Source organism: Oncorhynchus nerka, linkage group LG9a (genome assembly GCF_034236695.1).
Source record: "Oncorhynchus nerka isolate Pitt River linkage group LG9a, Oner_Uvic_2.0, whole genome shotgun sequence".
Classification (NCBI taxonomy): Eukaryota; Metazoa; Chordata; class Actinopteri; order Salmoniformes; family Salmonidae; genus Oncorhynchus; species Oncorhynchus nerka.
Window position 1 is genome coordinate 24,965,954 of NC_088404.1, and position 288,358 is coordinate 25,254,311.

The 288,358-nt window shown below is 43.6% G+C and overlaps 8 protein-coding genes and 2 pseudogenes across 12 annotated transcripts; 3 read left to right on the forward strand and 7 right to left on the reverse strand.

The window, feature by feature from the left end:
* Positions 1 to 5,394: 5,394 nt before the first annotated feature.
* On the reverse strand, positions 5,395 to 17,733 carry LOC115134093 (mitogen-activated protein kinase 12-like). Its single transcript, XM_029667733.2, has 12 exons — positions 17,522 to 17,733; positions 15,285 to 15,414; positions 14,745 to 14,803; positions 14,424 to 14,535; positions 14,266 to 14,295; positions 10,886 to 10,933; positions 10,415 to 10,529; positions 9,059 to 9,130; positions 8,739 to 8,818; positions 8,565 to 8,643; positions 6,526 to 6,699; positions 5,395 to 6,050 (listed from the first exon to the last, which is right to left on the reverse strand). The coding sequence occupies exons 1-12, from the start codon at positions 17,638 to 17,640 to the stop codon at positions 5,983 to 5,985; spliced, it is 1,086 nt and encodes a 361-aa protein (XP_029523593.1). The 5' UTR covers positions 17,641 to 17,733; the 3' UTR covers positions 5,395 to 5,982.
* A 3,390-nt stretch (positions 17,734 to 21,123) lies between these two features.
* On the reverse strand, positions 21,124 to 28,856 carry LOC115134094 (protein adenylyltransferase SelO-1, mitochondrial-like). The gene is made up of 9 exons (XM_029667734.2): positions 28,182 to 28,856; positions 27,805 to 28,008; positions 27,523 to 27,700; positions 26,916 to 27,046; positions 26,441 to 26,718; positions 24,317 to 24,485; positions 23,854 to 24,039; positions 22,136 to 22,292; positions 21,124 to 21,993 (listed from the first exon to the last, which is right to left on the reverse strand). Exons 1-9 carry the CDS (start codon positions 28,781 to 28,783, stop codon positions 21,772 to 21,774), a joined length of 2,127 nt encoding a protein of 708 aa, XP_029523594.2. The 5' UTR covers positions 28,784 to 28,856; the 3' UTR covers positions 21,124 to 21,771.
* A 7,784-nt stretch (positions 28,857 to 36,640) lies between these two features.
* On the reverse strand, positions 36,641 to 47,633 carry LOC115134095 (pannexin-2-like). Its single transcript, XM_029667735.2, has 5 exons — positions 46,773 to 47,633; positions 43,355 to 44,469; positions 40,715 to 40,847; positions 40,270 to 40,458; positions 36,641 to 39,949 (listed from the first exon to the last, which is right to left on the reverse strand). Exons 1-5 carry the CDS (start codon positions 46,999 to 47,001, stop codon positions 39,642 to 39,644), a joined length of 1,974 nt encoding a protein of 657 aa, XP_029523595.1. The 5' UTR covers positions 47,002 to 47,633; the 3' UTR covers positions 36,641 to 39,641.
* A 6,927-nt stretch (positions 47,634 to 54,560) lies between these two features.
* On the reverse strand, positions 54,561 to 76,696 carry LOC135573288 (membrane protein MLC1-like; annotated as a pseudogene).
* A 2,972-nt stretch (positions 76,697 to 79,668) lies between these two features.
* On the reverse strand, positions 79,669 to 185,375 carry LOC115134096 (ankyrin repeat and BTB/POZ domain-containing protein 3-B-like). Of its 2 annotated transcripts, XM_029667736.2 has the most exons (17): positions 184,282 to 185,375; positions 115,507 to 115,656; positions 108,422 to 108,626; positions 104,653 to 104,805; positions 103,702 to 103,864; positions 101,869 to 101,958; positions 100,220 to 100,321; positions 99,389 to 99,482; positions 97,141 to 97,276; positions 96,692 to 96,924; positions 95,394 to 95,572; positions 93,712 to 93,817; positions 93,414 to 93,516; positions 83,595 to 83,676; positions 83,316 to 83,384; positions 81,974 to 82,087; positions 79,669 to 81,328 (listed from the first exon to the last, which is right to left on the reverse strand). In XM_029667736.2, the coding sequence occupies exons 1-17, from the start codon at positions 185,147 to 185,149 to the stop codon at positions 81,119 to 81,121; spliced, it is 3,057 nt and encodes a 1,018-aa protein (XP_029523596.1). In that variant the 5' UTR covers positions 185,150 to 185,375; the 3' UTR covers positions 79,669 to 81,118. The 2 variants fall into 2 exon arrangements, with proteins under 2 accessions (XP_029523596.1, XP_029523597.1); XM_029667737.2 differs by lacking the exon at positions 100,220 to 100,321.
* Positions 185,376 to 187,546: 2,171 nt separating this feature from the next.
* On the forward strand, positions 187,547 to 202,288 carry LOC115134098 (cryptochrome-1-like). Of its 3 annotated transcripts, XM_065022444.1 has the most exons (10): positions 188,200 to 188,285; positions 189,853 to 190,717; positions 197,644 to 197,752; positions 198,174 to 198,316; positions 198,805 to 199,078; positions 199,278 to 199,730; positions 199,842 to 199,993; positions 200,306 to 200,508; positions 200,844 to 200,939; positions 201,220 to 202,288. In XM_065022444.1, the coding sequence occupies exons 2-10, from the start codon at positions 190,593 to 190,595 to the stop codon at positions 201,291 to 201,293; spliced, it is 1,629 nt and encodes a 542-aa protein (XP_064878516.1). In that variant the 5' UTR covers positions 188,200 to 188,285; positions 189,853 to 190,592; the 3' UTR covers positions 201,294 to 202,288. The 3 variants fall into 3 exon arrangements, 2 of the variants coding, with proteins under 2 accessions (XP_029523598.1, XP_064878516.1); XR_003864293.2 differs by lacking the exon at positions 189,853 to 190,717 and having other exon boundaries at positions 187,547 to 188,285; positions 200,306 to 200,581; positions 201,220 to 201,307; XM_029667738.2 differs by lacking the exon at positions 189,853 to 190,717 and having other exon boundaries at positions 187,549 to 188,285.
* A 1,328-nt stretch (positions 202,289 to 203,616) lies between these two features.
* Positions 203,617 to 207,464, forward strand: LOC115134099 (dihydrofolate reductase-like; annotated as a pseudogene).
* Positions 207,465 to 214,151: 6,687 nt separating this feature from the next.
* Positions 214,152 to 216,310, reverse strand: LOC115134710 (transcription termination factor 2, mitochondrial-like). Its single transcript, XM_029668899.2, has 2 exons — positions 216,080 to 216,310; positions 214,152 to 215,665 (listed from the first exon to the last, which is right to left on the reverse strand). Exon 2 carries the CDS (start codon positions 215,652 to 215,654, stop codon positions 214,509 to 214,511), a length of 1,146 nt encoding a protein of 381 aa, XP_029524759.1. The 5' UTR covers positions 215,655 to 215,665; positions 216,080 to 216,310; the 3' UTR covers positions 214,152 to 214,508.
* Positions 216,311 to 226,974: 10,664 nt separating this feature from the next.
* LOC115134854 (cryptochrome-1-like) lies at positions 226,975 to 227,887 on the reverse strand. Its single transcript, XM_029669027.2, has 2 exons — positions 227,641 to 227,887; positions 226,975 to 227,451 (listed from the first exon to the last, which is right to left on the reverse strand). Exons 1-2 carry the CDS (start codon positions 227,845 to 227,847, stop codon positions 226,975 to 226,977), a joined length of 684 nt encoding a protein of 227 aa, XP_029524887.2. The 5' UTR covers positions 227,848 to 227,887.
* Positions 227,888 to 244,365: 16,478 nt separating this feature from the next.
* LOC115134711 (carbohydrate sulfotransferase 1-like) lies at positions 244,366 to 263,095 on the forward strand. Of its 2 annotated transcripts, XM_065022445.1 has the most exons (3): positions 244,366 to 244,670; positions 254,764 to 254,938; positions 260,822 to 263,095. In XM_065022445.1, the coding sequence occupies exons 1-3, from the start codon at positions 244,668 to 244,670 to the stop codon at positions 261,964 to 261,966; spliced, it is 1,323 nt and encodes a 440-aa protein (XP_064878517.1). In that variant the 5' UTR covers positions 244,366 to 244,667; the 3' UTR covers positions 261,967 to 263,095. The 2 variants fall into 2 exon arrangements, with proteins under 2 accessions (XP_064878517.1, XP_029524760.1); XM_029668900.2 differs by lacking the exon at positions 244,366 to 244,670 and having other exon boundaries at positions 254,164 to 254,938.
* The last annotated feature ends 25,263 nt before the right edge of the window (positions 263,096 to 288,358 follow it).

The window sequence follows — 288,358 nt, forward strand, 5'->3', positions numbered from 1 at the left end:
AGAGGTACCGGTGCATCAAGTCTGACACTAACAGGCTCTTGAACAGGGGCGGCAGGTAGCCTAGTGATTAGAGCGTTGGACTAGGAGTGGTGGTCAGTGGTGGGGCGGTAGAGGAGCGGTGGTCAGTGGTGGGGCGGTAGAGGAGCGGTGGTCAGTGGTGGGGCGGTAGAGGAGCGGTGGTCAGTGGTGGGCGGTAGAGGAGCGGTGGTCAGTGGTGGGGCGGTAGAGGAGCGGTGGTCAGTGGTGGGGCGGTAGAGGAGCGTTGGTCAGTGGTGGGCGGTGGTCAGTGGTGGGGCGGTAGAGGAGCGGTGGTCAGTGGTGGGGCGGTAGAGGAGCGGTGGTCAGTGGTGGGGCGGTAGGGGATCGGTGGTCAGTGGTGGGGCGGTGGTCGGTGGTGGTCAGTGGTGGGCGGTAGAGGAGCGGTGGTCAGTGGTGGGGCGGTAGAGGAGCGGTGGTCAGTGGTGGGGCGGTGGTCAGTGGTGGGGCGGTAGAGGAGGGGTGGTCAGTGGTGGGGCGGTAGAGGAGCGGTGGTCAGTGGTGGGGCGGTAGAGGAGGGGTGGTCAGTGGTGGGGCGGTAGAGGAGCGGTGGTCAGTGGTGGGGCGGTAGAGGAGCGGTGGTCAGTGGTGGGGCGGTAGAGGAGTGGTGGTCAGTGGTGGGGCGGTAGAGGAGAGGGTGGTCAGTGGTGGGGCGGTAGAGGAGCGGTGGTCAGTGGTGGGGGTGGGGCGGAGAGGAGCGATGGTCGGTGGTGGGGGTCGGGTGGGGCGGTAGAGGAGGGGTGGTCAGTGGTGGGGCGGTAGAGGAGCGGTGGTCAGTGGTGGGGCGGTAGAGGAGCGGTGGTCAGTGGTGGGGTGTGAGAGGAGGGGTGGTCAGTGGTGGGGCGGTAGAGGAGCGGTGGTCAGTGGTGGGGTGTGAGAGGAGGGGTGGTCAGTGGTGGGGTGTGAGAGGAGCGGTGGTCAGTGGTGGGGGGGCGGTAGAGGAGGGGTGGTCAGTGGTGGGGCGGTAGAGGAGCGGTGGTCAGTGGTGGGGCGGTAGAGGAGGTCGGTGGTCAGTGGTGGGGCGGTAGAGGAGCGGTGGTCAGTAGTGGGGCGGTAGAGGAGGGGTGGTCAGTGGTGGGGTGTGAGAGGAGCGGTGGTCAGTGGTGGGGTGTGAGAGGAGCGGTGGTCAGTGGTGGGGTGTGAGAGGAGCGGTGGTCAGTGGTGGGGGGAGCGGTAGAGGAGGGGTGGTCAGAGGAGGGTGGTCAGTGGTGGGGCGGTAGAGGAGCGGTGGTCAGTGGTGGGGTGTGAGAGGAGCGGTGGTCAGTGGTGGGGCGGTAGAGGAGCGGTGGTCGGTGGTGGGGCGGTAGAGGAGCGGTGGTCAGTGGTGGGGCGGTAGAGGAGCGGTGGTCAGTAGTGGGCGGTAGAGGAGGGGTGGTCAGTGGTGGGGCGGTAGAGGAGCGGTGGTCAGTGGTGGGGCGGTAGAGGAGCGGTGGTCAGTGGTGGGGCGGTAGAGGAGCGGTGGTCAGTGGTGGGGCGGTAGAGGAGCGGTGGTCAGTGGTGGGGCGGTAGAGGAGGGGTGGTCAGTGGTGGGGGCGGTAGAGGAGCGGTGGTCAGTGGTGGGGCGGTAGAGGAGGGGTGGTCAGTGGTGGGGGCGGTAGAGGAGCGGTGGTCAGTGGTGGGGCGGTAGAGGAGGGGTGGTCAGTAGTGGGGCGGTAGAGGAGGGGTGGTCAGTGGTGGGGCGGTAGAGGAGCGGTGGTCAGTGGTGGGGGCGGTGGTGGAGGAGCGGTGGTCAGTGGTGGGGGCGGTAGAGGAGCGTTGGTCAGTGGTGGGGCGGTAGAGGAGCGGTGGTCAGTGGTGGGGCGGTAGAGGAGGGGTGGTCAGTGGTGGGGCGGTAGAGGAGGGGTGGTCAGTGGTGGGGCGGTAGAGGAGCGGTGGTCAGTGGTGGGGCGGGAGAGGAGCGATGGTCGGTGGTGGGGGCGGTAGAGGAGGGTGGTCAGTGGTGGGGCGGTAGAGGAGCGGTGGTCAGTGGTGGGGCGGTAGAGGAGCGGTGGTCAGTGGTGGGGTGTGAGAGGAGGGGTGGTCAGTGGTGGGGCGGTAGAGGAGCGGTGGTCAGTGGTGGGGTGTGAGAGGAGGGGTGGTCAGTGGTGGGGTGTGAGAGGAGCGGTGGTCAGTGGTGGGGCGGTAGAGGAGGGGTGGTCAGTGGTGGTGCGGTAGAGGAGGGTGGTCAGTGGTGGGGCGGTAGAGGGGGTGGTCAGTGGTGGGGGCGGTAGAGGAGGGGTGGTCAGTGGTGGGGCGGTAGAGGAGGGGTGGTCAGTGGTGGTGCGGTAGAGGAGGGGTGGTCAGTGGTGGGGGCGGTAGAGGAGGGGTGGTCAGTGGTGGGGCGGTAGAGGAGGGGTGGTCAGTGGTGGGGCGGTAGAGGAGGGGTGGTCAGTGGTGGGGGCGGTAGAGGAGGGGTGGTCAGTGGTGGGGCGGTAGAGGAGAAGTGGTGGGGCGGTAGAGGAGCGGTGGTCAGTGGTGGGGCGGTAGAGGAGGTGTGGTAAGTGGTGGGGCGGTAGAGGAGCGGTGGTCAGTGGTGGGGCGGTAGAGGAGGGGTGGTCAGTGGTGGGGCGGTAGAGGAGGGGTGGTCAGTGGTGGGGCGGTAGAGGAGGGGTGGTAAGTGGTGGGGCGGTAGAGGAGCGGTGGTCAGTGGTGGGGCGGTAGAGGAGGGGTGGTCAGTGGTGGGGCGGTAGAGGAGGGGTGGTCAATGGTGGGGCGGTAGAGGAGCGGTGGTCAGTGGTGGGGCGGTAGAGGAGCAGTGGTCAGTGGTGGGGCGGTAGAGGAGGGGTGGTCAGTGGTGTGATGGTAGAGGAGGGTACAAAAATTGTTTTCCAAACCGTTTCCGAGTCTGAGCTAGGGAACAGAACTTGGTGACTTCTGACTGAACCATATCAAGCACCTTAAAGGGATGGCTAACACAACATACACACTCACCGAAGGGTTAGAGGGAACTTAGAGAGGATGCACATCCTCTGGTTGAGGGGACCTAGGATCCTGGAGGTCAGGGGTCAGTCATGTTACATTCTGCAGTTGGTGGAAAATTTGAAGAAACAGTAGAATCTGAGAATCAGATTTCAAAAGATTTCAAATTATGAATGGTGATACTCTGAGTGTACAAAACATTAAGGACACCTGCTCTTTCCATGACAGACTGACCAGGTGAAAGTCATGATCCCTTATTAATGTCACTTGTAAAAATCCACTTTAATCAGTGTAGATGAAGGGGAGGAAACGGGTTAAATAAAAAAATGTAAGCCTTGAGACATGGATTATCTATGTGTGCCATTCAGAGGGTGAAATGGCAATACAAAATATTTAAGTGCCTTTGAACGGGGTACGGTAGTAGGTGCCAGGCGCCAGGTTTGTGTCAAGAACTGCAACGCTGCTGGGTTCACGCTCAACAGTTTCCCGTGTGTATCAAGAATGGTCCACCATCCAAAGGACATCCAGCCAACTTGACACAATTGTGAGAAGCATTGGAGTCAACATGGGCTAGCATCCCTGTGGAACGCTTTTGACACCTTGAATTGAGGCTGTTCTGAGGGCAAAAGGTAGGGTGCGACTCAATATTAAGGTGTTCTTAATGTTTTCTACACTCCGTGTTGATATTTTGAGGAAAGTAAAGGCTTACAATATTAGCTATATATTTGGGATCTACATGCTGTAGATAATATTGAGATATGATTGAAACACAGAATATCACTCATTATGTTGAGTGTTGAGTGTTATGTCCAACTTTCTGTCCAAAAATGATGCAGAAAAATGAATCCATGCTTTTGTCACTTCTAGATTAGACTACTGCAATGCTCTACTTTCCGGCTACCCGGATAAAGCACGAAATAAACTTCAGTTAGTGCTAAATACGGCTGCTAGAATCATGACTAGAACCAAAAAATGTGATCATATTACTCCAGTGCTAGCCTCCCTACACTGGCTTCCTGTTAAGGCAAGGGCTGATTTCAAGGTTTTACTGCTAACCTACAAAGCATTACATGGGCTTGCTCCTACCTATCTCTCTGATTTGGTCCTACCTACACGTACGCTACGGTCACAAGACGCAGGCCTCCTAATTGTCCCTAGAATTTCTAAGCAAATAGCTGGAGGCAGGGCTTTCTCCTATAGAGCTCCATTTTTATGGAACGGTCTGCCTACCCATGTCAGAGACGCAAACTTGGTCTCAACCTTTAAGTCTTTACTGAAGACTCGTCTCTTCAGTGGGTCATATGATTGAGTGTAGTATGGCCCAGGAGTGGAAAGGCTCTGGAGCAACGAACCGCCGTTGCTGTCTCTGCCTGGCTGGTTCCCCTCTTTCCACTGGGATTCTCTGCCTCTAACCCTGTTACAGGGGCTGAGTCACTGGCTTACTGGGGCTCTCTCATACCGTCCCTGGGAGGGGTGCGTCACCTGAGTGGGTTGAGTCACTGATGTGATCATCCTGTCTGGGTTGGCCACCCCCCCTTGGGTTGTGCCGTGGCGGAGATCTTTGTGGGCTATACTCAGCCTTGTCTCAGGATGGTAAGTTGGTGGTTGAAGATATCCCTCTAGTGGTGTGGGGGCTGTGCTTTGGCAAAGTGGGTGGGGTTATATGCTTCCTGTTTGGCCCTGTCCTCAGATGGGGCCACAGTGTCTCCTGACCCCTCCTGTCTCAGCCTCCAGTATTTATGCTGCAGTAGTTTATGTGTCGGGGGGCTAGGGTCAGTTTGTTATATCTGGAGTACTTCTCCTGTCCTATTCGGTGTCCTGTGTGAATTTAAGTGTGCGCTCTCTAATTCTCTCTTTCGGAGGACCTGAGCCCTAGGACCATGCCTCAGGACTACCTGACATGATGACTCCTTGCTGTCCCCAGTCCACCTGGCCGTGCTGCTGCTCCAGTTTCAACTGTTCTGCCTGTGATTATTATTGGACCATGCTGGTCATTTATGAACATTTGAACATCTTGGCCATGTTCTGTTATAATCTCCACCCGGCACAGCCAGAAGAGGACTGGCCACCCCACATAGCCTGGTTCCTCTCTTCCTAGGTTTTGGCCACCGTGCTTCTACACCTGCATTGCTTGCTGTTTGGGGTTTTAGGCTGGGTTTCTGTACAGCACTTTGAGATATCAGCTGATGTACGAAGGGCTATATAAATACATTTGATTTGATGTTTGATAAATGAAGAGGAAACTGTCGAGTACAATAATACTGGGAGCCACGTCTGTCCTTGGAAAACATCTGTTTTTGTGAAGGTGCTGCCCTCTACTGTTATCTGATAGGAAATGACCATATTTGGGGGGTAAGAAGCGTCCTTATTGTACCAATCTTGAAAGCAGCAATACAGGTTTGTATCCAACAAGAGATGGCAAAGGGAACACAAAACACAAAAGCATTTCTCACAAAAGAGTTGACTTAGTCAGGTGGATTATCCTTTATATAAATATCTACAAAGAGGTATGCATGAAAAAAAACACGTCTTTAAACAATGGTGTTTTAATAAAAATATATATCCAATGTAAGCAAAATTACAGTAAACGGCTGTTAAAAAATTGTGCAACGTTTTGCAGACCACCAATGGTTTTTATGTGTCTGCAAACTGTGTCATCAAATAACTGCTGCTGTGCTCACACTTTAGTAAATGGTTTCAGATGTTTGGACCTGTACCATTGTTCATTAAGGTGATAAAAGGAAGGTTAAGGAAACATCAGTAGGGGTCACAGACATGTTTAGACTACACAGCTACACACACACGGAAACGTCCTAGAATTATAGTCAAAGGACAAACAACGTCTTATCCTAAATGACAAAAATCGCTGTCTTGACAAGCGCTTGATCCAGGAGCCAACAAGAGTGGTATGAAAATAGCTGAAAATATACACACGTGAGGAGTAAACACATACAAACATTACAGTCTGAGAATGTTGGATTAACAGAGGAGGACACTTGTTAAAACAAATGGTGGGTGGGGGTTGGTTTCCATGTGCGACGCTTCACCTTACAGTGCGGTTTCCCTGGACTCAACCACTTGGGGCTGGAAAGACAAGATCTCTGTGAACATGTGACCTGTGAACAAACAAATGGAGGAAGAGAGAAGACATAAATAACAGTGTTTACATATAGAAGGATTTTCATTGAAATTCATTGTAGAGAATGAAATCCTGCAAATGTGCATATTGCAGAAGCTCACTGTAAAACCCATCAGCAACACAAACATCCTAAAGAATAAGTCCCTATTCCAGGGAGGCCTGCACAGCGTGACGACTTCCACAGCAAACAAGACCACTGGATATCCTTTAAAAATGCCTTCAATAATGGTTTCATATAATAATGTTAACCAATGAAAACAAACTGGTCCCTATTGACACGTCTTCCCCCTCTGTCCTGGGTTGTATTCATTACGGCACACAGTAGCAAACGTTTTGCAAATGGAAAACAAAAACAATCGTTGCTATTGGACAAGTTCAGGTAATCTCTCCCTGTTTCAGTCTGTTTTCTTCTGTTTGGTGCCTAATGAATACACCCCTCCTCTCCTCCTTACGTTTCCACTGTTCCAGGGACAAGTCAGAGTTGTCTACCGAGTGGTCGTAAGGCTGGGCCTCAGTCTCCTCCTCTGGCTCTCTAAACTCTGAGAAGTATGGCAGGGCGAGGGCCTCTGCCGCCATCACCCTACTCTCTGGGTCGAGCAGCAGCATGCACTCTATAACTGTCACCGCTGGAGATGAAACGAAGGGAGATATTGAATAAAATCAAGTAAAATGTCATTTTAAAGTACATCATCACAGTCTCAATACACTTAGAGGGAATACATACATCTAAACAGAACAGAGGGAATACATACATCTAAACAGAACAGAGGGAATACATACATCTAAACAGAACAGAGGGAATACATACATCTAAACAGAACAGAGGGAATACATACATCTAAACAGAACAGAGGGAATACATACATCTAAACAGAACAGAGGGAATACATACATCTAAACAGAACAGAGGGAATACATACATCTAAACAGAACAGAGGGAATACATACATCTAAACAGAACAGAGGGAATACATACATCTAAACAGAACAGAGGGAATACATACATCTAAACAGAACAGAGGGAATACATACAGTGGGGCAAAAGGGTATTTAGTCAGCCACCAATTGTGCAAGTTCTCCCACTTAAAAAGATGAGGCCTGTAATTTTCATCATAGGTACACTTCAACTATGACAGACAAAATGAGAAGGAAAAAAAATCCTGAAAATCACATTGCAGGATTTTTAATGAATTTATTTGCAAATTATGGTGGAAAATAAGTATTTGGTCACCTACAAACAAGCAAGATTTCTGGCTCTCACAGACCTGTAACTTCTTCTTTAAGAGGCTCCTCTGTCCTCCACTCGTTATCTGTATTAATGGCACCTATTTGAACTTGTTATCAGTATAAAAGACAACCTCAAACAGTCACACTCCAAACTCCACTATGGCCAAGACCAAAGAGCTGTCAAAGGACACCAGAAACAAAATTGTAGACCTGCACCAGAATGGGAAGACAATCTGCAATAGGTAAGCAGCTTGGTTTGAAGAAATCAACTGTGGGAGCAATTATTAGGAAATGGAAGACATACAAGACCACTGATAATATCCCTCGATCTGGGGCTCCACGCAAGATCTCACCCCGTGGGGTCAAAATGATCACAAGAACGGAGAGCAAAAATCCCAGAACCACACGGGCAGACCTAGTGAATGACCTGCAGAGAGCTGGGACCAAAGTAAAAAAGCCTACCATCAGTAACACACTACGCCGCCAGTGCCAGACGTGTCCCCCTGCTTAAGCCAGTACATGTCCAGGCCTGTCTGGACGACTGAGCCGTGTAAAGGAAAGAATGAATGGGGCCATGTATCGTGAGCTTTTGAGTGAAAACCTCCTTCCATCAGCAAGGGCATTGAAGATGAAACGTGGCTGGGTCTTTCAGCATGACAATGATCCCAAACACACCGCCCGGGCAACGAAGGAGTGGCTTCGTAAGAAGCATTTCAAGGTCCTGGAGTGGCCTAGCCAGTCTCCAGATCTCAACCCCATAGAAAATCTTTGGAGGGAGTTGAAAGTCCGTGTTGCCCAGCAACAGCCCCAAAACATCACTGCTCTAGAGGAGATCTGCATGGAGGAATGGGCCAAAATACCAGCAACAGTGTGTGAAAACCTTGAAGACTTACAGAAAACGTTTGACCTCTGTCATTGCCAACAAAGGGTATATAACAAAGTATTGAGATAAACTTTTGTTATTGACCAAATACTTATTTTCCACCATAATTTGCAAATAAATTCATTAAAAATCCTACAATGTGATTTTCTGGATTTTTTCCCCAAATTTTGTCTGTCATAGTTGAAGTGTACCTATGATGAACATTACAGGCCTCTCTCGTCTTTTTAAGTGGGAGAACTTGCACAATTGGTGGCTGACTAAATACTTTTTTGACCCACTGTACATCTAAACAGAGAGATAAAGACAGAGATAAAGACAGCACACAGTAGTCATGCCAATGGGATTCTGCAGATTCACTATATGCGATGGTGATAGTTTTACCCTGTGGGTTGACTTTGGAAAAGAGTTCCTGAAGGTCTTTCTTTTGCACTTTGGGAAGGCTTTTGACATAGTTCTTTGCCTGAGAAATAGAATGTCAATATATTTAAATTAAGGCCAATGTGTATGTCGGCATACATGTGTTTGGCCTGCAAGTACAGTATGTGTATGACTCACATCCTGAGACTGCAGTTTGGTGATGAAGTCCTGAGTGGGCGTCCCGGTGATTTTCATGATCTCAGTCAGCTGATCCAGGTCTGTGCTCCACAGGTCAAGGTCAAACTACATAGTGAACACATAATATCTACAGTAAAGGTGAAACAGAACCACCTGGGGTAGAATCTAGTTATAGTCAGGTAAACTGAAAAGTACAAATGGAAACACGCATGATTCCACAATAAACAGCATTAACCACAGTAATAGAATTGTATAAGTGTATTGTGCAACAGTGGATGGGAAGGCTCAGGGGCAGGTCAGATCATGTCAAATCAGGATACGGTCATTGCCTTTGAACAGTGGTTTTCCCGACAGCATCTCTGCCATGATGCAGCCCACTGACCAGATGTCCACTAAGAGAAGAAAAGGGGAGAATACTGTTAACTGATTACATCAGATGAGTTTATTAGTCACATGAACAGGGTCACAGATGTAATTGCAGGATACAGTGAAATTCTTAAACTCTGAGCTCCAACAGTGCAGGTCAAAAAGAAAAGTGAATGAAAAAATATATTTACAACAATAAATATACATTGGGGGAGGGGCAGGGTAAATGTTCATTTTTGGGGGGTAATGCTCTCAATGGTGATACTGTAGAACACTGAAGGCCATCGGGGACAGGACACATTTCTTCAGCCTCCAGGGGGTGAAGAGTCGATGTAGTGCCTTCTGCACCAAGGTGTCTGTGTGGTTTGACCGATTCAAACTGCTGAGGAACAGTTGATGAGGATGGGGGCGTGCCAAACGTGGTTCCTCCTGAAGTCCACAATCAGCTCCTTTGTTTTGCTGACATTGAGGGAGAGGTTGTTTACCTGGCACCACGCTGTCAGTGTGTGTCTGTAGGCCGTCTCGTTGTTGTTGGTAATCAGGCTTACTACTGTCGTGCCACCACCAAGTTGGAACTGTGTGAGGCCATGCAGTCGTGGGTATTAGGGAGTACAGGAGGGGACTGAGGACGCATTCGTGTTGAGGATTAGAGCGGAGGAGGTAATGTTGCTTACCTTTACCACCTGAAGACGGCCCGTCAGGAAGTCCAGGAACCAATTGCATAGAGAGGAGTTCAGTCCCAGTGCCGTAAGCTTTGTGGTGAGCTTAGAGTGCACTATGGCCAAGCTGCAGACAAACAGCATCCTCGCATATGCATTCCTTTTGTCCAGGTGGATGAGGGCAGTGTAATGGCGATTGCATTGTCCGTAGATCATATCTGTACTGTTTAACCATACAATTATCCCTGGTCACCTTGCTGTGTTTGTAAGCAGCATCTCTCTCCTTAAGTTTCCTGACAAGGCAGTCATTAATATACAGTTTTTGGTAGAAAGGACCTCAATTAACATGACTGGTGTTCAGAGCTGATAAAACCATGTTTGAGTGCATTTATCACCAGGAAGAAATACAGAACAGAGCACCACCTAATGGACATTCTACCATCATCCATAGGCTTCAATGTACACTACATACAGTATGCAATGCATTCAGTAGACACGGTCATCTACGTAGTCCACTCAGATTACTTTACATCCTTGTAGAGGATCCAATCTAGGATCAATTGTATGTATCCCAGTATTAGCCTTAACCATCAGTGGCTTACAAACACAAATCCTGGACCAATTAAGATTAGTTTTGCGTAGTGTACTGACCAGTCTGGGTGTAGTGCATCCAGCTGAGGATGACCTCTGGGGCTCTGTACCAGCGAGTCACTACGTAGCCAGTCATCTCACTGTCAGCCTGCCGCGCCAATCCAAAGTCCAGGATCTGACACAGACACAACATGCTTCTATTATTACTGGACAACACATTTACATTTGAGTCATTCAGCAGACACGCTCTTCATTCAATTAAGGTAAAACAACCACATGCTATCTACAAAATCAGTCCTACTAATAATAAATTGCACATCAATGGGACAGTTTATGACTACTAAATACTATGCAAGTTATTATTATTGCAAAACTGTGCTCAAACATCAAACCATGACAACAGAGTGAAATGTTGTCTGTTGGCCTGTGCAGAGGCCGTTAAGCCACAGACTGAGTTATTGACAGTGGAGCTGGACACAATGGTGGAATGTTTATTTAGGTTTTCAGAGCACTGTGTGTGTGACTGTGTACCTTGAGCTCACATTCCTGGTTAACAGCCAGATTCCCAGGTTTGAGGTCCTGCAGATACAAACATTAAGTGGGTCATTTTGCGGGGCCTCACACACGCACGCACACTTGCATTACACAGGCTCGTGCATACACACGCACGTGTGAAAATGGCGCCATAAGAAATGGCAGCAGTTTTACAGGCGCCCAACCAATTGTGATATTATGTGTTTTTGTGTGTGTTATTTGTAACTTATTTTGTACATAATGTTTCTGCAACCGTATCTTAGGGCAAAAAAAGAGCTTCAGGATATCAGGACAGAGATCACTCACCGCAGATTAGACAAAATATTTTTTCTTCAACAAGCAGGAAGCACAGGACATTCTCCAAACACCCGACACGGCCAACATCCCCGTAATTTGCAAGACGAGGAGACGCAGGTTTAGAGGACACAGAGCGGGATGCCTCGTGAGGACCCGCAGGAGGCAAGTGGGAAAGCTGCCGTTACGTCAATATTGCTTGCCAACGTGCAATCATTGGACAATGAATTAGACGAGGTAGGATCACGAATATCCTACCAACAGGACATCAAAAACTGTAATATCTTATGTTTCACGGAATCGTGGCTGAATGATGACATGGATATTCAGCTAGAGGGATATACGCTGCACCGGCAAGATAGAACAGCACACTCTGGTAAGACGGGGGGGGGGTCTGTGCATATTTATAAACAACAGCTGGTGCACGAAATCTATGGAAGTCTCTAGATTTTGCTCGCCTGAAGTAGAGTATATTGTAATAAATTGTAGGCCACACTACTTGAGTTTTCAGCAATACTTTCGTGGCTGTTTATTTGCCGCCACAGACAGATGCTGTATAAGGAAATAAACAAACAGGAAAACACTCAACCAGAGGCAGCGCTCCTAGTGGCCGGAGACTTTAATGCAGGGAAACTTAAATCAGTTCTACCAAATGCTCTCCCTCGCCCTCCATTTGGTAAATCCATCCACAACTCTATCCTCCTGATTCTTGCTTATAAGCAAAAATTTAAGCAGGAAGCACCAGTGACTCGGTCTATAAAAAAAGTGGTCAGATGAAGCAGATGCTAAACTACAAGACTGTTTTGCTATCACAGACTGGAACATGTTCGGGATTCTTCCGATGGCATTGACATCATCCATCAGTGGCTTTATCAATAAGTGCATCGAGGACGTTGTCCCCGCAGTGACTGTACGTACATAACCCAACCAGAAGCCATGGATTACAGGCAACATTCACACTGAGCTAAAGGGTAGAGCTGCCGCTTTAAAGATGCGGGACTCTAACCCGGAAGAAATCCTTCTATACCCTTTGACAAACCATCAAACAGGCAAAGCGTCAATACAGGGCTAAGATTGAATCATACTACACCGGCTCCGATGCTCGTCTTATGTAGCAGGGCTTGAAAACTATTACAGACTACAAAGGGAAGCACAGCCGCGGGCTGCCCAGTGTCACGAGCCTACCAGACGAGCTAAATCACTTCTATGCTCGCTTCGAGGCAAGTTACACTGAGGCATGCATGAGAGCATCAGCTGTTCCGGACAACTGTGTGATCACACTCTCCGTAGCCGACGTGAGTAAGACCTTTAAAAAAGTCAACATACACAAGGCTGCGGGGCCAGACGGATTACCAGGACGTGTGCTCCGGGCATGTGCTGACCAACTGGCAGGTGTCTTCACTATCATTTTCAACATGTCCCTGATTGAGTCTGTAATACCAACATGTTTCAAGTAGACCACCATAGTCCCTGTGCCCAAGAACACAAAGGCAACCTGCCTAAATGACTACAGACTCGTAGCACTCGTGTCTGTAGCCATGAAGGGCTTTGAAAGACTGGTAATGGCTCACATCAACAACATTACCCCAGAAACCATAGACCCACTCCAATTTGCATACCACCCAAACAGATCCACAGATGATGCAATTTCTATTGCACTCCACACTGCCCTTTCCCACCTGGACAAAAGGAACACTTTTGTGAGAATGCTATTCATTGACTACAGCTCAGGGTTCAACACCATAGTACCCTCAAAGCTCATCACTAAGCTAAGGATCCAGGGACTAAACCCCTCCCTCTGCAACTGAATCCTGGACTTCCTGACAGGCCGCCCCCAGGTGGTGAGGGTAGGTAGCAACATCTGCCACGCTGATCCTCAACACTGGACCCCCCCAGGGGTACATGCTCAGTCCCCTACGGTACTCCCTGTTCACCCACGACTGCATGGCCAGACACGACTACAACACCATCATTAAGTTTGCAGATGACAACAGTGGTAGGCCTGATCACCGACAATGACGAGACAGCCTATATGGAGGAGGTCAGAGACCTGGCCAGGTGGTGCCAGAATAACAACCTATCCCTCAACATAACCAAGACTAAGGAGATGATTGTGGACTACAGGAAGAGGAGGACCGAGCACGCCCCCATTCTCATTGACGAGGCTGCAGTGGAGCAGGTTGAGAGCTTCAAGTTCCTTGGTGTCCACATCACCAACAAATTAGAATGGTCCAAACACACCAAGACGGTCGTGAAGAGGGGATGACAAAGCCTATTCCCCTTCAGGAAACTAAAAAGATTTGGCATGGGTCCTGAGATCCTCAAAAGATTCTACAGCTGCAACATCGAGAGCATCCTGCCTGGTTGCATCACTGCCTGGTACAGCAATTGCTCGGCCTCCGACCACAAGGCACAACACAGAGGGTAGTGCGTACAGCACAGTACATCACTGGGACTAAGCTGCCTCCCATCCAGGACCTCTACACCAGGCAGTGTCAGAGGAAGGCCCTAAAAATGGTCAAAGACCCCTGCCACCCCAGTCATAGACTGTTCTCTCTACTACCGCATGGCAAGCGGTACCGGAGTGCCAAGTCAAGGAGAAAAAGGCTTCTCAACAGTTTTTACCTCCAAGACATAAGACTCCTGAACAGGTAATCAAATGGCTACCCAGACTATTTGCTTTGTGTGCCCCCCCCTGCCCAACCCCTCTTTTACACGGCTGATACTCTCTGTTTATCATATATGCATAGTCACTTTAACCATATCTACATGTACATTCTACCTCAAATCAGCCTGACTAATCGGTGTCTGTATGTAGCCTCGCTACTGTATATAGCCTCGCTACTGTATATAGCCTCGCTACAGTATATAGCCTCGCGACTGTATATAGCCTCGCGACTGTATATAGCCTCGCGACTGTTATTTTTCACTGTTGTTTTTATTTTTTACTTACCTATTTTTTGGCACTATTGGTTAGAGCCTGTAAGTAAGCATTTCACCGTAAGGTCTACACCTGTTGTATTCGGCACACGTGACAAATACACTTTGATTTGATACACACAGGAAAAAGGAGATTCACTCACCCTATGAATGATGCCAGCAGAATGGATATACTGTAATGAAAGACGACAACAATCTCCATCAATAACATACAGCAGTAGGGCCAAACCAAGTTGTATTTATGGACTGCATGTGTAGAAATATGGATCTATGAGATTGTTTGTAGCTATGTGAGACACACCTTGAGTCCCTTCAGCATCTGATACACCAGGAACTGTACTTTGTCCTCCGAGAGATTCTGTAACTTCATCAACTTCCCCAGATCTGTTCCCATGAAGGGCATCACCAGATAGCTGAGAGACAGCGAGGGAGGGAGGGACAGATTCCGAGAGACTAAAATGTCTATTATCTTCACAATAACCAACCAACATGAAGAGGAAAGATGGAACAAAGACTTGGCTAAAAATCCAATGGGTGGAATGTGGATATTGTGTCTCCTGTTTTAGTTTACTTGAGGTTCGTGAGCTATTGTGCCCAAATATGAAAACACAAGTGTACTCACAAGTCATGGAATCTGTCCAAGGAGAGGTCTGCAGTGAATACATAGACAAGGCCAATAACCTGGTCCCAGGGAGAGAACAGAAACAACTCATGAGGTATTTAATAAGGGTTGTATTTGATATATTATATGCTACATTTACATGTAAGTCACTAAACAGATGTTCTTAAACCTAATTGCTCCTGTAAGTCGCTCTGGATAATTGCCTTGCTCAAGGGCACATTGACAGATTTTTCACCTAGCCTGCTCAGGGATTCTAACCAGCGACCTTTCGGTAACTGGCTCAACGGGAAGAGATTGATATTAATATACAGTTATGTTCTTGTTGAAACATTTATAATTTTCCTTTTTATTTTGCTGTTCTGTGGGTGAGCAAGTTTAAAAAATATATTATTATTAAAACACCAGCTGTCCTACTTGATTGCAATTACTTAGTGTCACTCAGGGTGGGAAACACCTTGAGGACAACAAACCTCAATGACTAAAGTAATGCATTGAAACAGGATAAGAGTTGATTTTGGACTATAGGCTTGCAGATTTTACATTTTCATGTTTCATGTGTTTGAGCAGCCTCAGCTCCCGATAGGCCCTCTTAGCAAAGAGCTCAGACTGGAAGGGCCTGTGGAGCTTCTTAATGGCCACCGTGGTCCCTGTCCTGAAGTCCACCGCAGAGCTGGAGACAGACATGGAGATGAGGTTGAGGTGTTGGAGGGAGAAAGAAAGAAGAAGGTCCTCAAAAGGTGATTTAAAACTTTAATTTAAGCTTTGAGTCCTATACAATTGCAGAATCAGGTTAATTCCATTTTTAAACATCCCTTCCCACCGCCTGTACACCATTTCCCAGCCAAACATAGAAAGCGATGCTTCTTTGTAGTACAACTCACAACAAATACAAATGAACCACATTGGAAGGCTGAGTAGATCTTTTGTTACATTTTGGCATTCAGCCAGTTGACAACTCTGGACAACTCTCTACAACCCACACAAGTGGCTCAGGTAGTGCAGCTCATCCAGGATGGCACATCAATGCGAGCTGTGGCAAGAAGGTTTGCTGTGTCAGTCAGCGTAGTGTCCAGAGCATGGAGGCGCTACCAGCAGACAGGCCAGTACATCAGGAGACACGGAGGAGGCCGTAGGAGGGCAACAACCCAGCAGCAGGACCGCTACCTCCGCCTTTGTGCAAGGAGGAGCACTGCCAGAGCCCTGCAAAATGACCTCCAGCAGGCCACAAATGTGCATGTCTGCTCAAACGGTCAGAAACAGACTCCATGAGGGTGGTATGAGGGCCCGACGTCCACAGGTGGGGGTTGTGCTTACAGCCCAACACCATGCAGGACGTTTGGCATTTGCCAGAGAACACCAAGATTGTCAAATTCGCCACTGGCGCCCTGTGCTCTTCACATATGAAAGCAGGTTCACACTGAGCACGTGACAGACGTGACAGAGTCTGGAGACGGCGTGGAGAACGTTCTGCTGCCTGCAACATCCTCCAGCATGACCGGTTTGGTGGTGGGTCAGTCATGGTGTGGGGTGGCATTTCTTTGGGGGGCCGCACAGCCCTCCATGTGCTCGCCAGAGGTAGCCTGACTGCCATTAGGTACCGAGATGAGATCCTCAGACCCCTTGTGAGACCATATGCTGGTGCGGTTGGCCCTGGGTTCCTCCTAATGCAAGACAATGCTAGACCTCATGTAGCTGGAGTGTGTCAGCAGTTCCTGCTAGAGGAAGGCATTGATGCTATGGACTAGCCCACCCGTTCCCCAGACCTGAATCTAATTGAGCACATCTGGGACATCATGTCTCGCTCCATCCACCAACGCCACGCTGCACCACAGACTGTCCAGGAGTTGGCGGATGCTTTAGTCCAGGTCTGGGAGGAGATCCCTCACCCACACACACTACTTAGCCTCATTTTGACTTGTTTTAAGGACATTACATCAAAGTTGGATCAGCCTGTAGTGTGGTTTTCCACTTTAATTTTGAGTGTGACTCCAAATCCAGACCTCCATGGGTTGATAAATTTGATTTCCATTGGAAATTTGTGTGATTTTGTTGTCAGCACATTCAACTATGTGAAGAAAAAAGCATTTAATAAGAATATTTCATTCATTCAGATCTAGGATGTGTTATTTTAATGTTCCCTTTATTTTTTTGAGCAGTGTATAATATATTTAAAAAAATGAATGTTGCAAAAACGATTGGAACCATTTCCCTGTTTGACCACTAGTTTTTATATGCATTATGATTCATACTGTTGTACTCAGTGTAAGGACCTATGCTGCCAGTCACAAAAAGGTAATGTGACTACAGTGCAATGGCAATGCGTATATTATTTAAAGATCTGTTTCTGAGCGTTTAACTTTTCAGTGATGTAGGAATAATACACACTTAGTTTAATTTTTGAGTTTCATACATATTGCCATTCTATTCTAGGCTGTAGTTTAGCCTACATTATTAGAATGAGTATCCTATTCAAGATGGGCACTTCCAAAGACCAGTGAGATGAGAACGTAAAAAGGCTGTGAAATGTCCAAATGGGTTGAGGTGATACAGAGAAATCTGCCCTCAAATAAGGAAGTGCCCCTCGCTTTGGCGTGAAACTCAAGAGGTGCTGTTTTCTCTCGAACTGAGAACAAACAAAACCTAGTTACATGCGAAATTTAACCACGCCGCTTTAGGTATATAACATTTAGAATAACCTAAACTATGTCAAAGTGCACCAAGACATACATAACGTTAGTTGTTACATCTCTTTCGACCCCAGTTGCCAAGACACTTACCAGACTGTACCGTAAGCCCCCGTCCCCACCTGTTTCAGCTCCCGGTACTGCTCCGGTACCTCCCAGGTGGTTTTGTTCACGTCCTGGCGACAGTAGCCAGGTCTGGTCCGGCTCGACATCTTATTTGACCACTTTTTAACAAATTCACTATGTATCCCAAGAGGTGATTTCCCAGTTTCGTTTACACACCCATTGTCCTACCTATGCGTTCTTGAAATTCTCGTAACGCGCAACTAGGCGCCGCCTGCAGGGGTCAACCAGAGCACAGCCACTCCCGCGTCTTATGAAGCGTGGTGTGACAACACATCCACTGCTGTGTGCACAATATAACTGCTGATTAATGTTGTATGAGTTCTGTTTGGACAAATAAACGGTGACAAGTTTGTCATTTTCCCATGTCTGCAGAGTAGAATATAGATTCAAGAAAGCACCCTATTATTAGATAACTATATAACCTGGAAGATCGGAATATGAATGGTATACAAGTCAAACCCAGGACAGAATACAAGTATGACTGTGTGTAAATTCAATCTTTACAGGCCTGTTTGATGTTGCTGCTCCATTATATGGCTTTCTGCATTGGCCATGTTGAGGTGTAGCCTACAGTGTAGTGTATTCAGGGCTTGCTGGGACATGTGCATTGAGGAGTCCACAAGGGTACAGACATTCCTCCCACCGCGCCAAGGTTGGTTGGAGAGACTCGAAAAGTTGTGTGTAGGCCTGAGGAACAGACATAATATACACAATACCAGGATACACTGCACAAACTTGTCCAACATGTTTGGAAGAAACAGCATATCTTGAAATAGTTAAATAAAATTGCTTCGTCTTTTTTTCTGAACATTTCTGCAAAGAAACAAAGAAAATATATTTTATGGTAGGTGTGGCAGGCTCTAGTATTTACTGTTTAACATGAGCAACATCAATAGTTCACATGCAATGTTACATAACCTAGACATGAAGAGACAAGCTGGAATATAAATCAATGTAGACTATACTGTTGTGCATATGTAGGCCTATGCATGGGTGTGCATAAAGTGACAACAGCCAATATAGATTTTTGTTGAAGTTTACTGACTACAATTCACATATAGAGGAAGCTCTCAGAAGAAAATATATTGAATATCATATCTACTTTAATAACAAAGAAATAAAAACAATAATGTAAGAATCTCATTGGCTTTTGTGAGGGATTATAACTTTAGGATAGTCTGTACTATTATAATCAACGTTTTTTCCTTTCTTTTTCCTTTCTTCCTTTCCAACTGATCAATATTAACAGACTTGAGCTCTGCCCAAGAGAAGACAAGCCGTTTGATTAGTGCACACAGTTTTGCTTTTTACCTCCGAGTAAAACATTCCAACTTCCAAAAATATTATTTTAATGGAATGGTTTTTTCAATATTATGAACAGCTAACTTTGAGCCATAACATATCAAAAGTTAAAGAAATTCAAGTGACCAAGGAACAAGCCACAAAAGCAAATTCCACAAAAGTTTTGAAGCTTCCTGGAAAATGTAGGCAATAGATAGAATGTTATCATGACCTACAACAATGTTGTGGTGTTCTATTTGTGCAATGAAGCACTAAGTGGTCAGTATTATGGCTGCTGTGACATATATACACTACCGGTAAAATGTTTTAGAACACCTTCTCATTCAAGGGTTTTTCTTTATTTTGAATATTTTCTACATTGTAGAATAATAGTGAAGACATCAAAACTATGAAATAACACATGTAGTAACGAAAAAGTATATATATTATATAATTGAGATTCTTCAAATAGCCATCCTTTGCCTTGATGACAGCTTTGCACACTCTTGGCATTCTCTCAACCAGCTTCATGAGGTAGTCACCTGGAATGCATTTAAATTAACAGGTGTGCCTTGTTAAAAGTTAAGTGGAATTTCTTTCCTTCTTAATGCGTTTGAGCCAATCAGTTGTTGTGACAAGGGGAGTATACAGAACATAGCCCAAGAACAGCTCAAATAAGCAAAGAGGAACGACAATCCATCATTACTTTAAGAAATGAAGGTCAGTCAACACGGAAAATGTCAAGAACTTTGAAAGTTTCTTCAAGTGCAGTCGCAAAAACCATCAAGCTCTATGAAACTGGCTCTCATGAGGACCACCACAGGAATTGAAGACCCAGAGTTACCTCTGCTGCAGAAGATAAGTTCATTAGAGTTACCAGCCTCAGAAATTGCAGCCCAAATAAATGCTTCACAGAGTTCAAGTAAAAGAAACATCTCAACATCAACTGTTCAGAGGAGACTGTGTGAATCAGGCCTTCATGGTCAAATTGCTGCAAAGAAACTACTACTAAAAGGAAAACAATAAGAAGAGACTTGCTTGGGCCAAGAAACGCGAGCAATGGACATTAGACTGGTGCAAATTTGTTCTTTGGTCTGGAGTCCAAATTGGAGATTTTTGGTTCCAACCTCTGGGTCTTTGTGAGATGTGGTGTGAATATACGGATGATCTCCGTATATGCATTTCCTACCCTAAAGCTTGGAGGTGTTATGGTGTGGAGGTGATTTGCTGGTGATACGGTCTGTGATTTATTTAGAATTCAAGGCACACTTAACCAGCATGCCTACCACAGCATTCTGCAGCGATACGCCATCCTATCGTTTGGGCTTAGTGGGACTATCATTTGTTTTTCAACAGGACAATGACCCAACACACCTCCATGCTGTGTAAGGACTATTTAACCAAGAAGGAGAGTGATGGAGTGGTGTCAGATGACCTCGCCTCCACAATCCCCCGACCTCAACCAAATTGATATGTTTGGGATGAGTCAGACTGCAGAGTGAAGGAAATACAGCCAACAAGTGCTCAGCATATGAGAACTGCTTCAAGACTGTTGGATAAGCATTCCAGGTGAAGCTGATTTAGAAGATGCCAAGAGTGTGCAAAGCTGTCATCAAGGCAAAGGGTGGCTATTTGAAGAATCTCAAATATAAAGTATATTTTTATTTGTTCAACAATTATTTATAAACTACATGATTCCATATGTGTTATTTCAGTTTTGATGTCTTCTCTATTATTCTACATGTAGAAAAGTCAAAATGAAGAAAAACTCTTGAATGAGGTGTTCTAAAACTTTTACCGGTAGTGTATATACAGAAAAAATGTCAGTCTCTCGATGTGCAAAACTGATAGAGACACCCCAAGCGACATACAGCTGTAATTGCAGCAAAAGGTGGCGCTACAAAGTATTAATTTAAGGGGCTGAATAATTTTGCACGCCCAATTTTTCAGTTTTTGATTTGTTAAAAAAGTTTGAAATATCCAATAAATGTCGTTCCACTTCATGATTGTGTCCCACTTGTTGATTCTTCACAAAAAAAATACAGTTTTATATCTTTATGTTTGAAGCCTGAAATGTGGCAAAAGGTCGCAAAGTTCAAGGGGGCCGAATACTTTCGCAAGGCACTGTATGTCATAGCAGCCATAATACTGACCACTTAGTGCTTCATTGCACAAATAGAACACCACAACATTGTTGTTGGTCATGATAACATTCTATGTATTGCCTACATTTTCCAGGAAGCTTCAAAACTGCTATTGTCAACCAAGAAAACCATGGGAAATATACATATATTTTATGATTTAATATGCAAAAGAGAATGAGTAGGTGTTCTAAAACTTTTGACCGGTAGTGTAAAAGTTGCCAATTATGTTATACTTGTGCGCTAAGTCATTTGCGGCTCAGTCAGTCACATACACATATGTGAACCATTCAGTACGATTCAGAGGATATGTAAATCTTCATCTACAATCATTCCTTTTCACATACATACAGACACATGATATTTGATATATTGAGGTGATACTCCTAGTCTCTCAGACTCAGACGGGTCACTGTGGGACTGGACGTCTGGGCCGTCATTCATAATCAGACAGTCAACAGGCTACGCAGATCTACAGAGCGGGATTTGTATCTGTATTAAGAGTATAGATCTACTAAAGATGTGATATTTCCATAAATGTAATTATCACTTGGATCAAAGGTGTGATTTCAAATTTCTGGGGTTGTACTCTGAAATTTCCTAAAACTCTTAACACATCCTCTCCTCTACAGACTGACTGATTGACATAGTAGCATCTTAACTCATAAATGTACTTTCCTTGACATTACCCACCCAAGTAAAGCGAGAGAGTGGAGAGGTAAAGGTAAACAGAGATGAAGAAAAAACTGAATGACTCGCTTCTAACTTTAGGTGGGTTCACTGTCAGGGAAGGGACTACGAAGATCAGGTAACACAGATTTCATTGGCCCAAACCGGGGGCTTGCTGTCATAGGGAACACGCATTCGGGATGATGATGCTTCTGCCCCCTGCTGTGCCTCCTCCTCCTCCTCCTCATTCCTCTGCCCCTCTGCCCCCCTCCGACCCAGCCAGCTCGGCTGCTCCAGACCCAGCTGGGTAGAGAAAGGCTTTTCCAGAACCTTCAACACCCGCTGGACCTATGACACAGAGAGATCAGAGAAAGATCAAACCATGAGAGGGAAATCCAGAGAAGCAAGTAAAGGCAGAGACAGCATGTTTTTTCCTTCCTTTGGAGAATCCTACTGTTCTGGTGACATCATTGCTTGATCGGAGACTGACCTCACTGAAGTCTCCGTTCTCGGCTGCCTCTATTGCATTCTGGGCAATGTAGTTCCTGAGGACGTATCGTGGGTTGGTGCCATCCATCACCTTCACCCTCTCCTCCTGCAGTGCCTGGAGGTCACTCTGGCCCTCGACCTCCCTAGCCAGACGCTCCCTGCACCAGTCACAACACACAATTAGATTCATTAGGGCACACCTGACTAAAACGCTTTGCAACGGAGAACAAAAACAAGCATGCAGTTCGTCCCTCCCTATGTCAGTTTTCTTCCGTTTGGTGCCTAATGAAACCCCCCCACTGTTCAGAGAGGATGGGCTGGCATGGTCAAATAACTAAGACTAACACCACCTCTACTGCAAACATTTGACCAACCTGCTTTTTTCTAAGCTTTTATTCCCTTCCCTTCTCATCCGCTCCATCTCCCAATGCTACATTTCTAAAGCAATATATCTGATGCTAGAGTTACCTTCATATAGTGTCAAACACTGAGTTGGAGAAAAAGACAAGTTCAATTCAGAGCCTGTATTCACTGCGTGGAATAGGAGTGCTGATCTAGGATCGGTTTTGCCTTTTGGATCATAATGATTAAGACAGGAAGACCTGGGGCTGTATCCACAAAGCGTCTCAGAGTAGAGAATTAGTTGTAACTATTGAGAAAATATATTTGACCCCTAATCTTATGGGTAAAAATAAAAGCTATGCATGAAGCCTCTTTAGTCATAAGAGTCCCACCTAGTCGACAGATATTAAGGAGACCTCATGAGGCATCCTAACCTGTTAAGGAGTTACCAGCAGGTGTTTTGATAGAAAAAGGCAGCGAGTCAGTGGTTCCTGCACCATAGACAGGCAATTACTTCGGAGTTGTTAAAATAATGTTTTGATAATTCGATATGCTCAACCTATAAACAAGCTAGGCCTACATGCAACAGTATATTTTGAGAATGATTTGACATGAGGCCTAATCCACATCATATGCCTAAATACTAGACTAATACATTATTTAAATCAACCTATATTATGTTATTTAAAGTTACCCCTTTGGAGAGCAATATCACATTGTTAAAAATGTATTCCTAAATGCCTATAACTTGTGCAATTGAAAGCATCAAGGCCCTATTTTAACTGATTGTGTTCGGTGAAAATTATAAACCTTTCAAACATTTTCTGCAACATTATTGTCAACGTGATGTGATGCCTACTGTGCCAAAGCGATTTAAAGTTGAACGGGAGTGACAAGTGTGTTGATATAGCAATAATACTATCGAAATTCCACTTTTAAAAACCATCATACTGTATGATTCAGTACAATCACATCGGCAACAATTAAGAGTAGGCAAAGTGATCGTGTCAAGCAAAAATTATATCAAACATTTTACCATGGCAACATTTGATGTACAGTCACATTCACAGTGGTTGTCTGAAGCGTGCTGTAACGTTCACAGCTGGCATGCCTCATTGCGATTGTTACAAATGATTGGAAATAACCAATGTTAATGAGTGTCATCACGATCTTTCCTTTGCGGTACCTAAAACTGTTGTGATTACTAGCTGAGAAACTTTTGTGAGTTTATTTTTATTCCTGGCTCAGAGTTTGTCTGAGCAGTGTCTTAGCAAGATCCTAAAACCTACCCTGAGCTGGGAGTTTTTCTTGCCTTAAAATAGGTTAACAGGATTCCTAGGACGTTTTCTGAGATGATTTAAAAATACAAGCACTTGCCTATATGAGGTGATCCAGGTGGCCCAGTCCTCCCTGTGCTTGGCCTTGACCTCTACCTCATCAGCCTCAAGCAGCTCCTTCAGCCTGCCCAGCTTCTCCAGCTGCATGGCCACCGTCCTCCGGTCTGATATCATCTGGAACAGGGACGGGTTGCTCTGGGCCAACTGCATCAGCATGGCCAACTCACTGAAGGGTGAAGGGAGAGTGGTGTCAATGCAAAATGTCAAAAATGTGATCGCAAAAAAAAAAACGAATAGAAGGGAGAGGCAGAGGAAGGTGAAAGAGATGGACTAGAATAGACAAACTTGGGTCAGAGGATCATGTCCATCTAATGAACTATGTCCACTACTGTATTATTGACCAAATTCCAAAGCTCTACTACAGCTTCAATGACCCAAGACCAAGAAGCTTCCAACAAACCATTACCTGTGTTCTCATTGCTCATGTCAATATATTATCTTACCGTGGGTCCATGCTGGGCTTGTTGGCAGCCTTGAGCTCCTCCAGAGAGGCACACTGCTCCAGGAGGAGGTCTTTGGCCATTTTGATGACTCCTTCCTCTGCTTCCCCATCTCCCTCAATGGGGCAGGGGATCTGGCTCAGACAGCGGAATGTGTTGGTGAAGTCTGCTCCTAGTGTCCAGAAAGAGAAGGATCAGATATTAAATCAGTCATGCTTAGTCAGTGTCATAGCTGTCTTCTACTGGCAACATGTCTTCTGTGTGAATAATGTGACCGTGAATCACCTTTCTATGCATCAGTGCTGAGTGTTCTGCGGCACACCCCTCAGTTGTTTGTCCCTCCTCATTCCCCATAGCTTTCTTATGTACACTCACCAGCCAGTTTATTAGGTACACCACCCCGTTCATTAAAACAGATCGCTCCTACAGACAGTGAGTCAAGTGGCCGTGGCTTGTTATATAAAACAGGCAGACAGGCATTCTGTTACAGTTCGATTGAGCGTTAGAATGGGCAAAACGAGTGACCTAAGTAACTTGAGCGTGGTACGATCGTCGGTGCCAAGCGCGCCAGACCCAGTATTTCAGAAATGGCCACCATCCTGGGCTTTTCACACACAAGTGTCTAGGGTTTAACGAGAATGGTGTTACAAACAAAAAACTGTTCTGGAGGCAAAGGAGGGTCTGACCCTGTACTACACTGAACAAAAATAAAACACAACATGTAACAATTTCTAAGATTTTACTGAGTTACTGTACATCAGTTAATTTAAATACATTCATTAGGCCCTCATCTGTGGATTTCACATGACTGGGAATAAAGATATTAATCTGTTGGGCACAGATACCTTAAAAAAAAGTAGGGGTGTGGATCAGAAAACCAGTCAGTATCTGGTGTGATCACCATTAGCCTCATGCAGCGTGACATCTCCTTCGCATAGAGTTGATCGTGGCCTGTGGAATATTGTTCCACTCCTCCTCAATGGCTGTGGGAAGTTGCTGGATATTGGCGGGAACCGGAACACGCTGCCGTACAAGTAGATCCAAAGCATCCCACACATTCTCAAAGGGTGACATGTCTGGTGAGTATCCAGGCCATGGAAGAACTGGGACATTTCCGGCTTCCAGGAATTGTGTACAGATCTTTGTGACATGGGGACGTGCATTACCATGCTTAAACATGAGGTGATGGCGGCGGATGAACGGCACAACAATGGTCCTCAGGATCTCGTCACGGTAATTATGTGCAGTCAAATTGCCATCGATAAAATGCAATTGTGTTCGTTGTCAGTAGCTTATGCCCATACCATAACCCCACCATGAGACACTGTTCACAAAATTGACACATGACGCTGTCTGCCATCTGCCCAGTACAGTTGAAACCGAAATTAGTCCGTGAAGAGCACACTTCTCCAGCGTGCCAGTGGCCATCGAAGGTGAGCATTTTTCCTAGTGAGGACAACGAGCACGCAGATGAGCTTCCCTGAGATAGTTTCTGACAATTCATACAGAAATTCTTTGGTTGTGCAAACCCAGAGTTTCATCAGCTGTCCAGTGACTTGTCTCAGACGATTCCGCAGGTTAAGAAGCCGGATGTGGAGGTCCTGGTCTGGCATGGTTAAACGTGGTCTGCGATATGAAGCCGGTTGGACGTACTGACAAATTTTCTTAAACAACGTTGGAGGTGGCTTATGATAGAGCAATTAACATTAAAATTATCTGGCAACAGCTCTGGTGAACATTCCTGCAGTCAGCATGCCAATTGCATGCTCCCTCAAAACATGAGATATCTGTGGCATTGTGCTGTGTGACAAAACTGCACAATTTAGAGTGGACTTTTATTGTCCCCAGCACAAGGAGCACCCATGTAATGATCATACTGTTTAATCAGCTTCTACCTATGCCACACCTGTCAGGTGGATGGATTATCCTGACAAAGGAGAAATGCTCACCAACAGGGACATAAACAGATTTGTGCACAAAGTTGGAGAGAAATAAGCTTCTCGTGCATATGGAACACTTCTAGGGCCTTTTATTTCAGCTCAAGAAACAGGCGATGTATTTTTGTTCAGTGTAAATGGATGTACCTAATAAACTGTCCGGTGAGTATGTCTCTCTCTCTCCCCCTACCTGTGTTATGCATGATCTGCAGCAGCTCAGTGATGAGCATCTCGTCCTCCGGTTCTTCCCTCCTCAGCAGGCCCAGCTTCTTCCTCATGTTACCCAGGTAGAAGGTGTTGTAGAGGGGCAGGTACTCGTCCAGAACAGCCTCTGCCCGGCCTGGGGGCAGCTCTGGGTCCAGGGCTTCGGCCAGGCGAGCCAGGTTCCAGCGGCAGATAGCCGGTTGGGCCTGATAGGAGTAGCGGCCTGAGTTGTCTGAGGCATTGCAGATGAAGTCAGGATCAAACCTGCAGACAAGATAGAGGGGAAATTAGGCAGTGTTAAGCCAGACCCTTGTTTGGATTCAGTAAGAAGTACATTAAAATTGAAGTTGAAGTTTGAAGATGGCCATAATCTAAATAAAATAAAGCAGGTCAGCCATCCATGCTAGTCAAGGCTACTGCTGTGGAAGAGATGGACTGCTGCTGAGTACTGTATGATGTACCTGTCCATGAAGCCATAGGGGCCATAGTCTATTGTGAGTCCCAGAATGCTCATGTTGTCTGTGTTGAGGACTCCATGGCAGAAACCCACACACTGCCACTGGGCCACCAGCCGAGCTGTACGTAACATCACCTACCAGTCAGGGACAAACACATACACGCACCAGTGTCAGAACAGAAGGAAGAGGAGATTACTTGGGTCTAGTAGTTTAAACTTTAAATGTATCTCTTGCTTAGGTGCTGGGTTAGGCAATACATATTTAGGGATTATATACTGTGGTGGTCAAATAATATTTTTCATGAGAAAATTCATTAATAGCACAGTGTGTGCTAAGTCAGTGTCACACTCACGGTATTTCTTCAACGTCCAAGCGACAGCAGATTAACAGGATAAGAGGATAGCAGTGTTCTTGGATCCATGACAAAAAGGTCAAGGATAGAGAGCGCTCAAATGTAGGCCTACAGTCTGCTTTGAGTCAAATTAGTTTTACTTTCATGAAGGACATAAAAGGATATCCTTCAAGTTCATAAAGCCTAAGAGCATTACTGTACCCTTTAACATAATGAATCATGGATGCTTCACTGAATCTAGTGGTGTTTATACTATACCTCTCTGAAAAATGCCACATTCCTCTCCACTCTGTCAGTGTGGTTCTGCTGGATCTCTGGGTAGAAGGTCTCTATGACATAATCCATCATCTGACCTCTGATCGCATCATGGCCGTAGCTGGGGCCCTGGCGGCCTGTGTTCTCATCAGTCGCCTTGAAGATCTCAAAGGACCCAAACCTGCACGCACGCAAACACAATGATCAGAGTGACACGTTTTAACATTGACTTTAAGGAACATTTGCCATAACTGTAAGACTGAGAACATGTGATAGGCTATGCACCTGATGAAGGTGGGTGCGATGCGGAGGACCACAGAGCACCTCTCTTTGCGGGGGTTCCCACTGTAATACACATCCCGTACCACCTTGCTGTCAGAGGTCACCAGCGACCCCGCCCTCGTGGTGGGCACGCCCAGAGCAAACACTGCTTCGCTGCACAGAAACTCCCTGATGCTGGATCGCAGCACCTTACGCCCATCCGCTTGTCTGAGAATGGAAGAGAACGTATGATAGAAATGTATTCAACAACATTAGCACATTTTCATGGGCTACAATGATAGTCAACTGTATTTAAACTGAGGAATTTGACTGAGGAAACAGATTCATTAGCTAAATAATTTTTAGAACTGTCTAGTCATGCTTATGCAATACTGTCCAACCTGGAGTAGGGCGTCAGTCCAGCTCCTTTGACCTGAATCTCCCACCGGCCACTGGGGTTCTCTCGCAGCAGCTCGGAGCACTGGTCTGCTGGAGCTTTTAGTTCACCCAGATAGCAGGCCGCCCCGTCCCCCAACTGTCCGGCGAATGACCCGAACTGGTGACCGCAGTAGCAGTGCGCTGCAGGCTCGGACCCTGGCATTACTTTAGAGCCGCTCAGGTACTCTGGACCCAGTGGGTCGTTCAGAACCTCCATGGCGTTCAGCCCAAGCAAAGCTAAAGCATCATTCGAGACGGCCACAAATCTGGGCTTGAGCACTGGTTGTGGTTTTACTCGAGAGAAACAGGCTCCTGTCACCCTTCGCGGACCAGGTTCTTCTGATGTATCCAGTGGAAGTTTCTTGAGTGCGACATTGTCAAATTCGAGGCGCTCGAGCGGTGAACGACTGACCGCCAGACCCATGTCGTCCATAACAACAGCGGAGAAGTATCTAACCACGACGACAATACCAGAGCGAAGAAAACTTGATCGTGCCAGACGAAGTTTTAAAGAAGTCATCCAACTAAAGCCGGTAGGTCTGTTTAAACTCAGCAGAGACCTCATTCACACCTCCAAGATATGACGCTATCACAGGTCTGCACTACGGATGTTTGTCAGAAATGGTTTGCTACTCTATTATTGGTCCTACCGGAAACAATAGGAGACGGAACTAAGACTTGTTGCATTGGCCATGGCAGCCTGATGGCAGCCAAGGAATCCTTAAATGTCTAAATTAATGAGAGATGTTAGATAAAATGAAAGAATAAGTACAAATATAACGATTTTTTTTTAAATAAAACATTTTTTATTTTAAAGTTTTTATAGTTCAATGCATAATTCAGGCGTCAATATTTGGCTTGTTTACAGTGAAACTACTACAGTGAGGGTGGGCATACAGACCATCTGAGAAAAAACGTTATTCACACACACACACAGAATCCACAACCTGTTGTCTGAGAGTCTTACCCAATATGTATACAGCACACCCAGACATGCAGTATGTACGAACAGAGACATTCAGACAGAGACAGGAAGACACAGAACAATGGGGGACAGATAGAGATTAACAACCACAGCTCTCAATCCAGTCCAACAGAATCCCCTAAATTAACCCAATAATTCCTAGGGATTACGGTTTTTGAATCATGCACGTTTTAGATTAGAGTAATTTAATCTGGATGTCAGATGTTCCTGTACAGAGAGAGTTCATTGATGGCTTGTTGTACAAATTGCATATTTTCTCATCATGTCCAGTGTGACCCATCACTCCGGAAGCTGCAGTTATGTTTAAGATGTTGAAGGTGCCTCAGTACAATCAAATATTTAAAAAAAAAACATTTAAAATGCATTGCTTGCTTCAGCATCTCCGTCATGAAACAAATATCAAACATTAGCCCTTTTAAATTAAGTATGTAACACGTGCTGGTGTTATGGTATTTTACCCTTCCAAGTCCAACCAATACATTACACACAACTAACCTGCTGACATGCAGTTCTTAGAAAAAATGTAATCATGACAGTTCACTTAAAATACCAGTACAAATTTGAGCTGGGCATTGCCTTCAACAGTACAGGTATTTATAACACACGTCTAAGCATTAGGTTGTTCTGTCTGTATCCACCAGTATGGCTGGTTGTGTGTAACGCCAACCAGAACAGATCAGTTTATGCCTTGAGGAACAGTAAATTGTGTGCCCAGAAGAGAAATGTAGTGGGAAGAGAACTTTACCACAACAGTGGGAAACTAAAGTGTAGTCAGTTACATACACTATACTGTATATACAAAAGTATGTGGACACCCCTTCAAATGAGTTGATTCTGCTATTTCAGCCACACCCGTTGCTGACAGGTGTAAAAAATTGAGCACACCGCCATGCAATCTCCATAGACAAACATTGGCAGTAGAATTGCCTTACTGAGGAGCTCAATAACTTTTAGCATGGCTAAACGATAGCATAGGATGTCACCTTTTCAACATGTCAGTTTGTTAAATTTCTGCCCTGCTAGAGCTGCCTCGTTCAACTGTAAGTGCTGTTATTGTGAAGTGGAGCAACAATGGCACAGCCACTAAGTGGTAGGCCACACAAGCTCACAGAACGGGACCACTGAAGCACGTAGCGTGAAAAGATCGCCTGTCCTCGGTCGGTTGCAACACTCACTACGAGTTCCAAACTGCCTCTGGAAGCAACGTCAGCATAATAACTGTTGTCGGGAGCTTCATGAAATGGGTTTCCATGGACGAGCAGCTGCACACAAGCCTAGGATCACCATGGGCAATGTCAAGCGTCGGCTGGAGTGGTGTAAAGCTCCCTGCCATTGGACTCTGGAGCAGTGGAAACGTCTTCTCTGAAATTATGAATCACGCCGCTTCACCATCTGGCAGTCCGAAGGACGAATCTGGGTTTTCCCTGCCCAAATGCATACTGTTTCCCCAATGCATAGTGCTGGTGGAGGAGGAATAATAGTTTGGGGCAGTAGTTCATGGTTAGTGGATATGCCCCATTGAAGGGAATCTTACCGCTACAGCATACAATGACATTCTAAACTATTCTGTGCTTCCAACTTTGTGGCAACAGTTTGGGAAAGAACCTTTCCCTGTTTCAGCATGACAATGCCCCAATGCACAAAGCGAGGTCGATACAGAAATGGTTTGTAGATATCGGTGTGGAAGAACTTGACTGTCCTGCACAGAGTCCTGACCTCAACCCCATTGAACACATTTGGGATGAATTGGAACGCTGCGAGCCAGGCCTAAAATCGCCCAACATCAGTGCCCGACCTCACTAATGCTCTTGTGGCTGAATGGAAGCAAGTCCCAGCAGACATGTTCCAACATCTAGTGGAAAGCCTTCCCAGAAGAGTAGAGGTTGTTAAAGCAGCAAACGGGGGACCAACTCCATATTCATGCCCATCACTTGGAATGCGATGTTTGACAAGCAACTGTCCACATACTTTCGGTCATGTAGCATACTTACATAACTTCGGAAAGTATTCAAATCCCTTTACTTTTTCAACATTTTGTTATGTTACAGTCTTGTTCTAAAATTGATCAAATAAATTTAAAAAACTCAGCAATCTACACACAATAACCCATAATGACAATGCAAAAACAGGTTTTTAGAAATGTTTGCAAATTTATTAAACCTGAAAAACAGAAATGCCTTATTTACATAAGTACTCAGACCCTTTGCTATGAGACAAAATTGAGCTCAGGAGCATACTGTTTCCATTGATCATCCTTGAGATGTTTCAACAACATGATTGGAGTCCACCTGTGGTAAATTTATTGGACATTATTTGGAAAGGCACACACCTGTCTATATAAGGTCCCACAGTTGACAGTGCATGTCAGAGCAAAAACCAGGCCATGAGGTTGAAGGAATTGTCCGTAGAGCTCCGAGACAGGTTTGGGTTGAGGTACAGATCTGGGGAAGGGTACCAAATCCTTTCTGCAGCATTGAAGGTTCCCAAGAACACAGTGGCTTCCATTATTCTTAAATCGAATACATTTCGAACCACCAAGACACTTCCTAGAGCTGGTCGCCCAGCCAAACTGAGCAATTTGGAGGAGAAGGGCCTTGATCAGGGAAGTGACCAAGAACCAGATGGTCTCTCTGACAGAGCTCCAGAGTTCCTCTGTGGAGAAGGGAGAACCTTCCAGAAGGACAACCATCTCTGCAGCACTCCACCAATCAGAACTGTTTGGTAGAGTGGCCAGATGGAAGCCACTCCTCGGTAAAAGGCACATGACAGCCCGCTTATGGTTTGCCAAAAGGCACCTAAAGGACTCTCAGACCATGAGAAACAAGATTCTATGGTCTGATGAAACCAAGATTTAACTCTTTGGCCTGAATGCCAAGTGTCACGCCTGGAGGAAGTCAGGCAACGCTAATCACCTGGCTAATAAAATCCCTACGGTGAAGCATCGTGGTGGCAGCATCATGCTGTGGGGATGTTTTTCGGTGGCAGGGACTGGGAGACTAGTCAGGATCGAAGGGAAAAATGAATGAAGCAAAGTACAGAGAGATCCTTGATGAAATCCTGCTCCAGAGTGCTCAGGACCTCAGACTTGGGCGACGGTTCACCTTCCAACAGGACAACGACCCTAAGCACACAGCCGAGACAATGCAGGAGTGGCTTTGGGACAAGTGGCTGAATGTCCTTGAGTGGCCCAGCCAGAGCCCAGACTTGAAAAAATAGCTGTGCAGCAACGCTCCCCATCCAACCTGACATAGCTTGAAAGGATCTGCAGAGAAGAATGGGAGAACTACCCAATTTTTTAAAATAATTTTTATTTAACTAGGCAAGTCAGTTAAGAACAAATTCTTATTTACAATGAAGGCCTAACGGAGAACAGTGGGTTAACTATCTTGCTCAGGGGCAGAACAACATATTTTTACCTTGTCAGGTCGGAGATTCAATCCAGCAACCTTTCGGTTACTGGCCCAACACTCTAATCACTAGGCTACCTGCCATCCCAAATACAGGTGTGCCAAGCTTGTATCGTCATACCCAAGAAGACTCAAGGCTGTAATCACTGCCAAAGGTGCTTCAACAAAGTACTGAGTAAATGGTCTGAATACTTATGTAAATGTCATATTTCATTATTACATTTTTTATACATTTCTAAAAAACTGTTTTTGCTTTTTCATCATGGTAGTGTGTGTAGATTGATGAGGGGGAAAACAATTTTAATCAATTTTAGAATAAGACTGTAACATAATAAAATGTGGAAAAAGTGAACGGATCTGAATACGTTCCGAATATATATATATATATATATATATATATATACACACAAACACTACCGGTCAAAAGCTTTAGAACACCTTCTCATTCAAGGGTTTTTCTTTATTTTTACTATTTTCTACATTGTAGAATAATAGTAAAGACATCAATACTATGAAATAACACACATGGAATCATGTAATAACCAAAAAAGTGTGATTCTTCAAATAGCCACCCTTTTGCACACTCTTGGCATTCTCTCAACCAGCTTCACCTGAAATGCTTTTCCCAACAGTCTTGAAGGTGTTCCCACACATGCTGAGCACTTGTTGGCTGCTTTTCCTTCACTCTGCGGTCCGACTCAAATATATTTTAATATTTGTAGATACTTTTTAAGTAAATACCTTCGGCCAAATTGTGCAATAAGATAGGAGATAAAGCAGTCCACGTTCTTCATTTCACCTGTCACATTATTTTACATTATGAAGCATATCGTAGTTCCCCAGAACAGTTGTGTCATGCCCTGACCATAGAGAGCCCTTGTTTCTCTATGGTGTAGTAGGTCAGGGCATGACGAGGGGGTGTTCTAGTTTAAAATGTCTATGTTGGTGTTTTAGTTTGGTTCCCATTTAGAGGCAGCTGGTAATCGTTGCCTCTAATTGGGGATCATATTTAGGTAGCATTTTTCCCACCTGTGTTTGTGGGATATTGATTGTTTGTTAGTGTTTTTGGGCACTACGTCCTCACGGTCTTTTGTAAGTTGTTTTATTTTATTTTGTTAGTTTCACTTAAATATGTGGAACTATACTCACGCTGCGCCTTGGTCCGCTCATTTCCAAGGACGCGACATGTTGAGCCAGTAACAACGTTTGTTTGTAAACAGCACAACGGTAGAAAGTGGGAGGAGCAGGTGAGTCCAGCTGTGGGGGATTGAGTTTTATATTGAAAGTCAAGTGTTTGTTTTTTTGCTTAAATAGAGTGATCAGCGATGTGCAACTATAGTTTAACCTTCACAGAAAATACATTAATGTAACATATTCATCAGAAAACAGCTTATGTGCAAAGCTTTTTGGCAGCCACACAAGTAAATAAGCTAACAATGGAAAAAGGTATGTTTTGGAAAAATGATGCATTGCCATCATATTTCTAATGTTTACCATAGAAAGAATGTAGCCAGCTACATTTCCTAATGTTTTGCTTTGCATTTTTCCAAGAAAAGTAGGCTGTAAAAGTACCTGAAATTAGCTACATATCAGTCAGAGCATGGTCTGCTGATAGAATGCTCTTTTGTGAATTCTCATGTGATTAGAGAAGTGCAACTGAAGCAGGAAATTAGTCTGCCGAGCAGAAATAAGAAGTATTTTACATCTGCGTTTACAAAACGCAGCAAGATATTTGTTATGCGTTTATCAAATCAAATCAAATCAAATTGTATTTGTCACATACACATGGTTAGCAGATGTTAGTGCGAGTGTAGCGAAATGCTTGTGCTTCTAGTTCCGACAATGCAGTAATAACCAACAAGTAATCTAGCTAACAATTCCAAAACTACTACCTTACACTTGTGTGTATAAGGGGATAAAGAATATGTACATAAAGATATATGAATGAGTGATGGTACAGAGCGGCATAGGCAAGATACAGTAGATGGTATTGAGTGCAGTATATACATATGAGATGAGTATGTAAACAAAGTGGCATAGTTAAAGTGGCTAGTGATACATGTATTACATAAGGATGCAGTAGATGATATAGAGTACAGTGTATACATATGAGATGAATATTGTTGGGTATGTAAACATTATATTAGGTAGCATTGTTTAAAGTGGCTAGTGATATATTTTACATTTCCCATCAATTCCCATTATTAAAGTGGCTGGAGTTGAGTCAGTGTGTTGGCAGCAGCCACTCAATGTTAGTGGTGGCTGTTTAACAGTCTGATGGCCTTGAGATAGAAGCTGTTTTTCAGTCTCTCGGTCCCAGCTTTGATGCACCTGTACTGACCTCGCCTTCTGGATGATAGCGGGGTGAACAGGCAGTGGCTCGGGTGGATGCTGTCCTTGATGATCTTTATGGCCTTCCTGTGACATCGGGTGCTGTAGGTGTCCTGGCAGGTAGTTTGCCCCCGGTGATGCGTTGTGCAGACCTCACTACCCTCTGGAGAGCCTTACGATTGTGGGCGGAGCAGTTGTCGTACTAGGCGGTGATACAGCCTGACAGGATGCTCTCGCTTGTGCATCTGTAGAAGTTTGTGAGTGCTTTTGGTGACAAGCCGAATTTCTTCAGCCTCCTGAGGTTCTCCTTCTTCACGATGCTGTCTGTGTGGGTGGACCAATTCAGTTTGTCTGTGATGTGTACGCCGAGGAACTTAAAACTTACTACCCTCTCCACTACTGTTCCATCGATGTGGATAGGGGGGTGTTCCCTCTGCTGTTTCCTGAAGTCCACAATCATCTCCTTAGTTTTGTTGAGTGTGAGGTTATTTTCCTGACACCACACTCCGAGTGCCCTCACCTCCTCCCTGTAGGCCGTCTCGTCGTTGTTGGTAATCAAGCCTACCACTGTTGTGTCGTCCGCAAACTTGATGATTGAGTTGGAGGCGTGCGTGGCCACTCAGTCGTGGGTGAACAGGGAGTACAGGAGAGGGCTCAGAACGCACCCTTGTGGGGCCCCAGTGTTGAGGATCAGCGGGGTGGAGATGTTGTTGCCTACCCTCACCACCTGGGGGCGGCCCGTCAGGAAGTCCAGTACCCAGTTGCACAGGGCGGGGTCGAGACCCAGGGTCTTGAGCTTGATGACGAGCTTGGAGGGTACTATGGTGTTAAATGCCGAGCTGTAGTCAATCTTTTTTTCCTGCATTAACGTGACCCCTAAGTTTAACTTGCTAGTGAATCTAAGTGAGTGGCTAAATTAATAAGTTGGCAGAGCATCATTTTTTAAATATATATATTTTTATTTTACCAGGTAAGTTGACTGTGAACACATTCTAATTTACAGCAACGAACTGGGGAATAGTTACAGGGGAGAGGAGGGGCTTTGTGTTAGCCTTCTGCCGTGTTTGGAAGGTCAAAGCCCATTGGATAAGTTATTTGTAGAGCTGCCACTATCTTGATTTCCTTGTATTTTTTTCTCCTCTCTGTTCTCCTCTCCCCTCTTCTCCAAGCAGAGCATGTAGGCCCGTTGCCCTAGCGACTCCAGACTCCACACTCCACACAGCATGTATCCTACACATGCTGCTCCAGAGCCAGTAATGTTCAGACAAGCATGCATAAAAACATTATTCATTTGCACAATGTATCTCGTTCACATTCCCTTGTAAATGTCCAAACTCACCAAAAATGACATTCGGTAGCTCCTACCTATATATGTATAACTTTATGAGCTGGATTGCCTGTCTTTGCAATTTGTTTATTTTCGTTCTTCATTTATTTTAATCTGATAAATGGCATATATAGGCTCTCATTAGCATATTTGGAGCTAGCAGCCTCCATCGAAATTTGCTATTTGTTGAGCTAATTTTGTTACCATTCTGGTAATAAACGCCCACTGGTCTGTTTAGCGTTTGTTGGCACCCCCTTGTGTACTACGCCGGTAATACCGTATACCCCGGTATGAGAGCGGGATGGTATGACGATATGAATATCTGGATACCGCCCAACCATACTTTCATCATGACTAAAAAATAGCTCTTTCATGCTACGAAACTGCATGTAGCTACTTCATGCAAGATTAGCTACATCATCATCATAAACAGTTTGTTGACACAATTGTTGACAGCTATCTATTTTGCTGGCTAGCAAGTCACGTTAGTTAATGGTTTCACACATACTAGCTAGATAGCTAGCTTCTAGTGACACATTTACTCACAGAAATTAGTAACAGTATTCATTTAGGGTGTTAGCAAGTTTGACAAGCTAGCTAGCTGGCATATCTGATAGCTGGCTAACTCCTTGGTAAACAGGTGTATATCAGTTTACAATATTAAAGCTACGTTAATATAATAAATAGGAATGCAAACTTACAGGCTAGCCAATCTGTGTGCTCTCACTCATACTCAGTCAGACTGTGACTCGTCTGTTGTCGTTGCCTTCTGGTACTTATAGTTCGCGGTGGAAATGTTCTTATTATTGTGTATTTTATATATCTATTTTCATGCATATGCTATTAATTACAGAAACATGTATAGAAAGAACTCATGTTCAACTTTTATTTTATTTTTAAAGTGTATTACTCATGACTACATCTTATAACCCCCCACAACTCTTATTTCACCAGAGAAACACCACCCACCTTAAGAAAGAGCAGGATCAAGTTACACTGTCTTTCCTCTGTTTTACTGGGACTAGGATTTGGGGTGGATAAACTGTTCCTAGATCTGTACCCAGGCAGGGAATGTAGGCAGTCTACCAAGACAGAGCCTTCAGGAACAAAACCGTTTCTTTCCCCAATCTGAGGTCCCCAACCCCAAAGAAAGCATGAGGAGGAGCGCTGCTCTATCAACATGCTCACACTCATAAACTTGTGCTACATGTCATATTTAAAGTGCCTTTGGATGCATTAGTGTGCTGAGTACATCAAGGGGATAGTGTGCCAACCACAGATCATGAAATTAATGTATTTTTTTGTCATCTAAAAAATTGCCAGACAAGCATCCTTCAGATTGCATCTGCTGAATAATATTTCTAAGGTAGCCTACCCAGGCAGGTAGTTTCCCAAACCATGCATTTAGTGGATTTTAGACTGTGAACATCACAACCATCAATCTAATTGGAAGGTCAACTTTACATTGCCACATACACTTACCCTATATCTCACTGGTAGGTTAAGTAATATTATAGGCTTTCTAATCCTTTTTACATGCACGTTTTTACATGCCCTTTTATACATGTTTTATTGCCCAAGATGACAGATTCACAGCATAGAGGAATCCTCAGTGTGTTCATGAAAAATACCTGCTTGTTGTAGATTGGTCTGCCATCACTGCTCAGTTTTGGCTACCAATTGCTCAGACATACGATTGATGGTGGTTGTTTGCTACACATATCCCCTTGTCTATGGCGTCATGCCTGGTGAAAGGTGCTTTTATATCCTGATAACAATTCTACTAACTACAGTACTGTACTTTTCATTCGTTAATCTCATTGTCTTTGGTGAGTAATGAGACAGCACGATGAGAAAGTGTTACTGAGATGGGGTGCTGTTGTTGCTCTCAATGTGGTGGCACATGGCAAGGCAGGCCTATGGCTATGGTGAAATGGGACAGTCAAAAGCAAAGCATTCAGATGCTGTATATTTCATTGTGTAAAATGTTTTCTTTATCTACGTATCACTTCACTTATTCTTCAAAACTTTCACAAGAAGTGACTGCAATGTCCAGCTGGGGGTGACTGTAATGTCCCCAAATGTGTCCAGGTTTCAGTTGAAATGCAGTGCTGGTGTAAAGACGACTGTACTTTGACAGCTCAACAGTTCAGAGTAACTATCACAGTAATTAGGGCACATATAGGGACAAACAGTGACATTGAGAGGTGGCAAGGTTGGAACACATTTGTAAGATCCATAGCAAGAAGATGAATGGAACTTGAATGCAAAATGTTGGCAAAAAATTATTATGCATATTCTTGCCTATATTCATTAAAGTGGAGGTGTTTCTGACATGTATTTTACACAAGAAAATCTATTATGACTTCCTTATTGGATGGATCAATCAACCTCACATAATAAGTGCACTAGTGGTGTGAGAGGAACCCATTAAAGTTGCCATCTGTAACTTTCATTCCCACTCAAAAGTACTGTGCCTGCACTTGTTTGTAAACTAAAGAGGAACTAAAACGAATGTAACCATTTGTTTTTGTTTCACTTCTTGGATAGGTGTGTGCCACTGGGAAAATGAAAGTTACAGATTGCAACATCTGAGCCCAATCTTCAGTAAGGTAGGTGCATTCTCACTTCGCCTCCTCTGTGTGGTCAAATGACACTGATGAACTAATTTAACATTTCTGTGTGAAGCACACCACAACCGACAGGGCTACAGAGTCTGTAGATGTAGATGATTTACAGTATGTCAAATGTCTTCGAAGTTGGAAGTGTATACATTATTGCATATTCTTTTGCATATATTGCAGTGCAGATTTTTTTACGTATTGCATGGGCTCTCAGTATACTTGGATAGAGGGACAATAAGCAATGATAGTAATGTTTTTATAAACATGTTTTCAGAATTTAACTGTAGGTAAAGCAGTCTTTTACATGGTGTGCTTGACTAAAATGTGTGTAAAAAGCATTCCACCTTCCCTTTTCTCTTTCCTAGCTTTTGTAATATGAGCTGCTTCCTCTCCAAGTCAAGGATATGAGCAACAAATGCTGTCTGCATTTCAACAAAGTCTCCTTGCTTCCCATCCTGGACAAATCAAGTGCTGAGAGAGTTACATCAGATGACAGGGTTGATTAGCACACATTGAACCAGTATCCTCTCTTTTGCTGCATCTTGTTCAATCTATATCAAAAAATGATGGTTCGGCACCCTCACTCAGTCCCTTCACCAGAGAAGAGGTGCGTTGTGAGCACAGCACAACTGTGTGGTCAGGAGGACAAGTTTTTTTTTCTATAGGCAGACAGTGATTGGCATGGAAGTGGTGAGTATATGTTGCTATGTGTCGCCCTCAATGTGTCCCCAAACATGTGTGTCTCCTCCTCAGCACTCCCCAGCAGCGATTAGTTCCCCCACGGGTCTCTCAGTCAGTCTGGCCCCCTGGCCTCCAGCCCCCTCTTCCTCCATACTGAGTATCTGGTGCATACTTAGAAGCTGGTGGGAAGGGATCCGAGTAAAGACTGCAGGCTGGGCTTCGGGCTCCTCTTGTTCGATCAGGGACTCTGTAGGGTGGCATTCAGTGAGGGAGGGTGGGTGGGGGCTGGGAGTGGCACCGTTCAGATAGATGCTAGTGGGGACAGTCATTGTAGAGAAGACCGTGTTGGTGGACTCTGGGGTGCAATCTTTCTTTTCTGAAGAGGGAGAGAGAGAGAAAACAATGGTATTGTACACAGGCCCATAGTTTTTTCCTGACCACATGACCTAACCAGGAACATTTTTAGACTCTAGTTATAGCCTACTTGTAGTCTATAAAGACAAAGTGGTCATGCAAAACTCTGGGTCACCATTGCATTAGGTTAAGCATTCTGTTAGAGTTGGCTTTTTCTCAGTTCTCTCCTTTCTTTCCTTTCTTAAAAATGCTGAAAAGTATCAGGGGAGACAGGAATATATAGAATAAGGTTTTGTTGCCTTGGTGATAGATTCCTCCTGAGATGAGGCATGGCAATCTTACCTGTGATAGAAGCAGAAACATGGACGATGGTGTGTGTGCCCTCGATGAACACAGAGTCCAGGGTGTGGTCAGGGGGCGGAGGCTCTGTGCTGACTGTCTCTACCTTGGTGGGCTTACGGATGGTCAGCATGTATGGGTGGACATCCAGGGTAAAGTTGCGACTGTGCTTTTTCTCCATTGCGCTCATATCTACAGTCGGGCATTCAACAGATATGGTAAGGAGGATAGAACACAATAGCAGGACCAAATTGTGCATGAGTTGCACAACTTTATTTACAGTTTTTTGGCATTCCTGAAGCACTTTTCAATGCAAAAGCAGTTTTAGTCAAATATCCAAAATAGAGAAATATAGCAAAATTCTGAGTAACCATAAAATGTATATTAGCCTACTCAACTTTCTATTACCATAATTTCTACAGTAATGTCACTGCTCTCAGTACAGTACCTTTGGCAGAGGGTGGGTACTGTGTGCTCTTGCTTAATGGAGCAACATAGTTCTCTGCAACTGGTTTCCTCCTCACCGGTTTGGGCTTCTCAGTCTTAGTGCTGTTCTCCAAACGCGTCATTGTCAGAGGTTCCTTCACCATGGACAGACATGGACATTTAGCACAATTATCTCAAGCAGAATTAGATTATTGAAGGGATAGTTCACTTTTGTGAAGTTTTAGCTTATTTTACCAAGGGTTTTTCCCGACTTACTAAGGATTACCTCTGGTTTTAACAAACTTTAAAATGGTTGGGATGAAACAACACCCTAGATAATTTGCAAAAAAGCTCAAACTTAAAAAGTGAACGATCCTGTTACGTTGTATGATAGGAGACAGGCGCAGGAATACGAAATCGTTTTTTTTTTTTCTCTAACCAAAATAGAGTACATCATGAAAATGATGGGGATGAAGCCCAAAACAAACACGTGTGTGTGTATATATATATATATATATATCTCACAAGGCTGTAACCCAAACAAAGAGCGAGGTGTAAACCTCTAATAAATACACTGGCCGAGACCCGTAATAACAAAACACGGGACGAGACCCGTAATGACAAAACACGGGACGAGACCCGGAATGACAAAACACGGGACGAGACCCGGAATGACAAAACACGGGACGAGACCCGGAATGACAAAACACGGGACGAGACCCGGAATGACAAAACACGGGACGAGACCCGGAATGACAAAACACGGGACGAGACCCGGAATGACAAAACACGGGACGAGACCCGTAATGACAAAACACGGGACGAGACCCGTAATAACAAGTGCACACTAACACAGTAACACACAAGCCGACACAACAGATCACAGGTACTCACAAGACCAATGGACATGGAACAATAATCAACAAGGATACTTATTTTCCACCATAATCTGCAAATAAATTCATTAAAAATCCTACAAAGTGATTTTCTGAAGAAAAAAATCCTCATTTTGCCTGTCATAGTTGAAGTGTACCTATGATGAAAATTACAGGCCTCATCTTTTTAAGTGGGAGAACTTGCACAATTGGTGGCTGACTAAATACTTTTTTTGCCCCACTGTATATAGGGAAGGTAATCAGGGAATTGATGGAGTCCAGGTGAGTCTGATGACACGTAGGTGCGCGGAGTCTGATGACACGTAGGTGCGCGTAACGATGATGACAGGTGTGCGCCATAACGAGCGGCCTGGTGACCTAGAGACCTGAGAGGGAGCACAGGTGCTTTGGTTTTTCAGCACAGTGGGTGAAGACTATTTTATTGCATATTAATTTAGATGAATATCCTAAGGCATTAATCGGAAGGAAATCCACAGGTTGGTTTTTTAGTGTGAGAAGATGAATCATTATCAGTTAATTTGGGTTGGAAATCAGGAATATCCTTTTTTCATTGGTGGTAATTTGTCATAACAACTACCTCTTTCCCAACTGTATTTAATTAATTTATTTATTTTGCTCCTTTGCACCCCATTATTTTTATTTCTACTTTGCACATTCTTCCATTGCAAAACTACCATTCCAGTGTTTTACTTGCTATATTGTATTTACTTTGCCACCATGGCTTTTTTTGCCTTTACCTCCCTTCTCACCTAATTTGCTCACATTGTATATAGACTTTTTTTTTTTTACTGTATTATTGACTGTATGTTTGTTTTACTCCATGTGTAACTCTGTGTCGTTGTATGTGTCGAACTGCTTTGCTTTATCTTGGCCAGGTCGCAATTGTAAATGAGAACTTGTTCTCAACTTGCTTACCTGGTTAAATAAAGGTGAAATAAAAAATAAATAAAAAAATAACAACAATAGACTTAGCCTACTATGTGTAATTCAGCTTTAGACAAACAGATATCATTTCCAGCCCATGATAATTGGCCAGAATATGCAGACCTGTGGCTACCCTCTTTTAGAATCAGAGAGTGAAATATTTAGTATTGTCTCTAACATGTAGGCTCAGCATTCACAAACAGTCCCATTACAAGTCAGAATGTTGAACAAACTTCATTTCAACTTACTTTACCTCTTGTCCGCTGAGTTTGTCCCTATGTCGGAGGTAATCTGAGACAAAATATCCACAGGGAAGTGTTATCAACCCGACCTTCAGTACACTGGTCTGTATATCATATTTTTTTTTGCATGCGACAGACATTTGCACAATATGGCCAAGTCTAACCGAACCACAGAGTGAATGTTGTCCCACACAATCAGCTGTCAAATTTCACAAACGCTTCCATCTGATTGCGAGGAAACATTGTTCGATTGACTATGTTCGGTACATTTGGCTATTGTTTACATGTTGCACATCATGCAAAATGCATTAGGATATTGAAAATGCAAGTGACAGAACCACAAAAAGTCAGGTAAACAACACTTTCCTGTGGATCCTCCACCTCCTACCGTCAAAAGCACCAACAGCACGGATAACCGGTAAAGTAAGTGTAAATATAATTTTATTCAACATTCTGACTTGTAGACATTCTGACTTGAATACTTTATCTTTTAGGCAGACTTCTTTCAGACTGAATATCCATGGTGTAACCATGGTAACAGTGATGTTTAGGCAAACCTGTGGCAGGCAGCATTTAGGCCGCCTATGCATGGGGACCTACCTTAAAAGGCTGGGGGAGGGGGTTGGAGCTGGGGATCCACTTCATCTTCTTGCGTGGTCGTTTGATGACCAGCGGCTCCCCTCCCAGCTCCCCCACTCCCAAGAGAGAGGGGTCCATGTTGGGGTCTAGGGTCTGGATGCCTGAGTCCCTCACAGAGGGTGTAGCGTCGTGGTTAGACTGGGCCAGGGCTGCCAGCAGCTGCCTCACCACATTGTCATACATGAGGTCGCTCTCATTGGTGATAAAGTCAAGGCGGTTGAGTGACTTGATGTGGTCGCGGTTCTCGTTACAGAACATGGCCAAGATGTTGATGTCACAGAACTGAGACTTCTGCCAGCGCCGCCGCGTCTTGATGCCCACCTTGTGCAGTTTGTCGAACACGAAGTTGGACTTCCGCACCACGAACAGGTGCAGCAAGTTGACCAGGATGACAAGGTTCATGGTGCTCAGCAGGGCAATGTCTACGGCGGCCATAATGCGCTGCAGCTGCACGGCTGGCAGTTTGCAGTTGACGCTGAGCCTCAGCTCAGGGATGCTGCTGGAGTCTGGAGGCTCCCCCAGGGCACAGCTGAACTCGTTCTGGCGCTGGCGGTGCCAGTAGGCGCTCAGGTAGGAGATGGGGATGGAGCTGAGGCACATGATGGCCAAGTGGCGCGCAAGGTACAGCTTGGCCAGAAAGTTGCTCTGTCCTCGTCTCTCCAGGTACTTCTCAAACAGGTTCTGCTCGGGGCTCTTCTCCTTCTCCGCATTCTCGATGATCTCTCGTCTCTCTTTCTCCGTGATGCCTGGTCCTTTGGACTGGATCTGCTTCTCGATCTTAGGGGCCCGGCCCTCGGCAGCCCGGTGGTAGCAGTTGTCAATCTCGTGAAGCAGGAAGTTGAGCTCGGAGGTAAGTCTTGTGGAGGCCATGAACTCCCAGCCCAAAGCAGGGATGTACATGATGCCGGCGAAGGCCAGCAGGGCGTATGGTAGGAACTTGTGCTCAAACAGCGAAGGTCGAAGGTCAGGCTCCACCCCGGGAACGGCGTCACGCAGCTCTGTCCAGCAGTAGCCTCGTGCGTACAGGGCCTGGTCACGGGTGAAGTTGTGAGGCGTGTAGCAGTAGATTGACTCCTCTGAGAGGGGAAAAGAAGGAGATAGTTAGCCTCATAACCTGACATTACAACTGAGGGTAATGGATGTTTGTTATCTATTTACAGTAAGTGAATTTAAAAAAAAATGAATTGTCAAACTTTCCTCTAACAGCCAGTCTTTGATATAATGTTGATTCTATAGATGTTTCCTATGTGGGGGAAATACCATTGATTAATTTAATCCATTTGTGTCAGAAGACTTCTCAGATTTCATTACTTTCTGGAAGTGCTGATTCATGGTATAAAACCATCTGGAGAGGAGACTGAGAAGGAGGCAGCACTTCAAGCCACATCTGTATTCCATTCATTCGTTCCCTGTTATGCTTGAGTATGGTAGCAGCAAGGCCATTCGACGGTCGACTGACAAGGTCTGGTAGGTTCAGGGGTGCATCTGGCCCCGAGGTGCACTTGTGACTTTCATTTAATGGTTGTTGAACTGAGCATGAGAACATTACACACTGCCTGCAAAGCGCTGAGCCAGGTGTCAGAGGGCTGGGGTGGGTACGGTGTCTGGGAAAGGGCTGTTTTTCAGGCTTGACAAAGTTTGTGATTGCTCTTCAAATTTGCACATGTTCATATTTGGCCTGTAGGCTCCTTCATTTGGTATTGGACTTTGCCTGAGACTTAAATCCAACATAATTTGTTCAATTTAAGGGTAGAAACCAATGACATCAATACAATAAGTATTGTACATAAATGTAATATAGTGCACATTGCACTGCTGTTTTTGGTTGTTGCCATGGCACTTGAGGTTTGTGGGGCCTATCAAATGGGTCCAGTTGGCAACCCATGTTTTGAAGAGGAGCAGTGCAGAGAATGCAGAGATGGGCTCCCACTCAATCCCATCCTCTGTCGGACCAGTGCTTCCCGCCCGGTACTAGGTGAAATGCTCAGTCACAGCTGGTTGGTGCTGCTATGCAGACAGCCTGACTCAGCATTGAGCTTTCCTTTCTCTCCTCTCTGTTCACTACAGTATCCCAGTCTAATCTCTGAACTGATCTCTCACACCAAAAACCAAAAGCACTGGATACTTAACCCTACATTTCCCAGATCTATCATTCTGATTTTTTTTAAAGTATGGTGCATTTCATCTGAGGATTTACCAGAGTGTTTTACCCAAAAGATTCAGACTTTTCTGTTTCCATCTACGTGGGCCGGCCCCCGTGTCTCACTGGGCCACGGCTCCAGTGGACCTGCTCTGACTTGGAGCCAGGCAAGGCTCTGAGTACTTTTCAGCTTGCATTTACAAAACGATTGCGAACTGTGAGCTTTAACACCTTCTTATAAACCAACAGTAATGATTTTTACATTTTTAATTTACCTTTATTTAACTAGGCAAGTCAGTTAAGAATGCATTCTTATTTACAATGACGGCCTAGCAAAAGGCCTCCTGCCTCCATGTTGTGTTGCTACCATGCTGTGTTGTCACGTGTTGCTGCCATGCTGTGTTGTCTTAGGTCTCTCTTTATGTAGTGTTGTGGTGTCACTCTTGTCGCAATGTGTGTGTTGTCTTTTTTTTTCAGCCCCTGGGACGGGATTAAAACACGCATCACACATCACGACAAGAGAGAGACCACAACACTACATAAAGAGAGACCTTAGACAACAAAACAGCATGGCAGCAACACAACATGAAATGAAACCGAGGTTGTTGATTCAGCTCACCACAAATATTTAGTGTCACACTCCTGATGGAAACACGATAACCTTAGAGCTCACATTAACATAAAACACTGGTGACAACCTGGTGTGGGTGTAAGACTCACTGGAAAAGCACCAATAGAGCACAAGTAAACTCTTCAGGATAATGTCCTACTGTTAGACATTATGAATGCCAATGTTGTTGGGGCATTGTTTGTGAGAGAAACCTTTGTTATTTTTTTAAATATACCAATGCCATCGTATGAATAACAAAGCTACTACAGCTGTCTACTAGTATCTGTGTTCTGGTTCAGTGTAAAGTGACAGGCTGATGTGATGTGAGTTAACAACAACACGTTAGGACATACAGTTGCCTTCCCAACCTGCTGTGTGTGTGTTTGGTGTTTACAGCAGCAGCATAGCGCTGTCACAGGCCCCACTAGTGGCCGTCTGCCAGACCTGGATTCAAATACTATTTTAAATATTTTGAGCGTTTGCTCTAGTCTGGCCAGAGTGCCAAAAGGGGCGGTGTTTGCACTTTTGCAACTATTCTACTGGTTCAATTTCCCCAGACAAGCACAACTAAAGTATATTATTTCAAATAATAGTTGAAGCCAGGTCTGCCGTCTTGCCGACCCACTGACCTGCAAAGTTCCTTGTGAAGACCAGAGTGACGAGCAGGATGGGTATGATGACAGTGCCGATGGTGACGACGCGGTCAAATGGTAGCTCCAATTTAAGCTGGACCATAAGGCCGGCCAGCATTCCTCCCTTCTCATCCTGGGAAGAGCCAGGCAGGATCAGCTCCTTCAGCTTCTCTCCCGCCAGCAGAGCCGTGGCCATGTCTAAGTTCTGCTCGAGGATGTTCTGCATCCGGCCTGAGAAGACAACGGCCACCCCCTCCTCCTAGATACCTCCACCCACTCACACACACTGGGCTACTTCCACACACACACACACACACAGGACTGGCTGTCTCCAGGCCAGACCTGGTTATGTGGTTATGTAAAGTCAGTAATGGCTGGGTCTTGATGTGATTGACAGTCTCTTGGGTGTATTGGGATCGTCACTGACTGTAAGTGGGACCTCCCTCCTCCTAGCTACGTCCACTCACACTGTTACACACCAACTCACACAGGACTGGCGGTCTCAATGCCAGAGCTGGTCATATAGCGCGGCAGGAATAACTGGGTTTTGATGGACAGTCTTGGATATGTTCACTGACGATGAGTCAGACAGATTGATGCTCTCTGACTCTCTCTTCCCTCACAGAGGAAGGACATTGTGTTCAGTCAGTGGTTTACTGTGGGTTCCAGTTGTGCTGTGTACATTCTGAGTTTTTGTTCTCTCTCACCTTTAACTGGCCTTGGTCCACACACAGTGTGTCAGGTAAAAGGAAGGATAGATGATCTTTCTCTCGGTTCTCAAAGAGTGTGGTCTCCGGTGGATGAGTTTGTATGGATGTATAGTATACCCAGACCAATAGGTATACCTACTCCGATTCCATCTTCCTGCAAAAGACAGATTGTCCAACCTGGTCTCAGAGCATTTCGTATTATTCTGAATGTAAATCCGAGACACTCCATTTAGTGTGTAATATTAAGTTTTGTATGGTATGTATTAATTTGTGTGATTATATTACAATTCGTATTATATATTATGAATTTGCAAAATGTACTATATGTTACGAATTTGCTAAACATTTGATATGTTACGAATTCTAGCTAGGTGGCTAGGTTGCTAACATTAGCTAGCATGCTAACGTTTGCTAGGCTAGGATTTAGGGTTAAGTTTAGGAGTTAGGGTTAGCTAAAAGTTTTAAGGTCAGGGTTAGTGTTAGGGGAAGGGTTAGCTAACATGCTAAGTAGTTGCAAAGTAGCTAAAAAGTAGTAAGTAGTTAAAGTTGCTAATTAGCAAAAAACATTTTTGTCCGTGATGAGATCTGAACTCGCAACCTTTAGGTTGCTCAACGTTTGTGTTATACACCCTTCCATCCACCCCAACCAACTACCCTACTTTCATTTTTTGCCTTAACTAACCGTCTGTTTTATGTAACCATACCAAACGTAACATATCATACTAAATGGAGTGTCTCAGATTTACAATAAGAATAATACGAAATGCTCTGAGACCAGGTTGGATTGTCAAGAAACATACTTTATATATACTTGCAAAATGTTGGCCTTTTCTTCTAAAATACAGAGCAATAACAAAACACTAGCTCAGTAAACACTGAAAATAAATCCAACAGTTTACTTCAAGTAAATCGTCTGGTTGAGATGATCTCTCTAACCAACACCATACTCAGGTACACCACTCAGGTAAACCATCTCAAAGGTACTTTATCCAGTGTTCTGCATCACCGTATGCAGCTAAATTCCTGTTGTACTCACTCCCCGCTAGGCATTTACAGACGGCAATGTCTTTTAGATGTATTTTCTTTAGTACTGTCTGGACCAGTCTTTTTTTAATGCAGACCGGACCAAATCTGAACCAAACAGACTTCCGTCTGGACCGGCCTTGATTTCAATGTCCACAGACATCCGGATCGGCCTATATTTGGCCCAAACATAAACATCTATAATTGGTTCAGATTTGGTCCGGTCCGAACCGACCTTGATTTGGTCCAAACATAGACGTCTATAATTGGTTCAGATTTGGTCAGAACCAAATCTAAACCAATCATAGATATCTATGTTTCACAATTATGGACAGCACGGTACAGTACAATAGAGCACAGCAGAGTACAGTGCACAGTAAATAAACATACAGTAGAGCACAGAGTACAGTAGTGTCCTGTATTAAACCCTACTTTACTCTAATGTATTCTACTGAACTAAACTGCACTGTACTGTACCATACTCTACTGTAGTCTACTCTACTGAATAAAACTCTATCCTATCCTATTCTATCCTGAATAAAACTGCTATCCTATACCGTACTGTAGCGCACTGTACTCTACTGTACTAATCTGTGTCGTACTGTGATGTTAAACTTGTGAAACATAGCTTAGAGGTCTATGATTTGTTCAGATCAAATAGGTACTTGTTTGGGAGAGGAGCTCATTAGGATAATACCCAGCATGCTTTGTGTTTTTGTTTTTATTTTTACATTTTGGTAATTCAGCAGACAGAGCTACGTAACTAAGCTAGATAAACAAAAACATATCACAGTCATAGCAAGGTTTCTTTTTTTTCTTTTTTTACTGCTACTGAGAATGCTATTGTAGTTGAAGTGGTCTGTTGGTTTATTCTGTAGGTTGGAATGCTTTGAAAAGCTAGCATAAGTGCATGTGACAGATGGGAGCAATAATCTTCAGTTGGTTCCTCTTTCCTACAGTATATTAAGAGGCTTGAAAGAATGTATTTCCAGAAATTTGGACATTGTTCAATGACTGAAAAAGATGGATTTTCAATGTCTGTAAATCTTTTTGACATCTGGAAAATACGTCTTTTCACCTTTCATTCAGCACCTAAAATGCACCTGATTTCAACATCCAGAAAATACATATTTTAGATGTCTGGAAATTATGTATTTTCGACGTCCTGTAAAATATTGTTTTCGACATCCGGAAAATGCATGTTTTCAACTTTCATTTGGCACCTAAAATGCACCTGATTTCAACGTCAGAAAAAGACGTCTAAAAGACAAATGTTATATGTAATTTTGCTTACTGTGTCAGTAGTAGCAGTGAGAGCTCAGTTTCCAGTGAGTGGGTCAGTGTGGTCACATCTGTGGGGGATATTTGCCATTGATTACACAAGAACTGTGAAGGGCGAAGTCACCCACTCTGATGAGAATGATGACCTTAAAAAGCTTTTAAAAAACTTTTATGCACCAGTACAAGGACATGCCTTTTTTCCCAAACATGGTACCAAAAAAGGATTTGATTCCTGGCTGAGTCAATCGATATTATTAGATTCCGATTCATATCAGTGATGTAATCATTAGTCATGGCATTATGCTCATGTTCTGTTCATTCAGCGTTACAGTGAAACCATTTCCCATGGAGCTGTGAGACATTATCTTTAATGAACACTGTCAAACCTGGGGATTTGGAATGTCAGAATCCAGGACACCTGTCAGGGGGATGCTGCTTTATGGTATGTGTGTGTGTGTCATTGCCACTGCTGCACTCTGCAAGTGAGGAGGGGGTTGCTGCTGCATGCACACTCCAGGAAGGTTACATGAATGTCCTTCGAGAGGAGTGTGATCACATCGTCCCCGCTCACCCCACACATCTTTCTTTCTCTCCATCTTATGCTCTCTCTCCCTCTCTTTCCATCTCTTTTTTCTCTCCATCTCTTTCTCGCTTCTTCTCATTCTCTCGCAATCTGGAATAAATATCCATAGTCCTTGAGCCACACAGAAGCATGCCCATAGAGTGGATTACATTGTGCAGGGATAGAGGGACGGAAATCCTGCCTACCAACTGAATTGTTAGCATCATGACCTACTCAAAAAATTGCCCCTGGCTAACACCAATCATTCATATTATTTTTGAGAGCATTACACTCCATTTGTCATCATAAAGGAGCATATCTGAGAATAACGTGATGTGATGTGTAGGATAGGCTGAAGTTCATCTGCTGTAAAATGATGTTGAATAAATAAATCATTGTGAGATCAAATATAAACTTGTCAAGCCACCAGTCATGAAAAATTAGTCATAGATAGTGACTACTGACTATGTGTGAATAGATAACGTGTAGGGTGAAGTTTCCCCTAGATGCTGTTCTTGGGTAAGTTTAGCATTTTCCTCACTAATGGTTAAGGATAGGATTGGAGGATGGGAAGCTGGTCCCAGATCTGTACCTAGGGGAAACATTGTCAACCACCCCTGGAGCAATCGATAACACCATTTCCTACTCTGAAGATCTTTGAGGGATCCTTGGATCAGACCATGTGAAAGCCCTGAGACATACTGTAGGTGAAAGGGCCTGTTCAGGCTACTTGATTCTGGGAAAGGCCCTTCTGTGTAGCACATGTATTATTTGTGTTCCTTCATTATTGAACATGCTTTACTTGGGCACGAAAATGGCCTTAACATAAAACAATATCCTAATATTTATGACCTGATAATTTGTGTAATTGTCTGTCCAACAGTTCCAAAAATGTGGTTTACAACCAACAGTTGCCAATTATAAATCGATTTTTTTTTTTGTAGGAGACAATATCTAATTTCAGTAACTCTGCTTCTGGCAGTGGTGAGCCCTTGGCACCAGTCCAACAACAGATTATGCCCCACAGTTGGACTTGCTACACGTGTTTAAAGGGGATGCCCACATTCAGTTGCCAGTACTACAGTATGCCACGTTTGGTTAAGGCTGTCCCTGTTACACAGATAGACACTCTTGGTGTAATCAGACTCACTTTTGCTGAAGAGGTGAACACAATTCACTGTAGGCTACATGTTTGAAGGATTGTGAGTGGAACTGTGTGATCTTTCAAGTACTCTCACCGGTCCTCCTCATTAGTGAGCATCCATTCCGAGTGTGATCATGAGTTTATAGATTGGACTCCGTCCAAAAACTTCCAAACTAGCTACTCCTGTTGTAAAGTGAGCATGGCAAATAGTGAAATTTCGCCTCAACAATGCACAGTCCCCGATATAGCGCCTGTTCACTCTGCCTTTTTCAAGGACACAAATGACAGGTTAAGCAAAATTAAAAATACTGTTAACCGTGCAAACAATAGCGTTAGGATACTGTTACACCAAATGCAAGTCCATTGCTAAACAAAATGCTACAATAACAGAGCAACAAAGCTATTGTGGTTATGCTACATACAGGCTATCATATGATAGAGTTTCCTCTACTAATCTTGTGAAATTGTCCAAGAGTCATTCTCAAACATGCCGCACTGTTGGTTGTCTAGTCATCCACATGCTATTGGCTACTTACATCAAAGGAGCGTGCACAAAACAAAACTCTCCGCTGCAAGTCAACGAATGTGCACGCCAATTCAGCACTTGGTGCGGTGGACAGCTCCCAAAATGTAGACGGGGCACTGAAAATCTGAGTGTATTAGTCTAAAACGGGTTTAGTAAGGACTCTTATTAGACTTTCAGCTCTTTGAGATTCAATAGGCTACATGTATTAGCTGCAGTCCACCTGTCCATATCAGTGACCGGCACAGACAAGTCACGGTCTATCCATAAGGAAAATAGATCAAGCCCGAGAATCCACTGTGGGTTCAAATTCACCCATTTAACACAAGGAGGAAATATAATGTACTCACAGGTCTTGTGCATCCTCGGCGTGCTAAGAGTGACTGCAGTGCGGGCGAGCCGCTACAGCGTGTATCCGGGCACACCGGTTTGTTCCGCATTTACCCCTCCTCAGTCATCACCCTCCCTTCCCGGTTTTGTCTCTCTCCTTTCCCCAGAACCAAAGATGAGATGAGATAGGTAACGCATTCGGATTCAACAAATCATTGCTTCCTCTCTCCTTGCACAAATTGAAATGACAAATCCTGATGTAAATGTCCATTTGACTGTGTTGTGAAAACCCAGACAATGGGTTGTGATCTTTAAATGGAGGAACAAACTCGACACTTTGGATGTAGTTTATAAAATATCTTACATCATCAGTAAAAAATAAATTGGGCACACTGAAGCAAGCTTCTGAGGATTTCCTCATATAGTCTCGGCTAGCCTACGAAGCTGTCGCTATCTTGCGTTTCAGGAGGAGAGGAACAGTGAGTCAATCAATCTTTCCTTGTGATGTAGGCATTATAACTCCCCACTCCCTCAAACACACACACACTCATGAAGTCCCAGTGGGAGAACAGCCAGCAGCTAAACAGGGAATAAACACTCTGTCTTAACTCGCTCACCCCAAATCACGCCACCCGCAGCAGCTGTGTTTTTGCTCAGAGATGTGGTGCCTCTAGTTATTCACAATTGGCTATAGCTAGGCTGTTTAGGTTGGCTGTTTCTGGTAAGACTCCCGTACAGGTCAGATCGATAGCAAGCGAGCAAGCCAAGGCGCGCGCTTCAGACTCCGGTCAGGTTCCTAGCCGGTTTTCACCGGTTAGGTTCCATTCCTCATAACTGCTTCCAAATGTAGGATCCTCTCCACCACTGCTGCATCGCAATGGTGATCAAGAAAGGAATTGAATGTGTTGTGGCTGCAACCGGAGACACTCCATTTCGTTTTATATATTACGTTTTGTATGGAATGTATAATTTGTGGATGTTCATCATTAATTTCGGATGATAAATTATGAATTACAATTCGTATGATATGTTACGAATTACAATTCGTGCAATATGCTATGAATTGCGATTCGTATAATAAGTTACGAATTTGCAAAACGTACAATATGTTACGAATTCCAATTTGTTGTTGCTAATGTTAGCTAAGTGGCTAGGTGGCTAACGCTAATGTTAGCTAAGCCAGGGGTTAGGGTTACGGTTAGGAGTTAGGTTATTATTAAATGATTAAGGTTAGGGGAAGGTTTAGCTAAAGGAGTTAAGGCAGTGGTTCCCAAACTTTTTTTGGCTCACAACCCCATTTTGATATCTGAAAATTCTCAAGACCCTAATCATGTGAAAAATAATTATGTAATAAACAGCCAATGTTAACTTTTAAATTGGGGCTATTGCAGTCAATTGTAAAACATTCTAACAGTATTGCTGATGTTGTTCTCAACTCACCATCATACACTTTTAATGTGAGGCTATGACATTCAATTGCAAATTAAACTGATATATCTCTAATCTCACCACCACCAATGAGATGGGTGTGCTTGATGCATGTCGACTCGAGGCTGTAATTGCTGCCAAAGGTGCTTCAACAAACTACTGAGTAAAGAGTCTGAATACTTATGTAAATGTGACATTTCTTTTTTTTGTTGCAAAAATTTCTAAAAACCTGTTTTTGCTTTGTCTTTGGGGGGTATTGTGTGTAGATTGATGAGGGGGGGGGGGTGTTTTTTAATCAATTTTAGAAAAAGTATGTAATGTAACAACATGTGGAAAAAGTCAACGGGTCTGAATACTTTCTGAATGCACTGTACATATCTTCATGTCAATATCAATTAGACCTAAAGTCCTATGCGTAAAGTTCACTACATATAGACAAAGATCAAAATAATACTGAGCTGCAAATACAACACAAAGAGGAATGCGAGTTCCCAATGATCGAAAGATTGTACACAATAAGCAGATTGTTTTAGCAAGTATAAACATTTTATATCTGAGAGACTTGAATGCTTATAACATCAGACACTTCATCCTGTATCCCTCCTCTCGATTCCCTCACTCTTTTGTCATCCTCCTCTTTGCTCCAACTTTCTCATCTTACTATCTCTTTTCCTCCTTGTCTTCTATCGCACAGTGAAACTGACTCCTGATATTTATGATTTATTTTTCCTTCCTCTCCCCTGTCTGTCTTTTCTGTTTTGTCCCCTTTCTCCTCCTCCTCTGTTCAGTGTGCCGCGATCACGACCGCTTTCCAGGCCTTGTCTTTGTCAAAGTCCCGCAGTGTTCCGTTGGATGCTTGTTGCTGAGAGAGCAAGCTGGAGGGAGGGAAGAAGGGAGAGAGAAGAGGGGATAGATAGGAGAGAGGTTGGAATAGAAAATAGAGAGACTTTTGTCACTGCAGTCTGCATGTCGTCACTGCACAACATACTGTTACTCCATGAATGACCGGCTTTGTTATGCAGGTGAGTGAGGACCCAAAAGCGCTTTAACAGAAACAGAGTCTTTTAATGTCAAAACACAGGGAAGATATAGATCCTCTTCAGATGTATCGATTGACAACATAGACAACCCGCAGAGAGGGCGACAAATAAATCATAAAGTCCTCTGATCTTAACAGGAGAGTCCCCTTCTAGCAGCAGAGGAGAATAGCAGGGTTAGCGGCGACAGACGGCGACAGAGGTACCTGATCACACGTAGCATCTGATGAAGAGGCAGATTACGACAGGACAGGACAAGGGTGAAGCAAACGAGAATCTGACAAAGACAGAAGCAGAAACAGAGAGAGAAATAGAGACCTAATCAGAGGGAAAAAGGGAACAGGTGGGAGAGGGTAAACGAGGTAGTTAAAGGAGATGAGGAACAGCTGGGGGAAGGAAAGGAAGAGAAGGTAACCTAATACGACCAGCAGGGGGAAACGAAGTGAAGAGAAAGAACAGGAACAAGACATAACATGACAATACATGACAGTACCCCCCCACTCACCGAGCGCATCCTGGCGCACTCGAGGAGGAAACCTGGCGGCAACGGAGGAAATCATCGATCAGCGAACGGTCCAGCACGTCCCGAGATGGAACCCAACTCCTTTCCTCAGGACCGTACCCCTCCCAATCCACTAGGTACTGATGACCACGGCCCCGAGGACGCATGTCCAAAATCTTACGGACCCTGTAGATAGGTGCGCCCTCGACAAGGATGGGGGGGAGACGAACGGGGGCGCGAAGAAAGGGCTTAACACAGGAGACATGGAAGACCGGGTGGACGCGACGAAGATGTCGCGGAAGAAGAAGTCGCACTGCGACAGGATTAATGACCTGAGAAATATGGAACGGGCCAATGAACCGCGGGGTCAACTTGCGAGAAGCTGTCTTAAGGGGAAGGTTTTGAGTGGAGAGCCATACTCTCTGACCGCGACAATATCTAGGACTCTTAGTCCTACGCTTATTAGCGGCTCTCACAGTCTGCGTCCTATAACGGCAAAGTGCAGACCTGACCCTCTTCCAGGTGCGCTCACAACGTTGGACAAAAGCCTGAGCGGAGGGGACGCTGGACTCGGCGAGCTGAGACGAGAACAGAGGAGGCTGGTACCCGAGGCTACTCTGAAAAGGAGATAGCCCGGTCGCAGACGAAGGAAGCGAGTTGTGAGCATATTCTGCCCAGGGGAGCTGTTCTGCCCAAGACGCAGGGTTACGAAAAGAAAGACTGCATAAGATGCGACCAATAGTCTGATTGGCCCGTTCTGCTTGACCGTTAGACTGGGGGTGAAAGCCGGAAGAGAGACTGACGGAAGCCCCAATCAAACGGCAAAACTCCCTCCAAAATTGAGACGTGAATTGCGGACCCCTGTCCGAAACGACGTCTGACGGAAGGCCATGAATTCTGAAAACATTCTCAATGATGATTTGTGCCGTCTCTTTAGCAGAAGGAAGCTTAGCGAGGGGAATAAAATGAGCCGCCTTAGAGAACCTATCGACAACCGTTAGAATAACAGTCTTCCCCGCTGACGAAGGCAGTCCGGTAATAAAGTCTAAGGCGATGTGAGACCACGGTCGAGAGGGAATGGAAAGCGGTCTGAGACGGCCGGCAGGAGGGGAGTTACCGGACTTAGTCTGCGCGCAGTCCGAACAAGCAGCCACGAAACGACGCGTGTCACGCTCCTGAGTGGGCCACCAAAAACGCTGGCGAATAGAAGCAAGCGTACCCCGAACGCCGGGGTGGCCGGCTAACTTGGCAGAGTGAGCCCACTGAAGAACGGCCAGACGAGTAGGAACGGGAACGAAAAGAAGGTTCCTAGGACAAGCGCGCGGCGACGGAGTGTGAGTGAGTGCTTGCTTTACCTGCCTCTCAATTCCCCAGACAGTCAACCCGACAACACGCCCCTCAGGGAGAATCCCCTCGGGGTCGGTGGAGGCTACTGAAGAACTGAAGAGACGGGATAAAGCATTAGGCTTGGTGTTCTTAGAGCCCGGACGATAAGAAATTACGAACTCGAAACGAGCGAAAAACAGCGCCCAACGAGCCTGACGCGCATTAAGTCGTTTGGCAGAACGGATGTACTCAAGGTTCCTATGGTCAGTCCAAACGACAAAAGGAACGGTCGCCCCCTCCAACCACTGTCGCCATTCGCCTAGGGCTAAGCGGATGGCGAGCAGTTCGCGGTTTCCACATCATAGTTACGTTCCGACGGCGACAGGCGATGAGAAAAATACGCGCAAGGGTGGACCTTGTCGTCAGAACGGGAGCGCTGGGAAAGAATGGCTCCCACGCCCACCTCTGACGCGTCAACCTCGACAATGAACTGTCTAGAGACGTCAGGTGTAACAAGGATACGTGCGGATGTAAAGCGCTTCTTGAGGAGATCAAAAACTCCCTGGGCAGAAACGGACCACTTAAAGCACGTCTTGACAGAAGTAAGGGCTGTGAGAGGAGCTGCCACCTGACCGAAATTACGGATGAAACGACGATAGAAATTCGCTAAGCCGAGAAAGCGCTGCAGCTCGACGCGTGACTTAGGGACGGGCCAATCGATGACAGCTTAGACCTTAGCGGGATCCATCTTAATGCCTTCAGCGGAAATAACAGAACCGAGAAATGTGACGGAGGAGGCATGAAAAGAGCACTTCTCAGCCTTCACATAAAGACAATTCTCTAAAAGGCGCTGGAGGACACGTCGAACGTGCTGAACATGAATCTGGAGTGACGGTGAAAAAATCAGGATATCGTCAAGGTAAACGAAAACAAAGATGTTCAGCATGTCTCTCAGGACATCATTCACTAATGCCTGAAAGACAGCTGGAGCGTTAGCGAGGCCGAACGGCAGAACCCGGTATTCAAAGTGCCCTAACGGAGTGTTAAACGCAGTTTTCCACTCGTCCCCCTCCCTGATGCGCACGAGATGGTAAGCGTTACGAAGGTCCAACTTAGTGAAAAACCTGGCTCCCTGCAGGATCTCGAAGGCTGAAGACATAAGGGGAAGCGGATAACGATTCTTAACCGTTATGTCATTCAGCCCTCGATAATCACGCAGGGGCGCAGGGACCCGTCCTTCTTCTTAACAAAAAGAACCCGCTCCGGCGGGAGAGGAGGAGGGAACTATGGTACCGGCGTCGAGAGCTACAGACAAATAATCTTCGAGAGCCTTACGTTCGGGAGCCGACAGAGAGTATAGTCTACCCCGGGGGGGAGTGGTTCCCGGAAGGAGATCAATACTACAATCATACGACCGGTGCAGAGGAAGAGAGGTGGCCCTGGACCGACTGAACACCGTGCGCAGATCGTGATATTCCTCCGGCACCCCCGTCAAATCACCAGGCTCCTCCTGTGAAGAAGAGACAGAGGAAACAGGAGGGATAGCAGACATTAAACACTTCACATGACAAGAGACGTTCCAGGAGAGGATAGAATTACTAGACCAATTAATAGAAGGATTATGACACACTAGCCAGGGATGGCCCAAAACAACAGGAGTAAAAGGTGAACGAAAAATTAAAAAAGAAATGGTCTCACTATGATTACCAGAGACAGTGAGGGTTAAAGGTAGCGTTTCACGCTGAATCCTGGGGAGAGGGCTACCATCCAAAGCGAACAAGGCCGTGGACTCCCCTAACCGTCTGAGAGGAATGTCATGTTCCCGAGCCCAGGCTTCGTCCATAAAACAGCCCTCCGCCCCAGAGTCTATCAAGGCACTGCAGGAAGCTGCCGAACCGGTCCAGCGTAGATGGACCGACAAGGTAGTACAGGATCTTGAAGGAGAGACCTGAGTAGTAGCGCTCACCAGTAGCCCTCCGCTTACTGATGAGCTCTGGACTTTTACTGGACATGAAGTGACAAAATGACCAGCGGAACCGCAATAGAGACAGAGGCGGTTGGAGATTCTCCGTTCCCTCTCCTTAGTCGAGATGCGGATACCCCCCAGCTGCATAGGCTCAGCACCCGAGCCAGTGGAGGAAGATGGTAGTGATGCGGAGAGGGGGGCAACGGATAACGCGAGCTCCCTTCCACGAGCTCGGTGACGAAGATCAACCCGTCGTTCTATGCGAATAGCGAGTTCAATCAAGGAATCCACGCTGGGAGGAACCTCCCGGGAGAGAATCTCATCCTTTACCTCCGCGGAGACCCTTCCAGAAAACGAGCGAGCAAAGCCGGCTCGTTCCAGTCACTGGAGGCAGCAAGAGTGCGAAACTCAATAGAGTAATCTGTTATGGATCGATTACCTTGACATAGGGAAGACAGGACCCTGGAAGCTTCTTCCCCAAAAACAGAACGATCAAAAACCCGTATCATCTCCTCCTTAAAGTCCTGATACTGGTTAGTACACTCAGCCCTCGCCTCCCAGATTGCCGTGCCCCACTCACGAGCCCGTCCAGTAAGGAGAGATATGACGTAGGCGATACGAGCTGTGCCCCTGGAGTAAGTGTTGGGCTGGAGAGAAAACACAATATCACACTGGGTGAGGAACGAGCGGCATTCAGTGGGCTCCAATTTGTAAGTCGCTCTGGATAAGAGCGTCTGCTAAATGACTTAAATGTAATGTAAATGTAATGGCTCCCCAGAGTAACACGGCGGGTTATTAATTCTGGGCTCCGGAGATTCGGAAGCCCTGGAGGTGCGGTCAGGTGGATCGAGGCGGAGATGGTGAATCTGTTTCGAGAGTTCGGAGGCTTGGGCGGCCAGGGTCTCAACGGCATGTCGAGCAGCAGACAATTCCTGCTCGTGTCTGCCTAGCATCGCTCCCTGGATCTCGACGGCTGAGTGGAGAGGATCCGACGTCGCTGGGTCCATTCTTGGTCAGATTCTTCTGTTATGCAGGTGAGTGAGGACCCAAAAGCGCTTTAACAGAAACAGAGTCTTTTAATGTCAAAACACAGGGAAGACATAGATCCTCTTCAGATGTATCGATTGACAACATAGACAACCCGCAGAGAGGGCGACAAATAAATCATAAAGTCCTCTGATCTTAACAGGAGAGTCCCCTTCTAGCAGCAGAGGAGAATAGCAGGGTTAGCGGCGACAGACTGCTGGTCTCTCCAGGTAGGCGCGGGTTGTAGAGGACAGAGGTACCTGATCACACGTAGCATCTGATGAAGAGGCAGATTACGACAGGACAGGACAAGGGTGAAGCAAACGAGAATCTGACAAAGACAGAAGCAGAAACAGAGAGAGAAATAGAGACCTAATCAGAGGGAAAAAGGGAACAGGTGGGAGAGGGTAAACGAGGTAGTTAAAGGAGATGAGGAACAGCTGGGGGAAGGAAAGGAAGAGAAGGTAACCTAATACGACCAGCAGGGGGAAACGAAGTGAAGAGAAAGAACAGGAACAAGACATAACATGACAATACATGACAGGCTTAGTCATAAGTGTAAAGGACATCGCGCTGCTTGCTTAGCGAGTACCACTTCCTCTCGATTCAGCACATACAGTGTATTCGGAAAGTATTCAGACCCCTTGTCTTTTTCCACATTTTGTTACGTTACAGCCTTATTCTAAAATTGATTAAATGGTTACAATACCCCGTAATAGCAAAGCAAAAATAGGTTTTTAGAAATTTTAGCAAATGTATTAAAAATTACAAACTGAAATATCACATATACATAAGTATTCAGACCCCTTCACTCAGCACTTTGTTGAAGCACCTTAGGTAGCAATTACAGCCTCGAGTCTTCTTGGCTATGACACTACAAGCTTGGCACACCTGTATTTGGGGAGTTTCTCCCATTCTTCTCTGCAGATCCTCTCAAGCTCTGTCAGGTTGGATGGGGAGCGTTGCTGCACAGCTATTTTCATATCTCTCCAGAGTTTTTCGATCAGGTTCAAGTCCAGGCTCTGGCAAGGTCACTAAAGGACATTCAAAGACTTGTCCCGAAGCAACTCCTGTGTTGTCTTGGCTGTGTGTTTAGGGTTGTTGTGCTGTTAGACTGGGGCGAAGGTTCACCTTCTGAGGTCCTGAGCGCTATGGAGCAGGATTTCATCAAGGATCTCTCTGTACTTTGTTCCATTCATCTTTCCCTCGATCCTGACTAGTCTCCCAGTCCCTGCCACTGAAAAACATCCCCACAGCAGGATGCTGCCACCAACATGTTTCACTGTAGAGATGGTGTCAGGTTTCCTCCAGAAGTGACGCTTGGCATTCAGGTCAAAGAGCTCAATCTTGGTTTCATCAGACCAGAGAATCTTGTTTCTCATGGTCAGAGAGACCTTTAGAGGTGCCTTTTAGCAAACTCCAAGCGAGCTGTCATGTGCCTTTTTTACTGAGAAGTGGCTTCCGTCTGGCCACTCTACCATAAAGGCTGCAGAGATGGTTGTCCTTCTGGAAGGTTCTCCCTTCTCCACAGAGGAACTCTGGAGCTCTTTCAGATTGACCATCGGGTTCTCGGTCACCACCCTGACCAAGGCCCTTCTCCCCTGATTGCTCAGTTTGGCAGGGCAGCCAGCTCTAGGAAGAGTCTTGGTGGTTCCAAACTTCTTCCATTTGAGAATGATGGAGGCCACTGTGTTTTTTGGGGACCTTCAATGCTGCAGACATTTTTGGTACCCTTCCCCAGATGTGTGCCTCGACACAATCATGTCTCTGAGCTCTACGGACAAGTCCTTCGACCTCATGGCTTGGTTTTTGCTCTGACATGCACTGTCCACTGTGGGACAAATCATGTTCAATCAATTGAATTTACCACAGGTAGACTCCAATCAAGTTGTAGAAACATCTCATGGATGATCAATGGAAACAGCATGCATCTGAGCTCAACTTCAAAGTCAAACTCAAAGTCTCACAGCAAAGGGCCTGAATACTTATGTAAATAAGGTATTTCTGTTTTTATTTTTAATACATTTACAAGCATTTCTAAAAACCTGATTTCGCTTTGTCTTTATGGATTATTGTGTGTAGGAATGATGAGGAAAAACATATATTCAATCAATTTTAGAACAAGGCTGTAACTTAACCAAATGTGGAAAAAGTCAATGGGTCTGAATACTTTCCGAATGCACTGTACTTGCCTCGAACCTGGGACCTCTGCTTCACAAACACACGTGACCATCCTCCCTCAAGCATCTATACTCGTCGTGCCACTCAAAAGCTAGTTCTTGAGCGACGTAAACATGGATACAATGCTGAGGAGTAAGTTTCCCACATCTTCATGTGCTAGATAAGCGTCAGTCCTCCTCACACGGCAGTGACATTTCCAGAGAGACTGATGTGAGAGATGTACCAGCTATCTAAGCATCAGTGACATTTCCAGAGAGACTGATGTGAGAGATGTACCAGCTATCTAAGCATCAGTGACATTTCCAGAGAGACTGAGAGATGTACCAGCTATCTAAGCATCAGTGACATTTCCAGAGAGACTGATGTGAGAGATGTACCAGCTATCTAAGCATCAGTGACATTTCCAGAGAGACTGATGTGAGAGATGTACCAGCTATCTAAGCATCAGTGACATTTCCAGAGAGACTGATGTGAGAGATGTACCAGCTATCTAAGCCTCAGTGACATTTCCAGAGAGACTGATGTGAGAGATGTACCAGCTATCTAAGCATCAGTGACATTTCCAGAGAGACGGATGTGAGAGATGTACCAGCTATCTAAGCATCAGTGACAGTTCCAGAGAGACTGATGTGAGAGATGTATCAGCTATCTAAGCATCAGTGACATTTCCAGAGAGACTGATGTGAGAGATGTACCAGCTATCTAAGCATCAGTGACATTTCCAGAGAGACTGATGTGAGAGATGTACCAGCTATCTAAGCATCAGTGACATTTCCAGAGAGACTGATGTGAGAGATGTACCAGCTATCTAAGCCTCAGTGACATTTCCAGAGAGACTGATGTGAGAGATGTACCAGCTATCTAAGCATCAGTGACATTTCCAGAGAGACTGATGTGAGAGATGTACCAGCTATCTAAGCCTCAGTGACATTTCCAGAGAGACTGATGTGAGAGATGTACCAGCTATCTAAGCATCAGTGACATTTCCAGAGAGACTGATGTGAGAGATGTACCAGCTATCTAAGCATCAGTGACAGTTCCAGAGAGACTGATGTGAGAGATGTATCAGCTATCTAAGCATCAGTGACATTTCCAGAGAGACTGATGTGAGAGATGTACCAGCTATCTAAGCATCAGTGGCTCTACATCAGTTAGTCATAGAGCACAACATCTCATTTGCCAAAACGCAATGTGTGTGTGTGTGTACGTGCATGTGTTTGCGTTTGAGAGAGAGAGAGGAGAGAGCCTGATGTGTGCAGCAGTCCTAGTTCATGTCTATGTGAATCTGCATGACTGTGTAAACAGTAGGTACAGAATGCGTTTGTAATGTACCTCTAAGTGTAGAGCTGGGAGCTGCTGGCTGTCATCCCACTCTAGAGCCCCCATGCGGAGCTGACTCTTGTAGGAGGCACAGTGCACTACGGTGGCCAGAGTCAGAACAGCCTGCACCAGCAGCAATACCATCAGAATCAGCAGCAGGATGCCATATGATTGCTAGGGACACACACATACATATTGTTTTGGTACGCCATCTGGTTGTAACCACAGAGTCATTAAAGTGGCACTCCAGTCTAATTTTCACCTCACTCAACACCTGATTTACTTAACAAAAGGCACATCTCAATAGGTGGTCCAGGTAAGTCATGGCATTACACCAGTCTATTGCTCCTCTATATTTCCTCTGGCAAAAAAACACACATTTGATAAAACTTGTGATATCACTTTTCAACAGTAAAAGTTCAACAATCGCTGGAGGATGTCTTTAAGTATATACGTTTTGAACATGTTGATTGTCCCTTTCTCAAAACATTGGATTCACTCAATATCTGAGTTAATACCACCACATGGGCTCACTAGTTGTGCAGCGGTCTAAGACACTGCATCTCAGTGCCAGAGGTGTCTCTACAGACAACCTGGTTAGAATCCAGGCTGTATCACAACCAGACGTGATTGGGAGTCCCATAGGGAGGCGCACAATTGGCCCAGTGTCATCCGGGGTTGATCGATGTAGGCTGTCATTGTAAATGAGAATTTGTTCTTAACTGACTTGCCTTGTTAAATAAAGGTTACATTTAAAAATAAAAAAAACATGAAAAGCTCTTGTATGTTTTTACAATTTCTGCAGAGTTGTTAGTTATACCTTGACCATGATTCTCAAAAACGTTGTATTCACAAGTGACAAAGACTTTGAGCTGGAGGCTGACCTGAGGCAGTCCTACTGAACTCATCCCATGTACATAGACTCTATCTATCACAGAACACTAGGCAGCTCACCTTAGCTCTAGGCACCTCATACAAGGAGATGTCAATGAAACTAAGCACACTGCAGGAGAGGAAGCTTGAGGCTGAGAAGAGCAGGGGGAGGTCACACTGCTGATGGCAATCAACATATCCACCTGAGGAGGAGAGGGGAGCACAAGCATTTCGCTACACTCGCATTAACATCTGCTAACCATGTGTATGTGACAAATACAATTTGATTTGATTTGATTTGAGTGAGAGATAGAGATAGTCTTCATTCAGTGAGGAAATGGTTGAGCATAACACCTGTCCAGAATACATAACCTTTAAAAACTCACCAGACACTTGTTGGCGTATTCTGCTACGACATGGCTGGCAATGGCACTGGGGAAACACTGCAGAGACAGGGAAAAAAATAGAGGTGTTTCAGTCTTTCACCCATTGTTGAGTCACAGCCACTCTCTACTGTGCCATCCGTTTTGTCACTAAAGCACCTTATACCACCCACCACTGCGACCTGTATGCTCTAGTCGGCTGGCCCTCGCTACATATTCGTTGCCAGACCCACTGGCTCCAGGTCATCTACAAGTCCATGCTAGGTAAAGCTCCGCCTTATCTCAGTTCACTGGTCACGATGGCAACACCCACCCGCAGCACGCGCTCCAGCAGGTGTATCTCACTGATCATCCCTAAAGCCAACACCTCATTTGGCCGCCTTTCGTTCCAGTTCTCTGCTGCCTGTGACTGGAACGAATTGCAAAAATCGCTGAAGTTGGAGACTTTTATCTCCCTCACCAACTTCAAACATCTGCTATCTGAGCAGCTAACCGATCGCTGCAGCTGTACATAGTCTATCGGTAAATAGCCCACCCATTTTTACCTACCTCATCCCCATACTGTTTTTATTTATTTACTTTTCTGCTCATTTGCACACCAATATCTCTACCTGTACATGACCATCTGATTATTTATCACTCCAGTGTTAATCTGCAAAATTGTAATTATTCGCCTACCTCCTCATGCCTTTTGCACACAATGTATATAGGCTCCCTTTTTTTTCTACTGTGTTATTGACTTGTTAATTGTTTACTCCATGTGTAACTCTGTGTTATCTGTTCACACTGCTATGCTTTATCTTGGCCAGGTCGCAGTTGCAAATGAGAACTTGTTCTCAACTAGCCTACCTGGTTAAATAAAGGTTAAATAAAAAAAAAATTAAAAAATGGATCATGAAAAAAGACTGGATGTGTCTGGAAGCAGGTTTGTGGCGGGGTACAAAATATGTATGAATCAATGGTGACACATGCAGCCTTACAGCCACTAAGATCCAGAAGAAGATGACAGACAGGTATGGACCAGGGAGCAAGACGTCCATGTTGAGAGCGATGATACCGCCAAACACAGCCGAGATTCCTACTATCACCTCAATCACCTGTCGGAAATACACGGCCGTGACTATTGGGAATACTCGGCAGTGACTATTGGGAATACACGGCAGTGACTATTGGGAATACACGGCAGTGACTATTGGGAATACATGGCAGTTACTATTGGGAATACACGGCAGTGACTATTGGGAATACACAGTAGTGACTATTGGGAATACACAGAAATCATTATTGGGAATACACGGCAGTGACTTGACAAGACACTGCAGTAACAATTGGGAATACACCGCAGTTACTATTGGCAATACACGGCAGTGACTATTGGGAATACACAGTAGTGACTATTGGGAATACACAGAAATCATTATTGGGAATACACGGCAGTGACTTGACAAGACACTGCAGTAACAATTGGGAATACACCGCAGTTACTATTGGCAATACACGGCAGTGACTATTGGGAATACACAGCAGTTACTATTGGGAATATATGGCAGGGACTATTGGGAATACACAGCAGTTACTATTGGGAATATTTTTATTTTATTTTTATTTCACCTTTATTTAACCAGGTAAGCAAGTTGAGAACAAGTTCTCATTTACAATTGCGACCTGGCCAAGATAAAGCAAAGCAGTTCGACACATACAACGACACAGAGTTACACATGGAGTAAAACAAACATACAGTCAATAATACAGTAAAAAAAAAAAAAAAAAAAAACAAGTCTATATACAATGTGAGCAAATTAGGTGAGAAGGGAGGTAAAGGAAAAAAAAGGCCATGGTGGCAAAGTAAATACAATATAGCAAGTAAAACACTGGAATGGTAGTTTTGCAATGGAAGAATGTGCAAAGTAGAAATAAAAATAATGGGGTGCAAAGGAGCAAAATAAATAAATTAATTAAATACAGTTTGGAAAGAGGTAGTTGTTTGGGCTAAATTATAGGTGGGCTATGTACAGGTGCAGTAATCTGTAAGATGCTCTGACAGTTGGTGCTTAAAGCTAGTGAGGGAGATAAGTGTTTCCAATTTAAGAGATTTTTGTAGTTCGTTCCAGTCATTGGCAGCAGAGAACTGGAAGGAGAGGCGGCCAAAGAAAGAATTGGTTTTGGGGGTGACTAGAGAGATATACCTGCTGGAGCGTGTGCTACAGGTGGGAGATGCTATGGTGACCAGCGAGCTGAGATAAGGGGGGACTTTACCTAGCAGGGTCTTGTAGATGACATGGAGCCAGTGGGTTTGGCGATGAGTATGAAGCGAGGGCCAGCCAACGAGAGCGTACAGGTCGCAATGGTGGGTAGTATATGGGGCTCTGGTGACAAAACGGATAGCACTGTGATAGACTGCATCCAATTTGTTGAGTAGGGTATTGGAGGCTATTTTGTAAATGACATCGCCAAAGTCGAGGATTGGTAGGATGGTCAATTTTACAAGGGTATGTTTGGCAGCATGAGTGAAGGATGCTTTGTTGCGAAATAGGAAGCCAATTCTAGATTTAACTTTGGATTGGAGATGTTTGATATGGGTCTGGAAGGAGAGTTTACAGTCTAACCAGACACCTAAGTATTTGTAGTTGTCCACGTATTCTAAGTCAGAGCCGTCCAGAGTAGTGATGTTGGACAGGCGGGTAGGTGCAGGTAGCGATCGGTTAAAGAGCATGCATTTAGTTTTACTTGTATTTAAGAGCAATTGGAGGCCACGGAAGGAGAGTTGAATGGCATTGAAGCTTGCCTGGAGGGTTGTTAACACAGTGTCCAAAGAAGGGCCGGAAGTATACAGAATGGTGTCGTCTGCGTAGAGGTGGATCAGAGACTCACCAGCAGCAAGAGCGACCTCATTGATGTATACAGAGAAGAGAGTCGGTCCAAGAATTGAACCCTGTGGCACCCCCATAGAGACTGCCAGAGGTCCGGACAGCAGACCCTCCGATTTGACACACTGAACTCTATCAGAGAAGTAGTTGGTGAACCAGGCGAGGCAATCATTTGAGAAACCAAGGCTGTCGTGTCTGCCGATGAGGATGTGGTGGTTGACAGAGTCGAAAGCCTTGGCCAGATCAATGAATACGGCTGCACAGTAATGTTTCTTATCGATGGCGGTTAAGATATCGTTTAGGACCTTGAGCGTGGCTGAGGTGCACCCATGACCAGCTCTGAAACCAGATTGCATAGCAGAGAAGGTATGGTGAGATTCGAAATGGTCGGTAATCTGTTTGTTGACTTGGCTTTCAAGACCTTAGAAAGGCATGGTAGGATAGATATAGGTCTGTAGCAGTTTGGGTCAAGAGTGTCCCCCCTTTGAAGAGGGGGATGACCGCAGCTGCTTTCCAATCTTTGGGAATCTCAGATGACACGAAAGAGAGGTTGAACAGGCTAGTAATAGGGTGGCAACAATTTCGGCAGATAATTTTAGAAAGAAAGGGTCCAGATTGTCTAGCCCGGCTGATTTGTAGGGGTCCAGATTTTTCAGCTCTTTCAGAACTTCAGCTGAATGGATTTGGGAGAAGGAGAAATGGGGAAGGCTTGGGCGAGTTGCTGTTGGGGGTGCAGTGCTGTTGACCGGGGTAGGAGTTGCCAGGTGGAAAGCATGGCCAGCCGTAGAAAAATGCTTATTGAAATTCTCAATTATGGTGGATTTATCAGTGGTGACAGTGTTTCCTATCTTCAGTGCAGTGGGCAGCTGGGAGGAGGTGTTCTTATTCTCCATGGACTTTACAGTGTCCCAGAACTTTTTAGAGTTAGTGTTGCAGGAAGCAAATTTCTGCTTGAAAAAGCTAGCCTTGGCTTTTCTAACTGCCTGTGTATAACGGTTTCTAGCTTCCCTGAACAGCTGCATATCACGGGGGCTGTTCGATGCTAATGCAGAACGCCATAGGATGTTTTTGTGTTGGTTAAGGGCAGTCAGGTCTGGGGAGAACCAAGGGCTATATCTGTTCCTGGTTCTAATTTTCTTGAATGGGGCATGTTTATTTAAGATTGTTAGGAAGGCATTTTTAAAAAATATCCAGGCATCCTCTACTGACGGGATGAGATCAATATCCTTCCAGGACACCCCAGCCAGGTCGATTAGAAAGGCCTGCTCGCTGAAGTGTTTCAGGGAGCGTTTTACAGTGATGAGTGGAGGTCGTTTGACCGCTGACCCATTACGGATGCAGGCAATGAGGCAGTGATCGCTGAGATCTTGGTTGAAGACAGCAGAGGTGTATTTAGAGGGGAAGTTGGTTAGGATGATATCTATGAGGGTGCCCGTGTTTAAGGCTTTGGGGGGGTACCTGGTAGGTTCATTGATAATTTGTGTGAGATTGAGGGCATCAAGTTTAGATTGTAGGATGGCTGGGGTGTTAAGCATGTTCCAGTTTAGGTCGCCTAGCAGCACGAGCTCTGAAGATAGATGGGGGCAATCAGTTCACATATGGTGTCCAGAGCACAGCTGGGGGCAGAGGGTGGTCTATAGCAGGCGGCAACGGTGAGAGACTTGTTTTTAGAGAGGTGGATTTTTAAAAGTAGAAGTTCAAATTGTTTGGGTACAGACCTGGATAGTAGGACAGAACTCTGCAGGCTATCTTTGCAGTAGATTGCAACACCGCCCCCTTTGGCAGTTCTATCTTGTCTGAAAATGTTGTAGTTTGTAATTAAAATTTCTGAATTTTTGGTGGTCTTCCTAAGCCAGGATTCAGACACAGCTAGAACATCCGGGTTGGCAGAGTGTGCTAAAGCAGTGAAAAGAACAAACTTAGGGAGGAGGCTTCTAATGTTAACATGCATGAAACCAAGGCTATTACGGTTACAGAAGTCATCAAAAGAGAGCGCCTGGGGAATAGGAGTGGAGCTAGGCACTGCAGGGCCTGGATTCACCTCTACATCGCCAGAGGAACATAGGAGGAGAAGAATAAGGGTACGGCTAAAAGCAATAAGAATTGGTCGTCTAGAACGTCTGGAACAGAGAGTAAAAGGAGGTTTCTGGGGGCGATAAAATAGCATCAAGGTATAATGTACAGACAAAGGTATGGTAGGATGTGAATACAGTGGAGGTAAACCTAGGTATTGAGTGATGAAGAGAGAGATATTGTCTCTAGAAACATCATTGAAACCAGGAGATGTCATTGCGTGTGTGGGTGGTGGAACTAATAAGTTGGATAAGGTATAGTGAGCAGGACTAGAGGCTCTACAGTGAAATAAGCCAATAAACACTAACCAGAACAGCAATGGACAAGACATATTGACATTAAGGAGAGGCATCCTTAGTCGAGTGATGATCAAAAGGGTCCAGGGAGTGGAGAGGTTGGTTTGGGGGTCACGGCGATTTAGACAGCTAGCCAGGCCATCGGTAGCAAGCTAGCATAGGATGGAGGTCTGTTGTTAGCCACCTCTTGCGTTCCGTCAGTAGATTAGTGGAGTTCCGTGTTGTAGAGGGGATTAGTCCAAATCACACAACAACAAAAAAATAAAAACAATAGATATAGTTATAGAGGCCCAAGAAGAAACATAATAATAATCAAAATAAATAAATTGTCAGATTGTCTATTCTGAGAGCATCCGGTAAGACAGCTAACGGTTAGCAGGCCGCAGATGGGCATTCAGGTAACGTCGCGACGGAGGAGCCAGCCGGATCTCCTTCGGGTAGATAACGTCGGCAGTCCAGTTGTGAAGGCCCGGAGGGGCTCCGTGTAGGCAGTAAAACGGGTCCGGATAGGTGACTGCAGCCCAGGAGTGATTGACGGAGCTCAGGAGTGGTTGACGGAGCTGGCTAGCTCCGGAGTAATTGATGTTTGCTCCGGAATCGACGAAAGCAGATAGACACACGGATAGCAGCCAGCTAGCTGTGAGATCCGGGAGTGAATGTCCAGAGAGCAGTTGAAATCCAGGGACATGGAGAGAAAAAATCAGTCCGGTATGTTCCGTTCCGAGCCGCGCTGCGCCGTACAAAACTGGCGATAGATTTTCGAGTTAAAGGATAGCTGATGACCACAAACCGTGGTTAGCTGAATACGAACGAGTTGCCAGTAAAGAAGCTAACTAGCTTCTGATTAGCTTCTGGCTAGCTTCTGGCTAGCTTCTTGGAGTTTCTGGCTAGCTTCTGGCTAGCTTCTTGGAGGATTGCAGATTTGATTGCAGATTTGAGGTAAATAATACGTATTTATACATATCAATTGGTGAGGCAGGTTGCAGGAGAGTGTATTGAAGATGAGTTGATGGAAAATAAAAATAAAATGTATGTGAAAAAAAAGTTGTAAATATATATATATATACACGACACGACACGACAAGACGAGGACAAAAGACGTCTGAACTGCTATGCCATCTCGGGGGAAGGGGATATATGGCAGTGACTATTGGGAATACACAGCAGTTACTATTGGGAATATATGGCAGTGACTATTGGGAATACACAGCAGTTACTATTGGGAATATATGGCAGTGACTATTGGGAATATATGGCAGTGACTAATGGGAATACACAGCAGTTACTATTGGGAATATATGGCAGTGACTATTGGGAATATATGGCAGTGACTAATGGGAATACACGGCAGTGACTATTGTTAGCAGATGTTATTGCAGGTGTAGCGAAATGCAACAGTGCAGTAATATCGAACAAGTAATATCAAACAACACACAATCTAAAGTAAAGGAATGGAATTAAGAATATATCAATATTTGGACGAGCAATGTCAGAGCGACATAGACTAAGATACAGTAGAATACGATGGAATACAGTATATACATATGAGATGAGTAGTGCAAAATATGTAAACATTATTAAAGTGACTAGTGATGTGATGTGTATGACAAGGAACTTGAAGATTTCCACCTTCTCCACTGCGGTCCCGTCGATGTGGATATGGGGGGGCTTCCTCTGCTGTTTTCTGAAGTTCACGATCAGCTCCTTAGTTTTGCTGACGTTGGGTGAGAGGTTATTTTAGGGTTAGAGGCAGAGTATCTCAGTGGGAAAGAGGCAAACCGGCCAGGCAGAGACAGCGAGGGCGGTTCGTTGCTCCAGAGCCTTTCCGTTCACCTTCACACTCCTGGGCCAGACTACACTCAATCATATGACCCACTAAAGAGATGAGTCTTCAGTAAAGGTTGAGACCGAGTCTGCGTCTCTCACATGGGTAGGCAGACCATTCCATAAAAATAGAGCTCTATAGGAGAAAGACCTGCCTCCAGCTGTTTGCTTAGAAATTATAGGGACAATTGGGAGGCCTGCGTCTTGTGACCGTAGCATACGTGTAGGTATGTATGGCAGGACCAAATCAGAGAGATAGTTAGGAGCAAGCCCATGTAATGCTTTGTAGGTTAGCAGTAAAACCTTGAAATCAGCCCTTGCCTTAACAGGAAGCCAGTGTAGGGAGGCTAGCACTGGAGTAATATGATCACATTTTTTGGTTCTAGTCAGGATTCTAGCAGCCATATTAAGCACTAACTGAAGTTTATTTAGTGCTTTATCCCGGATGCCGGAAAGTAGAGCATTGCAGTAGTCTAACCTAGAAGTAACAAAAGCATGGATGAATTTTTCTGCATCATTTTTGGACAGAAAGTTTCTGATTTTTGCAATGTTACGTAGATGGAAAAAAGCTGTCCTTGAAACAGTCTTGATATGTTCGTCAAAAGAGAGATCAGGGTCCAGAGTAACGCTGAGGTCCTTCACAGTTCCATTGCAAGCCTGTCCTCCATTTAATGGGTTATCAACCAGATTCCTTTCCCTATAGCTTCCACAAGGTGTGACCAGTCTTTAGACATAGTTTCAGGCTTTTATTCTGAAAAATGAGCGAGAATGATCACATCGCGTCAGTGGATAGCTGTGTTTCCCCAGAGTTTTGCATGCGTGAGCAGCTTGGAGCAGACCTTTTCTATCTCTCTCCTATTGAAAAGGCTACCGCCCGGATGAAATATTATCGATTATTTATTGTAAAAACAACCTGAGGTTGGTTATAAAAAACGTTTGACATGTTTCTACCAACTTTACGGATACTATTTGGAATTTTCATCTGCCTGTCATGACCTGCACGAGCCTGTGGATTACTCAACAAAACACGCCAACCAAATGGAGGTTTTTGGGTATAAAAATAATCTTTATGGAACAAAACAAACATTTATTGTGTAACTGGGAGTCTTGTGAGTGCAAACATCCGAAGATAATCAAAGGTAAGCAATTCATTTGATTGATTTTATGACTTTTGTGACCAATCTACTTTGCTGCTAGCTGTTTGTAATGTTTTGTCTGCTGAGAGAGCTGTCCTAATTTAAACGCTTGGTTTGCTTTCGCTGTAAATTTTTGGCGCTCTGCAATTCAGCGGATGTTGACGAAAATGATCCCGCTAAAGGGATCGGTGCACCAAGAGGTTTTAATACTATGGCGCCGCCACCAATATAATCTAAACTGAGCAAAGATAAGTCAGATGTGGGCATGAACAAGCAAGAATTGAAACAGAAAGATAATGGTGGATAGAGGACAAGGGGGGTTTATAATTTACATAGAGAGGAGTGACCATGTGTGTTTTCTGAAGGTGGAAACCTATAAAGCCTAAGGTCTGTAACAAGAGAATTCAGTTGGTCCATGGAATTGCTCAGCTTGCTCAGTTACTTTTGTAATAAAGTCTATTTGAATTTACAAGTTCCAGTATCTGAGAACTATTTGATTCAATATTTCCACTACACCAGCTGGTCTGCGCATGCTCTGAGGCCACGGCTAGGGATGCCATCTGGGTCGGCAGCCTTACGAGGGTTAACAGGCTTAAATGTCTTACACACGTCAGCCATGGAGAAGAATAGCCCCTAGTCCTTGGTAGCGGGCTGTGTCGGTGGTGCTGTGTTATCCTGAAAGCAGGTGAAGATGGTGTTTAGCTTGTCTGAAAGCAAGACGTCGGTGTCCGCGACGTGGCTGGTTTTCCCTTTGTAGTCCGTTATTGTCTGTAGACCCTGCCACATATATCTTGTGTCTGAGCAGTTGAATTTCGACTCCACTTTGTCTCTATACTGACATTTTGCCCTGTTTGCTTGCCTTATGGAGGGAATAACTACACTGTTTGTATTCGTCCATTTTCCCAGTCACCTTGCCATGGTTAAATGGGATGGTTTGCGCTTTCAGTTTTGTGCGAATGCTGTTATCTATCCACGGTTTCTGGTTAGGGCAGGTTTTATTAATCATAGTAGGTACAACATCTCCTATACACTTCCTGATAAATTCAGTCACCGTATCAGTGTATTTGTCTGTGTTCTCAGAGGCTACCCGGAACATATCCCAGGCCACGTGAACAAAACAATCTTGAAGAACGGATTCTGAGCGTTGAATAGTCCTTACCACAGGTACTTCCTGTTTGAGCTTCTACCTATAGGAAGGGAGGAGCAAAATTGAGTTGTGATCTCAGTTGCCAAAGGGAGGGCGGGGGAGGTTCTTGTAGGCATCCCGGAATTTGGAGTAGCAGTGGTTGAGTGTTTTAGCAGCGCTAGTAGCAGTGGTTGAGTGTTTTAGCAGCGCTAGTAGCAGTGGTTGAGTGTTTTAGCAGCGCTAGTAGCAGTGGTTGAGTGTTATTGCAGCGCTAGTAGCAGTGGTTGAGTGTTTTAGCAGCGCTAGTAGCAGTGGTTGAGTGTTTTAGCAGCGCTAGTAGCAGTGGTTGAGTGTTATTGCAGCGCTAGTAGCAGTGGTTGAGTGTTATTGCAGCGCTAGTAGCAGTGGTTGAGTGTTATTGCAGCGCTAGTAGCAGTGGTTGAGTGTTTTAGCAGCGCTAGTAGCAGTGGTTGAGTGTTTTAGCAGCGCTAGTAGCAGTGGTTGAGTGTTTTAGCAGCGCTAGTAGCAGTGGTTGAGTGTTTTAGCAGCGCTAGTAGCAGTGGTTGAGTGTTTTAGCAGCGCTAGTAGCAGTGGTTGAGTGTTTTAGCAGCGCTAGTAGCAGTGGTTGAGTGTTATTGCAGCGCTAGTCAATGTGTTGATAGATTTTCGGTAAAGTTTTCCTCAAATTTGCGACCTCAGGATATGTGGTTACCAGTTTGCATAAAGTCCTTTGAAGTTATTTGAAGGCCGTCGTGGTAATGGCTTGAGGGGGAATATACACGGCTATGACTATAACCGAAGAGAATTCTCTTGGAAGATAATGGTCGGCATTTGATTTGATTGAAGTATTCTAGGTCGGGTGAACAAAAGGACTTAAGGTCCTGTATGTTATCACAATCACACCATGAGTAGATAATCATAAAACATGAACCCCCGCCCCCCTTCTTCTTCCCGGAGAGATATGTATTCATGTCTGCGCCATGAACTGAGAATCCAACTGGCTGAACGAACTCAGACAGTATATACAGAGAGAGCCATGTTTCCGTGAAACAGAGTATGTTACAAACAAAGGATGTTACAAACAAAGTATGATAGTATGTTACAAACAAACAAAAGATCCGATTCGGGAAAGTCGTATTCCTGGTCGTAATGCTGGTAATTCTGGTGAGTTACTGCTGTTCTGATATACAGATGTTCTTCCCGGCTGTAAGTAATAACACAAAACATTTCCTGGGCTAATAATGTAAGAAATAACACATAAATAGAAATATTGCAGCAACATTTCCTAACAGCTAGAAGCACAGCAGCCCTGTCCGTCGGCACCATTTTCATGCTACTATCAGGTAATTCCTAGCCTGATACCAGATGTGTTTGTGCTGTCTTGCCAACTCCTATGTTATTCGTCATAGAAGTTGGATAGACAGCACAAATAGCTCTGGGACATGAGGATCAGCCTTTTTCAGACTCTAGTCAGCTAAGAGCCCCTCACCGAACCTGCAGCACAGCGCAGGTAGTCCATAGCAGCAGGAAACACGTTGCCCAGGTAGAGAGAGAAGCCAGCTATGACCAGCAGACTGCTCTGTGGACCACCCACCCACACACACAGACACAAACACACACGCGCACACACACAGTGTGTAACGACTTTCCTCCTCTTTGTCTGAGGAGGAGTAAGGATCGGACCAAAACGCAGCGTGGTAAGTGTCCATATTGATTTATTCAAAACCACACAACTGAACACTGGAACAAAAATAATAAACGTTAAATCTACAAAACCGAAATAGTTCCGTGTGGCCCAAACACTCACACGGAAACAAACACCAACAAACCAAAAGTGAAACCCAGGCTACCTAAGTATGATTCTCAATCAGAGACAACTAACGACACCTGCCTCTGATTGAGAACCATACTAGGCCGAACACAAAAACCAACTGTTACGAATCCCTTTTGGCCCGACAGTTTAGGGGGGATGGTAAATGAGACCCGTAACATAACTCATACAAATTCTAATAGTGACAAAGTAAAAGTGAGAACGCAATAACTACGACAACTGAAATCTACCGTCAAACTCCAGGTTTATTGTAAAACACACGGTAATGGGGGGAGCAGGAAAAGGGGCTGAGCTGGACCCAAGGAAAGAAACAATAAGTATTCAAAAACACCCCTAAGCTAGACTAGCCTACTTTAACAACAGCTAACTAACCAAAAATACAGTGGGTGGTCTGCCCAGTTCTAACTAGTGTATTTAACAAAGTCTACCTACGGGTAGTGTATGCCCATGGGCGACTTGTCTTGTTTCCCCCTTTTCCCACCAGTAAACAAACACCATAACCAAAAACAATACTCACAGGTGAGGACAAAGTGATATGGAGGTGCTCAAACAAAAGATAGGTCAATACACAAAGAGAGAGTGAAACACAGAGACCTACAGACATGGCATTTACAGAGAGATTGAGCTCTAGAGCAAACAACTGACAGGGTTTTTAAACCAAGGGAAAGGAACTGTGATAGGGTAGGAAACAGGAGGAGGTGTGTCTTCTGATTGATGATTGGATTGGTGACTGATTTTGGGAGTGATGATTTTCACCTGTGAGGGGAGAAGGAGAGAAAATAACACAGGATACACACACACACACAGGATACACACACAGGATACTGGTATCCGTAACACCAACATAGAAAAACCAACAGACTGCCCACCCCAACTCCGTCCCTGACCATAATAAAACAAAGAATAAAATAACAGAACTATGGTCAGAACGTAACAGTACCCCCCCCCCCCCCCCACACACACAGGTGCGGACTCCGGCTGCAAAAACCTGAACCTATAGGGGAGGTTCTGGGTGGGCATCTGTCCGCGGTGGCGGCTCTGGCGCGGGACGTGGACCCCACTTCACCATAGTTTTTGTCCGCCTCCTCAACCGCCCCCTTGGCCTCTTATGAGCGGCGACCCTCGCTGCCGACCTCGGACTGGGGACCCTCATCACGGGTCCCTAATGGACGGAAGATTTCGGCAGCACCGGACAGGCGGGAGACCCCGGCAGCGCCGGACAGGCGGGAGACTCCGGCAGCGCCGGACAGGCGGGAGACTCCGGCAGCTCCGGAGTGAAGGACGGCTCTGGCAGCTCCTGGCTGACTGACGGCTCTGGCAGCTCCTGGCTGGCTGATGGCTCTGGAAGCTCCTGGCTGGCTGACGGCTCTGCCAGCTCCTGTCTGACTGACGGCTCTGGCAGCTCCTGGCTGGCTGACGGCTCTGGCGGCTCCTGGCTGGCTGACAGCTCTGGCGGCTCCTGGCTGGCTGACGGCTCTGGCGGCTCCTGGCTGGCTGACGGCTCCACGTCAGTCAGCCAGGAGCTGCCAGAGCCGTCAACCAGCCAGGAGATTCCAGTGTAAAACCCCCCAGAGCAAACTAACCTGGCGTGTAGAAAAAAAAAACCAGAGCAAACTAACCTGGCGTGTAGAAAACCCCCCCAGAGCAAACTAACCTGGCGTGTAGAAAAAAAACCCAGAGCAAACTAACCTGGCGTGTAGAAAAAAAACCCAGAGCAAACTAACCTGGCGTGTAGAAAACCCCCCCAGAGCAAACTAACCTGGCGTGTAAAAAAAAAAACAGAGCAAACTAACCTGGCATGTAGAAAAAAACCCAGAGCAAACTAACCTGGTGTGTAGAAAAAAAACCCAGAGCAAACTAACCTGGCGTGTAGAAAAAAACCCCAGAGCAAACTAACCTGGCTTGTAGAAAAAAACCCAGAGCAAACTAACCTGGCGTGTAAAAAAAAAAACAGAGCAAACTAACCTGGCGTGTAGAAAAAACCCCAGAGCAAACTAACCTGGCGTGTAAAAAAAAAACAGAGCAAACTAACCTGGCGTGTAGAAAAAACCCCAGAGCAAACTAACCTGGCGTGTAGAAAAAAAACCCAGAGCAAACTAACCTGGCTTGTAGAAAAAAACCCAGAGTAAACTAACCTGGCGTGTAGAAAAAAAACCCAGAGCAAACTAACCTGGCGTGTAGAAAAAAATCCCAGAGCAAACTAACCTGGCGTGTAGAAGAAAAACACAGAGCAAACTAACCTGGCGTGTAGAAAAAAAACCCAGAGCAAACTAACCTGGCGTGTAGAAAAAAAAACAGAGCAAACTAACCTGACGTGTAGAAAAAAAACCCAGAGCAAACTAACCTGGCTTGTAGAAAAAACCCCAGAGCAAACTAACCTGGCGTGTAGAAAAAACCCCAGAGCAAACTAACCTGGCGTGTAGAAAAAAAAAACAGAGCAAACTAACCTGGCGTGTAGAAAAAAAACCCAGAGGAAACTAACCTGGCGTGTAGAAAAAAAACCCAGAGCAAACTAACCTGGCGTGTAGAAAAAAAACAGAGCAAACTAACCTGGCGTGTAGAAAAAACCCCAGAGCAAACTAACCTGGCGTGTAGAAAAAAAACCCAAAGCAAACTAACCTGGCGTGTAGAAAAAAAACCCAGAGCAAACTAATCTGGCGTGTAGAAAAAAACCCAGAGCAAACTAACCTGGCGTGTAGAAAAATAAAACAGAGCAAACTAACCTGGCATGTAGAAAGAAAACCAGAGCAAACTAACCTGGCGTGTAGAAAAAAAACACAGAGCAAACTAACCTGGCTTGTAGAAAAAAAAACAGAGCAAACTAACCTGGCGTGTAGAAAAAAAAGACAGAGCAAACTAACCTGGCATGTAGAAAAAAAACACAGAGCAAACTAACCTGGCTTGTAGAAAAAAAACCCAGAGCAAACTAACCTGGCATGTAGAAAAAAAACACAGAGCAAACTAACCTGGCTTGTAGAAAAAAAACCCAGAGCAAACTAACCTGGCTTGTAGAAAAAAAACAGAGCAAACTAACCTGGCATGCCATTAAGGTCCTGTCATCTTATTCCTATCAGGAGTAATGATTTGATTGTGATTCATCATGTTGTTTGGCAAGCCAGGCCCACTTAGCTGCTACCACAGTACTGACACAGACAGACAGACAGACAGACAGACAGACAGACAGACAGACAGACAGACAGACAGACAGACAGACAGACAGACAGACATAATGTTCCTCAACCCTCATCAACCCTTCTGTCTGATCTGAATGACTGACTGACTGACTGACTCACTGACTGTCAGGCAGCCTTAGCCCAGAATCCAAACTGATTTGCTCCCTTTCATGAAGTTAAACCATAGTGAAACTGAGCATATCAGTTTGATTCTAGGCTACAGACATTAATATCTATTGATCACAGTTAAGTTTGAACAGTAGCAGGTAGCCCAGCGGTTAGGAGCAAAAGGTTGCTGGTTTGAATCCCTGAGCCAGCAAGGTGGAAAAATCTGCCGTTCTGCCCTTCAGCAAGGCAGTTAACCTCCAACAACAAATGCTCCCCGGGTGCCGATGACGTTGATTAAGGCAGCCCCCTGCACATCTCTGATTCAGAGGGGTTGGGTTAAATGCAGAAGAATCATTTCAGTTGAATGCATTCCATTGTACAAGTGACTACGTATCCCCCTTTCCCTAGCAGCTAGACAAAGTTGTCAGGATTGTAGTCTAAGGCTACATCCCGATTTTCCAACCTTCTCCCTGTTTTTCCGACCGCACTTGAACACTCCCTGTCATGGATTTAAAACAGCTGGATTGGTGTAACTATTGGCTGAAGGGAGTTTCCACCACTGTGAAATCCATGACTGGAAGTATGCAAGTGCACACTTTGGGAGAAGGGTGGACAATTGGGATTCAACCTAAAGGTCATTTATTCTCTGTAGTACAGCTTGTGAAGTGTGTGATGTCACATGACCACTCCCAAACCTTCCGCCATGAGGGATCCAGCTAATGACAGAACACCAGAGGGTAAATCCATAGGTCCCAACAACAACTGGAGACCATTTACTAAGGTTTCACAGTGGAAAAATCGTTGAGATTGTTGTTCGAGACAAGAAAACCAGTTGATATCTAGGGAGGATTCATATCATTCTTTATATTAATCTTTATGGAGGAAACGGATATTAAGTCACACATTTACATGTAGTTTCACAATGTCTGGAAAACACAACAGATGACGCTTCTCCGGTTTAGGATAGACCCTGATCATCTTTTGAACTAGGCCTCTATCCATAAAGTGTCTCAGAGTAGGCGTGCTGGATCAGTTTTATCCTTTTAGATCATAATGAATGTGATTATAGACAGGGGGACCTGATTCTAGATCAGCACTCCCACTCAGAGACGCTTTTTGAATACAGGCCCATAACCGTTCTCTCCTGAAATGAAGACACCGGTACACGTCTACACATTTAGAGACACATGCTGACAATATCGCTCCTCAATACCGTTCCTGCTTCCTCTCTTAAAGTCTCATGCCACTCTTAAACCAAACTGAACACAAGCAAAACAGTCATTCTCATGACATGCAACTTGAAACATACAGAACGATAACACATTGAAAAGAACAACTTTTTATAAAGCCATATCCAATGAGTAGACGCATGAGAAGAAGAAACATCTGTAGGATATATACATTAACTTACAAGAGGAGCCAAAGCTCTGTGTTTTATTCACAATATTTACACAGTTCTAACAGCGGATGAAGGAAGGAAATGTGTTTTCTGTTCTCCAGCTTTCACAAACGTAGCTTGAAGAATTTCCCAATACCTCTCTCCTTTGCATGACTCCCTTAAAACATACTACCACATGACATACAGTATATCCACATATCACTCTTACATGTAGCAGACCAGGGTTCAAATACTATTTGAAATCATGTTAAATAGTTTATCTAGGCGTGATTGAGCTTGCCTGGCACAATGGAACCAATAGAATAGTCACAAAAGTGCAAACAGCACCAATCTGACACCCCGGGCAGACTAGAGCAAATGCTAAAAGTATTTTATTTGAAATAATATTGAACTCAGGTCTGCTCTTATGTTACGTTTGGCTAGGCCCAGTTATAAATAGACTATAAAGCTATGTAGGATTGCAGAACCATGCTGAGAAAGGTACCAACAATGATTCTGCCCAGTAGACACGTGGAGTAATGGCAGGTCTGACTGCAGTCTGGAGGAGCGAAGTAATGTTGACTGGGGCTTTACGAATGATTCCAGACACACACACACACACATCCCTCACTGCATCTCAGCGATATAGTCCCACTATTGCTGTGACGAGTCAGCTTTACTCCAGCCCTATGAAAATCTCCTTTTCACATTTCTGGGGTTCCAGCGCTGTCCATTTGCCTAAGTGCTCGGCCCAAAGCTCAGTAGGCTGCAGGAGAATGCCAATGGCGTGTTAGCACAGCAAGCAATTTAAAAGTGTCACTGTTGAGTGTGGTTCAGTACAGCTATGTGTTGAACTGGGGTCAATGGTGACAGACAGACAGTTCCAGTCCCATTAGCAGCTCAATAAATCAACCAATCAGACAATGGAGCCCTTGGAGGAGGACAGGTGGATGGACTGGATGCGGATGCCCAGGGTCTTCTCCAGGTCCAGGAGTACATCGGTGGCGGGACTGTCTGGAGGCGTGTCGTACAGCAGTGTTTTGAAGGGCTCCAGCTCAATCAGCACCACCATGTTTTTCAGGAAGTAGCCCTCGATGTAGACAGCCAAATCTGGGACATCCAGGAACTGATGGAGCAGAAGGTTTGAGAACAGTTGAGTGTTGTCTAGCTTGAGTTGGATGCCAAACCTATACATTTTTGTTAATGCACACAAGCAAGCACACACACACACTTCGTGAGGAATCTGTGTATCAGTAGAGTTCAAAAGTTACTCACACTCAAACCATGACAATGGAATAACTCAAGGAGGCAGAGATGCTAAAATAACATACTTAATTTAATCCATGCTCAAAAGAATACTAAAGGTTAAAGTGCAAGGTGTAGAAGGACACACACAAAGGTACAGAGACATGCATACGCATACATTGTGATATTGTTGTATGGTGGTATTAAACATTTTGTATTGTAAAAGGAGCATACGTTTCGGCTCCTATGCCCTCATCAGTGCTGCACAAACTAATTAAGGAGACATCTACTTAAGAATCTGTGTATCAAACATGTTTATTTGCATGCATTCCTACAGTACATACTGCAAACGGCACAAACACCAAGCAGGAAGGCAAGCACAGGCAAATATGTTTACACATGATCACACACACACAAACTCACACCCACGGCCTCATACACACGTGCATGAATAGATAGTAGACATACACAAGCAGACCCCCACACCGTACTGCTGTACGACACATTCTCAACTCGACCTCCTCACCTTGGTGTGGCTGTAGATCTCCACACAGGTTTCTGTGTTGATGTTCTTAGAGCAGATGATCTCACAGTGCCTCTGCAGCGCCTCCAGCTGGAAGAACTTGGCCGCTGACAGCAGCTGCACACACCAGAAAAGAAGACAATTGTAGCCCGGCATCAGATCTATTTAGGCTGCCTAATCCTGCTGTATGGTCACAATGACACAGATCTCGGCCCAGTCACCAGGCTGGTAACATGACCCTATTATGGTTAAGTAGTACATGTTGTTGGACTGTAATACTGCTTGCTCTTCACTAACTGGGACTGCCCACCTTGTATCAGGAAGTATCTAAATTGTATTGGTTATGGGGGCTCTAGTGGTGTGGGGGCTGTGCTTTGGCAAAGTGGGTGGGGTTATATCCTTCCTGTTTGGCCCTGTCCGGGGGTGTCCTCGGATGCGGCCACAGTGTCTCCTGACCCTTCCTGTCTCAGCCTCCAGTATTTATGCTGCAGTAGTTTATGTGTCGGGGGGCTAGGGTCAGTTTGTTATATCTGGAGTACTTCTCCTGTCCTATTCGGTGTCCTGTGTGAATTTAAGTGTGCTCTTTCTAATTCTCTCTTTCTTTCTCTCTCTCGGAGGACCTGAGCCCTAGGACCATGCCTCAGGACTACCTTGCTGTCCCCAGTCCACCTGGCCGTGCTGCTGCTCCAGTTTCAACTGTTCTGCCTTATTATTATTGGACCATGCTGGTCATTTATGAACATTTGAACATCTTGGCCATGTTCTGTTATAATCTCCACCCGGCACAGCCAGAAGAGGACTGGCCACCCCACATAGCCTGGTTCCTCTCGAGGTTTCTTCCTAGGTTTTGGCCTTTCTAGGGAGTTTTTCCTAGCCACCGTGCTTCTACACCTGCAGTGCTTGCTGTTTGGGGTTTTAGGCTGGGTTTCTGTACAGCACTTTGCGATATCAGCTGATGTACGAAGGGCTATATAAATACATTTGATTTGATTTTGATTTGGTTATGAACACGGATGCATATATGTACAGTACCAGTCAAAAGTTTGGACACACCCACTCATTCAAGGGTTTTTTTTATTTTTACTATTTTCTACATTGTAGAATAATAGTGAAGACATCAAAACTATGAAATAACACATATGGAATCATGTAGTAACCAAAAAAGTGTTAAACAAATCAGAATATATTTTATATTTAGATTCTTCAAAGTAGCCATCCTTTGCCTCGGTGACAGCTTTGCACACTCTTGGCATTCTCTCAACAAGCTGTATATTGGTCTAAGTCTTATCGCATCTTAGAAAACATGACTCGACTGACAACGTGGCAAATGGACTAACAGTCTTACCTCCATAACCTCTGTGTTTCTGATGTGCAGATGCTCCGTCCCACCACAGTAGAGGTATTGCATCACCAGCTGTAACAGTACGAATTAACTGACGTTTACACAACATTCACACAACACAACAAACCTACCAATGGATTTACACTGTCATGGGAAAGAATATGGGTATTTTTTGTATGAACATTCCCCTTTGAAAACGTATCACACCGTTGTCTGATTCATGTATCAATTTGATTAGATTGTAAGGGAAAAACAGAAAAGTTATTTTCTCTATGAACGCACCAGGAATATGTTGTATTTGACGTGGCTGATTTCAATACATGTGTTTTCAGCAGCTGGTCTGTTCGCCAGTAGAGACTTAAACCTTAAGCAGAGAGAAAGAAAGACAGAGAGAGAACAAAAAATAGATGTATTTTTATTGTGTTTTTTTATTTCACCTTTATTTAACCAGGTAGGCCCGTTGAGAACAAGTTCTCATTTACAACTGCGACCTGGCCAAGATAAAGTAAAGCAGTGCGACAAAAACAACAACACAGAGTTACACATAAACAAACGTACAGTCAATAACACAAAAGAAAAGAAAGATAGAAAGATCTATGTACAGTGTGTGCAAATGTAGAAGAGTAGGGAGGTTGGCAATAAATAGGCCATAGAGGCGAAAATAATTACAATTTAGCATTAAAACTGGAGTGATATATGTGCAGATGATGATGTGCAAGTAGAGATACTGGGGTGCAAAAGAGCAAGAGGGTAAGTAATAATATGGGGATGAGGTAGTCAGGTGTGCTATTTACAGATTGGCTGTGTACAGGTACAGTGATCGGTAAGCTGCTCTGACAGCTGATGCTTAAAGTTAGAGAGAGAGAGATAAAAGACTCCAGATTCAGAGATTTTTGCCATTCATTCCAGTCATTGGCAGCAGAGAACTGGAAGGAAAGGCGAGGAAGGCACCAAAATTGCCTACCCTGGAAGTCTGTGTTTCAGACATAAGGAAGTGGATGGCGGCAAATGTATTACTTTGAAACTCAGACCAAACAGAGATCCTAGTTCTAGGTCCCAAGAAACAAAGAGATCTGCAGTTTGATCTGACAATTAATCTTGATGGTTGTACAGTCGTCTCAAATAAGGACCTCGGCATTATTCTGGACCCTGATCTCTCTTTTGACGAACATATCAAGAATATTTTATGGGCAGCTTTTCCCATCTTCATAATGTTGCAAAAAACTGAAACGTTTTGTCCAAAAATTATTCAGAAAAAGTAATCCATGCTTTTGTCACTTTTAGATTACATTACTGCAATGCTCTACTCTCTGGCTACCTGGATAAAGCACTTAATAAACTTCAGTTAGTGCTAAACACAGCTGTTAGCTCTTGACTACAACCCCAAAATGTTATCATATTACTCCAGTGCTAGCCTCTACACTGGCTTCCTGTTAAGCCTAGGGATGATTTCAAGGTTTTACTGCTATTGCATGGGCTTGCTCCTACCTACAGTATCATTCCGATTTGGTCTTGCCGCACATACCTACACATTCGCTACAGTCACAAGACGCAGGCCTTCTTACTGTCTTTAGAATTTCTAACCAAACAGCTGGAGGCAGGGCTTTCTCCTATCAAGCTCAGTTTTTATGGAATGGTCTGCCTATCCATGTGAGAGATGCAGACTCGGTCTCAACCTTTAAGTCTTTAAGACTTTCAACCTTTAAGACTGAAGACTCATCTCGAGGCACTAACGTGATCTTCCTGTCCAGTTTTGCGCCCCCTCAGGTGGAGGAAATCTTTGTGGGCTATACTCAGCCTTGTCTCAGGGTAGTAAGTTGGTGGTCTGTTCATATCCCTCTAGTGGTGTGTGGGCAAAGTGGGTGGAGTTATATCCTGCCTGGTTGGCCCTGTCCGGGAGTATCGTCGGACAGGGCCAGAGTCTCAGCCTCCAGTATCTATGCTGCAATAGTATTTTGTATTTATTAAGGATCCCCCCCAGGATACTCTTCCTCCGGTCCAAACATATTAAAGCACTTACATTACATATGAAACAAAATATAAAACAGTACATCATATAACATTATTACACCACTACATATCTACAATATAAAATGTTTAATACCACCATAAAACAATATCACAATGTATGCGTATCTCTGTACCTTTGTGTGTCTCTTCACAGTGCCGGGGGGCTAGCGTCAATCTGTTCTATCTGGTGTAATTCTCTTGTTCTATCTGGTGTAATTCTCTTGTTCTATCTGGTGTAATTCTCTTGTTCTATCTGGTGTAATTCTCTTGTTCTATCTGGTGTAATTCTCTTGTTCTATCTGGTGTAATTCTCTTGTTCTATCTGGTGTAATTCTCTTGTCCTATCTGGTGTAATTCTCTTGTCCTATCTGGTGTAATTCTCTTGTTCTATCTGGTGTAATTCTCTTGTCCTATCTGGTGTAATTCTCTTGTCCTATCTGGTGTAATTATCTTGTCCTATCTGGTATAATTCTCTTGTTCTATCTGGTGTAATTCTCTTGTTCTATCTGGTGTAATTCTCTTGTCCTATCTGGTGTAATTCTCTTGTCCTATCTGGTGTCCTGTGTGAACTTAAATATGTTCCCCCTAATTCTCCCATTTCTCTCTCTCCTCCTCTGGCCTTAATGGCCACGTAATGTTATAATCTCCAACCGGCACAGCCTGAAGATGACTGGCCACCTCTCAGAGCCTGGTTCCTCTCTAGGTTTCTTCCTAGGTTCCTGCCTTTCTAGGGAGTTTTTCCGAGCCACCCTGTTTCTGCATCTGTATTGCTTGCTGTTTGGGGTTTTAGGCTGGGTTTCTATATAGCACTTTGTGACATCTGCTGATGTAAAAAAAAGCATTGATAAATACATTTAATTGACTGAGACAGGAGTTATGTAAGGGTAGTTGGGGACAGGAGTTATGTATGGGTAGTTGGGGACAGGAGTTATGTAAGGGTAGTTGGGGACAGGAGTTATGTATAGGTAGTTGGGGACAAGAGTTATGTATAGGTAGGTGGGGACAGGAGTTATGTATAGGTAGTTGGGGACAGGAGTTATGTATAGGTAGTTGGGGACAGGAGTTATGTATAGGTAGTTGGGGACAGGAGTTATGTATAGGTAGTTGGGGACAGGAGTTATGTATAGGTAGTTGGGGACAGGAGTTATGTATAGGTAGTTGGGGACAGGAGTTATGTATAGGTAGTTGGGGACAGGAGTTATGTATAGGTAGTTGGGGACAGGAGTTATGTATAGGTAGTTGGGGACAGGAGTTATGTATAGGTAGTTGGGGACAGGAGTTATGTATAGGTAGTTGGGGACAGGAGTTATGTATAGGTAGTTGGGGACAGGAGTTATGTAAGGGTAGTTGGGGACAGGAGTTATGTATAGGTAGTTGGGGACAGGAGTTATGTATAGGTAGTTGGGGACAGGAGGTATGTATAGGTAGTTGGGGACAGGAGTTATGTATAGGTAGTTGGGGACAGGAGGTATGTATAGGTAGTTGGGGACAGGAGTTATGTATAGGTAGTTGGGGACAGGAGGTATGTATAGGTAGTTGGAGACAGGAGTTATGTATGGGTAGTTGGGGACAGGAGGTATGTATAGGTAGTTGGGGACAGGAGTTATGTATAGGTAGTTGGGGACAGGAGTTATGTATAGGTAGTTGGGGACAGGAGTTATGTATAGGTAGTTGGGGACAGGAGTTATGTATAGGTAGTTGGGGACAGGAGTTATGTATAGGTAGTTGGGGACAGGAGTTATGTATAGGTTGTTGGGGACAGGAGTTATGTATAGGTAGTTGGGGACAGGAGTTATGTAAGGGTAGTTGGGGACAGGAGTTATGTATAGGTAGTTGGGGACAGGAGTTATGTATAGGTAGTTGGGGACAGGAGTTATGTATGGGTAGTTGGGGACAGGAGTTATGTATAGGTAGTTGGGGACAGGAGTTATGTATAGGTAGTTGGGGACAGGAGTTATGTATGGGTAGTTGGGGACAGGAGTTATGTATAGGTAGTTGGGGACAGAAGTTATGTATAGGTAGTTGGGGACAGGAGTTATGTATGGGTAGTTGGGGACAGGAGTTATGTAAGGGTAGTTGGGGACAGGAGTTATGTATAGGTAGTTGGGGACAGGAGTTATGTAAGGGTAGTTGGGGACAGGAGTTATGTAAGGGTAGTTGGGGACAGGAGTGCCACCAGTAAGTACAGATAGTAGTATAAATCCCCTGGCACAGTCCCCGCAGCCGGACAATTTTCTCACGGTTTCTGGAAGGAAATGCTGTAGGAACGCTCAACCGGTGTCGCTCATTCAGCCGACAGAAACTTTCAACCGGTTTTCCCCATTAAGCAGCGGGTCGGTGTCAGAGGCCGAGTCTTCTCTGGTCTCTACTCCTCCCGTTACGGGGTCTGAGACGCCGAAGCTTCCCACCATTAGCTCTGACAAATTGAAAACTCTAGTCATTGGCGACTCCATTACCCGCAGTATTAGACTTAAAGCGAATCATCCAGCGATCATACACTGTTTACCCGGGGGCAGGGCTACCGACGTTAAGGCTAATCTGAAGATGGTGCTGGCTAAAGCTAAAACTGGCGAGTGTAGAGAGTATAGAGATATTGTTATCCACGTCGGCACCAACGATGTTAGGATGAAACAGTCAGAGATCACCAAGCGCAACATAGCTTCTGCGTGCATATCAGCTAGAAAGATGTGTCGGCATCGAGTAATTGTCTCTGGCCCCCTCCCAGTTAGGGGAGTGATGAGCTCTACAGCAGAGTCTCACAACTCAATCGCTGGTTGAAAACTGTTTTCTGCCCCTCCCAAAAGATAGAATTTGTAGATAATTGGCCCTCTTTCTGGGACTCACCCACAAACAGGACCAAGCCTGACCTGCTGAGGAGTGACGGACTCCATCCTAGCTGGAGGGGTGCTCTCATCTTATCTACCAACATAGACAGGGCTCTAACTCCTCTAGCTCCACAATGAAATAGGGTGCAGGCCAGGCAGCAGGCTATTAGCCAGCCTGCCAGCATAGTGGAGTCTGCCACTAGCATAGTCAGTGTAGTCAGCTCAGCTATCACCATTGAGACCGTGTCTGTGCCTCGACCTAGGTTGGGCAAAACTAAACATGGCGGTGTTCGCCTTAGCAATCTCACTAGGATAAAGACCACCTCCATTCCTGTCATTACTGAAAGAGATCATGATACCTCACTTCTCAAAATAGGGCTACTTAATGTTAGATCCCTTACTTCAAAGGCAATTATAGTCAATGAACTAATCACTGATCATAATCTTGATGTGATTGGCCTGACTGAAACATGGCTTAAGCCTGATGAATTTACTGTGTTAAATGAGGCCTCACCTCCTGGCTACACTAGTGAGCATATCCCCGTGCATCCCGCAAAGGCGGAGGTGTTGCTAACATTTACGATAGCAAATTTCAATTTACAAAAAAAAAAATGACGTTTTTCGTCTTTTGAGCTTCTAGTCATGAAATCTATGCAGCCTACTCAATCACTTTTTATAGCTACTGTTTACAGGCCTCCTGGGCCATATACAGCGTTTCTCACTGAGTTCCCTGAATTCCTATCGGACCTTGTAGTCATTGCAGATAATATTCTAATCTTTGGTGACTTTAATATTCACATGGAAAAGTCCACAGACCCACTCCAAAAGGCTTTCGGAGCCATCATCGACTCAGTGGGTTTTGTCCAACATGTCTCTGGACCCACTCACTGTCACAGTCATACGCTGGACCTAGTTTTGTCCCATGGAATAAATGTTGTGGATCTTAATGTTTTTCCTCATAATCCTGGACTATCGGACCACCATTTTATTACGTTTGCAATTGCAACAAATAATCTGCTCAGACCCCAACCAAGGAACATCAAAAGTCGTGCTATAAATTCACAGACAACACAAAATTCCTTGATGCCCTTCCAGACTCCCTCTGCCTACCCAAGGACGCCAGAGGACAAAAATCCGTTAACCACCTAACTGAGTATCTCAATTTAACCTTGCGCAATACCCTAGATGCAGTTGCACCCCTAAAAACTAAAAAAATGTCTCATAAGAAACTAGCTCCCTGGTACACAGAAAATACCCGAGCTCTGAAGCAAGCTTCCAGAAAATTGGAACGGAAATGGCGCCACACCAAACTGGAAGTCTTCCGACTAGCTTGGAAGGACGGTACCGTGCAGTACCGAAGAGCCCTTACTGCTGCTCGATCATCCTATTTTTCTAACTTAATTGAGGAAAATAAGAACAATCCGAAATTCCTTTTTGATACTGTCGCAAAGCTAACTAAAAAGCAGCATTCCCCAAGAGAGGATGACTTTCACTTTAGCAGTGATAAATTCATGAACTTCTTTGAGGAAAAGATTATGATTATTAGAAAGCAAATTACGGACTCCTCTTTAAACCTGCGTATTCCTCCAAACCTCAGTTGTCCTGAGTCTGCACAACTCTGCCAGGATCTAGGATCAAGAGAGACGCTCAAGTCTTTTAGTACTATATCTCTTGACACAATGATGAAAATAATCATGGCCTCTAAACCTTCAAGCTGCATACTGGACCCTATTCCAACTAAACTACTGAAAGAGCTGCTTCCTGTGCTTGGCCCTCCTATGTTGAACATAATAAACGGCTCTCTATCCACTGGATGTGTACCAAACTCACTAAAAGTGGCAGTAATAAAGCCTCTCTTGAAAAAGCCAAACCTTGACCCAGAAAATATAAAAACTATCGGCCTATATCGAATCTTCCATTCCTCTCAAAAATTTTAGAGAAGGCTGTTGCGCAGCAACTCACTGCCTTCCTGAAGACAAACAATGTATACGAAATGCTTCAGTCTGGTTTTAGACCCCATCATAGCACTGAGACGGCACTTGTGAAGGTGGTAAATGACATTTTAATGGCAACGGACCGAGGCTCTGCATCTGTCCTCGTGCTCCTAGACCTTAGTGCTGCTTTTGATACCATCGATCACCACATTCTTTTGGAGAGATTGGAAACCCAAATTGGTCTACACGGACATGTTCTGGCCTGGTTTAGATCTTATCTGTCGGAAAGATATCAGTTTGTCTCTGTGAATGGTTTGTCCTCTGACAAATCAACTGTAAATTTCGGTGTTCCTCAAGGTTCTGTTTTAGGACCACTATTGTTTTCACTATATATTTTACCTCTTGGGGATGTTATTCGAAAACATAATGTAAACTTTCACTGCTATGCGGATGACACACAGCTGTACATTTCAATGAAACATGGTGAAGCCCCAAAATTGCCCTCGCTAGAAGCGCATGTGTTTCAGACATAAGGAAGTGGATGGCTGCAAACTTTCTACTATTAAACTCGGACAAAACAGAGATGCTTGTTCTAGGTCCCAAGAAACAAAGAGATCTTCTGTTGAATCTGACAATTAATCTTAATGGTTGTACAGTCGTCTCAAATAAAACTGTGAAGGACCTCGGCGTTACTCTGGACCCTGATCTCTCTTTTGAAGAACATATCAAGACCATTTCGAGGACAGCTTTTTTCCATCTACGTAACATTGCAAAAATCAGAAACTTTCTGTCCAAAAATGATGCAGAAAAATTAATCCATGCTTTTGTCACTTCTAGGTTAGACTACTGCAATGCTCTATTTTCCGGCTACCCGGATAAAGCACTAAATAAACTTCAGTTAGTGCTGAATACGGCTGCTAGAATCCTGACTAGAACCCAAAAATTTGATCATATTACTCCAGTGCTAGCCTCTCTACACTGGCTTCCTGTCAAAGCAAGGGCTGATTTCAAGGTTTTACTGCTAACCTACAAAGCATTACATGGGCTTGCTCCTACCTATCTCTCTGATTTGGTCCTGCCGTACATACCTACACGTACGCTACGGTCACAAGACGCAGGCCTCCTAATTGTCCCTAGAATTTCTAAGCAAACAGCTGGAGGCAGGGCTTTCTCCTATAGAGCTCCATTTTTATGGAACGGTCTGCCTACCCATGTCAGAGACGCAAACTCGGTCTCAACCTTTAAGTCTTTACTGAAGACTCATCTCTTCAGTGGGTCATATGATTGAGTGTAGTCTGGCCCAGGAGTGGGAAGGTGAACGGAAAGGCTCTGGAGCAACGAACCGCCCTTGCTGTCTCTGCCTGGCCGATTCCCCTCTTTCCACTGGGATTCTCTGCCTCTACCCTGTTACGGGGCTGAGTCACTGGCTTACTGGGGCTCTCTCATGCCGTCCCTGGGGGGGTGCGTCACCTGGGTGGGTTGATTCACTGTTGTGGTCGGCCTGTCTGGGTTGGCGCCCCTTGGGTTGAGCTGTGGCGGAGATCTTTGTGGGCTATACTCGGCCTTGTCTCAGGATGGTAAGTTGGTGGTTGAAGATATCCCTCTAGTGGTGTGGGGGCTGTGCTTTGGCAAAGTGGGTGGGGTTATATCCTTCCTGTTTGGCCCTGTCCGGGGTGTCCTCGGATGGGGCCACAGTGTCTCCTGACCCCTCCTGTCTCAGCCTCCAGTATTTATGCTGCATTAGTTTATGTGTCGGGGGTCAGTTTGTTATATCTAGGGTCAGTTTGTTATATCTGAGAGTAAATTCTCCTGTCCTATTCGGTGTCCTGTGTGAATCTAAGTGTGCGTTCTCTAATTCTCTCCTTCTCTCTTTCTTTCTCTCTCTCGGAGGACTTGAGCCCTAGGACCATGCCCCAGGACTACCTGACATGATGACTCCTTGCTGTCCCCAGTCCACCTGGCCATGCTGCTGCTCCAGTTTCAACTGGCCTGGGCCCTAGGACCATGTCCCAGGACTACCTGACATGATGACTCCTTGCTGTCCCCAGTCCACCTGGCCATGCTGCTGCTCCAGTTTCAACTGTTCTGCCTTACTATTATTCAACCATGCTGGTCATTTATGAACATTTGAACATCTTGGCCACATTCTGTTATAATCTCCACCCGGCACAGCCAGAAGAGGACTGGCCACCCCACATATGCTCTCTCTAATTCTCTCTTTCTTTCTCTCTCTCGGAGGACCTGAGCCCTAGGACCGTGCCCCAGGACTACCTGACATGATGACTCCTTGCTGTCCCCAGTCCACCTGACTGTGCTGCTGCTCCAGTTTCAACTGTTCTGCCTTATTATTATTCGACCATGCTGGTCATTTATGAACATTTGAACATCTTGGTCATGTTCTGTTATAATCTCTACCCGGCACAGCCAGAAGAGGACTGGCCACCCCACATAGCCTGGTTCCTCTCTAGGTTTCTTCCTAGGTTTTGGCCTTTCTAGGGAGTTTTTCCTAGCCACCGTGCTTTTACACCTGCATTGTTTGCTGTTTGGGGTTTTAGGCTGGGTTTCTGTACAGCACTTTGAGATATCAGCTGATGTACGAAGGGCTATATAAATAAATTTGATTTGATTTGATTTTGATTTGATTTGACAGGAGTTATGTATAGGTAGTTAGGGACAGGAGTTATGTAAGGGTAGTTGGGGACAGGAGTTATGTAAGGGTAGTTGGGGGCAGGAGTTATGTAAGGGTAGTTGGGGACAGGAGTTATGTAAGGGTAGTTGGGGACAGGAGTTATGTAAGGGTAGTTGGGGACAGGAGTTATGTATAGGTAGTTGGGGACAGGAGTTATGTAAGGGTAGTTGGGGACAGGAGTTATGTAAGGGTAGTTGGGGACAGGAGTTATGTAAGGGTAGTTGGGGACAGGAGTTATGTATAGGTAGTTGGGAACAGGAGTTATGTAAGTGTAGTTGGGAACAGGAGTTATGTAAGGGTAGTTGGGGACAGGAGTTATGTAAGGGTAGTTGGGGACAGGAGTTATGTCAGGATAGTTGGGGACAGGAGTTATGTATGGGTAGTTGGGGACAGGAGTTATGTAAGTGTAGTTGGGAACAGGAGTTATGTAAGGGTAGTTGGGGACAGGAGTTATGTAAGGGTAGTTGGGGACAGGAGTTATGTAAGGGTAGTTGGGGACAGGAGTTATGTCAGGATAGTTGGGGACAGGAGTTATGTGTGGGTAGTTGCCCTCACTTGCTTGCAGATAGTTAAGGAGGAATTTAGAGAGAGAGAGAGAGAGAGACAGAGAGACAGAGAGACAGAGAGAGAGAAGTGTTCTGACCTGCCAGAGGCGGTGAAGAGCAGGACTTTGTGGGCGTAGAATGGCTTCCCCTCCACCAAGAAGGTCACATCTGACATCTCCTGGTTGTTTAGGAAATGAGGATCTGGAAGGCAGATTCATCATCTAATTTATTTCAACACAATTCTGAATTTCTAGTTTCTGACAATCTTTGGACACTAAATGGAGCATTTGTCTATGCTGATGTGAATCAGTGCAGTGTTATGTACGACGTGCTCCATAGCAGAAATCAAACTTTTACTACTAAGCATTAAGACCTAATCCTTCTTCTCCTGCTCACCCAGGCGTGAGGTCTGTTTCCTCTTGATCTCGGAGAGTTTGGGGATGGGGTACGGCCCGTAGCACTGGGTGAAGATCAGAGACAGCTGCTGGCTGATCACCTCATTCTGGAACATCGCAGATGGGGAGAGGGAACACAGGGGAGTTAGATATCAGACGGGTTTTATACACTCCTTACACACAATATAGATAAAGGCAGATACAGGTATATACTACCACATTCACTTCCAAATTGCCCAGTAGGTCAAGTCACAAAGGCTGCTGATTAAACAAGCACCAGTGTTCACAGTCAATCAGTGAGTAGATTATCTAGTGTTGCTTTCAGAAGGATGAAAAATAACATCTGCAGACCACAGAGAACCCAGCGTAACAGATCCACACTTGTTGATAGCCTGAATAAAGCACTAATTTTGCAGTAACTGCTGCTATAATGTATTGTGTGCCACACCAGTATGGAGACCATAATAACAAGTCCCCTTTATAGAATAAGTCCACATTTCTCATATCACATCCTGAACATGAAAACATACACATCTTCTCAGTGTTACTCTCTGTTGGGCATCAGTCTGCCCTTTGTGTGTGTGTGTTAAACAAGGAGGTGTAAATAGACTGTTACACACACAGTCTGGCTAGAGGAAGATGAACGTTCTCTACCTTGAAGTCACACATCATTAGCGGGGATATGACAGGACAAACAGTGACGGGGGTCCCTGGCGTCTCATAGAGTAGGTATCACTGCCTTTGCCATAGATCAACCCTGACAGGGACGAGGGCAGCTGCTGGAATGGGACAGGAGAGGGCGGTGTGTGGCGGGGGCTTTGTATGTTTGTACGTTTGTCTGTGTTTGTGTATGTATGTGTGTGTGTGTGTGTGTGTGTGTGTGTGTGTGTGTGTGTGTGTGTGTGTGTGTGTATGTTGCACAAGCGCAACTACATGACATGCCAACAGTTAGTTGATATATAAGAAAAGGCATTGAACTGTTCTAATATATTATTGAGGTATTATGTTGGATGTAATGCTGCAGTGAATCTTGAGGGGATAAAGAGAGATGGGTGGGGTTTGAAGAATGGGTACAATTTAGAAGCGGAGCGCATAAATCATAAATCAATGCACTAATTGAAATGGATTGGGCCTGGGGGGTTCCGCCAGTCAGTGTGGAGAGAGGGCTGCATTATATAATCACAATAAGACAAATGGGTCATGTTCCACATGTCCGCCTATTCTCTATTTAGTGTACTTCTGTTCACCAGGGCTCACAGGAATGCAGAGGAGACTGAGCCAAGCGAGTAGGCCATGTTTCTATAAAGGGGAATAAGAACGTCCATAGGTTCCTTCTTAAGGGTTTGGTTGTGAAGCAGAAAGAAGACACTTCACTGTCAGGAGAGAAAAAAGAGACAGATATGGAATGTTGGGATCTGACAACATGCTTCACATTGTGTAAAGCATGTCTCTACGTTTATTTTGTATGTGACCAATTTCCCAATGCAACCAATACAGTTGAAAGTTGAAGAAAGTGGGATGTGGATATGGAAAAAAGCTGAATGTAGAAAGTTAGATGTGTGCCCAACTCAGATCTAGAATACATTTTGCCTTTAAGATTATAATGAATACGATGGGGGACCTGATCCTAGATCAGCAATTGTCTGAGACACTTTTTGAATACAGGCCATGACATCCAGTCACCTTGCTGGCTCGTAGAATCTGAAACAAGAGTGGCAGGCCGTGGGTGATGAGCTCCTGTGTGTACTCCTCCTCCTCAATACAGCTGAACTCCTTGAGCAGGCCCTGGATCAGTGGTCTCCGATGCTGCAGGAAACACGTCCGCAGAGACTCCAGCCAGGTGTGCAGCGTCCAGGGGACCCCTGAGACACATACACACACACAGAGATGTTTACATCTACACACACACTTGACATCCCGCCAACTTTGAGAAAAAACACTTTATATCATAGTTGTGCCTGTTGTTCAAATGTAAATCTGCCCTCTCCTTAGCTAGAATGTTCCTGTCTGCTTCCACCCCCCCCCCCCCCCGCCTGCTTACACTGATTCCCATTGTTAATATTGCCAGCAATATATCTTGTCAACAAAACTACAATAATTATTATACGGTGAGAACCCACTAACAGATCTTAGTGGAATGAGGAGACAAATGGAAAAAAACACAAGGTTGTTACACAAACAGCCGGCCTTCATTCCATTGGGAAAACAACAACAACAACACAGGCAGAACATGTACAGTTTGCTTCATGTGACTGGAATGCAAGGAATGGCCACGGCAATATGGATCTCTTAGATTACAATGTATAGGTCAGACCTGAATGTATATCTATTATACTGACAAAAGGCTGCGCATATCTATACTGTAATTACTGCATTGTGAAGACCTAAAGAAAGTACATGTTGTTACAAATATGCAGTTGACCTGAAACTAAGTTCATGGTTGATGAGGTGAACGTCTATATATTGTTCCCTGTTGCAAGTCCACAGACATGCAGTTGGCATCTCAACATGTTACTAATCTGGTCTTGGTTATTGAGCCTCTATACCAGAGGAGGCTGGTGATGGAAGGACAGCTCATAGTAATGTTTGGAAATGAATTAATGGAATGGTATCAAACTCATGGAAACCATGGAAACCATGCATTTGATACCATTCCATTTAGTCCATTCCAACCATTAACCTGTCCTCTGATTTAAAGTGCCACCAGCCACCACTGAACTATACTATATACTGTAGATCAGGGGTGGACAACTCCAGTCCTCGAGGCCTGATTGGTGCCACACTTTTTCTCCATCCCTAGCAAACACGGCTGATTAATCAAATTGCATTCTAAACTGAAGATCATGACTAGGTGATTATTGGTTTCTGGTGTGTTAGCTGGGGCTGGAGAAAAACTGTGACACCAATCAGGCCCTCAAGGACTGGAATTGCCCACCCCTGCTGCAGATAGACTATAAAGTGTTACTAAAGTATGTACTAACCTAGGCTGCGTATGTCGATGGTGATATCCACATGTCCGTGTTCAGAGCTGTGGTACATGGCCTCTCTCAGGGCCTTGAGCTTGGCCTTGCCTGTCCGGACCAGGTCCAGCTGGGAGGGGTTCCTCTCCTCCAGGCCCCTTTCTTCCTCTGTCCCCTCGGCAAGGATCTCCTCCAGGGACAGCACGTCCCCTTTCCCCTTCTCCGTCTGGGACAGCAGCTTGCGGAACACGTTCCTTTACGGGGAGGATAGCACACAGAGATATGTGATAGTAGTGATAGTTGTGATAATGTAGTGATAATGCAGGGAAGCTATGATGTTAAATGTAGGGTGACATGTGTGTGTTTGGGGTTGGGTATGTATGTGTGTTCGCAAGCGAGAGAGAGATATGTTTTCTCTCTACCTATAATTTCTTGCTCATTTCGTGTGTTGTGAGTATAGTCAGTGTTACCTGTGTCCATGTGCTGCTGCTAAACTGTAGGAGTTCATGTCTCCATGAGGGGCAGTAGAGATACCGTTACGATACACGGTTCCCACCATGGGGTCTGCTCCTCTCTCCAACAGCAAACTGACCAACTCAAAGTTACCTGGGGAAGAGGTCAATAAATGATATATTAGTTGAGGGTCAAATTGAACTGAGAATGTGTGTATGAGGGTGGTTTATTGCAGATGTTGTGTGTGTCTATCCATGAACATCTCAGCTAGTCTGCCTATATCTGCTAGGTGTCTGTGTGTACAGTATGTGCATGTGTATGCTACATCTTCTAGATCTGCTACGTGTCTGTGTGTATGTGCATGTGTATGCTACATCTTCTAGATCTGCTAGGTGTCTGTGTGTATGTACATGTGTATGCTACATCTTCTAGATCTGCTAGGTGTCTGTGTGTATGTACATGTGTATGCTACATCTTCTAGATCTGCTAGGTGTCTGTGTGTATGTGCATGTTACATCTTCTAGATCTGCTACGTGTCTGTGTGTATGTGCATGTGTATGCTACATCTTCTAGATCTGCTAGGTGTCTGTGTGTATGTGCATGTGTATGCTACATCTTCTAGATCTGCTAGGTGTCTGTGTGTATGTGCATGTGTATGCTACATCTTCTAGATCTGCTACGTGTCTGTGTGTATGTACATGTGTATGCTACATCTTCTAGATCTGCTACGTGTCAGTGTGTATGTACATGTGTATGCTACATCTTCTAGATCTGCTAGGTGTCTGTGTGTATGTACATGTGTATGCTACATCTTCTAGATCTGCTAGGTGTCTGTGTGTATGTACATGTGTATGCTACATCTTCTAGATCTGCTAGGTGTCTGTGTGTACGTGCATGTGTATGCTACATCTTCTAGATCTGCTTTCCCGCTCAGCCCAGTCAAAACTGTTCGCTGCTCTGGCCCCCCAATGGTGGAACAAACTCCCTCCTGACGCCAGGACAGCGGAGTCAATCACCACCTTCCGGAGACACCTGAAACCCCACCTCTTTAAGGAATACCTAGGATAGGATAAAGTAATCCTTCTCACCCCCCCCCCTTAAAAGATTTAGATGCACTATTGTAAAGTGGCTGCTCCACTGGATGTCATAAGGTGAATGCACCAATTTGTAAGTCGCTCTGGATAAGAGCGTCTGCTAAATGACTTAAATGTAAATGTAATGCTAGGTGTCTGTGTGTATGTGCATGTGTATGCTACATCTTCTAGATCTGCTAGGTGTCTGTGTGTATGTACATGTGTATGCTACATCTTCTAGATCTGCTACGTGTCTGTGTGTATGTGCATGTGTATGCTACATCTTCTAGATCTGCTAGGTGTCTGTGTGTATGTGCATGTGTATGCTACATCTTCTAGATCTGCTAGGTGTCTGTGTATGTGCATGTGTATGCTACATCTTCTAGATCTGCTACGTGTCTGTGTGTATGTACATGTGTATGCTACATCTTCTAGATCTGCTAGGTGTCTGTGTGTATGTACATGTGTATGCTACATCTTCTAGATCTGCTAGGTGTCTGTGTGTATGTGCATGTGTATGCTACATCTTCTAGATCTGCTACGTGTCTGTGTGTATGTACATGTGTATGCTACATCTTCTAGATCTGCTAGGTGTCTGTGTGTATGTACATGTGTATGCTACATCTTCTAGATCTGCTAGGTGTCTGTGTGTATGTACATGTGTATGCTACATCTTCTAGATCTGCTAGGTGTCTGTGTGTATGTACATGTGTATGCTACATCTTCTAGATCTGCTACGTGTCTGTGTGTATGTGCATGTGTATGCTACATCTTCTAGATCTGCTAGGTGTCTGTGTGTATGTACATGTGTATGCTACATCTTCTAGATCTGCTACGTGTCTGTGTGTATGTGCATGTGTATGCTACATCTTCTAGATCTGCTAGGTGTCTGTGTGTATGTGCATGTGTATGCTACATCTTCTAGATCTTCTAGGTGTCTGTGTGTATGTACATGTGCATGCTACATCTTCTAGATCTGCTAGGTGTCTGTGTGTATGTGAATGTGTATGCTACATCTTCTAGATCTGCTAGGTGTCTGTGTGTATGTACATGTGTATGCTACATCTTCTAGATCTGCTACGTGTCTGTGTGTATGTACATGTGTATGCTACATCTTCTAGATCTGCTACGTGTCTGTGTGTATGTACATGTGTATGCTACATCTTCTAGATCTGCATAGTGCATAGTATACCTGCAGCGGAGGCAAGCTGTATCGGGGTCTCTGTGTAGTTCTCCATACCGTCCTGTAGGGAGCCCTCTACGTTGGCCCGGGCATCCAGGAGCAGCTATGGAGGGCAGGGGAGGAGGCAGCTTAGGGTTCGGTTCTACCCCAAAATGCCTGAACACTAAATCTGCATTTATTCAACCACAAATGCTGTTTTTCTGCTTTCAGCCCATGTGATTTCCATGTCCTTCCAAAACCCTTCCATGAGGCTGTGGAAAAAGTGCTGCTACACCTTTTCATTTGAGATGTAGAAGTAATTAGTTCTAGCAGTTCAGTGGAAAAATCATTGCGATGTTGGTCCATTGTGCTTGATAACCATTAGCAACGGGGACAAACAGATTGTCCTGTTTCCACTAAGTTAATGCATTGCGTGCTGAAAGAAGGAAGTAGAGAATCAGCTCGTACTTTTCTGACAATAAAATGGGACGAACACTCCTAAATGTATTGACTGTTTCCATTTTAACCAGTTTCCATTGAGTTTTCAAGCTCAGTTCACTCAGCATTCAATGACATTCAATAGACACAACATTCATAGGATTAAGGAGAAAACACATTTGAGCCATTATTATTACCATTTATAAGTCATGATAATAATAACCATGACACCAGGATTGGGGTCAATTCAGGAAGTAAACCAAGCGTCCAATTCCAATTTTTCTCATTGCTATTAAAATGAAAAAATAATTTCAGTTAACTTCCTGAATTTTGGGAATTGACCCCCACCCTGCCTGACACTATACACAATGGGAGGTGAACAGACAGAAAACACAGTGAGGTGAAAAAGGATGACGTCACTACCTGCACGACAGGGACATGTCCGTGTAACACGGCGAAAGTGAGTGGTGTCCCCAGGCGCGTTTCGGGGTTGACTGAGGGGTACTTGTGCACTGTGTTTGGCACCTGGGAAGTCATTGGGGAGGTTCAGGGGAGAGAGATATGAAGCCATTAAAATGCTAGTCTATGCAGCAAAGACAAGCAGCTAAAGGGGGGAATCTAAAGGAGTGCTGGGTTGTATTCATTAGGCAACAAACATAATAAAAAACAGGGAAACGGAAGGCTTACTTGGACTTGTCCAATAAGAAACTTTCATTTCTGTTTTCCATTGCGAAACCTTTAAAAAAAAGTTGTCCCTTGCTTGCCGTAATGAATACAACCCTGAGGTAACTAGCAAAAGCGGACATCCTCTGCACAATAGCCTGACTTGTTTCTAACCAACTCGATAGATCCCATCTAGTTCAGTCTTGTCTCGCTTAGTCCTGTAGTCCTATTTGATACTTTCAACTTTCCACTCTGTTCCAGCCCTGGTGTGTCTGACAGCGATAGACATGACTCTGAGTCCAGTTTGAGCCCAAGACTGACCTAAGGTGACCTCAGTAACTAGACCACATCTCCTATCAGGCAGACAGTCAGTTAGGGGCTGAGACAGACCCGTGAACGAAGCACACAAACTCATATTCCCTTGAGCATCTCTCAGAGCCTCTGAAGCAAAAAGACTAGTTTCAAACTTTTCTCTAATTGGCTTTACTTTAATTTCCTTTTCCTTAATTACTCTGAGGATACACAGAGGCAGAAGTAACATTTTTAATGAATGTTTAATCTATTTGACTGGTGTGTGTGTGTGTGTGTGTGTGTGTGTGTGTGTGTGTGTGTGTGTGTGTGTGTGTGTGTGTGTGTGTGTGTGTGTGCGGTGCTTCAGAAATACTGGAAGCAAAAAACGTCCTAATCAATCAAATCAGTCACATGCTCCATTTAACTTTATTGAGATGAATCATTGCTGCATTAACGATAAGTTATGACCTCACTGCGATGATGATGGGCGGTCAAAATAACCCGTTTTCAGCCTCATGGGATGCTGTGTTGAGTGCTTTGTTCTGGGGTTTATCACAATTATGGGTGACATGAACTCTGGCGTGATGGCTGGTGGGTTACACATGCATGAGGTGATTAGCCAAGGCTAGGACCAACAGGCATAGGCCACCATTACATGTAAGTAGGCTACAACCAAAGAACCCCCTAAGCTTACCAGGGGCTCCTTGAGAAATTACTCAAACATATTAGTACAGTATTTAACATTATCTTATCATTCTTCGTATCAAAGGTACAGCTAAAAGGTGAGCTTACAGTTGTGTCTGTGTAATTCAATTGTAAACAATGTTATTATATTTTGTATAGTAAACAGTATGGTGGCCCATGCCTCGAAATAATGACCTTCTATACACTATACAGCATGGCAACAGGAGAGGAGGAGTGGGGACAGATGAGGGACAACACAATCTGAGTTTTCTCCTATCTCACACCACATAAATTAGCCTGATCCCAGATCTGTTTGTGCTGTCTTGTCACAACATGGAAATTACCATATGAGTTGGCAAGACATCATAAACAGATCTGGGATCAGGCTACACACAAATCATTCTACACAACATGGTGTTGCCATCGTCCCTGACCTCACTGTTGATGTCAGCTCCAGCGTCCAGCAGCATCTGGACCATTGCTTCATCCCCTCTCACACAGGAGTACATCAGAGGGGTCATTCCCTGGTAGATGAATCACACAGGAAGTCAGGGGTCAGATGATTAATTGGTCAACTTACAGTTAGGGTGGACTGGTGTTTTGTTTGACAGATATTCCAGATGTTCAGGGTCATGTGAGTTGAATAAAGCAGATGTCAAGGACATTGTTTTTGTCTGACAGTGTATGGATGCTTTACACTGTCTTTATACTGTGAGTTAATACTGTGTTAGCCCGCTGAGCTAAAGCTTAGGCATTATCTCGGGGAGCTAACACAAGTCTTCGGGTCTCAGACAAGATTACTCTATCATGCAAATGTGGTTCACCGAACCACCTCCCTTACATGTGCAGGTCGAAGCGATCAACACATGGCAACAATCCTCAGTTTGACCGGTATCTGACTTCTTGGATGTGCTCACAGCTCACTTGGACTCCATGTCTGAAAGTTCCCCTCCAGCCACTTTGATTAACTAGCATGTGGAATGGAAAACTCAGAGGAGTAGTGTTCCGTAGCTCTAAGTGACTGGGAACAGCCAGCGTTTCCACTAGGCTACTCAGTCAGTCTAAACATCAAAGACACACAGTCTGAAGGGAATGAGTTGGGTTCCTCAGCTCAGAACAGCCTAGAACTAAAAACTGGGTTTCCATTAAAAATGAATGTGGCTGGTACATTAGATGTGTGTGGGAGGGGGGGTATCTGACATTTTATCAAAGCCTTTTGGATGACAACCTTTTTTTAACCAAGACAGAAGAATTTATAACTTACTTTTTCCAATAAAACATAGGTATAGCAGATTCCCTTATTGTATGGGCCACTTTTAAATATGCATTTAGAGGCCATGCAATTCAATACTCATATTTAAAACAAAAACAATTTAGGTCAAAAGAGTTCATATTAGTTCACAAAGAAAATAGAGGGACTAACAGTACAGAAAGATAACAATAAAAACTGTACCATAGAGGCACTGAAAGTTAGAGGAAAAACAAAAAGAAATGGAGGAACTTATTCAAAAAATATCAAATATAATATATTATTTAAAAAAAATATATATGTATATTTAGATATATATTTTCCTTTATTATTTCCCCCTAACTCTACCACCTAATTGGAATAAACTAATGGACAACAACACATACAGTAAGCTTCTACTTCCAGCTTATACATGCTATTTACATTTTACAGACCCATTATATATATATATTTATATATACACCACGAAAATATATGAGGGTTTGGAAATTATGCAGATAATTACACTGACTGAAGCCACAATCGATCTGCAATTTAACCCTAAAATTATTATTTTTTTTATTTAAAAAGTGGCAGGTCAAATTGAGTTGAGAATGTGGGTGGGTGGTTGGGGGTGTGGGCATGGGTGTGTATATCCATCCAGGTGTACATGAGGCCGAAGAGGTGCATTCGTGCTTGTAAGAGTGTGAGCATCTTTGCCAGTGCTTGCCTGCCTGCAAGATGTCCCTGTGGACTGGTGCTATGTCTGCTGTAAGTAACGTAAGTCAAATCCTCACATCATGTGTGATACACAGATTCCCCAACCAGTGTGTGTGTGTGTGTGTGTGTGAGAGAGAGAGAGAGAGAGAGAGAGAAGAGAGAGAAAGAGAGAAAGAGAGAGAGAGAGCGAGAGAGAGAGAGAGAGAGAGAGAGAGAGAGAGAGAGAGAGAGAGAGAGAGAGAATGTGAGTTTTTTCATGTGTATGTGGGGGTGTGTATGTGCGTGCGTGCATTTGTGTGTATGCGTGTGTCTAACTAACCTGTTCACTCATGCTGTTGATGCCGTCAGGCCCCAGCAAATTGACAGCCTGTTTGACCAGGTCGGTCCGGCCACAGTTGAGCATACGGAATCCCAGGTCCTGGAGGAACTTAGCCTCTGTGGATGCTGCATCCAACTTCCTGGATGCACAGAAGTCATCTGTCCTGGTAGGGAAATCACAGGAAAGGAAATCAATTAGCTGAATTCAGAGTTACACTCAGCTTCCTATCAATCCTCTGGATGGACATGATTTGAATGTTAACTGATTAGTGTCAATGTGAGGACAAATTCTTACTGTGTGAGGTTATCCTGAGTTTGTGTGTGTGTGTGTGTGTGTGTGTGTGTGTGTGTGTGTGTGTGTGTGTGTGTGTGTGTGTGTGTGTGTGTGTGAGACACAAACAACATCACAGAGTTACACATGGAATAAACAAGTGTAGAGTCAATAACACAATAGAAAAAAAATAAAGTCTATATACAGTGTGTGCAAATGGTGTGAGGAGATAAGGCAATAAATAGGCCATAGTAGCGGAGTAATTACAATTTATCAAATTAACACTGGAGTGATGGATGAGCAGATGATGATGTGCAAGTAGAAATGCTGATGTGCAAAAGAGCAGAAAAGTAAATAAAAACAATATGGGGATGAGGTATTTAGATTGGGTGGGCTATTTACAGATGGGCTATGTACAGCTGCAGCGATCGGTTAGCTGCTCAGATAGCTGATGTTTAAAGTTAGTGAGGGAAATATAAGTCTCGATGTGTGTGTATGTATGTATGTGCATGTGTGTGTCTCTGAGTCTATACTGAATGTGTGTGTTTCAAACCTGCGTGTGTGCCTGCGTGCCCTGTGTGTGTTTCAAGCCTGCGTGTGTGCCTGTGTGCCCTGTGTGTGTGTGTTTCAAGCATGCGCGTGTGCCTGCGTGCCCTGTGTGTGTGTGTTTCCATGCCGTACTTGAGCTGGCGTGGTTCACAGTCCACCCCTGGCAGCAGCAGCCTGGCGGCCTGCCGGACGTCGTCACTGTCCACTGAGAAGCTACGGCGGTGCTCTGCGTGGGCCACCGACACCCTGAGCCACTCCATCAGAGGAGGTAGAACCAGGAACGGCCTGCAGGGGGAGACACACACACACACATACACACACACACACACACACACACACACACACACACACACACACGGGAGTCATCAATATCAGCTATCGGCTGAATGGTAGTCTGGTTGTTGTCTGGTTTCAGTACATACCTTGGATAAGCTTAGCTTACAGAAATTCGAACCATTACCATTCAGAGGATCCGGGTTGGAGGGACACAAAACTGACTTGAGATCTGTGTCTTGGAGCAAAGTTTGCTATTCCTCCTACTCCTTTATTCAGAGACCCTGACAGCTGGTTCCCATTTCAAATGACATTACAAATATTAATATGTATCTTCACCTGTCTGTCATAGACATATTATTATTAATATGAATATATATGTAATGTTAATATTGAACAATATTGATGTGACTCTCTAAGTCACTGCTTGATATCTCATACAGGATGTTTCAATGTGTTGAATGTCCTTGACCCCAGCTTCACTCCTTTATTTGTAATAGCTATATGTCACTCATCATCAATCTGTCATTCAACAATGCTATTCTAACCTGAGGGAGAATCCTGCTCTTTAGTGATTCGAGGTTTCATCACTGCACAAATGCAAATGACTCTCTTCAAAGACATGGGAAACATGTGACCTTGAGGCATTTTGAAGTTATTTGTACAGGTGTTTTTAAAATATTACATTATCTTTGAAGACTCACAATTAGGCATAGACCTAACCAAGTTTTAAAACGTGATTGGAATCACACAGCTTTCCCAATTCCACTCTACAAATCTGCTCATTAGGAACCTTTCTTTGCAGAGAGCTGAAGCAGACTGGGGAAAAAAGACCTGGGGGACATATTAGCCGTTAGCTCTCCATTACAGGGCAGTAAAGTCTGGAACTCCGGAGGAGGCCTGCTCATAACCAACTTTCGGATTTTTCACCTACTTCCCCTTCCCCTGGCAGGGGTTATCCACATAGCCTGTGGACATACTGGGCCGGTGAGGTTATATAATGTATAGAGGTAATGTACAGGAGTAGATAATTATTATAGATAATTATTTGCCATAAAGTCATCAAACACAAAATTACTTTAAAATATATTGCGTAGGACTGTAAGAAGAAAAAATGTATGTTCTTGAATTTGATATACCCAGAGGGTATATCTGAGCCAAAATGGTTCCAATGACGTCAGCTTCCCAGTTCCCAGCAGGGTAAGAGTTTGCACGAACACATTGGTTGCGTTTGCCGGCCGAGAATACTTAGCACATCTGTACAAATTTGCGAGCCGTAATTTGCAAACCCCTAGGGGAACACACTAAAACATGGACTTCATACATTCTAAAACATGGACTCCATACATTCTAAAACATGGACTTCATACATTCTAAAACATGGACTCCATACATTCTAAAACGTGGACTCCAAACATTCTAAAACATGGACTCCATACATTCTAAAACATGGACTCCATACATTCTAAAACATGGACTCCATACATTCTAAAACATGGACTCCATACAGCCTCTAACTTGTATTGAACTGTAATGACTATGTTAGTGACACCAACTGAATCAAAGCCATCAACTTTGACTGTGCATGTGTGGATATGAGTCTGTTTCAAAAGTAATTTCCTGCTGTTTTCCCACACAGGTGACTTTTAGGACTTACTATACCTTAACAAGCTGTCAATTGACTCCATTTCCATTGAACCAATGGAAATAGTATTCCTCAATAGGAAAACATCTGGTTTAGGGATGTGGGGGAGACTTTGGAGGTTCACTGTTAAAACTGAATACTGGTTTGTCTGGCGTACTTCAGAATGGCTTTGGTTCACCATAGAATGAAAGTACTACCATGATATTTCAATACCTATCTGATCAAGGGATGAATGTGGAGGTTCAGTACAGGACAGAGATTCTCCTGAGCTGTGAATCATAACTGTCTATCTACACCGTCAATGTAGAGATTTACCATATACAGTGCCTTGAGAAAGTATTCGGCCCCCTTGAACTTTGCGACCTTTTGCCACATTTCAGGCTTCAAACATAAAGATATAAAACTGTATTTTTTTGTGAAGAATCAACAACAAGTGGGACACAATCATGAAGTGGAACGACATTTATTGGATATTTCAAACTTTTTTAACAAATCAAAAACTGAAAAATTGGGCGTGCAAAATTATTCAGCCCCTTTACTTTCAGTGCAGCAAACTCTCTCCAGAAGTTCTGTGAGGATCTCTGAATGATCCAATGTTGACCTGAATGACTAATGATGATAAATACAATCCGCCTGTGTGTAATCAAGTCTCCGTATAAATGCACCTGCACTGTGATAGTCTCAGAGGTCCGTTAAAAGTGCAGAGAGCATCATGAAGAACAAGGAACACACCAGGCAGGTCCGAGATACTGTTGTGAAGAAGTTTAAAGCCGGATTAGGATACAAAAAGATTTCCCAAGCTTTAAACATCCCAAGGAGCACTGTGCAAGCGATAATATTGAAATGGAAGGAGTATCAGACCACTGCAAATCTACCAAGACCTGGACGTCCCTCTAAACTTTCAGCTCATACAAGGAGAAGACTGATCAGAGATGCAGCCAAGAGGCCCATGATCACTCTGGATGAACTGCAGAGATCTACAGCTGAGGTGGGAGACTCTGTCCATAGGACAACAATTAGTCGTATATTGCACAAATCTGGCCTTTATGGAAGAGTGGCAAGAAGAAAGCCATTTCTCAAAGATATCCATAAAAAGTGTCGTTTAAAGTTTGCCACAAGCCACCTGGGAGACACACCAAACATGTGGAAGAAGGTGCTCTGGTCAGATGAAACCAAAATTGAACTTTTTGGCAACAATGCAAAACGTTATGTTTGGCGTAAAAGCAACACAGCTCATCACCCTGAACACACCATCCCCACTGTCAAACATGGTGGTGGCAGCATCATGGTTTGGGCCTGCTTTTCTTCAGCAGGGACAGGGAAGATGGTTAAAATTGATGGGAAGATGGATGGAGCCAAATACAGGACCATTCTGGAAGAAAACCTGATGGAGTCTGCAAAAGACCTGAGACTGGGACGGAGATTTGTCTTCCAACAAGACAATGATCCAAAACATAAAGCAAAATCTACAATGGAATGGTTCAAAAATAAACATATCCAGGTGTTAGAATGGCCAAGTCAAAGTCCAGACCTGAATCCAATCGAGAATCTGTGGAAAGAACTGAAAACTGCTGTTCACAAATGCTCTCCATCCAACCTCACTGAGCTTGAGCTGTTTTGCAAGGAGGAATGGGAAAACATTTCAGTCTCTCGATGTGCAAAACTGATAGAGACATACCCCAAGCGACTTACAGCTGTAATCACAGCAAAAGGTGGCGCTACAAAGTATTAACTTAAGGGGGCTGAATAATTTTGCACGCCCAATTTTTCAGTTTTTGATTCGTTAAAAAAGTGTGAAATATCCAATAAATGTCGTTCCACTTCATGATTGTGTCCCAGTTGTTGTTGATTCTTCACAAAAAAATACAGTTTTATATCTTTATGTTTGAAGCCTGAAATGTGGCAAAAGGTCGCAAAGTTCAAGGGGGCCGAATACTTTCGCAAGGCACTGTATATAACAGTCTCATTTGAGGTGTGTGTTACCTCTCTGTCTGCAGGGTAACCTTAGAGGGTTCTACGTTGGGGTTCTCCCATTCCACCTGGGGACAGTGCATGAAGTAGCAGAGAGTGTAGAGCGCCTCAGGCTCCCAGTGTACTGGGCTGCTCTTCTGGTGGATGGGCGTCCCGTTGCTATGGTTCTTCACATGCAGCGGCTGGAGGTGGTGCATGGCCCGGGAGACCAGGTCACCTGCAGGACACAATGAAAAGAGGGTTGTGGTTACACACACATCCACAATCAAATCAGGAGCTGGAAAAGAAGAAGGTCACAGAGAAATGGAGGGAATGTCCTCTTGTTTTCACACGCATGCGTACACACACGCACACAAACGTGTACACATGCACACGCACGGTGTCAGGGGAGATAGATAATATAGAGAATGTCTAGACCCCATGGTGAAGAGACATAAACACAGACAGACAGGGGTTCATCACCATCCTCTCTGAAGGAGCTTCCGTCGAGTAAAAGCATAGCCACAACTGTTTTATACTACTCTCCTTGCTATTTCCTCATGCTCTGCATAATCCTCCAGTACTTTTAGGTCATGCGGTTTCACTCAAACTCTCTGCTTAAAAGGTTTTCCTCATAAAATGTGAATATTCTCCAGATCCTTCAGATGGCATGGCAAAAAGTGTTTTTCACAAAAATTTTACTGAGCTGAAAGGGACAGGACATATTGCCTTTGAATGCCTTGCAGACCTGGAAGCCAGACAACGAGACAGCTGGGCCCAACTAGAATCCCACTGAGACACAGTAAAACTGTACATGAGGGGTTTTCAAAAGGCTGCACTATTCATGCTATCTCATAGACACAACGAGTACCAGTACTCACCCTATTTCTACTATATAGAGCAGAAATTGACATCTTGTCGATATGACACCATTACTATACATTAGAAACATACTGCAGATTGTTCTGCGTCTCTATCATAGCATGACATTCTGAGAGTCCTGGGTCCTATCAGTCCGTACGCTTTTGTTACTGTGCATATAACAGAAAAACACTTATTGTTTATATAACATTATTATGCTTCTAACACATCATTTTTTGTTGTTGTATTGTTTGTATATCGTTGTATGTTACATTTGTGTGACTGTCCTTGTCTATCAGTGTATCAGTGTTTTGTTACTTGTCATGTTTTGTGTTTTTTTGTGGACCCCAGGAAGAGTATCTGCTGATGGGGATCCAAATAAACACACATATATATCGTCCTGATGTAGGTTGACATGGTGCTAATCTGTCAGTCAAGTAATAGAGTTAAAGTGTAATGCCACGTTCCATTGGTTTCACATTCACACATACTGTAGGGGTCTGTTTCACAATCACAACACATTGCATTCAATTAAAGACTAAACAGAGGGATCTATTTCTCACCAAACTCATTCAGTGGACACGCAACAGCATGCAGTCGTACCAATAAAGGGATGAGTCTATGGGGACAGTCATTCAAAGAGACAAATGGTTTGTTTAGCATCATAATTGTGTGGCTTGTCTGTTGTCAAAATTTCGTTTTTGCCTTGACAATGAGAGAACTGCACATGTGGAAGCATGACTAAAAGGGGGGAATTGGATGCTTGAAATCAACAGTCTATCTTTCAGACAGCAGACCTGGGAGATGTCAGTGCTCGACTGATAAGAGAAACAGTGCAGCATTGTATGGAACAGTATGATGCAATGCAAAGAACCGAGTGGGCTAGCGGATCTGATGAAAACAAACAACAACCACCACACACTGGCAATTCAGATGTATAATTGAGACCCTATAGCCTTGACATGCTAGCAGCACAACCACACACACACAGCACACCCACACACTACACCCCCCCGCTACACTAATTGTACCAAAGGGAGTACAATACAGTGTGATGACAGTGTAATAGCGCCCTAATTAAGCAGTGGAATGAGGGGGAGGGGGGACTGAGGCAGGCAGCTCAGCTTGATGGTCTAACATCCATCCTCATCTCATATTGATGTTGGCCTGTGACATTTCCTGGAGTTGGGTGGCGGGCAGGCAGGCAGGCAGGCAGGCAGACAGGCAGGCAGGCAGACAGACAGACAGACAGACAGACAGACAGACAGACAGACAGACAGACAGACAGACAGACAGACAGACAGACAGACAGACAGACAGACAGACAGACAGACAGACAGACAGACAGACAGACAGACAAACAGAAAGACAGACAGACAGACAGACAGACAGACAGACAGACAGACAGACAGACAGACAGACAGACAGACAGACAGACAGACAGCTGTAGGGCTGAGGAGTGAGATAACTAAACACAACAAGCCAACAGCAACACTCTCGGGCCACAGAACTGTGCCTTTCTCTACACAAAGACAATGAGTTTCTTCTGAAGTACAGAAAACAACCACCGATATGTTACAGATGGATATATAATAGGCAGGAATAGGAAACGGCTAGCTGTCATGTCACCATGGATACTGGACTGGACAGTACTTTGTGTTAGCCATATAGCTCATAATGGTGGCGAGGAAGAAGTAGCTCATTCTTTCCAGCAACAGTGAGCAGGGAAGTAGGAGACTTCATAGCTCTAGTCTTTGGGTATGCATCTTAACTATAATGCCATTTTTAAAGTGTTCAACAGGGCACCATCCGCTTTGTCTACAGGATCTACACGGTTATCAAAAGATAATCTCCTAAAACCTGTTCACTGTTGCAATGAGCTGGGTTCTCGTCTAGTTCTGTTTCTCAGGAGTACAATCACACCGCTTATATTTACAAGGGGGATTTAGAAGTGTTGGCACCTTAGGAGTGAATTACCAGCTATTCAGTGCCCACATAACAGCCAAGCGTTCATTAGAGCGTGATGTGTAATGACTGTTTAATGGGGTAGAAGCTGAGTACATCTCACAGGAGCCATGACCAAACAGAAAGTAGAACCAGTATTAGATATGTTTTGTACACAACTTCTTATCATATTTGGTCTTTGCAGTTGGAGAATGTGTAGTGTAGTGCACAGAATTGTGCAGGTGAAGTCAGAGCTATTTGATTTGCTGCCAATCAGCCATGATAGTGTTTAATTGTGAGTGGTCTGTGTAGGTCCAGGACGTTTCTCTCCAAGGCTCTGACAGAAGCAGAGGAACATAGCAGGTTAATCTGTTTTATTATCAATAAATAAATGTAAAATGTGTAGTGAGGGAGATAAGTGTTTCCAGTTTCAGAGATTTTTGTAGTTCGTTCCAGTCATTGGCAGCAGAGAACTGGAAGGAAAGAAAGAATTGGTTTTGGGGGTGACCAGAGAGATATACCTGCTGGAGCGTGTGCTACAGGTAAGTCGCTCTGGATAAGAGCGTCTGCTAAATGACTTAAATGTAAATGTAAATGTGGGTGATGCTATGGTGACCAGCGAGCTGAGATAAGGGTGGACTTTACCTAAAATAAATGACACAACTAACAGAGCAGAAAAATCAATAACTCTAAAATGGACATCTAAACGCCATTGGAAAAACACTATACCTACAATATGCAAATCTCTAAATTTAACTTTGCCAGATTTTTTGTCATCACTCTTTATCCTCTCCCTCCATGACAGTCTGATAGCTCGTCCGTTGTTGACGTTTCTGCTTTTCTCCATAATTCATTCTGCATTTTGAACTTTGCACATATCCTTTCACGTCATCCGGCCTATTTACAAGATAAACTTCCTGCGTTGATATTACCTTTGGAAATAAGCTTGAGAGGCATCGAGAGGTATCCTTGGCCGCTACAGCTGTGTCACTGTATTTGCAGTGTCAACACAGTTGAATGAGTCCCAGAGTGACCCCATAAATATTCCATGTACAGAGCGCTGATGATGTAACTTCGCGCTCTGTATGCCTGGGACTCCATTTTGATCCAGATTAGAATTGGATCAGTGTTTATTCTGATGATAAGTGTTGACGATGGACACACAAGATGCTTTGGGTCGCTCATCGTGTCAGATGCATTGGCCAAATGTCGACATAACATCTGAAAGAGACAGCATTAGAGACCTCACGTCTGAAAGAGACAGCATTAGAAACCTCACATCTGAAAGAGACAGCATTAGAGACCTCACGTCTGAAAGAGACATCATTAGAGACATCACATCTGAAAGAGACAGCATTAGAGACCTCACGTCTGAAAGAGACAGCATTAGAAACCTCACATCTGAAAGAGACAGCATTAGAGACCTCACGTCTGAAAGAGACAGCATTAGAGACATCACATCTGAAAGAGACAGCATTAGAGACCTCACGTCTGAATGAGACAGCATTAGAGACCTCACATCTGAAAGAGACAGCATTAGAGACCTCACGTCTGAATGAGACAGCATTAGAGACCTCACATCTGAAAGAGAGCATTAGAGACCTCACGTCTGAAAGAGACAGCATTAGAAACCTCACATCTGAAAGAGACAGCATTAGAGACACCACGTCTGAAAGAGACAGAATTAGAGACCTCACATCTGAAAGAGACATCAGGAGAGACCTCATGTCTGAAAGAGACAGCATTAGAGACCTCACGTCTGAAAGACAGCATTAGAGACTTCACGTCTGAATGAGACATCAGGAGAGACCTCACGTCTGAAAGAGACAGCATTAGAGACCTCACGTCTGAAAGACAGCATTAGAGACTTCACGTCTGAATGAGACATCAGGAGAGACCTCACGTCTGAAAGAGACAGCATTAGATACCTCACGTCTGAAAGAGACATCATTAAAACCTTTCTGTGTTGCTATATGTGTTCTTAGAATGACATTGCTCCATGTATCTACACTGACTAGACTAGAGGTTTCAGCACTTCTGGACATCACAGGTCGTTTCTTGGTTAGTCAGCTGAAATGAGCTGAGGACATAAACTCAACCACACTCCCAGACTGAACTGTGTGTCTCTTCAAATGAAGGGTCCACTCACTCAGCCAAAAATGGCCTTAACGGACTACAGTTTATCGAAATGCCATTGGAAGAGATACAGTACTGTGTATGGCCCTAAGAGCATTATACAAGAGCTCAACATATTCTCAAGTGGAAGAGGTTTTCACAAAAATAAACATGTACACTGCATTCTGAAAGTATTTAGACCCCTTCCCCTTTTCCACATTTTGTTACGTCACAGTCTTATGCTAAAATGAATCAAATGAATAATGAATAAAATAAAAACTCATCCGTCTACACACAATACCCCGTAATGACAAAGCAAAAACAGGTTTTCAGACATTTTTACAAATGTATTATAAATAAAAAACAGAAAGACCTTATTTACATAAGTATTCAGACTCAAAATTGAGCTCAGGTTCATCCTGTTTCCATTAATCATCCTTGAGATGTTTCTACAACTTGATTGGAGACCACCTGTGGTAAATTCAATTGATTGGACATGATTTGGAAAGGTACACACCTGTCTATATAAGTTCCCACAGTTGACAGTGCATGTCAGAACAAAAACCAAGGCATGAGGTTGAAGGTATTGTCCGTAGAGCTCAGAGACAGAATTGTGTCGAGGCACAGATCTGGAGAAGGGTATCAAAACAATTCTGCAGCATTGAAGGTCCCCAAGAACACAGTGGCCTCCTACCATTCTTAAATGGAAGGAGTTTGGAACCACCAAGACTCTTCCTAGAGCTGGCCGCCCAGGCAAACTGAGAAATCGGGGGAGAAGGGCCTTGGTCAGGGAGTTGACCAAGAACCCGATGGTCAGTCTGACAGAGCTCCAGAGTTACTCTGTGGAGAGGGGAGAACCTTCCAGAAGGACAACCATCTCTCCAGCACTCCACCAATCAGGCCTTTATGGTAGAGTGGCCAGACGGAAGCCACTCCTCGGTAAAAGGCACATGACAGCCCGCTTGGACTTTGCCAAAAGGCACCTAAAGGACTCTCCGACCATGAGAAACAAGATTTTCTGAATGCCAAGCGTCACGTCTGAAGGAAACCTGGCACCATACCTACGGTGAAGCATAGTGGTGGCAGCATCATGCTGTGGGGATGTTTTTCAGTGGCGGGGACTGGGAGACTGGTCAGAAAAACGGAGCAAAGTACAGAGAGATCCTTGATGAAAACAACGACTCTTAGCACACAACCAAGACAATGCAGGAGTGGCTTCGGGACAAGTCTCTGAATGTCTTTGAGTGGCCCAGCCAGAGCCCGGACTTGAACCCGATGGAACATCTCTGGAGAGACCTGAAAATAGCTGTGCAGCAACACTCCCCATCCAACCAGACAGAGCTTGAGAGGATCTGCAGAGAAGAATGGGAGAAACTCCCCAAATACAGGTGTGCCAAGCTTATAGCGTCATACCCAAGAAGAATTGAGGCTGTAATCATTGCCAAAGGTGCTTCAACAAAGTATTGAGTAAAGGGTCTGAATACTTATGTATATGTGATATTTCTGTTTTAAGTTTTTATACATTTGCAAAAAAAAATTACTGCTTTTGCTTTGTCATTATGGGGGATTGTATGTAGATTGACGAGGGGACAAAACTATTTCATCCACTTTAGAATAAGGCTGTAATGTAACAAAATGTGGAAAAAGTCAAGGGGTCTGAATACTTTCCGAATGCACTGTATATTAATTTACCAGGTTTGTTGCAAGGATCTGTGTAACAGTTGCAGTAGTTGTTCCACTTACAACAGATAACAACATGGGGAAAGAAGACAGACGTCTCATAGTGATCCTTGAACTCCCTGAAAGGCTGTAGGTGAAACAGAATACCTTGCTGCCGTCCTAATCCTTAAAGCATATGTAAATATATTTCTAGAAATGTATTGACCATTCAAACGCCTACTTAAATTGTTTGAATAATGGATAGCTTTGGAATTCTCTGCCATTGACCTCATTATCTGGACTTCTGGGGTACATGTTCATCTTAGAAGGCAAATCATATGGATGCTTCAGGAGAAATGACTCTGTTGCTGTAAAAAATGAGACCTGAGTGGGCTTACTCTAACACACACACACACACACACACACACACACACACACACACACACACACACACACACACTATGTACAAAGGCATTGTAAAAACCAAATACGTGTGTCAGTGTACAATATATACTGTATGTCTGTCTAAGCATACTCACTGAGTTCTGAGATGCTGCCCACCCGTGTGGCTAGCAGGCACTGCTCGATGGAGCGCAGCTCCGACTGACTGTAGGAGTGGCCCTCCCCACTTTTCCCTGACCGTTGCTGGTCCCGATGCAGAGGCAGGCTCTCTGGTAGGCTGAGCACACCTGCAAGAGGGAAAGAGGAAGAGGGGGAGATAGAGAGAAAGGAGGTCGAGAGGGAGGAAGAGGAGAGAAAAGAGACAGGTGGTTAAGAACAAACCAATGTGTAAAGTAGTCAGACTCACAATGGACCCAGGCTCACTGGATAACAACATGTCAAAAAGAATTATAATACAGCATGAGTTGGTTCTTTTTAAGTACAGAGAAGTGACTTTTCCATTGCAGGAAATCTTTATGTTCATTAGATATGTTGGTTTGTATTGCACTGCAACAGGTGAATGGTTTGTCCCTAAAGCTCATTGTCAGCCATCTTCGTAGAGGGGACATTGAGGAGTATACTGTATTGTGTTTCTGTCTACACAAGCAATCACTGTGTGTGAGGAACAACGCCTGGCAGTCTTTGTCGCTGAGCTAGGGTGTAATCGTTTGCTGTTTACAAGATGAGGCATTGGAACAGGGAGAGGATACTTCATCCCCTCAATTTCAGAAATGTCCACAATGACTGCCTGTGTTTCATAGAGTATTATTGCTTATAGAAAAAAACGAATATATATATGATTTGTGATGATGCAGCTTAATGCCGCCTTTGCAGTGTTTTCCTGACATTGATAAACTCTACCTGTTGCTGAATGTATGCCCAAACATCTGCTATTATATACATGTAAGAGCTCTGTATTATTTTGAGTTAATGAATTGTATGGTTAAATGCTGATGAATTTATGAATGCCATGCTACTTTGATGTATTTTAGCGATAAATACAAGTAAATACAACTCATAAATACAAGTGAGTTGTGTATGACCCAAGCCAGGTAGCAGTGTTACCAACTGGTATTTATGCCAGTGTGTTTTAGGAAGGGGGTAGACTGCTGCTGATAGTTACCTGCCTGTCTCCATCCTCACGTTTCAATACGAGATGCTTGGTGTGAAGTAAATAGCTGTAGTCCACAGTTTAATAATCTAGCCTTTCTTGTTTTGTGGATCCATTATGTATATTCAATTCGACTATCATCTCCCTTGGCAGTGAGACACCTTACTTTATCACATGATTCCACACCTACTTATTGTGTTATTTTATTCAGATTTAAACCATCAGGTGGCCATGTTAAATTCTAGTTCCTCATTTCAAATATGGCTATTTAGCTCTGCAGAAATGAGGGTATGTGCTCATATTTGAATGCTGTACATATCCCTCTTCAGTTTGGCTCAGATGGAGTGTTCTACCTAAGCTAATATCATGGAGGCAGTTTCCTCATAGCTGCAGCCACAAATTACATTAGTCATTCTCTCCTGCTCAGGGGATGACGAGGCAGATTTGCTTTCCTTCCCATTTCCTATTCTTCCACAGCAGCGCAGTGCTGCTACCGCTTCCCACGACTCACGCCTGCGGTGTGTCAAATGACAAAATGGCTATAACCAATGGCCCTCTACTCCCTAGGGAAAAGGGAAAGTAGCTTTGGTTTTAACACTTCCTCCTCAATATGCAGCTAATTTAATTGACTTGCTGCCTGGCCTTGCAGTTTACACTAATCATCAGTCTATAAGGAAAAAAGTTGCTTCAAGGGAATTTAGTAATCCTCCTCTGACCCATTACACATGACTAGACTAATTTGTTACACATAGAATAGAGACCTCAGATAATTTCTGATTCCAAACATTTTTTTCTATGTTTTTCTCCTCCAGGGTGACGATGGTCAGAATATTGACAGTAATGAAAGTCAGTCACCATGGAGACGGAGAGCCAGTGGGGGGTGACTGGTTGCCGTGACGCAGGGATAACAGGTGTTATGTGGTGTAGAGCCACAGCGCACTGCTCGGTGTTCATGACCCCTCCCATTATACACCTCAGCTAGGTACACTACGGGGGACCACATACAAACACATGTCCCTCTAACAAAGGACATGAGACCCAACCATCTGCTTCAGTAGGATAGGGTCAGATGTCTGATACAGCACCATCCAAACCTAACTGACAGTATCAACCAATGCCTTGGTGGAAGACTTTTACAGGTAGGTAGCCTAGTCCCAGATCTGTTTGTGCAATACATGACAATGACTGTAGGTGTTGGCAAGGCAGCAGATCCGGGACCACAGACCAGGCTACCTTAATCAAATTAAATTACATTTTCTTGGTCACATACACATATTCAGAAAGCACATAGGCACAATATGGATTTCTCTGAAACACCTTCTTTATTATCTTGCCAGCTCACAGAGCCACGCTACAGGAAATCCAGCTTTAATCCAGCACTTAAAGCAGCGGGGAGCTGTGCTGGCATCTCTCCCCTCCCCTGCCACCACTTTCACACCATTATACAGCTTGCTAAATGTGTTCCTCAACCTTTGATGTGCAGTGATTAAGCAAAACACACATCATTTTTGTAGAGAACGTAATAACAGCCACATTCTTCTGGAGGTAAATTTCGAGCATCATGCCATAGTCAAAGCTAGAAAAGGCGACATCAGGAGGACTCTATGAGGGGGATGCTATGAGTTACAAAAACACTGAAGTGTCACCTTGATTTCCCATAAGCTAGGCTGGGCTGGCTGGCAGCAGAGGCACCCTCGTGCCAGTTGCCACAGAGGCCCTCAACATGCAGGCCATGACCTGAACATCCACTTAGTCCATGGGTGCCAGTCCTGTGTGTGACCTGAGACAGGAGGGAAAAAGAGAAGGAGGATGGAGAGAAGAGGCTCACACTGAGGGGCAAGGTAAGACTCCTTCCTGTTCTCTGTTGGCTCCCCCGGTCATCTCTCCATCCCTTGGCCATCCTTCAGTCAGACCAACACAGTTCTGTTGGAGCTGGACAGGCTTTACGCGGAAGATCACTGAAAAGTCAGGATTTCCAAGGGGTGCCAGAGAGTTGTTTACTATGAAACTTGGCCAAAGTAAAGACCCGTATCAAGACCCTGAAGAAAAAATTGGGTTCACTCACAGTTTTCGAGCGTGTAATTTTGCCAATGTCCTCAAAATGTATTAATTGATTTATGAATGAGAGTATGTGCTTGAAAAACACCTTGCAAGTTTGCACTTTAGCTTTTGGCTTTAACTTTCCCAGTCCTTGACCTTACTGTGACGCAGAGTGCATAATCATGCAGTGATGGTACAAGACCAGCTGACAGTGAAGTGCAGGATGCTCACAGGCTTGGCTGGGGCAAGGTGACTCACTGTGTTCTAATGCAAGCCAGTGAAGCCAATGCCCTCAGGGAAGAACTGCTTGAGTTCAAATCAAATCACATTTTATTGGTCACATACACATATTTAGCAGATGTTATTTCGGGTGTAGTGAAATGTTTGTGTTCCTAGCTCAGTGCAGTAGTATCTAACAATTCACAACAATACACACATCTAAAAGTAAAATAATGGTATAAAGAAATATATATATATTAGGATGAGCAATGTCGGAATGGCATTTACTAAAATACAGTAGAATAGAATACAGTATATACATATGAAATGAGTGAAGCAGTATGTAAACATTAATAAAGTGACTAGTGTTCCATTATTAAAGTGACCAGTGATTCCATGTCTATGTATATAGGATAGCAGCCTCTAAGGGGCAGGGTTGAGTAACCAGGTGGTAGCCAGCTAGTGATGGCTATTTAACAGTCTGAAGGCCTTGAGATAGAAGCTGTTTTTCAGTCTCTCGGTCCCAGCTTTGATGCACCTGTACTGACCTCACCCTCTGGATGGTAGCGGGGTGAACAGGCTGTGGCTCAGGTGGTTGTTGTCCTTCATGGCCTTCATGTTATATCAGGTACTGTAGGTGTCCTGGAGGACACATTTTGTTGACATTGAGGGAGAGGTTATTTTCCTGGCACCACTCCGCCACGGCCCTCACCTCCTCCATGTAGGCTGTCTCGTCATTGTTGGTAATCAGGCCTGCTATGTTTGTGTCGTCTGCAAACTTGATGATTGAATTGGAGGTGTGCGTGGTCACGCAGTCATGGGTGAACAGGGAGTACAGGAGGGGGCTAAGTACACACCCTTGTGGGGCCCCAGTGTTGAGGATCAGTGAAGTGGAGGTGTTGTTTCCCACCTTCACCACCTGGCACCTGGGGGCGACCCGTCAGGAAGTCCAGGATCCAGTTGCACAGGGCGGGGTTCAGACCCAGGGCCCCGAGCTTGATGATGAGCTTGAAGGGTACTATGGTGTTGAAGGCTGATCTAGTCAATGAACAGCATTCTTACATAGGTATCCTCTTGTCCAGGTGGGTTAGGGCAGTGTGCAGCGCAATGGCGATTGTATCGTCTGTTGATCTATTGGGCCGGTAAGCAAATTTAAGTGGGTCTGACAAAAAAGCAAGCCAGGACTCTCCTGATTATGTCCCTGTCACTGTGCTGTGGTTCAAACCTGGCAATATTCAGCCACCAGAGATTAGATGATTAATTAAGATTATGAAATTATTTTCTGATGTTGTTGTTAACAAAAATGCATGTGACAGAATAAATGTTTTTTGCAATGACAGAGATCCCTCTGACATATGGTGGCAGTGGTGCGATCCAGTAGCCATTGTGTCTTTTGAATAATACATTTCAGACTTTGAATATATTCAACTACCTGGGCCAAATGACAGCTAGTGCTATTCAGTCATGAGGTTTAAATGTATGAGGGAGAGAGAATGAGAGAGAGAGAGAGAGAGAGAGAGAGAGAGAGAGAGAGAGAGATCCTCCAGGCAAGCCACTCATCACTGAATGATGAATAATTGGTTGTATACAGGAGGAAACAATTACTGTTTACTTTGCTGTTGAAACATTGATTATCAAATAACTGCTTTACTTATAAATGTTGACACATGAGCACAGAAATCCATCTGAGCTACTATATAGGCCTATTAGAGGAAAAACAACAACAACCAATGAGCTATGTAGGGAGAAAAGAGGGAACAAAGCAGGGTTACTATAGGCTGTCTATCTCTGCCACCCCCTGTCTGTAGGGCTGAATGCCTAGCATGCAGGACCAGCCCTGCTTGGAGAGGCAGGCCCTGCCTCTCTGACTTCCCCAGGCTTGAATGTAGGAGTTGTGACCTCGATGTGGCTTTACCCTGCACTTAAATCTATTTTCGAGGGACGCACTAGAGCCTGGTTCTTCCCCAGAAAACTCTGCAGCTCCATGGTACTAGTTTTTTCTTGTGTTTCTCACAGAGCAGGGACGACACTGAAATGGAGGAGTCCGTCTATCTGCTAAGTCACTCTGTCCTCTGTGTACTGTACTCGCTGTTCTAGGGGATTTAGAGATGAATAATACAACTTAGACCAGAGGCATGTGACTTGTATCAAATAAGAAGAGAGAGAGAGAGGAGAAAGAAATGTCTGTATGTAAAAACAAGAATAAGGGAGAGAGAAAGATACAGAAAAGAGATAAGGAAAAAGAGATTGTACCTTTCTTTGCAGAGTGTACTGCACTATGTACTATATCAGGTGTGCCTGTAAGGGGTTAACCCTGATACTGCACATAGTCTTTTGAGGGAGCTGGAGCTGGCTCACTCTGGGCTCTGACATCCCCCTGCCAGACCAGATGGTGGCCATATGTATACAGACAGAGGAATCAGACATGATGGAGCTAGCCTGAGAAACAGTGATGCAGAAAGTAAGAGAGAGACTAAGAGAGAATATAACATATGGTACATTGTATAACAGCTTTATTTCCTCGTATGCATTGACATTTGTAGGCCAATTTTCAGTGGTACAAATACAACTGTGAGTAAAATGTCTAGAGTTGTATGTGAGTTAGATGAGAGGCGGAGTACACATGCCTGGGATGACTGTACAAGTGCTTGACTATGGGCTTGGTCTGGGATACCCAGCAACCACAGTACGGTCTAAGACGGCCACCGACCACAAGTCTTTAATGGGTTAGTACTGTATAGCAGCCACAGGGACGTGTTGGAAGTTGGAGGCTACAACCACTCTGACAAAGTGAGATCACACAGACCCTGGGAGAAAATATCTACACATTCTCATTTATGCTTCTATTAGTATTATAAACTGGATGGTTCAGGCCCTGAATTGTCCGAAAAGCTGTGGTATATCAGACCGTATACAACAGGTATGACAACACATTTATTTTTACTGCTCTAATTATGTTGGTAACCAGTTTATAATAGTAATAAGGCACCTTGTGGTATATGGCCAATATACCACGGCTAAGGGCTGTATCCAGGCACTCCACATTGCGTTGTGCGTAAGAACAGCCCTTACCGTGGTATATTGGCCAAATAACACAACAGCTCGGGCCTTATTGCTTATATAGAACATGGTCTGGGGAGAGAGCATGTCAACATGCTATCAGACACACACATATCGTAAACACGCACATACAGTACATACACAAGCACACACATACTTACAAGCACACACAACACACACATGTACGCACACACAAATGCATGCGCACAACACATGCATCCATGCAGGCACACACCCAAAGAAACATACAATACGACAGAGACATAATTATGCCGCAATCGATGCATAGCTGTAGTCTATACGTCCCAGTACAAGGAGAAGATGTTGTAATTTTCTCTTACAGTAACACGTATATCAGATATAAACTTCCATTTAGATCTCACACAAACACATGCAAAGGCAATTATCTACACACGCACAAACACACATCAACAAAACCTAATGAATTCCATCTGTCAAGCATTCAACGCTTTCTGCCTCTTTGAACCTTGTTTCAGTGGAGGTGTGGGTTTCCTCTCGGAGAGAACCATGTGGATCCTTTGAACACGTTTGCAAGCAGATGCAATTACATTTTTTTATGATTTTTTATATATTTTTAAACAATACAAAACATACACATACAAACAACAACATACAGACGCTTACAAACATCCACAACATCACCCCTGCCAAGACCCACCTGCTCACACCCCCATCTCCACCGCCAGCATTACTCTCCTCCACATGGCCTCAAACTGCACCATTTTGTTTCTCTGAGTCCCCCACACACTTTCAACATATAGACAGTAAAGCATTTGCAACCCATTTCAAGAAGCTAGGAGTATGTCGGACATCACTACTTCACAGGAGAGGCATTTGAATAAAATGTGTTTTTTTGTCAGAAATGCTTCTGAAACATGTGAACTTTCTTGTGCCTCAATAACAAACTTGTATGCCATCTGTAAATACCAATACAATTGTTAAATTAAGAGCCTAGTCAGTTTAGCCACAGAAAAATACAGGAACCTTCCCACTAGCCATGATTGGCTGAGATAATGTATGGGCAGGACGGGCTGAGAGAGGAGATCAGATTGGTCTCCCATGTAGCATGCTTCCGTCTATAACATGAGCTGCTCAGTATGCGTGGAAAATCCTTTCTACCGAGGCTTGTTTTTAAAGATATCATGAAGAACTGAAAAAGTGTTGAATTGCTGCCTTGAAGTTATCAACAAAGATCAGCGGGAAAAGTTGTGATGGACTCCTTTCTGGAGGATGATCATGCCATGCTGACTCTCTCTGACTCTGAAAATTAATCAGACAAATTAAGGACAAATCAATGACTAAGAATCACTGTCATCAGAAGAGACGATGATTCCCAAATTCGTAATTTCTTGATAAGAAACTTTTAAGTATTTGCCAATATCTACATTGGTCAGTCCAAAATTGCTTTTTATTCTGTCGTGGAAATACATTGATTTCCAAGTCAATTACAGTTTCTATGCCTTAAGTTTGCCATGTAAACCAATGTATCTGTGAATTCTGAAAATCTATCTATCTATCTAGGATCTAGGATTGTTCCTTAGTGTTGTGTGTTTTATGGAGTGGTATTGGTTCTTGTAAAATAAGTTTAATTTTCTTCCACAATGTTGTACTGTTCTTAACTATGACGTTTTGAATGTTCTTAGCTTCATCCTTTGAAAATAAACATGTATGGACCTTGCTTTGTGCACAGGGGCTGTTGCCACAAATTTGGAAGCACAGAATCATCTAGAATTAAAAGCAGCCCCAGACCATTATTCCTCCTCTACCAAACTTCACAGTTGGCACTATGCATTCGGGCAGGTAGCGTTTTCCTGGCATCCACCAAATCCAGATTCGTCCGTCGGACTGCCAGATTGTGAAGCGTGATTCATCCGTCCAGAGAATGCGTTTCTGCTGCTCCAGAGTCCAATCGTGGCAAGCTTTACACCACTCCAGCCAACGCTTGGCATTGCGCATGGTTTTCTTAGGCTTGTGTGCGGCTGTTCGGACCATGTTAACCCTTTTCATGAATCTCCCGATGAACAGTTCTTGTGCTGACGTTGCTTCCTATGACGGTGAAAGTCACTGAGCTCTTCAGTAAGGCCATTCTACTGCTAATGTTTGTCTATGGAGATTGCATGTCTGTGTGCTTGATTTTATACACCTGTCAGCAACGGGTATAGCTGAAATAGCCGATTCCACTAATTGAAGGGGTGTCCACATACTTCTGTATATATAGTGCATATAGAGTATGTGAGCATGTGGGCTGAGCAGACATTTAACAGAGAGTACACAAAAGTCACAAAGCAAATAACTGTTTTGTACTTTTAGGCGCTACGCCTTTTAGGGCTTTTAAACTCCAACTCCTCTCCTGATGTACCACAAATCCTGTGGATTATGTCTTTACACATGCATTGGAGAAAGTCTGCCATTTAAGTATTGTGGTCAGTTTGTATTACCTTGTAAATTAAAAGAAAATATAGTGGCTGGTGGGGTCTACTTGGGGAAAGTGGGTCCACCGAGAGACTGAAGTGAAATGAGTGGAGGCCCCACACACATCTCAGAGAAGTGTATGATTCCCTCCCAGTCTCCCCGTCCCAGTCCCTCGGATAGAGCCCCTCTCCCCTCTTACCAATAACCACCATTATATCTTAGCTATACTGACAAAAAAGGAATAATAAGGATTCGACATCTTCTCCTAACCTGTCCAGAACTAAGAACTACATTGTACTATATTGTACCATCTCTACCTCTCCCTTCCTGTTTTCTCCCCCCTTCACCCCACCCAAGCTAAGCTTGTCCCTACCACCCACCCTTGCCCATCCTTTCCCACCCAGGCTAAGCTTGTCCCTACCTCCCATCCTTTCCCAACCTTACCCACCCAAGTAAAGCTTGTCCCAACCTCCCATCTTTTCTCACCCTTCCTAACTCTCAGACACCCTTACACACATCGATTTACTCATCCATTCTCATTCATTCCCACCCAACATTTACCCTATGCATCCACACTATGCTTATCTCCATTAAATCACCAGATTCCTGTCGTAAGCTCTGGACCATTACTCCAGATCATCACAGCTAGGTAGCTGCTACCGAGTGGCCCAGATCCCGAAGCTAGCCATGAGCCAGGCCCATCTCCCGGCCTGCTCAGTGGACCCTATGATCACTCGGCTACACAGCTAATGCCTCCTGGACTCTTCACTAACACGTCTAGAAGCCACTACATCACCGGATTCCTGCCATAAGCTCTGGACCTTTGCATCGGATGATCGCAGCTAGCTAGCTGCTACCGAACGGCAATAGTGGCTAACGCCCTTGTCCCGAGGCTAGCACCAGTTAGCCTCGAGCCAGGCGCATCTCCCTGCTAGCAAACAAAATGACTCCAGCTACAATACCTCTTTTGCCAATTGGCCTGAACCCGTTGTCGACACGGATCCCCGCCGATCCATCACGACTGGTCTGCAGATATTAAACCGTCCGTTGTGCCCTCAAACCGGCTGTTGCCGGACATCGGTGAAGACGCTTCTGCTATCCCTGGCCTGCTTACTTTATGAACGCTGTGTCTCCTACTTGCAAGGGTAGTAACGACTACCTAACGGCTTCCCTGTTTCATCTATTGCTGTTCACTGGACCCTATGATCACCTGGCTACATAGCTGATGCCTGCTGGACTGTTCATTAATCACGGTACTCCATTTAGTTTATCTGTCGGCACCAGCCTCAAACTCAGGCCCTGTGTGTAGTTAACTGACCCTCTCTGCCCATTCATTGCCATTTTACCTGTTGTTGTTGTCTTAGTTGATGAGCTGTTGCTGTCTTACCCGTTGTTGTCTCAGCTAGCTCTCCCAATCAACACCTGTGATTGCTTTATGTCTCTCTCTAATGTCAATATGCCTTGTATACTGTTGTTTAGGATAGTTATCATTGTTTTATTTTACTGCAGAGCCCCTAGCCCCACTCAACATGCCTCAGATACCTATTTTGTCCCACCTCCCACACATGCGTTGACCTCATCTAGCATAACCAGTGCCTCCAGAGACAAAAACTCTCTCATCATCACTCAATGCCTAGGTTTACCTCCATTGTACCCTCACCCTACCATTCCCCTGTCAGTACATTATACCCTGAATCTATTCTACCACGCCCAGAAATCTGCTCCTTTTATTCTCTGTCCCCAATGCACTAGACAACCAGTTTTGTAGCCTTTAGACGTATGCTCATCCTACTCCTCCTCTGTTCCTCGGGTGATGTAGAGGTTAATCCAGGCCCTGTGTGTCTCCAGGTGCTCTCATTTGTTGACTTCTGTAACCGTAAAAGCCTTGGTTTCATGCATGTTAACATCAGAAGCCTCCTCCCTAAGTTTGTTTTATTCTCACTGCTTTTGCCACCCCTGATGTCCTTGCCGTGTCTTAATCCTGGTTTAGGAAGGCCACCAACAATTCTGAGATTTCCATCCCCAACTACAACATTTTCCATCAAGATAGAACTGCCAAAGGGGGAGGAGTTGCAATCTACTGCAGTGATAGACTGCAAAGTTCTGTCATACTTTTCATGTCCATGCCCAAACAGTTCGAGCTTCTAATTTTAAAAATGAATCTCTCACTGTTGCCGCCTGTTATAGACCCCCCTCAGCTCACAGCTGTGCCCTGGACACCATATGTGAACTGATTGCACCTCATCTATCTTCAGAGTTCGTCCTGCTAGGTGACCTAAACTGGGATATGCTTAACACCCCAGCCATCCTACAATCTAAGCTACAGTGCCTTGCGAAAGTATTCGGCCCCCTTGAACTTTGCGACCTTTTGCCACATTTCAGGCTTCAAACATAAAGATATGAAACTGTATTTTTTTGTGAAGAATCAACAGCAAGTGGGACACAATCATGAAATGGAACGACATTTATTGGATATTTCAAACTTTTTTAACAAATCAAAAACTGAAAAATTGGGCCTGCAAAATTATTCTTGTCCACAAAGTGTTATGTTTGGGGCAAATCTAATACAACACATTACTGAGTACCACTCTCCATATTTTCAAGAGCTGCCAAAGGTAATTCTAATATGTATTGACTCAAAGAGTTGAATACTTATGTAATCAAGATATATTAGTGTTTTATATGGCATACGTTTTCTACAAATGTTCACATTTTTCTTCCACTTTGACATTACAGAGTATTTTGTGTAGACCTCCCGTCCCCCCCAAAAAGGAAATGACATCCATTTTAATCCCACTTTGTAATGCAACAAAATGTGGGGTGTGACTACTTTCTGAAGTCACTGTACATGTCATGACTTCCGCCGAAGTCGGTTCCTCTCCTTGTTCGGGCAGTGTTCGCCGGTCGGCGTCACCGGTCTTCTAGCCATCGCCGATCCACCTTTCATTTTCCATTTGTTTTGTCTTGTCTTTCTGCACACCTGGTTTACATCTCCTACTAATTAACATGTGTATTTAGCCCTCTGTTCCCTCCATGTCTGTGTGGGGTATTGTTTATTGTCAAGGTTGGTACGCTGCCGGCTGGTTTGCGCCGGGTTTTGTTTTATACCCATGCTTTGTGGCAGCCGGTACTTTGTACTTGGGTTTTGTACTTTGTGCTGCCTCACCTGTTCTTTGTGAATTTATTTTTGTGATGCGGTTGCATTCTGAGTTATGATTGCCTAAGTAAAGTGCTTTGTCCATTCATCTCTGCTCTCCTGCGCCTGACTTCCATGCACCAGCTACACCCACCATTGACAGTACATTTTCCATTACGTCGGAAAACTCACTTACTGCTATGGTGTATAAAAGGCCAGGAAAGAAATAGAAAATAAGACATTATGTAGCTTGGAAAAAAGAAACTTCTAATGTGCCCTTGTGCTGACATTAATGGCAAAGGATATCGGAGTGCATATGTGTGTAACAACCTGTTTCCAGATGCCAATATAGAGTCATTTGACACTTCCCCAGCCATTTGATTATCATCGTATGGCGTCATGGTTGTTGACTTAGATTGAAAGCCTCTCTATACTTCCATACTGTCTGATCCTTGTACATCATATACCCAAAGCCTAGTGGTTCAGGTAGCCTAGTGGTTCAGGTAGCCTAGTGGTTCAGGTAGCCTGGTGGTTCAGGTAGCCTAGTGGTTCAGGTAGCCTAGCGGTTAAGTGCGTTGAGCCAGTTATTGAAAGGTCGCTGGTTTGAATCCCCGAGGAGACTAGGTAAAAATCTGTTGATGTGCCCTTGAGCAAGACACTCAACCCTAATTGCTCCTGTAAATCACTCTGGATAAGAGTGTCTGCTAAATGATTATTATATATATATTTGTTTTTTTATATGTTCATCTAGTCTCTTCTCTCATCTTCTCTCATTACCAAACAAGACATTAGGAGTTGGCACAGATCTGGGACCAGGCTACCTCTTGACCAACAAGATCTCACAGTTTGACAAATTTGACATGTATCTATGTTTCTTTAGTTGCTCTAAACCTCAAATTTCAAGGTGTTTTGGACACTGAGTTGCTCCTCCTGCTGCAGCTCCTCCTTTATGTAGCTCCTCCTGCATTAATTCCAAATGGTTAAGGGTTAAGGTTGGGAATAGGGTTAAAACAAAAACAACTCCACGGTTAAGTTTAGGCATTCATTCCGAATGGTTAAGTTAAGGGTTGGGATATGTGTTAATAACAAACGAGTGTCTAGCACTGGGATTGACACGCGACCCTCAGAGCTGGAGCTCACGGCTTACTTTTCTGTGGGAAATCAATATCTCATTACAACTACAGTAATTAGCTATTTATCTTCAAAATTAGATGACAAAACAAACAAACTTGTATCTACATTGTGTGTGTGTGTGTGTGTGTGTGTGTGTGTGTGTGTGTGTGTGTGTGTGTGTGTGTGTGTGTTCGTGCATGCTTGCGCGCATGTGTATTAAATGACTGGGCCTGATTGAAGGATTACCTTCAGGTAGAGCGAGAGAGGCTGAGAGATAGACTGAAGGCAGATGCATCAGCATAAACAGAGAAATCCCTGGTCCCAGAGCAGCTTGGCAACAGCCCAGGGTGGATGGCATCACACAGAGACTGACAGCCTGAGATAAACCATGAGCGTGTTACTGAGCCACACATACTATCATACAGGGCCGGTTCCAGGCATAAGTGATATAAGCGGTCGCTTAGGGCCTCCGGCCGCTAGGGGACCCCTGGCAGTCACTCAATTAGCCATGTCAGCTGAACAATTTTTTATTAGTAATTAGTCTAGCCAGATATCTGAATACTGACCGAACATGCAGGGCATGTCCAGGGGGCCCACATTGATTTAGAGTCATTCTCACTCAGATATCATATTAGCATGGTATATATCATTACAAGATTAAGATCCCTTTATTGGTCAAATGCACATAAGGTCCAACTGAAATTTGACCTCCGCTTTTAACTCAACCTTGCCGAAAGACACACATACACATACAGTAGCATCAGAAAGTATTGATACCCCTTGACTCATTCCACATTGTTTTGTATTACAGCCTGAATTCAAAATTGATGACATATTTATTCTTTCTCACCCATCTACACACAACACCCTGGGTAAGTCTCTGAGAGCTTTCCACACCTGGATTATGTGACGTTTGCCAATTATTATTTTCATAATTCTTCAAGTTCTGTCATATTGGTTGCTGATCATGGCTAAACAACCATTTTCAAGTCTTGCCATAGATTTTCAAGCAGATTTAAGTAAAAACTGTAACTCAGACACTCAGGAGCATTCACTGTCTTCTTAGTAAGCAACTCCAGTGTAGATTTGGCCTTGTGTTTTAGGATATTGTCCTGCTGAAAGGTGAACATTGTTAGCTCCATTCTGTAAAATGTTTATCCTGAAAAACTAATTTTCAAAATTCTTCAAGCTCTTCAATTGTAACGATTAAAAGATAACCTATAACATGATGCAGCTACCACTATGCTTGAAAATATGTGTGGTACTCAGTAATGTGTTGTATTGGATTTGCCCCAAACATAACACTTTGTATTCAGGACAAAAAGCTAATTGCTTTGCCACATTTTTTTCAGTATTATTTTAGTGTCGTGTTGCAAACAGGATGCATGTTCTGGAATATTTTTATTATGTACAGGCTTCATTCTTATCACTCTGTCGATTAGGTTAGTATTGTGGAGCGGTTTTCTTCCTCTTCAGCAACTGAGTTAGGAAGTATGCCTGTATCTTTGTAGTGACTGGGTGTATTGATACACCATCCAAAGTGTAATTAATAACTTCACCATGCTCAAAGGGATATTTTTTCATTTTTACCCATCTACCAATAGGTGCCCTTCTTTGCGAGACATTGGAAAACCTCCCTGGTCTTTGTGGTTGAATCCGTGTTTGAAATTCACAGCTCGACTCAGGAACCTTACAGATGTGTGAGGTATAGAGATAAGGTAGTCATTCAAATCACTATTATTGCACACAGAGTGAGTCCATGCAACTTATTATGTGACTTGTTTAGGAAATGTTTTTCTCCTGAACTTATTTAGGCTTGCTTATTTAGGGTTGAATACTTATTGACTCAAGACATTACAGCTTTTAATTTTTTATTTAAACTGAATTCCACTTAGACATTATTTTATTTTACCTTTAATTAGTTCTTCAGTTAAGTACAAATTCTTATTTTCAATGATGGCCTAGGAACAGTGGGTTAACTGCCTGTTCAGGGGCAGAACGACAGATTTGTACCTTGTCAGCTCGGGGGTTTGAACTGGCAACCCTCCGGCTGCTGGCTCACCTCTCTAACCGCTAAAATAATATGTAGAATTGCAGGAAATGTACCTTAAAACTGCAAAAATGTCTCTCCACCCCATGGCAAAATGAGTAGTATTGCATGAAATTTGTTCAAGAATTGCACTTTTTTTTATCGGCCCCATGGCAAAATATGTAGAATTGCAGAAAACTGAATTTTTTCTCTCTCCACTGTCAAGAGGGGGGCCACGGAAATATTTTGCCGCAAGGTGAGGGACCCCAGACCAAACCTCAATTAGGTACCCCAAAAGGCTAGAGCCGGCTCTGCTGTCATACACACATGGATAAATGTGTACGTGCACACACAGGCATGTACATTAACACACATACATATACTGCCACATACAGACACACACACAATCATGCACACACACATGCAAACACACACACACACACATAGGAGGAAATGAGGACAAGGTCTGACTGACACACCACAGGAAAACAACCCCAACCAGCATTACACAATTCCCTCCAATCTGAGGAAAAACCATTTTCTGTAAGCCCTGTTCTTTTATCCTGAGGTAATAGCTTACTCACTCTCTGTTATTACCCTCTTTTCATGTCATTTCTTCTGTCAAGGTTAATAACACTGTGTGTAATATCCATGAGTCGCATGCTCCCTGCAGGATGCTTTCCAGACAATGCTAGCAATCAGAGGCAGCAGAGAGAGAAGTCACTGTGCTCTGCTCACTCCTCTGTGACTGTATCTACCCCAAAGCATGTAGATACAGCTAGTCATGTCCTGCCTATTCTTTCACTTGACATCAACCACATCTGTTTTATCTGAGTGGACCGAGGCCAGGGGATGGGGTGTGTGTATATTATTATTAATCACTTGTATTTAATCAGAGGAGCCCAATTAAGAACAGGGTCTCATTTTCAATGGTGCCCTAAGAACATAAAATAAAAGCTAAAACTACAAGATACAATAACAAGATACAATAACAAGTATATTAGAACATCACAGGCATTATAAACCAATTATTAAAGTCAATCAGTCAAAACAATTGCACACCTCAGGGTTTTAAACTGCCTTAGTGGAATCGGAGAATCTAAATGTAATGAATTTTGTAAGTGATTCCAAAAATGTGGAGCGTTAAACCTGGATTTACCTAGTTCGGTGGAGACCAGAGGAATCTCAAGACCAACCCTGTTATACTTAGGCAACGAAGTTGTAAACAAAAAGGGAATAATGAAGTGATCTAGGGGAATTGAATGAGGACCAGACAACCTTTTGATGCAGAATGCAGTGATGTGAATTTAGGAGCTGCTGCATTCCGATAAATGGTGTCACCGTAGTCAAGAACTGGCAGGAAAGTTAACTGTACAATCTGCCTCCTGCTGTTCAGGGAGAGCATGATCTATTTCTATAAAAGCCTACTTTAAATCTCAGCTTCTTAACTAGCTCATCCGTATGTTTTTCAATGGTCAAATAATTATAAATCCAAAGCCCAGATATTTATAGGCAGGAACCAGCTGGATGAAAGAACCATGCAATGCATAATTGTGTAAGCCATCTGAAATATTTCTACGAGAATTAACAAACAGCATACATTTAGTTTTTCCAGCATTAAGTACCAATGTTGAATCAACCAGAACTTTGTGCAAGGCAACAAAACCAGATTACAGCTCCAACATAGCCTGGTCAGCCGTAGGGGAAATAGCGTACATAACAGTGTCATCTGTGTGTGTGGTGAGGGCATTGTTATATAAAATCCCCGTCCCGATGACTAAAACATACTTCTTTGAGAGGACAAATTAACTGTTGACAAACACACTTTCCATTTTACGGTATTTAACACAACACTGTGCTATAGTAATTACTCATTTAGCTTCAGAGGCTCTGGTGGAAATAATAATATGACTAATAGCATAAAATGACATTTGCTGTAGGGGTATATTTTCCTCTGAGTCATTGTACATATATGACATCATATCCTGCCATTTGTTAACATTGGAACCTTTCAAGTCAATATTTTTCAATGTCTACAAACTTCCCACTTGACGCCACGGAATGCTGTAAATGAAAATCAAATATGTCAAATAATGGAAATAGAATCCTCGTGGCAGTGCAGTTTGTCACAGTCCAGGTCAAAACACTATCAATGCGCATTGTGAAATAGACACAAATGACTTATTCCAAATTCGTTACAGGCATCCTAAAATGCTAAAGTTGTCCGTGATGAGATTTGAACACGCAACCTTTGGGTTGCTAGACGTTCGCGGTATATGCCCACCCTTGCTCCCTGATAAACCTCCCTCCTGTTGTTTCTGTCTTTAGTAACCTACTGTCTTTATCTGTGATTGAAATTCACTGTATACAAAATCCTGTTCTGCACACATTTGTTTTACTTTTTTGGTGTGTCTGTCACACAATTCCATTAAGCAATTTGTGTTTATTTCTCAATAATCTGTGATACTGGGTTGGTCGAGGTAATCGGATGGCGCTTCAGTGCTGAAGTCTAAACTGACAGTCAGTAGGTCTACTCATCCAACCCTACATAAAAAAAACTGGGCAGTAACTACAGCATGATACTAAAATATGTGAAATTTCTCCTAGGATTTAAAGGATGTTCTCCTAAAGGAACCGTGAAGTATCCCTTCCACGTATCATGATAGGTCTCCAACCTCTGCACCAACAACCATTGTGATTATTCCTCTTCTATGCCGTGCCGCTATTGACTAAATGTCAGAGCAGATAGTTCAGAATCCATCAGATTGAGACAGCAATCAGAAGGGCAGAGTTCGATGAGTCAGACCCCACTAGAAAGACCACTAGGAATGTGGGAATGGGATGAACAAGGCAGGAAGAGATTTATCAACTGTATTTCAGCCGTGTGTTTGGTGACAGATGCTTCTCTGTGACAGTGACAGTGCCAGATAATAGACCGTATGGGGTTATCTCTTGCTCTCTCTCTGTCTCCATCTCTCTCTCTCTCTCTCCCTCTCTCGCTCTCTCTCCTTCCCCTCTCTTATGTCTCTATCATTCTACTTCTCTCTCTATCACAGGAGGTTGGTAGAGCCTTAATTGGGAAGGACGGGCTCATGATAATGGCTGGAGCGGAATAGGTGGAATAGTATCAAATACATTAAACATATGGTTTCCATTCCATTTGCTCCGTTCCGGTACTTATTATGAGCCGTTCAGCAGCCTCCTATGTTATACAGTTGAAGTCGGAGGTTTACATACGCCAAATACATTTAAATTAAGTTTTTCACTATTCCTGATATTTAATCCTAGAAAATATTTCCTGTCTTAGGTCAGTTAGGATCACCCCTTTATTTTAAGAATGGGAAATGTCAGAATAATAGTAGAGAGAATTATTTATTTTCGCTTTTATTTATTTCATCATATTCCCAGTGGGTCAGAAGTGTACATACACTCAAATAGTATTTCCGGCGCCGACAGAGATGGCCGCCTCACTTCGCGTTCCTAGGAAACTATGCAGTTTTTTGTTTTTTTAGTGTTATTTCTTACATTAGTACCCCAGGTCATCTTAGGTTTCATTACATACAGTCGAGAAGAACTACTGAATATAAGATCAGCGTCAACTCACCATCAGTACGACCAAGAATATGTTTTTCACGACGCGGATCCTGTGTTCTGCCTTACAAACAGGACAACGGAATGGATCGCAAGGGTAGCATTCCAGAGGGACATCAGAGACTGTAATGTTCTGTGCTTCACGGAAACATGGCTCACTGGAGAGACGCTATCCGAGGCGGTGCAGCCAAAGGGTTTCTCCACGCATCGCGCCGACAGAAACAAACACCTTTCTGGTAAGAAGAGGGGCGGGGGCGTATGCCTTATGGCTAACGAGACATGGTGTGATGAAAGAAACATACAGGAACTCAAATCCTTCTGTTCACCTGATTTAGAATTCCTCACAATCAAATGTAGACCGCATTATCTACCAAGACAATTCTCTTCGATTATAATCACAGCCGTATATATCCCCCCCCCAAGCAGACACATCGATGGCTCTGAACGAACTTTATTTAACTCTTTGCAAACTGGAAACCATTTATCCGGAGGCTGCATTCATTGTAGCTGGGGATTTTAACAAGGCTAATCTGAAAACAAGACTCCCTAAATTTTATCAGCATATCGATTGCGCAACCAGGGGTGGAAAAACCTTGGATCATTGTTACTCTAACTTCCGCGACGCATATAAGGCCCTGCCCCGCCCCCCCTTTCGGAAAAGCTGACCACGACTCCATTTTGTTGATCCCTGCCTACAGACAGAAACTAAAACAAGAGGCTCCCACGCTGAGGTCTGTCCAACGCTGGTCCGACCAAGCTGACTCCACACTCCAAGACTGCTTCCATCACGTGGACTGGGATATGTTTCGTATTGCGTCAGATAACAACATTGACGAATATGCTGATTCGGTGTGCGAGTTCATTAGAACGTGCGTTGAAGATGTCGTTCCCATAGCAACGATTAAAACATTCCCTAACCAGAAACCGTGGATTGATGGCAGCATTCGCGTGAAACTGAAAGCGCGAACCACTGCTTTTAATCAGGGCAAGGTGTCTGGTAACATGACCGAATACAAACAGTGCAGCTATTCCCTCCGCAAGTCTATCAAACAAGCTAAGCGTCAGTACAGAGACAAAGTAGAATCTCAATTCAACGGCTCAGACACAAGAGGCATGTGGCAGGGTCTACAGTCAATCACGGACTACAGGAAGAAATCCAGCCCAGTCACGGACCAGGATGTCTTGCTCCCAGGCAGACTAAATAACTTTTTTGCCCGCTTTGAGGACAATACAGTGCCACTGACACGGCCTGCAACGAAAACATGCGGTCTCTCCTTCACTGCAGCCGAGGTGAGTAAGACATTTAAACGTGTTAACCCTCGCAAGGCTGCAGGCCCAGACGGCATCCCCAGCCGCGCCCTCAGAGCATGCGCAGACCAGCTGGCCGGTGTGTTTACGGACATATTCAATCAATCCCTATACCAGTCTGCTGTTCCCACATGCTTCAAGAGGGCCACCAATGTTCCTATTCCCAAGAAAGCTAAGGTAACTGAGCTAAACGACTACCGCCCCGTAGCACTCACTTCCGTCATCATGAAGTGCTTTGAGAGACTAATCAAGGACCATATCACCTCCACCCTACCTGACACCCTAGACCCACTCCAATTTGCTTACCGCCCAAATAGGTCCACAGACGATGCAATCTCAACCACACTGCCCTAACCCATCTGGACAAGAGGAATACCTATGTGAGGATGCTGTTCATCGACTACAGCTCGGCATTCAACACCATAGTACCCTCCAAGCTCGTCATCAAGCTCGAGACCCTGGGTCTCGACCCCGCCCTGTGCAACTGGGTACTGGACTTCCTGACGGGCCGCCCCCAGGTGGTGAGGGTAGGCAACAACATCTCCTCCCCGCTGATCCTCAACACTGGGGCCCCACAAGGGTGCGTTCTGAGCCCTCTCCTGTACTCCCTGTTCACCCACGACTGCGTGGCCATGCACGCCTCCAACTCAATCATCAAGTTTGCGGACGACACAACAGTGGTAGGCTTGATTACCAACAACGACGAGACGGCCTACAGGGAGGAGGTGAGGGCCCTCGGAGTGTGGTGTCAGGAAAATAACCTCACACTCAACGTCAACAAAACTAAGGAGATGATTGTGGACTTCAGGAAACAGCAGAGGGAACACCCCCCTATCCACATCGATGGAACAGTAGTGGAGAGGGTAGCAAGTTTTAAGTTCCTCGGCATACACATCACAGACAAACTGAATTGGTCCACTCACACAGACAGCATCGTGAAGAAGGCGCAGCAGCGCCTCATCAACCTCAGGAGGCTGAAGAAATTCGGCTTGTCACCAAAAGCACTCACAAACTTCTACAGATGCACAATCGAGAGCATCCTGGCGGGCTGTATCACCGCCTGGTACGGCAACTGCTCCGCCCTCAACCGTAAGGCTCTCCAGAGGGTAGTGAGGTCTGCACAACGCATCACCGGGGGCAAACTACCTGCCCTCCAGGACACCTACACCACCCGATGTTACAGGAAGGCCATAAAGATCATCAAGGACATCAACCACCCGAGCCACTGCCTGTTCACCCCGCTATCATCCAGAAGGCGAGGTCAGTACAGGTGCATCAAAGCTGGGACCGAGAGACTGAAAAACAGCTTCTATCGCAAGGCCATCAGACTGTTAAACAGCCACCACTAACATTGAGTCGCTGCTGCCAACACACTGACACTGACTCAACTCCAGCCACTTTAATAATGGGAATTGATGGGAAATGATGTAAATATATCACTAGCCACATTAAACAATGCTACCTTATATAATGTTACTTACCCTACATTATTCATCTCATATGCATACGTATATACTGTACTCTATATCATCGACTGCATCCTTATGTAATACATGTATCACTAGCCACTTTAACTATGCCACTTTGTTTACATACTCATCTCATATGTATATACTGTACTCGATACCATCTACTGTATCTTGCCTATGCTGCTCTGTACCATCACTCATTCATATATCCTTATGTACATATTCTTATCCCCTTACACTGTGTATAAGACAGTAGTTTAGGAATTGTTAGTTAGATTACTTGTTGGTTATTACTGCATTGTCGGAACTAGAAGCACAAGCATTTCGCTACACTCGCATTAACATCGGCTAACCATGTGTATGTGACAAATAAAATTTGATTGATTTGATTTGATTTATTTGGTAGCATTGCCTTTAAATGGTTTAACTTGGGTCAAACATTTCGGGTAGCCTTCCACAAGCTTCCCACAATAAGTTGGGTGAATTTTGGCCCAGTCCTCCTGACAGAGTTCTTAAAATAAACTGAGTCGGGTTTGTAGGCCTCCTCGCTCGCTCACTCACGCTTTTTCAGTTCTGCCCACACATTTTCTATAGCGTTGAGGTCAGGGCTTTGTGATGGCCACTCCAATACCTTGACTTTGTTGTCCATTAGCCATTTTTCCACAACTTTGGAAACAGCTTGGGGTTATTGTCCATTTGGAAGACCCATTTGCAATCAAGCTTTAACTTCTGACTGATGTCTTGAGATGTTGCTTCAATATATCCACATAATTTTATTTCCTCATGATGCCATCTATTTTGTGAAGTGCACCAGTCCCTCCTGCAGCAAATCACCCCCACAACATGATGCTGCCACCTCTGTGCTTCACGGTTGGGATGGTGTTCTTCGGCTTGCAAACCTCCCCCTTTTTCCTCCAAACATAACGATGGTCATTATGGCCAAACAGTTCTATTTTTGTTTCATCAGACCAGAGGACATTTCTCCAAAAAGTATGATCTTTTTTCCCATGTGCAGTTGCAAACCGTAGTTTGGCTTTTTTATGACGGTTTGGAGCAGTGGCTTCTTCCTTGCTGATCGGCCTTTCAGGGTATGTCGATATAAGACTTGTTTTACTGTGGATATAGATACTTTTGTACCTGTTCCCTCCAGCTTCTTCACAAGGTCCTTTGCTGTTGTTCTGGGATTGATTTGCAATTTTCACACCAAAGTATGTTCATCTCTAGGAGACAGAACGAGTCTCCTTCCTGAGCGGTATGATGGCTGTGTTGTCCCATGGTGTTTAAACTTGCGTACTATTGTTTGTACAGATGAACGTGGTACTTTCAGGCGTTTGGAAATTGCTCCCAAGGATGAACCAGACTTGTGGAGGTCTACAATTTTTTTTCGGAGGTCTTGGCTGATATCCTTTGATTTTCCAATGATGTCAAGCAAAGAGGCACTGAGTTTGAAGGTATGGGCCCGACGCATTCACACAGAATGCAATCAAAATACATCTACATCAATAAATCCCTTATTGATGTAGATGTATTTTGATTGCATTCTGTATTCTCTCTCTCTCACACACACATACACTGCCCCTGTCTCTGTCTTATTCAAACACACACACACAGACACACACAGACACACACACACACACACACACACTGCCCCTTTCTCCTTCTTATTCACACACACACACCCTGTCCCTTTCTCTTTCTTATTCACACCCACACTCTAATGCACGCTCTCTCTCTCACACACACACACACACACACACTGCCCCTTTCTCTTTCTTATTCACACACACACGCAAACAAACACCATGCTCCATATTCATGACATAACACCTCGTTGTGAAACCGATATCGAACAACATATCTGTATAATCCCTTGGGGAAAATTCCATAAATGACCAGAATTAATGACTGATAGCTCCAGCCATCCCAACAGAGACCAACAGAGAGCAGTCAGTCCCCCACTGTTTCCTGCATTATGACAGAACGAAGCACGCCAGACATATTCCCCCTGTGCACGCACGCGCACGCACACGCACACACACACACACACACACACACACACACACACACACACACACACACACACACACACACTTCCTCTGCCCTGCTCTCATTCATAAATAACCCAAATTCCTGGCATACTGTACCAGATAATGGGCAGAGAGTAGCTGTACTAATAGTCATCTGCTAGATACAGCCAAACTCAATGCTGTGGGTCTCTTCCTCTCCTCCTGATCTTTATGAAAGAAGAAAGTTGTGTGTGAGGTTTTAAAAATAGACATTCCATCCATCATCAGCCAAGAAAATGACATAACACTCAACTGACTGACAGTACATCTAGAAGAGAGGGTCTTCCTGAAAGCATTATTATCGCAGAGTATTATCTTAAAACGTTTTTCTTTCCCTCTTAAGAGTGTGGAATCATTAGTCTTCTCAGAGTTGTTTTGGGAACCGAGTGGTAATTTGTGAGCGAGCGAGGTCAAAATGGCTGGGTAATTGTTTAACTCACCTAGCGTAATCTATCATTTTGAATAGAGGTCGACCGATTATGATTTTTCAACGCCGATACCGATTATTGGAAGACAAAAAAAGCCGATATCGATTAATCGGACGATTTTTAAAATGTATTTGTAAGAATGACAATTACAACAATACTGAATGAACACTTATTTTAATATAATACATCAATAAAATCAATTTAGCCTCAAATAAATAATGAAACATGTTCAATTTGGTTTAAATAATGCAAAAACAAAGTGTTGGAGAAGAAAGTAAAAGTGCAATATGTGCCATGTAAGAAAGCTAACGTTTCAGTTCCTTGCTCAGAACATGAGAACATGTGAAAGCTGGTGGTTCCTTTTAACATGAGACTTCTATATTCCCAGGTAAGAAGTTTTTAGGTTGTAGTTATTATAGGAATTATAGGACTATTTCTCTCTATACCATTTGTATTTCATATACCTTTGACTATTGGATGTTCTTATAGGCACTTTAGTATTGCCAGTGTAACAGTATAGCTTCCGTACCTCTCCTCGCTCCTACCTGGGCTCGAACCAGGAACACAATGACAACAGCCACCCTCGAAGCAGCGTTACCCATGCATCACATCACGTCGTTACACCAGCCTAATCTCGGGAGTTGATAGGCTTGAAGTCATAAACAGCGGAGCTGCTGGCAAAACGCACAAAAGTGCTGTTTGAATGAATGCTTATGAGCCTGCTGGTGCCTACCATCGCTCAGTCAGACTGCTCCATCAAATCATAGACTTAATTATAACATAATAACACACAGAAATGCGAGCCTTAGGTCATTAATATGGTCGAATCCGGAAACTATCATCTCGAAAACTGCTCTTTCAGTGAAATACGGAACCGTTCCGTGTTTTATCTAACGGGTGGTATCCATCAGTCTAAATATTCCTGTTATATTGTACAACCTTCAATATTATGTCATAATTACGTAAAATTCTAGCAAATTAGTTCGCAATGAGCCAGGCGGCCTAAACTGTTGCATATACCCTGACTCTGCATGCAATGAACGCAAGAGAAGTGACACAATTTCACCTGGTTAATATTGCCTGCTAACCTGGATTTCTTTTAGCTAAATATGCAGGTTTAAAATATATACTTCTGTGTATTGATTTTAAGAAAGGCATTGGTGTTTATGGTTAGGTACACGTTGGAGCAACGACAGTCCTATTTCGCGAATGCGTACTGCATCGATTATATGCAACGCAGGACACGCTGGATAATTTGCTAAACTGTAATTATTTCGCTACTATGTCCTATTTATTGCCTTAACCTCCTCACCCCATTTGTACACACTGTATATAGACTTTCTTTTTTTCTATCGTGTTATTGACTGTACGCTTGTTTATCCCATGTGTAACTCTGTGTTGTTGTTTTTGTCGCACTGCTTTGCTTTATCTTGGCCAGGTCGCAGTTGTAAATGAGAACTTGTTCTCAACTGGCCTACCTGGTTAAATAAAGGTGAAATACACTTTTTTTTTTTTTTTTTTACATTGGAGGAAACTGGCTGGACAGGGCCCAAGCAAACCCAAACACACATACAGTATATGCATACTGTACACACACAAACATGCATGTGCATGAACGCACGCAAGCAAGCACACACATAGTACACACATACTTCCCACACTTTCTTCCTTAACCCTGTTATTGCTTCACTTTACACAGTGCCCAGTCCAACTTTGACCAGAATACAGAGACGCAATATGAATGTCAAAAGGGAATCATTGTTGAACTGGCTGTATAGGCCCAGTGTTGGACTAGTTAATTAGGAGTGGTGCACCTTTTAAAACAGCAGTGGACTCTATAGCCCAGTGACTGGGCTAACTCACGTGAAATTATTCTACAGTTGTACTTCCAGCATAAAACTGCTGAACTTGCTCATGGCTACAGCTTATACAGTACTGAAGTACTGACCCATGTTTGTTCATAGGTCTATCAACTATCAGCATCATGCTCGTCCTCATATTCTTCATCATCTTCATCAATGTACATATATAGTCCATCATTATCATCATCAGGCAAAGGGTCAAGTCATTATCTAATTAACAGTGGTCCATTCCCCAAGCTGCTCCAGGCATTGCTGGCCCATTGTGGATTAATGGCCCTACATGACCACAGAGTTCAGACTTAAAACCTGACCTTTTTAAACAAGGCAGAGCCATTCGAATGCATGAGGCTACAGCTAAATAGTTTTTTGTGTGTTTGAGAAGTTGGGAACAGTCTTGAGATTGCCTATTGGGTATTCGGCAAGGTCATTTTTATTTTCCAAAATATCAAGGCAGTACTATGGAATGTAGGCTATGATGCTGAAGCCCTTTTGAAAAAGGAAAAGTTTAGTACAGCCGAAAACAATGTTACAATAGTACCATTGTTACTCTAACCAATAGTCAGAGCATAAAATTCAAGTTGACATCATATTTGATGTGTTGCAGGGATTGTAAAGCAATAGTATCCTCTCCAGCGTCCGGAAAGTCATAGTTGTGCTTTACCACAGCTCGATGTAGTAGAAAAGGGCTTCAAGCCACCCCCTGGTCCATGTTGACTCAAATGCTTCCCACAGTTGTGTCAAGTTGGCTGGATGTCCTTTGGGTGGTGGACAATTCTTGATACACACAGAAAACCGTGGAGCATGAAAAACACAGTAGCGTTGCAGTTCTTGACACACTTAAACCGGTGCACCTGGCACCTACTACTGTACCCCGTTCAAAGGCAATTAAATATTTTTTTTCTTGCTCATTCACCCTCTGAATGGCACACATACACAATCCGTGTCTCATTTGTCTCAAGGCTTAAAAATGATTCTTTAACCTGTCTCCTCCCCTTCATCTACACTGATTGAAGTGGATTTAACAAGTGACATCAATAAGGGATCATAGATTTCACTTGGATTCACCTGGTCAGTCTATGTCATGGAAAGAGCAGATGTTCATAATGTTTTGTACATTCAGTGTTTAAGCTATAAGGACTGTAAGTTCAACACAGAATCAGAATAGTTTCTAATAGTGACCAAGGACGGGCCTCATTGAATTGGCTGCTAATTATGCTATTATTATTATTTCAAAGAGCTAGAAGATGACATTGATTGAATGTGAAATTAATTAGCGAATTATGCAGGTCATTGTACGAGTAAACCACTGTGAAGAGTGGAAATGGGAAAGATATTCACTGGCAGACAGACAGACAGACAGACAGACAGACAGACAGACAGACAGACAGACAGACACTTTGGGCAAGGTGAGTCATTCTTAAGATCACTGACATTTGGAGGCCTTGACTGATGCAGTAATACATGGCAGCAAAATATAAAAGTACCATAACAACTCGTCTTTGAGGTAAAAAGTAAAGTTTTAGTTCTGCTAACATTTTCTATTATAGACTTTCTCAAACCACCCTTCTTTCTTAATTGAGGGGCTTGCTGTTCTGCTTGGTCATAATGATCTATGTAATAGATTTTCTCTGTTTGTGTTATTCATTACCCTTAAGCCGTTAACCCTTTACACCCGTACCCGTACAAACACCTACATTGGAACGCAGTGGCTCTACAGTAACATGTTGTAAATGATGTCAGAGCTCAGGCTCTGCGCTTCACAGCTCTGTATGGGTTTGACTGACAGACGTTCTGAACTTGAGCACCGCACAAGAAGTTGCATTTTTTTGTTGTCTGAGTAAGGGAAATGCTGTAAATTAAGAGGACTATGTATTTTGAAAGATGAGTAATTGAGGATTATAATAAATACCGCTTTGATGTCATACAAGCAAGTCCAAATATGCACTTCACATTTCCTTATCATAAAACTCATGTCATATATATATATTTTTTTTAATTTTACCTTTATTTAACTAGGCAATTCAGTTAAGAACTAATTCTTATTTTCATATACAGTGTCAACATTTATGATCATTATGTTCGATGTACAGTTACAAGATGACATGTCGTCATACCACAGGAGATTGCTGAGGGGAGGAAGGCTCTTAATAATGGCCGGAATGGCGCAGAAGGAATGGCATCCAACACAACGGAAGCCATGTGTTAGATTAATTTAATACCATTCCACCCATTCCCCTCCAGCCTTTACCACTAGCCAGTCCTGCCCAATTTAGGTGCCACCTTCTGTACATCATAACCTGTGTTCTGAACAGAGTGAGCCTATGTTTGTCTATTGTGAAGAAAATTCCAGGTGAACACACACATGAATGCACTCATGACTCCTTGCTATGCGCACCAAAATAACCATTTGTTTCTTTGAATTGCCTTGTGAAAGCCTAACACTGTAAGATCATATTTTATAACTTAACCAGTCATGTTGGTCAAGCTTTCAAGTGATTCCCACCTGATCCAGAATGCAATTTATAATGGACCGTTTTTGGATTGCGTAAACAACAACAGTAATTGTGTGATGGCGGGGAAGCAGGGGTGTGTTTCAAACCAAACAACGACAAGTGTGCTTATAGTTGAAAACTCTTCTTTGAGTCACAAAATTACATTGAAATGACTTAGGAACTGTGATCATGTTGGAGAGGTTTGTGGCCATTTGAAAACACCAGTTAGTCCTTTCACTCAAAACCCCCACATTTTCCAAGAATATTCTTATCATGTTACTGAATGTATCCAGAGTATTTTCAGATTTCATTATCAACAAATGAGGCAAAAAGTACAATAAATGTAAAATGCACCTAAAATCAACAGTGTAATGCTTGGATTCAGTCTTGTGTCAGGTGAACTGTTGTGTCCTTAACTTTGGTCGAATCATTTTCCCATAATCTCCAAATGGTTCCCTTTCAATTGCTACCATGCTTATGCATTTCATTTTTCTTCTGTAAGAAACATTTCAGCCCTATCCATAAAGGCCAATTCCCACCAGTGTAAAGGGTTAAAGCAGTCTCTTGCCTTTTTCACAATAGACACACAGAGTCGGTTGCCAGAGAAATGACAGCCAAGCTCTTGACGGAGACTGTGTTTATGAATAGAGGGCCTCCGCCTCAAAGCCAAAGGCAGCAAACCTTCTAGAAGAGTTTTCCAAAACACTTAGCTGCCCAAACCAATCAGAGGGTTGATCAAAGTTAAACTTTGAATTGGCTATTAGACTTGTGGAATGAATTTATTTTATTTTAATAATCCCCCCTTATAATACTCCCTCTCTGGTGTCTCGAAGCTAGGTTAAGTGTGTGTGTGTGTGTGTGTGTGTGTGTGTGTGTGTGTGTGTGTGTGTGTGTGTGTGTGTGTGTGTGTGTGTGTGTGTGTGTGTGTGTGTGTGTGTGTGTGAGAGAGAGAGAGAGAGAGAGAGAGAGAGAGAGAGCGTGCATTAGAGTCAAGAGTAAAAGTGCCTTTGAGCATACAGTATGTGTGCAGTCTACATAATAATCCGTGTGTTTCTATTCCAATTTACAGATGGGCATGTGTCCATGTCCAAGGCAGCTAAATGTCCTTCACTCTTCTCATGTAGATTAATACTCACTGCACTACAGTATATGCACCATTTGTTACAACGTCTCATTAACTACTTTTTCCTTTTTCTGAACTTGTTCATACACATACTGTAGTCATTTCAGTTCTCACAGCTGTGCCTTGTTTAAGCAATAAGGCCCAAAGGGGTGTGGTATAGCACGACGCAACGCGGAGTGCCCGGATACATCCCTTAGCAGTGGTATATAGGCCATATACCACAACCCCCCGAGGTGCCTTATTGCTATTATAAACTGGTTACCAACGTAATTACAGTAGTAAAAATACATGTTTTGTCATAGCTGTGGTATATACGTTCTGATATACCACGGCTGTCAACCAATTAGCATTCAGGGCTCGAACCATCCAGTTTACAACAGCTATTAGAAATGTAAAACTGCCACGGGTCATCAAATTAAGACAGACAGACAGACAGACAGACAATGCTATTGAACTCCACTATTTGAAGCAGCAAAAGTCTCTGGTGCTTTGTCTAATACACTGTCCCATTTGGGAGCTACCCTATAAGGCTACAGACAGAGAGAAAACAACTACAGGCAAGAAATACACACATTCACAGAATGGAGCAACAACCACTCACTACAACTGACTGTCAAGAATTCTAACACAGGCAATACTCAAAAAAAGGACAACAAAGACTGCACCTCCTCCAATGTGGACAACACAATACTCCACCTCTTTTATAAGAAACACCTTCTGTTTCCTTGGTTGGTATGGTTCACTGTCAATAACAAACACCAACACAATTCACAAAACAGTCAACATTTCAAGTTTGCGGTGTCAAGTACCAAAGCGTCTCATCCCTCTATAAAACCAGAACCATCCACAAAGCCAAACAGATCAATAAAGACATCGCACACCTGCTGAACGCCAAGTACCAAACATTACAGTCCGACCAAAGACTCAAAATCCCACTCTACAGAACAGACTGGGCATGCATTCCTGAACACAGACAAACTATAAACCATAACCCCACACTTACAGCATTTATCTATATGCACGAAGTATGTCTTGTGATACTGTATGTGTTGTCCACAAGTGAAATGTTGTATATCCTGTGTTTTTGATTTTGTGTATGTATTCCAGGAGCTGCTATATGTTGCCAGACATATTTGCCCTAAAGGAACAAAGTATTCAATTAATTGAAACTCTGTGACACAGGTTTGACTGTCTTGATTCAGGACACATATGTTTTTACTCTGCCCGCATATATTTAAAATCATCTGATACAATCTGTTTAAATATCCTACAATTTCAGTCAATTCAACCCACTCACACAGGAGGGAACAGATTGTCAGTGTTCTCAATTTGAAAGTCAGAAGATTACCTAGTGACTTTGGAATGTATCTTTTTCCATGTCTCTCCTCCCATGACTGTTTAGTTCAGTCTTCTGTGAGGCCATGAAGATCCAAACTCAGCAGGAAGCTGCCTTCACAACAGAAGATTATTCATCACGTTCACATATTGTTTGCACATGTCATTTGATCCAAATACATATTATCTTACTAGCAAAATGAAACATTCTTAAGAATGATGTTCCTGAAGAAATGTAGGCCTATATTCAAAAACTCCAAACATCCTTATTCTGTTGTATCAACTACTTCGATTAAGTAATAAAGCAGGGGTTGGGTTAAATGCGGAAAACACATTTCAGTTGTATTCAGTTGTACAACTGACTAGGTATCCCCCTTTCCCTTTTCCTATAAACAGCACTATAAACCAGTACAAGGAATCATTAATAATGGCTAAATGCAGTTTAGAAACATCCACTCTTTTTCTACACTACTCTTCCTCGGGCTCATGTAACCTGCTGAAGTTTCTTATTTCAGGGGCCGTGTTTTACACAGGACCAGGTGGTAACCAGTGAGGGCTACCAGAGGATATCCACTCAGCGGGTTCAGACATCTCCTTCAGTCTTTTACATAGGGCTCATCTCTCATTCCTGTACAAAACATTATACTACTAAGCAAGGAGTACAGAGTGCATCTGGCTCTGAGTGCCCAACCTCAAATATGTTTTTTTGGAGGTGTCTGTGGTTGTGTGGAGTCATTGACGTCATGATGATGAGCTGTAGGATAACATGCTGTCCTCCCTTCCCAGACCCAGATAAACTCAATTTCATCAATTATTGAGATGGCAGCAATGTGCAGTAACAGTATTACATTACAGTTAGCCAAATGTGTAGTTTCCTTACTCTCCTGACACTCAGATGGGCAGATAGGCACCTTGAGATAAAGAGATCAGTCTGAGACAATGAAGAGACATGTATTGATCACCTTCCTAACGGCTCGCAGTCCTCTCCACCCCACTCCTAATAAAACACCAGATTACCCTGCCAGACAGCCAGAGCCAGAAGACAGCCTACTTTCCCACAGAGACAATTAATGAAAAACCATGAGGCACAGGTTGATTAAAAGCACCCCAGGGAGAGGAACACAAGTTCTGCTTGCCCTGCTATCTGCGGAGAAATGTTATAGAGAGTGTGTGTGTGTGTGTGTGTGTGTGTGTGTGTGTGTGTGTGTGTGTGTGTGTGTGTGTGTGTGTGTGTGTGTGTGTGTGTGCGTGCAGTGAGAATGATCTAGCTGACGGGGCCTAAAACCCCTCTCTGCAGAAATGGGGCTCATACAGAGACAGGGGCTAGTTCGCCAAACCATTCAGGATGAATCCATTATGACCCACCACTAACACTCATTTAATGGCTTTTCAGTTGACTGGTGAAGAAAACAATCACAAAAGTGATGCGACTAGGCCCTCAGAGACACTTTACTCTTAATGATGTTTTGATTATGATTAAGTCTGCCCTCAGAATGAAGACTAAACACAGCTCCTCTTACTGAGGAGGATAATGCAAGCAGTTATGGGGAGTACAGATAGGTGCTTTAAATGATGCCCAACTTCATTCCCTGGTCCTTTCTCTAGTGATCAATAAAGCTCATTTAGAGACACTGATTCTCTACCTCCCTATTCATCCATATCCTGAAGCAGTGTGGGAGATGGAGAGCCACTAATCTCTGTACCAATTGGCCCAGTGAGTCATGCCATGGCCATTGTGAGAGGAGAAGACTCAATGAATTAATTCAAATGACTCTGTTCATAACATACATATGGTGCATTCGGGAAGTACTCAGACCCCTTGACTTTTTCCACATTTTGTTACATTACAGCCTTATTCTAAAATGTATTTAAACATTTTTTTAAATCCCTCATCAATTTACACACAATACCCCAATGACAAAGCAAATACCCAATGACAAAGCAAAAACAGGTTTAGAAATGTTTGCAAATGTATTACAAGTAAGAACAGAAATATTATATTTACATAAGTATTCAGACCCTTTACTCAGTACTTTGTTGAAGCACCTTTGGCAGCCATTATAGCCTCAAGTCTTCTTGGGTATGAAGCGACAAGCTTGGCACACCTGTATTTTGAAAGTTTCTCACATTCTCCTCTGCAAATCCTCTCAAGCTCTGCCAGGTTAGATGGGGAGTGTTGTTGCACAGCTATTTTCATCTCTCTCCGGAGATGTTATATCGGGTTCAAGTCGGGCTCTGACTGGGCCACTCGAGGACTTGTCCTGAAGCCACTCCTGCATTGTCTTGGCTGCGTGATTAGGGTTGTTGTCCTGTTGGAAGGTGAACCTTCGCCTCAGTCTGAGGTCCTGAACGCTAGGGAGCAGGTTTTCATCAAGGATCTCTCTGTACTTTGCTCCATTCATCTTTGCCTCAATCCTGACTAGTGTCACAGTCCCTCCCGCAGAAAAACATCCCCACAGCATGATGCTGCCACCACTATGCTTCACCGTAGGGATGGTGGCAGGTTTCCTCCAGACGTGACGCTTGGCATTCAGGCCAAAGAGCTCAATCTTGGTTTAATCAGACCAGAAAATCTTGTTTCTCTTGGTCTACGAGTCTTTAGGTGCCTTTTGGCAAACTCCATGTGGGCTGTCATGTTCCTTTTACTGAGGAGTGGCTTCCATCTGGCCACTCTACCTTGAATGCACGACTGGTGGAGTGCTGTAGAGATGGTTGTCCTTCTGGAAGGTTTTCCCTTCTCCACAGAGGAACTCTAGAGCTCTGTCAGAGTGACCACTGGGTTCTTGTTCACCTCCCTGACCAAGGCCCTTCTCCCCCAACTGCTCAGTTTGGCCAGGCAGCCAGCTCTAGGAAGTCTTGGTGGTTCCAAACTTCTTCCATGTAATAATAATGGAGGCCGGCCTCCCGAGTGGTGCAATGGTCTAAGGCACTGCATCGCAGTGCTAGCTGTGCCACTAGAGATTCTGGGTTAGAGTCCAGGCTCTGTTGCAGCCGGCCTCGACCGGCAGACCCATGGGGCGGCGCACAATTGGCCCAGAATCGTCCGGGTTAAGGGAGGGTTTGGCCGGCAGGGATGACCTTGTCCCATCGCGCATGGGCCAGGCGCAGTGCACGCTGACACGGTCTCCAGGTGTACGGTGTTTCCTCCGACACATTGGTGTGGCTGGCTTCCAGGTTAAGGGCATTGTGTCAAGAAGCAGTGCAGCTTGGTTGCGTTGTGTTTCGGAGGACGCACGGCTCTCGACCCACGTCCATACGGGCGTTGCAGCGATGAGACAAGACTAACTACCAATTGGGGAGAAAAAGCGGTTTAAAAAAAGGATGATGGAGGCCACTATGTTGTTGGGGACCTTCAATGTTGCAGAAATGTTTTGTTACCCTTCCCCAGATCTGTGCCTCGACACAATCCTGTCTCAGAGCTCTACAGACAATTCCTTCAACCTCATGGCTTGGATTTTGCTCTGACATGCACTGTCAACTGTGGGACCTTATATAGACAGGTGTGTGCCTTTCCAAATTATTATTTTTTATTTGTTATTTAACTAGGCAAGTCAGTTAAGAACAAATTGTTATTTACAATGACGGCCTACCAGAAGGCAAAAGGCCTCCTGCGGGGACGGGGGCTGGGATTAAAAATAGAACAAATAAAAAATATAGGACAAAACACACGTCATGACGAGAGACAACACTTAAAGAGAGACCTAAGACAACAACATAGCAAGGCAGCAACACATGACAACACAGCATGGTAGCAACACAACATGACAACAACATGGTAGCAACACAACACGGTAGCAGCACAAAACGTGGTACAAACATTATTGGTAACAGACAACAGCACAAAGGGCAGAAGGTAGAGACAACAATACATCACACAAAGCAGCGACAACTGTCAGTAAGAGTGTCCATGATTTAGTCTTTGAATGAAAAGATTGAGATAAAACTATCCAGTTTGAGTGTTTGTTGCAGCTCGTTCAAGTCGCTAGCTGCAGCGAACTGAAAAGACGAGCGAACCAGGGATGTGTGTGCTTTGGGGACCTTTAACAGAATGTGACTGGCAGAACGGGTTTTGTATGTGGAGGATGAGGGCTGCAGTAGATATCTCAGATAGGGGGGAGTGAGGCCTAAGAGGGTTTTAAAATCATGTGCAATCAATAGAATTTACCACAGGTGGTCAAGTTGTAGAAATATCTCAAGGATGATCAATGGAAACAAGATGCACTTAAGGTCAATTTCGAGTCTCAGAGCAAAGGGTCTGAATACTTATGTAAATAAGTTGTTTCTGGTTTTTATACATTTGAAACATTTATATATTTGAAACAAATAGTATGTGTATTTATTTAATCCATTTAAGAATAATGCTGTAAGGTAACAAAATATGGAAGGAGTCGAGGGGTCTGAATACTTTCTAAAGGCACTGTAAGTAAAGGCAAGGAACCAATAAAGCCTTAGCAGGCCTGATAGACCTAAGGGCTTGAACAGACCAATGGTGTTTGCCTGACGAGAGTTCGAAAGTGCAAACCGATTTTACATTGTGCAAAAATGTTGACAGTCAGACGTCAACAGCACACTGAACGAACGGTAGACGAACAGGAGATCTACATTCGGTGTGATGTGTGCGACCCATAAGACATGAGGTTCTACAAGAGATCCTGTTGGGTTTCTGTATTATTCCTGACCACTTGACCTGGGGAAAAACTCTGGGCCCTAGTAATACTGTATATAAACACTTATTAGCGCTCTAATAAAACAGGACAACTTTATGATCCGTCTATAATATTGATGCTCTATTTATATACAGTAATCCACTTGTATTTTCATGGCCTGAGAAGCAACAAAAGTAGAACATCCCTCAAAGGATAAAACTAACAGACAGACTTCATTTGGATAGGGACACAACTGGAGCAGGATTCTAACTCTCCACCTGTGTCATCAGACTGCTATCTCATGAATGACAGGTGAGTCGACACCTTGGAGGAAAACAACTCTCCACCAGATGGCAACCACATCACTCGGACAGGTGTGTGTGTTTGGGATGTCTGGGCGTGTTTCTACTCCTGTTCCTCTCTTCTGATAGAAGGCCCTCCCAAAGCTCTGAATTATTCACTTTGGGTTGAAACTGCTCTCTCTCCCTCTCTCTGAAACTTCTCTCTTCTTTGCAAGCAAACATCATATTCAGCAGTTTGCTACATTCACATACTAATTTATGCATATAGTATACATATATTCACATATCTGTACTTACATCAATGTAATTACATTTCCCAGGTGTATGAGCAGTATGAAATATATCTATTTCTCAGGTTCCCAGTGCTATATTTGCATCCCTTGAGTGTTTCAAATTCAGCTGGGCTCTGGATAAGAGCAAAATAACAGTATTTGGCTGAAGCAAAAAGGTGTTTGAAATGAATGCAGCCCCCCTCCCTACTCCCTCTAGACTGAGTCATGCTGTAATCTACCTTCACAGAAAGAGAAAGAAGGAGACATACAGAAGGAGAGAGAGTGGGAGAGAGAGAGAGAGAGAGAGAGAGAGAGAGAGAGAGAGAGACAAAGAAAGAGAGAAAGGATTAATGGGAGGAGTGATGAATGCAAGGAATGAACGATTAGAGCAAAAAGGAAAATCAATGAGGTGAAGGAGAGAGTGAGTGATGGTCAGTTACATTTAGCAGACGCTCTTATTCAGAGCGACTTACAGTTAGTGCATTTATCCAAAGATAGCTAGGTGAGACAACCACATAACATAAAGGCATATACAGCAGACTGAGCCAACGAGCCAATGCTGGCATAGATTTAACAGTCACTTTCCCTGACATTATACTGTAATTTATGGAGATCTAAAATGACAGCAACGTGATTGTTAATCAGTCCCATGTCTCAGTCGATGTCTCCCTCCCTCCACACAGTGTCTCTTCTAATGACCTTGGCAAGAAACATGCAACTGAAGAAAATACAAAATTATATGATCTGCAGCAGGCAGCTTAGAAACAAATTCTGCCTAATGTCTGTCCACAAGAAAGAAGGCTGGTGGCTGGGAAAAGGCTATATGGACAGTCCTGACCTACAAACCAATATTTAATTTCAAAATTGGTTAAAAATAGGTTACGGTTAGGGTGAGGGTCAGGATTAAGGGTTTGGTTAAGGTTAGGTTTAGGGTAAGGGTCAGTTTTAGATTTTAGTTCATAGTTTTGCAGGTCAGGAGTGTCCTTATAGCCCGTCCCTGGAGTCTGGTTGTAGGAGCATATGAAATATAAAGCAGACCTTTGTCAGCTCCCAGCTCCATGCCACTTTTACAGCCACGCAACTCTAAAATAGGCCCAATAAACATAGTTTATTGAAGTAAATTATGCAGCGGGATAGTTTGGGGAAAAGGATTTACACATTTTCTGCTTAGTCCAGAGCTAAGAGAGCTCTAAAGCTCAGGGATTAGCAATGTTTCACACAAATTTGAAAGGATAGCACCAAACCTAGCCTAGGGCATAGCTAGCTGCCCCTGCTCTGGAGCTAACATCAACTCTTTGGGGCTAGCCAAACACAGAGTTGGTGATCATTTGCTTTGGTTAGTTTGAAACAAGCTAGCCCTGTGACAGATTTCTCCCTCTTTTCTGGAGACCCTCAACTTCCATCTCTTCTGTTTAATGAAGGGTGTCCATGCACAAAGTATAATAAGCATGGATGACCAAAACGCTAAAAGGGTGGACCTCGAAACTGCTTGGCTTGAATAGCTGCCTAAAGTTGTATTATGGCTACAAAATAACATGGATGAGCACATGTCTTGAGGGTGTTGACACCACTAAAGCCATTATGACCTCACTGGCTGGAGGCCTTCCCAAGGGTTGGCCCACAGCTGTGCATTTAGAGCTAGCCATCACTCTCCACCGCTCCAACCATCGCCTTGATAAACTGAAGGGATAACCTCAACGCAAAACTGACAGGCCACTACCACACCAACTAGCCTTGTCTCAGATATGTATGTGGTTTAGCCAACTCTGTCAGAATAGCTGGCTAAAGCAACTACCGATATGGGACCAGGCTACTGTTTGACCAACCATAGACATAACAACAAGGCGTGGAACTGACAGAGCAGAGAGCAATCTGAGAACTACATGTTGGACTGACACAAGAGCGTAGGCCCGAAACCTCACCAACACATCATTTAATGTGCACAGCATGCAGACTGTGGGGTGTAGGAGGCTCTCTGATCAGTTCATGGGAAAATCAGGCTCCATATATTACAGGAATCTCTGCGGTCTGCACTTACAATGCAGACAGTCATTTCCATATTTTTCAAAAAGCAGATGAGTTTCAGTTGTAGGCCTATATATTTGAGAATATCTTGGAATAAATCTAATATCCTGAGTAATGACAAACTTTTAGCTAGCAATCTCAATTTAAGATAGCTAGTGTGTAATTTGGTTTTGCATTCTGAGCTTAGAATAAATGAAGGACCATCATGCAAACGCAGAGAAAATACTACAGCTCATGGGTGACCTGTCAGACAAATTCTAATTCTTAACTGTGAACTTGAGTACTTAGACAAATGTCCCAGGGATGGAACATGATATTTGAGACTGGTCATTATAGCTACCTGTCAAGGCTAGTAACAGTGTTCACACTGAGCCAGCTAAAACACCAGGATATTATCACAAAAAAAAACACCAGGGAAAATATGGCAGTTCAAAGGGTTACTACAAACCGACTCTTTAGTCCACTTAGTATAAGTGTACGATTTCCATAAAACACAACTTGGTGCATAAATCACATAAAAGGGAAGGAGGGAAAGAGGGGAAGGCTGTCTGATAAAAGACGGGCATGAGGTAGGTTGCTGCAGGTCGTTAACACAGGTGGGAGGTAGTAGCAGGGCTGCCAACTTTTCAATTTCATTGCCCCCTGTCACAATCCTTAGAAGGGGGACTGGGAAAATGTTACTGTTTTAAAGCTAATTTCCTGAAGATCTACATATTTTGACATGGCTTAGGCCATAACATGTATTCAGGATGCTTTGAACATTAAATGATCACTCAAAATTGAAATGTAAAAAATGCAAAAAATATATTTTTGTGGGTGATTTGACACTTACTTTAGACAGTACTGAAATGAGATAGGGAGACAGGCAAATGCTAGAAACAGTGGGAGGGTTGGAAGCAGGGATTCATCCCTGTTGTATGTAGGCGTCATGTGCCGGGGAGTGTTACCACTACACCAAGGCTCTGCAAAGGGAATGTTTTTATATTAATGCTTGATGGCAGAAAGTAACCACATCATAGATTGCAATCTCTTTGTCCATAGACTGCTTTCAAGGTAAGGACACGTTTGTTTTTTAATTTGGGTGAGCTATCTCTTTAAATTAGTTCTGAAAGAAAATCTTGCTTTCTATCCAGGAAGGTTGGCCACCCTTGATCTATGTTTCCCAAGTGCTGGGTGTTTGAAAATGTTCTTGTTATAACAATTAACTTCTCAAAATCACCCAACCTTCAAGAAAAATTGAATGAATATCAATATTCAGGTGGTTTATGCCTACCAGTTGAAGATCTTTGCCATCATCTTCCTCTACATAGATGCCTTAATGAGTTGTGAGTCCCCCTACCATCTCTGCCTAGCATGTGCACAATACTAAAATGAGTTGTGAGTCCCCCTACCATCTCTGCCTAGCATGTGCACAATACTAAAATGAGTTGTGAGTCCCCCTACCATCTCTGCCTAGCATGTGCACAATACTAAAATGAGTTGTGAGTCCCCCTACCATCTCTGCCTAGCATGTGCACAATACTAAAATGAGTTGTGAGTCCCCCTACCATCTCTGCCTAGCATGTGCACAATACTAAAATGTCAAAAATTATATTTGATTCCTGGAGCATTTAATATCCAATTCTTATTTGATGACTTATTCCAAACTGTCTTTGAATGGCTGCAGAAATACATTCATTTTCAAAGACACAAGTAGGCGCAATTGGGAAGAAGTGGAATAATAAAATACATTTGGGGAATAACAGTAGTGTTCATGCTGACAAGCACAGTAATTACCCTATATTTTAGCCCATTGTTAAGAATGATAATTGTTCCAATGATAAGACTAAATAAAGTAAATAGATAATGATGACATACATCTGCCCCTAAACCCTAACCAAAGTCTTCTTCAATTTTTTCTCACTCTAGAATCAAACTTAAACTTTTGGGTTCACAATCTGTTTGATAAAATGATTTTCATAGTTACAAATCAGGTCACCCTATCAAACTTCCCTGCTAAAACATACTGTAGGTCTGTCCGCTGCCTTTTGTTGTCACAGCCTAATACAAGTGTGGCTTAATACATGCTGTTAAAAGGCTGCATTCTGCAATAAGAACAGGAATAACAGCAACCTCATTTCAGGAAACTAGGCATATGTCGTGCGTCACTACTTCACAGGAGAGGCATTTGAATGTAAAAAAAAATTTAATTAAAAAATTTTGGGTCCGAAATGCCTTCTAGAACATATGAACTTTCATGTGCCTTCATAACAAACTTGTATGACATCTGTAAACACAAATAAAACTGTTAAATTACGAGCATAGTTAGTTAAGCCACTGAAAAAAACAGGAACCTTCCCGCTAGCCATGATTGGCTGAGATAATAGATGGGCTGGACATGCCAAGAGATGAGTTTGGATTGGTCTGCCATGTAGAACACTTCTGTCTATAACATGAGCTGCTCAGTATGAGTAGGTAATCCTTTCTAAAGCGCCTTAAAAAAAGATATAATGTAAAGAGTTAAGGCTCTCCGAATTTTGAAATCAGTGGAATGCCTGGTGGAAGCAGAGTATAATAGCTAAGGAGAAAATTCAAGCGTTTGATTGCAAATCGGAGGGAGTTGAAAAGAGAACACAGAGGGCTGTTGTATAAAACACCTGTCTCTGGACTACATGTCACCATGACATCCGTGACAGAGGGAGAAGTGTTCATCCATGTATAGGGGTAAGAGAGTCTAGCTAGCTACATTTTTAGATATTATACGTTTCAGATATTGTCAGAAAGTTGTTTTCATTGCAAGTTAAAGTGTACTGTTAGCTAGCTAGCTAATGTTAGCTGGCTGGTTCGCTAGCTAACGTTACATTTTGATCTGTGTAGAAATATTATTTGTATCTCAGAGCCATTTGCATTGCTAGTTAAAGCCTAATGTTAGCTAGCGAGCTAACATTGAACCTAGTTGGTTAGCTTTAGCTACCTGTAGGGTAGTAATGTTGCAGGGTAGTAACGGTATGAGGGTAGTAACGTTATGGGTTGGGATTATGGTTAATTGTTTAGCTAGCTATGTCTAAACAGAAGACTCCACTATGCAAGTAACCATATCACGGTACCGTTTACACCTTCTGTATCCCGTGCATGTTGACAAATAAACATAGATTTTATTTGATTTAGTGAGGGATGGTAATGTGAAGAAGAACATGACCTGCATCAAAGTAAAATTAGGATATAACGTTAGGCCAATGAGACAGTGTCCAAGTTCTAAAATTCTCCGGTAGATTGCCCTGCTTTTAATTCTTCACACTCACAAACGTAAGCTATTTTCTGTAATTAGCTAGCCATTAACTTGTAAATAATGATCTTGTTGTGAGGTTATTCTCCTGTAATAATGAATACAAATTAGCTAAAGTTAAGACGTTGTCAACTATATGATATGGTTATTATATGAACTGGCTAGCCAGATAATTTAAGGTTAACTAGCTAGCTAACAAGCTAGAAACAAACCAAAACATTGTTTAGAAAGTTGATTTTAGTTGCCTGGTTTGCTAGATCGATATGTACTAAATACATTTTTAAACGGATAGGTTTATTGGTGTTAAAATACACCAGTTATGCTATTTTGGACTACCAGGCTGATGATGTCATGCAGCCTGCCATTTTATACTTTTACATAAACGGCAACGACAAGTTTGATGTTGGACAATAATAGAATGTTCATGATGTCACTGCGACAACTTTATACAGACATGCCGATAGACGTAGTATAAACCAGCCTTCAGTTTTGAAATCTTTGGTTGTTTATTACACTAGAGTACTCTGTTTAGCACATGGCCTCACATGTGAATCATTAAAGAGATGGGTGGGGCTTAAGAGGGTGTGAACGATGCAGAATGGGTGTAGACAAAGAAGAGCTATCCAGTAGGTTTACAAAATATTCAAAGGCCATTTTCTCAAAAGTGGGGTTACAAGTTTATCAACTTTCAAAGCATAATTACTTTCCCATTGTCCCTCAACTGCAGTGTATGATGTACCATTTTCTAGCTCTGAGTCTCTACTTTTATCCAATGTAAAAAACACCATTTCGGTATACAGTTTTATAAAATCAGGGCAGAACATTCTGTCTCTCCATTCAGCTCCATGTTTCATTAAAACATGCATCCAATCCCCTTGATCCCTCATATAACTAGACCAATCATATGCTTCAGTGTGCCAGTTCACAGTGCTGTGGCAAGACAGGACAATTATAAAAGTTCCGTTCGTGATGTTAAATTGCAGGCACAGATGTTTTGATTTCAAAATTATGGACAAATTTGAAAAAATAAAAGCAGTAGTTTTCAATGAGTTAGATGTAAGATATGTGAGTGCGTGAGAGGAGTGAGTGTCACAGCCAATGTGTGAGAGTTGGCAGCTCTGTAGTAGTATTAGTGTAAGTACTTTTATCTGGTCAAATTAAAAACAAGTACAAAGGTACAGAAAGTACTCCATTCACTGCCAGAAAGTACTCCATTCAAAAGCATGAATATGCATTTTTTTTACATTAGGGTCCCTTCACACAACTTGCGTAAAAATCGATGCCAGAAAGTAAACCAATGAACCGCAACCTTGCACAGACACACCCCATATTCTGCTGGCTAGAACCAATGAAATTGCTTCTTCTGGCTTTTTTGGGGGGCAGTGTGAGCGGACCATAAATGCTGAAGCTTGTTATTCTTATTGAAATGAGTAATGGTAGCTCACCCTCTGCATCAGTAGAAGTTGTGGGAGGGCTGGGATCCTCTATTGTAGTCGCCATGATTCTGTTATTGTTGTTGTTCTGTACATCACTCTGTCCCATTGTACTGAACAGAGAGTGCTGAATTGCCACTGTCTACCAATGCCATATTAGGCCATGCCCATACTGCCCTAGGATAGAGTTAGTTAGTGTACTGCCTGTACCACTCATGTCCCCACATGTGACCTTACATTGATCAGCCCCACTGCAATACACATGGGCTGCCCTTTGGACATAAAAGCCATTTGAGTGGTAAGACCTTCAAATAAAAGCTGAATTGTTGCCAGTGGATCAATCTTTTTTATTTGTTTTTTGAGGTATGTATACTATATATATAAAAACATATGTGGACACCCCTTCAAATTAGTGAATTAGGCTATTTTAGCCACACCTGTTAGTGAGAGGTGTATAAAATCGAGCAAACAGCCATGCAATCTCCATAGACAAACATTGGCTGTAGAATAGCCTTACTGAAGAGCTCAGTGACTTTCAAAGTGGCACCGTCATAGGATGCCACCTTTCCAACAAGTCAGTTCATCAGATTTCTGCCCTGCTAAAGCTGCCCCGGTCAACTGTAAGTGCTGTTATTGTGAAGTGGAAACCTCTAGAAGCAACAAAGGCTCAGCCACGAAGTGGTAGGCCACACAAACTCACAGAACAGGACCGCCGAGTGCTGCAGCTCGTAAAAATCGACTATCTTCGATTGCAGCACTCACTACCAAGTTCCAAACTGCCTCTGGAAGCAACATCAGCACAATAACTGTTAGTCGGGAGCTTCATGAAATGGGTTTCCATGGCCAAACAGCCTCACACAAGCCTAAGATCACCATGTAGTGTAGTTGGCCTGGCTGTGACTGTGTGAGAGTTTAAAGTGAAAAATGTTTAGATTAAGAAAGGCACAGAGAGCTATTAACCCAGCTGGCAGTTTTGGTGTCCAGCCAGCAATAGAACTCATGGCTCTGATCTGATTGATTCCACTGCACAAAGGAGAGCGTCTCTCAGGCATGAACTTACATTTTTTTATTGATTCGACATTTATACTAAAACTACTCCCAGATGCCGCAGTCAAATTAATCCCTCAGAGAGAGAGAGAGGTGATAGCTCTTGCAACAGTTCGAGATTTTATCAGCTCTAACTCCAGAAGGCTACCACTATTTCACTGTTGTGTGTTGTCCTGTCCTATGTTAGTTCAGGCCATTGATGTGAGGACTACACTGCTAAACCCATAGGGATACATACTGTATCTTTATGAATGAATGAATGAATGAATGAATGCATCTTTATGAATGAAAGAGTGAGCACAGGGCTATGGATCAGAGACGCAGTGTCTCGCATTGATCAAACAGGCAAAGCGTCAATACAGGACTAAGATTGAATTGTACTACACCAGCTCTGACACTCGTCGGATGTGGCAGGGCTTGCAAACTATTACAGACTACAAAGGGAAGCACAGCCGAGAGCTGCCCAGTGACACAAACCTACCAGACGAGCTAAACTACTTCTATGCTCGCTTTGAGGCAAATAATTGTAAAACATGCATGAGAGCACCAGCTGTTCCAGACGACTGTGTGATCACACTCTCCGCAGCCGATGTGAGTAAGACCTTTAAACAGGTTAACATTCACAAGGCCGCAGGGCCAGACGGATTACCAAGACATGTACTGCGAGCATGCACTGACCAACTGGCAAGTGTCTTCTCTGACATTTTATCCTCTCTCTGTCTGAGTCTGTAATACCAACATGTTTTAAGCAGACAACCATAGTGCCTGTGCCCAAGAACACTAAGTTAACCAGTCTAAATGACTACCGACCCGTAGCACTCACGTCTGTAGCTAGGGATGAAACGGTTACCGGTTTCACGATAAACCACAGTAAAATTCTCGACGATTAGTATTACCATTTCAAATTTGAATTATCATTAAAACCGTGTTTGATCAAACACGGCTGAAAAACTCACGGAAAATACTGTCCAGCATCAACCAAAGTTAGCAACAGTCTGACACAAGCACAGCATGCAACGTGGGTTTTGTTTTGTGTGAAAACATGGCGGAAGGCAGTGACAGCACTCTGGAGATTTTGTGGTCATATTTTGGGTTTACAAGAATGCTGAGGGAAACTTAATCGAAGATTGTCACTCTGTCTGCAGAACATGCACACAAAAAATAGCTGCGAAAGGGGGCAACACTTAAAATATCTTGAGTCATCTTCGTGACCACAATCTACTACCTTATAGCGATTGCAAGGTAAGTTAACTTTTAGCTCAATGCATGATGTGGGGACTTCGGAATGGGGGAACATGTCATGGTTTGTCTGTAACTTGCTAATAGCTTGTCAATAATGTGAACAGAAGCTCTCAGTGTTACCTACCCTTGTAAAAACACGACCCGTTGTTCTGCTGCTGTATGCGTCATATGTCTGCAGACTATTCGCCCATTGCACACGATAACACGTTATGCAGTTTAGTCACCCAACCAACATATTTTGGTCATTCAAAATCCAGCAGTCGTCGACTTGGTTGTAAAAGTCTTCCAACAGTAGAAACACTATAGACTCCTGTATTTATGTCAATTGTTGGGCTCATTGCAATTACTATCACTGTCTTCCTAAGACTCATTTGTATTTATGTCAATTGTGCATGGGGTCAGTGCATATACACAAATGCAACACAGAAGATAGAGTGTGCGTGTGTGTGTGTGTGTGTGTGTGTGTGTGTGTGTGTGTGTGTGTGTGTGTGTGTGTGTGAGAATAATAATAATAATAAATATAATGTAACAACACCACCACCAATAATAATAATAATAATACACTTGCTATTCCCTTGTTTACAGAGTGGGTGTGCAGCAGGCAAACCCAGATGCTACTAGTCCCTCCTCATCTACAGTTGTGACACAGACACTCCAGCAACCATTTAAAAGGCAGGCTGCTTATGCACCCACATCAAAACATGATCAAGACCTCACTGCAGCCCTTTCATATTACATTGCAAAAGACATGATGCCATTTCAAATTGTTGAGAGGCCTGACTTTCTGAGGCTGATGAAGGTTTCCGTGCCTCACGACAAGTGAGTGCTGATCATTATATTTGTTGTTTGTTTATTTGATTTGCTTACATAAGATTGTGTTCATTTAAACATGCACTAGGGAAACTTACATCTCATGGCCACATGGTGCCATCTTTAATGTTAATGTTATTATTTTAATGTTTATGCACACAAAAAGTGCATACTGCTGCTAATTATATTTGTTGTTTGTTGGTTTTCATATAAAACTTGGTGAAATGATTTCAGTATGTGTATCACTACTTTTTGAACATTTCCAGCACATTTTAACAATACCGCGATAATACTGAAAACCGTGATAATTTTGGTCACCATAACCGTGATATGAAATTTTCATACCGTGTCATCTCTATCTGTAGCCATGTGGTGCTTTGAAAGTCGGATCATGGCTCACATCAACACCATTATCCCAGAAACCCTAAACCCACCTTAATTTGCATACTGCCCCAACAGATCCACAGAAGATGCTATCTCTATTGCACTCTACACTGCCCTTTCCCACCCGAGCAAAAGAAACACCTATGTGAGAATGATATTCAGTGACTACAGCTCAACATTCAACACCAAAGTGCCCTCAAAGCTCATCAATAAGCTAAGGACCCTGGGACTAAATGCCTCCCTCTGCAACTGGATCCTGGACTTCCTGACGGGACGCCCCCAGGTGGTAAGGTTAGGGAACAACACATCTGTCACGCTGATCCTCAACACAGGGGCCCCTCAGGGGTACGTGCTCAGTCCCCTCCTGTACTCCCTGTTCACTCAAGACTGCACGGCCAGGCACGACTCCCAACACCATCATTAAGTTTACCGATGACACACAGTGGTAGGCTTGATCACCGACAACAACGAGAGCCTATAGGGAGGAGGTCAAAGACCTGGCTGTGTGGTGCCACGACAACAACCACTCCCTCAACATGATCAAGACATAGGAGATGATTGTGGACTACAGGAAAAAGAGGACCGAGCACGCCTCCATTCTCATCGACGGGGCTGCAGTGGAGCAGGTTGAGAGCTTCAAGTTCCATGGTCCAAGCACATCAAGTCAGTCGTGAAGAGGGCACAACAAAACCTATTCCTCCTCAGGGGACTGAAAAGATTTGGCACGGGTCCTCAAATCCTCAAAAGGTTTAACAGCTGCACCATCGAGAGCATCCTGACGGGTTGCATCAATACCTGGTATGGCAACTGCTCGGCTTCTGACCACAAGGCCCTACAGACGGTAGTGGGAATGGCACAGTACATCACTGGGGCCAAGCTTCCTGCCATCCAGGACCTCTATACCAGGCGGTGTCAGAGGAAGGCCCTAAAAAATGTTAAAAACTCCAGGCACCCTAGTCATCGACTGTTCTCTATGCTACCGCACGGCAAGCGGTACCGGAGCACCAAGTCTAGGTCTAAGAGGCTTCTAAACAGCTTCTACCCCCAAGCCATAAGACTTCTGAACACCTAATCAAATGGCTACTCAGACTATTTTCTTTGCCCCCCTCCCCTCTTTTACGCCGCTGCTACTCTCTGTTGTTATCATCTATGCATAGTCACTTTATTAACTCTACATACATGTACATATTACCTCAACTAACTGGTGTCCCCGCACATTGACTCTGTACAAGTACCCCCCTGTTTATAGTCTCGCTATTGTTATTCTACTGCTGCTCTTTAATTACTTGTTACTTTTATTTCGTATTCTTATCCGTATTTTTTTTAACTGCATTGTTGGTTAGGGGCTCGTAAGTAAGTATTTCACTATAAGGTCTACACCTGTTGTATTCGGCACATGTGACTAATAAAATTGGATTGGATTTTGATTTGATCTCCTACTCCACAGAGAACATTAAGCTACAGGTGAGAGAGAATATGAAGGAGGTGGCTCTCTTCTTCACAGGGACTGATACACTCTTAGAAAAAGGACTCCAAAAGGATTCTGTCTGTCCCCATGGAGAACCCTTTTTGGTTTCAGGTAGAACACTTTTTGGTTCAAGATAGCACCTTTTTTTCTAAGAGTTTTTCTTTCTCTCTCCTTTACATTCTCTCTCTAGCCCTCTCTCTATATAAACTCAGCAAAAAGAAATGTCCTCTCACTGTCAACTGTGTTTATTTTCGGGAAACTTAACGTGTAAATATTTGTATGAACATAAGATTCAACAACATAAACTGAACAAGTTCCACAGACATGTGACTAACAGAAATGGAATAATGTGTCCCTGAACAAAGGGAGGGTCAAAATCAAAAGTAACAGTCAGTATCTGGTGTGGCCACCAGCTGCATTAAGTACTACAGCGCATCTCCTCCTCATGGACTGCACCTAATGTGCCTGTTCTTGCTGTGAGATGTTACCCCACTCTTCCACCAAGGCACCTGCAAGTTCCAAGTCATTTCTGGGGGGAATGGCCCTAGCCCTCACCCTCCGATCCAACAGGTCCCAAACATGCTCAATGGGATTGAGATCCGGGCTCTTCGCTGGCCATGGCAGAACACTGACATTCCTGTCTGGCAGGAAATCACGCACAGAACGAGCAGTATGGCTGGTGGCATTGTCATACTGGAGGGTCATCAGGATGAGCCTGCAGGAAGGGTACCATATGAGGGAGGAGGATGTCTTCCCTGTAACGCACAGCGTTGGGATTGCCTGCAATGACGACAAGCTCAGACCGATGATGCTGTGACACACCGCCCCAGACCATGACGGACCCTCCACCTCCAAATCGATCCCGCTCCAGATTACAGGCCTCAGTGTAACACTCATTCCTTCGACGATAAACGCGAATACGACCATCACCCCTGGTGAGAACTAACTATTGTGGACAGTCTGAGCACTGATGGAGGGATTGTGCGTTCCTGGTGTAACTCGGGCAGTTATTGTTGCCATCCTGTACCTGTCCCGCAGGTGTGATGTTTGGATGTACCGATCCTGTGCAGGTGTTGTTACACGTGGTCTGCCACTATGAGGACGATCAGCTGTCCATCCTGTCTCCCTGTAGAGCTGTCTTAGGTGTCTCACAGTACGGACATTGCAATTTATTGCCCTGGCCACATCTGCAGTCCTCATGCCTCCTTGCAGCATGCCTAAGGCACCTTTACGCAGATGAGCAGGGCCCTGGGCATCTTTCTTTTGGTGTTTTTCAGAGTCAGTAGAAAGGCCTCTTTAGTGTCCTACGTTTTCTTAACTGTGACCTTAATTGCCTACCGTCTGTCAGCTGTTAGTGTCTTAACGACCGTTCCACAGGTGCAAGTTCATTCATTGTGTATGGTTCATTGAACAAGCATGGGGAACAGTGTTTAAACCCTTTACAAGGAAGATCTGTGAAGTTATTTGGATTTTTACAAATTATCTTTGAAAGACAGGAGTTTATATATATATCCATCACTATTTTTCACTTTCTATCTCTATCTTTCGTTCCATCTCTGCAAGCTTAAAATTGACCTTGTGATAAAAGGTCATTATGAAATATGTTTCTGTTTAACAAATCACTAAAATGTCACATAATCATACACAAACAGTAAACAAATGTGTTATTCCAAAACTTTTGCATTTATTGTTTGACTGTCTAAATACCAGCCATGAAACCCAAGTCTTTTTATTATTCCGAACCTATAACGAACATGAAAATCCCCATATTAACAAATCCAATCAAACTCAATAAATATACACCTCTGTTGTTTCACATCGAGCTACAGCGCATAAGTCTGGCATCAGAAAATTGACTGCTGTCATCCCACACAGTGCATGTTCTTGGGGGGTTCTTGCTTGTGGATAAGGGAATGTTGTTATCATAATGTCTCTTTGCTTTATAAGGCTCAGTGCCATCTTTCCCTCATTATACCAAGGGCCTGAAAACCCCCAATGCTAACAAACCCACAAACCAAGCCAACAAACATGTTGGTCCCCTCTCCATCCCAGATCCCAATAGGTCCAGAGGCGTTGGACTAGTTAACCGTAAGGTTGCAAGATCGAATCCCTGAGCTGACAAGGTAAAAATCTGTCCTTCTGCCCCTGAACAAGGCAGTTAACCCACTGTTCCTAGGCCGTCATTGAAATTAGAATGTGTTCTTAACTGACTTGCCTAGTTAAATAAAGGTAAAATAAATAATAATAAATCATGCATAAAGTCATACCCTAAGAGCACTGTACTCATTAGCAGCACTGAACACATAAAATAACTGATGCTTTGAAATACTACTCCTTTTCAGAGCAGTAAAAGTGTGGGGAAGAGTTTAGTAACCGAGTAATCTAAGTATTTTACATCACTGACAGAATTATAAAGGAGCAACCATTCCTGGGAATGCCAGATATCCCGCCCTCTTGGATGGCATTCCATTATGACATCACTGTGGTTTTGGGTCTTCCCAGTCTTCCCAATCCCAGAGATGGGCTATAAAACTCTTTTAAAGACCCATCATTACAAGCAATGGAGCCATCCACTTCAAAATCAAAAGCCTTTGATTTGCTGAGTATGGCTAACAACGATTTTTTTTAAAACATGTCAATGAATCAAAACCCTGAGGCATGAAAAACACAGTGGGGAGGTTTGGAGTGGGCTGCCCAAGTGTGTTTGTTTTGAATGTGGCGAGGGGTGATGATATCATTTTGTTGGGTGTTTGAGGGGATTCCTGAGATAGTTTCCAGTGACTGTGCTGTATTTAAAGCATGGGTTTGGCGTTACTAGTGTTCACAGCCTAGAAGGTGACTGACTGGGGCATATTCCATATGGCAATATACCCTTGCTGTTGAACTACTTATGAGACTGTCACCAAACACAATTCTTTCAAGGAACTGCATAGCATTCCTAATAGCTAGCTTCACATAATGTCATTAACATTCGTCGGTAACCGCGGCACTAACTAAAATAAGGCAAAGCACTTATTTTCCCTCCCAAGGCAAATGAAGTGGATTTAATTTTCAAATAAAGCATAACTTAATGGCTACTTAATGGCGCTTGAACGCCATTGAGGATCAGCCAGTGGCACAGAGGGAATTCAGTGGAAAGTAAAGAGCTTAATGGTCCTACTGAGCATAGAGTATCTTCAGTCATTTTCCCATGATGCCTTATGATGCCTTCCACTTGGGTGAGGAGATACAATTTCTGATCAAAGAGAGCAGCCCATATGAGACATGATTTCGGAGAGATATCCTATACAGTCAATGCTCGTATGCATTCATCGTCATTCAAAATGTAATGTAGGTAAACCCCCTGCCTCTTACGGCAATAAAGACGTATGAGTGGTTTATTCTTGGATGGGGAAAGACAGGACCGGGCAGGGAAATAAAGATGTAATGCACAGAAGGCACAACATAATGGATGGCAATAAAAAATGACTGTAGTCTCATATTTCTCATGTTCTCTACAATGTTTCCAAGAAAGAGATTATTCCATGTTCAGAACCATGACAGGTCTAACAGTAGAACACTGAGCAGCAGTGTTGCAGAGATTATACGTTTGTACATACCTACCACTGAATAAACTTAGCTTGTGAGGTTTTTCTCTGGCTAGGCACGGTTGAGCAATAGTGATGGGTGAGTGCACCAGAAGTGAACGAAGCTTGGCCGAGCATCCCAGGACACGGTTCCTGTCACTCTAACTGACTTTCACTTCATCAAACCCTATCATCTAGGACGGGATGGCTAGGCTGGGGAGGGTTTAATACAGGCCTCCAGCCATCAAATGTACTCATGGGATTCTGAGATGCCAGAAGAAATATCTAATAACTACCACATTAGTTGACAATATCTCATTATCACACCCAGAAGGAAACGAATTACTTAGAAAGCCTGACTGCTATCTTATGCCATTGTTCATAATGCTTATGCCTGCCTATGATGAATGTTAGGTCTTACGTAGCTCTTATGAAGGCTTTATGAATGCATACATAAGTAGAGTTGCAAGTGTAACCCTACCACTTGGACTTCTGAACCCACTATGTAATGCATTAACTTCACATTTTTGTAGTTCCTGTCTGAGATGCTTTTCAACTGTCACTATTTCTGATGAGAATGGATGGTGAATGTGACTTTGCTAGCTGGAGTGACTGATGTAGCGTGATTTATTTGTATGAGGTCCCTAAACAGATCAAAATCATCCTCCGCTACTTTCTCATTTATCTCCATTGACAATTGGGCCTTGAGAGGCAAAGCTCCTGTGATAAGAAGTGATTTATTTGGGGGAGTCTGAAACCGAACCCGAGGAAATGATTCAAATCCTAACACAATTTGCACAGCTCATGGTCTACGCAGTTAGATTATATACACAATAACCTTCTACGGTGGCATATAAATCTCCCTAGACAATCATACTCTTAACCTTCATGGCTGCCCTAAACAATGTCTGGAGCACAGGCAATTCAGTTATCCCTCACATCAAGAATCCAATATACAGTTGAAGTGGGAAGTTTACATACACTTAGGTTGGAGTCATTAAAACTCATTTTTTCAACCACTTCACAAATTTCTTGTTAACGAACTATAGTTTTGGCAAGTCGGTTAGGACATCTACTTTGTGCATGACACAAGCAATTTTTCTAACAATTTTTTAAAGACAGATTATTTCACTTATAACACACTGTGTCACAATTCCAGCGGGTCAGAAGTTTACATACACTAAGTTGACTGTGCTTTTAAACAGCTTGGAAAATTCCAGAAAATGATGTCATGGCTTTAGAAGCTTCTGATTAGCTAATTGACATCATTTGAGTCAATAGGAGGTGTATCTGTGGATGTGTTTCAAGGCCTACCTTCAAACTCAGTGCATCTTTGCTTGACATCATGGGGAAATCAAAAGAAATCAGCCAAGACCTCAGAAAAGAAATTGTAGACCTCCACAAGTCTGGTTCATCCTTGGAAGCAATTCCAAATGCCTGAAGGTACCACATTCATCTGTACAAACAATAGTACGCAAGAATAAACACCATGGGACCACGCAGCCGTCATACCGCTCAGGAAGGAGACATGTTCTGTCTCCTAGAGATGAACGTATTTTGGTGCGAAAAGTGCAAATCGATCCCAGAAGAACAGCAAGGGACCTTGTGAAGATGCTGGAGGAAACAGGTACAAAAGTATCTATATCCACAGTAAAACGAGTCCTATATCAACATAACCTGAAAGGCCGATCAGCAAGGAAGAAGCCACAGCTCCAAAACCGGCATAAAAAACACAGACTACGGTTTGCAACTGCACATGAGGACAAAGTTCGTACTTTTTGGAGAAATGTCCTCTTGTCTGATGAAACAAAAATAGAACTGTTTGGCCATAATGACCATAGTTATGTTTGGAGGAAAAAGGGGGAAGCTGCCAAGCCGAAGAACAACATCCCAACCGTGAAGCACGGGGGTGGCAGCATCGTGTTGTGGGGGTGCTTTTCTGCAGGAGGGACTGGTGCACTTCACAAAATAGATAGCATCATGAGAAAATAAAATTATGTGAATATATTGAAGCAACATTTCAAGACATCAGTCAGGAAGTTAAAGCTTGGTCACAAATGGGTCTCCCCATTGTGTGGCCATCACAAAGCCCTGACCTCAATCTTATAGACAATTTGTAGGGAGAACTGAAAAAAAGTGTGTGTGAGCAAGGAGGCCTACAAACCTGACTCAGTTACACCAGCTCTGTCAGGAGGAATGGGCCAAAATTCATCCAACTTATTGTGGGAAGGTTGTGGAAGGCTACCCAAAACGTTTGACCCAAGTTAAACAATTTAAAGGCAATGCTACCAAATACTAATTGAGTGTATGTAAACTCCTGACCCACTGGGAATGTGATGAAAGAAATAAAAACTGTAATAAATCATTCTCTCTACTATTATTCTGACATTTCCCATTCTTAAAATAAAGTGGTGATCCTCACTGACCTAAGACAGGGGATTTTTACTAGGATTAAATGTCAGGAATTGTGAAAAACTGAGTTTAAATGTTTTTGCCTAAGGTGTATGTGAACTTCCGACTTCAACTGTATATACACATTGTGAAAACAGACAGGACAGTACGCTTTCATATTTCTTCAGCCTGCCAGCACTGACATGCGAAGGATTTTATCATGCGTTGAATTGCAACCACTATCCCCTGGTCCTTTAAAAAAACATGCTACAGCAACATCAGATACATCTATTTAATTCCTCTTGGGTATAGGAAGCATGCTACTGATCGTTACAATGTACAATGTATGTTACAATGTACAAGCTGGAAAAATCTGCCGTTCTGCCTTTGAGCAAGGCAGTTAACCTCAACAACAAATGCTCCCCGGGCGCCGATGACGTGGACGTCGATTTAAGGCAGCCCTCCGCACCTCTCTGATTCAGAGGGCTTAGTTTAAATGCGGAAGACACATTTCGGTTGAAGGAATTCAGTTGTGCTACTGACTAGATATCCCATGTCCCTTTCTCTTCCCTTATTACTCAAGAAAACGCTATCTGGCTCTCTCACTATGATTCCTATAGGATGAGAAGCAAAGAACATCTTGCTATAAACAACATGACAGATTTACCCTCCACTGTGGCTGGGTGAGGTGGGTCAGTTGGAATATTGGCTTCACAGCCACCTTAGCCTATCCCTCTGGGCAATAAGAGCTGTCTCTCTTTATCCGTTTGTCTTTCTCTAGTTTTCTCTAGTCCGTAGCGTTGCTGCTGATTGTTGGCCCATCACTATCGACTATGGCCAGAGGGCTTGACAGGCTCCCATCACAGCAAAATGAAGCCCATCGTTCTATCCATTAGAGCAGAAACTGGTCTGAAAATCAATGCTTTGCATTGGACCGTTCTATTCTGAGGGGTGGGAGGGGGTTACAGAACAACAAAAGAGAGTTATCTGAATCTGATGCTGTGGAATGTTAAATCGTTTAATCATGTATGGATCTGTTCACTTCCTGGGGGCACACGGCTATTTCCTCAACACCCCCCCCCATAGCCTGTGGTAGCCTCTGCGGGTGTATTGAGGTACATGTACAACTCGGGACCCCCAGGGAGAGCAGAGAACACAGGGGTCAGCATCAATCGTCCGCCCTGACAACCCTCTGCCTCTGTTTTGGTTATCACACAGCTGGAGGTGCTGAGAGATAGAGAGAGCAGAGGGGGCTAAGGGTCTATCAGAATGCCCTTACACCCCATTATCACAGGACACTGCCCTGTGGCTATGACTGTGTACATCCCTGTACAGGGTGTCACAATGCATCACCATCCATCTGCAGCCTATAGCACAATGTGATGAAAAGATTACATAACAAAATAAGCATAAGACCAAATGGTGCTAGTATTAGCCTATAGCCATACATTTCCGTTGGTATTTTTTGCTCTGTTCTCTGAGCTTTGTTTTTTTTGTGTGTTTTTTTTCATTTAACATTTATTTAAGTAGGCAAGTCATTTAAGAACAAATTCGTATTTACAATGACGGCCTACCAAGAGACAAAAGGCCTCCTGCGAGGACGATGGCTGGGATAAAAAAAAAGTAGAACAAAACACACATCACGACAAGAGAGACACCACAACACTACATAAAGAGAGACCTAAGACAACACAGCATGGTATCAACACATGACAACACAGCATGGTAGCAACACAACATGACAACAATACTGTAGCAACACAACATGGCAGCAGCACAAACATGGTACAGCACGAAGGTCAAAAAGGTAGAGACAACAATGCATCATGCGAAGCAGCCACAAGTGTCAGTAAGTGTTTATGATTGAGTCTTTGAATGTAGAGATAGAGATAAAACTGTCCAGTTTGAGTGTTTTTTGCAGCTCGTTCCAGTCGCTAGCTGCAGCAAACTGAAAAGAGGAGCGACCCAGGGATGTGTGGGCTTTGGGGACCTTTAACAGAATGTGACTGGCAGAACGGGTGTTGTATGTGGAGGATGAGGGCTGCAGTAGGTATCTCAGATAGTGGGGAGGGAGGCCTCCTATAAGGAACGTTGGTGGCAAATCTGATGGCCAAATGGTAAAGAACATCTAGCCACTCGACAGCACCCTTACCTGCCGATCTATAAATTGTAAATTACGTCTCCGTAATCTAGGATGGTAATCGTAATCAGTGTTAGTTTGGCAGCTGGGGTGAAAGAGGAGCAATTAGGATAGAGGGAAGTCTAGATTTAACCTTAGCCTGCAGCTTGGATGTACTGAGAGAAGGACACAACCAGTTTACTAGCTACCACAAGCATAAAGCACCATACCACACAGCTTGGCTTTCTTTAACAATGTTTAACAATGTGGGCTGGTTGGTTGTAGTAATAATAGTATGGCTGTCTAGGTCTCCTTTTGACTTATATTTAAGGACTTCTTCTTCTCAATCGCAGCCCTGTGTCCTGCCCTTCCTGCCAGACCTCTTGTCATCCTCCTTGTCAAGTGCAGGCCTGTGCTTGTGCAGTCATTTTGGCAGCTCTGCTTTTAGGCACAGGCTGGCCTACTTTTAGACACCGTTTGCAGAGCAAATAGACCAAATCAGATGGATTCAGATTCCCCCTGCCAGCACGCTGCAGACAGCCCCAGGAGTTCACTGCAGGGTGCAGGGCTTAGAGCTCTTTTTCTCTCTCTTTCTCTCTTTCTCTCCTTCACTCCCCCCTCTCGCTGTCTCTGTTTATCTCTTTCTTTCTCTCCCTCTCTGTGCCTCCTTATTTATCTCTCCATCGCTCAGCTCTGGATCTGGTAGCAATACGATGCGCACCAACCAGTCAAAGTCTGTCTCTCACTGACTGCAGCTGTGAATGAGATTACCAACTAGGAGGTGATAAGGTCTGCAGGTTGGCAGAAGGTTATAGGGGCAGAGAATACTGTTTTAACATCTATCATAATCTTCTGGGGAGCAATAAAGTAGAATGGAATGGAATAGAATAACTTTATTTTTCCAAAAGGGAACTTCAATATAGATGAGTATTGAACCGGTGCCTTCAGATCTGAATGTGACATTTACTAAAAAGCTATGGGAGAAAAATATGGCGGTTTTGCCATTTCAACACAGTCCCTCATCCCTGGGCCCCCTGCCATCCTGAGTGTAATAATATTACCATAAAACATTAGGAGGAACGTTCCAGAACCACTGGAATTCTACTGGACTAGCTAACCTCCTTCCTTACAACCCCAGATAGGAAGAGACACATTTGTTAGCATTCATCACCGCAATTAGCTTGCCGCTGTTTAAATTCATCAAACACACTGTCTTTTGTCTCTGTGATCACAGACGAGCCAGCCAGACACAGCACTCAGCTCCACGGCCCACAGTCAGGAACTTAATGAGAGAGAGCTTCATTACTTGAATCATGTGACCTGAGAGCTTTCTTCTCTGTGACTGAGCGTCACTTGCATGGGCCCACAGACAGACACAGGAACAGGAAATCTGATGAAGGTGTTCATTCATTTGGGGGATGTGAGTTAGAAAGGCTTTAATGTAGGAGTTTGTGTGTCTAATTATTCCTTTGATAATATAAACAACTGCACTGCCTAGGCTTGTTATGGCTGATAACTCCACGGTAGCAAACGACACAAAGTCACTGACTACACTTATTTCACTGGTTTCCGAATTAGATTTTTGCCTCTCAAGACTCCAGCCTGGTCTCTTGCTATGCAAACCTGTTGGTAACTTGTTCTTAGTGAACGTCCTTACTTGATCTGTGGCTCCTTTGAACGGGAGACTTCCACAGTGCAGGAAGTGTGCCAGACTCTCTCACACACACCTGTCTGGCTCACAAAGGGCGACATGCTGAGACAAGGCCTGACACACCTGTCACAACCTAACCTGTCACCTACTCTGCCAGTCCCTGTGAGTCACTGTACATTTAGTTTCAGTGTCTGTCTGATGACTGATACTGAGAAAATAAAGACAACGACCACATCATCTACTTATCTACCACACAGTGGTGACTGGCCATTAATCAGAAATCACTAGGATGAACTAACTTTGAACACATCTAGTACAGAACAACACACAACAGTGAAATAGTGGTAGCCTTCTGGAGTTAGAGCTGATGAAATCTCGAACTGTTGCAAGTGCTATCACCTCTCTCTCTCTCTTTCTCTCCTTCTGTGTGTACCCCTTTAATCTCTCTTGAGTCCAATTATTGTCATTTCTGGACTCTGCTGAATAGATCAAGTTACCAGATACAACTGCACTATACATATTTCCCTTATTGAACATTACCCTGTAAAGCACTGAGATTTTGAAGTGGTCTTCATTAGTCAATGTTACTAAACCATAAAGCAAATACATATGGCAAAACAAACAGTTAGCTTTAAGTAAAACTACAAAATGCTCCCACGATAGAGAAACCATCTGAGCTTCCTTATTTCAGTTATTTAAGACAAATATAAATCTAATCTTAAGTGTCCTTCCCTCTCCCCCAACACATGAACGTACTATGTTGGGAATAAGGTGGCAAAATGAAGGGCCATGCTTTACCTCCACTCCATCTGTTTTGTCACAGTGAATCTGTTATTCTGTGTGTCACTGGTCCTCAGTGAGGATGAAATAAGAGTCACACAGAAACCACCATCTGTTTGCAATAAAAAATGTAATGAAACAAAAATAGATATACCTTTCAGGAGTAATGCATTTCGAGGAGTAATGTTTTTAGGAGTAATGCATTTCGTGGAGCAATGTGTTTTGAGGAGTAATGTATTTCAAGGAGTAATGTTTTTAGGAGTAATGCATTTCAAGGAGTAATGTTTTTAGGAGTAATGCATTTCAAGGAGTAATGTTTTTAGGAGTAATGCGTTTCGAGGAGCAATGTTTTTTTAGCAGTAATGCATTGAGGAGTATTTTTTTTAGGGGTAATGCATTTCGAGGAGTAATGTGTTTCGAGGAGTAATGTGTTTCGAGGAGTAATGTGGTTAGGAGTAATGCATTTCGAGGAGTAATGCATTTCGAGGAGTAATGTGTTTTTAGGAGTATTGCGTTTCAACAAGTAATACATTTCGAATAGTAATGTTTTTAGGAGTAATGCATTTTGAGGAGTAATGCGTTGCGAGGAGTAATGCATTTTGAGGAGTAATGCGTACCATATGTCGTGGGTACTACACAAGGCTGAGGAGAGCTACTCAGTCAATGTCTAAGAGTTAGGGGGGAAGAGAGAGAGCTGCCTGTACGAATGTGGTTTCTGACAGGCTTTCACTTTACACAGACTCACACACACTTCCACAGACCCACACACATGTACCCACACACACACACATACCCATCTACCCACCTCCACCCATCACGGACACACACATGTTGAAACTAGAGAAGGAAGCTGGATAGGGGGATATCTGTCAAGGCCCAGGCACATGTGTCTGTCTCTCAGTTTGTAGTAGGCAGGGCTGAAGGGAGGAATGGGTTCCCAGTAGGGCCCTCAATGTCTGGACTGACAGCACTATTAGTCCCCTGCCCGACAGCCAGGAAAGGACAAGGTCACCCAAACTCATGGTTCTTAACGCCGTAGCAATTTTTTTTCTTATTGGACAAGTTCAGGTAGTTTCTCCCTGTTTCAGTCCATTTTCTTCCATTTGTTGCCTACTTCAATTAAATAGAACTGTAGTGAATACGACCTCTCTCTTACTCTGAATAAAAGCCATGACAGAAAGGTGCCTCATTATGAATGCACTGAGAAAGGAGACTCAGAGAAGAGAGAGAATAGAGATATCCTCTCTTTTCAGGAGTAATCTTATTGAATCTATCCGACTAGGGTTAGAGGGTTTTCTGACTAAAGCAAGGGCCAAGGCTGTGAGAGCTGTTAGGGGCAAAGGGAGGAAGTGCACACACACACACACACTCCTGAGGTGACCGTTCTGATCTCACATGGGAGGTAATGGGATAGCGGTCCTTCGGAGCAGAATCAGTATTCCATCAGCAGTTCCACTGGGCTCTAGGAAGTGACCCAGCAAAAAAAGTATAATTTTGTGATTGCTGTTCTCTTTCTCAAACATACACACACAAACACACACACACAGAGCATGTCTGCGGTGACATCGTCAGTATGTTGAATAAATTGTCTTAATGTTGTTCCCCGTGCCCTGAACCGTCTATACCTTTAATAACACTACAAATGAGAAATCACATGGGAATAGGTACATGTTTATTTCTCTGAGACGGTGACATGCCTGGAGCGAAGATGTTTATATCTTCTATATGAACTACATCAGGCTCTGTGTTTGTACAGCTGATAGTCATGTATTTCCCCTCTGTAGGGGAAGCACACAAAGTGGTTTACACAAGGCTAGAATAATAGTGTCCCTATACCTTTATCTCACAAAGCCACAAGACAGAGCCCCATTGCCATAGCTGAGGATTAGTGGGAATAGTATATTATAGTGTTCCCATTGGCATTTCATACCAGCAAACGGCTGTTAAAGGTTATGAACACCTCAGAATGCAGCAAAATATACACTGCTCAAAAAAATTAAGGGAACACTAAAATAACACATCCTAGATCTGAATGAATGAAATATTCTTATTAAATACTTTTTTCTTTACATAGTTGAATGTGCTGACAACAAAATCACACAAAAATTATCAATGGAAATCAAATTTATCAACCCATGGAGGTCTGGATTTGGAGTCACACTCAAAATGAAAGTGGAAAACCACACTACAGGCTGATCCAACTTTGATGTAATGTCCTTAAAACAAGTCAAAATGAGGCTCAGTAGTGTGTGTGGCCTCCACGTGCCTGTATGACCTCCCTACAACGCCTAGGCATGCTCCTGGTGAGGTGGCGGATGGTCTCCTGAGGGATCTCCTCCCAGACCTGGACTAAAACATCCGCCAACTCCTGGACAGTCTGTGGTGCAATGTAGCGTTGGTGGATGGAGCGAGACATGATGTCCCAGATGTGCTCAATTGGATTCAGGTCTGGGGAACGGGCGGGCCAGTCCATAGCATCAATGCCTTCCTCTTGCAGGAACTGCTGACACACTCCAGTCACATGAGGTCTAGCATTGTCTTGCATTAGGAGGAACCCAGGGCCAACCGCACCAGCATATGGTCTCACAAGGGGTCTAGGATCTCATCTCGGTACCTAATGGCAGTCAGGCTACCTCTGGTGAGCACATGGAGGGCTTTGCGGGCCCCCAAAGAAATGCCACCCCACACCATGACTAACCCACCGCCAAACCGGTCATGCTGGAGGATGTTGCAGGCAGCAGAACGTTCTCCACGGCGTCTCCAGACTCTGTCACGTCTGTCACGTGCTCAGTGTGAACCTGCTTTCATCTGTGAAGAGCACAGGGCGCCAGTGGCGAATTTGCCAATCTTGGTGTTCTCTGGCAAATGCCAAACGTCCTGCACGGTGTTGGGCAGTAAGCACAACCCCCACCTGTAGACGTCGGGCCCTCATACCACCCTCATGGAGTCTGTTTCTGACCGTTTGAGCAGACACATGCACATTTGTGGCCTGCTGGAGGTCATTTTGCAGGGCTCTGGCAGTGCTCCTCCTGCTCCTCCTTGCACAAAGGCGGAGGTAGCGGTCCTGCTGCTGGGTTGTTGCCCTTCTACGGTCTCCTCCACGTCTCCTGATGTACTGGCCTGTCTCCTGGTAGCGCCTCCATGCTCTGGACACTACGCTGACAGACACAGCAAACCTTCTTGCCACAGCTCACATTGATGTGCCATCCTGGATGAGCTGCACTACCTGAGCCACTTGTGTGGGTTGTAGACTCTGTCTCATGCTACCACTAAGTGAAAGCACTGCCAGCATTCAAAAGTGACCAAAACATCAGCCAGGAAGCATAGGAACTGAGAAGTGGTCTGTGGCTGCCACCTGCAGAACCACTCCTTTATTGGGGGTGTCTTGCTAATTGCCTATAATTTCCACCTGTTGTCTATTCCATTTGCACAACAGCATGTGAAACGCCAGGGTTGTGGGTTCGATTCCTACGGGGGACAAGTACAAAAATGTATGAAAATGTTTCTCACGCTTGGAGTCTTCACAGATTTGACAAAAATCGGGTGACTTTAAACACTACCTTTCTTTCCTTACATTTATGATAAATGTTCTTCTTCTTATATAATATACTAGGCATTTATCAATTGAATTAAACATTGATCCAAAATAATGTATGTGATTGCAAAATACAATGCTTCAAACAGAAAGAGTAACTTTAATATGAGTAATAAAACAAAAACCGATACTGTCATTAACGGGGTTTTTTTTCAATAATTACACATAATAGTTGTTTGATGCGCGTTTGATGTCTAGCTGTTTAGTTTCACGGGGACATTATCAGGCAACATCAGCTGATTCAGGAAAGGATTTTCTGAATGACAGTCGAGTGTTAAAGAGTGTGATACTGCACGCTGTCAAAGGGCTGGAATGAATGTTGATCTGGAGGATTGACAGAGCATTTTGGTGTCTGTTGTTATGACGCTCAAGATAATTAGCCTACTTCCCGGACAACATTAAATCAAGATTCTTAAGATAAGATTACGGCCTGTGTATGTTTTGGTCTTTTGTTTTCCAAGTTAAAACTGAGCAATCGGGAACATGAAAACTGCCTGTTTATTCCTTTTTGAATAGAAATGGCTTGTTTTTTTGTTTTTGCATATAAAACAAAAAAACTACTTGATATTTTGATGTTCAAACGTGGTTGGGGTTAAATGTGGAATGCCTGGTCAAGTGCACAGCCAACTCTTCCTGTCCTTTCAAAGTAGGAGGTCACCCTTCCAACTCCATTCTATAAATCTATTCATTCATTTCTGCTCATACCGTGCCACAGTTCCAAGATAAGGTAAGATTTCTACATTTCTGCATAAGATTGTGTATTAACTTATTAATGAACTGCTGTTACTGTAAATGGTTAGCTGACTGATAATTCCTAGCTACCTAGCTAACCATTGGTAATCTGGGGAGGCAGTGGCGGCAGGTAGCCTAGTGGTTAGAGCGTTGGGCCAGTAACTGAAATGTTGCTAGATCAAATCCCAAGGTCTGTCATTCTGCCCCTGAACAAGGCAGTTAACTCACTGTTCCTAGGCCGTCAAAGGCAGTTAAGAACAAGAACTGTTCCTAGGCCGTCATTGTAATTAAGAATTTGTTCTTAACTGACTTGCCTAGGTCTGTCATTCTGCCCCTGAACAAGGCAATTAACTCACTGTTCCTAGGCCGTCAAAGGCAGTTAACTCACTGTTCCTAGGCCGTCATTGTAATTAAGAATTTGTTCTTAACTGACTTGCCTAGTTAAATAAAGGCTAAATAAATCAATAAAATATCTTGTTAATTGATGCTATACAGTCAAAACAATCGTATCTATTGCTAGACTAGAGATATGCTTTAACTATATTTAGTCAGTGGTTGCACATCTAACTAGCTGGAATGAAGCACGGGTGTGAATAGTAGACATGTAAATATATCCTTTCACTGTTTGCAGCAGGTCTCCAGCTACTCAAACCTGTCTGATCAGCCTGATGGGGTGTTGTGGGTGTGTCCAGCTTACACCTGTGCAAATCTGTGTGTGTATAGCAATGTAATGAAACATCCATCCAATACCTCAAGTGTCGTGCTGTAGGTCCACCACACACCTGAATGGTTGTGGGGTCCTGTCCAGAAACAACCCCTAGTCCTACCCACAGACCTTTGTGGAGATCTGAGAAAACTGGACAGGTGTAAGCAATACTGCCAAAATTGCACAAAGACTTTCAGAGGGTAAGGTGGAGCTCTCACTATGTCACTACCTATCAATCCTGCTCAGATCTCCACAAGTGTCTAGACTCTGGGCAGTAGGGGCTAGGGGATGTTTCTGGACACGCCATGGGTTTTATGGCTCAGTTTGTCAGTCAGTCAGTCTGGCACTGTCAAAAATGGTTAATAGCTGTCAAATACTTGCTTCCTCTGTCCTCAATAGCATTTCCTTGATTTGCTGCGTCCTCTCTCCTCGTCTCATTCTCAAAACCCATTGGATAAGAAGGAAATTAAGGAAATGCAATTGAGATTCTCCCTTTGTTTCCTCCATCCCTCACCTCCCTCTCAAAGCACATTGAGGGAGAGGAGGGAAGGTTCCTCCCCACTGTCTCCAATGTACTTTCAAGGAGAGGCAAGGAGTGGAGGAAACAAGGACATAGGAGGCAAGAATGTGATGTCTAGTTTTCACACACACACACACACACACTGCTTGAAGAGTTTACTGATTATAATGATTTAATTCTTGGTTATGATTATTGTCCGTGACTTTGTTGACAGAACCCATTGTATTGTATTATTGTATTAAATTATTATATCAACTATTTTAAAAAATATAGAAATGCTGTTGTTTATCTTCTTCATTCTTCTGGAACGATTAGCATGGCTATAAATGATAGAGAAGTTCAGACCTGGCAACTAGGCATGACAAAGAAACATTCAATGTCCATATTTCATGTGACATTTTGAATGATGTAGATGTTTTGTTGTTGCTAAGAGTTACGGTCTCATTGTGCCTATCTAGACTCTTAATCCTGTAACTACACATGTGAAGCTGCAAGAAAATGGATATTTAAATGTATATCAAACCATTATTTTGTTTTACCCTGAAGTCACACATTGGCCCCTTTATTTATAGAAAGACCCTGATGTTGATCTTTGACCAGATTAGAGGCTTTATTTGACTAAATCTGGTGTCGGCTGAGGGAAACATAAACATAGCAGAGAAAAGACAATGGGAAGAGAGAGAGAGAAAGAGAAATACAGAGAGACCATTGTTCATAGTTCACCTATCATGTCTTGCCCCGACATGCCACACTGGCTGAGTCAATTTGAGCTATTCTCCTTCCCATAGGCAGCAGCAAAGTGAAATACACATTGTCACTGACAATAAGCCTTTTGCAGCATTGTAGTAAATGACAACAAATTACAAATCAAATTCTATTGTTGGCTATATTCATTTTGAATTATGCAAATACATAATGAAAAACAAAATCATATATAAACTAATGCTAGTTGATTTAATACATTTACATCCAGAACAAATGTTCAACCCAAATACTGCATGCTGAACTAGATTGTGCCTCCAAGCTACAGTAAGAGAAGTAATCACTAGTAGCAAGGCTATAGAGAATGATTGTGTGACACACAGTTTTGTCTGACTAATCCACATGTTGAAACTTGTAGACTGTCTTCTTCCAGCTAAATTCAGAAGTACTGATCTGTTGTTAACTTCCTCATGCCAAAGCCTCTTTACAAAAATTCCAGATTTTCCACACACCATGAGCCATTCACTATGGGTTGAATCCTAACTTCCACTTAAATAAAATGTTTACTTAGTCATGCAGTGATATCAATGGGAGGCTACATACATTTGGAAGTTAGGATTCAACCGATGTCTCAGATCCCTGCCGGATAACTATTGTGGTCTCCCTATTGCATGCGCTTGCTTGCTGGTACAGCACTGCAGACTGCAGGTTTTTCATAGGATTATATTTCCAAGCTCTTCTTGGATACAATGGTGCTGATGCTCAGTTTCTGTCTTTCTGGTGCAAAGTGACAGTACTTAGTGCCAGTCTGCCAGCTACATGTGTCATCATGCACAGCAGTGGATGAGAAAGGAAGACAGCTAAATGTTTTTCAGAAATCCTCTTAGGGCTCTAAGGCCTAATGTTGAAGATAATCTTTAGAAACACAATCAATCTCCACCTTGGGTCCTGGGTGGGGAGTAGCCTGGTTTTGATCACGTCGTAGTGCTTGATCATATGAGGTAAAGTTGGCAAGAATCCCTCCTCGCCTCAAATGTCTGTGAAATCACTGCCACACACCATCTGACATTAACATTGCCTGCCCTGGCTCCTCATTATTAAACCCAGTTCTGCTCTGTAATTGCAAGGGGCTTGTGTGTGTGTGTGTGTGTGTGTGTGTGTGTGTGTGTGTGTGTGTGTGTGTGTGTGTGTGTGTTATTCTACCCTCGTGGGGAACTAAAATCCACAAAAGTCCCCACAGGGATAGTAAAACATGAGGACAAATGCTATTTTAAGCTTAGGGGTTAGGTTTAGGGTTAGGAGTTAGGTTTAGGGTTTGGGTTATGGGTTAAGGTTAGGTTTAGGGGTTAGGGAAAATAGGATTTTGAATGGAAATGTATTTTAGGTCCCCATGAGGATAGAATAACATAACGTGTGTGTGACTGTGTGTGTGTGTGTGTGTGTGTGTGTGTGTGTGTGTGTGTGTACTCTTTATGCGTGTGCGTGTATGAATTTGTGTATGTGTGTGTTTTTATCTGCCACAGATATCCCAGCCCCAGACATTACAGGGTCTGGAACAGGCTGGTACCACAGCAGACCGCTGTCATTCCTGGTGGGCCACAATGCTTACCACAGCACATGTCATACTGTGGGCACCAGCCGCCAGGCACCGACCTCACAGGGAAACACTGGATGAGGCACAAAGGCTCCCTGGCCTGAATGGAACCCCCTGAATGGAACTTCAACCTACACATTCTCTCACAGCTGCAGTCCTCATAGACTCTAGAGACACACACTCAGACACAGCATATCATACTGACATAAAACATCATATTAACTTAAGCCTAAATGAAGTAAGCCTCAGGTGTCTAAGTTGCGCTGCATGCAGCAAAATAAAAATACAATTATGGAGGAAAATATATTTAGATTTTTGCTGCTTAAATGTGCATTTTTGATTGCCATTCCCAGAAGGCTACTCATTCTAGTGCTGTATTTTCCTGCATCTCTAAGAGCTATGTACTTTTCTGTACTTGGACGTCACCGTTTGATGGAGTGGGAGCTGTGTGAAGGGTCAAATGCCATGGGAGAGGGTTCTACCACACGAGGTGAGACCCTCCTCCCAGCTACCATCTATCTCCATAACATCTGCCCAGACTTGAAAAGGTGCATCACTAAAGTCATGACATCTCACAGCCAAGGTGTGATTATGAGTCATCCTCAGGTGGTAGAAACCCCTTGGCATCAGTGTCCTGTTTCTCGATACATTTTTTGTGACATGCACAAAGGGAAATTACAAGCAACCCCTGCCTTGAGCTTGCGGGGGCTGCCACTGCAATTCCACCACTGAACAAGCTTCCTGTCTTGACAGGATACCAAAGGCAGAGAGGGGAACCCAACACCTGAGCAGAACACTGAGGCAGTAGCTGCTAAAATGAACCCCCGGGTGTGTGGGAGGGGTGAGCCAGGGTTACCATATGCCTGATGTGCCAACGGAGAACCGCTAGTAGCTACAGTATACGTGAGAACAGGGGGAAGGAATAGGAGAAAGAGTGTTGTCTAAGCAGAAGCAGTGTGTGGTCGAGGTAATGGACCCTGTTGTGTTCCAATGGTTTCCATGACTTGAAATGCTCACCACATACAGTACATTAATACGCCTTTACTTCACACCGGAAAGTGGGGAATGTAGATGATTGTATAATAACAGCTCTTTCCAATGAATGATAGTTTGTTTTCTTTAGATATAACATGCTGCTCTCTTGGTCTTTGACATTTGTAAAGTAAGGCGTTAACTTAAACTAGGTTCCAGTAGTATTTACTAACCACATGACCTGACGAGGACCTCTGGGACCTTAGCCTATAAGGCCCAGAGTTTTCCCTGGTCAGATCACATGGTCAGGAGAAACTCTGGACCCTATAACAATTACACTTGCAAAATAGGTGTTCTGACCTCCAACTTGCAGGACAAATACACTCTCTCTGGCCAAGTAGCTCAAGCTGCCAGCAAAGGGGGCTACTCCAGGGCTTCAGGGAGGAGAGGATGGATGAAGAGGGGAGCGGGAGTGGGAGGAGGAGTCATACAGGGAGATTTAAACACCTCAATAAATTTGGAGTTATATTTATGAAAAGCACCAGCGAAAGAAAATAGCTCTGGTTGCAACAGAAATGCTATAAAGATATGCAACGCTTGAGTCTGAGAGAGGAGCGGATATGACCATAATACTGAAAAATCACCTCAATTAGCCTACTCCTACTTGGCAGAGAAAGAATGGCTGGAACGATATAAAGGGGTTGAGGTTGGGATGGGGTGAAAAGGCCAACCAGCACTGAGATAAATCGTTACAGATTGGAAATGAGAATGCTGTGAAAGTCATGACCTTCTACAGTTAGGCCACAGTTAAGGCCTTCTCATGTCGCCATTGCAATAGGTGTGACAATGTGCAATGTAAAAATGGTTTTGGCTTTAGGAGCCACCACCTTCTGACCATTGTGTGAGCCATTTGACATGTCCTCTTTCTCCTGCCCCTTAGCTATCTTTAACACAGCATCAGTAGGGACTTCTCCTCTGTGTTTTCAACTCAGTCCCATTCACATCACTCCAAATAACACTTATGTGTCCTGGGGCTCTGTATTACATAAACCTGTTGGAGTATGGAGCCACAGCAGCACTTTAAATGCATCTACCACAGAGGTAATACAGTCTGCTATTACATTACCTTATTATTACATTAGGTTATTAGGTTATAACTGATTAAATGTATTGCTGTATGGATGAGCAATGAAGAAGTCTGAAGGTAAGAGCTTACGTTTAAAATGCCCTTTTTTAGGTTTGAAAGCTGTATTGCACAGCAATGAGATAAATGCCCTTATAAGCATGAGAAGCTAGACATGAACAAAAATCCACAAGATATTCCCCCGATGAATTATAGCCTGCTTCAATGTATCATGCATTCACAGTACCACAACACTGAAGAAGAACTCTTGAGAATGTCATCTATTTAATAGATGGATCATAGCCCAGAGGGTTTAGGTGCTCCCTCTCCCCACTCTCTTCCATTATCATAAATAAACCATGCCCATTGATGGCAGTGGCAGAAGGGGCCATTCTCTGTGCTCATACATCAACATATTGAATACAGTAAATCAACAAAGAGGTTACCCAGGACCCAGGATGATCCTGCCATGTCAGACACAGGGAAAAATACATGGTCTAATTCAGATGGGATGTGTGAAGTCATGATTATTTCTCCCTGTCCATCGAGAAATGTTGTAGTATGAGAAAGTGAACTCCTAACTTGATAATGACATTACTACAGATGGTGATAAGAAATCACATCACCATGTTTTGGGCACAATTATGAAGAATTCGTTATAATTACGCACTGACTAGATGCGTCACAGAACTAGTCATGTACACACAACTTACCACTTGCATTCTTCCCACAAATGAGGTATTGATACTGCTGCAGGAACCCCCATAACTCCGAATCGTTGTTGATGGCCTGTTCGAGGGACTCAACAGTGAATTTAGGGATCCCATTATCTTTCTCCACAAGTGCGCTGCCCAGTGCGCGTGCGTACACCTCTCGGAAAAGACTCTCCATGCACGCTGTCAGGTAGATGGCAGCGTGCTCGTGGATCCTCACCGCAACTCGACTGTCCACCATCCACCTGAAGAACTTCCCCACGTTGAAAATGAGTCCGCATCTGAGTGACTTTCCGCGGCTGAACTTGTCCTCGGTGCTCATGTTGTACATAGACAAGGCACTGAGTGCGGCGGTGATGCAGTTCACAGAGACTGTCCAAGACATGACAACCTTTATGGCACTTTGAATCTCGTATTTGGTGCATTTGGCATAGCGCAAACTCAGGCGCTGCGCTTCCTTGGCGACCCTCACGAGTGCGCGGCTTATGAGGACCGAGAGCCTAGCCAGGATCTCCTGTGACACGACCCCCAGCCTCAACTCTTCGTCCTTGTTCAGTGCGCTCTCTACTTCCCCGAGGCTCCATGGCACGTACTCGAGCTCGGGTAGTTTAGCGCACTGGCCGGAGCAATCCAGGATATCGGAGTCTTCGACCAAGACTGTGTTGACCGTGTCCAGGCTGTTGTGGCGACTGTGCATGGAGTCGGTTAAATGCCAAAAATTCCCCCCATGCGCATAAGGTATATGTGCCTCGGAACAGCACAGTGAAGCACTGGAAGACCTAAAGGAGTCTGCTGCTCCACCATAACCCGAATCAAGCGTCAGATCCTCCAGGGTCCTCGCCACTGACTTCTTACTACTGCTTGCCATAACTGCACCTCATACTGTAAAGAGGACTTTGGAATGAATGGCTCAAAATGTCTCACAACGTTGCCCAATGCAATTAAATGAACGCAATTAAAGCCCGACTGCGATGTATTTTGACGTGTCAATATTTTATCCCGTTGCCTTCAGTGGAAACGAATCAAGTTGATATTTCTCAATCCGAACTGAAACTTCGAAGTGTTTCCATCATAGCACATAGAGCAGCTACAGTGGTCTGTGTTTTACGCAGTAAGATCCTGGTAGCTGGAGGCGGGGCTATGTTCTTCAAACGGCCAATACACTCGACATAACTCGAGCAGTGAGAGAAATTTTGAATTAGGACCACCTCATCATACAATTTAATTTACACCAGGCTACTCAATTCAATGTATAGCCCAAATGGGGAGTGGATATGAAATATCTATATAATTATTTTCTCTTCAAATCCATGTAATTTCCTTTCTTTTTAAAAAACGTACTATTTGAAACTATACCTTCATAAATGAAGCAGTCCTTTCACATGCTGTAACTTGAACACGATTTCAAAATTCAAAGCTAATGATCTGACTGTAATGGATTGGATAAACTGGATAATGTGATTATCCACATAATGTGTCATGCTATGGATAGCAAAGTCCCTTAGGCATTTGTTCTGACAGCAATAATGGTAACATGACTCAAGGCCATCAATAATGGATGACATGCATAATGTATCTCTCTCTGTGGTCCCTTACAAGGAGATAGCTAGAGCTCATTGAAAAGTAGACATCTGATTTTCTTGCCAAGGTCAGACATTATACTGCATCATTGACTATTAAAGATGCATCATTTTATTGACCAAGGCTTGATCACAATCAGAGAGAGCGAGAGAGATGTGTGTGGATTGAGCCTCCGACAGGCTGAAAAGTGTAACAGGCACACAAAAACTGAATGTGTTTGAGAGGGAGATAGACATATAGATAGAGGAGTAGAGAGAGGGGGATAGAGAAAGAGAGAGACATGTACATACCATATTGTCAACATGTATGTGCAACAACAGAAAATGTCCCTAAACTGATTGATAGCCCAATGCCATAGATAGCCATGGCTGCATCCCAATAATATTGCCTTTCTCCTAAAGTGTACACTTGTTCACTAGGTTACTTCAGACAAATTTAAAAGCATTGGATTGGTGGAGGCTTGGGCTAGTGGGATGTTCCACCATATTAGTCAGTAAAGGGAAGTAAACTATCACACACTTTGGGAGGAAGGAGAGATAATTGGGACATAGAATATTTCTAATTTAACTGTAAATCATCCTGATATGGGGCACTGTTGATATCTGTGGGATTGAGGGAGAGTATTGTTGGTACATTTGACTGTAGTTGCAGGCTGCTTATCATTGAAGCAACACTGCACCCTGGTGCTCAGTTTACAAACCTCAATCACTATGTCAAAGATCTATCCCCAAACATACATTTCCAGATAAGGAAGGCTACTATATCAAAACTAGTTTTACATATTTGTTTTACATATGCAAAGGTCACACAGTCATGTCTCTGAACCTTTCCTTGATAAACGTAGCCTATATCATCCACTATACTATACCTATATAGTGATTGCATGTTGCCATCTAGTGTCTAGATATTCAAACTGCATGTTTCCTCACCCAACTACCCACCCATCCCTTGTCTCATGAATACAAACTACTAACTACAATATCACGGTCACCATCACCCAAAATATGATGTTCCCCTTACCGCATGCTTCATGACAATGTAATTAAATTGTAGGCCATAATACAATAGGGGTTGGTTATTAGATTAATCTCAGAGATGGTGTTTACCTTATGATCCTTGCAGAGGTTTTTGATTGAAATTTGATCACATCTGAAATTCTGCATTGGTAGAGCTAATATCTAGGCTACAATAGGTGTTATTTGGTTGAAATCAATTTTGAAATGATAGCATTTTAACGTAAATACATATAGGTACATACATAGTCTCACGACAACACGTAATAAAGAGTAGACTATATGCGATGCATCACATGCGTAGGCTTGTGATTGTGATGGGCTGCCCACTAGGCCCACCAACACATTGTGTCATATTTGTTTGCCTTGCCTTAGTACACGTGCTTATCCGGGTCCTGCGCAACTAATCATGACGCGGGCAGACAGCAAACACTTTTGCCAACAACCTACAAAATAAACTCAATATTCAAACTATGGTGTTTAAAGTAGGCTGTAAATAACTGATTTAACATAACACATTGCGTTGCTAGGATAGTAACTATAAATTATGCCTTTGTGGAAAAAACACAAAATAGCTAGAAGTAAGCCAATGTAAGCACACCACAGAAACCTGAGCGACCGAACCTTACATAACTGGTGACATTGACCAATCAGATTCGTCCATCTCCATCCTCGTACCTCTGTGGGTGGAGATGTTGGCAAATATAAAAAAGAATTGTGTGGTTGACAATGCCGTCTGAAAACGAAGAATATTACAATTGCTTATTGGAATACATTCGAATGATATTGGAACACAAATTTCTGATCAAAACTTTCTAGCCTATTTTAGTTCACTCGCTACGACTCAACGCAAGGATTCCTTTTTTTCGAACTGCTATAGGAAATCAAGCAAGATAGGTCGAACATCATTTAAGTGTTATTTTTACTTTCGTGTTGAAAATAGTTATCAAATATTAACAATGTCTTACATTTAATGCGCTCTATACAAAGTTGATGCGATCGAGACCTGTCCGTACACTGTATCAGAGGCCACCAAATCAATGCGGCAACAGAGAACTCATCACAATGGACAAATTGATGGAACAAGGTTAGATAACTTTAGTAGCTCTACATTATAAAACCAGCAAGGCGACAGAACCGAAACACATTTTGGGCAGGCGAGGGATATTGTTTTAATTCGTGAGCGTTTCGTGGTCAACGCTGCGGTATCAAAGAAGACTCGTGTACATAACAAGAAGGGACAGCAAGTGAAATGGTCGGCAACACGATCCACTGGTTCAGGAAGGGCCTGCGGCTCCACGACAACCCCTCGCTGAAGGAGTCTATCCGGGGAGCTGACACGCTTCGATGTGTTTACATCCTAGACCCCTGGTTTGCAGGGTCCTCCAACGTGGGCATCAGCAGGTGGAGGCAAGGACGTTTTCTTTGTTTTGCCACCTCACATTGTGTTGCACTCACACCAAACACAGATGTGTGTAGCACAGATGTAGGTCACACATCCTGCATTCAGAAATATTTAGTTATGAATGACATGAATGTGTTTGGTGTGCCACCTAGGCAGTAAAGTATGGCATCCCTAGAAGCACCACACGGAATAGGATATTGTTATGCAGTGCATACAAACAGTTATAGTACATTTTAAAAGTAGGGCCTAGTGGTTATGAATGACATCAGTGTGTGTGCCCCTAGGCAAGAAAGAAGGGCATCCCTAAAAGCACCACACTTATGTACACAATTATAGTACATTGACTGCAAATGACTAAGTTATTACAAAAAAATACTGAGAAAATTATTAGCCTACAGTAAATTGAGTTAAACAACTATGTGCAAAAATGGAACCGATGGCATTCCAGGGGACCAATGACTGTTGCAATAACTGCTTGACCTTGAATTCCCTTTCATTTAGCCCAGATACTATGTTGCTTTAGTTTGGACACTTATGACAACTTTAATTTAAAACATAAAGAGAAGGGGAGAATAGCATACTCGGTTTAAAGAAGCAAAAGGGAGAATGACATGTAGAAAACATACCCTGTATGTGGGGAAACTCCATTTCTAGGACCATAACAATGGTGAGCGTTGTGATGTGTTCTTCATTTAAACGTGTTCAGGAGAGTACATTTCTGCAAGTTTGAGAACATGCGTAGCAGTAACAATGATGTAAGTTACCCTGGAAGGCAAGGCTTAGTAGGGGAAAGGGGGCACTGTGTCATTAGGCCAACTAAGCGCAAACCAGATGGGATGGCATATCGCTACAGAATACTGTGGTAGCCATGCTGGTTAAGTGTGCCTTGAATTCTAAATAAATCCCAGACCATGTCATCAGTAAAGCACCATCACACCGCCTCTGTGCTTCACGGTGGGAAATACACATGCAGAGATCATCCGTTCACCTGCTCTCATCAGACTAAAGGACAGATTTCCACCGATCTAATGTCCAATGCACGTGTTTGTTGGCCCAAGCAAGTCTCTTCTTCTTGGTGTCCTTTAGTAGTGGTTTCTTTGCAGCAATTTGACCATGAAGGCCTGATTCACGCAGTCTCCTCAGTTGATGTTGAGATGTGTCTGTTACTTGATCTCTGAAGCATTTATCTGGGCTGCATTTTCTAAGGTTGGTGACTCTAATGAACTTATCCTCTGCAGCAGAGGTAACTCTGGGTCTTCAATTCCTGTGGTGGTCCTCATGAGAGCCAGTTTCATTATAGAGCTTGATGGTTTTTGCGACTGCACTTGAAAACTTGACATTTTCCACGTTGACTGACTTTCATGTCTCAAAGTAGTGATGTACTGTTGTTTCTCTTTGCTTATTTGAGCTGTTCTTGCCATAATATGGACTTGGTCTTTTACCAAATAGGGCTATCTTCTGTATACCACCCCTACCCTGTAACAACACAACTGATTGGCTCAAACGCATTAAGAAGGAAAGAAATTCCACAAATGAACTTTTAACAAGGCACACCTGTTTATTGCATTACAGGTAGTGGACTACCTCATGAAGCTGGTTGAGAGAATATCAAGAGTGTGCAAAGCTGTCATCAAGGAAAAGGGTGGCTACGTTGAAGAATCTCAAATATAACAACTTTTTTGATTTGTTTAACACTTGTGGTTAATACATAATTCCATATGTGTTATTTCATAGTTTTGATGTCTTCACTATTATTCTACAATGTAGAAAATAGTAAACAATTAAGAAAAACCCTTGAATGAGTAGATGTGCCCAAACCTTTGACTGCTACTGTATATAGTGTATATTTAAGCAATAAGGCCCAAGGGGTGTGCTATATGGCCAATATACCACAGCTAAGGGCTATTCTTACGCACGACGCCACGCAGAGTGCCTGGAAACACCCCTTAGCTGTGGCATATTGGCCAAGTATAAACTGATTACCAACTTAATTAGAGCAGTAAAAATATATGTTTTGTCATACCCGTGGTATACGTTTCGATATACCACGTCTGTCAGCCAATCATTATTAAGCTCTTGAACCACCCAGTTTATAAATAGGCCTAGCCAATGTAAAGTTCTGTGTGTGTGTGTGTAATCTGCTCCAGGTCAATGGAACAACTGAAGCTTAGACAGGAGTTAGCCTAGCCAGCCCTTTAGAGGCTTCGTCTGGAGAGCGCTTGTTTGACCTGCAGTCGGAGTGCGTTGTCCAGAGGACATAAACCGTTACCATTAGACAATTGTAACAACGCCAGAAATATTCATTAAAATGTATGCACGTTTTAGTCATAGACATTGTTTCTGTTACTATATATTTTTCTGAATGGTTTGCTTCATCTGATCATCAGGGCCGCCTCCAGAATGAATCACTTGGACGGGATTTGATTTCCATAAGGGGGTACGTGTTTTTTCATGGGACTTCCTGTGTGCATGCGCTACACAGTAAAACATGTTTAAATTAGAATCGCTGGACCTCGAGCTAATGACCAGTTATTCTGACTAAAACATTCTAACAATGTAATTAATACATTTCATATATGGTTATTGCAAATATAATAATTTGGTTGTGTTTATGAATAACTTGGGTAATATTAGAAAAATATTTTCTTCAAATAATAATACAAAAGCATTAATCAGTTTCTGTAACTGTAAGATGCATGTAAAAACACATTCCAGTGTTCAATAAAAAATATGTGGAGTGCCTTTTTTACAACTATGAAACAGAAAGGATATGTGACGGAACGCGGAAAGAGCTTCTTTTTATAATGACAAAAAAAGAATAATACCCCAACCTCCAAGATGCACGGTCAGCAAGATGCGTGGTTAAATGATGAAAACAACATCAGTAGCCTAAACATCATTAGAAGCACCAAGAGTGCTAGATAAATAGTGAAAATAAATCTACGCACAATACACCATAATGACAAAGCAAAAACAGGTTTCTACAAGTTTTACTAATTTATAAAAAAATTAACGCAAATATCACAAGTATTCAGACCCTTTACTCAGTACATTGTTGATGTACCTTGGCAGTGATTACACCCTCAAGTCTTCATGGGTATGACGCTACAAGCTTGGCAGACCTGTAGTTGGGAGTTTCTCCAATTCTTCTCTGCAGATCCTCTCAAGCTCTGTCAGGTTGGATGGAGAGCGTTGCTGCACAGCTTTTTTCAGGTTTCTTCAGAACTGTCCGGTCGGATTTAAGTCCGGGCTCTGGCTCGGCCACTCAATGACATTCAAAGATATGTCCCGAAGCCACTCCTGCGTTGTCTTGGCTGTGTGCTTAAGGTCGTTGTCCTGTTGGAAGGTGAACCTTCGCCCCTGCCTGAGATCCTGAGCGCTCTGGAGCAGGTTTCATCAAGGATCTCTCTGTACTTTGCTCTGTTCATCTTTGCCTTTATCCTGACTAGTCTCCCAGTCCCTGCTGCTGAAAAACATCCCCACAGCATGATGCTGCCACCACCATGCTTCACCGTAGGGATGGTGGCAGGTTTCCTCCAGACGTGACGCTTGGCATTCAGGCCAAAGAGTTCAATCTTGGTTTCATCAGACCAGAGAATCTTGTTTCTCATGGTCTGAGAGTCTTTAGGTGCCTTTTGGCAAACTGCAAGCGGGCTGTCATGTGCTTTTTACTGATGAGTGACTTTTGTCTGGCAACTCTACCATAAAGGCCTGATTGGTAGAGTGTTGCAGAGATGGTTGTCCTTCGGGAAGGTTCTCCCTTCTCCACAGAGGAACTCTGGAGCTCTGTCAGAGTGACCATCGAGTACTTGGTCACCTCCCTGACCAAGGCCCTTCTCCCCCAATTGCTCAGTTTGGCCAGGTGGCCAGCTATAGGATGAGTCTTGGTTGTTCCAAACGTCTTCAATTTAAGAATAATGGAGACCACTGTGTTCTTGGGGACCTTCAAAGCTGCAGACATTTTTTGGTACCCTTCCCCAGATGTGTGCCTCGACACAATCATGTCTCTTTGAGTTCTCCGGACAATTCCTTCGACCTCATGGCTTGGTTTTTGCTCTGACAGTCATTGTCATCTGTGGGACCTTTTTATATAGACAGGTGTGTACCTTTCCAAATCATGTCCAATCAATTGAATTTACCACAGGTGGAACCCAATCAAGTTGTAGAAACATCTCAAGGATGATCAATGGAAACAGGATGCACATGAGCTCAATTTTGAGTCTCATAGCAAAGGGTTTGAATACTTATGTAAATGTTGTGTTTGATGCAAGAAACCACTTTACAAAACAAAATGCATTATTATTCCCATACCATTATTACAGAGAATGACACATTATGCTACTGCCTATTGGCTACCAGGCAACAAATACAACATTGGCCCTTTAAGACAAAAAAAATCTATTTTATCCGACACACTTTTCAAAGATGTCTAGAAATGTCCACATTTTGTGCTCTTGTAGAAAGCAACCACTCCCACATTGCTGACTACACATTATCTATACCTGGGCTAATAACTCATTATTAACTAGTAAAGTAGTAGTCATCGTCCCTGCTCGAGCATCTACTCATTCTGGGTGACTCGAAACAACGTCATCATCAACCTGGCTTTTTTTCTTTGACCTAGATGTGCACCGACAGAAAGAGATCCATCAATCTGAGATAAATCATCAGAGCGAACGAAACAACGCCCCTCTGTCGCCGTAGGTGTAGACCATGTATCTGATGCTGTCTGGACAAAAAGAGTATGGCATGTCATACGTTTTTCTGTCCAGACAGCATCAGATACATGGGATACATATAGTCAAATCAAATTGTATTGGTTGCATACACATATTTAGCAGATGTTATTTGCAGGTGTGGCGAAATGCTTGTAGTAAGACCAAGCGACACTGTTTCGCTCACTAGTTTCAGCAGAGGAAGAGGCGAAGCTCCAAAATCTATCCTGAATTAGCCCAATGTGTTTCTATGGTCATAATATGCAGACCTAAGCTTGTCACCTGTATTCCCGCCGTTGGGACAATGACTCACATTGTTAAGCAGAGACATGAGCATCTCGTCATAGAACTCTGGTTTCAGCCAATTGTGAATTAGAATGGTAAGTTGGCAGGTGCACTGTTCGGATGCTGGCTTCCCCTAAAGTAAATTGATGTTTTGCCAAAATTATATAATTACTCCAGTCTAAATAAAATCAGTCAAAATACTTTACCATAAAGCTTGGCTTAGCCACAGAGGATCATTAGCTTCTTACATTTTTTTGTTGCTGTGGATTGTTTCAAATCACAAGTGCTTATGCCTATTTGGGAAGCCAGCAATTTGGGCAGAGCATGTGGCAATAGGCCTAACTGATTATTGAGTTGAGGCTGTCAGTGAAAAGCATCTAAAATGTGTGAAGATAATGACTTGAGTATAATTTAAAAGGTTGAGACAAGAATGGGATGTGTGTGTGTCAAAGATATGGGCGTCTTTCTCCAGAATGCATGTACTCAGCTCTCCAGAATGCATGTACTCAGCTCTCCAGAATGCATGTACTCAGCTCTCCAGAATGCATGTACTCAGCTCTCCAGAATGCATGCACTCAGCTCTCCAGAATGCATGTACTCAGCTCTCCAGAATGCATGCACTTAGCTCTCCAGAATGCATGTACTCAGCTCTCCAGAATGCATGCACTCAGCTCTCCAGAATGCATGCGCTCAGCTCTCCAGAATGCATGCGCTCAGCTCTCCAGATTGCATGCGCTCAGCTCTCCAGATTGCATGCGCTCAGCTCTCCAGATTGCATGCGCTCAGCTCTCCAGAATGCATGCGCTCAGCTCTCCAGAATGCATGCGCTCAGCTCTCCAGAATGCATGCGCTCAGCTCTCCAGAATGCATGCGCTCAGCTCTCCAGAATGCATGCGCTCAGCTCTCCAGAATGCATGCGCTCAGCTCTCCAGAATGCATGCACTCAGCTCTCCAGAATGCATGTACTCAGCTCTCCAGAATGCATGTATTCAGCTCTCCAGAATGCATGTACTCAGCTCTCCAGAATGCATGTACTCAGCTCTCCAGAATGCATGTACTCAGCTCTCCAGAATGCATGCACTCAGCTCTCCAGAATGCATGCGCTCAGCTCTCCAGATTGCATGCGCTCAGCTCTCCAGATTGCATGCGCTCAGCTCTCCAGATTGCATGCGCTCAGCTCTCCAGAATGCATGCGCTCAGCTCTCCAGAATGCATGCGCTCAGCTCTCCAGAATGCATGCCCTCAGCTCTCCAGAATGCATGCACTCAGCTCTCCAGAATGCATGCGCTCAGCTCTCCAGAATGCATGCGCTCAGCTCTCCAGAATGCATGCGCTCAGCTCTCCAGAATGCATGCGCTCAGATCTCCAGAATGCATGCGCTCAGCTCTCCAGAATGCATGCGCTCAGCTCTCCAGAATGCATGCGCTCAGCTCTCCAGAATGCATGCGCTCAGCTCTCCAGAATGCATGCACTCAGCTCTCCAGAATGCATGCACTCAGCTCTCCAGAATGCATGCACTCAGCTCTCCAGAATGCATGCACTCAGCTCTCCAGAATGCATGCACTCAGCTCTCCAGATTGCATGCGCTCAGCTCTCCAGAATGTGCTCCTATGTTTCCTGCCAATTCTTGCACATTCATTGTTTCATTGTGTGTGAATTGTTTGCCCTTTGATTGTTTATTTTTTTAATCAATTCCCCATTAGACCTAGTAACCATTAGGCCTAGAAAATGTACAGTAAATTCCTGTCATTTGGTACATTAATTTCTGTATTAGTCACTTATCGTTCTCATTCTCGGAGTGGAGTTCACAACCTGCTACACTTTAACACCAAGTTTTGGTTTATGTCATATTTATGTCACCATTTAGGAGTTTTGTAAAATAAAATCATATTTTGTTTGTAATGCTCCGTGTGAACATTGAGCATCTATGTGGTTTCTCTGTCCTGGTAAGGTTGAGGGAACAGCTTGCCAACCTTCTGAGTTGATACAATGTTGCACTTCAATAATGATATGATATGTCAAGTCAGATAAAAAGGGAGGCAGACAGGCGGAGTAGTGATTCATGCGATTGAAAGAACCTGAATTTCCATCAGGATATTTAAAAAATATATATATATTTTAATGTATTTGTCGGCTTTAGGCCTATGTATTTTACTTAGTTGACAATGGAAGTTATAGGCCTACTGCTGCATTGGCCTATAGGCTATCTCTGACTTCAATGTGCTCATTTCTTTTGCCGCCCATGGATCACGGTGTACCAATGTGTCCATATGGCAAAGGCTGGTGATCTTGCATTTTTATGATTAACCATGTGACAATTATTTTGAGAAACTAAAACGTTATTATTAAAATGAAACCGTTTACCACGAAAATGCCCATATAAAAAATTATCATAACTGCCACGTAGATTGGTAGGATAAATTGTAAGCTTCCTCAAACTTGAAACTCACGAGTTGCCTATGGTCTTTATTAGAACACCCATTGCACACAGGAGGTCCCGTGGAAAAAACAGGCCTGCCTATAGAAATCAAATGCGTGTCCATCTGATTAGTTCTGGCACCGGCTCTGCAAATAAATAATATACAAATATTTTATTTTGACTGGCAAGGAGGTAGGGCAGGCCAGGTCCACTAAGGCCCGTCCATAACGCTGTCCCTGAGCCCCATAGCATCTATTTTGTAGTCTGGTAACATCTCAACATTGGACACAGAGGCTTGCATTCATTTAAATTCAGTTTCCAACCTTTCAATATCGTGTTATGTTCGCTTAGTGGTCACCTTGCATTATCCCACTGTTCAAGTGTATGCATGAAGATGATATTTCTTGTAGGGCCACTAGTTGTCATAGGCTACACTACTCTTTCAGATATCACATTTTAAAACCTCCCTGCAGTGCTGCTGCTAACCACCCGACAGGTTTCATAAGAGTTCCAAGTAGAGTACAGCTGGTGACAAGCCCCAGACAGCATTTACTGAAGTGTGAATTGAAAAACACAACAGGAGGACACCATTCTCAGTTGAGGGTATAGGCCGGGTGATGGGATGCCACCCTAGGGGAAGTTAGTCACCTAACACAGAACAGGATGTCAGTCGCCCTCTCTTAACTTGGTTGATATCCATGTCGTCATATCAAACAGTAGGCAAATGTATTGGCTGCATAAGACAATGACGACACTAATATATGCCATTTAGCAGACACTTTTAACCAAAGCAACTTAGTCATGCGTGCATCCATTTTACGAACGGGTTGTGCTGGGAATCAAACCCACTATCTTTGCATTGCAAGTGCCATGCTCTACCAACTAAGCTATAGAGGACCACTGTGTTGTTATCAACACTGCCTATGTAGTTTGAGGACAATATCACAGCAGAATGGGGAAGGTCGAGCCGAGGACTGTTGTAGAGGGTCAGTCCAGAAGTCCTGCCCCAGGGGCCCAGGCTTATACCAAAGTATGCTAGTTTACCTCGGCGGAGAACTACTGTTAGCCAGAGATGTTCTTTAAATGTTGATACAGACTTTGTGTTCGCTTACTCAGGAATGTATACTCCCATTCTTATGAGGCCTTGTTGCACTAGCTGTGATTTTCCTGTTGAGGGAGGCAAGCAGCTGTCATTTTGTTGAACTACTTTGCTGTGACCTGAAGTGTACTACAAGGCTGGGATGTTAGTGACCTTATTGTTAAGGTAATGGAATGTAAGTTCCATTCGGTCATGATTGTCCACTGGATGTTTCCACTTGTTTTTTTAAATGGTATGCCAATTTTCCAGTTTTATACCAGCAGACAGAGGAGTAGGCCTATGTATGTAGGTCAACTGCGAGGGTATGAATCATTTTGGTGGTGAAATGTTTTCTTTCATCCTTAGCCTAGCCTATATTGTCATCTGTTTGTTTGAGTGTTTATGAGGGAAACTGATTGAGGGAATATTCATCTAACATCTTCTAGCCTAACTGATTGACTTGTTGTTCAGGGGGGCATTGTTCGATAGGCTAAATCATTCTGAATAATGTGACGAACTGAGAGAAGTAGCATCGCATGTTTGTACTTCCTCTCCACCAGCCCTCTGATCTTTCCGGTTCAAGCTATTATCATTTTGAAGAAGCCAAGGCCTTTGACATGAAGACCTATGATACAACATGCCTCACATGATGGATCATATGAAACATGGATCATTTTTCAGTCACTAATGTGGCTTTTTGGATCATCATTCAACTGAAATACCATGACCTGTTGTTTTCCTGAGGACAAATACCCAATGCACTGCAGTACCCATTAATTTACTGTATTTAACTAAATCAATGCCTAAAACTATTTCCTCTCTGATATACAATCACTTGATTGATCATCCCCTCTGTTTGATTCCAGGTTCTTACTACAATGTCTAGAGGACCTAGACGCCAGCCTCCGCAAGCTCAACTCCCGTCTGTTTGTCATCCGGGGCCAGCCTACTGATGTCTTCCCCAGGCTGTTCCAGGTATAGTCAACAGTCATACTTACTTTACTGTAGTAAACCCATTACACTACTGTACCATACATACACTTACGGTACTGTTCATGTAGCCTATAACTCATCGAAATACATTAGGCTATGTCACATAGAAATACAGTATGCCCCATAGAAGCACTGTCACAGTAACTATACCGTAAATCCACTTGATCAGATATGCTGATACAGTGAGTGAGAGGGGGGGGGGGGTCCACAACTCAATATTAGGAAGGTGATTATTAATATTTTGTATATTCAGTGTATATGTGAAAGTATTTGAATTCCATTGGAATCAATGTTATTTTCTGTGAAGGCCTTTCTGTGACATCCACTATCTCTATTTACAACGGTAAAGGTCCCCTATTTATCATGTTGAGTGACCTTGTTCCCCTCTCTCTCTGCTTCCCAGGAATGGCAGACCAGCCAGCTGTCTTATGAGTACGACTCTGAGCCCTTCGGCAAGGAACGTGACGCCGCCATCCAGAAGCTGGCCAGCGAGGCCGGTGTGGAGGTTACTGTCAAAGTCTCCCACACTCTCTATGACCTGGACAAGTGAGTGACACACACACAGTCTTGTACAGCTAATCTTGTGGGGACACACAATTCAGTCCCATTCAAAATTATATTTTCCAGAACCCCTAACCCTAACCCTGTACTCTTACCTTAACCCAAAAACCTAACCCTAAACATAACTCTAGCTCTTAACCCTAAAACTAACCATTAACGTAATTCTAACACTAATCCTAACCTTAACCCTAAACCCCCTATAAATAGCATTTGACCTCGTGGGGACTAACAAAATGTCCCCAGTTGGTCAAGTTTTTGTTCATTGACTATTCTTCTGGTCCCCACAAGAATAGTTAAACACGCGTACACACGCACACACACACACAGTAGATATTGTGAGAATACAACCCAAGTGATCAAGTTGTGCAAATACGCAAACATGATGTATTAGCAACATATTCATGAACAATACCATGATACTAGTGTTACGTGATGCACTAAAAACCTCCATGTCTGTCCATGTGTCTCTGTAGGATCATCGAGCTAAACGGAGGCCAGTCCCCTCTCACCTACAAGCGTTTCCAGGCACTCATCAGTCACATGGATGCCGTGGAATCACCCGCTGAGATCATCACTGCTGAGGTCATGAGGAAGTGTGCCACGCCCATCAGTGATGACCATGACGACAAGTTTGGCGTGCCCTCCCTGGAGGAGCTTGGCTTTGAGACCGAAGGCCTGGCTACAGCAGTATGGCCAGGGGGAGAGACGGAGGCCCTCACTCGCCTGGAGAGGCACCTGGAGAGAAAGGTGAGGAGTAGTCCCTTCTTTATATCCCAGCACTACTGAGCCAGTGTGGTGGACACACAGTACTAGGGTTGGGGTCAATTCCATTTCAATTCAGTCAATTCAACCCCCCTCCAAAAAAAACGACCTTGTTGACTTTATTTTCTGAACTCCTTGTCAGTGTGTTGCACTGTGACCCAAACACTAACCTTCTGTGTTCCAGGCATGGGTGGCCAACTTTGAGCGTCCCAGGATGAACGCCAACTCCCTGCTGGCCAGCCCCACAGGCCTCAGCCCCTACCTCCGCTTCGGCTGCCTCTCCTGTCGCCTCTTTTACTTCAAACTCACTGACCTCTACAGGAAGGTGAAGAAAAACAGCTCACCGCCCCTCTCGCTCTATGGCCAGCTGTTGTGGCGCGAGTTCTTCTACACCACAGCCACCAACAACCCCCGCTTCGACAAAATGGAGGGCAATCCGGTTTGTGTGCAGATCCCCTGGGACCGCAACCCGGAAGCGCTGGCCAAGTGGGCCGAGGGGAGGACAGGGTTCCCCTGGATTGACGCCATCATGACCCAGCTGAGACAGGAGGGCTGGATCCACCACCTGGCCAGACATGCTGTTGCCTGCTTTCTCACTAGAGGAGACCTGTGGATCAGCTGGGAGGAGGGCATGAAGGTAGATGCTGGGGGAAGGGGATGTTAGAGGGAGCGGGGAGACGAAGTGACAAGTAGGTAGAAAATGTATGACTGTGATATCTGACCGTGTGTGTGTTTATTTACCTGTCAGGTATTTGAGGAGCTGCTCCTGGATGCAGACTGGAGTGTGAACGCAGGCAGCTGGATGTGGCTCTCATGCAGCTCCTTCTTCCAGCAGTTTTTCCACTGCTACTGCCCTGTGGGCTTCGGCAGGAGGACGGACCCAAACGGAGACTACATACGGTGAGAAGACCCTCCCTACACCCAGTTGTCCACCCCTCCACTATATTTAGCCAGTATGGTACACAAGTTATTTTCCTTTTGAAGTACTCTCATAGTAATAGACCTCAGTGCTTTATTTCACCATGCTTGTGACATGTAGGACATGCAGAATACCATGACAAACTGCTAGACCACGATGTCACATCAAAACACTTCATAGAGTCTTGGTTAAATGTCCATGCTGTACCCACGAGAAATGTACATTTGTTTCTCGATTGTTCATTGCAGAAGAAGTGTGTCACCGTGGTTCATTTCTCTGTTTGGTTCTTCCAGGCGCTATCTGCCCATACTGAAGGCCTTCCCAGCCAAGTACATCTTCGACCCCTGGAACGCGCCCGAGAGCATGCAGAAGGCAGCCAAGTGTGTGATCGGCATGCATTACCCCAAGCCCATGGTGCACCACACCGAGGCTAGCCGCCTCAACATCCAGAGGATGACGCAGATCTACCAACAGCTCTCCTGCTACCGCGGTCTGGGTGAGCACCGAGCACAACCTGCTGAAACTACAGCTAATAGCCTGAAAATCCGCTTAGAATCAACCATTTTCTGGTACTTACTCAAATGATTTCAATGATAAGCTATTCAGCTATTCAAAGTGTCTCAGAATAGGCATACTGATCTAGGATCAGTTTTGCCTTTTTAAATCATCATAATTGGGGAGGGCGGACCTGATCGTAGATCAGTATGCTTATTCTGAGATTTCTTTGCCGATACAGTGACTTTGTTGTCTTTTATATTATCATTATCAATTGTTCTCTATGGGGGTGTGGTAGACTGACTGCACAACTCTTCTTTTGTCCCCACTTCACAGGGCTGCTCGCGACAGTGCCTGCTAATCCTAACAATGGTGGAAATGGTGTGGGGACCTCCCCTGAAGAAATCCAGCATGAGGCAGTCGCTCAAGCAGGTAAAGACCCTCTCCATCCTCCTCGGTTCCTTGGCTGTCCTTACCACAGCAAAACCTGCATTTTCCAAAGAGTAGGGTTAAAGGACAAATTAACTTTTTTTTAACCAAATTGAACTTGTCCTTTAACCTGCATGTTATCTGCCCATCTCATCTACATCAAGATTGAACTGTGAATTCATCCATCTCAGATATGTGGGTCGTGGGTGGAAGTTAGAAGAGTCAAAGCAGACACCCATAACCAATTTAATAGGGAACAATATCATGTGTTTTTTTTATTCAGGCAGAGGACATGCTGCCGTGAAGCGTAGCAGTGAGGACCTCACACCGGGGGGTAGCAACAAGGCCCAGAGGTAGACCAGCAACTAGTCCCTGATGTGGAAGGGTAGAGGAGAAGGGGGTACCAGCTACCCTGTTGATCTCCAGTAGGCTCCACCAGCACTTGAAGCACTGCATCCTCCTCCCCTGACTCTTCAACTCTACAGGAGCACATCTACCTCAGTGGTGTGAGCAGCAGTAGGAAGAGATGGAGCAGAGGAGAGGAAAGGAGGCTGCTAACATCCCACATTGAACTATGGGGAACATCAAATCACATGATCCCCAAAGAACTGATCGCAGTCTGACATTCAACCTCTGTGGAGAATCGCAAACGCACTGTTCCCAGTGTTACTAGATAGAGGTGATGGTGTCAGGACAGAAGCCCTTTCACGAGATGACTCCCCAATAGTCTTTAACATGCACACCACCAAACTGTATTTTTTGTGGTGCTTGGAATACAAGCCTGAGTTCCATTTATCATAAAAGATGATATACACACGTTTGTCCTCTTTCCCCAAAATGTCTATGGAAAAAATATGTGGTCCCTTTGGGGATATATGTATGTATAGAACATGGAGGCACACGTTATATTTGCTGAAAGAACACTGGGTGGTGACTGTTTGATCCTGAGGGCATGTTATGTGCAGTCCTAGGCATGGAGAATGGCATCAGCCTCAAGCTGAGGATGACTGATGACCCAACTTGGAATCGTCAGGTCAAATGGTCAGGAAACACTTATTATTCTATGGGGTATAATGCTGTCAGAAGTTCAGAAATATGAGTTTCCAATAAGCATTTTTAAGGCAGCATAACCTCTGTAAAAACCTTTTTAAGGGAATGATGTAAACGTTTCTGTATAAGCGTGTGAGTAATTCAACTCAAAATGTACAGTAAAAATGGTATATTGCATGTTTTTTTTGTTTTATTCTTTTTTCTGGTGAAGTTGTAAACCAATTGTTATTTTTGTATAAAGACTGACTGTTCTGTATAGTGCTGTAATAAAAGGTGCCAAGTGTAACACTGGCTCAAAGTAATATTTATTGTAGGCGAATGGTTTGTTTTATGTCATGGGTATGCAAATATTGTTTGTTGTAAAGCTCCATGAGGAATGCAAAGTGAAAATGATGCAAAGTCAAATGAATCAAAACTAAAAGATTCCAATTGCTGCAATGTATCTATGCTGTAATCAGTGGTAAACATGGACAGCCACTTTGGTCACGTTGCATCCAGAAAAAGCCGTTCCAGATGTGTGTGCAAAAGACTATTAGTGAAACGGCTAGCTGGTTAGCAGTGGTGCGCGCTAAATAGCGTTTCAATCGGTGACGTCACCGATTGAAAACGCTTGTAGGTGCGAGGGGACTGAGACCTTGAAGTAGTGGTTCCCCTTGCTCTGCAAGGGCCGCAGCTTTTGTGGAGCGATGGGTAATGATGCTTCGTGGGTGACTTGTGTTTAATGTGTGCAGAGGGTCCCTGGTTATCGCCCGGGTATGGGCGAGGGAACGGTCTAAAGTTATACTGTTACATTGGTGCCGTGACCCGGATCACTGGTTGCTGCGGAAAAGGAGGAAGGTCAAACGGGGGGTGAGTGTAACGGATGTGAAACGGCTAGCTAGTTAGCGGTGGTGCGCGTTAAATAGTGTTTCAATCGGTGACGTCACTTGCTCTGAGACCTTGAAGTAGTGGTTCCCCTTGCTCTGCAAGGGCCGTGGCTTTTGTGGAGCGATGGGTAACGATGCTTCGTGGATGACTGTTGTCGATGTGTGCAGAGGGTCCCTGGTTAGCGCCCGGGTATGGGGAAGGTCTAAAGTTATACTGTTACATTAGCATGGGCAGCGCCACTGAGGGCTTCCACCATAAAAATGAAGTCAACTGGGTGGGACTTCCAACTTCATTGGCTGATCCCTCCTGGTGGACCTGTCACGTCCAACTGGGTCATCAGGAGGGATCAGACAATCGTGAAGATATCAAATACAATGGCTGGAATGGAGGGAATGGAATGCCATTCCATTTGCTCCAATTCCATTTGCTCCATTATAATCTGTTTCACCCATCAGCAGCCTCCATTGATGTCCACAGTTGTTTTTGTCATTATGCAATTAAATGGTCCTCTTAAACTTGCCTGCATATCAGTGTATTATATAAACACTTGTAATCTTGCAGACTGGTCTCATAGACTAGACGTAAGATAGTAAACTCAAATCTGGAACATTCAAATTATTATGGTATGTTAAGTTTGGTATGGTTACATAACAGGTTACAGGCAAAAACAGGCAATAACTAAAACATGGATGGTTAGTGTGGTTGGTTAGGCATATAAGCATATGTCCAATTTGTAAGTCGCTCTGGATAAGAGCGTCTGCTAAATGACTTAAATGTAAATGTATGTCCAGCAACCAAATTAAGTAAAGGTTGTGTGTTCGAATCTCATGGAGAACTTTTGTATTTTAGCTAATTAGCAACTTTGCAACTACTTACTCCTTTTTAGTTACTTTGCAACTACTTAGCATGTTAGCTAACCCTTACCTTAATCCTAACCTTAAAACCCTTCCCCTAACCCTAGTCATTTGTACTTAATGCAATTCGTAACATATAACTCGTAACATATCATACGAAATGGTTGATGGATATCCACAAATTCATACATACTATACGAAATGTAACATATTATACTATAGTTCTCAGATTTACTTACTGAATAATACGAAATGCTCTGAGACCACGTTGCAACTGTCTGTAAACCAGACAGTTATACCTTCAATTGCATCGGCGATGTGTGGAGACAAAGTACAGAGGAAACCTCTGCGGCTCATCGCCGCTGCGTGCAACAACATGGGAATAGGACAAAATGGACAGTTGCCATGGCATTTACCGTGAGAAAACTCATTATTCCTTTTCCCTTGTGTATTTTGTATTATGCGATGTTATATAATGTAACGGTTTAAAATTTAACCTATTTTAAAACCCAGCATTACAAATTACACAATTGCGTGATTGTTTGCATTATTCAATGATAACAATGTGATAATTTGTTATTCATAGAAAATAGGCTCCTTGAAACTCATTAACATGTATACTTGGATCATTAATTGATGCGCATTCTACATTTGTGTCCTAAATGCATAATTACCTTACGCATTTAATGTTGGCCAGTTGTGATTGAAGTCGGATTCCATTATGCTTATTAAGATACTGTACACTTAGTAACTTGATAACACTTAATAGCACTGTAGCAATCGATCTAGTTTTTGAATAAATGGGACACTTTTGCATTTCAGTCGTCTGTAACTTCTTTCGACATCTATCCAACATATTAGCTCAACACATTATATATTTTCTGAAATACTCAAGATGTTTCCTAGTCACATAAACACATGTTGATATCATATTCACAGGAGACATGACACAACCATTTCTGTACTCTGAGTCAACCATATTTTCAGTTCACATTTGGTAGACTGGGACAGCAGGTTAGATGAACTGGGACACCATAATTATAGTCCTAATTGTACCTCAATTACAATTAAGTAAAATTGTGTAATTAGGAAACATCTGAGGATTTCAGAAATGTATCATGTGTTTGGCTAATATCTTGGATAGACGTCTGAAGAGGTGACAGACAGATGACTGAAATGCAAAAAGTGTCCCACTTTTTCTGAATTCACTCAAATAACACTACAAGAACATTTACAGGATATAGTACTACAAGAGGTAGAGCCCTTTCTAACCTAAGTACAGGGGGTCGCTAATGTATCTCTTTCCTCCATTGGAAAATACTTTAAGACTGTCCCACTTTAGCTAGATATGGTTGGTAACGCGGGACAAAAAAAAGGCTGAATTACAAAATGTAAACATTATATTGGAAACTTTTTTTTATGTGTTTTGATGCACCAGTACATGTAGGCCTATGAACATTTACATCACAATTTTATGATGTGCTTTATGGGGTGAGCTTCCTGTTTGAAGCTTGCTCTGCCCCGCTCTATATGTCACACCAATGAAGTGGTCTGATTTTGATCATGTCATTTCTCTGCAAGGTTTTAGTAAAAATTATTTAGATTTTCTATTGTCAGACCAGTAAATTAATGCGTCAGGATTAAGCTGTCCCAGTTTATATGATGTCCCACTCTTTCCGAATTCACCCCACATGTATGAATAAAACATTTCAAGTTGTGTTTCACTGCTTTGAGTCCATAGACAGGAGCATTGCGAAAGGATATTGGTCCAATGGTAATGAATGTATAAAATATTGCTTTCACAGGACAGAATTCAAATTATTTTTGGACACTACCACAAATGTCTCCCAACCAGGTAATTTGGATTGATTTCCAATATGATTCCATGGCTTTTAGGTTACAGTGTGCCAGCTGTATGATGAAATAGTAGAGCACAGGGAAATGCAGACAATGAAGCTGGGTTGAAATGCAATTGACCCTTGCACTTTTTATGTAACAAGTATAGATAATACAACTTGAGTTAATCAGCCATTGATAGTTGGAAAGCAATATCCACTATTAGGAACTTAATAGTTACTAGTTCCAAATGATCACACTAGGCCTACTACCAATCACACACACAATCCACAACCTAACAAAATGTTTTTAAACTTCAATGAGTCTGGTATTCAAAGTTGGCCATGTAAATAATTTCAGTCGATCATTTAGCCTAATGAAAACAGAGTCAAAGATAGTCAATATAGATTTGGAAATGATTGGTTATTTTGTGTGTCACTCACTCCTCCCAGCACAGTCACGGAGCATGCCCACTTCCTCTGTCAGGATTTCGACAGTGGTGTCGGCCTGGCCTTGCTGCAACCCCTCTGTGACCTGATGGAGACTATCTGGGTGGCCCACAGGTCTTTCAGGTAACTGTTGTATCTCATTGTGGATGGTGGGAAGTTTGTGGTACAGTATGATCTGGGCCCTTATTCATAAAACCTCTCAGAGTAGGAATTCTGATCTAGGATAAGTTTATAGTTTTAGATCATAATGAATAAGATTACATGGATGGGGGGGACCTGATCTTAGATCAGCACTACTCTGAGATGCATTATTAAAATGGGCCCAGGACTTTAAATCCAATATATAGGTTAGGAATTTTAAGAGGATCAAAATGGATTAAGTTGTTCATTATACTAGGACAGTCCATCCACTAAATTAGGTTATTACCTTTCCCTTGTAATCAGAACGCCCTGATGCATCCCTGGTGTGACCTTGTCTACCTCACTGACATCATGGTTGACTTCCACTGTGATGTCTTCTTCCCGCAGTTTGACCAAAGCATTTTTAGAAAACAAGAGAGATGAGGAAGCATATTTAATTCTCTGCTCTCTTGGCTCTAAGCAGTGCAGCACTGTTTCCTTACACTTTGGACTGTTTTGATAAGTGGATATATTCTCTGTTCAGACTGACCAGGTCCACTCCACACACGTCAAGCCAAGTGTTAGAAAGCATCATCAATCTGTCTAAATTGTCCCTTTGTTTCCCTTAACCTCAAACTAGGTTTCCTGGAGTACCAAATGAGATTCAAGAGGAGAATGGGGTTACATTTCAATTTGAAGTTTTCAAGAGGGAGATCTGTGGAGCTGAATAAATACAAACGTTCTGACTATTCTTTGTCAGACCTTCAGTGCCTTTTTTAACTGGCATTGTGGATTGAGATGTTAAGTTGATGTCGGTTTCTATCCATGTATATCCCGTTTGATTTTTATCATGTTTATTCAGATCTACTCGTGAAACTAACATAAAATGTAGTGAAGAACTGTATGAATGCACTAAACAATGTTTACTACACCACATACAATAAGAAGGGTATCCTATCGGAACCTTGTGTTCTGTTGTCCAGTGCAATTCTAATAAAAAATCATTATCCATTTGTATATTACAAATGCCCCACTCACTCTGCCTCTCATGTGTCTGTGACTGCATCAGCACAGTTCCATAACACTCATGAATCAAATTAGTCAACATGTCCATCCCAGTCAGATTTGTTACTGTTAGTCATGTCATGTGTTGTCAAATATAGACAGATTTTCATGTTTGTCCCAGACGATTGAGCCATATAGTGGCCTTCCTTGTCTGATGCATAATCAATCCCCTGTTATCCTCTCCCCTCATCAGTAATATTCTGCAAGGTCCAAACCAATGGCTCTCTCTGAGTCAGAGCCTACGTCAGAGCAAGAGTGGCCTGGGGTGAGTCACAGCAACATGGGCACCAGGGTTGTGGGGGGTTGTTCCTGGAAGTGCCCACGTTGCTATGACTCACCCCATGCCACTCTTGCTCTAACATATGCTCTGATATTTATGAAGATTTATGACTGACGATTTCATATCATATGGCAATTTACGTTATGGAGTCACCACCCAAAGGCTGGAATGGTTTTAATACTTGTAATTATGATGATTTCAAAAGTGTTTCATGTCAACTGGTGCTTTAAATGATACAGGAAATATATATTGTTGAACATTTATTCTGAATTATGTTTCTTGAAAGGTGTAGGAGAGCCATTAGATTTCTTGCAAATGTTTACTATTGAAGAATGTCTGCAATGTAGTGATGTAAGTTGTAATGATACTTAAATAAAGTTCCTTTAAATTCTTCAACTTGCCGTGATATTGTATTTGTCATCATGGCTAATCGAATACTTGTCATCAGTAATAATTAATTCAACTCCATCTTTCAGTATACAGTGTTTGAGTAAGTGATCCTCTAGATGGAGACATAAGACAGGACATAGAGAAAAGAGTGGGTACGGCCCCTGAAACCAATTTCCGTTTTCCCTCCTTATTACAACATTTATCCAATGTCATGGATGTGGATAGGATGTGGTATGTGAACCAGTTTCTTAGAACTTTACTTAAACTGACTGATTACTGTCAGACAGATTAGGATCTTATGTCCTCTATATAATTGTGTATCAAAGAACTTCTTGTCCACATCCACTCAGACAACTTGTGTATACCACAACACAACGTAAATTACTATATGCAAATGTATCCCAGAAGGGTCACCTTTACTGAGGGACATTATCGATATGTCCCAAATGGCACCTAAATCCTCATGGGCCCTGGTCAAAAGTAGTGCACTACATAGGGAATAGAGTGTCATTTGGGACGCATATTATGGGATATCCTGGTATTATAACAGCTGAGGAGAAAGATGCTTAGCCGTGGTCTCTGAGCACACATTCATTATCCAAGTCCTACTGACCTCAGACATTGAATATTTACCACCTTAATACTCTACAATGCTATCGCTGCAGCTGAAAATCATACATTTTAATTGCAGGTGTCATCTATTTTCATATTTAACCTGATTTATGCCCCATAAAAACAATGTGTACCCCTGGCTAATAATACCGGGTGTCACATTTGAAATGAAAAATAACAATTGATACTGCCTCTTATTAACCTCTCCTGCTTTAAGAGATAATTCAGACTGACATAGTCGCCGTAGGGCAGCAGACAGGACGTGGTGACAGTGGATCATCATTGAGAGCGAACAAGGAAGATAGAGGGAGAAAAAAGTGAAAATGGAATTTGCATTTATACACTTCGCATGGTCTTGTTCATTACACTCAAATGGAAGCAGACCTTTTAACAGAAAACATACTGTATTTGAGCTCATAAAACAAGTTCAGGTTGTACCAAAAGAGGTCAGTGGGTAGTACTCTGTTTTAAAATGATGGCACCAATTTGGATGTTACTGAATATAACTCAGTGTGACAATGTATGAGGGAGAAGTCACTGACATTGAAACCAACTGTAGAAAATAAAAGTGAACTTTTGGGACTGCAATATGTCCCCAAACATATCGTTATAGCCGGCTGGTTCTGAAATTGTACATGACTCGGAACTAAACCAAATCATATAAAAATACCCTTTGGAGAACCCAAATTCATTAACATGTACATAGAATTTTGTTATTGCCATGATTACAGCAGTCTTGTTAAGCTGGATCTCTTCCCCCCTCTGGTCAGACTATAGAAGCGTCTGAAATGGCCCCAATTCACTAGGGCTCTGGTCAGACTATAGAAGCGTCTGAAATGGCCCCAATTCACTAGGGCTCTGGTCAGACTATAGAAGCGTCTGAAATGGCCCCAATTCACTAGGGCTCTGGTCAGACTATAGAAGCATCTGAAATGGCCCCAATTCACTAGGGCTCTGGTCAGACTATAGAAGCGTCTGAAATGGCCCCAATTCACTAGGGCTCTGGTCAGACTATAGAAGCATCTGAAATGGCCCCAATTCACTAGGGCTCTGGTCAGACTATAGAAGCATCTGAAATGGCCCCAATTCACTAGGGCTCTAGTCAGACTATAGAAGCATCTGAAATGGCACCCTATTCACTAGAGCTCTGGTCAGACTATAGAAGCATCTGAAATGGCACCCTATTCACTAGAGCTCTGGTCAGACTATAGAAGCATCTGAAATGGCCCCAATTCACTAGGGCTCTGGTCAGACTATAGAAGCATCTGAAATGGCACCAATTCACTAGGGCTCTGGTCAGACTATAGAAGCATCTGAAATGGCCCCAATTCACTAGGGCTCTGGTCAGACTATAGAAGCATCTGAAATGGCACCCTATTCACTAGAGCTCTAATTAGACGATAGAAGCATCTGAAATGGCCCCAATTCACTAGGGCTCTGGTCAGACTATAGAAGCATCTGAAATGGCACCCTATTCACTAGAGCTCTGGTCAGACTATAGAAGCATCTGAAATGGCCCCAATTCAATAGGGCTCTGGTCAGACTATAGAAGCGTCTGAAATGGCCCCAATTCACTAGGGCTCTGGTCAGACTATAGAAGCATCTGAAATGGCACCCTATTCACTAGAGCTCTGGTCAGACTATAGAAGCATCTGAAATGGCACCCTATTCACTAGAGCTCTGGTCAGACTATAGAAGCATCTGAAATGGCACCCTATTCACTAGAGCTCTGGTCAGACTATAGAAGCATCTGAAATGGCACCAATTCACTAGGGCTCTGGTCAGACTATAGAAGCATCTGAAATGGCCCCAATTCACTAGGGCTCTGGTCAGACTACAGAAGCATCTGAAATGGCCCCAATTCACTAGGGCTCTGGTCAGACTATAGAAGCATCTGAAATGGCCCCAATTCACTAGGGCTCTGGTCAGACTATAGAAGCATCTGAAATGGCCCCAATTCACTAGGGCTCTGGTCAGACTATAGAAGCATCTGAAATGGCCCCAATTCACTAGGGCCCTGGTCAGACTATAGAAGCATCTGAAATGGCCCCAATTCACTAGGGCTCTGGTCAGACTATAGAAGCATCTGAAATGGCACCCTATTCACTAGAGCTCTGGTCAGACTATAGAAGCATCTGAAATGGCACCCTATTCACTAGAGCTCTGGTCAGGCTATAGAGGCATCTGAAATGGAACCCTATTCACTAGGGCTTTGGTCAGACTATAGAAGCATCTGAAATGGCACCCTATTCACTAGAGCTCTGGTCAGACTATAGAAGCATCTGAAATGGCACCAATTCACTAGGGCTCTGGTCAGACTATAGAAGCATCTGAAATGGCCCCAATTCACTAGGGCTCTGGTCAGACTATAGAAGCATCTGAAATGGCACCATTTTCACTAGAGCTCTGGTCAGACTATAGAAGCATCTGAAATGGCCCCAATTCACTAGGGCTCTGGTCAGACTATAGAAGCATCTGAAATGGCCCCAATTCACTAGGGCCCTGGTCAGACTATAGAAGCATCTGAAATGGCCCCAATTCACTAGGACTCTGGTCAGACTATAGAAGCATCTGAAATGGCCCCAATTCACTAGGGCTCTGGTCAGACTATAGAAGCATCTGAAATGGCACCCTATTCACTAGAGCTCTGGTCAGACTATAGAAGCATCTGAAATGGCCCCAATTCACTAGGGCTCTCGTCAGACTATAGAAGCATCTGAAATGGCCCCAATTCACTAGGGCCCTGGTCAGACTATAGAAGCATCTGAAATGGCACCAATTCACTAGGGCTCTGGTCAGACTATAGAAGCATCTGAAATGGCCCCAATTCACTTCGGCTCTGGTCAGACTATAGAAGCATCTGAAATGGCACCCTATTCACTAGAGCTCTGGTCAGACTATAGAAGCATCTGAAATGGCACCCTATTCACTAGAGCTCTGGTCAGACTATAGAGGCATCTGAAATGGAACCCTATTCACTAGGGCTTTGGTCAGACTATAGAAGCATCTGAAATGGCACCCTATTCACTAGAGCTCTGGTCAGACTATAGAAGCATCTGAAATGGCACCAATTCACTAGGGCTCTGGTCAGACTATAGAAGCATCTGAAATGGCCCCAATTCACTAGGGCTCTGGTCAGACTATAGAAGCATCTGAAATGGCCCCAATTCACTAGGGCCCTGGTCAGACTATAGAAGCATCTGAAATGGCCCCCTATTCACTAGAGCTCTGGTCAGACTATAGAAGCATCTGAAATGGCCCCAATTCACTAGGGCTCTGGTCAGACTATAGAAGCATCTGAAATGGCACCCTATTCACTAGAGCTCTGGTCAGACTATAGAAGCATCTGAAATGGCACCCTATTCACTAGAGCTCTGGTCAGACTATAGAAGCATCTGAAATGGCACCAATTCACTAGGGCTCTGGTCAGACTATAGAAGCATCTGAAATGGCCCCAATTCACTAGGGCTCTGGTCAGACTATAGAAGCATCTGAAATGGCACCCTTTTCACTAGAGCTCTGGTCAGACTATAGAAGCATCTGAAATGGCCCCAATTCACTAGGGCTCTGGTCAGACTATAGAAGCATCTGAAATGGCCCCAATTCACTAGGGCCCTGGTCAGACTATAGAAGCATCTGAAATGGCCCCAATTCACTAGGGCTCTGGTAAGACTATAGAAGCATCTGAAATGGCACCCTATTCACTAGAGCTCTGGTCAGACTATAGAAGCATCTGAAATGGCCCCAATTCACTAGGGCTCTGGTCAGACTATAGAAGCATCTGAAATGGCACCCTATTCACTAGAGCTCTGGTCAGACTATAGAAGCATCTGAAATGGCACCAATTCACTAGGGCTCTGGTCAGACTATAGAAGCATCTGAAATGGCCCCAATTCACTAGGGCTCTGGTCAGACTATAGAAGCATCTGAAATGGCCCCAATTCACTAGGGCCCTGGTCAGACTATAGAAGCATCTGAAATGGCCCCAATTCACTAGGACTCTGGTCAGACTATAGAAGCATCTGAAATGGCCCCAATTCACTAGGGCCCTGGTCAGACTATAGAAGCATCTGAAATGGCCCCCTATTCACTAGAGCTCTGGTCAGACTATAGAAGCATCAGAAATGGCACCCTATTCACTAGGGCTTTGGTCAGACTATAGAAGCATCTGAAATGGCCCCAATTCACTAGGGCTCTGGTCAGACTATAGAAGCATCTGAAATGGCCCCAATTCACTAGGGCTCTGGTCAGACTATAGAAGCATCTGAAATGGCACCCTATTCACTAGAGCTCTGGTCAGACTATAGAAGCATCTGAAATGGCACCCTATTCACTAGAGCTCTGGTCAGACTATAGAAGCATCTGAAATGGCACCAATTCACTAGGGCTCTGGTCAGACTATAGAAGCATCTGAAATGGCACCCTTTTCACTAGAGCTCTGGTCAGACTATAGAAGCATCTGAAATGGCCCCAATTCACTAGGGCTCTGGTCAGACTATAGAAGCATCTGAAATGGCCCCAATTCACTAGGGCCCTGGTCAGACTATAGAAGCATCTGAAATGGCCCCAATTCACTAGGGCTCTGGTAAGACTATAGAAGCATCTGAAATGGCACCCTATTCACTAGAGCTCTGGTCAGACTATAGAAGCATCTGAAATGGCCCCAATTCACTAGGGCTCTGGTCAGACTATAGAAGCATCTGAAATGGCACCCTATTCACTAGAGCTCTGGTCAGACTATAGAAGCATCTGAAATAGAACCCTATTCACTAGGGCCCTGGTCAGACTATAGAAGCATCTGAAATGGCCCCAATTCACTAGGGCTCTGGTCAGACTATAGAAGCATCTGAAATGGCACCCTATTCACTAGAGCTCTGGTCAGACTATAGAAGCATCTGAAATTGAACCCTATTCACTAGGGCTCTGGTCAAAAGTAGTTCTCTATAGGCAATAGGGTGCTGGTTCAGATGCTGCCAAAGTTTGTTGGTTGGCAGTGAGCTGGAAACCTTGAAGCATAAAGTCATGACTTTGTTAGCTGTGCTGCTCATTCCCCATTAAAAAGCACTCTGAGCATGTTTCAAGGGCTCCAGCAGGCTTTAAACTCTCAGCAAGGCCTTTAAAATAAGCTTACAGTACAGTATTTGGGGTAGGCCTATATGCTCAGCAAGACCGCATAGTGATTTTTACCCTGAATTAACATGTGCGCACTAATCTAAAACCACGGCAGGTGTAAGGCAGGTGAAAAGCTGACCAAATTAGTTTCTGCACATATTGAATGCAACTCCACTTCAGTTCTCAATACAAGCCAAGTTGGTAGTAACATTTGAAAGATCAATATCAGTTCTATACCCATGACAAATCAGACATGACAGTGTGTGTTAGACCTATACACACAGGTAATAAAGTTCTTGCAAATCCAACCAAAGAAATCATATTTTGCTTTTCCAGTCAGGCAGAAATTACCTGGTATTTGATTTCAGCACTTCAAAGACTAATAGAGTAAATCTTATCAGCCAATAAAACAAAACCCTGTACAAAACACTTGCTTAAGGGGACAAAAGTGATGCTGCCATCAAGACACTGAGATGATGTTATCCACAATGACATTGACTATAGAGCAAACAAGTTTATGGCTCATTACTGTTTATAAAAGTGTACCCTCAATGATACCTTTCATACACAAAACCATGAATAATCAATCAAATTGTTTTATTAGGATGTTTTGAGGGGGTTATTTTGACACACAATGGCTTCAACACACAGGCAATTCCCAACACACAGCAAAACACGTATTCAACATTGCATCATAATATCCAAATATTATTGTTATCCTAATAGTATTTAAATATTGCACAGATAAAATGATGCGTTGCCTCTTTCAAGGTAACCTTATCCCCAGGCTAAATGCCTTTGGGGAGGAATTGTCTGCTGTGCAAGACAAGCTCGTCTCCTAAACTCAGTAATACCATTCAGCTGAAAGAAAATCCTGATTCAAGTTCTCCCTATGGTGCTATAAGAATGTTCTGCATTTTAGACCATGAAATCAAGGTCAATCATCACCCTTTAACGGGGCAACAGGGTTGAAGAGTGGTCTTTCCCGTCGCAGCTGCAGTTTACCAGAACTCATCTCAAAGTCCTTCTTAGTGCCGTTGAGGACCTGTAGGCTGCCTGTCCGTACATCATAGCCATATGACCGCAGTCTTTGGATTCGGTAACTTACAATCTGTGTGGTCAGCTCCAGAACGGTCGGAGTCTGTGTAATCTGAGCCATAGTGACTCCAGCTCTGAGCAGGCCCTCGAAGCGTTCAGCCAGGATGACCTCAGGGTAGTAAAGCAAGGCTGGGCAGTTGAGGACCATGTCCCGGAGCTCAGCCTCTGAGCAGCACAGGGTCTCCTGCGAGTAGGCCAGGGTGTGGCGCATGTTGTCCGGGTTGAGCTCGACAACAAACCCCCTGAGTTTGGAGAGGAGGCGGAGGAGCTCTGAGGTGGTGAAACCACGGTCTCTGAGGAACAGCAGGTTGTCCCTCAACACCTCCGGGGGCTTGAGGAGGACAAAGGGGTTCTGACTGAGCAGCTTCTGCAGCCAGATCTTCATGTTAGCTGCGTCGCCCCCCAGCTCCAGATAGGCCTGCTGCAGGGTGCAGACCATCTCCTTGTTCTGCCCCACGGGGCAGCTGAAACTCTGGGGGGCGCTGGCCATCAGCTTGGTGACAATGCGCTTGTTTAGGTGTAAACTCTGGAAAAAGTCGATGTTGGCCCTCTGGTTGGCGTGGTGACTGGAGGTAAAGAAGGAGGCGGGAAACTTCTCAATGATGCCCACTAGGTCTCTCTCTCTGGGGCAGATGGACCTCCACAGCTCCCTCTGGGCCTGCTGCTGCTCCGGGCTGCAGAGGACCGCCTCGGGGTAGAGCTCCAGGACCCGGGCAATCATGGGCCCCTCTGCTCCCATGTCCCGCAGAAGGCTGGCCGTCTCACTCACATAGGCAGGGCTCTGATGCAGGACCCAGCCCTTGAGCTGGCGGATCTTCTGGATGTCCACAGAAAGGTCATAGAGGGCTTCCACGGTCACCTGGTTCTCTGCTGTGCCTCCCGGGTTTGAGAAGGCCCTGAGAGGGGGGAGACGTCGAATCCGCTGACAGTGGCGGCATAGCAACGTTGTGACTAATCGCAACATGGGTGCACAGTCACAGACCATGCAGGTCTGACCTAGGGGTGATATAACAAAAATAGTAATATGACCTTTCTTTTTCAAGATAGCTTGCTACAGACTACAAATACAAAACATATATTTTTTGTGAATCAAAACAAAGGGAACATAAACTCAGCACTTAACAACTTAGTAATAATGAAGAATAGTACAAATATCACATCAGTCATATGGTCATAACATTGATCTGTCAATGTCTGAGTTAGTCATCTAGCTAAGGTTAGCTAAATTAGCTAGCTGCCTTGACAGCTATGATAGGTTGCTAAAGGCAAGCAGGATCAATTGTGATGACATCCGACGATGCTGGGAAGACAAAACTATTGCAAACTGACAATTGATTCAATTAAAATGCATGTTCATTAATTTCCCTTGTACTTTCCAAACAGAAACAAAAGAGAAGTACATCACAGTACCTGAGTTTGTTAGCAGCGTTCAGCGGATGTGACGTTTCGTTATGAAACTGAACTTTGCTTCTTTGGTGTATGGCTGTGTGGTACTAGCTGCAGATGCACCACAGCGCAACTAAGTGTACAAGAACGGTAATACACAGCTGACACTATGCAAAAATCTAAACTCATCCCTCAAGCCACTGAAAGGCAGACAAAAAATTATTCCAGCTTAAAATGGATACTAAACTAAGTTTACATAGATCATATAGATCACAGAAGAGATGTAATGTAGCAATGCTTTTCTTCTGCTTCTGACTAAACTTGCTTGTAGGAAGCAGAGCAGTAACAACCCCCAGTATCCTTCTCTTATCTTCTTATCTTTACATTCCTCCATCAGAGCTCTGGTCTTGCACCATACACTTCCAGTAATTAGGGTATTTTGGCAAATCTATATATCAAATCAAATAGCAGTTGATGCATCTCAGAAGCAGCAACATATGGGACAGACACTGATCACTGTAATCAGCACAGAGCTAAACTGGAGTGAACAGAGAGGGAAAGTTTCTCACAGTTGGGGCTTAATCACACTGCTTGATCACCAGCTCCACAGGCTGTTCTTCCAGCCCAGTTCAGGAAATGTATGTAGCTTCCCAATCTGGTGACTGAGAGGAAATTGGAGCTCATTATTGTAAGTCTGCATAATATTTAAATGCACCTAGGGATAATGGCTTGAATGCAGGCAGCCAGGCAGGTACTAATCAGCAATACTATTGTATGTAGCTCATGTAATCAGCACCCCTTACTTTTTGTAGAGGCCAGGGAGTAAGACTGAGGTTGGACAATTTTTGTGGACACAGCAACTGACATCATTGTAAAAAAAAAATCCCTTCAATTAGCTGCATAACTTGTAGTACAGTCCAAATGCTTAAAGATAATAGAATAATGAATGTAAGAACCTAGTTATTACATTTTTTAAATGTCTTTATTTCACCAGGTAGGCTAGTTGAGAACAAGTTATCATCTACAACTGCGACCTGGCCAAGATAAAGCAAAGCAGTTCGACACATACAACAACACAGAGTTACACGTGGAATTAACAAACATACAGTCAGAAATACAGTAGAAAAAGTCTATATACAGTGTGTGCAAATGAGGTAGGATAAGGGAGGTAAGGCAATAAATAGGCCATGGAGGTGAAGTAATTACAACATAGCAAGTAAACACTGGAATGGTAGATGTGCAGAAGATGAATGTGCAAGTAGAGATACTGGGGTGCAAAGGAGCAAGATAAATAAATAAACAGAGTATGGGGATGAGGTAGTTGGATGGGCTATTTACAGATGGACTATGTACAGGTGCAGTGATCTGTGAGCTGCTCTGACAGCAGGTGCTTAAAGCAAAATAACTCCAGTTATTGACAACCTCCTTATCTCCTTTTCTGTCTGCTCATGGCTGTTTGAGTGAAGAGTCCTTAGCGATATGTAGTTTGTACATGATGTGTGATTCACAGAGAGAAAGTTGTGTGAACTTCATCTTTATGCTGTAGAGAATACGATTTTCTTCAGGCATTACACATTTGTCTGAACTTTAAAACCTAACCAATACTTATACAATATCACTATGTAGCCCACTGATAAAGGACATGGGTTATAATGTATCTAACAGAGGTAGGACCAAGTCACTATTATTCGAGCACAAGCAAGTCTCACGTCACAAGGTCCATGTCTCAAGTTGAGTCCCAAGTAGATCGGGTGAAAAGTCGTACACTCTAAGAGCAAGTCGTACATTCTAAGAGCAAGTCAAATCGAGTAGAGTCACAAGTTTTCAAGTCAAGTAAAAAAAAGTTTTGTCTACAACACATTTTGACTAGTCTATGTAATTGTAAAATAGGGCATTTGTAGCAGTCGTAAGGGCGTGAAAATCAGCAGGAAGCAAGGCAGGTTGACGTGCTCAGAGTGTAGATTTATTTACAGGTGTTAGTGATCCAATGATGAAAGCGCAATATCATACAAAATATACAAGCAGATTTACCAAATATACACGGGCAATAGCCCAAAATGAATAGCCTCTTTATCAGGCTTAACATGTCCTATCTGAACGGACACAAGTAGAGCGCCTCCCCTTGAGAAACCAAATCGAATCTGTCTAACAGAAGCTCAAACAGGTAGGCCTACATAATACAAGCACTTGGCCCCCAGGACCAATTGGCAATTACAACGAATAAACTGGTTCTATAATGTAAAAGGCAATTTCCACATCCATTGGTACATTTGTCTCAATCAGACTTAATGATTATGCATGATATTTCAACCCCATGCATACATACATGGAGCGAACAATAATTTTCTCTTATTCAACGTTCCGACTCCAAAGCGTGGAGCGCATGCCACAAAACATATTTCTATGCACACTGAGACTTGCGCTCCTATTATGCACAACCATAATGACAGAGACTATAGGACAGACACAGGGAACTCCGACATAACCCGAGAAATATGAACGAAGGAAGCCATACTTTAAATGAAATAAACAGATCTTCTACCTCATGAGTCTTATGAACGTTCATATGCACTATAAACATCGCGCCCACTCAGAGCAGGGAAAATAATGGTAGGCTAAATGAAAATGTATCGTAAGCCTATCAAACGTGAAACAAAAATGTCTACGTGTTGCAAGAAACAGTACGGTGATGGAATGAAGACACGCTAGCAAATTATTGTAATATTATATGGAATATAGATTTACTACATAGGGCCTTGTAAAACATTAAAAAGTTATCCTTTTTAGAAAAAACTATAGTAACGTCACCAAATAATTGATTAAAATACACTGTTTTGCAATGAAGGTCTACAGTAGCCTCAACAGTGCTCTGTAGGGTAGCATCATAGTGTAGCCAGAGTACAGCTAGCTTCCGTCCTCTGGGTACATTGATGTCAATACAAAACCTAGGAGGCTCATAGTTCTCAACCCCTTCCATAGACTTACACAGTAATTATGACAACTTCCGGACTCCAACCTATCAGAGCTCTTGCAGCATGAACTGACATGTTGTCCACCCAATCAAATGATAAAAAAAAAAATTTATTTCACCTTTATTTAACCAGGTAGGCCAGTTGAGAACAAGTTTATAACTGCGACCTGGCCAAGATAAAGCAAAGCAGTGTGACAAAAACAACAACACAGAGTTACATTGGATAAAGAAAGTCAATAACTGGCACGCTCGTCTTCCTAGCAAGGATCGGAGGACCAATTCGCAGCGTCGTACGTGTTCATGATGAATTTATTAACATTTAAGTCATTTACATGACATTTAAGTCATTTAGCAGACGCTCTTATCCAGAGCGACTTACAAATTGGTGCATTCACCTCATGACATCCAGTGGAACAGCCACTTTACAATAGTGCATCTAAATCTTTTAAGGGGGGGTGAGAAGGATTACTTTATCCTATCCTAGGTATTCCTTAAAGAGGTGGGGTTTCAGGTGTCTCCGGAAGGTGGTGATTGACTCCGCTGTCCTGGCGTCGTGAGGGAGTTTGTTCCACCATTGGGGGGCCAGAGCAGCGAACAGTTTTGACTGGGCTGAGCGGGAACTGTACTTCCTCAGTGGTAGGGAGGCGAGCAGGCCAGAGGTGGATGAACGCAGTGCCCTTGTTTGGGTGTAGGGCCTGATCAGAGCCTGGAGGTACTGAGGTGCCGTTCCCCTCACAGCTCCGTAGGCAAGCACCATGGTCTTGTAGCGGATGCGAGCTTCAACTGGAAGCCAGTGGAGAGAGCGGAGGAGCGGGGTGACGTGAGAGAACTTGGGAAGGTTGAACACCAGACGGGCGTTCTGGATGAGTTGTAGGGGTTTAATGGCACAGGCAGGGAGCCCAGCCAACAGCGAGTTGCAGTAATCCAGACGGGAGATGACAAGTGCCTGGATTAGGACCTGCGCCGCTTCCTGTGTGAGGCAGGGTCGTACTCTGCGGATGTTGTAGAGCATGAACCTACAGGAACGGGCCACCGCCTTGATGTTATTTGAGAACGACAGGGTGTTGTCCAGGATCACGCCAAGGTTCTTAGCGCTCTGGGAGGAGGACACAATGGAGTTGTCAACCGTGATGGCGAGATCATGGAACGGGCAGTCCTTCCCGGGAGGAAGAGCAGCTCCGTCTTGCCGAGGTTCAGCTTGAGGTGGTGATCCGTCATCCACACTGATATGTCTGCCAGACATGCAGAGATGCGATTCGCCACCTGGTCATCAGAAGGGGGAAAGGAGAAGATTAATTGTGTGTCGTCTGCATAGCAATGATAGGAGAGACCATGTGAGGTTATGACAGAGCCAAGTGACTTGGTGTATAGCGAGAATAGGAGAGGGCCTAGAACAGAGCCCTGGGGGACACCAGTGGTGAGAGCACGTGGTGAGGAGACAGATTCTCGCCACGCCACCTGGTAGGAACGACCTGTCAGGTAGGACGCAATCCAAGCGAGGGCCGCGCCGGAGATGCCCAACTCGGAGAGGGTGGAGAGGATGATCTGATGGTTCACAGTATCGAAGGCAGTCGATAGGTCTAGAAGGATGAGAGCAGAGGAGAGAGAGTTAGCTTTAGCAGTGCGGAGCGCCTCCGTGATACAGAGAAGAGCAGTCTCAGTTGAATGACTAGTCTTGAAACCTGACTGATTTGGATCAAGAAGGTCATTCTGAGAGAGATAGCGGGAGAGCTGGCCAAGGGCGGCACGTTCAAGAGTTTTGGAGAGAAAAGAAAGAAGGGATACTGGTCTGTAGTTGTTGACATCGGAGGGATCGAGTGTAGGTTTTTTCAGAAGGGGTGCAACTCTCGCTCTCTTGAAGACGGAAGGGACGTAGCCAGCGGTCAGGGATGAGTTGATGAGCAGGGTGAGGTAAAGGAGAAGGTCTCCGGAAATGGTCTGGAGAAGAGAGGAGGGGATAGGGTCAAGCGGGTAGGTTGTTGGGCGGCCGGCTGTCACAAGACGCAAGATTTCATCTGGAGAGAGAGGGGAGAAAGAGGTCAGAGCACAGGGTAGGGCAGTGTGAGCAGAACCAGCGGTGTCGTTTGACTTAGCAAACGAGGATCGGATGTCGTCGACCTTCTTTTCAAAATGATTGACGAAGTCATCTGCAGAGAGGGGGGGGGGGGAGGAGGATTCAGGAGGGAGGAGAAGGTGGCAAAGAGCTTCCTAGGGTTAGAGGCAGATGCTTGGAATTTAGAGTGGTAGAAAGTGGCTTTAGCAGCAGAGACAGAAGAGGAAAATGTAGAGAGGAGGGAGTGAAAGGATGCCAGGTCCGCAGGGAGGCGAGTTTTCCTCCATTTCCGCTCGGCTGCCCGGAGCCCTGTTCTGAACACTAAAACACTAAAACACTAACACTAAAACAAAAATAACAAAGAGAATGACACGAAACTAAACAGTCCTGTCTGGTGACAATACACAAAGACAGAAAACAATCACCCACTAAACACAGGTGGGAAAAGGATACCTAAGTATGGTTCTCAATCAGAGACAACTAACGACACCTGCCTCTGATTGAGAATCATACTTAGGTAGCCTTTTCCCACCTGTGTTTCGTGAGTGATTGTTTTCTGTCTTTGTGTATGTCTTTGTGTATGTGTATGTTATGTTATGTTGTGGTGCACGGTGTCCCAGGTGCGCAGGCATAGCCCGGTGCGGTACATTGCAGCGCCTCGTATTGGCCGGGCTAGAGTGGGCATTGAGCCAGGTGCCATGAAGCCGGCTCAGCGCATCTGGTCTCCAGTGCGTCTCCTCGGGCCGGTGTTCATGGCACCAGCCCTACGCATGGTGTCCCTGGTTCGCCAGCACAGCCCAGTGCGGTCTATTCCACCTCGCTGCACTGGCCTGGCTACGGGGAGTATCCAGCCAGGTAGGGTTGTGCAGGCTCGGTGCTCGAGTACCTCCAGTGCGCCTACACGGTCCGGTCTATCCGGTGCCTCTTCCACGCACCAGCCCTCCGGTGGCAGCCCCCCGCACCAGGCTGTCTCTCCCTCGCCTCCCTACAGGTGCTCCCGCCTGTCCAGGGCTGCCAGAGTCTCCCGTCTGTCCTGAGCTGCCAGAGCCGTCCGGAATTGCGGGAGTCTCCCGCCTGTCCGGTACTGCCGGAATCTCCCGTCTATTCGGGACCTGAGGCAAGGGTCCCCAGTCCGAGGTCGGCGGTGAAGGTCGCCGCTCTCAAGGCGCCACTTAAGTGAGCCGAGACTATGATGGAGTGGGGTCCACGTCCCGCGCCAGAGCCCCCACCGGGCAGACACCCACCCAGACCCTCCCCTATAGATTCAGGTTTTGTGGCCGGAGTCCGCACCTTTGGGGGTGGGGGTACTGTCACGTTCTGACCTTAGTCCTTTTGTGATGTATTTGTTTTAGTATGATCAGGGTGTGAGTTGGGTGGGCAGTCTATGTTCTTTTTTCTATGAATTGGTTTTTCAGTGTTTGGCCTGGTATGGTTCTCAATCAGAGGCAGCTGTCAATCGTGGTCCCTGATTGAGAACCATACTTAGGCAGCCTGTTTTTCACCCTTGAGTTGTGGGTGATTATTTTCTGTTTAGTATCTGTGCCAGACAGTTTCGGTTTCATTTCGTTCTCTTGTTGGTTTTGTATTTTAGTGTTCTGAGTTCTATTAAAGAATATGAACACTTACCATGCTGTGCATTGGTCCTCACCTTCTTCCACCGACGACCGTTACAGTAACACAATATAACAATCTGTGTAGAGTGTGTGCAAATGAAGTAAGGAGGTAAGGCAAAAAATAGGCCAATAGTGGGGAAGGAATTACAATTTAGCAATTTACACTGGAGTGATATATGTGCAGATATGGATGTGCAAGTACAAATACTGGTGTGCAAAAGAGCAGAAAAACAAAAACAAATATGGGGATGAGGTAGGTAGTTGGTTGGATGGGCTATTTACAGATGGGCTGTGTGCAGCTGCAGCGATCGGTAAGCTGCTCTGACAGCTGACGCTTAAGGTTAGTGAGGGAGATATAAGTCCCCAACTTCAGTGATTTTTGCAATTCGTTCCAGTCATTGGCAGCAGAGAACTGGAAGGAAAGGCGGCCAATAAGGTTTTGGCTTTGGGGATGACCAGTGAAATATACCTGCTGGAGTGAATGCTACGGGTGGGTGTTGCTATGGTGACCAGTGAGCTAAGATAAGGCAGAGCTTTACCTAGCAAAGACTTATAGATGACCTGGAGCCAGTGGGTTTGGTGACGAATATGTAGCGAGGACCAGCCAACGAGAGCATACAGGTTGCAGTGGTGGGTAGTATATGGGGCTTTGGTGACAAAACGGTTGGCACTGTTATAGACTGCATCCAATTTGCTGAGTGGAGTGTTGGAGGCTATTTTGTAAATTACATCCCCGAAGTCAAGGATCGGTAGGATAGTCAGTATGTTTGAGGGTATGAGGGTATGTTTGGAAGCATGAGTGAAGGAGGCTTTGTTGCGAAATAGGAAGCCGATTCTTGATTTCATTTTGGATTGGAGGTGCTTAATGTGAGTCTAGAAGGAGAGTTTACAGTCTAGCCATACACCTAGGTGTTTATAGTTGTCCACATATTCTAAGTCAGAACCGTTCAGAGTAGTGATACTAGTCAGGCGGGCAGGTGCGGGCAGCGATCGGTTGAAGAGCGTGCATTAAGTTTTACTAGCATTTAAGAGCAGTTGGAGGCCACAGAAGGAGTGTTGTATGGCGTTGAAGCTCATTTGGAGATTTGTTAGCACAGTGTCCAAAGAAGGGCCAGATGTATACAGAATGGTGTCATCTGCGTAGAGGTGGATCAAAGAATCACACGCAGTAAGAGCCACATCATTGATATATATAGAGAAAAGCGTCGGCCCGAGAATTGAACCCTGTTGCACCCCCATAGAGACTGCCAGAGGTCCAGACAACAGGCCCTCCGATTTGACACACTGAACTCTATCTAAGAAGTAGTTAGTGAAACAGACGAGGCAGTCATTAGAGAAACCAAGGCTGTTGAGTCTGCCGATAAGAATACGGTAATTGACAGAGTTGAAAGCCTTGGCCAGGTCAATGAAGACAGCTGCACAGTCCTGTTTTTTATCGATAGCGGTTATGATATCATTTAGGACCTTGAGAGTGGCTGAGGTGCACCCATGACCAGCTCGGAAACCAGATTGCATAGCGGAGAAGGTACGGTGGGATTCGAAATGGTCGGTGATCTGTTTGTTCACTTGGCTTTCGAAAACTTTAGAGAGGCAGGGCAGGATGGATATAGGTCTGTAATAGTTTTGTTCGAGAGTGTCTCCCCCTTAGAAGAGGGAGATGACCACGGCCGCTGTCCAATCTTTAGGAATCTCAGATGATATGAAAGAGAGGTTGAACAGACTAGTAATAGGGGTTGAAACAATGGCAGCGGATTTTAGGAATTTTAGGAAGAGAGGGTCCAGATTGTCTAGCCCAGCTAGCTAATTTAGCCTACTCAAACACCCTGCTCAAAAAGAGGGATGCTATGTTAGCTAGCTGGCTATGACTATCCAACACAACACTGGAAATCTTCCAAGTCAAGGTAAACTTTTGGTTTTACTCATCTATTGCCACCGGGGCCTGCCGGTATAAGTGCTAAACTGCTTACTGAATGTACACTTTAACGTTACTGCATGATTGTAGCGGGTGTACTAATGAATGAGTTCTAGTAGCTATGTTTACTATTACGTTACTTTAGGTAATATCATGACCGAAAAAAGCTTCTGGATATCAGGACAGCGATTACTCACCTCGTACTGGACAAAGAATTTTCCTTTAAAAAGTCGGACGCAAAGGATCTACTTCAGACACTCGACTAGGCCAAGTTATTTTTATTAGTGACATACACATGGCTAGCAGATTGCGAGTGTAGCAAAATGCTTGTTTCCAGTTCTGACAATTCAGCAATATCTAACAAGTAATATCTAACAAATCCACAACACATACCTAATGGAATAAGGAACGGAATGGAATAAGAATATATAAATATATAATATGGATGAACAATGACAGAGCGGCATAGGCAAAATGCAGTAGATAGTATAGAATACAGTATATATGAGATGAGTAATGCAAGATATGTAAACATTATTAAAGTGACATAATTAGTGACTAGTGTTCCATTTATTAACGTGGCCAATGATTTCAAGTCTGTGAGTAGGCAGCAGCCTTTCTGAGTTTGTGATTGCTGTTTAATAGTCTGATGGCCTTGAGATAGAAGCTGTTTTTCAGTCTCTAGGTCCAAGATTTTGATGTACTGACCTCGCCTACTGATCTCGCCTTCTGGATGGTAATAGGTAGTTGCTCGGGTGGTTGTTGTCCTTGATGATCTTTTTGGCCTTCCTGTGACATTGGGTGCTGTAGGTGTCCTGGAGGGCAGGTAGACCGCACCACCCTCTGGAGAGCCCTGCGGTTGTGGGAGTGGTGCAGTTGTCATACCAGGCGGTGATACAGCCCAACAAGATGCCCAACAGGATGGTCATTGACTACAGTTCAGCGTTCAACACCATAGTGCCCTCAAAGCTCATCACTAAGCTAAGGACCCTGGGACTAGACACCTCCCACTGCAACTGGATCCTGGACTTCCTGGCGGGCTGCCCCCGGGTGGTGAGGGTGGGTAACAACACATCTGCCACACTGATCCTAAACATGGTGTACCCTTAGGGGTGCGTGCTCAGTCCCCTACTGTACTCCCTATTCACCCATGACTGCATGGCCAGGCAAGACTCCAACACCATCATTAAGTTTTCCGACAACACAACAGTGATCACCAACAACAATGAGACAGCCTATAGGGAGGAGGTCAGAGACCTGGCCGTGTGGTGCCAGGATAACAACCTCTCCCTCAACGTGATCAAGACAAAGGAGATGATTGTGGATTACTGGAAATGGAGGACCGAGCATGCCCACATTCTCATCGATGGGGCTGTAGTGGAGCAGGATGAGAGCTTCAAGTTCCTTGGTGTCCACATCACCAACAAATTATCATGGTCCAAACACACCAAGACAGTCGTGAAGAGGGCACGACAAAGCCTATTCTCACCCAGGAGACTGAAAAGATTTGGCATGGGTCCTCAGATCCTGAAAAAGTCCTACAGTTTCACCATCAAGAACATCCTGACTGGTTGCATCACTGTCTGGCATGGCAACTGCTCGGCCTACGACCGCAAGGCACTACAGACGGTAGTGCGTACGGCACAGTACATCACTGGGGCCAAGCTTCCTGCCATCCTGTCATGACTAAAATGATGAAAATTAGATGTGAAGAAATGACAAAATAGCAACTTGCAATGTGCCCGGTGTGAAATGAAACAGTTCCCTAAAATCAAAGCCACACTGTACAATGTAGCCACATGTAGAATGTGGTGCAGCAGAATGATGCTTCTGCATGCTATTCTGCCCATCCATAACCTACCAAAGTATTTTGGCTTTGGATTTGACGTTGGTTGTATTACACCATGCACATAAATGACTATCATCAAACAACAAACTGATCAAATCTTACCAACTACAGAGCAAGTTGCAACTTCCAGCTCGTTGCACAATGGCGAGGAACATAACAATGCACATTTGCACTTGCATACATGCACTCATGCCTGCACGCATGCAAGGACACACACACACACACACTTGCATCCACCCTCAGAGGCCCTTGGCATGGTGATAAACTGCACTCATGACTGAGTCAAACCAGTCCAACCATGCATAGACACTACAAAGTGACACAAATTATTGCTGTCTCCTTAGCGCTCTTTGTATGTGTATACATGTATGTATGTATGTATGTATGTATGTATGTATGTATGTATGTATGTATGTATGTATGTATGTATGTATGTATGTATGTATGTATGTATGTATGTATCTATGTATGCATGCATGCATGTATGTATGTATGTATGTATGTGTGTATGTATGCTCCCTCTAACATCTCCTTCCCCCAGTATCTACCTTCATGCCCTCCTCCCAGCTGATCCACAGGTCTCCTCTAGTGAGAAAGCAGGCAACAGCATGTCTGGCCAGGTGGTGGAACCAGCCCTCCTGTCTCAGCTGGGTCATGATGGCGTCAATCCAGGGGAACCCTGTCCTCCCCTCGGCCCACTTGGCCAGCGCTTCCGGGTTGCGGTCCCAGGGGATCTGCACACACACCGGATTGCCCTCCATTTTGTCGAAGCGGGGGTTGTTGGTGGCTGTGGTGTAGAGGAACTTGCGCCACAACTGGCCATAGAGCGAGAGGGGCGGTGAGCTGTTTTTCTTCACCTTCCTGTAGAGGTCAGTGAGTTTGACGTAAAAGAGGCGACAGGAGAGGCAGCCGAAGCGGAGGTAGGGGCTGAGGCCTGTGGGGCTGGCCAGCAGGGAGTTGGCGTTCATCCTGGGACGCTCAAAGTTGGCCACCCATGCCTGGAACACAGAAGGTTAGCGTTTGGGTCACAGTGCAACACACTGACAAGAAGTTCAAAAAATAAAGTCAACAAGGTCGGTTTTTTTGGAGGGGGTTTGAATTTAAATGGAATTGACCCCACCCTAGTACTGTATGTCCACCACACTGGCTCAGTAGTGCTGGGATATAAAGAAGGGACTACTCCTCACCTTTCTCTCCAGGTGCCTCTCCAGGCGAGTGAGGGCCTCCGTCTCTCCCCCTGGCCATACTGCTGTAGCCAGGCCTTCGGTCTCAAAGCCAAGCTCCTCCAGGGAGGGCACGCCAAACTTGTCGTCATGGTCATCACTGATGGGCGTGGCACACTTCCTCATGACCTCAGCAGTGATGATCTCAGCGGGTGATTCCACGGCATCCATGTGACTGATGAGTGCCTGGAAATTCTTGTAGGTGAGAGGGGACTGGCCTCCGTTTAGCTCGATGATCCTACAGAGACACATGGACAGACATGGAGGTTTTTAGTGTATCACGTAACACTAGTATCATGGTATTGTTCATGAATATGTTGCTAATACATCATGTTTGCGTATTTGCACAACTTGATCACTTGGGTTGTATTCTCACAATATCTACTGTGTGTGTGTGTGTGTGTGTGCATGACTGGGTGTGGAGGGGTGGGGGTGGGGGAGAGAAGATGCAGCTGATATATGGGCTAAGGGGGAGGATCTCATTGACAACCCATAAAAGGTTACTCTGAGTTGGCATAGTTGGAGAGCACATCCCCAGAGTGTGACTAACACATGGACAAGGAGTAAAGTACAGAACAGAATGACCACTGTTAGGGAATTTCTACTGTTCTTTATAGTCAATACAGCCTACTGTGAGGCGCCAGAGGTACCAGGGGCCATCTTCAGAACAGAGGGAGGTGTCATAGAAATGGGATACTGCTTTGGAGTCGACTACATCGCTGTTTTCAGATCAGTTCTTGAGGGAGACCAGCTACTGGTTAATTCCTCGGATGAGACGGCACCCCTTTCGCCTCCCACAGACTTCGAGGGCCGCATCAGACTCACCTACCAGCTCCAGCTGCTGGGCCTCCAGATCAGCCAGCTCAGACAGTCCGACTCAGGCATGTACAGGAGGGAATGCTGGAAGGACAAGGCTCTGGCCAACAAGCATGAACACGAGCTGTCTGTGTGTAACCAGGAAATCAGCTCTGTTGAGATCTCTGAGCGGCCAGACAGAGGGGCAGAACTGAACTGTAACATCACTGCCACAAGTCTGGAGGGGAAGACCATTCGATGGTACCATGAGGTGTTCCCCAAAAATAAGGCTACCCTTTTCCTGGACACCAGTGTGTCTCTGGTACCCCTACAGGAGGAGCTACAGGGGGTCATCGAGGTGAAGGACAGAGGCATTTTTCTCAATGTTTCTGGTAGCATGCTGAAGGACAGTCATCACTTTTACTGCCTGGTGATGGATAGACAGAGATGCCTCAGCTTTCAGAACATGTACATCCCCAACATTGACTATGTCAACCCCAAGACTGTCTTCACATCTGTGGGAGAGAAAATGCTTCTCACCTGTCCTTCTGAGACGAATAGGCAAGATCAGAAATGGGAGACACCAATGGGCAATGTTAACTCTGAATCAGTAAAGTCTGACATGTTGGTGAGTGGTGATGATGATGATGATGATGATGATGATGATGATAACTTCTCATTGGTTGTTCATGTACTTTCTGCCAACTACTCTGGGGAATATAAATGTTTCTCTGCCTCACTACTTGTTGCTGAGTATGCCTTGGTTCTTTGCCCCAGTGGAGAACCCACTGAGAGACAGTTTTCTGATGGAGGGGATGCTGTTCTACAATGTTCCCAAGGCAAAGAGGAGTCTCATCGTGTGCAGTGGTATTACAGAAGATCACTGGAAGAAGAACAACTGATTCTGGACTCGAATGATAAAACTATTGCCATTCCTGCTGATCTGAGGGGCAGAGTGGTTTTCTCTGAGCAGGATTCCTCTCTCCAACTGTCTGACCTCAACGAGGGGGACAGAGGGGAATTCTGGTGCGTGGTTCTAGGCAGCCCAGACTATATTGACGGTTACGACTACGCAGGCAGTTTTGATGATGCTGAATACACTGATGGCAATGATGATGATGATGGCAACAAGGACATCATCTGGCTAGAGGACAACATAGACACATGCATTTCTAAACAGGTGACCTCTCTGACTCTGATAAGAGAGAAATCAGAGGACATAGTCAAAAGCAAAGGCAGAGGAACTGACCCCAACACATCACCGGAACCAGAACCAGACAATGACTCCAACACAATGGTAATTGCTGTGTGTGGAGTGCTGGCTGGGCTTATAGTCGTGGTGGTCATAGCTGCTGTGGTGGTTGTGCATCGGAGAAAAGCCAACGATACAGAGAGAGGAGAGGCCATGGGGTCTGGACCGAAAACAATGGACACTGGGCTGAATGAGGAGGAAAAACTGGACCCAAATGGACAAGGCCCCTAACAGCTTTGGACTTGTGTTTTTTTATTCGATGACCCTTTAAATACTTAGTTCAAAACTATTTACTGATTTGATGGATACAATGGTTGATCCCGTGTCATGATTCTGTTTTCAATGCAGAGCTTCATTTGATAGCCTAATCCTAAGGATGTGTACTGGGCCAATAAGACATACATTTGACATTTTTGTCATTTAGCAGATGCTCTTAGCCAGATCAATTAGGGTTAAGTGTCTTGCTCAAGCGCACATCATTTTTTACTTAGCTCAGGGATTCAAACCAAAGATCTTTTGGTTACTGGCCCAAGGCCCAACCTGACACTCCATGAATCTATGGGATTAAATGGACACTTTCTCAGCTGATCTACAGATGTATTTTTTTTACTAATCATTGCTCTAGGTTTCTGTAATTCTCCATATTTCCTGATGATATGCTTTCATAATGCTGTGTTTTAAAAGGGATTTGTGGTATACAGAGTACATGCAAAAAAAGGTCTGATTTGCAAAAGTAGTGTAATCAGAGACAACAAGGCAACGTTACTGTAAATACTCATAACAGACCTTTTTTTGTTCAAATTGAATCTAAAGAAAGAAAAAGATATATTTGGCACAGATACATAACTGAAATTAGGTATGACTGTAATCTGAAACAGCTCTTGGCCATTTCCTGTTGAATATGTGCATAAAATGCAGTCTGTATGCGATAATAAACAGACTTTAAAAAGTACTTTGAAAAGCTTTCCCAAAGCTTGAGAGGATTTTTTCTTACCTACCATATAGTCCTTTACGTTCATGTTGCCATGGTGGTTTATTGTTGCCAAAATGTATTTGAAGTCTTTGTTGTTGTTATATGTTTTAGAAGAGAGGACTTTACATCGGTGGGATTAGGTTTCCATCTTGTAACAGATATGATATATCTGATTTTACAGTGGGTTGAAATTGATACACTTATTATCGTAATAAGAGCTTAATAATGATGTGTTTTATGTGTACAAGTCTATTCATACAAATATGCATAGCATTACTGACTTAAACCACTTTACGGATTTGCCACATACAGTATATGGAATACAGTATACATACACATTCAATATATGGAATACAGTATACATACACATACAATATATGGAATACAGTATACATACACATTCAATATATGGAATACAGTATACATACACATACAGTATATGGAATACAGTATACATACACATACAATATATGGAATACAGTATACATACACATACAATATATGGAATACAGTATACATACACATACAATATATGGAATACAGTATACATACACATACAATATATGGAATACAGTATACATACACATACAGTATATGGAATACAGTATGCATACACATACAGTATATGGAATGAAAACTAACTTCATCCAATGAAAATAGAACATTTAAAAAAAAAAAGATTTCTGCTGTGGTGATAAACGTGTATCATTTTTTATAAGGATATATATTTAGTCCTATTTTTTTGCAAGGTGACCCTCAGCTTTCATAAATGATTATGACATTAAATAACTATATTAAAGAAGACATAAATACTCAGGGGACAAGCTGTACAACTCACCTTCACTAGAACAAAGGGCAGTCTCAGTGCATAATCAGGAGTATAATTCACTGCTAGATACACTGATACACTGCAGACAGGAACACTTCCTCCATTATAAATCTAGGTTTCCCAACTCATTGTGAGAGAGAGAGAGAGAGAGAGAGAGAGAGAGAAAACACAGTCCATTTTTGAAGGTTTATTTGGAAATACAAAGGGTCAAATGTGTAATTGAGTTTTATGTCACTCAATAACACACACAGTACACACACACACATCCACACACATATAAGTAAACGTACGCACACTCACGCACGCACGCACGCACGCACACACACACAGTTACATGTATCAACTATCACAGATTTCTGTCAGTTTTAAACTCAACTTGTCACAGGGAGTCCGGAACATGGATCGATAACTGCACAGATGTTAGAGATGAGCAGCTGCTGCTGGTTCTCATGCATATTTAAGAATGGACACACACCGGCCCTGAGAGCTCAAACACGCAAAGAACACCCCTCAAACACACTTTCTAATTTGTGAAAGTGGGAGTGATAATACGGGCAATGGATCAGCCTTTGTGTGTGTGTGTGTGTGTGTGTGTGTGTGTGTGTGTGTGTAATGCAAAAGAGGGGATCTTAACAGATGAAGATATTAAAACAAGACATGGTAGAGTAAGGAATGAAAAAAGAGCATAACTAAATATTCTACAAGCTCACCAATGAAATTATGTAAGGAAATTAAGCTAGCCCAACTGTTTGCCCAAAACCTCCCTTTGTTTCACTTGGGCCTGTACACCCCTCTCCAGAAAACATTTGGCCACTGACCAGAATCCCGATACACTGATTATCTATCCCACATATCTCGCCATCACAATCAACAGATGCAGGCAAGATCCCTCACTGCCCCTCCAGCCTCATGTGATCAGGGGGCATGTAGAATCAGGCTGCTGCTTGGTGTCCCTGGTGAGTCCCTGGCAGCTGTCTGGCTGGCTGAGCCTGTGGTGCTGCTTAGTGTGCTCGGCTGTAATTTGCCAGGTCTATTACTCCTGCCTGTGAATATAATGGATGCGAGCCCTGTGACTGTGAGTGTGAAATAGTTGGCGAGAGAGAGGAGAGGAGGGGAGAGGAGAGAGAGGTGGCTGGGCTGTTGGTGTCTGGAGAGCGATGTGCTGTGTTAATGGCCCCAATTATGCACCAGAGAGCAGCGTTGATGGGGTGGACAGAGAAAGAGAGAGAGGGAGGGAGGGAATTGCCCAAACAATATGAGCCAGACAGGGGTGAGGACAAGTCATTGGGGTCTGAACACACACACACACACACTAACCATTTCAATTACTGGTTTGGCCTCTCCTGTCAGGTGTCTATTCTGTCCCGGGGAGACAGAGATTTATGTTAATTTTTCTATGAGAACATATCAGCGCAGTTGCTGGCGTGGGCGCAAAAGAGCTGAGTTTTGATTAATAAACTAGTTGTGGGTGCTTCGAGGCTTGGTCCCTCACTGGCCAATCAGAACATGCATTGTGGCTAAATATGTGATTGCTTCAGGTTGTGTATTTACGGTATTTTATGTATTGCCTTGGAATCAACTCCAATTCCAATGTTAGTTATAGTTTATTATACAGCTTACAGAAACAAAATAACAAAATGTAGACCTATCCCATATTTGCTAAATATGTTAACTTGAACCTGTTTGCAGTACACATTGTTCTGATTAATTTCATGGATTCAATGTTTAAATACATACATAGCATTCGCACTGATAGAGGGGCTAAACCTACTGTAAATTGCATTATGGCTGAGCATGGACATGCCAAATGTTAAAAGATTAAATTCACTAAAACAAAATCAAATTTTTAACAAATTAAAACAACAACTTATTTTAAATAGGCTATGTCTAAATATACTTACAGGCACCGTAATTGCTTCCCTTGGGCATATTGTATTAAAACAACGCAGACTATGGAGGGTTTTAAGCCCATCTAACATTTTTACAAGATCCAATATGAAGAGAAAGGAAGAATGTCCACTCACCCTTATACTGCTCCCAAATATAATGTTTTATATAGGCCTACATATTGGAACCATCTTACAGATCGCATTCACACTTCTCAAGAAGTTGCTTGTGTGTGCGCCACGGACATTCTCACCATAAAACCAGGACAGTGAATCATTCTAATAATATCAGACCTCAGGATAAGACCCAGATGCAGGCAGTTCGAAATAACAAATGCTTATTTACAAATAAGGGGGCAGGCAAATGACAGGTGAAGGGCAGGCAGAGGTCAGTAATCCAGGGCAGTGTCAAGAGGTACAGAACTGCAGGCAGGCTCAGGTTCAGGGCAGGCAGAATGATCAAAAACTGGGAGAACTAGAAAACAGGAACTAACACGAAACAGGAGTACGGGGGAAAATTTTGGTAGGCTTGACGAGACAAGACGAACTGGCAACAGACAAAGAGAAAACACAGGTATAAATTTCCTCCTGGAAAGAGGAGACAGAGGGCTGTGAGACAGAGGTTTAATCCTTGATACATGATACGTGGGATGTATACGGAGGGTGCGGGGCAACAGAAGACGAACAGTAGAGAGGCTAAGGATCTTGGAGATGGGGAAAGGGGCGATAAAACGGGTGGAAAGTTTGCGGGACTCTACCCGGAGGGTTAGATCCCAAGTGGACAGCCATACCCTCTGCCTGAGATGATAGCGGGGAGCCGGGGTTCGATGGTGGTCTGCCTGTCGACGATACCTGGAGGTGGTCTTGAGAAGAGCGAACCGAGCTCTCTTCCAGGTACGCCGGCAGCGGCAGATGAACATCTGGGCCGAGGGTATGTTGACCTCTTCCTCTAGGAAGAGTGGGGGCTGATAACCCACAGAGCACCCGAAGGGCGAGAGCCCAGTGGCTGAGCAGGGAAGGGTGTTCTGGGCATACTCCACCCACCCGAGTTGCTGGCTCCAGGTGGTGGGGTTGGCTGAAACAAGGCACCGAAGAGTCATCTCCAGGTCCTGATTGGCACGCTCCAACTGGCCGTTAGATTGAGGATGAAGCCCGCAGGACAGGCTGGCCAACGACCCAATAAGTGTGCAGAACGCCTTCCAAAACAGGGATGAGAACTGAGGACCCTGGTTGGAGACCATGTCCACCGGAAGTCCATGGATCCGGAAGACGTGCTTCAACATGTGCTGGGCCGTCTCCTTGGCAGAAGGTAGCTTGGGGAGGGGAATGAAATGGGCAGCTTTGGAAAATCTGTCCACCACCGTGAGGATAGTGGTGTTTCCATCAGACGAAGGGAGACCAGTGACAAAATCCAGGGATATATGTGACCAGGGACGGTGAGGGACAGGAAGAGGTTGAAGGAGGCCAGCCAGAACTTGCAGAGGAGTCTTGTTCTGAGCACAAACACTGCAGGTGGAAAGGAACGCGGAGACGTTAGGGACCATATTGGGCCACGGTAAGTGTTGCCGCAGGCCAGGGGCTGATAGGAGCCAGGGTGGCAGGCAAGCCTGGAGGAATGAGCCCGTTCCAGGACCGGGGAGCGGGCAGCGTTTGGGACAAACATCCGAGCCCACAGGAAGACGTCCCGGGGCAGGCTGTGCCAACTTCAGGCAATGGGCATAGCAGAACGGGCTCCAGCCCATGATAGTACCAGCAGTCCAGTTGTGGCACTGGAGCCAAGAAAACCCCAATGCCATGGGAGCCTGAGAAGACTTGATGAACATAAACTGTATAGACTCACTGTGATTCCCAGACACACGCAGGTGGATAGGAGTAATATTTTGGGTGACCCTGACTATAGAGCGCCCATCCAGTGCTCTAAAGTCCATGGGGATGGAGAGGGGCTGAGTGGGGATGCCCAGCTCAGACACCAGGGTGGCGTCCATGAAATTCTTGTCGGCCCCAGAGTCAATGAGAACCCGGGGAGATTTAAATTTGTCGCCCCGCAGCAGGATGGCATGGAGAGGGGTGTGAGTAAAGGGAGAAGGAAAATTATCCATATGGCCCACCAGAGTACTCGTACCTACTGATGAGCCTGGTCCTTTCAATGGATAGGTAGACACATAATGACCAGCAGTTCCGCAATACAGACAACTCTGGTTGTTAAGTTTTCTTAAGCACTCTGCTGGAGACTAGTCTAGCTCTGCCGAGTTTCATCAGCTCCGGGAAAAGGCGAGTCGGCAGACCTCGGAGACTCTCGGGGGAACTCGGGTAAGCTCAGATTCTCTCGGGACGTAGACGGCGAGGACTTCCGGGGTTTCTCGGAGGCAAGGTGGGATCCTTGGCCGAGCGATTGTGACAGGAATCAGACCTCCTCTCCCTTCTTTGTTCCCGTAGCCGCCCATCGATCCGGATGATCAAGGCGATGAGCGAGTTGAGTTCCCGGGCTGCGATAATCCACGAGGAATGTGTCGAACCGGGATTACGTGTTCCAAGCACCCTCGGCAGCCAACTTGCGGGGGAGTCTTGGCGAAGCTGGAATAACTTCCGGGCAGGCTCTTTCCCGGACAATGAAGTATCTAAAACCTTTTTACCTCAGCCACGAACTCCTCCAGGCTGAAACATACAGTAGATTGTTGTTCACACACCGCCGTAACCCAGGTGAGAGCCCTCCCGGACATTAGCGCTGTGAGATACGCTATCTTCGAGTGGTCCGAGGGGAAGGACAAGGGGTGCAACTTAAAGATGAGGAAACACTGGGAGAGAAACGCCCGACAGATTCCTGACCCTCCAGCGAAGTGTTCCGGAGGTGGTAAGCAGGGTTCTCGGGAAGCCGGGGTGGTCTGGAGAGACGCACTGCTGACAGCAGTGTTACTGAGGGGCTGGGAGATTACTGTCGTGGCCGGCTGCCTCACAGATAATCCATGGAATTACTCCAGCAATGCATTCAAGGCGCGGTCATGGCATTCTGCCAAGACCTCGAAGTAACTCCTCATGTCTCCCAATGGTGGCTCCTTGGGAGGAGACGACGTTGCGGAGCTGGTCCGTCTGCTGGGTCAGTCATGGCCAGTTCGTACCATCAGACCTCAGGATAAGACCCAGATGCAGACAGTTTTAAATAACAAATGTTTATTTACAAAACAGGGGGCAGGCAAACGACAGGTCAAGGACAGGCAGAGGTCAGTAATCCAAGGCAGAGCCCATAAAGTACAAAACGGCAGGCAGTTTCAGGGTCAGGGCAGGCAGGAGTCAGTAATCCAGGGCAGTGTGTCATGCCCTGAACATAGAGAGCCCTTGTTTCTCTATGGTGTAGTAGGTCAGGGCGTGACTTGGGGGTATTCTAGTTTATAATTTCCATGTTGTGTTCTAGTTTATATTTTCTATGTTGGTGTTTTGTATGATTCCCAATTAGAGGCAGTTGGTATCGTTGTCTCTAATTGGGGATCATATTTAAGTAGCTATTTTTCCCACGTGTGTTTGTGGGATATTGTTTGTGTTAGTGTGTTTGGGCACTAAGTCTTCATGTTCTTTGTAAGTTTTGTGTTTTGTTTCTAGTTTCACTTTGTTTTAAAGAGATGTGGAACTCAATGCATTTTGAAGTTCGTGACACTCAGGGCAGAATGGTCAAAAACCGGGAGAACTAGAAAACAGGAACTAATGAGAAACAAGAGTATGGGAAAAACTGATGGTAGGCTTGACAAGACAAGACGAACTGGCAACAGACAAACAGAAAACACAGGTATAAATGCACAGGGGATAATGGGGAAAATGGGCGACACCTGGAGGGGGGGTGGAGACAAGCACAAGACAAGTGAAACAGATCAGGGTGTAACAAATAAGTTTGTTTTAATACAATTAAATGTAAAACAAGCAATCTGTTTAATAAATAAATGCAAAAATGCAATGATATCATAAAATCACCAGGATCAAAAAATACTAGGTTTGATGGTAGTAACCAAGGTTCTCATCTCTTGTTTCATGATGGGCACAGATACATGTAACTGATGTCATGGAGTGGGTTTTACGCACATCCAAAACATGGATAAAATAATGTAGGCATGCCAACAGTACATAGATAAAAAGGGAATGTCAGATCACTGTTTTGCTCCTCTCAAACTTGATCTTTTAAAAAGAAAACAACCTTCATTGAGAGGAAGAGAGGCTATGCTTGGTTTTTAATCAAATTAAACCTCATGGGGAAAAAACATGACTGTTGTATGTTTTTAAATACGAAGTATACAGGCACCAAAAGCACGTCTTGTTCCATGCGCACATGGGCAATGTGCATCACAGCTAGATAGGCTGCGTTTCCACCATCAAAATTCATGCCATAACCAACTGCGTTAACGCTAAAACCAGCTTTTGGTTGGTCTTAAATATCCCTGTCAGCACTTAAATATCCCTATCAGCACTGACTGAAATTAGCACTTTGGATCATGTTTTTAAGGACACACCTCAAATATTTTCACACCGCCCATCTAAGCGCAAGCGAGCTGATATAAGACAGGTAAATTGCTGAACCTGGAGTTACAGTAGGGCTGGAAAATGCCAGTGCGCCAGTTTTTATATGACGAAATTGCAAACCAACGTGCGTTTGACACTAGCGTCTCCTTAACGTCAGTCGAAAATAGAGCCCTACAAGTTTTACATTTCCTGCATTGCAGGAAAGTCCTCTTGCAACAGGGTGATCTGCAGGAAAGTCCTCTTGCAACAGGGTGATCAAATTAAGATCTTACATCTGTATAGTATCATCAACTAGAAATAGGGGAAAGGGTTAGCAATGCTCTCATCATCAGACGTAAACGACAAGTAATAATTTTATAACTCATGAACTGATTGTTGTCATGGTCTCGATGTTCATGGGGTATGGCTCAGGCTGCCTTTGGTAATTAACTAATTTGACATATTAGAAGCACTAGCATCTTCTTTAACAGTCACAATGGGTGCTAGGAAATGTCTGACCCTACGCATTGACATAAAGTCACCCACATACCATGGTTTCACTGTAATTGCTATTCTTTGCTCTAAAGATGCATGCTTGCATTTCTGAAGAAAATGTCTGAGTTCTGTTCTGAACAGTATTCAAATATAGACTTGTCCATTCACATGAGCATCACGCATTTGAAAAATAAAATCCTAAAAGGATATGAGGTAAGGTTGTATCATGCAAACAACCCACATCCCATTATGGTCAATCTATGCTTTCCGTTTCTTTCGGGTGAGGAGTAACTGATGTTCTTGAGCACAAGTGGAGTCAAAATGAGATCTATACGTGAGCTCCCATTCAAAAAACAATCCTACAGTCATGTTTAAAGCAAAACACATAGATAATCACATGCTAGAAGAAACACATTTAATACACAGAGATGTAAAACCCACACACACAAACCATCATCACCGTAGGTGCCCCCTGCCCAGCCATGCACAAATTGATAGTCCTCATTAAAGTCCCGTAGATCACTTCATTACTCCCTTTTTGTTTACAAAGCTCTACTACTTAAGCTTCTGACCTACCTCACTTCACTGTTAAATCTTTAAAAAATGAGACACCAAACCAGTTCACAGGGAACTCTCGGTTCTACTAGTACATACCGATCTGGGAAAATACGCCTTCAATTTTAGTGCCCCCCATTTTTGTCATAGCCTACAAAACACCCTACATCTTGACTCTCTTGTGCCTCTAGGGAAGTTTAGGACTTTAATGTTGAATGACTTTAATGAGAATTGGAACTGTTTGGATTTAATGTAAATACTTGTATTTGTGTTATTTGATGTTGTAGTGTGTTTCTGTAATGTGTAATTTATTACATTTTTATTGATAATTTTGAATGTGTTGTATTGCTGTCCTCGGGGCACCATTGTAAATGAGACCCTGATCTCAATGGGTTCCCCTGAATAAATAAAAGTACAAATAAAATAAAAAATGTTCATAGAGTCATCTGTGACCTGAGATTTGATCTACTGTAACTTTTCATTAATTCATTTAGTTCAATTTAAATTTGATCACAGAATGTAGGATTTTGTAGTAATGAAACTTTGAAACAACATCTCTACACAAACTTTGAAGATACTCGAAACATAGATAATAAACTAAGGCTAAGAGACTGGTGTAACGATCTTCGTCTTCATATCGGATGAGGAGTAGGAAGGATCGGACCAAAATGCAGCGTGGTAAGGGTCCATGATTATTTATTAGAACAGAACACGAAAATACAAAATAACCAAGTGAATGTAAGAAATGAAAATCGAAACAGTCGTGAAAGGTGAAAACACAAAACAGGAAACAACCACCCACAACTAACAGTGGGGAAACAGGCTACCTAAGTATGGTTCTCAATCAGAGACAACGAAAGACAGCTATCGCTGATTGAGAACCATACCCGGCCAAAACATAGAGATACACAACCTAGACATACAAACATAGAATGCCCACCAACATCACACCCTGACCAAACAAAAAACATACAAAGCAATCTACGGTCAGGGCGTGACAATTGGCCAATTAAATGAATGTCACATTGTATAAAGTTAAACTACACTGCTCAAAAAAAAAACACTAAAATAACACATCCTAGATCTGAATGAATGAAATATTCTTATTAAATATTTTTTTCTTTACATAGTTGAATATGCTGACAACAAAATCACACAAAAATGATCAATGGAAATAAAATGCATCAACCCATGGAGGTCTGGATTTGGAGTCACACTCAAAATTAAAGTGGAAAACCACACTACAGGCTGATCCAACTTTGATGTGATGTCCTTGAAGCAAGTCAAAATGAGGCTCAGTAGTGTGTGTGGCCTCCACGTGTCTGTATGACCTTCCTACAACGCCTGGGCATGCTCCTGATGAGATGGCGGATGGTCTCCTGGGGGATCTCCTCCCAGACCTGGACTAAAGCATGGAGCGAGACATGATGTCCCAGATGTGCTCAATTGGATTCAGGTCTGTGGAACGGGCGAGCCAGTCCATAGCATCAATGCCTTCCTCTTGCAGGAACTGCTGACACACTCCAGCCACATGAGGTCTAGCATTGTCTTGCATTAGGAGGAACCCAGGGCCAACCGCACCAGCATATGGTCTCACAAGGGGTCTGAGGATCTCATCTCGGTACCTAATGGCAGTTAGGCTACCTCTGGCGAGCACATGGAGGGCTGTGCGGCCCCCCAAAGAAATGCCAACCCACCCCACACCATGACTGACCCACCGCCAAACCGGTCATGCTGGAGGATATTGCAGGCAGCAGAACGTTCTCCACGGCGTCTCCAGACTGTCACGTCTGTCACATGTGCTCAGTGTGAACCTGCTTTCATCTGTGAAGAGCACAGGGCGCCAGTGGCGAATTTGACAATCTTGGTGTTCTCTGGCAAATGCCAAACGTCCTGCACGGTGTTGGGCTGTAAGCACAACCCCCACCTGTTGATGTCGGGCCCTCATACCACCCTCATGGAGTCTGTTTCTGACCGTTTGAGCAGACACATGAACATTTGTGACCTGCTGGAGGTCATTTTGCAGGGCTCTGGCAGTGCTCCTCCTGCTCCTCCTTGCACAAAGGCGGAGGTAGTGGTCCTGCTGCTGGGTTGTTGCCCTCCTACGGCCTCCTTCACGTCTCCTGATGTACTGGCCTGTCTCCTGGTAGCGCCTCCATGCTCTGGACACTACGCTGACAGACACAGTAAACCTTCTTGCCACAGCTCGCATTGATGTGCCATCCTGGATGAGCTGCACTACCTGAGCCACTTGTGTGGGTTGTAGACTCCGTCTCATGCTACCACTAGAGTGAAAGCACCGCCAGCATTCAAAAGTGACCAAAACATCAGCCAGGAAGCATAGGAACTGAGAAGTGGTCTGTGGTCACCACCTGCAGAACCACTCCTTTATTGGGGGTGTCTTGCTAATTGCCTATAATTTCCACCTGTTGTCTATTCCATTTGCACAACAGCATGTGAAATTTATTGTCAATCAGTGTTGCTTCCTAAGTGGACAGTTTGATTTCACAGAAGTGTGATTGACTTGGAGTTACATTGTGTTGTTTAAGTGTTCCCTTTATTTTTTGAGCAGTGTATATTAATAAACAACTTATATTTCAAACTATTAAATATATTTGTAGGGTATAAACTGTATTTGTTTCTATATTACTGCCATATTACTGAAAACTTCTTCCCCCAAATATTCTGAAAGCATATCTCTTCTTTCTTATTTTGTACTTTTTACACCTTTTTCTCCCCAATTGGTAGTTACAGTCTTGTCCCATCGCCGCAACTCCTGTACAGACTCGGCAGAGGCAAAGGTCGAGAGCCATGCGTCCTCCAAAATGACCCTGACAAGCCGCACTGCGTCTTGACACACTGCTCACTTAACCTGGAAGCCAGCCAGACCAATTTTCTGGAGGAAACACTGTACAGCTGGTGACCGAAGTCAGCATGCATGCACCCAGCCCGCCACAAGGACTTGCTAGAGCCCTGGATGACGCTGGGCCAATTGTGCGCTGCCTCATGGGTCTCCCAGTCGGCTGCGACACAGCCGGGGATCGAACCCAGGTCTGTAGTGAAGCCTTAGACCACTGCGCCACTCGGGAGGCCTTCAAAGAGTATTTTAAGTAATCCCACAGCACCCTCCCCCTCACATCCCCATAAAAATCTAACACCCTTGCCTTTCGTGAACTAACACTTGCACTTTTATTGAAATGTATTCTACTATCACTGACTTTGCTAATAGCTACTTTATTGAGGAAAAATGTACTTACTATGACTGTGTTTGTCCCATCTTTCTTAAATGCACTAACTGTAAGTCAGTCTGGATAAGAGCGTCTGCTAAATGACTAAAATCGAATGTATTTATGTACTGCATATTACTGGAAACCAAGCAGAATAACATTGCTCAGGTTTTCTAATAAATTCAAAGAACAGTTTAGGAGAACATTACATTAGAGGAAAAGCTTGCCTTGTGTGCCCTTGTGGTTGTTTGCGGAATCAAATTTAACTTCCGCTGTTGGCATACTGGTAGGTTAAAATGAGATTTCCTTTCACCTGCATATTATCTTACAACAGAGCCTGCTCTGAGGGGTGCTTTTTACTCACTGAACTCAGACAGAGCATAGAAGAACTCAGGGAAGTTAACTTTCCCTCATAGATAAAAATCCTTTCTCAGAGAGAGCTGTACTTTTCCCTGTCACAGTCTGAATGACAGCTTATCTGATTGACAGAACAAACTTAAAATAAAATAAATAGTGCAGGAAGTTACTGAGCCCAGATCTCATAAGAAAGGTTGTGCATGTGTGTGTGTGTGTGTAAAGATGTCCTGTCTCATCTTTACCACTCATGTCTTGTCCATTCGTCAACCAATACACCAGCATCATAAGAAAATGTTAGAACAGATCTCTCTCCATGATCACTCCAAGTGGACTCTCACAGTATGAGAGAAACATGAAAGAAAAGCAGTTGATAGCTTAGATCTGATACTGTACACCAATTTCTGGCTTAGGTCCTTTCTCTCAGTAGAAGTGGTTCGGAAGGCCTTCTCCAACGCCTTTGTCACTCTTCTTCAGCCAGTTAGAGGGGGTTTTGAGGTACACACACTATTCGGTCCAATTACCTCTTCCATAATTGTGAGGAATTCTAAATTAGGTGAACAGAAGGACTTGAGTTCCTGTATGTTGTTGTGACCACACCACGTCTCGTTAACCATAAAGCATACGCCCCCGCCCCTCTTCTTACCAGAAAGATTTTTGTTTCTGTCGGCGCGATGCGTGGAGAAACCAGCTGGCTGCACCGACTCCGATAGCGTCTCTCGAGTGAGCCATGTTTCCGTGAAGCAAAGAACGTTACAGTCTCTGATGTCCCTCTGGAATGCTACCCTTGCTCGGATTTCATCAACCTTGTTGTCAAGACACTGGACATTGGCGAGTAGTATGCTAGGGAGTGGCGCGCGATGTGCCCGTCTCCGGAGCCTGACCAGAAGACCGCTTCGTTTGCCTCTTTTACGACGTCGTTGTTTTGGGTCGCAGGCTGGGATCCATTCCGTTGTCCTGGGTGAAAGGCAGAACACAGGATCCGCTTCGGGAAAGTCATATTCCTGGTCGTACTGATGGTGAGTTGACGCTGCTCTTATATTCAGTAGTTCTTCCCGACTGTATTTAATGAAACCTAAGATTACCTGGAATACCAATGTAAGAAATAACAGGTAAAAAAAACTAAATACTGCATAGTTTCCTAGGAACGCGAAGCGAGGCGGCCATCTCTGTCGGCGCAGGATTTATTTTGTTACGTGCGTTCAGGTACGTTGGCCACACCTGATCTTAATGAGTGCTTGTTTTCCTTTGAAATGGGGTCTGTTTGAATAGACTAAAATGACCAGCTTTGTATGTGTAGGAAAAAGCTCCATCCTGGTGGCACAAAGGACTAATTCCACAGACAGAATACAGAGGAGTATAGGTTTGAGTCTCACTGATGTGGTTGCATGCCTAAGGAAATTCATTTCCCTGTGTTCTATCTGTGCTTGGAGTTTAAAACAGTTAAAAAATTACCTAGCAGTGTCATTAAGTCTTACTGTTGAGGAAGTTATTCAAAACCTCCAAATAACCTATGAATTCCATTCTCGGTGTCAATAAAACCTCCCAGGAAAACTTTCAAGGAACCAGAGTAAAACGTTCTCAGACCCTCCATGCAACCTAAAAATAAATGTTCCCCAACAGGGAAAACTTTTACATTTGTTCTCAGAACATTTTAAAAAACGTTACATTTTACCAGTCAGGAAACCTATGGCTTTGATCCCACAATCAATGTGAAACCAAAAACATTTGTTCCTACAACTTCAAAGGAACCAAATGTGCTATCTGGGCAGGTTGTTTTGGTTACCATATGAATATGTTTGCCCAAATCTAGTATAGTTTTACAGTTATTCTAAAATGTGTGATGATTCAAAGCCTATTATAAGCCTATTATATAAGACATCGAAAGAAACCAACTATTGAGTCGGCTATGGGCTGAAAATGACACGGGGGAGGCTTACTGCTTTGCTTCTTCAAGCGTTCTCTGCTGCTCAATCCCTTCGCGCGTTTCCACAACCAGGCGCTGCTTGCTCTATCAGTTCCCACTGCTCATTCCACTCCGCTACTGGACAAACCGTCGAGAACACGAAAATGCTTACGGAACTCCTCTAAAAGGGTGCCACCACTGAATTTGACTTTACCGAGCTGATTTGGCAGAGTTTATATGGTAAGATGCATTTATTTATTTATTGCTGTTTTGTATTTAGTATTGGTTCATACGGCAACATTTGTGTGACTGTGAACTAGTATATTATCTACACTGTTATTATTATCAGATATAGTAACTGGCAGTGATGAATTACGACGGACTTGAACTCACGTTTAGGCTTACCTGGACGGCACAGGTTACTGAACCGTGCAACAAATAGGCTACGGTTATGTTGGAGGATGTTGGCGCTGCACCATCGATAGTTTGCATTATTGTGTGATTTCTTATCTTATATCCTAGAGAACATGTCATTGTGCATTTTTCTTGGCACCCAGGTACACGACGCCTTCCACCCTGTTGCTCTGAGTTGATGGAGGAGACATATATAAAGTTTTATTTTAATAACATTTAGATATCACTATTTTGTTTAATATGCACCTATGTGTTCAATATTTTATTAACACTTGCCATTTTTTTTACATGAGATGATTATAAACTTTCATGAGCACCCCAACACCACCACCACCAAATGTTAGATATTTCCTTTGTAGCTTATCTATTGTCTGTCTAACTACTTGATGTTGCTCTATGGGGTGTATATAGCCTATGTGATAAGGTTGCATGAGGCATTTATGTCCTGTTTAATAATCATGCCTATGCATTCAGTGTAAAGACAGGTGCTGTAAGTCAAAATGTACAAGATAAGATCCACAATTGACCTTTCCACATCTCAAAGTGCCAGTTTGCATTTCTCTTTTCTGTGAGGCACAGGGAGGCATGTAGGACTAGATTAATCTTCTGTCATATCACCGGGGTTAGTCTGTAGCCTCAGGTCAGTAGAGCTTCTCTCTCAGCTGCTCTGCCTGTGGCTGTTGCATGTCAGCTACTGTATGTGACTTGCCCCCCTGGCAGAGGAGAGAGTTGGGAGAGATTCTGGCAAGCAAGATCCACTCATGGGGGCCCTAACCATTTTTACAAAATTGTGTATTCATAGTTTTAGCTGTCAGCATTGTCCATTGTCACTTCATTCACCTGCTTCCCTAAAGCCCCGCTATCTATCTATCTATCTATCTATCTATCTATCTATCTATCTATCTATCTATCTATCTATCTATCTATCTATCAATCAGATGTATTTATAAAGCCCTTTTTACATTAGCAGTTGTCACAAAGTGCCTATACAGATACCCAGCCTTAAACCCCAAAGAGCAAACAATGCAAATGTAGAAGCACGGTGGCTAGGAAAAACTTCATAGAAACGCAGGAACCTAAGAAAAAACCTAGAGAGAAACCAAGCCCAAAGGTTGGCCAGTCCTCTTCGGGCTGTGCCAGATGGAGATTATAAGAGTACATGTCCATTAAGGCCACATCAAAGATGTTCAAACATTCATAGATGACAAGCTTCGCGTTCCTAGGAAATTATGCAGTTTTTTGTTTTTTTTACGTGTTATTTCTTACATTGGTACCCCAGGTCGTCTTAGGTTTCATTACATACAGTCGAGAAGAACTACTGAATATAAGAGCAGCGTCAACTCACCATCAGTACGACCAAGAATATGACTTTCACGGAGCGGATCCTGTGTTCTGCCTTTCACCCAGGACAACGGAATGGATCCCAGCCTGCGACCCAAAACAACGACGTCATAAAAGAGGCAAACGAAGCGGTCTTCTGGTCAGGCTCCGGAGACGGGCACATCGCGCGCCACTCCCTAGCATACTACTCGCCAATGTCTAGTCTCTTGACAATAAGGTTGATGAAATCCGAGCAAGGGTAGCATTCCAGAGGGACATCAGGGACTGTAACGTTCTTTGCTTCACGGAAACATGGCTCACTCGAGAGACGCTATCGGAGTCGGTGCAGCCAGCTGGTTTCTCCACGCTTCGCGCCGACAGAAACAAACATCTTTCTGGTAAGAAGAGGGGCGGGGGCGTATGCTTTATGGTTAACGAGACGTGGTGTGGTCACAACAACATACAGGAACTCAAGTCCTTCTGTTCACCTGATTTAGAATTCCTCACAATCAAATGTCGACCGCATTATCTACCAAGGGAATTCTCTTCGATTATAATCACAGCCGTATATATTCCCCCCCAAGCAGACACATCGATGGCTCTGAACAAACTTTATTTGACTCTTTGCAAACTGGAATCCATATATCCTGAGGCTGCATTCATTGTAGCTGGGGATTTAACAAGGCTAATCTGAAAACAAGACTCCCTAAATTGTATCGGCATATAGATTGCGCAACCAGGGCTGGTAAAACCTTGGATCATTGCTATTCTAACTTCCGCGATGCATATAAGGCCCTCCCCCGCACTCCTTTCGGAAAAGCTGACCACGACTCCATTTTGTTGCTTCCTGCCTACAGACAGAAGCTAAAACAAGAAGCTCCCACGCTGAGGTCTGTTCAACGCTGGTCCGACCAATCTGATTCCACGCTCCAAGACTGCTTCCATCACGTGGACTGGGATATGCTTCGTATTGCGTCAGACAACAACATTGACGAATACGCTGATTCGGTGAGCGAGTTCATTAGAACGTGCGTTGAAGATGTCGTTCCCATAGCAACGATTAAAACATTCCCAAACCAGAAACCGTGGATTGATGGCAGCATTCGCGTGAAACTGAAAGCGCAAACCACTGCTTTTAATCAGGGCAAGGTGACCGGAAACATGACCGAATACAAACAGTGTACCTATTCCCTCCGCAAGGCAATCAAACAAGTGAAGCGTCAGTATAGAGACAAAGTAGAATCGCAATTCAACGGCTCAGACACAAGAGGTATGTGGCAGGGTCTATAGTCAATCACGGATTACAAAAAGAAAACCAGCCCAGTCACGGACCAGGATGCCTTGCTCCCAGGCAGACTAAATAACTTTTTTGCCCGCTTTGAGGACAATACAGTGCCACCGACACGGCCCGCAACCAAAACATGCGGACTCTCCTTCACTGCAGCCGAGGTGAGTAAGACATTTAAACGTGTTAACCCTCGCAAGGCTGCAGGCCCAGATGGCATCCCCAGCCGCGCCCTCAGAGCATGCGCAGACCAGCTGGCTGGTGTGTTTACGGACATATTCAATCGATCCCTATCCCAGTCTGCTGTTCCCACATGCTTCAAGAGGGCCACCATTGTTCCTGTTCCCAAGAAAGCTAAGGTAACTGAGCTAAACGACTACCGCCCCGTAGCACTCACCTCCGTCATCATGAAGTGCTTTGAGAGACTAGTCAAGGACCATATCACCTCCACCCTACCTGACACCCTAGACCCACTCCAATTTGCTTACCGCCCAAATAGGTCCACAGACGATGCAATCTCAACCACACTGCACACTGCCCTAACCCATCTGGACAAGAGGAATACCTATGTGAGAATGCTGTTCATCGACTACAGCTCAGCATTTAACACCATAGTACCCTCCAAACTTGTCATCAAGCTCGAGACCCTGGGTCTCGACCCCGCCCTGTGCAACTGGGTACTGGACTTCCTGACGGGCCACCCCCAGGTGGTGAGGGTAGGCAACAACATCTCCACCGCGCTGATCCTCAACACTGGGGCCCCTCAAGGGTGCGTTCTGAGCCCTCTCCTGTACTCCCTGTTCACCCACGACTGTGTGGCCACGCACGCCTCCAACTCAATCATCAAGTTTGCAGACGACACAACAGTGGTAGGCTTGATTACCAACAACGACGAGACGGCCTACAGCAGGGGTGTCAAACTCAAATACCCAGTGGGCCAAAATGTAAAACCTGAACAAAGTCACGGGCCAACATTGAACAAATTAACCTTTTAATATGGACCCAAACAAGTTTTGCTTTAACATTGAATATGGAACAAGAATCGCTTATTACCATACAATATATAATTTAATAGTGGAGACATGCAAAATCGAATTTCAAATGAAAAAACACATCAATGGCATTCATTTATTAAATAAATAAAATTTAAATAAAAATTGTATGCCTCTTTTCTATTTGCAGCCTTCTGATTTAAATACCAAAATAAACTTTTTCCACTGGCTAATAATTTTACAAATAAAATGATAATAAATCAATCAACCATTCAAGCCCATGCCTTGTAGCAAGAAAAAGTGCATAAAGAAAACGTTAATTATTGCACACTGGTCTAATCTGATGTGCCCAAGCCAGATACCTGGCATCTCTTCTTGGATGCTAGTTCATCAATGTCTGGGCTCAAGCTCTGAGCTGAAGAAATCCTCAGTATCGAGCGAAGATGTTCATCAGTCAGACGTCTCCTGTGAGTTGTTTTGGTCATCTTCATCGAGGAGAAAAGTTGCTCGCATAGATAAGTGCTGCCGAACATGGAGAGCATCTGAGCAACTTGGGTGCGGAGCTGAGGCATTGTGTCAGGGATGAACCGTGGAAACTGTGCGGCGCCCACAGCATCATACTTTGACTTCAGCGTGTCGTTGCACTGGAGTTCAATCAGCTCCATTTGGATGTTGGTTGGTGCATTTTCCACATCAACTGCGAAGGGATTACTAAGCAGTTCAAACTTGCATTTCTGGGCATCGAAGTCGGCAAATCGCCGGCTAAACTCAGCGGCGAGAACACTGAGTTTTTCAGCAAACTGTGCGCATGGGAACACGGCGGTAGAGATCTGCGCTTTTATGGATTGGCAGCAGGGAAAATGGCAAGGGTTTCCTTGCAGCATCTGATTCTCCCACAGGCACAGTTTAGTTTTGAAGGCCCTCACTGCAGCGTACATGTCTGTGATGATGCGCCCCCGCCCCTGAAGCTACAGGTTCAGCGCATCGAGATGGCTCGAGATGTCACAGAGAAAGGCCAGCTCACACAGGAACTTTTGCTCCCGGAGCTCTGCTGTATCCTTCCCTTTGGTTTCCAGGAATTGACATATTTCCTCACGCAGCTCGAAACATCTGTTCAGTACTTTTCCTCTGCTTAGCCATCTCACCTCTGTGTGATACGGCACGTCTGCGTATTCCGAACCATACTCCTCCAGAAAAGATTTAAACTGGCGGTGATTTAGACCTTTGGCTCTTATAAAGTTAACTACCTGTGTTACTGTGGTCATAACATGTTCCATCTTTAGGGCTTTGGCACACAGTGCTTCCTGATGTATGATGCAGTGGTAAACAGTTAGCTCACCTGCACAGTTCTCTTCCCGCATCTTCTCCCGAACCATGCCCACCAGTCCACTCTTTTTACCGCACATCGCTGGCGCACCATCTGTCGTTAATCCAACGAGTTTATCCCACGGCAGCTTTATTTCAGTTACACATTTGGAAACCTCCTCAAAGATTTCCTTTCCTGTGGTTGTGCCATGCATTGATTTGAATCCTAATAGCTCCTCCGTAACACACAGATTTGAGTCCACTCCACGGATGAAGACTGACAGCTGAGCAGTATCAGATGCGTCGCAGCTCTCATCCACAGCGAGGGAGAACGCAACAAGATCTTTTCCCTTTTCCATCAGCTGGTCATACAGATTGCTGGCAAGATCACATGTGCGATCAGCTACTGTGTTCCTGCTCAGGCTCACGTTTGAAAATGCTTGTTTTTTCTCTGGGCATACGAGGTCACAAACCTTCATCATGCACTTTTTCATGAACTCTCCCTCATTAAAGGGCCGGGCTGATTTTGCGATCTCTGCTACCACTATATGACTAGCCTTTACAGCAGCCTCGCTTTGTGATGTGGCTTTTTTAAACATATTCTGTTGTGAAACCAAACTTCTTTTCATCTCCTCTACTTTCTGGCTCCTTTGAGTCATGTCCAGGTCCTTGTATTTGTCATGGTGTTTCGTTTCATAGTGTCGTCTAATGTTGTACTCCTTACTTACAGCCACGTTGACTCCACAAACAAGACAAACAGGTTTGTCTTTTACATATGTAAACAGATATTCTGCCTCCCACTTGTCCAGAAAGCTCCTGTTTTCTGCCTTTCTTTTCGCCATTTTTGGGAAGGGTTAGCTCGCTGACAGTTGTAGCGTCTATGTTGCTATGACTACTGTCACAGAGGAGAGAGCGTTTCTGGGTCCTGTCCTGATTGGCGCGCGAAAACAGCAGAGCATTATGGGATTCGTAGTATTAGTGGTGAATGCGCTGTATAATACCGGCGGGCCAGCTCTAGTAGTAATTTGGTATTGTCTCGCGGGCCAAATATAATTACCCCGCGGGCCAAATTTGGCCCACGGGCCAGAGTTTGACACCCATGGCCTACAGGGAGGAGGTGAGGGCCCTCGGAGTGTGGTGGCAGGAAAATAACCTCACACTCAACGTCAACAAAACTAAGGAGATGATTGTGGACTTCAGGAAACAGCAGAGGGAACACCCCCCTATCCACATCGATGGAACAGTAGTGGAGAGGGTAGTAAGTTTTAAGTTCCTCGGCGTACACATCACAGACAAACTTAATTGGTCCACCCACACAGACAGCATTGTGAAGAAGGCGCAGCAGCGCCTCATCAACCTCAGGAGGCTGAAGACATTCGGCTTGTCACCAAAAGCACTCACAAACTTCTACAGATGCACAATCGAGAGCATCCTGTCGGGCTGTATCACCGCCTGGTACGGCAACTGCTCCGCCCACAACCGTAAGGCTCTCCAGAGGGTAGTGAGGTCTGCACAGCGCATCACCGTGGGCAAACTACCTGCCCTCCAGGACACCTACACCACCCGATGTCACAGGAAGGCCATAAAGATCATCAAGGACAACAACCACCCGAGCCACTGCCTGTTCACCCCGCTATCATCCAGAAGGCGAGGTCAGTACAGGTGCATTAAAGCTGGGACCGAGAGACTGAAAAACAGCTTCTATCTCAAGGCCATCAGACTGTTAAACAGCCACCACTAACATTGAGTGGCTGCTGCCAACACACTGACTCAACTCCAGCCACTTTAATAATGGGATTTGATGGGAATTTATGTAAAATATATCACTAGCCACTTTAAACAATGCTACTTAATATAATGTTTACATACCCTACATTATTTATCTCATATGTATACGTATATACTGTACTCTATATCATCTACTTCATCTTTATGTAATACATGTATCACTAGCCACTTTGAACTATGCCACTTTATTTACATACTCATCTCATATGTATATACTGTACTCGATACCATCTACTGCATCTTGCCTATGCCGCTCTGTACCATCACTCATTCATATATCTTTATGTACATATTCTTTATCCCTTTACACTTGTGTGTATAAGGTAGTAGTTTTGGAATTGTTAGCTAGATTACTCGTTGGTTATTACTGCATTGTCGGAACTAGAAGCACAAGCATTTCGCTACACTCGCATTAACATCTGCATGTGACAAATAAAATTAGATTTGATTTGATTAGCAAGGTCAAATAATAATCACAGTGGTGATAGAGGGTTCAACAGGTCAGCACCTCAGGAGTAAAAGTCAGTTGGCTTTTCATAGCCGAGCAGAGAGAGAGAGAGAGAGAGGTCTGGGTAGCACCTCCGGTGAACAGGTCAGGTTTCCATAGCCACAGGCAGAACAGCAGAAACTGGAGCAGCAGCACGACCAGGTGGACTGGGGATGGGGACAGCCAGGAGTCGTCAGGCCAAGTAGTCCTGAGGCATGGTCTTAGGGCTCAGGTTCTCTGGGAGGGGAGAGAGCGAGCATACCTAATACAGGAAACCCGAGAAATAACATTTTGTTATTACAGCTTGAATTCAAAATGGATTAAATACACTTTTTTTTCTCACCCATCTACACACAATACCCCATAGTGAAAAAGTTAAAATATGTTTTTAGAAATGTTGGCACATTTATAGTAAATGAAGAACAGAAATATCTAATTTACTTAAGTGTTCACACCCCTGAATCAATGTTAGAATCCCCTTTGGCGGCGATTACAGCTGTGAGTCATTTTGGGTAAGTCTTAGAGCTTTGTACACCTGGATTGCACAATATTTGCACATTATTCTTTTTTAAATTCTGCAAGCTCTGTCAATTTGGTTGTTGATCATTGCTAGACAGCCATTTTCAAGTCTTGAAATAGATTATCAAGCCGATTTTAAGCTAAAACTTTAACTACGCCACTCAGGAATAGGGCTGTTGCGGTGACCGTATTACCGGCGGTCACGAGTCATGAAGGCAGTCAAATTCCACGTGACCGTTTAGTCATGTAGTTAGGCTTCTCCAAGCTCTGATGCTGCTGATGGTCATTAGTAGCCTACCAAACCTGCTAACTGCTTGGTACTCAGCACTCTATTGTCCCTCCAATCACTCTGACACCAATGCAAATGTATTCGACAATCTAATCAAACACTTCATGAGAGCCCATTTCAATAGGCTATGCAATTGCGTGAGAAAACAGAGTGAAAGCCTCTATTTAAAAGGGAACCATCAGCTTTCTATGGGCTAGGCCTACTATATTTATTTATCAACTCTCCTAATATTAAGCACATTGCTTCTCTTTACAGCAGGAGTATAGCCTACCTGGCTGGCATGAAAATGAACCAGGGGGAAAAGTGTCCTCCATTCGCTATTTTTCTGCTGCCCCTGTTACGAGACAGGTGCATGATAATGGTTCATTCTAAATAAAAAAATTGTTCACACATATTATTTAGAATATGTAAAGACAATATTAAATCAAGAATAGTCTGATTGGTGACAATATTAGCCTATCACTTGTGAATTATATGTTATCACTTGTGAATGATGCCTACCATAAGAAACAATGCCTTTTTTTGCGACTTTTTCAATCATAGTCGCACACCTCATGTAGCCTGGCCCATAGGCGTATATGTTTTAATAAGGTTTATATCACAACTAAAGTGGCCAAATATCTTCTTAAAGTTAAGCACATTAATCCACTTTACATTGGGGTGTAGAGCCTAACTGGCATACATAAGCAGTGTGTGAGTTTCAAGTTTGGGAAAGATAATTTTCACCATAAAAATGCACCTTTATAATAAAAGCATTACATGCATAATCACATTTGTGGTCACTTTTGATAATGGTGTTTTCCCACTAATGGATCATTCACGCTTATTAAAGCCAACTGCCATGTGCGCATTGCTGTGCTTATAATATGAAGAAATAGCCTAATAGTTTATAATTTTAAGCTAAACGTTCTCATTTGTTGCGTCAGCCTCATTGCGTGGTTGTATTAATTTGGGAACTGTCCCAGACCATGTTTGGAATATTTATTTCTTGCACAGAATAGAATAGGTCAAGTCTTCACTTGTAGCCTGTGAGAATGACCCGATCACGTGATGGAGAACTGTGTAAGTGAGATGAGGTGCTTCAAAGCGAGCAGCATTTAGGGTGAAGGGCTGCAACTGACCTGGATTTTTTTAGGGTGCATCATGGTCACACAAAGGGGATGCCGCAGGGAAATCCGAGGCATTATCAAGTGCTTCTAAAATTGTGAATGAGAGACTGACGAAGTGTGTACCACCTGTGCAAAAAAACTAAGCAGAGCTCATGTTTTTCAAGCAACTTAAAAAAAAAAATCATAATTATTGTTGCATCATGCAGCCTTACAATGTATTAAAAATCAAAACATATAGCTCAACATTTGTAGAACTAAAGTTACATTAATAACTCTAAATTAAGCATATAGGAGTACCTATTTCTTTGTTAACCGTTCAACACAGAATAGCCGCATGTGTGCACTTTTTTTATTTATTTTTATTTTACCTTTATTTAACTAGACAAGTCCGTTAAGAACAAATTCTTATTTTCAATGACGGTCTAGGAACAGTGGGTTAACTGCCTGTTCAGGGGCAGAACGACAGATTTGTACTTTGTCAGCTCAGGGGTTTGAACTTGCAACCTTCCGGTTACTAGTCCAACACTCTAACCACTAGGCTTACCCAGGTAGCCAGATAGTAGAGCATTGCAGTAGTTTAATCTGTGACAAAGCCATAGGCATGGATACATTTTCTCCATACATTTTTACATAAAGTTTCGGATTTTTGCATCGTTACGAAGAAGGAAAAAAGCTGCTCGTAATTTTTTTTTTCTTTCCTGCTCTGGTCAGAATGTCTGCAGAAAGTTCAAATCCCAGAGGACTACTCTTCTGCATCGCTCTTGTTCTCCCTGAGGACAGTGTGTGAGGAGTGTCACCTCTCTGTGTTTCCCCTGGTGGTTGCAGCGTGAAGGATGTAAGGCCGGAGGAGGACGCAGGATGGAGTGCTCCTGGAAGACAGTGCTGCTGCTGGTGTGTGCCTCTCTGGGGGTCCAGTATACAGCCATCCGCACCCTAAGAGACTCCCTGTCCGGGCCCTGCCACGGTGGCGTCTACCACTGTCAAAACCGACAGCCCAAAGGTAAGAGAAAGCTCAAGCATGAAACCACTAATGCACAACAACAAGCACAATTGGCTGTACTCTACATTACTTAGGGAGCACACATTCCAGTGTATCTACTTTGTGTGTCTACTGAGAAGTCTTACATTGCCAGAGCCCACAGCCCAAAGGTAGGGTCAAAACTCTGCCAAGAATGTCCCCACTAACTCAGAAAAACAAGCACAAAATGGCTATGCTAGTATATGGCTTAGGGAGCACACATTCTGCTGTATGTTCTAGCCTACTTTGTGTGTGTCTACCACTGCCAGAGCCAGCTGCCCAAAGGTATAGGCATATCTCTGCCAAGCATGTAACCACTAATACAGAACAAACGCAAAGTGGCTGGACTGTATATATGGCTTAGGGAGCACACATGGGAGAATGCATTATACTGTATGTACTTAGTGTGTGTCTACCGCTGTGAGAGCCAACAGCCCAGAGGTAAGGCTCTATTTGCAAAGCACATAACAAGACTGAGCAACAAACAGAAGTAGCTATACATTCGACTGTATGTATTTTGTTATTTAATTAAAGTAGAATTTTCATTGAGGCTGTGTTCTAGTCTTGCTCAGTAACTGGTAGGGTTTAAACTGATGCCTCTATTACGTAGCTAGACTAGTGGAGGCTCCTCCTCAGAGGAGGAAATTCCTCCACAGTGAATTTAATTTAAGAAAATATATTTTATATAGATAAAACTACACAAAATATATTCACATTCCACCAAATAATTAATTAAAACACACTGTTTTGCAATGAAGGTCTACAGGAGCCTCAACAACTTTGTAGGGTAGCACCATGGTGTAGTCGGAGGACAGCTAGCTAGCTTCCGTCCTCCTCTGTGTACATTGACTTCAATACAAAACCTAGGAGGATCATGGTTCTCAGCCCCTTCCATAGACTTACACAGTAATTATGACAACTTCCAGAGGACATCCTCCAACCTATCAGAGCTCTTGCAGCATGAACTGACATGTTGTCCCCTGAATCAATGGATCAGAGAATGAATCTAGTACTGAAAGCATAAGCTACAACTAGCTCAGCAGTTGTCACGACTTCTACCGAAGGTAACTCCTCTCCCTGTTCGGACGGCGCTCGGCGCTCGGCGTCGCCGGTTTACTAGCCACCACCGATCCCTTTTTCCTTTTCTGGTTGTTTTGTCTGTGTTCCTTTTCACACCTGGGTTCAATTGCGTTTATTTCTGTGTGTATATAGGGCACCTGTTGCCTGCCTTAATTCGTGCAGGATTAAGCTTGTGTATATTTGCGTTCGATGATCTATGATGTTTATTGTTTTCGCTATTACCTACGTGTAGTTAAGTTTCGGAACTGAGTTTGTTCCTCCGTGCGTTTGGCATGAGTTTCTGTATTGTCTTCACTATTTAGGCACCTGTATGTAGTGTCGGAATTGTGGTTGTTCCTCCGTGTATTGGCACGAGTTTCTGTTCCTTCGAGAGCGTAGTTTTGGATTTTCATCTGTGCCAATTTTGTATTGGTAGACTATGTATATATAAATACATATATACAGTGGGGCAAAAAAGTATTTAGTCAGCCACCAATTGTGCAAGTTCTCCCACTTAAAAAGATGAGAGTCCTGTAATTTTCATCATACTTCAACTATGACAGACAAAATGAGGGGAAAAAATCCTGAAAATCACATTGTAGGATTTTTTATTAATTAATTTGCAAATTATGGTGGAAAATAAGTATTTGGTCACTTACAAACAAGCAAGATTTCTGGCTCTCATAGACCTGTAACTTCTTCTTTAAGAGGCTCCTCTGTCCTCCACTCGTTACCTGTATTAATGGCACCTGTTTGAACTTGTTATCAGTATAAAAGACACCTGTCCACAACCTCAAACAGTCACACTCCAAACTCCACTATGGCCAAGACCAAAGAGCTGTCAAAGGACACCAGAAACAAAATTGTAGACCTGCACCAGGCTGGGAAGACTGAATCTGCAATAGGTAAGCAGCTTGGTTTGAAGAAATCAACTGTGGGAGCAATTATTAGGAAATGGAAGACAACATACAAGACCACTGATAATCTCCCTCGATCTGAGGCGCCACGCAAGATCTCACCCCGTGGGGTGAAAATGATCACAAGAACGGTGAGAAAAATCCCAGAACCACACGGGGGGACCTAGTGAATGACCTGCAGAGAGCTGGGACCAAAGTAACAAAGCCTACCATCAGCAAGGGCATTGAAGATGAAACGTGGCTGGGTCTTTCATCATGACAATGATCCCAAACACACCGCCCGGGCAACCCCGCCCAGATCTCAACCCCATAGAACTCCTACACCTCTCACCGAGACGCACCTTATCACAGCAGAGCATAAAATGTGGTGAGTAGTTGACTCAACGAGAGAGAAAGACAATAGTTGAACAGTTTTGAACAAATTAATTAATTCAAAATGGAGGAGCAAGTGAGATATTTTTTTACTTTCACTTATTTAGGTAGCAAATGCAGCTAGCTACTGTAGTTTAGCCTACTCAAACACCCTGCTCAAACAGAGGAATGCTATGTTAGCTAGCTGGCTATGACTATCCAACACTGGAACTCTTCCAAGTCAAGGTAAGCTTTTGGTTTTACTCATTTATTGCCACCGGGTCCCACCGGTGTAACTACTAAACGGCTTACTGACTGTATACTGCACTACACGATTGTAGCGGGTTTACTAACGCGTTAATTCTATTAACTATGTTGACTATGATGTTACTCCTGATCAGCTAGGTACAAGCAAGAGTGTGTAACTTGGTATTGAATGTGTCACTGTCTGTCCATGTGTCACTGTTTGTCACCTAAAGTATTTCTCCTCTCGACCTGTGTGCCACTACATTGTAAACTTTCATTCATAGGCTAGGTTGTAGCAAACTCATGATGGGTATAGGGAAAATTGTAGTATCATGTAGTAGCCTAAGCCTATCAATGTTACATTGAACTGGGTGAATGGAATATGAATGACAATCATCCAATATGCTGTAATAGAAATAAGGCCATGCTCATAAAAAAAAAATCGTCCTCATCTTAAACGGCACTGACCGCCACTGATTAGACATAGTAGAAATAACTTGTACATGTGTCACGCCCTGACCATAGTAAGCTGTTTATTCTTTGTGTTGGTTGGGGCGTGATAGTGACTTGAGTGGGTCATCTAGGTGAATTTGTATGTCTATGGTGGCCTGATATGGTTCCCAATCAGAGGCAGCTTATCGTTGTCTCTGATTGGGGATAATATTTAGGTAGCCATTTCCCCATTGTTAGTTGTGGGATCTTGTCTACGGATAGTTGCCTGTGTGCACCAGTAGCTTCATATGTATGTGGAACTCTACTCACGCTGCGCCTTGGTCTACTCATTACGACGAGCGTGACAACATGACTCAACTGATGGCCAGCAGTCACTTTAAATGCGACCAGTAGAGGGCATACAAAGACATTTTATTTTACAATTGCTTGATAATATACAGTGGGGAGAACAAGTATTTGATACACTGCCGATTTTGCAGGTTTTCCTACTTACAAAGCATGTAGAGGTCTGTAATTTTTACAGTTCCAGCCCTGTACTTACTGCATATACAGTGGGGAGAACAAGTATTTGATACACTGCCGATTTTGCAGGTCTGTAATTTTGTATCATAGGTACACTTAAACTGTGAGAGACGAAATCTAAAACAAAAATCCAGAAAATCACATTGTATGATTTTTAAGTAATTCATTTGCATTTTATTGCATGACATAAGTATTTGATACATCAGAAAAGCAGAACTTAATATTTGGTACAGAAACTTTTGTTTGCAATTACAGAGATCATACAGTTCCTGTAGTTCTTTACCAGGTTTGCACACACTGCAGCAGGGATTTTGTCCCACTCCTCCATACAGACCTTCTCCAGATCCTTCAGATTTCGGGGCTGTCGCTGGGCAATACGGACTTTCAGCTCCCTCCAAAGATTTTCTATTGGGTTCAGGTCTGGAGACTGGCTAGGCCACTCCAGGACCTTGAGATGCTAGTTACGGAGCCACTCCTTAGTTGCACTGGCTGTGTGTTTCGGGTCGTTGTCATGCTGGAAGACCCAGCCACGACCCATCTTCAATGCTCTTACTGAGGGAAGGAGGTTGTTGGCCAAGATCTCGCGATACATGGCTCCATCCATCCTCCCCTCAATACGGTGCAGTCGTCCTGTCCCCTTTGCAGAAAAGCATCCCCAAATAATTATGTTTCCACCTCCATGCTTCACGGTTGGGATGGTGTTCTTGGGGTTGTACTCATCCTTCTTCCTCCAAACACAGTGAGTGGAGTTTAGACCAAAAAGCTCTATTTTTGTCTCATCACACCACATGACCTCCCACTCCTCTGGATCATCCAGATGGTCATTGGTAAACTTCAGACGGGCCTGGAGATGTGCTGGCTTGAGCAGGGGGACCTTGCGTGCGCTGCAGGATTTTAATCCATGACGGCGTAGTGTGTTACTAATGGTTTTCTTTGAGACTGTGGTCCCAGCTCTCTTCAGGTCATGGACCACCTCCTGCCGTGTAGTTCTGGGCTGATCCCTCACCTTGCTCATGATCATTGATGCCCCACGAGGTGAGATCTTGCATGGAGCCCCAGACCGAGGGTGATTGACCGTCATCTTGAACTTCTTCCATTTTCTAATAATTGCGCCAACAGTTGTGTCTTTTATACTGATAACAAGTTCAAATAGATGCCATTAATACAGGTAACAAATGGAGGACAGAGGAGCCTCTTAAAGAAGAAGATACAGGTCTGTGAGAGCCAGAAATCTTGCTTGTTCGTAGGTGACCAAATACTTATTTTCCACCATAATTTGCAAATAAATTCATAAATAATCCTACAATGTGATTTTCTGGATTTTTTCTTCTCATTTTGTCTGTCATAGTTGAAGTGTACCTATGATGAAAATTACAGGCCTCTCTCATCTTTTTAAGTGGGAGAACTTGCACAATTGGTGGCTGACTAAATACTTTTTCTCCCCACTGTACATTCAGGGTTCACAAGTTTAATTTTGGGAATTTTTGCCCACATAAAACCCTTATGTGGTATTTATACAGAAAGAATGTTTGTTTGCGTGGGGTCATTAGTCACTGACTCTCGAGGAGCAGAGGGAGAGCGCAAATAGTAAGCTAATCATTACCCAAGGGAATTCCCCTTTTCATGGAGGAGAGGATGAGAGAGATGTAATATCTGTGATTCATTTTTATTCATTTGACAATTATCCTCCAGTTTATCCTCATTAATCAGCTTTCGTGGGGTGGCTGTATACGCCTTTCGTCAAGCTTGTCTCCAGATAAAAGTAGCGACCCCTTTGCAATCAACTCCTCATCAGCAGTAATTACACGTTAGCAATCCGCTCTATATTTAGAGAGGAGACATTTCACCAGTCCTTGGGTAAACATCGGCAGACAAGCATCTTACTCATGCATGTTTAGCCTACTTTTTGAACTATTTAAGCAAATTGGCTGGATAGAGTATTCAGTTGGTTTTTCTTAGTCCTCTGTTATGATGATGATAATTTTATAAGCTTCTTTCATTCCAAGTGTCCATGTGCCAAGAGCTTAAGATTGGTTGCAGAACGTCTTTGTCTGAAATTGTATGAAAGTCAACCAATTAATATTAACAGTTGTATTTATGAAGTAGTAAAATAAAGAACAATCATGAAGTTGCCCTCTAAATAAGTCAACTAAGACCCATACTGTTGTATATAGACTTTTTAAATACTTAATCAACTGTATCATATTCTAGAAGCATATGCAGCTATTGTAGTTAATTGCAACTATCACAGTACAATAGGCTACTATGTGTATTACATGGGTACAGATATCCTCTCCTTGTCCCCTTGTCCTTCTAGACTCCAGGTGGAGAGCTATGTGTGAGGACAACACGTTGCCCATGGAAACATCAGCCATGGTCTCCCGGCGCCACATCCTCCTGTTCGCCACCACCCGCAGCGGCTCCTCCTTCACTGGTCAGCTCTTCAACCAGCATCCGGCCATCTTCTACGCGTTCGAGCCCCTCTACCACGTCCAGCAGGCCTTCACCAACTCCAGCGGCAGACTGCGTCGGGCCCTGGACCGCCGGGCCCTGCTGGGGGCCTACCGGGACCTCCTCCTCAACCTCTACACCTGTGACCTACGCTTCCTGGAGAACTACATCCGTCCTGAGCCCCAGGACCACGTCACTGGGTCTTTCTTCCGCCGGAGCTCCAGCCGAGCTCTCTGCTCCCCCCCTGTGTGCCCCGAGGGTGGTGAGGGGGCCTCGGCCTCTGGGAGTCAGCCTGATGAGACCTGGTGCCCCAAGAAGTGCGGGGCGCTGAACCTCACCCTGGCCTCCATCGCGTGTCTTTCACGGGGCCACGTGGCCATCAAGACGGTGCGTGTCCCTGAGGTGGGGGACCTGCGCACCTTGACCGAGGACCCGCGGCTAGACCTAAGGATCGTTCACCTGGTGCGCGACCCCAGAGCCATCCTGGCCTCGCGCATGATGGCATTCTCTGAGCAGTTTCGTGCCTGGAAGATCTGGAATGCTACAGGTAGGCAGCCGCACTACGTAGACCTAGCTCAGATCACCAGCACCTGCAGGGACATGGCAGACTCAGCAGAGACAATGCTGCAGAGGCCGGCGTGGCTGCATGGACGCTACCTCTTGGTGCGCTACGAGGACCTGGCCCTCAACCCCAAGGAGAAGGCTCAGGAGATCTACAGGTTTGTGGGGTTGGAGATGGATGAAAGCGTGCATTCGTGGATCGCACATAACACCAACAACAGCGCGCCTCCTACATCCGAGTGGAACTATAAGTATTCCACCACCAGAGACTCCAAAGCCACAGCAGAGAGCTGGAGACTGAGACTAGGGTTTGATATAGTGAGGACTTTGCAGACTCTGTGCAATGATACACTCTCTCTTCTAGGCTACAGGGTGGTCCACTCTGTGGCTGATCTGAGAAACATGTCTAATAGTCTGGTGGAGCCCAGGCCTTTTCAGACTCTCGTATAAATGTGACCATGCAGGTGGTTGGATATAATGCTACAAGAGCTCCATAGTGTAACTGATATGTTGTCTGTGTCTTCACTCAAACACAGGCAATCCAATTTGGATCTTTTTCCACTAATTGGTCTTTTGACCAATCAGATCAGCTCTTTTGCCTATAATTGGGCAAACAATCAGAACTGCCTGTGTAAATGCAGCCAATGATACAAAGTTTTATTTCACAGAAATGTTTTATGACTATGATTATGACAATGACTGTCTGTGTGTGTCTTCATTGCATTTAATATCTCCAAGCATGTTTTGTTTATGCCAAGCAATTTAAGATATTTCCCCCCAAAATTGTTGGGAATTTAAATGCATTTCATTTACAGTTTGCATGTGGTTTGAAAATTACACTCCAAAAACCGACAGAACTCAACTGCCAGTCCAGTATGTTACCTGACAGTATCGAGGAGAATCTCAGGTTTTTGAGTTGTCTTGGATAAAGCTTCTTAGTGTACGTGTTTATGTGCTGCTCCATTCATATTCTCTTTCACAGCAATGACATGTATACTTAAGCTTAACCTTAGAATGTTATGTTTTTAATCCTGGAAATAATATTGTTTCTATGTTCTTTTTCCTGGAAATTCAATGTGTCTATGTCCAACACTTTGTATTCATGTTTTATTTCCTAGAATAACAATTGCTGCCGTTGCACTGATGCCAGCGCTTAGTACAGTAATTCTAGCCTCAAGTCACTCTAATGGTGTTATGTTTTCTAAGAATGGCTCGATGCAGGTCATCCATTTATGCTCACCTTAAAGGGATGGAGGGGATTTTTGTGAAATGAAAATTATAGTGCTTGCCTGACAAAGCATCTTCGAAAATGCTCTGAATGATGACTGGAAATGGCTTAAAATGTCACAGGTAACCACACCATGAAGATCAGAGCCTGTATCCTACTTTGTATTGCAACCTGATTTCAAATGTACACTTCAGACAGATGCCTTTGGTTGGTACACTGTATATACTATAATATATGTGTTATTAAAAGAAAAGGTGTCAGTGCTTTGTCTTAAGTCTGTAACTGTCAACTGTAAATCAGGTTTGTCAAAATATCATAAAGCTCTATTTTATAAATTAAACATTTTCTAAATAAATCGATTTAACATAACAAACCAATTCTGTTTATTTGATTAAGTTAGGCTAATTGTGCTGAAGTCAGTCAAACAATCCTTCAATATCAAAATGAAAACCTACAGACAAGGACATTGTGGTTAGAATAATTTATGTAACTGAGCCTGGTGCTAATTCAACATCTATCATTTTATTTCCACTCCAATCGAATTTGGATTGTCTTCAAACCAAACCTAAATCTTGTCATTGCTGATGTGGGGAAATAAACAATCAATAGTATTGACTCCTAGTGGACAGAATTTATGCATAACGTTAAAGGTTTGATAACAATACGCCCAGCTAGTGTAACGGATGTGAAATGGCTAGCTAGTTAGCGGTGCGCGCTAGTGGCGCTTCAATCGGTGACATCACTTGCTCTGAGACCTTGAAGTAGTGGTTTCCCTTGCTCTGCAAGGGCCGCAGTTTTTGTGGAGCGATGGGTAACGATGCTTCGTGGGTGACTGTTGTTGATGTGTGCAGAGGGTCCCTGGTTCGCGCCCGGGTATGGGCGAGGGGATGGTCTAAAGTTATACTGTTACACTAGCACATAATGTTCTGAGAACCATATGTTTCTTAAAGTTTGGTGAAAGCATGGTTCTCCTATGGTTATTTTGCATACAACCTTCCCACAACGTTCTAGAAATGGTGCAGGATACCCAGCTAGCACATAATATTCTGAGAACCATATGTTTCTTAGGTGAGAATTTCAGTACTTCATCATAACATTTTCTACAGGTTTCCTCATGGTTCTATTTAAAGTCATGTTCTCAGAACATTAAGAACTTTCCATTAAAAAAAACAAGAAAACGTTCTAAGAATGTTATTTAAAAACATACATTCCTTTCTCAGCATCAACAAAATTCTATCCTCTATCTTGTTCAGCGTATTCAGGTGTGTTGGCCGCACCCACTAATTGGCCACACCTGATCTTAATGACTGCTTGTTTCCGTTAAAATGGGGTTTGTATAGACTAAAATGAACAGCTTGAATGATTAAAAAAAAAAAACATGGCATGCTAGCTCTATCCTGGTGGTGCAGTGGACTAATTCCATGGGTAGGGAACATAAATTCAAATCTCACCAACACCGTGCCGCAATAAAAAATATATATATCTTTGAAAAATCTAAGCAAATTAATTTTCATGTTCTCAGAACTTTTCAAAAATGCTCAGTTTTATCTGTTAGGAAACGTGTGGCTTCATTCCCAGAACCAATAGGAAACCAAAAACGTACATTCCCACAACATCCAAGGAACCAAATGTGCTAGCTAGGCAGCCTGATTCAATTAGTTTATCTAACAGCCTCTGTATGGCAGGCTGCATCTCAAAAACAGGAGAGGAGACAGCCATGGGTCCTTTGCCAGGTTTCCCATTTGCAATTGGCCTCAGTGCCCAAAACAGTGAGAGGTAACGTGCCATCTCGAGACACCAGCCCATGCATTTCACTGTTGAGACACTCTCCTCAGACTTACTTATTGAGATGAGTTCTGCAAGTAGTTCCTGAAGGAAACGCATTGCCCAATTAGCACATAATGTTCTAAAAACCATAAGATTCTTAGAGCTTGATGATAGCATGGTTGTCCTATGGTTATTTTGCAAACAACCTTCCCACAACTTTCTGGGAATGGTGTAGGATAGTTTCTTGGCTTTGGAACATTCTCAGCACATTTAAGTAACTTGACAACAAACAAAAAAATATTGGTATTTCATTACTTTAACAAAACCTTTCCTAAAAGTTCAAACATGGTTCAATTGAATTAAAATGTTGTTAATGTCCTAGCAATGTTCTCCAACCGGTTTGACATTGGGAATGTTCTCAAATAGTTCAGAGAACATTAAGAAACAACATTCTTAATGTTGTTTCTTAGTCTTGATCAAGTTGAGGGAGAGGTTGTTGTCCTGGCACCACACGGCCAGGTCTCTGACCTCCTCCTACAAGAAAACTTCAGTAATGTTCAGAGTTCTAAAAAGGTTATTTAAAAACATATACATGCCGTTCTCAGCATCAACATAACTCTCTCTATCCTCTATCTTGTTAAGTGTGTTCAGGTGGGAACTCCAAGCACAGATAGGACACATGGACATTTTCTTAGGCATTAATCATGCAAAACCATTTCTTTTTTTTATTGGTTCAAAGCAATCAACCTAAGCTAGCAGTGTTATTAAAAGTGTTATTGAAACATGTTCTCTGAATGTTATTTAATTGCCTTCAAATAACCTATCATTTCTGTTCTCGGAACATTAATAAAAACCTCCCAGCAAAGCTTTCAGGGAACCATAGTAAAACATTCTCAGAACCTCCCTGCAACCTAAAAATTCATGGCTTCTTTTCCAGAACCAATGGGAAACCAAAAACGTACATTCCCACCACTTCCAAGGAGCCACATGTGCTAGCTGGGATTACATTAATCATTGTATATAGCTAGCAATATTGATTGGATTTTGATTTCCCACCCTTTCAAGTGCACAAACTGCAGCTTTCCCCTTTGAACACAGCTATTCTCAGCTTCCTTATGAACTATTAATGCCAATAACAAGAGTAAATCATACCAAAATGGCAGAAATATGAGTTCTTTGATTAGCACAGTCATGCTCTTCTCTCCTGTGCTCAAATAGTTAAATAGTCCCTGTGGTAATGTAACTTCACCCGGCCCCGTAGCTGTTCCATAGCTGCTGACTCCGGGGATATTTCACAGCCGCCCTGAGAATCTATCTACAGAGGAAACTGAATAGAAACAGGATTTAAGATGTGTGGCGAGAAAGAGGGGAGCTGTCTTTCTTTGAACCTAATCTGCAAGGCTACACAAACCAACCATAAAGCAGGGTTTATGACACCCTTAGAGAAGTGTTTCATTGGCTTTTCCATCCTACTCTGACACACAAAGCTGCGAGTGGCTTGACTCAGTCCGCTAGCTAATCGCCCATCTCTTCACACTCGATACCCCTCTCTCTCTTCTCCCTGTCCTTAACCCTGCTGGCAAATTTGGACTTGTCGAGGCTGGCCATCACCAATGGCTGTTATCAGATGCAGTGCTGACATTGTAAAGTGTGAGTGCTTTGTGTGCGTGTGCACCAGAGGAGGCTTGTGGGAGAAGATATAGGGGGATGGGCTCATTGTAATGGCTGGAATGAAATCAATGGAATGGTACCAAACACATGGAGACAACGTGTTCGACTCCATTCTATTGATTCCAATATAAAGAAGACACTTTATAGCCAATGGGGGGTGATAAGAGAACCGTCTCTGCTCTTCAGTGAAAGACACAAATTACCTCCTTCTCAGGAAACATTGATCAAGCAGATGCCACGCGCTGGTGAAAGAAGAAAGCACAGACTTTTCAGTTATAACGGCTGTGGAAACCAATTGTGAAATGCTATCAGCTTGTACTCAAAGATCGGTCCACAGCCAAAATGATCAATTGTAATTTCTTTGATATTTCTAGCATTAGGCTACGCCATGTTCTTAGACTTCCTAAAGGTTCATATTTATTTGATACAAATCCAGATGAAAAAAATGATCTCTCCTTGACATTATACAGTATGCAAAATGTTTTCCAGACGCTATCAAGGTCCCAACAGTGGACAAACTGTTAGCATTTTTCACTCGCCTCTTGGGGAGCCGAACATGTCATTTACTGAGGGATTAAGGAGCGGTTAAGAGACCACTCTGTGGCTCCGTATCTTTATTACAGGAGCCACACAGGCCCTGAGCACACATCAGCTTCTGTCATCCTCATCACTCACACACTGTTATTTTATTCTGCTCAGAGATGCACCCTCCATCCTCATCCCGCCACTGCCTCCTAACCACTTCTAGCCCACTCATAGTCCTACACCTCAACTATACTTCATTCCGCACCTACTGCACTGACAGTGGAATCCTCATGATGGATTTAATGGGAAGATTCTGACATTCACATGTGGTCGCACATGTGTGCACACGGTGCACGCATACTGTACACACACACACGACGGGCAAGGCACACACATGGCACACTCACTCACACAAACACACTACATTTTTCAACATGGTTAGGCCTATATACAGTCTGTGTAACATGTACCAGAAGAGGCTGGTGGGAGGAGCTATAGGAAGATGAGCTCATTGTAATGGTTGGAATGGAATTCATGGAATGGAGTCAAACGTGGTTTACATTTGTTTGATACCATTCCATTTATTTATTTCCAGACACTACAATGTGCCTGTTCTCCTATAGCTCCTCCCACCAGCCTCCTCTGACATGCACCATAGGCACTGTATAACATCACTATCAGATATTAGTTTCTAAAGTTTAAGTTTCATTATTATTATTCCATTGTATTGAACTCTGGCCTATATTCCATAGTCTTGTACTCTGGCTTATATTCCATTGTATTGAACTCTGGCCTATATTCCATTGTATTGAACTCTGGCCTATATTCCATTGTATTGAACTCTGGCCTATATCCCATTGTATTGAACTCTGGCCTATATTCCATTGTATTGAACTCTGGCCTATATTCCATTGTATTGAACTCTCGCCTATATTCCATTGTATTGAACTCTGGCCTATATTCCATTGTATTGAACTCTGGCCTATATTCCATTGTTTGTACTCTGGCCTATATTCCATAGTCTTGTACTCTGGCCTATATTCCATAGTCTTGTACTCTGGCCTATATTTCATTGTCTTGTACTCTGGCCTATATTCCATTGTCTTGTACTCTGGCCTATATTCCATTGTCTTGTACTCTGGCCTATATTCCATTGTCTTGTACTCTAGCCTATATTCCATAGTCTTGTACTCTGGCCTATATTCCATTGTCTTGTACTCTGGCCTATATTCCATTGTCTTGTACTCTGGCCTATATTCCATTGTCTTGTACTCTGGCCTATATTCCATAGTCTTGTACTCTGGCCTATATTCCATTGTCTTGTACTCTGGCCTATATTCCATAGTCTTGTACTCTGGCCTATATTCCATTGTCTTGTACTCTGGCCTATATTCCATTGTCTTGTACTCTGGCCTATATTCCATTGTCTTGTACTCTAGCCTATATTCCATAGTCTTGTACTCTGGCCTATATTCCATTGTCTTGTACTCTGGCCTATATTCCATTGTCTTGTACTCTGGCCTATATTCCATTGTCTTGTACTCTGGCCTATATTCCATAGTCTTGTACTCTGGCCTATATTCCATAGTCTTGTACTCTGGCCTATATTCCATAGTCTTGTACTCTGGCCTATATTCCATTGTCTTGTACTCTGGCCTATATTCCATAGTCTTGTACTCTGGCCTATATTCCATAGTCTTGTACTCTGGCCTATATTCCATTGTCTTGTACTCTGGCCTATATTCCATTGTCTTGTACTCTGGCCTATATTCCATAGTCTTGTACTCTGGCCTATATTCCATTGTCTTGTACTCTGGCCTATATTCCATTGCTGGCAGCCGTTGTATCTTCTTTGCATTGACTCACATGAGCCAGGCTTTTCATAGTGAGCAGTCCAGTCAGCAGAGTACCGTCTTGAATACAACTCCTCAAGCTAAATGCGAGCCAGTAACACCAAATGTAGTACTGTCAGCGATACTACACACTACACAGCTCACAAAGGCAGCACGATGATGTACTCAGGCACTCACAACACTCCATACCACTGGATGCACTGAAGCGTTATACATATAGGTCAACCATGGCAACCCATTTAAATACTACACACACATCTGTGACTCTCTCGAAACTGTCAGTGGGAGCTAAATCATAGGTCCACATCATTACAATAATAAAATGGCTAATTGATCCCATCCCTTAGTGGCCCATTGAGTAGAATGTTCACTGCACCACAAGGGCACATGGTGATTGCTAAATTGCTGTGATAATGCTAAGGGTAATTAGGCATATTACAATTTGAGGTAATAGATGTCATAAAATTACATTTCAAACAGCGTCATATTTTCATAAAGAGGGGAGAGCTATTTGAAGTATTTTATATGTAGTATGGCATTAAAGGAGAGAGATAAGGGCTTGAAATAGAAAGGCAAACACAGTGACACATGTTGTACATCCCTGTATGGATTGATGTAGCCTGGGTGTCAGTCTGTTACTGCTCTCTTCTCACGTTTGGCATGACAATTCAATGAGCAAAATCAGAAACAGACCTTCACACAGGCTTGGATAGATGTTGTGAGTATTCCAATACTGTAGTTATTGTACATAACATTGGTCTACTGAAATTGGAACAATACTGTATATTAAATGAAAAGGTTAAAGTGCTTGAGTTCCAGTTTAAAGAAGAAAGGGAAATCTAGATGCTATAGAGTAAATTCTGTAGCTCTTTAAATGTAGGCCACAGTATGTATCCTTTCACTGTTTCACATATGAAATGCACATCGCTAAGAGCACTGTTCTAAAGGCTGCTTTGTGCCTGTGAATCTTCTCTCGTCTAAACTTTTCAACACTATAAAAGTCTTCAATCTCAGTGGGATACTCACATCTACCATCAGGCAGATCCCTTACAGTGAGCGGCCACACTCTTTTTTTCAACGTGGCTATTGTTCCCTACTGGCTGGCTTGCAGCTCTCCCTTCTTCTATTTCATCCAGCTTTGCTTTTTAATAGACATCTCAAGGAAGAAGTTGTTTTGTTTTCATGGAACTCTAGAGCTGGGTCTGTAATCATTTCAGAAAAGGAGTGATGATCTAGGATCATATTCACCTTTTAAGTCATAAAGAATGAGAGGGGGGACCTGCATTTTAAGCCCTCCTAGTCTTAGATGCTTTATGAATACCGAGCCTGACGATTAGGGGAGGTAAGGAGTTACATTGTATGTATGGCACCTTAGAGACTACCCACTGGGCAAAAACTGGTTGTTTCCACATCATTTCAACCCTAAAATGTAATGTGATGACGGTGAATCAACATGGAAAACTGATTTGATTTTCAAAAATTACGATGTCTGTGCCCAGTGGGTAGAGGCCTCAGACATAATATATCTGAGAGACTGTGAGAATGTGTGGTAGGATCACAACCTCCCTGAATCTCAACAGATCACACATGCTGCTTATATTAGTACCATTTACCCCTCCCCTGTTACCGGGAGCTCCACGCCGCCTTATATAGAACTTCCATGCTATGCCAAAAAATGGTGGGTTCTGGGGGAATGCTGCAGCACTCTCTCCTTCTATGCTAATATTCCAACACCCTGAAGGGGATAGGCTCACTTTACATTGGACTCCTTTTATATTTGTTTCTTTTTCCCCTCTGGATAAAGGTGCACCAGAACTGTCAGCAGTTCCTCAATGAATTCCACACTACTCTCATCTTCACAGGGAAACTCATACATAATTCACTGGCAAAGGGCACAGAACGGAACTGAACCTAACTGGGTAATATGCTTCTTCAACTAACTTTACCTCTTGGTCTTGTTTCAATAGGATGTGTGTAAATTAGCGAGGCAGTGAATTGTGACTATAAGGTTCAATCTGCGCATACAGTGGCTTGCGAAAGTATTCACCCCCTTGGCATTTTTTCTATTTTGTTGCCTTACAACCTGGAATTAAAATGGACTTTTGGGGGGTTTGTAATCATTTGATTTACACAACATGCCTACCACTTTGAAGATGCAAAATATATTTTTTTGTGAAACAAACAAGAAATAAGAAAAAAAAACATAAAACTTGCATGCATAACTATTCACCCCCCAAAGTCAAAACGTTGTAGGGCCACCTTTTGCAGCAATTACAGCTGCAAGTCTCTTGAGGTATGTCTCTATAAGCTTCGCATATCTAGCCACTGGGATTTTTGCCCATTCTTCAAGGCAAAAGTGCTCCAGCTCCTTCAAGTTCCAGACTCTGGGGCCATTCAGAACAGGTGTATACATACTGAGATCATGTAATAGATCATATGACACTTAAATAAAGTCCACCTGTATTTAATCTAACTAATTATGTAACTTCTGAAGGTAATTGGTTGCACCAGATCTTATTTAGGGGCTTCATAGCCAAGGGGGTGAATTCATATGCACGCGCCACTTTTCTATTTGTAATTCTTTAAAAAAAAATTAAACAAGTTACTTTTTAAATTTCACTTCATCAATTTGGACTATTTTGTGTATGTCCATTACATGTCATTCAAATAAAAATCCATTTAAATGACAGGTTGTAATGCAACACAATAGGAAAAACGCCAAGGGGGATGAATACTTTTGCAAGGCACTGTAGCATAGTTCTGAGATATTGAGAATCAAAGTTTTCACATGGCATATCTCAGAACTGTGTGTAGAGAATTCTTCTTTCATAACCCATTAAGGTCCTTACTTTAAAGGTACCTAAAGTACAGAGTATCAAAATCCTGAGACATTTGTAAATCAGATATTTTTAGGGGGATGCAATCGCAGATAGACCCTTAAAGCTCTGAAATGTCAATCTGGGTTTGAGGTTCTCTCTGACACTTCTGAATTAGACATGTTGAGTTAAGAAAACTGTAGCTATTTGAATGCATAAATGCTATCCTTAATTTACCAAGATATAGTCAGAACACATCATGAAATACATTAAGATTAATAACTGTCATCACTGAACAACAATGTGACAACATAATTTACCTTAAGATTTCTGAATTTAGTTTTTTTTTTTGTGTGTGCCATTATCGCTGGTTAGACTAGCCTAGACCATACTTAAAGGGAGCTGGCAAAGACGTGATCTGATTGATCCATCTGTATCAATTCAGGCTTGTGATTGGATTGCAGATAGACCCATAAATTCAAATGGGTTCATGCAGACAGAATTTTCTAGTTGTTAATTTTTTTCACTTACTTATTCAGAAAATCGAACTTCACAGACTTATGAAGAACCATCTAAAGATCAATTACATGTGACAAACTAATTTTTTACAAAAATGTCGGACACAACTTTCTAGTCCCAAGGTATTGCTAATTTCAATACGCGAAAGGGATAGAAACAGGTAAAGAGAGGGAGATATAACCATATACAAGATATTGTAGCAATAGCTTTTTCTGACACACACATGAAGAAGTCTCTTTTGGTTCAAAGGTGGTCATTTAAGTGTTTTTAATGCTGTTTATATTTTTTATGCCACAGATCCAAGTTCAGTGGAAGTAGTAAGAGTTTGAACGGACCTGTGAGTAACTGTTGGGAAAGATGGCATACAGTCTAATCCTGGGCTTTCAGCAACCAATGGAAAATCTGCCCTGAACCTGACAGACCAGCCGCCCTCAATGCAGACCTCCTCTCTCCTCTCCTCTCCTTTCCTCTCTGCTCCCCCACTCCTCTTATTTCCAGTCACACAGTTTGGGTCCCATCGGCACCCCTGGCTGACACATCAGCTGATGCTAACAAATGACGGGCCTCCCCCCTGACAGCGGCTCCATCTGTCTATGTCAGAGTAATTGAATTTCATAAATATAATCAGAGGGTCTGTATACTGCTGCTCTCTCCTCTGTCCTGTTTTTCAGAGTACACAGATACTGCAACCAGATTAACAACAGAACAGGGAACGGGCCCACATGGCAAACTCACGCTATTGATGTTCATCCATCAGACCCAACGTTGTTTTGCGTCCTAAGAATAATGAACAGGAAACCAATTCAACCGGCCCATTTGTCAGCCGATCTAATGGGAGGAGGAAGTAACAAGTGAACATGCCCCAGCTAGGTTGATTGGTTAATAGAAGAGTAATTGATGCCCCCTCTGCAATCATGATTATTTGTTTTTGTGTATGAGACTGGGAATAGTATTGCTTCGAACTCTACCAGATACATTTACATTGATGAAGAGAATTAATATACTGTACCAGAAGGTAAGTGACTACTTAGCCTAGTGGTTAGAGCGTTGGACTCATGACCGCAAGGTTGTAAGTTCAAGTCCCCAAGCTGACAAGGTACAAATCTGTCATTCTGCCCCTGAACAGGCAGGTAGGCCATCATTGAAAATAAGAATTTGTTCTTAACTGACTTGCCTAGTTAAATAAATAATCACAAGTAATGAATGGAAGTGAACTTGAAAACAATGGCATGGCTCATTCATAATTTGACCATAGTCAGCTATTATGCCCATTGCCCAATAGTTAGCCATTTACATACTTTATCCCCTTCGTTCCTGCGTGAACATAACCTGTACTGACGTTGACAGAATCTTTAGGAAAGGTCATTGAATAGGCTCAAACAACATGTTCTGCTGAATCGGAGCCTCTTTCAAAAGCCTCCACTCTCAATAATAGCAAACCTAATTAGCTTTAAACGAGTCTTAGCTACTTTGGCCTCAAACGCACCCTGAGATTGGTAATCCCAGTTGATGGTTGTTGAGGATCATCATCATCGATCTAGAGGCCCAGCATTTGGTCCATGAGAACGCTAGCTATATTGACCAGGCTTCCAGAGCTTCAGTCTGTAGATTTAAAACATGTCGGGGTGCAAATGATCTTAACAAAGATACAATTGACGGGTTCTAGCAGGTTCTCAAAGACTGAGGGTCTAATTAGCACAGATGTAGGCAGCCAAAAGTCCATTGAGAGCATCAGTATCCTGACAACAGAAAATCTTCTCTGCTCCTCACGTTGCCCTCAGATGCAGCAAGAGATCTGGAGGCTCTTGATGCTAGCTACGGTAAGCAGAGCGAGCATTGCTTTTTCTTACAATTTCTTTAGGTGTTAACACCAACAAAGCACATGATATCTATTCTCATAGAAAATCAAATGATTAATTCTGAAACTTTGTATATGAAAATCTGTGGGAAATGATGTCTTCACCTCATTTGATTAATATAAAGGAGCAGAAGTAGCTAATGGGTACTTGGACAGTGATGGGCACCTGTTAATGACTCCCAAACAGAAGAAACTAAGTATTCAGTGCTGGAGCTGAGCTAACATATAGTTTATACGCCAGGACAGCCTAGATTTGAGCAGTCATCTTTGTGTTGAAGGTCTCTGCTGTCTATGTCCTCCTGATAGGTTTCATTTTCACAATAATTGATAGTTTGTCAGAGCATCTGCTGTGCTGGGGGAGAGTGGCAACATATGGCATGTTTAATTAGTGTAAACCCATCTCATCCCCCTCCCCATAGATGTGTTAGACCTGGTGGAGACCATTCCTTGCAGAGCGGCCCATAGCGTGGGATTCACAGGCATTTCCAGACCAATTCACATTGTTGAGTTCACTTGCTGAATTAATTAGCATGCTTCCTGGCCACCTGAGCCTTGGTCTCCACACAAAAGCACACATATATACATACATACATACATACATACATACATACATACAATGTGATTTTCTGGATTTTCTTTCTCATTTTGTCTGTCATAGTTGAAGTGTACCTATGATGAAAATTACAGGCCTCTCTCATCTTTTTAGGTGGGAGAACTTGCACAATTGGTGGCTGACTAAATACTTTTTTGCCCCATATATATATATATATATATATATATATATATATATATATACACACAGTATATATATATATATATATATATATATATATATATATATATATATATATACACATACATACATACATATATACACACACACACACACACACAGGGGTTGATACACAAACAAATGCAAACAAGCGCACACACACAATATGCCCCAAAAGATTGGAAAAACATTTACAGGATCTGATTTGTCTGAAAATGATATCTGTGAAGCAGGCTTTTGTACCCCAGATACCTTTCTTACCCCAGGACTATTGTGTGTCTGTTTTCATATTACTTAAGTGGTCTTTTTTATAAGCATTTTGGGTAATTTATCTTAAGAGATTGGTCCCTCTAATGGATTTGAACATTAAACTGATGAAGAAGAATGTATTGGCTTATCGGGGACATAAAGCAGGTTTTTAAGCAAGCTTTTATAATCCCAGTTCTTGCCACTAATAGAATAAACACAATGGTCTTGTCTCAAATTGTGATTGTGTAGATCCGCCCTTGCCAATGGACAAATATATTAAAGAAGATACCGAGAAGCATTGGCTCATGCACATGCTATTTTAAAAATCTGATTAAAATGATTGAGGCTTGTGTCTGCTGGCATTCAAGTAGGCTTGAATGTTGAAATTAAATTACTTTAAAAGTAAATTCTCTTTACAGCAGTAGCCTTACTTAGCTATTTAGTGTAGTAGCATACTGTAGGTCCTATAGTATGCTGCCTTTTGAGAAAGCATTTGAGTGAACTAACCTGAATTAGTTTGAAATAGGCTTATAGCCAAATGTAGGCTACCTCACAACGCAAAAAGAGAATGATACAATTCTGTGCATTTGATAGTGGCAGGTAGCCTAGTGGTTTAAGACTGTTGGTCAAATAACTGAAAGGTCGCTGGTGAAAAATCTGTCGACATGCCCTTGAGCAAGACACTTAATCCTAATTGCTCCTGTAAATCACTGTAAAAGAGTGCCTGCTAAATTACAAACATTTTAATTTGAGCACATGTTTCCATCTACAACAGTGAACAACTTCGATATTCTACTCTTGGAAGTAAAGAGTGGCTGTGAGAGGTTGAAAAAAATACTTTCAAGTTATTAAAGTGCCTGGCTTTATTATCAATAAGAAAACTTTTCAACTAAAGTCAGAAACCATAGACACAGAGATGCAGCATGGTTAGCATTAGACTGCATTCAACCTTTTCCTTAGTAGTGTGGCTACTGGTTTATATCTCCAGTTTCAGGAGAGGGAAAGGACTTCTGCGGTCAAAGAGAAGAATATAGCCATGAAAAGGCTCTCATTCTACAGCTCCCAAAGATGAATACTGACTCTGTCAACCATGCAGACATGAAAGGGCCCCCTTTATTCTGATAAACATGAAAGTCACAGGAAATTTATGGCTCTGAAAGCCACACTTTCGCCATTTTGAAAAGGCCTTTATGTCGTATGATGGTAAGTGTGAAATCTCATACAACATTATCGTTCTTTCTGAGAACAGATCAGAACTCGAAAAAGGAAAAAATGAAGATAAAACTTGAATGGATTAAACCTCACTCTACTGAATTCAGACAGGGCACCATGGTTAAGGATATCCTCAGAGAAGTAGTAGGCACAGGGTTATCCTTTTATGGATGGGATCTTCTTTGAGCGCTAATTCTTGCCCTTGGCGTATGAATTTCAAGGAAACACATCACAATGCTGGGCAAAAACTCTCCTTGGCAATCTCCATCACAAACCTGCCTTCAACATCTGTGGTCCATTACCATACTTGAATTATCTTATGTTCACTTTAGCAAAGAACCCCAACTGGGATTTTGATGCCCCCCTGCAAATAGCCTACATCTCGGAGCCTCTTCCCATCCCACACAGAGGGAAATCATTTATATATATTTATTTTTATTTTTTAGGGGGTAGATCAGCTTCCATCAACGTAATTGTCAACATTATTTCCAATCCACCATATATATGTTTTTGTATATATACGGTTGAAGACGGAAGTTTACATACACTTAGGTTGGAGTCATTAAAACTTGTTTTTCAACCACTCCACAAATTTCTTGTTAACAAACTATAGTTTTGGCAAGTCAGTTAGGACATCTACCTTGTGCATGAACCAAGACATTTTTCCAACAATTGTTTACAGACAGATTATTTCACTTATAATTCATTGTACCACAATTCCAGTGGGTCAGAAGTTTACATACACTAAGTTGACTGTGCCTTTAAACAGAAAATTATGTCATGGCTTTATAAGCTGCTGATAGGCTAATTTACATAATTTGAGTCAATTTGAGGTTATTTAATTTGAGTCAATCTATGTTATTTAATTATTGCACCCACACTGCTCGCGCGCGTCAATGAGTGTCTGTATTGCTAAGGGCTAAAATAGAAGTCATTCCTATTTCTGACTCAGATCGCGCTGCAAGTCCTGCCTCTCCCATCTCCTCATTGGTTTATAGAAGCAGGTACCCATGTGCCATCACCTCATTGGTTATACCCACGTGGGTGATTGAAAGACGAACTGTTGCCGGTTGTCATGGTAATATTATGAAAGTTTAGATGCCAATCACTATATAAGTTAAACAATGAAAAGGCCTGGAAGGAGAAGAGATGACCAGAAACATTTTGGTTGACCATTTTTATGTGTGGAAGTTCTGAACCTACAGTACACACAGCCCATGGGCTGTGCATATGAACTGTGTTGAGCAGCGGCAGAGGCTGTTGGTTGTTACATCTTGCTCAGGGCTTTTTTAGCATAATGACCGTGCTCCTGTCGCATGACCCACACCATTGCCAACGTGAGCCGGGAAGGCCACAGTGACTTTGCTGGAGGAGAACCCTGCTTCTCTCCCCCAATCAGGACACCGATCCAGCCCAGACACCCACTTCTTTGGAGAGAAAAGAGGCTTACAGCATGTTTGCCGCAGCCTCCCATTCATACAGTGTATTAAGTGTTGAAGACGAGACAAGGGGAGAAAATGAGGAACACACCCTTCTGCAAGACAAGTCTCCTTGTAACACTGACTGAGGGTTTGTTCTCCATTACTATTATCTGTGCTGTGTGTGCTGAAAGCAAAAGGTGGAATGAATAGGGTGTCTACGGATGTCTGCACAAGATGAACTGTCAGCTCCGCTCGATTGTATTTTCCCGGGGAATCTAAAAACACACACAGCGCAAATTGTATGTTTGACAGATTAGTCAATGAAACCTTTGAGCAGCAAGTTGAATTAGGCCAGTCATAAGATCATTATTGATCACATGGGAATAAATGAGACCTTTATACTGCCAGGTCCATGACCATGAGTGAAAGAAACTCAAAGCCACGTGTTCTCAATTTGTGTAATCTGTCAGTGTAATTTGCTTCTTAGGTACCTGTATTTTACTCCCTTTTTCTCCATTGCATTCATGGATTGCTGGGCTTGTCCATCAGGCTAATAGGAACAGTAAGAGCATATCAATATCCTTAGAGCTGGACTGCATACAGCCGGGACAGAGCATGAATACATCAACATAACAACAAATCAGCCTTTCAGAACATAATTCAAGAACCAAATCAGGTTTGTGTGTTCTACAATAACAACTCTCAAGCAATCAGCCAGCTAAAAAGCCTCTGGGAGCTTCTCACTAATCAGCCAGCGAAAAATCCACTGGGAGCTTCTCACTAATCTCAGTCTTGTAAAATGTTATCTAGAATGTTGTCTGAGAGAGTGGGTGCTCAGTGAATGGAATGCTGTGTGGAGTGAGGACACCTGAGTCTACGTCTTCAGTTCATCTTCAGTTCCTTTAATTGTCAAATATCCAGATATTTAACAGTACTCATAATATCATATTCCATAATCTGTACCTTTGTTTAACTAAATGGTTGTGAAGTTACACAATCCAACATCAATGACCTTGTCCTATTGGGTACTATGATACCTTGCCAAATGGAGAGAGGAAGCTGGCTAACTATAAGAATACAGAAAGACAGTATTTTTACTTCATTGGTATAAGGTGCTAAAAGTTTCCTGTCTAAATAGAGGGATATTTGTGTATAGCGAAGGGAAGACATAAACTCAATTGTTGCCCTTCAACCCGAAGGAAGTCGAAGGTTAAGACATTGGGTTAGCGAGCCGGAAACCCAGGTTTGATTTCCACCGGTTACATTTGGAAAACCAGTTTGGCTATGAGAAAACTCACAAATCAATGTCCTAATTTCTCAAAGATATTATGTTACGACTGTAACATGGTGAATATTTAGAGAGGCACGAGGGTCTGCTGCTGCTTGCACAATCCATCTTCCCTCTGCATGTGCTATCCACCAGGAAGCTCAGAATTCCTCCTTACTGCCTATCGTGTCACTGCTGCCTTTGGAGCAGGAGTCATTAGAGGGGGAAACAACTTATTTCATTATATTGTTGTGGTGACATTTGTATGATTAAGCACATCACCAAGACAATACGAACAAAATAACTTTGGCTCTGACCTTCTTGTTGACCTAGTGTCCTGGAGAAATGGACCTGAAGACCATTAAAGGGGACATTTAATTACCAATAAGGACCAATCACAACATTTACCAGAGAGATATCATGGTGTGGGATCAATAATAACCTGAGTTGAACAATTAACTATTGAACTGTACAGTACACCAACATGGATGTAAAAAGAGTGACAACCATAAACAATCCAACCCTGTTGGAATGTCTAGTCCAGCTACCCTAGTCTCAATCCATGCAGGTCATTGGGTATTATTTAATGATTGTGTATAATGTGCTGCACCTGGTTGCTGATGGCCAAACAATGAGACTCTGTACCAACACCATTCAGCATGCCCAGAGCTTAGACCGTATTACACTCTAAAATTAGTTGAAATTAGTTGATTACTGGCCTCCTGGGTGGCACAGTGGTTAAGGGTGCTGTACTGCAGCGCCAGCTGTGCCATCAGAGTCCCTGGGTTCGCGCCCAGGCTCTGTTGTAACCGGCTGCGACCGGGAGGTCCGTGGGGCGACCCACAATTGGCCTAGCGTCGTCCGGGTTAGGGAGGGCTTGGTCGGTAAGGATGTCCTTGTCTTATCGCACACCTCCTGTGGTGGGCCAGGGGCAGTGCGCACTAACCAAGGTTGCCAGGTGCACAGTGTTTTCTCCGACACATTGGTGCGGCTGGCTTCCGGGTTGGATGCGCGCTGTGTTAAGAAGCAGTGCGGCTTGGTTGGGTTGTGTATCGGAGGACGCATGACTCCCGTACGGGAGTTGTAGCGATTAGACAAGATAGTAGCTACTAACAATTGGATACCACGAAAAAGGGGTAAAAAAAAGAAAAAAGAAAGGCAAATTACTTCTAAAAACTGAGTTTTTCAGAAACTCCAGACACATGGTTCAACAGCCTCAGACAAACTATTTTGCACACACACAAACGCCTGCAAACATCCACACGCACACGCAGACACACACACTAACAAGGTTACCCAAACCTCTTGGCTGGGTTGTATTTCCCAAAGGCACATCCGTGCAGTTACTACGACTCCACTTCATAAAGGGAAATAACCAAGCCAGTCCTTCAGAGAACTGTTTACTTGACTTCCTGGATTCTACCCCACAGGTTCTCTAATGGGTATTTTACAATACAAGGAGTGTCTTTGTCTTTACAACTAAGAGAGAAGTTGGCCTGTTGTTTTGCAAATGTGCTGCAGTAGAAGAAACCTGTGTTGTTCTGTGAATTAGTGTCATAAGAAAAAGGAGAGGTGAGATTTAAAAAGCTTTAAGGTCTGTAATTTTTCCTGAACAGGTCATGTGGTCAGTAAAAACTCTTCCAATAGTACAGAGAAAATACCAGTCACTTTTCAGCCCTGTTTACATGTAAAGTGACTTCAGAAAGTATTCACGCACCTGGACTTTTTACACATTTTGTTGTGTTACAGGCTGAATTTTAAATGGATTAAATGTCGATTTTTTAGTCACTGGCCTACGCACAATACCCCGTAATGTCAAAGTGGAATTATATCTTTTTTTACATTTTTATGAATGAATTAAAAAACAAAAAGCTGAAGTCTTGAGTCAATAAGTATTCAACCCCTTTGATATGGCAGCCTAAATAAGTTCAGGAGTAAAAATGTGCTTAACAAGTCACATAATAAGTTGCAACAAGTGTTTAACATCATTTTTTTATTTTTTTTTATTTTTTATTTTACCTTTGTTTAACCAGGTAGGCAAGTTTAGAACAAGTTCTCATTTACAACTGCGACCTGGCCAAGATAAAGCAAAGCAGTTCGACACATACAACAACAGAGTTACACATGGAGTAAAACAAACATACAGTCATTAATACAGTAGAAACAAGTCTATATACGATGTGAGCAAATGAGGTGAGATAATGGTAAAGGCAAAAAAAAGGCCATGATGGCAAAGTAAATACAATATAGCAAGTAAAACACTGGAATGGTAGATTTGCAGTGGAAGAATGTGCAAAGTAGAAATAAAAATAATGGGGTGCAAAGGAGCAAACTAAATAAATAAAATAAATACAGTAGGGGGGGGGTAGTTGGATGGGCTAAATTATAGATGGGCTATGTACAGGTGCAGTAATCTGTGAGCTGCTCAGACAGCTGGTGCTTAAAGATATTGAGGGATATAAGTGTTTCCAGTTTCAGAGATTTTTGTAGTTCGTTCCAGTCATTGGCAGCAGAGAACTGGAAGGAGGCCAAAGGAAGAATTGGTTTTGGGGGTGGCCAGAGAGATATACCTGCTGGAGCGCGTGCTACAGGTGGGTGATGCTATGGTGACCAGCGAGCTGAGATAAGGGGGGACTTTACCTAGCAGGGTCTTGTAGATGACCTGGAGCCAGTGGGTTTGGCGACAAGTATGAAGCAAGGGCCAGCCAACGAGAGCGTAGAGGTCGCAATGGTGGGTATTATATGGGGCTTTGGTGACAAAACGGATGGCACTGTGATAGACTGCATCCAATTTGTTGAGTAGGGTATTGGAGGCTATTTTGTAAATGACATCGCCGAAGTCGAGGATTGGTAGGATGGTCAGTTTTACAAGGGTATGTTTGGCAGCATGAGTGAAGGATGCTTTGTTGCGAAATAGGAAGCCAATTCTAGATTTAACTTTGGATTGGAGATGTTTGATGTGGGTCTGGAAGGAAAGTTTACAGTCTAACCAGACACCTAGGTATTTGTAGTTGTCCAAGTATTCTAAGTCAGAGCCGTCCAGAGTAGTGATGTTGGACAGGCAGGCAGATGCAGGCAGCGATCAGTTGAAGAGCATGCATTCAGTTTTACTTGTATTTAAGAGCAATTGGAGGCCACGGAAGGAGAGTTGTATGGCATTGAAGCTTGCCTGGAGGGTTGTTAACAGAGTGTCCAAAGAAGGGCCAGAAGTATACAGAATGGTGTCGTCTGCGTAGAGGTGGATCAGAGACTCACCAGCAGCAAGAGCGACATCATTGATGTATACAGAGAAGAGTCGGTCCAAGAATTGAACCCTGTGGCACCCCCATAGAGACTGCCAGAGGTCCGGACAGCAGACCCTCCGATTTGACACACTGAACTCTATCAGATAAGTAGTTGGTGAACCAGGCGAGGCAATCATTTGAGAAACCAAGGCTGTCGAGTCTGCCGATGAGGATGTGGTGATTGACAGAGTCGAAAGCCTTGGCCAGATCAATGAATACGGCTGCACAGTAATGTTTCTTATCGATGGCGGTTAAGATATCGTTTAGGACCTTGAGCGTGGCTGAGGTGCACCCATGACCAGCTCTGAAACCAGATTGCATAGCAGAGAGGGTATGGTGAGATTCGAAATGGTCGGTAATCTGTTTGTTGACTTGGCCTTCGAAGACCTTATAAAGGCTGACTACCTCATCTCTGTACCCCACACATACAATTATCTGTAAGGTCCCTCAGTCGAGCAGTGAATTTCAAACACAGGTTCACCCACAAAGACCAGGGAGGTTTTCCAATGCCTCGCAAAAAATGTCACCTATTGGTGATTTTTTTTTTTTAAGCAGACATTGAATATCCCTTTAAGCATGGTGACGTTATAAATTATACTTTGGATGGTGTAGCAATATACCCAGTCACTACAAAGATTTAGGCGTTCTTCCTAACTCAGTTGCTGTAGAAGAAGACCAATGGTGCCTTTAAAACAGTTACAGAGTTTAACGGCTGTGATAGGAGAAAACGGAGGATGGCTCAACAACATTGTAGTTAGTCCACAATACTAACCTAATTACCAGAGTGAAAATAAGCCTGTATATATTCCAAAACATGCATCCTGTTTGCAACAAGGCACTAAAGTAATACTGAAAAAAATGTGCCTAAGCAAATAACTTTTTGTCTTGAATACAAAGTGTTATGTTTGGGGCAAATCTGATACAAAACATTACTGAATACAACTCTCCATATTTTCAAGCATGGTGGTGACTGCATCGTGTTATGGGTATGCTTGTAATCGTTGGGCCGTCCCGAGCGGCGTCGGGGTTCTAAGGCACTGCATCGCAGTGCTAGCTGTGCCACTAGAGATTCTGGGTCCGTGTCCAGGCTCTGTCGCAGCTGGCTGCGACTGGGAGACCCATGGGGCGGCGAACAATTGGCCCAGCATCGTCCGGGTTAGGGGAGGGTTTAGCCGGCAGGGATGTTCTTGTCCCATCACGCACGGCCCAAATCATGTGGTTGAAATGTCACTCTCAAAAGAACAGTTTTCGTTGATTACTTTTTTCAAATCCAATGTATTTTTAACGAAGATTCTATGTCACAATACATTGACAAATGATGTTGAAAAAAACGTTGGCTGCTATTCTACCAATTTTGCCATGGGCGGAGAGAATATTCAGCAGTTTTACAGCTAATTTCCTGCAATTGTACAAATTTTGTCATTGGGCGAAGAGAAATGTTTGACATTTTTAATATGATATCTGAGTGAGCATGACAAACAAAATCCATTTTCCCCACGATCGGTAACTGGAATTATTTCTACAGGTTTAGATAGCTGGCTAGACTTGGTCCAATTGATTGACTGACTTAACAAGAGAAACTGCTGATGCACAACCAAATTTCAAAATTCCACCTTGTGTATTCTACTACTCTAAATCTCAACAGTAAGTTGAGACATTTTTTTTTAAATTCACCTTTATTTAACCATGTAGGCCAGTTGAGAACAAGTTCTCAATTACAACTGCGACCTGGCCAAAATAAAGCAAAGCAGTGCAAACAAAAACAACACAGAGTTACACATGGGATAAACAAATGTACAGTCAATAACACAATAGAAAAATCTGTATACAGTGTGTGCAAATTAAGTAAGAAGGTAAGGCAATAAATAGGCCAATAGTGGCGAAGTAATTACAATTTAGCAATTTACACTGGAGTGATAGATGTGCAGATGAGAATGTGCAAGTACAAAAACTGGTGTGCAAAAGAGCAGAAAAACAAAAACAAATATGGGGATGAGGTAGGTAGTTGGTTGGATGTGCTATTTACAGATGGGCTGTGTACAGCTGCTGCTCTGACAGCTGATGCTTAAAGTTAGTGAGGGAAATAAAAGTCTCCAACTTCAGTGATTTTTGCAATTCGTTCCAGTCATTTGCAACAGAGAACTGAAAGGAAAGGCAGCCAATGGGGTGTTGGCTTTAAGGATGACCAGTGAAACATACCTACTGGAGCACGTGCTATGGGTGGGTGTTGCTATGGTGATCAGTGAACTGAGATAAGACGGAACTACAGTTGAAGTCAGAAGTTTACATACACCTTAGCCAAATACATTTAAACTCAGTTTTACACAATTCCTGACATTTAATCCTAGTAAAAATTCCCTGTCTTAGATCAGTTAGGATCACCACTTTATTTTAAGAATGTGAAATGTCAGAATAATAGTAGAGAGAATGATTTATTTCAGCTTTTATTTCTTTCATCACATTCCCAGTGGGTCAGAAGTTTACATACACTCAATTAGTATTTGGTAGCATTGCCTTTAAATTGTTTATCTTCGGTCAAACGTTTCAGGTAGCCTTCCACAAGCTTCCCACAATAGGTTGGGTGAATTTTGGCCCATTCCTCCTGACAAAGCTGGTGTAACTGAGTCAGGTTTGTCGGCCTCCTTGCTCGCACACGCTTTTTCAGTTCTGCCCACAAATTTTCTATAGGGTTGAGGTCAGGGCTTTGTGATGGACACTCCAATACCTTGACTTTGTTGTCCTTAAGCCATTTTGCCACAACTTGGAAGTATGCTTGGGGTCATTGTCCATTTGGAAGACCCATTTGCGACCAAGGTTTAACTTCCTGACTGATGTCTTGAGATGTTGCTTCAATATATACACATCATTTTCCATCCTCATGAAGCCATCTATTTTGGGAAGTGCACCAGTCCCTCCTGCAGCAAAGCACCCCCACAACATGATGCTGCCACCCCCGTGCTATACGTTAGGATGTTGTTCTTCGGGTTTCAAGCCTCCTCCGTTTTCCTCCAAACATAACGATGGTCTTTACAGCCAAAAAATTATCTTTTTGTTTCATCAGACGAAGGGACATTTCTCCAAAAAGTACAATCTTTGTCCCCATGTGCAGTTGCAAACCGTAGTCTGGCCTTTTTATGGCGGTATTGGAGCAGTGGCGTCTTCCTTGCTGAGCAGCCTTTCAGGTTATGTCGATGTATGACTTGTTATACTGTGGATATAGATAATTTTGTACCTGTTTCCTCCAGCATCTTCACAAGGTCCTTTGCTATTGTTCTGGGATTGATTTGCACTTTTCGCACAAAAGTACGTTAATCTCTAGGAGACAGAACGCGTCTCCTTCCTGAGCGGTATGACGGCTGCGTGGTCCCATGGTGTTTTTTCTAGAGGTCGACCGATTATGATTTTTCAACGCCGACACCGATACCGATTATTGGAGGACCAAGAAAAGCCGATACCGATTAATCTGACAATTTTTTAAATGTATTTGTAATAATGACAATTACAACAATACTGAATGAACACTTATTTTAACTTAATATAATACATCAATAAAATCAATTTAGCCTCAAATAAATAATGAAACATCTTCAATTTGGCTTAAACAATACAAAAACAAAGTGTTGGAGAAGAAAGTAAAAGTGCAATATGTGCCATATAAGAAAGCTAACGTTTAAGTTTCTTGCTCAGAACATGGGAACATATGAAAGCTGGTAGTTCCTTTTAACACGAGTCTTCAATATTCCCAGGTAAGAAGTTTTAGGTTGTAGTTATTATAGGAATTATAGGACTATTTCTCTCTATACGATTTGTATTTCATATACCTTTGACTATTGGATGTTCTTATAGGCACTTTAGTATTGCCAGTGTAGCTTCCGTCCCTCTCCTCGCTCCTGCCTGGGCTCGAACCAGGAACACATCGACAACAGCCACCCTCGAAGCAGCGTTACCCATGCAGAGCAAAGGGAACAACAACTCCAAGCCTCAGAACGAGTGACGTTTGAAACGCTATTAGCGCGCACCCTGCTAACTAGCTAGCCATTTCACATCAGTTACACCAGTCTAATCTCGGGAGTTGATAGGCTTGAAGTCATAAATAGCGCAATGCTTGTAGCATTGCAAAGAGCTGCTGGCAAAACGCACGAAAGTGCTGTTTGAATGAATGCTTACGAGCCTGCTAGTGCCTACCATCGCTCAGTCAGACTGCTCTATCAAATCATAGACTTAATTATAACATAATAACACACAGAAATGGGAGCCTCAGGTCATTATGGTCGAATCCGGAAACTATCATCTCGAAAACAAGACGTTTATTCTTTCAGTGAAATACGGAACCGTTCCGTGTTTTATCTAACGGGTGGCATCCATCAGTCTAAATATTCCTGTTACATTGTACAACCTTCAATGTTATGTCATAATTACGTAAAATTCTGTCAAATTAGTTCGCAATGAGCCAGGCTGCCCAAACTGTTGCATATACCCTGACTCTGCATGCAATGAACGCAAGAGAAGTGAGACAATTTCACCTGGTTAATATTGCCTGCTAACCTGGATTTCTTTTAGCTAAATATGCAGGTTTAAAAATATATACTTCTGTGTATTGATTTTAAGAAAGGCATTGATGTTTATGGTTAGGTACCGTCATGCAACGACTGTGCTTTTTTTCGTAAATGCGCTTTTGTTAAATCATCCCCCGTTTGGCGAAGTTGGCTGTCTTTGTTAGGAAGAAATAGTCTTCACACAGTTCGCAACGAGCCAGGCGGCCCAAACTGCTGCATATACCCTGACTCAGTTGCAATAGAAGTGACACAAAGAAATTCATGTTAGCAGGCAATATTAACTAAATATGCAGGTTTAAAAATATATACTTGTGTATTGATTTTAAGAAAGGAATTGATGTTTATGGTTAGGTACACGTTGGAGCAACGACAGTCCTTTTTCGCAAATGCGCACCGCATCGATTATATGCAACGCAGGACACGCTAGATAAACTAGTAATATCATCAACCATGTGTAGTTAACAAGTGATTATGATTGATTGTTTTTTATAAGATAAGTTTAATACTAGCTAGCAACTTACCTTGGCTTCTTACTGCATTCGCGAAACAGGCAGGCTCCTTGTGGAGTGCAATGAGAGGCAGGCAGGTGGTTAGAGCGTTGGACTAGTTAACCGTAAGGTTGCAAGATTGAATCCTCAAGCTGACAAGGTAAAAACCTGTCGTTCTGCCCCTGAACAAGGCAGTAAACCCACCGTTCCTAGGCTGTCATTGAACATAAGAATGTGTTCTTAACTGACTTGTCTAGTTAAATAAAGGTGTAAAAAAATAATCTGCCAAATCGGTGTCCAAAAATAACGATTTTTGATTGTTATGAAAACTTGAAATCGGCCCTAACTAATTGGCCATTCCGATTAATCGGTCGACCTCTAGTTTATACTTGCGTACTATTGTTTGTACAGATGAACGTGGTACCTTCAAGCATTTGGAAATGGCTCCCAAGGATGAACCAGACATGTTGAGGTCTACAATATTTTTTTGTGAGGTCTTGGCCCATATCTTTTGATTTTCCCATGATGTCGCACTGAGTTTGAAGGTAAGCCTTGAAATACATCCACAGGTACACAATCCACAGGTACACAATTGACTTAAATACCATCTACTGTATGCTGCTCTGTACCATCACTCATTCATATATCCTTATGTACATATTCCTTATCCCCTTACACTGTGTATAAGACAGTAGTTTTGGAATTGTTAGTTAGATTACTTGTTGGTTATCACTGCATTGTCGGAACTAGAAGCACAAGCATTTCGCTACACTCGCATTAACATCTGCTAACCATGTGTATGTGACAAATAAAATTTGATTTGATTTTGATTTGATGTAAATTAGCCTATCAGCAGCTTCTAAAGCCATGACATCATTTTCTGGAATTTTCCAAGCTGTTTAAAGGCACAGTCAACTTAGTGTATGTAAACTTCTGACCCGCTGGAATTGTGATACAGTGAATTATAACTGAAATAATCTGTCTGTAAACAATTGTTGGAAAAATAACTTGTGTCATGCACAAAGTAGATGTCCTAACCAACTTGCCAAAACTATAGTTTGTTAACAAGAAATGTGTGGAGTGGTTGAAAAACGAGTTTTAATGACTCCAACCTAAGTGTATGTAAACTTCCGTCTTCAACTGTATACCTAGCAAAGACTTATAGATGTTCTGGAGCCAGTGGGTTTGGCGAATATGTAGCGAGGACCAGCCAACGAGAGTATACAGGTCGCAATGGTGGGTAGTACATGGCGCTTTGGTGACAAAACGGATGGCATTGTGATAGACTGCATCATACTTTTTTCCTGCTCTGACTACGTCATTTCCGGTCACAACTTGCAGGCTTGTTTTCGAGTT

Bases quoted from the DNA above. Each gene is read 5' to 3' on its own strand.
- LOC115134093 (XM_029667733.2), bottom strand. From the start codon at position 17,640: ATGTCGAGCCGGACCAGACCTGGCTACTGTCGCCAGGACGTGAACAAA. The intron at 15,415-17,521 runs GTAAGTGTCTTG...GTCTGTCTCCAG, and splicing joins GGGGCTTACGGTACAGTCTG to CTCTGCGGTGGACTTCAGGA. The intron at 10,530-10,885 runs GTACACAGTCAC...TGTCTGTGTCAG, and splicing joins ACCAGGAATGTGAGCTCAAG to ATCCTGGACTTTGGATTGGC.
- LOC115134095 (XM_029667735.2), bottom strand. From the start codon at position 47,001: ATGCAGAACATCCTCGAGCAGAACTTAGACATGGCCACGGCTCTGCTG. The intron at 40,848-43,354 runs GTAGGTCCCCAT...TCCATGGTGAAG, and splicing joins CCCTCCCCCAGCCTTTTAAG to GAACCTCTGACAATGACGCG. The intron at 39,950-40,269 runs GTAAGATTGCCA...CTCCCTCTTCAG, and splicing joins TGTTTCTGCTTCTATCACAG to AAAAGAAAGATTGCACCCCA.
- LOC115134096 (XM_029667736.2), bottom strand. From the start codon at position 185,149: ATGGCAAGCAGTAGTAAGAAGTCAGTGGCGAGGACCCTGGAGGATCTG. The intron at 103,865-104,652 runs GTACGGCATGGA...TTTCCCTACCAG, and splicing joins TGTGAACCACGCCAGCTCAA to GACAGATGACTTCTGTGCAT. The intron at 95,573-96,691 runs GTTAGTACATAC...TATGTGTCTCAG, and splicing joins CATCGACATACGCAGCCTAG to GGGTCCCCTGGACGCTGCAC.
- LOC115134098 (XM_029667738.2), top strand. From the start codon at position 188,128: ATGGTCGGCAACACGATCCACTGGTTCAGGAAGGGCCTGCGGCTCCAC. The intron at 197,753-198,173 runs GTATAGTCAACA...TCTGCTTCCCAG, and splicing joins TCTTCCCCAGGCTGTTCCAG to GAATGGCAGACCAGCCAGCT. The intron at 200,509-200,843 runs GTGAGCACCGAG...CCCACTTCACAG, and splicing joins CTCCTGCTACCGCGGTCTGG to GGCTGCTCGCGACAGTGCCT.
- LOC115134710 (XM_029668899.2), bottom strand. From the start codon at position 215,654: ATGGTCTGTGACTGTGCACCCATGTTGCGATTAGTCACAACGTTGCTA.
- LOC115134854 (XM_029669027.2), bottom strand. From the start codon at position 227,847: ATGGATGCCGTGGAATCACCCGCTGAGATCATCACTGCTGAGGTCATG. The intron at 227,452-227,640 runs GTGAGGAGTAGT...TCTGTGTTCCAG, and splicing joins AGAGGCACCTGGAGAGAAAG to GCATGGGTGGCCAACTTTGA.
- LOC115134711 (XM_065022445.1), top strand. The intron at 254,939-260,821 runs GTAAGAGAAAGC...TTGTCCTTCTAG, and splicing joins TCAAAACCGACAGCCCAAAG to ACTCCAGGTGGAGAGCTATG.